The following is a 258,714-nucleotide window of genomic DNA, read 5'->3' as shown; positions in this document are numbered from 1 at the left end:
AACAAAATGATTATCTGGCTTTGATTATTATTTTAATTTGAACATAAACTTTATTTTTGGGTCTGGTCAAATTATGACCTTGACAATAAAAAAACCAACTGTGAAAGGACTATTTATTGTGAGACTGATATATAAAAATGACATTTTTGAATCATTCAAGCATTAAATTGTATTTTTTTATGAATGCGTTTGACCGATTTCGGATTTGAATTTCTTTTAATGGCAAACCAAAAATGCCAAACTTCATTCTTTCACACACAAAACCAGATATCGAATATGTTATTGGCACATTTTTTGTTCGTTTGTTCGGATTCATTGAGCATTTTGGTTTTCGCCGTTGTGAGCTGAGCCCGCAAGGAAATTGAAAACGTATCGAAAATCCAACCACGCGGCCAATGCGGCAAACGTTGCAAACAAAAGTTTTCTCTTTATGGTTGTGTGTATGTGTGTGTGGAGGCAGGAGTGTGCTTGTGAGTGCGTATGTGTGTGTGAGCGAGGGGCCATAAAACAGAAATTAGTTGCAATTGGAGTTTGCGCTTTGCTTTTGCGTTTTGGTTTTGTTGCGGTTGGATTGGTCTGACCGTCGTCATGTAGCATCCAACTGTCCCACTTCCCGTCGTCCTGCGTCCTTTCTCCTTTCTCTCTTCTCTTTTTCCCAATTCCCATTTCCCTTCCCCGCCCACCATTTTCCCCCTCATGCTGCTGCAGTTTTCGTTTCCGGTTTGGCTTGGCCAAAGGGCAAACTATCCGAAATATCACATACTAATTTACAGACTTTTTTCCCAACTGAAATTTGTTTTATTCTTCCTTTTATATTGCGGCAACATCAACAAAAGTAGAAGGGAAAACAACAAAAAATGGCCGAAATATTGAACATAGATTTTTGTGGGTTTCGAACTTACACATGCTTGAATATGAATGCGCCGGAAATGTGTGTTAATAGAACGGAAACGGATGTGCCAATCCAACGTTCGGTTATCAATTCAATTTGAGTGGCATAATTGCCATAAAACATATTGATTATTTGAATGTAATTGATATCGTTAATTGGCAGACAGTTAATTAGGAGAGTAAATGTTTAATACAATATTTGGCTATTAATCTGAATACGAAGAAGAATTGAAACAAAAGGATTACTTCAATAATTGTTTATTAATAACCAAATATTGAAAGCAATGTAGCTTGTAAATTTAAAATTAACATATATTTCGCACTCATTTTCTAAGCGGATAAATGAAACAAATGTAGTTAAATCTCATTGTTACGTTCGAAGCAGAATTATGGTAATTTTGATATTATCTGTTTTAATTGGCTTACATGTTGCATTTGACATAATTACCAACATCAACCAAAAATGTAATTAACCGTATCAATATTGAATATTTAAGGTTGAATTGATGTTAGATAAAATATTTCTACATATGTTTGGCGATCTCATCTGATTGGGCTTAGATGGCTGTTCTACTTTAATTAAATGTTCCTGCATATCTATTCATTTCGGTTGAGTGGCGAATCAATAGTACCAAAATAAAAAATATAGCAAGCGACGCAAAACAAAGCGTCTGCCCCACATGACAATCAATAAAATCGAGCCAATATTTTTTACGCCATTTAAAATGGACACAATCAACAAATCAGAAACGGTGTCCATCAATACAATGTTTACAGTATGCAAAATAAAGAAAACAAATTTGGCCCTAAATTTGTTGCTGTGCTATTTGAATAAATCGAGAACGTCTGCTATGCAGTTCACTGTGCCAAAAAATAGGCAGTACTTTTTTTGAATTGTTTGCTTATATTATTCGTCGGGGACGATTTGTATATGTGTATGGGTAGCCGAAAAACATTTTCTCACACAGCATTCAAAGCATTTTGGTTTATTTGGTAAGTGGTTATTTTATATATGTCGGTAATATGCACCTGTGCTCACTTTTCAACCATATTTTATTTATTTATTTTATATTTATTCTATATAAGTTTTTCTTTGTTTTATGACTTGACAACTGGCAGGTGGTCCAATTTGTTCGACCGTTTTTTGGGACAAAATATTTGTGCAATATTTAAATAATTTTCGAATGCCCAGAATTGATTTATGTGCGCAATTATTGCTCCAATTGAATTCTGGGTCACCTGGACACAAATACAAATAAATACCAAAAGCGGGAGCTTTTTATTTTCACAGTTAAATAAATGAAAAGATTTGTCAAAGTATTTATTCATCAATCCCAGTTTGAATTCATTTTCGCATTATAATTTAAATACTTTTTTATCTTCGGCAATCACTTTGTTAAATCCTTGTGGCCATTGAATAAACATTATTTATTGTTTGGCAACATTTTAGTTGATTTTGTTTGTACATAAGCCTGGTTTATGGCAATGATACAAAAAAAACAGGCTTTTGACGGTGGCCGCTTATCTTGTTTTGTTGTCGTTCAATTCCATGCGGAAATCAGCTTAAAATATTCGCAAAAATATGTACAAAAGTGTATATAAATATTACTGTGCTCAATGGCCAAGCTTGTTTTCAATATGCATTGCAAACAAATCGTCATAAAAAACGTTTTATATAAATAAATAAAAACACGCTTAAGAGCTTAGCGTTTTAGCTGAATCCCAACCAACACTTTTTTCCAATTTTCCTGCTTTCCCCTCTAAACGTTTTAGTTTTTCTTTTTTTCTCTATTGATTTCAAACACACAGCGGAAATAAATCAAAAGCTTCTTGAAGTTTTTTCGCAGTTAAACGGTTGTTGCCAACCTCAATAGCAGGTGGCATTTGATAAATACTTTCTAAATGGCTTTAAAATTCGACAACTGCTATTGAGAAAAGTTTTATTCCTAGTTTAGCTAATTCATACGGTAATGCTCTAATGTATTTAAAAAGTACTATCTTTTATTCCTGAATGTAATATTTAATTTAAAAATATTTCATCAGTTCCTTCTATAGAATTTTTTTTCAATAAATTGTTTCAGTTTTATTTTAATCCTTTTTTCACTGATATGCTTGCTGATAATATGATTCACGCTCATTAACTCAATAAATATACTGTTTCTTTTTTAATTTGTTTACTTTTCCAGCACTTTAGTTTCTCCACCGCCCTATGTCAATAAATGACTTGGTTCATAGCAAAGGAAACCAGAGGAAAAGCAAAAGAGCGTGAAGCGTGAATATCCTTTTATAAGTAGGTGCTTACACTTATGAACTTAATTTAACTCATTTGAAAGAGGCGGGCGTTTTTCATTGTTTGCATAGATAAAAAACGTCTTTTCACCCTCGGCTTGCACTATTTAAGTGGACCCACATTACTGAATAAGCCTCCGCAGCATTTTGTGCAACTAATTTAATTTCGCTGCGGTTTTTTTCTACTTTTCCTCCTGTTTTCCTCTTTGCGTTTTCCACTCTACAAATGACGCTCGCTTATGAAGTTGATTTAACTTATTTTCCCTGTTGACTTTCATGCGCGTAATTTTTATGTCAACAACCCGCATGATGTCGGTTTCACGGCTTTTCCACTGGTTTTTGCCAGCTAAGCGGGTTTTAATGAATGAGCCACAAATTGGCTAAAGGCTGCGGCCTGATTATTTTATGCCCCAACTATTGGCTAAGGCCAAAGGTCAAGAGTTGTGACGTCAACTCATGCTCGCGTCTGGTGTAATTTGCATAGGTGATTCGAAACTTTTAAGATCAAAGTCTTGTTTTGGTGGCTGACATATATTCATGTGTAAGCATGTGAGCAGGTGTTCTCGTTCACGTATTCTTCGCTTGCATATTAATGAGAAATTTAATTGGATTTGGAAGCAATGAATTTTTAATACTCAACTACGCAAGTACTTCAAAGTAAATAAACAAAGCACACGCAGTCCCAGTGCACTACATCTAGAAGTAACAAAATACGTTAATAATCTGAGTAAAAAATAAAGGAATAAGGTAGCCTCTAGCTAAACTTGCTCCAATTAATTAGAAAACTAATTAAAACTATGGTGTGCCCCAGGGAAGAAAAGGAAATAACAAAATAATTGCAACGATGGTCTAGTTAAACGTAGACGGAAAAAGAAAAAAATATATTAAATTAATTATACGTGTAAGATACTGATTGAATTTATTGTAGTGTAAATTAAGCAAGAAAGGAAAACTATTTATTACCGGAAATTTATATGTTTTTAATTTTCGTCGCAAGAACGATAAACTGACAAGCGTAGTACCGAGTTTATTGACATCGTTTATCTTAATCGAAGTATGTGAAAACTTCACTGACTGGTGTTTATATTGCTCATTAAAATTCCATTCCCGAATCCCCATTATTGATAGCTTCCTGTAAGGCAGGCGAGCAAAAGCTCAAACGTTTGTACCTCCATCAAACCCAACACACTTACCCGTCAATTCTTTGTAATCAAATTCATCAAAAAATAGGGAGAATTCCCACACTCATTAACTGTTGCTCTTGGTGATAATACCCCAGAGCAGAAGCTTTTTCCGTTTATCACAAAACATATTTATTATACGTTCACGTATATATGGCCAAATAATTAGAGCAGCATTCTGTGTTCGCTCGCAATTTGATATTTACAGGAAACGCCATGGAAAATTGTCAAGTGGTACAAAATCAAAGCACGCACAAAATTATAATTATTTTATGTGTGGAAAATGTGATGCATACATAAACAGAAAACCACGGTACCAAGTGTTGGAACGAGGTGTGTTCTTAGAATTTGGCTTATACAGTTATTATTTAAAAGAATATAATAAAATGTAATTTTTTTTTAGCTTGAAACTCTTTTAGCCTTATAAACCCAAATTTTAACAGTAATAATCATGAAAATATGGAATCTTAAAAATCATATTAAGTTCGTTTTATATTTTAGCAGTATTTAAAGAGTGAAGAATCCATGGAATCTTTGATTTATCTCTTGTTTTAAATGAAAGAACATATTGTGAATTTAAACAACATTTTTGATTACGTTGCTTTAACCCACCTGTCAGCCCTTGAGGATCTTTTGTGGCTTTAATTTTATGAAAATTACCGAAGTGTGTAGCATTTCTGTTCCACACAATACAGGATACGCGTGGATGGAATGGCCGGGCCTTCATACACCCACACATCTGCAGCAATTATCTATCAAAAGCAATTGTTGTATGATGCTGCTCTCGTGCATCTAGTGCATGTAGGCTTAATTGCTGCTTTTGCTTTTGATATGCAAAATTATGCACAGTTTATCAACGCTGCGATGCGTACTTTTCCCACTCGGCAGACCCTTTCCATCACTCTTTGGGCCTTCATTTCCACTTTTATGGCTCGGCCATTTTCCGCTCACGCAAATTCAAATATTGTTTTCCGTCATTTGAGAAAAACACGACAATGGAACCGAAACTGAAACTGTCATCGCAAATGCATTTTGGGCGTTGGTTTCCTAGATTTTAATTGAAAATTACGCTTACGCCACGATGGGCATGCAGAATATTTTGTGTGTTCGATGATTGTGCATTCGAAATTATTTGTCGTAAATCTGGTTATGGTGATGTTAAAAATTCCACTTCACCGTTTATAAACGTGCAGTTGAAAGTCAATTGGGTATGTTTTTTCACTGATTCAATTAAAAACGCCATTAGTAAAAAAATTGGTCCTGTTAGTGTATGCTGAATATATATGATGAACGTATCAACACTATAATTTACTTACCAAATAGTAAATTCGACAATTTGAAATTTTTTCTGAATGGTTTTTTTCTTTAATGTGGGCAAAATTGCATGTACATTACCTTGTAACGCTGATAGCCCAAACTATTATTCCCTAATAATAATAAATAAAATGAGAGCACTGTTTCTTTTTTTTCCTTTAAAACCAGCAACTAAATCATATTTCTTCACGTTAGACATTTTTTCTCTCGCCTTGCCATTCATTTTGTATTATACCACTTCCTGTTGCATTTTGAAATACAATTTCGTGTCAAGAAAAGCGCTTGAAGTGCAAGAAACAAAACTGAAAGAAAACCAATTGGTTTTTCCGGGATGTTTATTTCACTTTCTCTTTAGCTTTTAGCATGCTTCATTTTGCTTAAAGATATAGCAGATAAAGTTTTTATTTTTTTATAGAAGAAAGTGCACAACTTTCACTTGGCTAAAGCGATTGCTGATGAAAATGGATAAACCAAATTTTTAAAATAAATTTAGGTAAAATATGCAAATATGAAAAATTTAATGTAATAGCTTGAAGAAATTTCTGTGGAGCAAGCCATGAAAACAAAGAACCAATTCCACTTAGACCACAACTTTCCATTTTGAGAGGAGCACTATAATCAGGACTAAGACTGCAAGATGCAACAAGTAAGCGAGGACTATAAAATGGTTACGGGAAATTAAACAACTTATTGCGGTTTCTTTTTACCCCGACACACTTTCCTCGTAGCGACTGTTGGCAACGCTGACGCTGCGCTCTTTAATTTATGCAAATTTCATGCTACGCGTGGCGCACCAACCCCAACCCCAGAAACCACCCAAAAACCACCCCCTACTGAGCGGGTGGGCGCTGTGTGTGACACAATTTTGTGCCACTCAACATGTGGCAGGGACGTAGCCAAAAGCAAAAGTCACATTCAGCTGCAACAATGGCACCGCTGAAAGCTGCTCAAGTGCCAAATGTCTTTGGACTTCAAGTTTTAGCTCCCTTTTTCAACGCCACCGTAATTTGCTGCAATTGCGGGGTGCTCAAAAAATGTATATTAGTTGAAATTTAATTTTCTGTTTGGTAAGTTGACTTGGCTTTTTTTATACATGCGCTCATGTTTTCGTTTTTCGCCAGCTTCTCTTTGTTTGCGTGGTGAAAGTTTCGCAAGTGGAAATTATGCAAACTGCGTGGGGAGCTGCAAAATATTATTACGCATACGCCATGTGGGTGCCGCTTGCACCATGCACACCTGCCATGTGCTGGTTGAAAGTTTCCCTCTATGAACACGAGCTGACTGCATCCAGTTTGACTGCGGCTGTGGCTTTGCCAGCGCAATAACTTCAATTTAATTTCGTTGCACATTTTTCATGTAATGGATGGCCCGGGGGGTCTGAGTTCTGGGTCTAGGAACCAACTTTTGCTTATAATTCAATTTTTTGGGAGCTTGGCCCAAAGGAAGTGCGTATGTGGATCGAGTGCGTGTCTTCATTTGAATCGAACTTGGTGGTAAAAAGAGAAATATGTAAGCCGAAAATTATGGAACACTTTCAAACTTAGTACTCAATAAATTTTTTATCAGATAACGATATATACATGCTGAATGCTCTATTTCCTTTGTTCCAAATATGCGTTGTACAATTGTCAATTTTCTATTATATTTTTTCTCATAAGAAATTTGCATATGCATGTTATATAAAATTAATACATAAACAATAGGAAACGCACCCTTAACAAGTTTAAAAATTGTCCTTTAATATTGCAATAAAGAACTCAATAGAAGTCAATTAAATTAACATTTTTATATTGATTAAAGGTTTAAAGGTATATTATATTATGCCACTTTACTATTTAAAGAAGCTTTAAATCCCATTAAAATTAATATTGCTGTCTAAATTTCGTTTTATGTTCAGATTGCCTCCTTTCTAAAGTCTGCGATAAATACCTGTCCCATAAGTCAAACGCGTTTATTGGATCTTCCCTCGTTTACGGCCCTTAAGCTAACGACTTTATTAATGCAACAACATCGCGCACAGACGATTGAACAATTTTGAAAAAATTCAAGTACCGGATTACGTCGGATCTCCTCAAAGTTTGTTAATTGTTAATTTGCCAACGCCAAGCAATGCAAACAAGAGAGTTCGTCATGTTTAATATATGGGCATGGGTATAATGACTTCTTTCTTGGCGGTGGGGCTTTGTTCACATAGATGAGGATCAAGAGATTGAGAGATATCTAGTTAAGTGCCCAAATGTTGCTTATAACATTTTAATGGCCCGTTGTGCCCGGTCTCAAGTTATAAAATGTCATAAAATTTTCAACAAGTCCTTTAACTTTGCCCCGGGGCTCGGGGTGTTCCTAAGTGCATTGGGTTCAATTTGGAAACTGCTTCGTCGGCGATAAGCGCCCAAGCACTTAAAATGCTTTATTTCCACTTCAGCTACAAAGCAATTTTATTAGCTTTAGAAATTTACAACAAAGTCGCTTCCATCCAGCCAGCTGCAGCGCAAAATTATGATGACTTTTTAATTAAGCAACGCGAGCACAGGCAAACAGCAACAACAATAAAAAAAATTGTCGCCAAGTGAAAAAGCTAAAATTTCTGACGAAATGAATGAGTTGCTGGTGATAAAGGAGGATGGCTTTGGTTTTTTTTTCGGAGGATGATAATGAAAGTGTGGGGGCCGAGACAGCTGCCATTTGGCTACTTGGCTGCTGTCGGCCCCATTGTTTTGTCAGTGCCACGTGATGCGAAAACTCACAAACAACGACCAACCGAGCTGGTCAAGAGCAGAGCCAACAAAAGTGGCAGCATTAGTCGACCATTTTGGTCCAGTTTCAGCCCGGATTTTGCCCGGCAAACCATCGGGCACTGGGCATCGGGCAGCTGGAGATGCAGATGCGGATGCACAAGTACAAAAACAAAAACTCAAATGCCAAACTGCACTCGAATGTCTGGGGACAGAATCGCGCCAGATAATGCCCGCCCGTCCTTGTCATTGTCCTGTAAAATAACTCTATAATCCCCAGTCTCATTGCTCTGCTCGAACAACAATCATTGCCAGCTGAAAGTAGTTGGACAAACGCCGCCTCCTCATCCTCATCCTCATCTTCATCCTCATCCTTATCCTTATCCTCTGGTCCTCTCTATAAAGTCAAACAATGCACATTCATTTGATGTTGGCTTTTGCCGTCCCGGAGTGAAGACGACTTCTGGCCTGTTTTTTCAGCTATTCAGCCATTTTAAGGCAATTTAGTACTGTAATAATTCAAACAAGAAATATACGAATTCCAAGAATATTTTATTCTCAACAATTTCGCCTTGAGCAGTTAATGAAAAAGCATATCAAAGCGAGAAATAAGGACAAGTTTTTTTTGTCAGCTTTTGTTTGCAAAGTAAAATATTCTCAGTAGGAATTTCTTTAGAGATTTTAATTGTTAAAAATAAATATTTTTAAAATGCTATTTGCATTAAAAACATTGAAAATTGTTTTTTCTTGGAAACATTTTTGAAACGAAGCTCATAACCTATTTTAGAACAATTGTTCTCCAATACGTATGTATACATATATATATGAATTTTAAAGGATTATTATAAATATGTATTTTTGTTGCACGAATTTCTTACATTCCATTAAAAAAAGAAAATAACATTTTTGAAAACACAGACGAATTTCCATAGCTTGAACATCTTTAACTCAATGTGTGCATAAATGCAAGTAAAAGGTTTTTCTATAGCTCGAAGACTTTAAAACTCAAACTTTTCTCAGTGGCTTGAGTTATCGAAATTCGATTGCTTTGAAATATTAGTTTTGACTTTATTAGAACCATATTTATTAAATCAATTTTTTACCTTAATTTAACAATAACATTTCAAATTTAATAAAATCTCCTTGTTAAATGAATTCGCATTAATATATTAAGCTACCAAAAGTTGTCCTTTTTGTCGGCTGATTTTTCCGGATTCTCGGGTGCGAGGAAACTGCCAAGCGGAGCAAAAGTTTTCCGCAAGTTGCCTTGCCTTCAGCCCATTGCAGTGTGGCCGAAAAGCGCTGCGAAGCGGAAATGTCAATGCAACGGCACTTGCACTTCCGCTGCCTACTTGCACAACTTTGCCTCCCGACCCTGATTCGGATTGGGAATCTGAATCTGTGTCTCCATTGTTCCAGAGCGTTCGACCTGCTGACGTCGGCACAAAATGGAAACAAATGGAGGCCCGAGGGCTCAGCCCTGCCGCTTCGCCCCTGCCTTCTCCTTCTGCTTCTGATGGCCTTTGCCTTCTCCTGCCCATCTGTCTGCTTAGCAAATTTTCGATGATGATAAATGTGACTGGCGAAGTGGGAAAAAACCCAATATTGATAACTTTGAAACCCCTAGCTTTTGTCTTAGTTCGCCAGCATCCGAATCGCACCATCGCCCCGTTCGATACAGTTTAAAATTGTCAACTTGGCTTTTTCACGCATCATCAATTGGCGTTTATTTAGTAGCCTGCTGGGAAAGGGGAGGATCTGCTGCTTGCATAGTTTTCTTAGCTTTCTTCCCCCTGGCAGCTGTCTTTTGTTTGTAGGCCATAAATTCAGCTCGACCAACTGCATAAATTATGGGGAAAAGGGTGCGTGAGGCGCACTTTATTTTATCACCATCAGCAATGGCAGCAGCTTCTGTTCCCGCTCCTCATCCTGTTTTCTCCTCCAGCTGGCAAACGACGATGTCCTTAAGCTGCTTGTGCAATTGCCGCATACTTAAGGTAATCTCGGCGAGCGCTGCGCTTACTTCAAATGGCCATTCATCAGACTCGTTGAATGCAAACGGCAAATAAATGGCAACTGTCGCAACTTCCCGCCCATTCTGCCTCCTGTTACTGTTACTGCTCCTTCTCCGGCTGTTCCTTCCCAGCATTTCGCCCAACAATGGCTGACCAGCCAACAATTGTCATAGAAAACTGTCGACTCAACGTCGGACTGTGAGTCGGGGTCAAAAGGTCGACGGGACACTGTAATTGTAATTGTATGTAGTTGGCCACTTAGCGCTCTTTTGCCTTAATGCTACTTTTCTTTAGACTTACACAAATACCATTGTTGCCTTTGAAATGTGTTCGAAAACTATTTTCATCTCAAATAAAATTGTTTTCCCAAACAAAAGCTTTAGGTGAGAGGCGATGGAACTCTAATTGTTGCTCAATGGAAAGAAATTAAATGAAAAAGGAAAAGTTTTGAAGCGCTACCGAGCTGCAGCTTAATGTTTTTATATATATATTTTTATAGCACTTGTTTTTGATATAAATTCGTGCAATATAGATGTTTGTCTAGTTCACCAAAGCTTAAGCATTAAGTTTTTTATGCTACGAAGAGGATTTTTATCTATATACGTTCTTGGACTTATAAGACTTGTACGGCTTTTAAAAATTCAATTTTTCCGTATCGAGATTGAGAACGTCTTGAACGATATGGTCGTTATTTTCTTTTTATATAATGAATCTTCTTCTTAGAGCAAGACATAATTTAAATGGTTCAAGTACATTTCACTGAAGTGACTAAAATTTAAGTTCTTTATACGCATGCCAAATGTGGGTACTCTTAAACTTTCGCCCCAAGTCGGAAAATACCCCCCGCCAGCCAAAAGGTTGCGATAGCCAAATAACCTTGCCACTTTTCAGCAAGAACAGCATATGTGACTGCCAAGAAAACGACTCGGGCCAGACTTCGGGCATTAAGCCAGCAAAGCAAACAAGTTTAATCACTCTTTGATGGCCATAATTCAAATTAGCGACTGACAAATAGGCGGGGAAAATTGTATGCCTTTAAGCGGGCTTTAAGTTGACCAAAATTTGGGTCGGCTTTGCGAAGAGAGGTTGACCGAAGATGGGGAGGCTGGAAAATGGAGACAATGGAGGGACAATGGGTGCGAGTCTGGCGGAAAACGGAAGCGAGCAATGGCGAACTGCGGCCTAATGTACAGCGCACTGTGGGTGTGGGTGGGCAGCGTTCTGGGCGGGTGGCTAAATGGCCTTTCCATTGGGCCTGGTCCAAAACGGAAGCTTTCAATTTCAAGCTGCAGTGGAGAGAGCCAGTCGCAGGCAAGTGGCCCAGGATCGGGACAAGGACGATGGCAGCGGGCGAAGGACGAAGAGTCTCGGACTGCAGCTCAAAGCAGAAAAAGTAATTTATTTCGTATTGCGGTTTTTAACCACATTTTCCACTTTGTACAACAGCAACGACAGCCGAAAACTGCAGCTACCATCTTCATTCCTATCTCCATGGCTATATAAATTTTCCCCAGCTCTGCGCCCTCTCTCCGTCCCACTTCCGCACCATCTTCCATTCCGCTCCCTCGCCCCGTCTTTGTATGCCTGTTCCACTTTCTGCTCGATAAAAAGGGCTCAAATGCGGTTCCGTTTTTCTTTTGCCGTTCGTCGCCTCCTTTTCAGCACATTCCCAGGCATTTTCTTTTTTAGCTTCGCACAAAATTTCACCGTTCAAATTGCATTTGACCCAACCAAAAAAAAAAACAAAAAAGGGAAAATATAGAAAAAAAAAATAAGAGAAAACCAGACAGAAGAAAAGTGGCTAAGAGGAAAAGAAGTATTTTCTGTTTCTGCTTCTTGTTGGCCACTTTTTTGCACCTTGCCACGCAAATTGCATTACCATGAAGTTATGAGCGACAAGTGTGCGAATGTGAATCTCTGAGAGGTAGATAGAAAACAGAGTAGTTCGCTAAGCAAGATATATGTGTATTTTTTGGCCGAATATTTGGTGTGCCTTGCAAGGCCATAGACAAGTTGTTTACTGCTCAGTTCAACCATAAATGATGTCCACTTCTTTCCCTAGGCGAGCACTGTCACTTTTGGTTATTCTGTGAGCAGAAGCGTGTGAATAATGGTGAAAAGGAGTTTTGATGCGGTAGTCTAGCAATTTAAACAATTTGAAGTTTATTTTAATTCTTAATTTTTGTCATATTTAAAAAGCACTTAGAATTAAAGTTAAACCAGCAGCTTCTATCAAATGAATTTACTATTGAGTTCAGCAGAATGTTGATTATTCGTCTTGAATTTATTTTTGATTTTAAATTGTGTGTTTTGTTATCTAAACGACCATTTTATTCGACTGAGTAGACAAAATATAAGAATCCACTATAATTTCCCTATTTTCACTTTCAATGAAGACAATGGCTTATCTAATTTCACTGTGAACAAGAAAACCCCAATCAATCGCCGGTTCAATTGTGGCCAGAGCCAAAACGAAACAAAAGAAAGTGAGGCAAGGAAAAAGCCAAAATTATTTCCCACGATAATTACATTTGGCCATGTACAAGAAGACAACAAAGAAGCAAACGGAAACAAATGAAGAAAACATTGCCGCAAAGAAAATAAACAGCAAAAACGGCAGTGGAAAATCAAACAAAGCTAGGAAAAGCTGAAAAAATGGGAGGAAAAAAGGGGGTTAAAATGAAGGGGGCCAAGCCCATTGATTACAGTGTGAGTGAGCTCGAGGAGCTTTCACTTGAGTGGAGCTTTTGCCATCGAGCCGTTTAATGTGCAGTTAGCAGGAAAGTGGAGCGCAGCGACTTGCGACTTAAGCGCCATCAAAATCGCAGCCACCGCCCCCTCGGGCAGAAGGTTATACCCCGGTGAAGTGGGTAAAGCAAATTCAATTGCCACTGACACGGATGCTGCCAAAACATGGCTCTTTCTCTCTCTCTCTCGATGGGGGCTGATCGATTTCACGCTTCAAACAGACCACCAGACGTGCTTCGGGGTTTTAAGCCAGCTTTTGTTGCTGCCATAGCCACTGCCACTGCAACTACAACCTGACCTGGCTCTTGGCCTTGGAGCCAGGAGTCGAACACGGTCCACTCGACTGCATTAGATGGCGTCCTCCTCTAATGCACACTGGGCACACACTCTATTGCCACCGGCATACTTTGTCCCCGGGACCAACTTTGTTGCTTGATTAGCAACACCTTTTTGGTGTATGCCCCAGCTGCCTCCGAAACGGGGTCACACTAAATTGCCAAGTAATGGAAAATTCGCAAAGTTCAATGGGTTGGAGAGTTGGAGTTGGCAGGAATGGACTACTAAAGGGAGTGGATAGTTTTTAGGGCATCTACAGTCGTTGTCTTACTGTCCTTTCATTTAGACAAAGAATGTTGCATGAGGAAATGTAAAAGTATGATTTCGAATAATTACCAAGTGGTAATATAAAATACAGTTTCTGTTACAAAATGGATCAACAATTCTATTCGTAAAAAGAACTTAAGCAAAATTTTTAAACAAATTTAACTGAATTTAAATGTTGTTCTGAAATATACAAAAATTCTATCAAAGATTTTACAATCAGACCAATGAGGATTTATTAATATAAAATATTTAATGACCGCCGAATTTAAAATTGGTGTATATGCCAATGGTAGACCCCAATCTAATCAAGAGTTTTTCGAGCTCCCAGACAGAAAGCCTTTTTTTTCGTTTAATTCAACTTTTATGACCCGAGGCGTTATATTGGTATTAGATTCACAAAATATAACAAACCACAAGTCGTGTCCTAAACCCTCCGCAAAAACTTTATCCAGCTCCACTCGAGTTATCTAAATTAAGTGAATGCAAATTTGAATTTGGCCTATCAGCAAAGATTCGCACAACAAAAATAGTGGCGAAATGGGGGGAAATCCTTATGCAAAACCAAAAGGGGATTCTCTTTGAATGCCCATGAACACAACAAACCGAAACAGAGGAGAAGCGGACGGATGCAGGCGGGTTTTTAGCCAAGTCAAAAATGTGCTCTCACAAATATTTGCATATTAATGCAGGCATATTGCGTATACGTATTGGTGTACGCTGACTGTATGTTCGTGTGTATTATTTGTGTGTGTGAACTGCTGACCCCTTTTGAAATTTTTCTGTTGTTATTGTTGTAGTTGTTCATCCTCGTGGCACTCGTGCAGACAGTTCAAACATTTACATACAAAAGTAAAAAGCAAAATGAAAATAAAAAGCAACCGAAAGGGATCAAGCAAGGCAACGCATCTGCACTAGGGATGTGAAGAGAGTCACGACATTGGGCCGGGGAAACCGTGACAAACTCACACCTGTGATAATTCGCACGATAAGTGTGGGAAAAGCAAGAGTAAGATTTCTTAAATTTCATCGTAGGAGTTGAAATTGGGTCAGCCGGAGATGGGACATGGGAAGAGCTTCTTCAGTTTCTAATTTGCATGAGACGTGACTTTCTAACGTTTCCCTCGATCAAATCACAGCCTTACGGCCATCTCCAGTGCGAATCCTTTGGCGTTCGTATATGAGTGTGGCCGGTTCCCTTTTGGCATGTCCTTTTGTAAATTGTTACATTTTCGCACGTGTGAATGTTTTTTTTTCCCCATATCGGACCTCCGCCTAATGCGTGTGTGTCTGTGAGCGAGTGTAAATTGAGGAGCTTTTGGCTCACCTTTTTCCATTTTTCCTAGCCTCGTCCAAACATTTTTGCATCTCCAGGTGTGTTCGTGTGTTTGGCACGTTGGCCATTAGGACGCTGGCCTGAAAATGTATTTTCATGTGTTTTAATGGACTTTTCGGGTTAAGTCGGATATCATTTTTCCTTTTGCGAAAGCCGAAATGGAACTCATCTTAATTGGTTAGGCCTTTGCAATGGAATTAGAGGTGGATTAGCTGGAAATAAACGTATGTGCCTTCTGTAGGGACCAAAACTTTACGGCTTTAAAGATAACTTTAGATTAAAAGTTCGAAAACTAAACGTAAGGGCCATAGTCTATGCAATTTGGGTTTCATAACTCCTACGCATGTAAATTAGGTCATTCTCTTTTCCTTGTACCGACTTAACAAGTGTATTACTTATACCAAAAGCTGACTTTGCTTAAAAAAAAATTTTAACGAAATTGGCCTTGAGTAAAATACCGAACTTTTTCGTTTTCTCTGCTATGTAAGCAAATAGTAATTTGGTGTCATATTGAAATTGTAATATTCAGGTAATAGAGCATCTCATATGAACCTGTTAGAACATAAGCAACACCTTCTGCCTTGGATCTTCCATGAATAAAACATGGCTAACATTTTAATATTCTTCCGCCCTAGGAGATATTTTGAAAATCAGTATTTGTCTGGTCTGAACCGGGAAGACAATATTCGAATTTCCATAAAATAGATACGAGAAATCGCAGACTTCATCGAGGGTAGGGCCATTTCCGAATATGCAAACTAAGTGCAAAGTCCCCAGACGGGAAATGCTTGCCTATGCAAATGGGAGGGTCGAAGAGCCCAAAACAAATCAAGCGACCCGAACAACGCCCCGTTCCCAGGACGAACTTTAGTGGCGAACCTCGGCGGGTGAGGGCTCAGATGAAAGTCAACCCAGTCAACAATTGAATCCATAGCTCATTCTACTCCTTTTCCCACAGGTATACGGGCTGAATTAAAATCGAGAAGAAAGCAAAAAAAATGCGAGAACAATGGATAGGGCTGGAGTGGCATCATGAAAGTAAACTAATTAAAATGTAATGAATTCAAAAAGTTCTTCGGCATTTGGGGCTATAATTCACCATTAATGCAGCCAACAGAATTCACTTGCAGTTGTGGTTGTGTTCACTGCTTCTTTCTGAATTTACAACCGCAATAAAAGTCATCGAAATAATCCTAAATCGAGTGATAAAAACATGCGAGTCGTCGGTCGAATGGCATAATGTTGTGCTAAAATTTAAAACAGTCAGCGTATTTATTTATGCGTACTCATGTGCAATTTTATACATCCAAATGGGCGTGTTTCGACTTCGGAACAATAGAATGTCCACGCCCAATGGCCCCATAAATTCAAAATAAAATTTCAATATTCAATAACATTATTTTTTGGCAATTGATTGCCATACGATTTGTTGGCCCATGTATGTGACACATTACTGAATGGCTTAACAATTTAAATCGTGTATATCTAGTCATGGTTTATAATCTATCTTCTAGTGAACAACAATATGCGTTCATTAAAAATATAAATATAAATATACCAACAGGCAGTGTTTACTACCATGCAATTTTGCTACTTTAAATGTTTGCCAAATTATTCACTTAACAACCTACATGTTTGTTGTTCTAGCGCCAATGTTGTTGGACATTAAACATAAGCCACACTTGAATGGTTCCACTTGAATCTCGAACTTGGCTTGGTTAACATCGATGTTGAAGTGTCAAGTGTTCATGTTCGGCAAATATTAACACACTTATGTGCTCCTAATTAATGCATTGAAATTTATTACAGGACACAATGTGCCCAAATCACCCACTTGCAAGTTAAAAGAGGTTTTCTATAATTTAAGCCATATTATTACATCGGATAGGACAAATTTCAATTTAATTTAGCCATCTAATGATAAATGTGCGAGCACACACATGACTATAATATGCCCTTTGGTCAAAAACTTTGCTCGTTTGTGCAACTCCGCAATATTATAAATAATTAATTTGGCCATGAAGCTCTAGGCCCTCCAGCAAATCGTGATAATTATTTTGCCAGCTTGCAGGCAAAATGTAAACCAACGTCAACACACCGATAAGCTCTCCCATAATGATAAATGAGTTATCTGATTATCCGATGGTTGATTGTTTTAATTCGATCTTGGAGAGAATTTTAGTCTAAATAAATTGTGTACTTAAAATGGAGCTAAAAATTATATATAAATCTAAATGATAATTTTCGAATTGAGTGTTTCTTGACGTTAATCAGTATGTATGAACCAAATTAGGGGTTAGGACAACTTTCAACGAATTTACTGCTTGATAAATATTTAATTTAACCTACGTTATTTTAACAAAAGTCTTAGATTCTATCAGCCTTGTTTAATCTCCTGAGCAAAAATACCTCTTGCTCAACTGGAAACTTCAGTTTCGTATTTTTTGTTCGCAAGCCAGGCCATTTTTGGTCGAGGTCTTTTTGCTGCAAACACTTTTTAATCAATTTCTAGTTTGATAAATATTTTCTTGGAGAATTGCAGTGCTGTTGCTCGAGGCAACTGCAACACTTGAATTTCATTTTGACTTTTTTTCCATTTATTGCTTGGCCTTTATTTTTTCTTGCTTTTGTGCCACCACAACATCCGGCTAATCCAGACGATCCAAGTGAGCTGGCACTTTCCGAGTGCCGCTGCCTCTTTGCCATCCACTTCCACATTCCCCCGACTTCCTGCCCAACGCACATTGTCACAAAATATGACAGTTGAGATGGCAAAACGTATATCACAATCGCTGTAGGAGTTGGGAATGGGGACGGGGGTGGGGATATCGGACATATTCCCTGGCACACTTTTTGTTGGAGGAACAAAAAGCGCAAGTAGCCGAGCGGAGGAATACAAAATTCTACCCACTGCACAGAATGTGATAAACTATGACAGTGTTCTTCTCGGGTTCATTGGATCACTTTCGGGGTTGGGACTACGTTTTTGGAGGGCTGCACAGATAGGAGAGATAGAGGACAATTGCTGTGAATTTGTCACGTCTCACGTTTGGTCTGACTTTGCGAGTTTGTAGGCTTGATGCTAGCTTTAAGCTTTATTTTCGGGGACAAATAAATTAAATATACCTTAAAATATATTTATAGGAAATGTATAAAATTTAAACCGATTTTACAAGCCGATAGAACTTTTACAAGTCATAAAACATTGAACAAAAATATTACCATGCCGAGTCTATAAACAAAATGTTTTCCACCTTGAGGATGTAAAATAAGACTTAATAAATTGCAGTTTCTGTATTTCTTAATCCATATTATCTTTAAAAATATTAAAATGATTGTAAGTGACTTCATAGCCAGTTCATACCCACTCTTAATTCAAATTCAAATAATACAGTTCTCTAATTGTGGTATCTTTAAAAGTGGGAAAAGCTATTAAGCCTTAAACATGTACTCCTGATACCTAATACGTTAATTTGCTCTAAGTCCCATCTTCAACTTTTCAATTGAGTTATTTCACTTTCGCATCCCGCCCTCTCTGGAGTAAATTCCAAGGATATTTCGGATTCTTGTGGGATGCGATGGAAGCTTGGCTTCACTAAGCCCCCATTCAAAATACTCCCTCGACATCGCCATCCTCGAAGTCTGCTGCATTTCGTGATTGCATGATTAGAATTGCATGGGATAAAGCAGGAGGGGAGGAGTGGGTGAACAACAATTGACATGGCACCGGAGCTCAAAGGAGTCCCTCCCACCGGCCCACTCGGCCATGGAATATACCCAAACTAAGCGGTTTCTAATTTGCCATTGCCATTCCCATTGCCAACGCTCAGGCATTCAAGCAAATTGTAATACAATTAGCGTCATTTACATGGCATTTTGCAACGCAGTAACCAGCCACACACACAATGGATATGGATTGTAGCAGTGAGTGTGTCCGTAAGAGCAGTTTAGACCTCAGAGATTGAAGCTCACAGGATATTCCCCCGTCCACCCCCTGTTCAGCAATGCAATGTCCTGGTATCCCCTGGAATTTTCCCCGCCCTTACACGTCGTGGCGTTTTAATCAGCTGTCAGCTTATTAAATAATTATTTCCTGAGAGGTAGTTGTTAAGCTTCACTGATCACTGCTAAAATGGATTTCGATAATAGTTTGCAGAGGTGAAAACAAATTAATTCCGTAGGCATTTAATTTACTTAATTTTGTATAAATATAATTAACAAATCGATTAACTCTTTCATTTAAAATAAACTTAAGAGGACACATGACTATGTAAACTTTTATTTTACAATATCCGATCTATGAACGTAATTTATCTAACGCTTCTTCAAAAGATTATTATAACATATCCTTAAAATTCTTATAGTGAAAATGTAAATTTAATTTTACTATTAGAAAGTTTAAATAAATTAGCATAAACAGTTTTGAACACAATGCAAAGGTTTACAAATTTATGCGGCGCACTTCAAATACTCCCAAAAGAAGAGCTCTAAAAAGAGGTTTCAGCCCCGAATTCTCCAAAGTGCGATAATTTAACTACCATCACTTTGGCTTTAAGTGTTTACTGGACATAAAAAATAGATGCACTTAGGACCCTGACCACTGACCACTGACATCCTCCAGAGTTCGCTATGTGGTATACGTTTAAGAAGCAAAAGCAGCTGCAGCCTGCAGAATGCCAACTCATTGTGGTGCGGTGGCTGACGAGAGTTCCTCGTTGCTGTTAATCCTTCATTCTCACATGGAATTAGGGAGCATCTGCAGCGGGAAGCCTTAAAGGCTCCAAATTGCAGCTATCTTGCTGCTCTTGGCCAGCCTGTCACACAAAGGCATCGCAGATGCCCCGAAAAAAAATACGGAGAAAATCTCTCCGTGTACGAGAGTGTGGAGATAAACAAAAACCGAATTAGTCGTGAAAAGCAGAGTGGCAAAACATTTATTTTTCTTTTTTCTTGCCAGCTGTTATGCTCCTGCCTTGCTCTTGGCTAAAAAGCCACAAAACCTCAACGGCTTTCAGGCTCGGACAGCTGCTGTTCACTTTCCTCTCCTCGCTTACTGACCTTACTTTCAAGTCAAATTGAGTGCCTCGTAAAAAATACAAAGAAGAAATGCCTTGCCGTGGCTTACAGGAAAAAACATTTAATTTAATTAGGAAGTGAAGAGAATTATAAAATTGGGAATATGGCTTTTTTTTTTTGAACTAATAAGCAGCATTACAATTTCCTGCTCTGCGGCAATCCAATCAAAATCCCGTCAAATGCCGAGACTCCCGCAAAGTTTCCACTTGTGTTTATGCAAATCGCTGCAAACTAATTTAAGGTTGGCATGACAGCCGCAAATTAATTCAAATTGAGTGATCACCATAAAGCACACAGCACCGTAGTGTCCACCACGTACGGAAAATGCTGCATGGACCACGGACCACGGACCACAATCCACTGGTAGTCTAATATATGCCGCAATATATATTCCATAATATATTCAATTGTGCGGCATTCACAGATGGAGACCCGCTTTCCCAGGGTGGGGCCGCCGATCGGGGTCACCTGGTTCAGTGGGTCAGGTGAGGTCACACAAACAAGAGGACCACACAGCTCGGCAGTGTCATAAATAATACACATCATTCAAAAATTCAGCGAGCCATTCTATTTTACGGCTTTCAGTTGAATGCGCTCTCAAACTTTAAGTGATTTTATTGCATTTACAGGCGATGAGTTTTTAAAAATAGTGGTTTGGATTGGTCTTTTAAAGTCCTTTTATAACATAAAATAAAATAAAATAAAGTTTTTATTTCATGTAAATTATATATGGGTAGTATTGTTGCTTTCTTATTAGTAAAATAAAAATTAAATATGTTTGCATTAAACTCAATTAAATTTTTTTAAAGGGGCTTTGCAGCTTAGGAATAAACTATGCTTCACAAATTTTCATTTAAAGAATTTATGAATTAAATTGTTTTCTAGATTGATGTTAAACTTTCAGTAAAAGAAAAGAAAACGTTCCTAATATCCGTGAATGTCTTTCACATGACAAATTATTCTCCTTGCAGTCGAACCAAATCAATTCTCCGCATGACATTTCCTGCTTTTCTAAGGACTTTCCACTAGACATTATTGATTTCGGCCAAACGAACTCCGCTTCATGTGTCAAAATCGACTTAACTGTTGCTATTGGCCAGCTGTTCGCCGCCTAACCTCGTCTGTTCGTCTATGGAGTTCAATGATGGACGCCGACAGACAACTTACAGGAAGCACTTGTCAGCATACTGACTGCGCGTCAGAGGGTCTCATTCTGTTTCTGTTTCTGTGTCTGGGTCGCAATTTGTGTCACGCACATCTCGGCGGGTCACCCACATCCAACTTGGAGGTACTACATACTCGCTGGACGATAATCAGTCAAGCTATTGAGCCTCCGTGACTTTTGTCGTCTATATACGAGTTTATTTTGGCTATTTCAGTTCGCCCGTCACGTAGCCGAAAGTCGCCATTTTTGTTTGATTTATTTACCTGGTGCTGTGTTGGGCAGCTCGGCAACTGTTAACTGTCATCTCCGGGGTAGCCATTATCCAGACGCCATCGCCATCGCCATGGCCATGGAGATGATGATGATGACTATGGCGGTGATGATGATGTCGCCATGTGGGTGAGCGTTTGAGTTGGGATTTGGGCAGGCCAGAAGTAGCAGCAGATGCGTCCTTGTTGCGGACCTGTTTTTGCCATTCGCTGTCACGCGCCACGCATGCCAAAAATGTCTAAGCGTCATCATGGCTGAATGAATGTGGCCGTCAGGTAAACAGTGATGAAAAGGTACCTTAAATTGGCTAGTTGTGGTCAAGGATGAACTAGCCTTTGAAAACGATCAATAGTAAATTTAAACTGCCAAAACACACTTTAATTTGTAATTCTCAGTTAAGTTCCACATTCCGTAAATGAAGTTTTTAATAATTTCTAAAGCCAAAAATGGATATTATATTTATAAAAAATTATTTATAAAAAATACAAAAAATAATACAATTATATGAATGTTGTTGTTAGAACTTTCTTAAAATATTGTTTGTGCAGCTAATGAAATAAACTATTTATCTTCGTATTAAATTAAGCCTTTTAAAATTCTTAGTACACTATGTGAAATTAAATTTAATTTAAATTAAATATACCCTTACAAACTGTGAGTCTGTACCCAACTTGGTAACCAGGTACAAATACCAGGACGTTTCCCATCACTGCAGGTGAGCGATTGGATGAGTGGATGAGTGGATGAGTGAGTGAGTGATTTTTTGTGCTGTCCAGTGTCTTGGTTATCCACTGACATGCATGTGGGTTTTGTGGCTTTGCGTACCACACGGCGTATGCGTGTCGTCTATTTGTTATGCTCTTTTAGGGCGCAAATTCAATTTGTGTCCTAACCTCACTTGCCACAGATGTTTGTTTATTCAATGACCCGCCGCCAACAACATCTGCTTCGTGCTTCAGCTCAGTGCCAGGACTCTTCTACAGAATCGATTCAGGATTCGGCGGTTGATATGGGACTGGACATGCATTTTTAAAGAGCCCGGAGTCCAGGTTTACCGCAAATATAATATTTGGGATGACCCGAACGTTTTAAGTGAATTAAAAGGAATTGGAAACTTCCCCTTCATCGCAATTTATGAGTTTACTGCGTTGTTTGGGAATTTATTTTATTAATTGGCACGTGCCGCCTGCATAATGCGCTTGCAAATTAAGTATACGCCATGTGGTGCCTCGGGCAATTTCCGACGTCTCCGCTTTTGAAGTGTCCGAACCTTTTGGCCATTTGCATGACGGGAACATCTGGCTCCCTGGCACTGATTGCAGCAACAAATTGCAAAGTTATTAAGTTTATTAAAAACCCTCGCAAATACAAAACAGTACACAATGGCAACAAAGACATTGGCGAGCAAGTTGTGAAAGGCAATGTAAATTCCATTTTGTTGGGCGCTTAACTTTTGCTTCGGCTTTGGCTGTTCTGCAGCAATTCTGCATAATTTACTCGAAGCATTTCGCAAACAATGCAATGCGGCCCCGTCCTGCTGCAAAACTTGATTCAGTTGCAGGCGTCTGCAAGTTGCAAGTTTTTCGCTGATGCTCGTTAATGTTTGGCCAGTTCCCATCACCTCCCGCCCCCTGGACATCAGTCGCTTTCATTACCAACTAAAACAACTGCAAAGGGAGCAACAGCAGCATCCTTCGGGCGTCCTTAGCTCGTTGTCACTTGCGACTGTTTCGAGCCATTTGCGGGGTTTGTTTGGCCATTTCTGGTCATGGGCGTCGTTGGATACCAAACTTAAGGTTTAACTCTGTGTCAAAAAAATACAAAACTATTAAATTTAAGTATTTTAAAACTAAAAGTATTTAAGTAAGTAATTTGTTTAAATTTTGCTTTTATATTAAACAAGTTGGTTTGACATCAGTCAGTAGCAGTGTTCAACATTTTCAGTTTACATTGGAATTTATATTAAATAATATTCTAGCTTATATACAAAAAAATTTACCCACTAACCAATTCAGGAATTTTGATTGAAGGATTTAAGAATGTCTCAGACATTACTTACGTTTATAAAAAATGGGTGATTTTTAAATGCACTTTTAATAAACTATATTATCAAAGATTGAAATCTTTATTGCTGCGCCCCTGGTCCTATTTGCTTCGTTATGAATTTTGCCAATTTGTTGCTGCGACTGCTGCTGCCTTGCAATTTTCAACACCAACCCCCTTTGCCAAGCCATTGTCTCAGTTATTTTCGCATTTAAAATGTCTTCAAGTTTTTTGGTGTAAAACTTTTCTGTGATGCTTGTTTTGAATTATTTTTAATGACTCACCATTTTCGCCAATTTGTTGCGCTTTGTGTTGGCTTTCATAATTGCAAGTGCTATCGATGCTCAAACATTATGAGTTTTTTGACATTTGCAATTAGTTGAACTGTTTTTATGAATGCCTTTCTAAACTGTCAGGTGTAAGATAATAGACTGCAACTTAAGACTAACTTTTAAAAATGATTTTTTAACCCTAAGTAAATATGCAGGCGGCAGGACTTCTTATTCAATTTGTAAAATCCTGTTGCAAATTGCACCAACGGAGGACGAAGGATGCTTTTATAAGGCCGACTGGTTGGGGTAAAAATGCGCAAGTTGATGCCAAGGTCTCTTACAGTTTTCCAGGTAAATTTCCGCTCACATTTTCTACATTAGTCAGCATTAAAAATTTATTTGCTTTGAGTAGATTACACGCACCCACCACAAAACTACGCGGAACGGAAGGATTTGTCGGGGGATAGGACAACAAGAAGTAACGGCTTCTACAGTTTTCCCTTCATTTTTGATTTTTTTTTGTGTAATATTCCATCCGTAAGATAGAGATGTAAGGAGGAAGAAAAAAAACAGGATAAAAAGGGATAAGAAGAAGAGAAAAATACTGGCTTCCTGTGTCTTGCGGTGGGTGGTTGGCAAAACAAATGAGCTGACTGCAAATTAAGTGCAGCTGCCAGTTTCACTTGGCCGCGGCAACTACTTTAAACAAACTCAAACTGCGCTTTAAGTTTTCATACAAAACAAGCAGCGAAGATCATAAATCCCAGCGATGCCCACAACTTTTATCTAATGATGTCCGCCGGTTCATCAGCATAACGAGCACTACATTATCTTACTTACTTCACTAGAATAATGTTTTATAAGGTCTTCAATAGGTCATGGCTGTCGGATTTAATTTTATAATTATTTTTGTTGATGCGTTGGTTTGTATTACTTAGGTCCACCCGAATGTGGATACGTTTACATGTGTTTACACATATATGTAAGCCGCAAGCTTTTTTGTTTGGTGACGCTATCAGTGAGATTATAAAAAAATGTATGTATACGTAGTCGAAGGAAAAGTACCCTCTGTGAAAAATTACATTAATCTTTAGACTTATGATATTGATAATGGTGAAGGTGCCAACTACAATTAAGCATACTAAAATAATAAAAGTTCTTTAAAAGCTGTTGCGCAGTAGATAAGCCTTTATTATTAAAATCCAGCAAACGGAAAGCCCAAGTCACCCAACAATTACAGGGTAAGCTTATATTGGCATTCCAGTATAATTCTCTCAGAGTATTAAAGGCAGTGTACTGTCCAATACTGCGCGAATCGGACGTGCTGTTGCGATCGTTTGGCACTGGTGAATAATATATACATATGTATGTGCATATTCCATGACGACTATAACCGATATCAGTCACTATGACCTGTTCCGCATATTGGACTACATGAAGACAAACTGTGAAATTCAGAATGGCAATGAATCCGTGGACGCCATTAAATATGCTGACATCTTTAATTTGGCTGTCACCTGCAAGATATTTCGACGCATCGTTTGGGATTGGTCCAAATCGATGTATCGTCGCTTGGAACTAGATCTTCTGCATGTGGTGCCCCACAAAAATCTGACGGTCAAGTTTATTGAGATCCACGAAACTCTAAAAAGAGCCACAAAGCAAAAGAGAGACCGGTACATGGACATTTATATTGGGGCAATGATGGGGAATCCCCTTCTTAAAACCATTGAGCTAAGCTATAATACTCAGAAGTTTATCAGCACCCACGAGAGTATATTTGAAGAGATAGTAAGGGCTCTTCAGGGCAAAGCAGACCGCATAGTGTTGAACCCGTATAAAATTCCAAAATTCAAGGAGATTATTGTGGATATTGGAGGCAAATATATTCTTAGTCTACATAAATTGTTTCCCACTAATATATTGCTAATATTGCAGATCATCGGATCGGAAACCTAGGGCTGTTTCGCAATATTTCCAAATTGAGCTTAAATGCATATTTTGAGATGATCGACCTGGAAGATTTCTGCTCAAATAATCCTTCTTTAATTACTTTGGAAGTGAATGTAAATCGGTTTTCCGATCATGGAAAGCTAACACAAATCGTTCGACACTGTCCAAATCTAAAGCAACTGAAATTCCTGCTAAATGATAATGTAACGGATAATAGTTACTTCGGGCTCGCACTTTTGAATAAGCTCACGCAGTTAGAAATCGATTGGAAACCGACTATTGATGAAGTGCATTTTTATTTAGACGAAGCGGAAGATTGGCATAAGCCACAGGACTTGGAAATGGATGAGGATTTTACAACAAAACGACCCAGAATGGACACCGAATATGATTCCCTAGTAACAGGAGTATCAGACTTACATCGATCCATACCGGAACTCCAACTTCTCAAAGCATTCAGCGAAAAGAAAAAATCAAAACTAATACAATTATGCTTAAAATTCGACATTGATGACGAAATGGTGCAGGTTATTGCAAACATTAAAGGTCTAAGAATGTTGGAATGCGGCTTTTGCGATCCCAGAAGCATAAGACACCTAAAAGGGCATCCAACACTCAACCGATTGACAATGCGAAATAAGGGTCACTTAGTTTCGGAGGATATTGCAGACTTACTGAGTAAACAAGTGACAGTCTCTAGTTTTGACACGAAAATGTTCTTTTCTTCCCGGGGACACCTAAGTATTTTCACAAGGGATGGGCAAATTTTTCGATTTGTTAACTTTGAACCTTTTCTGCGACTGGAGAATCTTAAAAGTCTTGGACTCCCTGTCGAAATGATCGTGTCAATGGAATCGACATTGCATTTGTTTTTGGAGCTCGGTGTAAAGATCAAAAGCGAAGCGTGCGACATTGACCTGGATCCAAAAAAACGAAGTTTAAAGATCATGTACGATAAAGAATACGTTAAAAAGGAGTTGCCTCTTCCCTTAGTCAAAAATATGCGCTCTTTTAAGTTATTGTCTATCAACATGCCAACCTGTAGCCTTTTCCTAAAACTAGCGACACACAACTTGCAAACACTGCGTGAGATTTATATAAGTTCGCCCTTTACAATCTTTGAAAACTCCAAAGACACATACCTAACGCAATCGGTGGTTCAAGCTTTGGTTACCCTTAGTTCATTAAGAAAAATCTCTTGCCTATTTCAAAAATTCGTATACATTCTGCCCCTGGCTCAGCTGAAAGATCTAGAGGAAATTGAGGTGCTTTCGGAACACCATCCCAAAGATATTTACTATCCAAGATGCCTAGGACCCCTTCTACAGAACTGTCGAAAACTGAGTTCGTTTCAGATCAAAGTACCCGCCAACGGAATAACCAAAAAGTTTTTAAAAAGTCTTCAGGGCACGGTTTTAGCCAACAGAGATCCAGACATGCAGGAGGATTTACAATTTATTCTTAACCTAAAGTGGGCAACACACGAGACAGAGAAAGAGGTAAGTATTTTACCAGTAAAATAAGCCCTTTAAAACAATTGCTTGATTGCAGATGATGACTGCACCCAATATGACAGAGAATCAGGTAGGCATTTGAACATAAAGATTATTGTGAAAGCTTTAAAATTGTTTATTTCCAGATAAAACTTATTTCACGACCATTTGAGCGTATGAAGTTGACAACTAAATATATTGAAAACGATTACTTCTTTGATTAGGAATTTTCTTTGGTTTATTTTATGAGTTCGTTAGTCTAATAGAAGTTCGAAATAAATCATTTTTAAATGCCTTTGCACTACAGGCAGCAGTCATAAATTTCCTTGAGAACCAGCTTAGGCCAGACAAAACGATAATTTAATAAATTCAATTTGCACCTGCCGACAACATTACTGGATTGCAACTCATACACATGAAATTAAATAAATGAAGCACATACATTCGCAGACATTTCCCTGACATACCGGAAAAAGACAAGTATTTACTTTACAAGTAAGTTTGCATTTTGATTAAATTCAACAAGCTTGTCGCTTGCTGGAAATAATTTGTACTGCACTTTCCTTGCCACTGACATACCCATCCACATCCACATCCGCCCACCAAAATGACAGGTGTTTATTTTCGGGAAATGCAATTGAGCGGAATTTCATGACGCAGGTATTTTGTCAGCTGGGCTGCGGCTTAAGTTATAATTAAATAATGACACTTACGAAATCGAATGCCGAATGCAGAAGGGCGGGCCTTGGGACTTTTGGGCATTTCATTTACCTGAAATCGAACAAACAATGCAAGTAGGCAATGGAAAATGTCAAATATTTGTGGAACTAAGGGATTTTCTCACCACCGCCTGCCTGATTGGCAAGGTTTTGCAATTGCAATTTTTAAGCCATATACAAATTGGAATTGACGTTTAATAGACAACAGCTGGCACTTGGCATTGTGTGTGCGTGTGTTGCGGTGTTGAAAGTTCCTGGGGGCATTCTCAAATGCAATGTAAATTGCGTATACGCAGTGTGTGATGCGAGTGGCAATGTGCAAACTAAGCATCGAGCAGCCTCTGTTTTATTTACGCACTGAAAACTCGTTGAAAACACACAAGCAGGGTGCGGGAAACGCTGGAAAGAGACAATGAATGTTAAATTATTTAGGCCGAGTGCATTAGTGTCCGAGTCCTGTCGCTCGGACACAAGGACACACGGACAAGGCGAGGCACATTGGCATAATTTGTCAGATGTCGGGCAATTTTGTGAGACTGCTGCTAATTAAATATGCCGGCATATAGGCAGGGCAAGCAAATCTGCAAAGTAGTTGAGTGCCATGCAAACAGCCAGTCCAGACACAACTTAGCCAATCGGATTGAAAGCCAATCCCAATGCTGACCTGGGTCCAGGCCAATGCAAACAATGGCCCAGAAAACACAAAGAACTCTTCAATCAGCCGAACCACTTCAATCCACTCTTAATCAGACAATGTCAACGGATGCACAACCAGATTTTTGTGGCTTCTTCATTTGCGATTAATTCAGGTCTGGCATTAACCATACACGTGTTTGTTTTAATTTCATTCTCATTAGCCCCGATCCTTTGCTTTCCGATGGCTCTTCTAGAATCGCTTAAGCCTTCCATTGAGATAAATCCTTTTTTGGTTTTCTTTCTCCGTAAGTCGAACCAACTGATATTTAAATTGGTAATCGAAACCCGGTCATACATTGCTTTCTCATCTCCGTCACGGATAATCTTTATTGTTTCACAGTTCAGTGACACAAATTTGCAATTGCAATTGAATGAATTCTCACATTTCGGGTGCGGGTTTTCCGTTCACACACGACGTTAAGAGTGGCGGGCAAAAAACAGCAGGAATATATAATATATACATTGATGCAAAAAGCCCAGTAAGGATGGCCGATGTACAAAGCCCAGGCCATGGCCTATAAAACGCATTCGAATATATCGACTTTTACGGCTGGTACTGATGTACATTAATTTTAATCAAGGCTACTGAGGTCAATGCATTGTATGATATTTATTTAAGGCGCACATCGAAAGTTTATTAAAATACATTATACAAAAGAGCAGGCGCTAATTATGCATTTATTGCGAAAAAATATCATCCCCCAAAGACAAGCATAAATATTTGTGCACTTAATTACAAAATGCAATGCGAAGAATTATGAACTCGCATTTATCGGTTCGATGACTTTGGACTTCAATTCAACCGTTAAAGTCGGCAAGTGAGCTTTATTTGGTTTTAATAATTTAAATTTGCGTATGCGAAAAAAAATTACAAAAAAACTGTAGACTGATAGTGGTGAAAATTTGTCCCATACTTTTTATCCGCGCTTGCCTTAATTTGAGCTTTGTGCTGATTAAAATGCCCCAGAGGGCTTGATTATTGGGAGATATAAAATTGTGTTGCTATCAATAAAAAAAGGGCCTAGTAAAAATGTGGGTCAATATTAGCTGTTAACAAATTGGCCAGCATTTTGTATAGGTAAAATGGTAAATATATGTACTTGTGAAACTTTTACTAGTTTTTAGCCAAAAATGCCACATTTCCCATTCCCTAGGGATGGTTTATTTATTACAAGGATCCCTCCTGGGCAGATTCAATTAAACTGTTGGCTCCGGGTCCGATTGGTCCGCTACCCGTTCTGCCAATTATGTACCTTTCTGTGCAACCAATTAGCCATGTTGTGCGGGTCTTGAGGGTGGCGGAATGGGTCCATCAAATACACCTGAAACTGTGTCTGAAACGTCAAACCGCCACTTTGAGGGAGTGGAAGGGCCTTTAGCCGTGAACCAATTATTCGATGTCCCAGAAGGATGCCTCGTGTCGCCGTTGTCAATTAATTGGATTATTTATGTGTATTTTGATGGCAACAAAACGCAATCACTTTGCGTGTGTGTGACAAAATCTCAGGTCCCTGGAAATTCGCCGACGAAAGTCTGTCAAACTTATTGCGTGGCATATTAAATTCGGATTTGGGTCTCTGGCATTAACCCAGGCCGAATTAATTTCTTTCTCTCTTAAATTAGGTCAATTAATCGTTGAACAGATGTTGAATGCATCGGTGGACGAGGTCATTGAGTTAATGAGAGCCAAACATTAATTTATTTTTTCCTGTTTGCAGTCATTATTGTTCAAATAAATTTGCGCATATGCAATGACTTTTTAAGTAGCAAACCATTTTTTTTCCTTTTAGGGCTAGCTAAATAAAACAATAAAAAATTGTATTATAAACTAGAGCATCATAAAAAATGTATTTAAATAAATGGGTTTATTATAGGAAATGAAAAACCATTTAATGTGCTACTGCTTGAAATTATTTTTGTGATATTCAAGTTTGTGAACAGTTTTTTTCAAGTCAATAAACAAAGGGAGCCAACAATTTGTGAGTAGAAAACTCTCGGTACAAGTGAAATGACTTTTAACTGCATTTTACCGACCACCAACTTCCAAAGCCAAAGCCAGTCGATGAAAGTCACTCATTGATTGCAGAGCTCTGTTTCTGGTTATTGCTGTAAAATGTCCTTTGGCAAGTGCACTTCCTTGGAAGATACTAGAGGAATTGTTCTGTGATGTCTGTTACCGCTGAGCTGGGAGCTCCTCAACAATGACATTAAGAACTACCATCACGTTGAGGGGTCCCCAGGATATGCAGTCGAACAGGATGTGTTTTATACATTTATATGTATATATATATATATTTGAGTGGAGGGATGTTGAGGGGCGTTGAGCTTGACAAAAACCCTAGACAGAAAAGGATGCGAAACTGAGGGCTTTGTGTTCGATAAATGTCAACAAGTTGAGCAAGTTTTAATTGAAACACTTCACCGAGCCCTGCATCTTGCCATCGAAATTTGCACGACATTTTAAAATGTTTCGAAATATCCAATTACGAAATAGTCCGATGAAGCATTGCACCTTGTCAGGCTAGTTCAAGTGTCAACAAGGCAGGGATTTTGTCAAAAAATTTGAGACTTCCGCCCGAGGGCAATGGAAGTTAAGACTGTAAACAGTGAAAAGGTCACACGGTTTTGTTAGGGCCTTTGTCAGACAATGCAATTACTTTTTCAAGTTCTCAAAAGACAAGAGCATGGCAATCAATTTCCTACACTTGTCTAACAAGTTAATTTGTTATTCAACTCGCTTTAAAGTGTAAATGGTTTTGATTCTAAGCTTGTACTTCTTCAGTCACAAGGTCGGAGTCAATAAATGTGGGCTACAATTTTTGTGATATTAGTGAACTGTTCTCAAACAGCAGTCAAAAAGATAATGTTTATAATAAATTAAATTTTTTTAAATATGCTGCAAAAAATAACTATAATGAGTCAGGGTGCCAGGGCACAATACCCGCCAACTCATTTTGCTTTTTGCAGCCCACTTCCGATTTTCCTTGACGGCCCGATGTATTTCCGTCTCCGGCAGTTGCCATTTTGTTTTCCCCGTCCGTCTGTCACAGTCCGTCCCTGTCTATCCGCAATCAGTGTTTGTTTGTCCTGCGCCCTGCTCACTGTCATTGCAAAATGAGCGGAAAGCCTGCCACTTCGCGGATTGCCCAACAGGTGCCATCATTCCGTTTTCGCTCCCGCTTTCTTATTCTCTAAGAGCCTTTTCTAATTATAAATTGTTTTTAGCTTTAAGTGAAAAATTATCCCAAATTGTTTCTGACACATTTCATTAACAGTTTGGAGTTTCGCATAATTGGAAATGCCACTCCGGCCCCAAAAACGCTTTTTACTTTCAACTTTGTTGGGCCTCGAACCCCGCAGGGGAACTCATTCAATTAGGTGGGAGATATATAAATAAACATTTTTTATTTAAGAACCTCTGTTTTTATTTTTCCATATTTTCATAATAATTTTAATAACTCAGTGGCTGTTATTGAACGAAATAACAGAATTTTAGTGTCCAACGCCTCGGAGTGAAACTCCTTTAACGTTAGTGAGCCATGACGGGCGTGGATTAATAGCTCTAAAGTGTTTTTTGACTCCATATCTTTCAATACCTCGGCGACTCTCCCAACGAAGTCCGGATTGATGTTGTAGTCGAAGATGCGTAAAAATTGCAGATCCTTGCACTGTCGAATCACTTTGAGGTATGTTGAAGATATATCTATGGGCTGGAGGTACGTTATGCGCAAAATCTGCAGGGAGGTGAGCTGTGCCAGATATATTACCAAGTCGGCATTGGCGAAGCTGCAATCCAGGGCCCTTAGTGAGTTGATATTGGACAGGGATTCAGCCTCATTAGAAGTAATTATATTTCCCTTGATTCTAAGGACATTCAAAGTTCTTTTGTGAGCCAGGAAATCGAGAATCGTTACCAGAGAGTTCCTTTGTTCTGAATAGCAGGGTAACAGTTTTGAACTACTGAAGCGATGTATGTAGAAACTCAGTTCATGTAGATACGGCAATAGCTCTATTATGTTAATAAGATTTGAGCTGCTCACTTTCTCAGAGAGATGAAGAGTTCTCAAATTTTTTAGAGACCGGCAGTACCGTAGCATTAGTCTAGAAGGCATGTTCACGTCTATGGATATTAACTCTAGGCGATGCAATTTCCCAAAGTCCTCTAGTTCTTTAGATAAAAGATTGGTTAGAAATATCGTTGTTATTGCACATTTTAGACTTACTTGGAGAGCAAAAATGCATTTGCCTTAAATTGGGTAAATCCTGCAGTGCCCTCAGTAAAAATTTAGTGATCGGGTGTGGATTAATCTGCCATATCTTGATGCTCGCGAGGTTTATCATGCCTTGGATCATGTTGCAGAATTTAAAAATATCACTTTTGTTTTTCATTGTTGAACTAACCAGATCATCAACAATCAGTTTCAGTTCCCTTACGCTCATAGAAACAAGACTGAGTAAAGTTAATTCCCAGGGCTCAACATCACCAAGAATAGCAACATTTGCATAGTCACGTCGCGACCAGACAAAAAAAACATCTCGGAATCTGGAACAGGTTTGGGCGAAACTGATTTGCCCCTGCATGTCTAGAAATTGCAATATATTTTCGAGGCAATAATCGTTTAGTTGCAAAATTCCAATCGTGTCCATTACGGATCATTGCACTACAACAAATGAGTAACAATTGCACATGATTATTTAGCCAGCAATTTTTTTCTAATGGCAGATAAGATAAAAAAAGTGATATGAATAATAAAGATAAAGTGCAGTGAGGTTTGAATTCGTTAGAAAAATGGGGAAAAGGCTAGACCTTTTAAAGTAAAGAAATAGCTCCGATTTCAACATGTTGTAGATTTAGTGTGAATTTTTAATTGTTATGGCCTGCGATAAATAAACTGTGAAAACAAGGGACTTAAAGCGTGCTGAAAAACTTTTTCGACTGGTTTTCGAATTTAAATGTTTAATACCTACACTTAAGTGGCATTTTAAAATTCTATAAATATTAAAAAATACCAACAGGCCAGAACACACACATCCCATACAGGCTCTCACCTGGAAGCATTAACTTTTATTGGCATGGCACTACTACTGACCTACTTTATATAAAACCGAGAAGGCTCAGCGCACACCTACACACACACACCTGCTGACAGGCAACACGCATAGGAAACACAAATACGAATACATGAACGAAAAGCGGAAAAGCCGTGCTCAGCGGGCGTACTTTGATCTATGGCCTGACTGCCTGGCATTTTCCTTTTACCTCAGCTTTTCCACGAAGGTCTCCGCCAGCCGCAGTTGTAAAACTTTTTAACGCGCCGCGAGCTCGAGGAGCAGCAAGTAAAATCTTTGCCTTTCGCGATAATTAAATTAACCCAGCACGGGGTCGAAGCATCGACTAGAGCAAAACCAAACCAATCGACAAGTCAATGTCACTGCTCAGATAAATAGGCATGTCCTGGCTATTAAATGGTAAATCTAATTGTTTTTGCAGACCCTCAAACTACAATCATTTAAATTCTGTCACACTGTATGTAAATGAAATAAACTGTTGTCCAAATTTTATATATTTAAAAAAAAAATACATATTATGTATAAAATGCTTTATGTTCACAAGTTCATATAAAGTCAGAAAAACAATAAATACAATTCCCATTTTAAATTTACAAAATTTGTATTAGGGAAAGAGTGTTTGTTATTTTTAACAAACTCTAAATACTAAATATTAAATATTATAAAAATTTGTAATGCTTTCTAACGATCGGAGACAAAAGATTTAGTTGAATAAATAAAAACTACCAAATAAAAAGAAAAGGTTGTGTATATGTTCTTATTGATTCAGAAAAACAAAAACAAAATGTCTTAGTTTAAACATACCAAATTTTTAAGAAAATATGTGAATGTAATTATTGGACATAACACCATTTTAACATAACATAAATATTTTATTAAATTAATATTAAATACTGCAAGGAATTTTTTCGTCTTCTTAACGACCTAAAAGAATAGTTTTCAGTAAATTACTACAAATTATAAAGTATCAAAGAATTTTTGTGGTCTTCACTGAAATTGTGTGAAATAACTTTAATAGAAAAATGCGTAAAATATTTAAAATATGCTCAGGGGCTCAGATAAGAATCAAGGCCGAAGCAATATGCCATTAAGTTGGCTCACTTAACCCGGAGCACGATTAAAAGCTAAACGAGAACCCGAAAGCCATATTGTAAATCAAAATTTATTGACCAGGACAAATAATTCCATCGATCTGCCCCTCTGCCCCCCATTATGAATTTATATCAAGGCACGCTCTTTGGAGTGCGGCGAGAAAACAATTTTAAATAATTCAAAGGCGCAGACAAGAAACTTCCAGATGCCGAAGGACAGAAAGCACACACACATAAATGGAAGTATAGTATCCTGTGAATACATGTGTATGCGATGGCATTGGATAATAGTGTCTTGCAGTCCAAGTGCGTGTATGCAGGGAATTATCAAGTGTTGTCAACACAAGCACACACGCGCCTGGATGTCCTGCTGAAGCTTCGGCTTCGTTCGTCCCTTCGAAGGACCCCCGGCCACAGAGCTTATGTAAAGTGAAAGTGTGCGCGGGCGTGTCATAAGAATGGCAGCCACCCACTTCCACTCCCAATAAAACCCCTCCATTCCCCCCAGACATCCAAAACACTCTTGTTTGTGCGATTGTCTGTGCGACAATAAACGAACTTACACATGCGAGAAATGCGTTGGGCAAGGAAACGACCGGAAAGGCATACATAAATAAGTTTCCGGATTAAACGCACACCTCCTCCACTTTCTTGGGTGGACATCCACATTCACATCCACATCCTCGCAGCTTGGTGCAATAAAGCCGAAATGGAACCGGGCACAGGCATTGCGAATAAGCCAATCTGAACTCATATTTGGGAGATTTTCATCACGCACATGAAAGACAGATGTGCGTTTATTCGGACTAAGCGTTTTCGTACCATCTGTACTTTTCACATTTAACATATTATGTTTAAGAAGAATTTCTTTCAGAAGCTGAAAAAACGTTGTATTATTTTTTAGCTTTTGAAGTAACTATAATATTAATCGCCTTAAGTTGTCATTCCATTTTGACAACTTTAAATCGTTATACACCAGTTAGCTTAAGAATAAGTAGTTTTTTTTACATGTTTGAATCTGAATTACCACTTATATTCACCCCCTCTAGGTCATTTGATGTTCAAGGGTGTTTGATGATGTTGCGCATTGCAAACATTCCATAAAGCATCTTATTTCACCAACTTCGGACATAACATAAAGCATTTTGTGACATGGCGGTTAATGCCTTTCTTTTTCAGTTTGTTTGCTGCCTCGCTAAAAAGATATTTCATTTTTATTCGGCTGAGTCCCTGCACGTGGTCCACATTCGCATTCAATATTCAAGAGTCTCAACAAATTACTTGAACCCTTTTCATAGCCCGTTGGATGCCCCAAAAGGCTTTAAGTCATTTGTCAAAAAGCGCAAAAACAGCTTACGGGGAAACAGAAAAACAGAGGCAAACACAGGGATTCGAATACGAGCCTCTGCTCACTTTCACACTTTCTTACTTATGCAAATGTCGTCTTCTCATTTGCCAGCCGAGACAACACAAACGGATAAAAGAAGGATAAAACATAATACGATATCAGAGGTCCTGGCCTGCGGCTGGGACTACCAAAACACATCGCCTGTCATCTTTTCGCACATTAGGCCTACTTGATTTCTTTGGCGTCCGTCTGATTAAATTACACACATTTTTGGAAGGGCGACAAGCGATGACAGGCAGACCATTGGAGCGCAAACTAACATCAATCCTTGTGGGTAAGTAAAAATCAAAACCATGTCAGACACAAAAAGCTATCTGCTAACGAGCACATGAAAAAACACGGATGCAAAATGCAAGCATCCTCAATTGCTAATAAATACTGACTGTAATGAATCTACCGTCGTTTATCCTTTACTCATTTCCCTCCATTTAACCAGCCGAATTTAATGCTCCCAATTTGCGTCAAATTTCCTGAAAGTAACCAATAAAAAGGCAAGACAAGGGAAAACCTCGAAACGGCTATCAGCGATGTACCAGAAACCAATAGCCCGAACATTTCCCCTAATTGTATCATAGAGCATGCGAATTTATGGGCCCAACTATTAAATGTTCCAGCTCGAGCTCCTCCAGTGCTGGCACTTTATGACCCAAGCTCGGTAAAAAAAGTGGGGCCAGGATGTGGGCAAGGCCATGGCATCCACGCTTACTAAAGGTAAGGCGTTTTAACATCGCAGCACATTATAAAAAATTCAATTATAAGCTTTTTATAATGGTTTGGGTGTGCTAGCACCTGGACGACAGTTTTTCCGTTCTCTTCTCACCGAGTATAAGAGAAAGTAACAGTCTCCGAGGTACACGCCGCAGAATGTCATTTTGAATCGAAAATACTGCCCTAACAAATATTTTGTTATTATAAATACATATAATATGTGTTTCTTAAATTTGTATTTTTAAATATTATTAATATTATATTATTAATTACAAAATACCAAAGAAAAGATTACTGAATTCCGAAACAGTTCCAACACAAACTCGGTCAGAACCAGTCAAGAAAATTTGTTGCATTTTGCTGAAGCTCTTTCTATAAACTTTTGAATCAGCTGTTAGAGCTTTTTATTTCATAAACAATGCACATTTTGCGTTAGGTCAGCTACGAACAAAGCCGGCAAACTGGTTTGCCAGCCAATTGCTAGCTAGTACGTATCTTATCTCAGCGAAAACAACGCAGTATTACTCATAACAATAAGCAACGACGTATCTTTGGGTTGCGTTCGATTAGAATGGGGATTTTAGTTTCAGTTTTATTTCGACCGCGTTGGAAATGAGTGCCACAAGTATCGAAGATCTCTATGTGGACTGCCTATACCATATATTTGAATATTTGTCCCCCGATGACCGTCTTACTTTCGCACAAGTATGCCGGAGATTTCGTCAGGTTTTCATCAAGCAGTACAGTAGTAAATACCGGGAATTTACCCTCGATAAAGACAGTTCGAATCCAGAGCTGATACAATTTTGCATCTGTCGGGAAGCGGTAGAGTCATTAACCATCGATCTGGATCACTTTGATACCGCCAGGTGCTACAGAACCTATGGATGTGTAGCCCCGGTAAACTGTTTCGAAATTCTCTACCAGACTTTGACCGGCATGACAAGCCTAGAGAAGTTGGTTATAAATCAGCTGTATATGCTAATCACACCCATTGTCAAGCCCTTCGATCAAATTCTGACTGCCGTAAGGCATTTGCCAGAACTGAAAAGATTGGAAATTCATGCAAAAGACGGTAAGGAACAATATAATGTATTACGAGGGTTTTATACTTTCTTTAAATGTAAATCTGTAGTCTCTTTATTTTCATTGTGATTAAATAGCAAACAATTATATGATGCTACACCGAAAAAAATATATAAAAATCCTTTTATTGTGGTCGGCATTTCCCTAAAATAAGATATATATTAAAGTAATCAGTGAATTAATAGTATAATATATGTAATTCAAGTTAGCAATTAATAATATTATTTTGAAGACCATAAAAGATGTATTTGTTTTATTAAAGAACATGTAAACTATATTGTCTTTTTTATCTAATTGTTTGTTCAGCCTCCAAAATTAAAGTTTACAATATTTCGTGGTTTTGCAGACTGCATTGTGGATCGACTGGCTCAACTTCAGCACCTCGAAAGCCTGCAGCTCCTCATACCAAAAATTCCCACTCCAATTCTGGTGAAATGCTGCAAATCCAATGGCAATCTTCGCATCCTTCACTTGGGCTATGGTTGTGTGCAGAAGAATTTAAGAGACATGGTGCCCCACTGCAAGAATTTGGAGGTTCTAAAGTTCGGCATGACTGCAAAGTCTTCGGAATACATTCCACTGGCTAGGCTTCCGAAACTCAAGGAGCTCTCGTATTCCGGAGTTCGCAGGAGCGGCTCCTTTGAGCCACTTCTTTCGGCTTTGGCAGTCAAATCACAGTTGACGCACCTGTCCATCGATGGAGGCAGTCTTACTCTGCAGGAGACCAGCCAGTTGGTGCGTATCCAGAGCTTAAGGAACCTAAAGTGCTACTGCTCAACGACTGATTGCGTGGAGATGTTGGCCAGTCTAGCTAATCTAGAGGAACTCTGCCTCTCCGTGTACCGACCATTGGATATTTCAATCTCACTACTGCCAATCATTGCAAGCTGTAGAAACATGAAACTCCTTCGAATAGCAGTCGGTAATGTCGATATAAAATTTGTAAACGATGCCATTAGACTTCATAACACTGAAGCAGCTGATTCGATGGCATTGGTAGTAGATAAATAGTAAATATTAATATAAGAATTTACTAAAATGTTCTCATTGATGTAAGGCACGAAACAACTAGAGAAGTTAAAGTTGCATTTTAAACAATAAGTAATTGATAAATTTTTAATTTGGTATCTTGAGCTATACAAGGTAAAACATTTTGCTTGGGCTGAGCCTAATTTTCTTGAGATTTTGCTTTTGCTCATAACATTTGGCTCCTCCAAAGAACTTTTAAAATATGTCGCAAGTTTCGCATACTTAAGTGCCAAAGCAAGAACATGATATGAGTATTTCAAAAATAATTGTGCAAGTTGTTCGCCCTTCTGGGAGAATGATGAAAAATGCACTTTGTAATTCTCGTAGCTCGTCAGTGTGGCACATGCCGCGTCGCCCATCCGTCGCCCGGCACTTATAAATGTCACATTAGAGTCTCATTTTTGGGGAAGAGAAAGGGAGAAAGGCGGGGAAGGGAACTCCAGCTCGTTATACTTCCGCCCCCGGCGGGAATGGGCGTGGACCTGGCTGCATTTGCACTCACAGTTGCTGTAATATGAATTTATATTCTTGTCACATACACATTATTCGTGAGATTTCGTGTTCGGCAAATGGCAGCACAGTCCCTTTTTACAACTGGCAAATAAAGTGGATTATTTCAAGTCCATTTTGATCCTTTGAGTTCTCTTTCCTTATTATAATTACTTAAAAAATAAAAGATTCAAGAAATTCCTTCAAAAATTTTGTATACATAACTTACTAGATAAACAATATACCATTTTCCAGACACCATCGAAGTTTCTTAATTCTCAATAAAAAAAAAAAACAGCTCATCGTCATTTCAGTAAAAGTATACAAACCTTAATGATACATTTTTAAATTAACAAATTAATTAAAATCAATAAAAAAATACTGAAAACGGAACAGACCAATTTAGTTACCCTAAAAGCTTTTTTAATTATCATATTTAAAAAAAATCTATTTTCCTCGACCTGAAGTGCTACAGTTTAAATTTCCATTTCGAATTCGCCTGAATAATTCAACTGTTGCTTTCACCCTTTTCAGTAAAAATATCCATATCCCAGCCATCAGTTAAACCCTTTTTGTTTGTTGTCTCCTGACAGGGCATTTAACGAGAGGCGGCCCATAAATCTTTGCTGGCCAGCAGTCGCCACCTATAGACTGTGCCAAATAGATTGAAATACATTTTTGCTCTCATGTTTCTGGGTTTTCGTGTTTTTTTTTTCATTTCACTTGGACTTCATTGAGAATTAAAGTCTGCTCCAGAGGGGATTTGGCGGCATCAGAAGTCGTTGTCTGGCCGGCAATTTGTCAGTTGAACGATAAGCTGTCGGAGTGAGAGTGGAAAGCATATTCGCACACTTTGTAAGGGCTATACAGTTCTGCTTAAAGCGTCCTAATGACCGACATTGTAGGGTGTTTGCTGCCCCCGGTAGCCGGAGCTTTCACTTCCTATATCCGTTCATTGTGATTGCCTCGGCAAACGTATCCATTCGATTCTGCTTTGTGAGCGCCTCAATTCAATTGATTTTCAGTAACGAAAGCGATAAAACTGGGGGGCGAAAGCACCGCTCCCACATCCTACATAGATTTATATATTGTTTGCCTATATGTGGCTTGGCCTATATATAGTTTTCTATTCGCATTGTTGCGTGGAGATTTATCATTGATTGCACTTGTACGGACGCCTCGAGGCCATCAAATTTACACTTGAAGTGTCTCGGGCAAACGCTTCTCGTATTTTGTCACTTCGGCAACTCAGGACTCCCCTCCCTTAGTCATTCAATTGTGGCCAGTTCATTGAACCGTAAAGTGTAAATCATTCCGGGCCGCCTTTAAAATTCCTGATTGTGCCCACCGAATAATCAGATGAATGGCATTTTATTGCCGCACATTTTTGGGTTAATCCGATGGCCAGCAACAAACAAATCAATTATAGGCATTTCATTAATTTTCCGGAATTAACTGGACTATGCAAAGTCATTTAATATTTCATGAAACTTAATCAATTACATTCTATTATATATTTATAGTCAGTATACCTTCCTTGGATATTTTTAAATATTTATTCAAAGCTAAGCAAGTCATTTTCAAGTACTTCACAAGCAAATGCTCTATAAACATTTTGAAAAAGATTTAATCCTTGGCGTAAGCCAGTGTATATTTTTAAAATTATACAAGGTAATTCAAGGTTTACTTAGATTGAAAAGCTGACAGTGAGTTGAAGACACACCCTTTTCGCCAACTACACAGAGTTGGCCATCTCACTGATTCAAATGCAAATTACCTAGAGCTCTCAAGCCTTAAAGTTCTCCACTTGCTGGAGCACCACAATGAAACTGAATGATAACAATTTGGTTTGCATGGCAAAGTCGTCTGCAAGTCACCTCTTCGCAGCTCGTTTCGCCGTCTTGTGCAGCACGCTCGCTTTTGGTAATCTTTTTACCGCATTTTTGTGGCCCTCATGGCTGCAGGCTGCAACCACAAACCGACATGCCAATTGTGGCCAAGACGGCGGGACTTTTGGGGCGGGCCCGAAAGATGATAAAAAGCGCAGCTCCGCTCCGAATGCTCCTCGAACACGGTGGAAAACTGAGTGCGGCTCTGCGGCTTGTTACATATTTTAGCAGTCCGTGTTTTACGCTGTTTTTACCTGTGTTCCTTCGTCCCACTTGATTGCCCGCAATCATTTCACTTGAACATGACTCTTTATGCCTTGCCACAGGGTGAAATAAAGTTTATAGCTAAGCAAATATTTTCGTGCTTTAGAGTATTGTTAAATAGAAATGGTCATTGTTACTTCTAAAACTGCAACATTGTTTTATTTAATTAAAACACATAGAAAGGCCATTTACCTCTTTTTTTCCAACAGTAAATATTCGTTCATTTTTTTTTAGAGAACTTCACTAGTTCGTTGTACAAAATGTGGCTTTGTCATATTAATTTGCCTTTCCACGTTGTTTCCGCTAAATTCAACCTAAAATTACGAACGTGTACCGCTTTTATTTCGTTGCTCTTATTTAATTAGACTCACTATTTAAGCGAATCCATAAACATTCACTTTACTGCCGACAACAATGGCAAACCCTTTGATCTCACCTGGCGACGACAGCCAGTAAAGGATGAAATTATCGTTGCTTTTTATGGTTAGGGTTATGAAATGTTTTCAGATGGAGGTATTCATAAATATTTGCACATATTCAAATTCAGGCTCACAGCTTGTCTTGGGCACCTTTCCTGTGTGTGTGTGTGTGTGTGTGTGTGAGCTGGCTTGTAATGGTTTTATGCCTTTATGCCCTTATACCAGAAACCAATTTATCTGCCCATCCTCTTCCGGTTCCTGCTCCTCTTCCTGATCCTCTGGCGTCTTTCGGTCGGGTGGCCCAGCCTTTAAAGTCAAACCATAAACAAGAGAATAAAAGAATTTTAGGCAAAGGTAGGTTCTATTTTTCTACCATCTTGAATCCAATGATGGAAATGCACTAATTTATGATTACCAACGTAAGTTAAAAACATATATACCGATGTGGGTTATATGTGATAGACGTACAACTTACAATATAAAAAACCAGGGCATATAAAGTTCACAATTCATTTCTAGGTGAGAGTAATAGTTTTTAAGAATTCTGGGTAAGATAAAATGCTCTTTAAGTTTTATTGGATGCATTTTGGTCTAATAAGTATTTTCAGTGAGATAATCGAAAGTTCAAAACAGATTGTATTAAACTTTTGGAAGCAAAAGCTACTGTTAAAATTTATTGCACCCGTAATGTACAGAAAAAGTTTATATATTTTCAAGTTTGTGGTTAGGTAAAGAAATAGTTTTTGGAAATTTTGAATAAAAAGTCTGCCTTGTCTCATAGTGATTGTATAAAAGTCCTAAAATATTTTTAACTTGAAGTCTTTAAATAGTTTTAACGAGCAAGCCAAGATTAACCAAAATAAGGCTATAGCTTGGTAAGGTAAATAATTTTAGTGAATTTTGAGTAAAAACTTTTTCTAAAAAGTCATCCTTGTTTTATAGTTATGATCATGAAGTTCTAAATATTATTTTTAACGAGCAAACCAAGGGGAACTGATTTAAAGGAAGCTGAAGCTACTGCTCCAAATTGCTGCAACCGGGAGTGCATTTCTCCTCCTGTAATTAGAATGGAAATCAGATCCCAGGTTAACCAGCACGTAGTGGGTGACCGACGAACAAGTTTCGGAACTGGCCTATGGACGGGACAGGGCCCAGTCCCATTAATCAAACACCTCAATCAGGGCCCTACCTGGCCGCAGTTTGGCAGTACTCAAAATTCAATTTCGCAGCCACGACGGTGATGTAGTTACGGATGCGGATGCGGATGTGGATGGGACCGTGATTTTGTGGCCGGAGTGGAGGGGGACGTTGATGACCTCATTAGCTTCGAGTTGCGATGACTTGGAACGACCCTGATTTGGCCATTTTCCACTCACTTTCAGTTGCAGTCTTCACTGCAAGCCACACACTTTAGCCTACTTAACGACATTGTTAGCCATAAATTCCGCTGGCCAACAATAAGGATATTGGATGTCATCGTCGTCTTGTCTTGCTGGGCACATTCCCCACCGTAATTTCCAGCAAAATGAAACGGAATTTCCTCTCCATCTTCATCTCGTCGCCTCGCATTTCGCTTTTCACTCTGCATTCCTGCATCCTCCAATTTTCATATTTTCCTCTTATTTCATTTGAATTGTGTGCACGTATTTTATTCACTTCTGCTTGTTGTTTCGCTTTTTATGCAAAGACCAAAGCAAAGCTGGACAAAATGAACAAAATTGTTGCTCAAATTGAGGATGTAAAATCCAATTGAAACGCAAGGACTTTAGGCAAGTAATGTTTGCAGGCAAGGAAAGAAAGAAAGAAAGTTTTCTATAATAAATCCAATAAAGCAGCTTAAATCATTGCTATTTATTTATGTATGCATTAATCTAACATAAACTTGGCCGCCCCTTATCACAGGTCGATTAAAGAAACAAAGGCCCAAATAAGGGCGGTCAAAGAAACCTCAATTTCCAATGTAAATCAAAACGTTTACAGCTTCCTGTAAGGTCCTGTAGGACCTTTGTCCCCAATCCCATCTGCCTTCACGCACATGTAAATAAACCCGAAAAACATGGGAACATTTTCATTGTATGTTTATATTTTTATGCCCTTGCATGCGCAGCGAAGGATTTGCAGCAAGTTTGGGTCAGGTCGTAGCTCAATATACATGTATGTAGGGTATGTATATACATAGTTTATCGCCAGGACGGAAGGAAGCAAGACCCACAGTGGGAAATAAATTCAGACGGTAGCAGGAAATTATTTATTTTATATTTTTTATGTGTATCATTTTATTTGATACATTTCTGTTGTTTTTATTATTTTGTTTGCTTGCCAAATATTTAATATGCATTTTAATCAAAATAAAAGAAGAGGCGGCTGGAGCTGGCCGCCAACCAAGAGGTGGCGATATTAAAATAAACGCAGAGGCCGAGCGAAAACCCAAATATAAATTATAATTTCCGCTGGAGGCCACAGGACAGAACATATCCTTCTGGCAGCCACCACGGGCAGCGACATAAAAAAGAATCCCGACAACATCTGCGTGAAGTGCGTTCAATTATTCGACTTTTTTCCGTTGGTCGGTTGTATCCTTGCTGCTCCTTTTTGGCCGCCAGCTCACAATCGCCATGGAAAAGATAAACTTTCATCAAGTCAGCGAAATAAACAAGACAAACAACAACAAAGCAATTTGTTGAATTCTTTTTTTTATTCCAAATTTTAAGGGAATGTTATTGCCACTAAAGAAAAGTCGCCTGGACTTTTGACATCGTGCTGCACTTCATTCCGTATCCTTAAGCGGAATACAATTGTTTGGCAGCTAGCAAAAAAAAACATTCAATTTACAGGGAATGTGAGTAAAGCTTGAAGTTTACATTGCTTTCTTTGAGAGGGAGTTAATTTGCATAGAAATAAGTTTTTTAATTGTTTTGATTCTGGGAAATTAAGTGGTTTTTAAAATTTTTTTTGAAATATAAATTGATAATGGGAATGGGTGGTGAAATAAAAAGGGCAATTTCTTAAATACTTTTTACTTTTTTGGTTCCAGAATTATGGGATTTCGAAATTGAACAAAACAATAGAATTTTTAAAGTTGAGCTTTATACGCCTTCTTTATTTATAGAAATTATACCAAAGCCTAATTAGTACATTTCCAACATGCGCCTTGTGGATATTGTGTCTTAAAACATATGGCATTGCCTATAATTTGAGTCCCAGGCCAAAAATTACCGAACATTGTGTGCCCCATTTGATGATTACTGTCCAAAAGTCTGTAATGGATACTTGAGCAAATATTGCTTACCGCACAACCTAGCATAAAAACATAATTTCGACTTTCCCCTTTCGAAATGCCGAGTCTGAACTAAGCGAGCGGAAAACGGGAAATCGGAAAAAACGGAAAAGCGGTAGGGAGCAGGGGAGCAAAGAGGAAAGTGCGCTTCAAATCAGCAAATGGAAATGTATCGAGAGGGAAAAGTGGAAAGGGAAAATATTCATGATAATGCCAAGGACACAGCTCCACGTCGGGAAATGCTATAAAAAAAACCCAGCGGAAAATTTAAGAAAATTCTTCACGACAGCCTTTTTGTGTCGTGTATTGTGCGTTTTACGTGTCTCTGTGTGTGTGTGTGTGATTGTGTATGTGTTTGATTGTGTGTGTGCGTGGCCCAGAAGAAAAAGGATTAAATCAATGTTGTGGAACAAATTGTGTTTTGTGAGCGGCATGAAGGTAATGCTGCCGAGCCGTATTTGATATGCTCGTTTCTTCCAGCGATTTTGCGCTACCGCCAACAAGGCAAACGCATAACGAGGGTAGCATTTCCGATTCGAAAGCCCGCTCACACACCCTCCCCTGAGTGGGTGTGGCCCCGCCCCCAACATGACCACACACGATGTCCCATTTGATTTTGATGGCGTTAAGCTCACACGAGCGTTAATAATCTGAGCACACAGAAAACTGGCACAAAAGAATCAAAAGGGACGACTCCTTCAAGGAAATTAACTTGTTAGATTTATTAAATCTGAGGGCGGTTTTGTTAACGATTTATTTAAAACAGAACTTCTGAATTAAAGGCTGTCTTAAGCACGATAGTCAAAAGTTCAAAGTATTAAGCTATTAAAATTATAATATATATATATTTGGCACTTTAAAAAACAAATAAAATATAATTTTTTATTAAACGGAACATCTTAATTAAAGGCTTTTGTAAAGCATGATATTTAATATATATTATATTTATATGTTTTTTGATAGTTGGTTATCTTAAAAAAATAAATAAAATACGAAACAGAAGATCTAAATTAAAGGCTTTTGTAAGGCATTAAGTTATTAAGAGAATAACGTTTTAAAATTTCACAAAAATTTGAATAAAGACAACAAAAGGACTTTGTTCACTTAAAATAGAAATTAACTTTTTTCCCCTATTTATTTCCATTATATTTAATAATTAAATTTCTCCTTAAACATTCTATTCATTTTATTTTGAATTCACTGAGAAAACTTTTGTAAAAGCCAGTACTTCTTACAAGTAAACTCCACAAGAAATAAAATGAAAATATTTAACAGCTGGCATAACTGCTTTCGCATTTTAAGCTGAACTAAATAAAAGGGCGATAAATATTAGGAAAAGTTAATGTTGTACGAGTAATTTGTATTAAATGCCCATTGAATAAATACAACAAAACAAAAATAAATTTCTAATCAATGTGAAAGCCTGTTTCCAATTAAACACTGCAAACTTGTGACACACAATCCACTCAGTCTTTATTGCACTCAGGCAAACTATAAACTAAACACCTACCGCCCGCATCTAAGTGAGCAGCTCGTCCACCTGTAGAAGGGGGCGTGGCAGCTGTTGGACAACCCGGGCCAAATCCGCCACAGAGCAGGCATACAGATAGCCCTTCTTCAGGTTACCCTTGGCGTTGCTTTTGTGTAGCCAGCTCAGCCATGGCACCTCGTCCTCGACGGGATCGCAGATGATATAGGACTCGTGGATCTGGGCGAGTGTGGCATGTGGATTGTTGACGCCCAGCAAAGCGATTCCGCGGGTTGGGCTTCCATTGTCGACGAGGACGCGGTAGAAGAGCTGGGGAACGGTGACCAGCCCATTATTATTGCCATCGGTGGTCAGGTGGAGGCTTTTGCTGCCGGCCACCTTCATCTCGCCATACGTGCCCGTATACACGGTGGCCGAGATCCCGGAGCTGGCCACATAGCGACGCGTGGAGTCCTCCAGGACGGCCCACTGACCGCCATTGAAGCTCTGCCACTGGGGGGCCACATTCACGTAGTTGAAGCTGCTCCTCTGCTGGCTGGCATAGATCAGGTCCGCCTTGGCTGCCAGATGCCCTCGGGCCAGGAAGAGGCCACTCTTCACGTCTATCAGTCCGGGCGCCACACCCAGTTTCTCCTGGCTCTTGTGCGAGTAAATTCTGGCCATGTCAAAGCCCGTAAAGTGGCCGGCGGCGCTGAACTTCAGGCGTTTCACGTTCTTCTGGAAGTGCACACTGGCCGGTGTCAGCTGGTGGCGGGCGTAGTGGGTGCGCAGGTGTTGGGGGTCGTGGCACAGTTCCATGGTGGCCACAAATCGGCCATCTCCGGTGTCATAGCCCACGCGATACAAGGACGAAGTGGCGTCCCCGCAACGCCTGTCCAATCGCTCCACGGTGTAGGGAATGGAGCGAGTGCATACAAAATCGCGGAATTTGATTTTCGACCCCTGCCACTCGAAGGCTGTGTCCTGCACACACTTCACGCGAATCGAGCGCAGTTCCGCGTCCAAGGACGCGGCGAAGGAATGGCTGCAGTGCAGCTCGATGCTGGCGCCGCGGGGAATCTCCAGCTGTCCATCAGCATTGGGCAGCCAGTAGAGTTCCGTGCCGGGGCGGAGGTAGAGCGGCTGCACTTGGTCCGGACGGGGCAGGTCCTTTTGCATGTCCACGCGACACGGGGCTCCTGAAAGTGGATGGAAGTGCTAAGGTGTGGCTCTGAATTGCATTGGCATACTTTTTGGCGTCGCGAAAAATTCGTTTATGCTAATTAACTGCTTCCGGGACTTAATTGTCTTTGAAAGAAGTTAACTTATCAGTATTTAAAAGATAATAGTGTTGTTTAAAAAATGTGTAAATACATTATTCATTAAATAACATTACAAAAAATATATGATTTGTTAGTTTACATGCTTCAATTATAAAGACCAAAAGAAGACAGTCAAAGCAAATAAAATAAAACTTTATTGAACGTGTTGTACTTAAACGAAATCCATGACTATGTTTTTATGGAAAAAAATAATAGTTATTATTAATTATATAAATTTAACTTAAGCCTTTCAAGCTTTCAAAAGTCTTTCATAGAACTACAGATCTTTTCCTTAAAAAAATTAAAATTAATTAAAAGTTAATTCTGTAGTGTTTATTAATGTAATGTTTATTAAACTCAAATACTCGTGCAAGTCAATGTAATAGTTTCTTTTAATATTATTACCTACATTAAGTTCGAAGTTTTGGCTTATTGAAACAGATGGTATTTCATTTTTAGATTATATTTCGTGGAATTTAAATTTCTAAACAAAAATAAACAGCAGTTTTTTATGCATTTGACAATAAGTATAGCCATAATAAACTTTACCAACTAAGTGAAAGCGATATCGGCTCTCTTAAATTAAAGCTTTTTGGATACAAATATTATAATTAGCCTGCACATCCACTTACCTCGCTCAATTGTAGCTCCATCGATATGCAGTCCATCGAGATCTTTGATGATTTGACCCACATCTGGAACGGAGGTGATCGCTTCACGTGCCCCAATCTCTCTCAGAATCACGATCGCCAAGAGCAGACCTATAAACTGAAGTCGCACCGATGGGCTCATCATTTTCGGAACTCGACCGTCGAAGTTGCTTTCTAGCCGCCAACTGAATAATTTGTTTGGCGAACAGGTGTTTATATATTCTCAGTTCGCACTCTTGATGTACACTTCTCTCAATTTCTCTTGGCAGCGTCAAGCAGCGTCTCTTTCGATTTAGCATTGTATTTGTTGATTTCTGTTTTCAACTCTCAGCGAGAATAATGCGGTGATAATACTATTGACATTTTGCTGCTATTGTATATTTTATATTTCTTTTATTTGCGTAAAAGTGCTTCCGAATTCTTGGCGCTGTTACGAGTATATGAATTCAGGTCTAGGTTGCTTAAAGTTCTTTGTTTTTGTGGATCAACTTTCTTTGCGAGGTGTAAATATAAAGTAATTTAATTCGAGGCTAAGATGGTTGTTCGTTGTATTTTATACTGATCACCCCAAAAGCTATTTACATCTCACATGATCATGATCAGCAATTATAATTGACATTTTTGTTGCATTAGCTACTACAAATCAAACACATCGCTTTTATACATAAAATACCCCCCTTTGCAACACTTCATGTTACATAATGCTAATTATAGTTAAACATTCACATTAATAGTTTCAGTGCCCATTTTATTTCAATTTATCAGTACACGAATGCTTTAACCGTATGAATTGTAATCGTTGTAATTGTTATTATTGCCACTATTATTATTGTAGTTATTATTGTTGTTATTATAATTGTTGTAGTCATAGTTTGGTCGTGAAGTGGTGTACGCATTGTACGGATTATAGTTGTTATAAGTTGGATAAGCGCCATTTGCCCCGTAATATTGATTGGGATTCATCCCATTCCCTGTTCCTGCACCAAATCCCATTGGCAGGATAACTAAAGGTTCCACAATAATGCTAGTTCCACCCATACCACCACCTCTCACCGGAAAACCCGAACCAGCCTGGGGCATTATTGGCATTATGGGCATGGGTCTTCCCATCGGCATGGGCTGTCCCATATAAGGTGGATAATAGGCCCGTCCCGGAACTGGTACATTCATGGGAACAGGAGCCGGAATTGGCCTTGGTCCTGGCATTGGCATCGGTACAGGCATCGGTGGTGGCATAGGAATCTGATGAGCCGAACGATTGTGAAATTGTAAAAGTACTGTCCCAGAATCCTTCTCCAGATCTGCATTCATTTGTCCCGAAGAAGCTGGTAAATTGACAGAACAAAAATCGTAGACAATTTTTTTTGATAAAACTTTAAAGTTTATTATTCAGAAATAGTGGAATGAAAGTGTATTGCTGTGCGAAAAGGGGCTTTTATATTGTAAGATAAATAAAACTTATTAAAAGTCTTAAGAGGAGCCCCCCGAAAAGGGTAAATTAATATTTAAATGGTAAGAATTAAAGCTGGGCAAATAGGGACTGTATAGTGATTTGGGAGGGGGGTGGCCAGTAGAACGCCTATTAAAGTTCATATACGAAGGATATGTCGTCCATAATGGGAAAAAGGGTTGAGGATTAGTTTGCTTGGGTTGTCCTGGATATCGGATCGCATATCGTTGATTGGGTTGAGGTTGAATCACATATTGAGGGATAGTTTGTCGCGGCTGCTGCATTGGAAACGGGAGTGGTGGTAGTGGATACCCCGGTGGCCTTGGAGCTGGCATTCCCATAGGCTGATATGGCATTTGCGGCGATCGCCGAAAGCGGTACAGAGCTGGCGATCAAACAGACAAAAAGGTTTTGCAATAAATGTATTAGCTATTTTAATTCGTAATTTTTATACCCTTGCAGAGGGTATTATAATTTCAGTCAGAAGTTTGCAACGCAGTGAAGGAGACGTTTCCGACCCTATAAAGTATATATATTCTTGATCAGCATCACTAGTAGAGTCGATCTAGCCATGTCCGTCTGTCCGTCCGTCTGTCCGTCCGTCTGTCCGTCCGTCTGTCCGTCTGTCCGTCTGTCCGTCCGTTTATATGCAAACTAGTCTCTCAGTTTTAAAGCTATCTGCATGAAACTTTCCCAAAAGTTGTCTTTCTATTGCAGGTAGTATATAAGTCGGAACGAGCCGGATCGGACGACTATAGCATATAGCTCCCATAGGAACAATCGGAAAAATAATTGAAAAAAATTATAACTTTGCTGTTTTTTAATTTTTTGCTTTGTTCTTCGACATAAAGCAATGGTTAAATATTTCAGAATTATGGTTAAAATTTCATCAAAATCGGACGACTATAGCATATAGCTCCCATAGGAACAATCGGAAAAATAATTGAAAAAAAATTATAACTTTGCTGTTTTTTAATTTTTTGTTTAGTTCTTCGACATATAGCAATGGTTAAATATTTCAGAATTATGGTTAAAATTTCATCAAAATCGGACGACTATAGCATATAGCTCCCATAGGAACAATCGGAAAAATAATTGAAAAAAATTATAACTTTGCTGTTTTTTAATTTTTTTTTAGTTCTTCGACATATAGTAATGGTTAAATATTTCAGAATTATGGTTTAAATTTCATCAAAATCGGACGACTATAGCATATAGCTCCCATACAAATAATAAAAATATATAAAAGAACAATCAAATAATTAAGCTGCAAATCGTCATAGCTTCAATGTTTTTAAACATATACGCAAGTAAATCATAATTTTAATGTTTTCAAAAATATTTAATTCTTGCGATAGCTGCAAGGGTATATGAACTTCGGCTTGCCGAAGTTTGCTTTCTTTCTTGTTGATTGATGAAATTCATTTGTTTAAAGTTCAAAATATTCAGTAAGATTGAACAGTAAAGTAATTTCTGTCATTTAATCTAATAATATTTTTTAAACATTTTTAGCCAGCTAATGTGAGGTAAATTAAATAGTTGCTAGTAGATGAGGGATTGGCTGTTCTAGCCAGGGGATATCCATATTGGCCGTATGGACTTGAACGCCCTCTGGGAATGCAGTTGTAATAGCAAGGTGGAGTTGGGGGAACTAATTGTGGCACATTGGAGGCTCGTGCCTGTGGATAGGAAGGTAACCCCACTCCAGAAGTCGGAGCATATCCCGGATAATTACAGGAATACGGATAGAGCGGACTGACGGCACAGGGAGGACTTTGTCCACGATTCAGCCAGGGATTTGGCTGTTGTTGTTGTGGTTGCTGAGACCCATCCTGGACAACGACCAAAACATTGGCCTGCCGTTGCCCTGCATGTGTGTTAAATTTATCTGGATTGCTGAAGTCGGTCAGCAGCTCAAAGTCATTATCCCTATAGGTCCGATTGCGATTCGTGCTGGTGCTGGTGCTGGGTATGATGATGTTACTGCGCGTGTTGGCGATGGTCAGTGTGGTGTCGATGGAGAAATCGCTGGTCAGCTGATCTGGAACGGATCAGTTAAGAGAGCCAGATTTCAGTGTGAATGAACGGCGAAATCAGGTGGAATAATAGTCTGTCACGAACCTGTTTGGCACTCCGGATAAGATCCACATTGTTCTCCTTCTCGTTGATCTGGACCGCTGCAGGGAAGTCTGGATACGACGCACTTTTGGCCCGATTGACAAACTATATCCTCACAGCTCAGACCAAATTCTGTAGCGGTAGGGGATTTCTCGTAGAATTTATCCTTTTAAATGACTCACTAACTTACTTCTGTATCCCTGTGCAACGAATGCTGTGGCTAGTATTATATATATACCAAAAAATCCCCTCATTTTGTTTGAATGTTGTGAAATCAACTAAACTCTATACGAAAAAAACGTCCAAATTTATACCACTCCTGGTCATGCTTCAAAAGCTTTTATAATTGTTACTTGACAAATTAAATCACCAAAATATAAACAATAATATGCTAGCTCTTTCCAACTTTAATAAAATTTCATTAAATATTGCTAATTGTGAGTTATGGCTAATTTGTCAGAGGTATTCAAAATAAATATATTTGGGAACTAAAGTTAATGCAGTAGGCTAACAGACTAAAACTATACCATTGAACGGTCTTTGAACTTAACGAAGGTCAAGGCATAAATAAAAGTGTATTTATTGCTAGCCTTGATAGTTGATACCACTGATTAATTGAAGCAAAGTCAGATAGTAATCTAACACTTTTTAAATCCGCAACAATCGTAGTTACTTGAGCGATTACTCAACAAATATAAATCAAGACATGCGCGTTGAGTTCTATCTCTCCTCTTTTGTGCCTTTTGTTATAATCATTCACCAAGCAGGCGTATACTTCATATTGTGGAGCGATAAGATAAACAAAAACAACCACACAAGCAATACAAGGTGAGCCCACTGCGTCGATAAGTAATGTGAAAGTCACTGCCATGGCGACATCTATTCGGGCCAAGGGACTGCGATTTGGGGCACTGAAAACAGCATGCGGAAAATCCAACGGCACTGGAAAACGTGCGGCACGTGAGCAAATAGCCCAATGGCAGTGCAAATAAATAGCTGTGTGCCGACCATAAACGATAAAGCCCAGCATTTGATAACCTGACTCTTATCAATATGTCCAACATGCAATAAAATCAAAAAGGAACAAAAAATAAACGTGATTTCTTAGGTTTATGGCCCATAACAACTAAATTTAAACGTGCTTTAAAGCCTTTTTCGAGGTGCTTTCCTGGCACAAAATTAACTTGGCGTTTAGGTAATATTTCTTTTTATTGGTTTTAAACTACGAAATTCGTTTTGTTTATCTAAAAACTCTAGTCTTGAATGCCCAGCACGCCTTCAACGTGTAACTCATCGAGTGGCAGATCCTTAACCACAGAAGTAAAGTCTTCCACAGTGCAGGCATAGGAATATCCTTTCTTCAGATCCTCCTTGGTCCAACTGACCCAACTCAACTGGTGGCCAATGTCATTGCAGATGATGTACTCCTTTTTGATTTGCTCCAGATCAGCATGTGGATTGTTCACACCAATGAGAACAATACCCTTTCTGCTGATGCGATCGATAACCACGCGGAAGTACAATTTGGGCACGGGAATCAATCCATTGTTGTTCTCATCAAAGGCCAGATAAAGCTCCTTTTCGATGCCATCCACATCGGGTAGGGTGGACACACCCCAAGTGCCAGTATAGCAATCTGCTGTGATGTTTTCATCCGCCACGAACTTCCTCACACTATCCTCAACTCGTTCCCAGTTTCCACCGTTGAAGGTCTGCCACTGAGGAGCCACATTCACAAAGAAAAAGGTGGCCTGTTGAGCTGCCCCAAAGACATAGTCGGTTTTAGCAGCGAGATGACCTCGGGCCAGGTAGACATTGGCACTGATGTTAAAGTAGGGCGAGGCGTCCATGCCCAGGATCTCGGTTACAGTGATATTCTGCTGGACCTGAGTGTACAACTTATTCACATCCTTGCCGTTGTAAAAGTCACCCGGAATAAAGGTCGGCCGGGAAACAGATCTCTGATATTGCGCACTTCCCGGATACAGAACATGATGCACATAGCGGGTAACCTCGGTCAGTTCATTGTGGCACACATCATAGGTCTGCAGGAAGTCGTCGGAGGAGGAGGAGGTCGAGAGCTGGAAGCCCACTTCCAGGAGATCAGTGCCCCCGTTGCAAGGACGACTGGTCCGACGAGCCGTATAAGTTGGCCAGGAGGTGCAGACAAAGTCCTGCAGCTGGTACAAGCTGCCCAGGGTCAGGAAACTTTGCTGTTGCCAGCAGGTGGAGTTCACAAAAGTATAACCAGAGAATAGTCCAGCAAAGGACTTGATGCAGTGGAACTCCAAGGACTCGCCATGTTTCAGCTGCACCAAGCCTTCGTGATCCGGTTCCAAGTACCTCGCATGGCCCAACTCACTTCTTATCACAAACAAAGGAGCTGGATCCTTTAGGTCTCCGTTCACTTGAAACGTGCACAGCTCATTTTCCAGGTTTTGCTTACTCAAACCAAGTACTCCAGTAGTCTCTAGTAGATCTGTGGGCAGGTCCTTCACCACCTCGATAAAACTCTCTACAGAGCAGGCATAGGCGTAGCCCTCTTGCAGATTCGTTTTATCCCAGTCCAACCAATCCAACTCCGCACCCACATCCTCACAGATCACATAATCCTGCAAAGTCTCGGCCAATGTTATATGTGGATTGTTTACCACTATCAAAACAATGCCCTTGCGACTTTCCTGATCGATAACAATGCGATAGAGTAACTTGGGTACCGGAAGTTGTTTGGTTTCGGCATTTAGATAGAGAGGTGTTTGGACTCCTTGGGAATTGGGTAGAGTTGAAACGTCAAAGCTGCCAGCATGAACACTGACATTGAGTGCCTCATCGGCCACAAAATGCCGCAAGCTGGTCTCCACGGCCAGCCAGTTGCCAATATTGATGCTCCTCCACTGCGGAACTGCATTCACATAGAAGTGGGTGGCTCTCTGGGCGGAACTGTGGACAAAATCCAGGCGAGCTGCCAGTTGTCCTCGCGTCAAATAGAGATCCTTAGTGCTATCGAAATACTTGCTGGCATCCAAGCCCAGTTCACTGTTAAATGCCGCCAGCTGATGCGATTGACCATAAAGAACGTTCACATCCTCACCAGTGTAGAAGTCGCCTCGTAGGTAACCAGGTTGAGCCACTCCCCGTTGATAGGCCACATTAGCAGGGGTCAGTTCGTAACGAGCGTATCTCGAGATCTGCTCCTGCTTATCGTAGCAAAGCTCCACGTGGGTAAGATAGCCGGCGGCCACATCGAATCCAATCTGCACCTGATCCGTGCCACCAGGGCAAGTCCTTCCCGTGCGCAAGGCCACATAGGTGGGCCAACTCTGGCAGACGAAGCTTCGAATATTCACCCGCTGTCCTTCAGCCTCGTACAACTGATCGCTAACACAACGTGCCGTCAGAGCTGTGTACCTATTAAAAGGCGAGACCAGAGCTCCAGTGCAGTGCAGATCGATGGTGGATCCTTCTTCAACGGTGTAGACACCACTTTCATCGGGCAGCAGCCAACTGAGAGCTCCTTGAGGTGTAAGAAGTGGAGCAGGGTCCTTCAGGTCACCATTTATACTGAACTTGCAGGGATTCCCAATGGGTGTAGGAGTGGTGACGGTAGGACTTGAAGTTGTGGTGGACGTTGACGAAGATGAAGATGAAGAGGGTTCCGCAGTGGTGGAACTCGGTTCCAGAGTAGTTGAGCTGGGCTCTACAGTAGACGCAACAGTAGATGAGCTTGGTTCCGGAGTGGTAGAACAACCTTGTTCTGTTGTGGATGGTGGTTCCGTCGTGGGTGACGCAGTAGATGAGCTTGGTTCTTCACTAGTTGAAGAAACTGTGGTAGAACTAGGTGTAGTTGCAGGTTCAGTAGTTGTTGTATCTTCTGTTGAAGTTTCCGGTGTAGAAACAGTTGTCACATCATCTAGTCCAAGAACTCCATTTGTATGCAGATCTTTCAAAGGCAAGTCCTTGACCACTCCGATAAAGTCCTCCACAGTGCAGGCATATGAGTAACCCTCGTGCAGATCTTCTTTGTACCAAGACAGCCAGCTCAGTTGATGGCCAATATCCTTGCAAAGGATGTAGTCCTTTTGGATTTGCTCCAGAGTTAAATAAGGATTGTTAATGCCAATAATGACGATACCTTCCCGACTCTTCCGATCGATGACCACGCGGTAATATATCATGGGCACAGGGATCAATCCATTGTTGTTCTCATCAAAGTCGAGATATAGCTCCTTTTCGATTCCATTCACATCGGGAAGAGTGGTTACACCCCAGGTGCCTGTATAACAATCAGTGGTAAGATTACGATCGGCCACGAATTTTCGAACACTCGTCTCAACTTTCTCCCAGTTGCCTCCATTGAAGGTCTGCCACTGAGGCGCCACATTGATGAACAGGAAAGTGGAGTGCTGAGCTGCCCCAAATATCTGGTCCGTCTTTGCAATCATATGTCCTCGGGCCAGGATGCGATCATCACTGTAGTTGAAATAGGGCGAGGCATCCAATCCGAGTATACCACTAATGGTGATATTCTGCTGGACTTGGGTGTACTTGGTGTTCACATCCCTTCCCCCGTAAAAGTCGAGTTCGATAAAGTTGGGTCTCGCCACACCGTGCTGATAATCGTAACTCGACGGGTAGAGCACATGATGAACATACCGCGTGGCTTCTGCCTCGGCATCGTGACAAAGTTCGTAGGACTGCAGGAATCCGCCATCCTCCACCTCGAATCCCACCTGGACTAGATCGGTGCCTCCATTACAATCCTTGCCCGTGCGAAGTGCACTGAAGATGGGCCAGCTGTTGCAGGAGAAGTTGGCAAACGGATAGATGAGATCATCGACCAGGAAGTACTTGTTCTGCAGACACGTAGCCGTCACCTGCGAGCGATTGGCAAAGGGTGCTGCAAATCCCACTCCTGGGCAAAACATATCCAAAAGTTCTCCATTAACCAAACGCACTGTATCCGTGGGATCAGGAACTATAATTTCGTAAGAATTGTGTCGCGAAAACAGAGGAGCGGGGTCGTTGAGGTCACCGTTCACCTTCAATTCACAGTCTCCGCGCACTATCACACCTTCATCGCCTTCGGCAAAGGATTCCGGCAGGATTCTTGGCAATCTACCGGATACTTTTTCCGCACTGCTGGCGACCAGCAGCGCCAGGATTAAAATCGAGCAGCGATTGCTCCACATCGCGTAGTTGCAGTGCACGTAATGCCAAACTTCGGACAGGCGTAATTTCTTCTTATATAGTCAACTTATCGCTTAGATTAGGTATTTTATGGCGGCCGATTAGACATGAGGCCATAAATATCATAATGTTAAGAACCGAACAAAAACGCAATCAATGCTAAACTGACGATAAAGGCAACTACTTTTGAAATCCACTTCAAAATCCAACCTGATGGCATCTTAAAAATAGCCAAAATTTCCCATTTCTATCTTTAAGAAAAAATATATAAAATTATACTCATAACCTATTTGCAGCGGAATGTTAACTTAGGAACTATACCATAAAACTTTTTGGCTACCATCTTATCGTATTGCGTTAGTATGTTCTAAGCAATCTAAGCCCTTATCAATCGCCATTCATTAGCCTATAAATCGGACATGTTACTCAGGCATAATAAGGCATAATTATGTACCATAAAGTTAATTGCAAACAGTTTTCAATTGGATGATGTATTATTATTATAAGCTCATAAAAAATTCATTAAATAAGGATTACCCAGTAAATCCCATAATCACATTAAGAGTGATTGAACATCGAATTTTAAAGACTTCGATTATTTGGTAACTTTTTGATACTTTTTGAAGCTAGTAGAAAAAACTTACCTTCAGACATACACTGGTTTTTTAATTGATTGATAGATGGCCCATGTCACACATATTTCGAGTTAATTAACTTATTTAGCTTAAGCAACATTTGTTATCGAAAGCCAATATTTGTCGAAAGAGTCAGAGGCTGATGGATAAAATGGATATAATGCACTCAATCAACATCAACGACAGTCCAAGACTGGCAACATTCATATTGACCAAATCAAATAAATGTTGGGTCACCGGATGGCCACTGCCGAGTGGTCAGATATACAATGTATATATATGTGCATATAGACATGGCCGCTTACTAATTTGGAGCACTGTTCGTGCGTGTGAATTTCGGCAATTGAATGATGCTTCCTCTCATCGCCGTTCCTTTGGATTTAGGATGTCTGTGGCTCTGAAAACGAACAAAAAGCTGCATGTAAAACAAATCATTAGGTAATTGAATTTGGTTAGGAAAAATACAATTTATTCGCATTCGCAGCTGACAGCTGCTACGCACAGAAGGCCTGTCAATGAAATGCAATATATGTGTAGGCAAATGTCATGCGAATTGAATGGAAATGTTGCCATCAAATTATGTACAAGAGGAAAATTAAGCAAAGCAAATAAGAACTGGAATTTTGGCACAGAAAAGAAGAACATTGAGTACTCTAAATCATAACATTTCAGATAGATTTTATATTTAAAATCATTTTAGTGTTTTCCACTAATCAAGATTAAGATTTTGTGAAACTCAAGAATTTTGTAGCTTTGCAATTTTTTGTTAAATTTGTTAGTCTTAATAAATAAGTAGTTGAATTTGAAATCTATACGCCGAGTTTAAAAAGGTTTTAATATTGCCGATATGTTTATATGGGAATCTATATATAAGATATCCCTCCTTTCTTAATATTCGGTAGATATTTCATATTACTAAAAAAAACTTACTTACTTACTTAGCACAACACAAAATTATCCGTTTTATTTATCAGACTCTATTCGGCATATGCACAACGACAATATCGTGTAATTGTCATAATTTCAAATATGCAAATTTTCACACCCATTTTTTTCTGGAATGGACATGCCAACAAGAGACTCGCATTAATCAATTACAATGCTGGTGCTAGGTGCTAGTTTGGCGCATGAACGTGACAATTCGGGCATAAATCCTGATTTTCAATAATTTATGGCAACTAATGGAAAACACATGGCGTATGCGCAATGTTAGATGTGCTCACCTTGCAGCTAGCAAAATTGCAATTAAAGAGATGGCCGGGTGGTGCAATGTGGGTGGAGCGAGATATACTAGCATCTGGCAATGTTAATTATAATTTTCCATTTACACTTCTTTTCAATTTCCCCTCGCTTAGGGTGCTCAGCTCAATTAAAAGTGCATTAAGCAACGCTCAGCCAGACACAAGGTTAAGGCAACCAGCCAAGCCAACAGATTGCTCTCGAAGGGATTTTTATTCGCCTGATTGCAGTTACTTAATGAAAGTGCATAATTCGACAGGGTCGTTGCAGTCCTGGGTGATGATATTGGATGTTAATTAGAAGAAAGGTTTGCTACGAAATGAGAAAATAATTGATTCTTGAGAAGAGGCTGTATCAGGTGAAACAATATATATATTTTAACATTGGACAAATAAATACAACTGCTTTGATAAATAACCTAATGAAATGTTTTACCAATCGCCAGATAAAAAAAATTTGCAAAATGTATTTCTTTATTTTATTTAAGAATGTTATTATTTGTTATTAGATATTTTATATAATGAAAGTGTGATATGTCTTTCGACAAATCCCAAAGACTTATCAATTTGTATTCAACAAAACAGAACTTTCCAATTCAAATTTACACTTTATATTTTTGATAAATCACTTAAATATGTGTTTCTCGAATAACTTTTTTTAAGCAAATAAATAAATCCAAGAAATCTTGAATCTAGTTTTGTTCCAAAGATTGAAGCAACAATTTATCCTTCATAAGTTTAATCCAGAAATAAACGCGACTCAACTCTTTAAGAACAAGCTGTTGGTAAACTGGCAAACATGCTTCTTTTGTGCCACCTCTCTGTGCAAATTTTTTCATTTTTTGTCTTGTCGAAATGGAAAAGTTTCTTGTATGGAATTTCGCAGAGCACGCATACGCCGTGTGGCCCAAAGCCGATGCGGCATTGAATAAATGAAGACGAGTGCAGGCGACGGCAATGAAGCTGGTCAAAACGAAGCTGCCACTGGCAATGGCGGATGGTAGATAGTGGATGGCGAATAGCGGATAGTGGATATGGGATGGCACCACCCAATTGCCACGCCCACCCCCACCGTCCACAGCAGCAACAGGAACACAAACAACCATGCGGCTCTCAAGTGCAGAACGCCAAACAAGCAACGCCAACTGCAAAAGACAGCGGCCAGCAAAAAAAGCGCAACCCAGGCATTTTTTAAGCATTTTCCAGTTTTCATTTTTTTTTTTTTGCTGGGCCATATTTAAATGGATATGCCTGAGATTTTTTGTTCACTGCGGTTTTGCTCTCCGCTGAACGCAAGGAAAGTTTCGCAGTTTTCCAGCCGTCCTTTAACCGAAACATTTTAATTTAAATGTTGAAACGTGACAATGGCGCCGAGCCTGAGTCTGAGGATATGAGGTTGTCTCATGTGTCGCGCTGTCAGTCAAATTTTAACATATACCCTATGAAAGGCACGGAAGTAAAGTCTAAAGGCCTTAAGTCTCTGGGCGGCAAGATAGTTGTTGGTCTAAAAGTTATTTTATGCAAAATAAGTGAATTTTGTATGGAGTTGTGCATTCATATGCAAATTGAAGAAGCACTTGCCATAAGTTATGTTTTACCAGAAGTATGCAATGAATGCAATTCAACTTTTAGGGCTATAATATAAAACCAAATTATCTTTATTATAAAACATATATATTCTAAAGCAAATTTTATAAAATTAAAAAAAAAAACTATGTAAAGAAAATATCCTTACCATTTACCCTTTTAAAATCTTAATAGTTTTTAAAAAAATTTCACAGTTAAGGACAGAAAGTACTCAAGCCAACCAGCTCAGGCATTTTTCGAGGCCCAAACTGATTTAATTAAACTGGCTGACTGCAGGGTATTGAGATCACCAGGGCCCTTCGGACCATGTTTTCGGCCCCCGTGGTCAAAACCCGCGATGTTGTCGCTGTTGTTGTTTTTCGAGTGGATTACCAGCAATATCCAAAGGGGTCCTTGCCAGCGTTCAGTTGACAAACGCGAAAGGGGGAAAAAAAAAAAAACAGAAAGGCTGTTAAATTATGCCTGCTCAAAAAGAGTTGAGTGACGTGGGGGATACGGCCATGGATGAAAAGGGGGAATGAACCCATCCATATGAAGGGAGAAGGGCCTGTGGTTACCACAGCTCAAGTGCCAATTAATAAGTTTGCCTTTGGTAGGAACGAATGGCATCCCTTCCGGGCGGCCCTCGTCAACTCGTCTGATTGCCGCTGAAGAGTTTGGCATTCGGATTCGGGTGGTGGTCAGTCCTGTGTGCATGAATTATTCAAAGAAAGGGATATTAAAAGCACACAGATCCGCGCAACTACATGCATGTACACATGCACTCGAGCCTTATCCTTTTTATGGGCCCAAACCACTTGATGCTGGAGAGGATGAGGATGTCGACGAGTATGAGGATGCGCCTGAGTAATTGGAAGTTTTTACTGCTGCCTCGTTTGCTTCAATTTCGCGTTCTGGCTCTGACTCGGCTTTTTTTCGCCGGGCATTCCTCGCCGTTGATGAAGCAAATTTTAATGAATAATGTGCGGACACACGCGTTGTGATAAAATATTTACGGTCCCTTCATCGGCACTTTAGACCGGGGCCACTCTGAAGGGACTCAGTGGAGAGAATATCACTTGAGGAATTACACAATTTATATATCATTTTCATTTAATTAAAAATGCAGTTAATAATACCAATTACCTGTTAATCGCTGTTGGAAAATAATTTGGTTACTTAATAAGTATTAATTTTAATAGCATAAGTACAAGTAACCAAAAATGTTTAATAACTTTCATAATTTATAAAATCTAGAATATATGTATATTACAATTTTTGTAAGCACTATCAAACATTTTATTCATTCAATCGTAACAAATTTAGTTTGAAATTTCAACAATTTTCATTAAACATTTGAAGCCAATGCAAGAATAACAATGCAGCGCACATGCCAACTTCATAAATTAACCATTGTATTTTCCTCGTTAATGCATTGAATTAAGAGTCCATCCTTGATAATTCGATTTATTGAGAACCAGGGCTCGTTTTCATTCAGTTTTCTGGAGCACAGACTCTTTTGTTTCCCTACGCTCGATAAGGATGCTTGAGAATTCCCTCTTCTCGTTTTCACATTTCAATTAGCATATCGGTGGGGAAGTGCACGTAGATATATAATGCCCCAAAAATAATAATAAATAATATGCCCGGGTCTCGCTGAACGAAATGAGAACAAAGTACCAGTAATATCAGAATTTTCTCGAGCGCATTGTTGCCATTGTTTTGTTGACTGTTGTCTGTTTTTCTTTCACTTCAGCTGAGCTTGTTTCACTTTCCGGCTCCGCCTGTGGGTCTCCATCTCCTCAACTGGATTCAGAATTCTGCTTACTGGTTACTGGCTACTGGCTTCTGATAACTGGAATCTGTTTCTGGACCAGGTTCCCGCACTTCTGGCCAGGGCAACATTGTCTGTGTGTTGATTTTCAGTTGGCCATGTTCCACTGCACTTGCACTTGTTGTTCGCCGGCAAATTGTTGTTTCTGCTGCAGTCGCTATCTGCTGTTCCAGCTTCTCCCTCCGGCGTTTAATTCAATGTAAACGTGCTAAAGACCGCTCTGGCCTGGGAAACAACAAATGTTTAAATTGTTGCAAACAAGGAGCGATGGTGTTGCAGCCCTTTGTTCGCTGACCTGAAGTGGAAACAATGCAACAGTTACAGGCATCATCAGCTGCAATGTCATTATTATCGTTTGTTTTCACATGTATATTGCATACATCACGGCTCGTCAAGGATTCTGATTTTCGAATCGATTCGAATAGTGGATGTCCTTCGAAACAGTTCGTTATAATAATTGAAATATCATTATTGAATCAACGTGACGTAACTAAAATATGTTAGTTATCATATAATATATTATTTCTTATTTCTAGCGCTCATAAGGTATATTTTAATACTTTCGTGGCTTTTAATTTAATACTCACCTTATTGAGAAATTTGTTCATAACCAATACTTAAAAATTCTTGTAGCACAGGCTACATTAAATGACAATTTTTTTTTTGTTAAAGTTTTTATGTTCGTGTGTGTAAGTGTGTAAAATAAGTGTAAAATTTACTAAAATGTTTATGCCATGTTTTAACATTTTTTAACATGCATGCCTCATAAAAATATTCAATGTTCCATAATCTTTATTTGTATAGCCAGAACCAATTTGTTCTAATTTATTTTTCTAAGTTTGTATCTAAATAAAGTTAGCCACAATTTGTTTCCCCACTTATCCTGGCTTTACCTTTTCAAGTGCTTTCTGTTTGACTACTCCTCACAATTAGCTTACATACTGCCTGGATAAGCCTTGAACTTGTATCGCTTTAGTTATTCTTACCCATTAATTATTTATGAGTTTTTGTGGCTAACACATATGCCAAGGGCAACGATAAGAATTTTTCCCATAAATTGTGTTGCTGCCAAAACACGAAAGGTCACTCAATGATAGAGGCCAAACTTTTGGTTAAACATTATGGTTAGATGCCTAAAAGTTTTAGGGTTGAGCGGCTCTTAACTCGATACAGCCCAAAGGTACTTATGAATTTCTGATAAACATGGGGCTATATAACCAATAAATGCGGCTATTATGGAAGATTAAAAATCGACTTCCATCTTTGTTTGAACTGAATATTAATTTTAAAATTAAGGCGTATTTATTTTCCTACCCTTTTACTACACCAGCGAATCTCCAAGCTGGTGGTTTATTATTTACTCCATGTCTAGCCAAAAGAAAAATATGCGAAGCAAGCAAACTCAAAGAGAACATTTTGTTGCGTTGGAAAAGTTCTGGCCAAGAACAACATCATTAAATCAATATTAAATGAGCAAAGTTTTAAATTTAAATTTCATCAACCTTGAAGTTAACTTACTGATCACAGCTCATAAGGGGCGGGAAAAGCGGAGGAGGGTATTTTCATATAACTTGGCCAAAGTTCAACGGGGTCCGACTTCCCAACTAAATTAAGTTACCATGGCCCAAGTGTGTACTTGACAAAAAAGTTTTGCCCTGCACTACATGCTTGTCCTGCGTAATTCAAGACATTCATTAAGGGTCAACTTGTATGCAACAAAATAACTAAAGAACACAAAGTTTTAAAATGAGAGGGTCATTAAAAACCCTACTACTCAAATTATAGTTTTAGTAATGGCAAAGAAAAATGAAATAAAATGTAGTGTATAAATTTTAATTTTATTTTAACGGTGCTAAGCTAAAAATAAAGTAAAATACATACGTATCATGTCAATATTTGACCATTGTTTACATAAGTTTTGATCAAAAAAAAGCACTTTACAACTGAAAACTAAGATCAACCGCCTGAGATTAGTTTTAATTGCGATCTTATAAAATAATAATAATAATGGAAGATGAACCCATTTTTAAAATGCTACATTTTTTTTGTATCAGCTTTAATAAATTTATAAGTGTTACCCAAGAAAACCATGTCCATACCAAGTGAACCCAGCTGCCACGCCGGATGACATTATTTTCACAACAGACTATCAATTACTTTAAGAAAATAATTAAAGGTCCGTGACATTTTTCCGATTTTCACCCAGCCTCACACATCTTGGGCGGGTTCAATAACAAGCCGGCGGCTCAATTACAGCCCAAACCAAAAAGAAAAAAAAAACATAAAAAAAAGGGCGACCAGGCCGTTGACGTTGGCTGAAAACAAGTAAGGCAGCAGCGGCAACTGATCAATTATTCAAACAGCATCGAACTGGGTCATGTCGAACAGCTTGAAGCTGGGGCAGCCACCCCAGAAAAGTGCCGAGGGACATGTCGAGGTCTCAAGGAATGAAATTCTGCTGATTGAATTGAATTTGGCCAAGGTCGGAATGATTTCGGGATTTCGTATTCCACTGTAATTAAATTTTCTCCTCCAAATCCTTGCCTGCAAATATTCGCACGGTCGTGGCCAAACAATTAAGAAGCCGAATTCTGTCTGCGAAACTGACTGGACAGCACTGGACTGGACGGGCGAATAAATGGAGCGGACTGCCTCGATGGCAAATTAAATAACGCGCCTAAAGTTTGTACAATTGATGCGATTTCACGCAACACAGCGCTCGAGGGGTTGGACATACCCCCCTTAAAAATAAAGCGTAAAGAAGGAAAATAGAAAATTCTCTAAAAAGAAGGAAAAAAGTTTCTGCCACGACACGAAAACATTGAATGAAAATTGAAAGCAAGACTCGCAATGCCCACAAAATATATAAAGAAAAGCGAAATTGAATGCAAGAAAAAAGGCAAAAGCCGTGCACAAAAATTTTTGGTAAACGTTGAAATTAAATGAACCGAGACAGTAAAAGAAAATAATCCGAAATAGACAAGCGCGGGAAAGTCAGAATCGAAATGGAAAATACGTAAATACTCATTGATGACCAGAGGAAATTGTTTAAACTGATTTTGGACTAAGATACTGGGTTAAATTAGTGAAAGTATTTTAACTTTAATTAAATTTAATACAAACAATTACCATATACACTATAGTATATAAATAAGCCTGAAAAAATTAAATTAAATTTTTGTTAAATGATTTCTTTAATTTGCGGACAAAATCGCAAAATCGGACAAAAGCCTAGTACGGACAATAATGACAAGGAAAATAAAAAAGTCGTTGGACAAAAGGCGACGGGAGGTGGGTACGCTGATGCGTTAAATTTAAACAAATAAACAGGAACAGACCCAAATAAAAATCGTTTGCAGGCATTGCCCAAATTGACAAACACGAAAACCTGTGTGTGTGCCCATAGAAGGTATGGTATACACACAAGTGAGGATATATACCTATATATATATAGAGCAGAACATAAAACGCGAAATGTGTGCTTCTGGGTCAAAGACACGGGCGGCTAAGCAAACAAACCAACTCACAGACAGATGTAATGGAACAGCCTAGACAAGGACTTGCATAATTTAAATGTGAATGTGCGGTTTGGTTAGCGCCTGAAGATGTGCCACACCCACACTAATGCACTGAGAAAAATCTTGAGGATAATCTATATATTACAAATAACACATTCTTTGATTAGTTTCTCCTTAAAAAGAGTCCAAAAGTATGCAGAAAACAAATTAACCTCATGTTTATTTAATATATCCAAAGGACTTCCTTATTTTAAATAAATTGTTGCATTCTTTTACACACCTTTTTAATAAATTTTGTAAATTCACTTGAAATTTCTCAGCACTTTCTTTGATATTTTTTGCAACTGTGGGCATCAACACTAGTTGGCGAAAGGAAACAGCCACTCAAACTGTTGTTGCGGGCACCAGCTGCTAGATCCTTGTGCTTAGAGCTTAGCTGAATCTCTCTCTCTTTTTATCTTTCTATGTCGGCGTGTTGATAATGAGCCATTCCGCCAGTGTGTGTTTGTGTGTGCGTGTGTGTGTATAAGTGGGCGGATACTTATCACATATGTGCTCTGTGTGGGCCGTAAGAATTTATAGCCTACTTTATGGCTTACTAATGAACTTTCAACTCTACGCTTAGGACAGCAGCTTTCCCGGGGCTGCTCACCATCTATATATAGTATAAGCGTATCTGGGTAACCGACTAATGGATTTCATATACTCCCCCAACGTACGACCTTGAATACTTTAAAGTTTAGGGGTGAATCGATTGGGAAAACAATTTGTAGGCAGGCAGGAAAGTCGTTTATCTATCGCAGCAAGCAGAACACAATTCCAAGTTGTTTTTTTTTTGTCCAATTTTTTTCGTAACTTTTTCAGTTGTCCAGCCTCCATAAATCGCTCAAACATGGCAAGCAAAGTAAAACAAATTGAAAGGAGACCAGAGCAGAGGGCCAAAAAAAAACAACAATAAAAACAAAAAACGAGAGGAATGGAAATGAAAAGCTCACAAAATGGAGTCGTAAAGCAAATGGAGCGGACACACACACACCGACGCCTGCTTTCCGCTAGCCTTTGCATGCATATGCACACATATTTATGATGCACCCGCCAAGCCCACCAAAAGGGCGGAGACCCCTTTGGGAATCTGCGGATTTCATCGCACAAGTGAGTGGAGCTAACTTGAATTTTGTTTTTGCCAGCTGGAATTGTACCATTCCGTTTAGAGGCTCAAATCTTCAAGCAATTTAGTTTTGCTCAAGAAATAGTAGATCAACATAATCGTACATTTGGATTTTAATTATTGGCATATTTAGTTCAGATCTTCAAACTACAGTTATATAGTTTAGTACTGAAATAACTTATTTGCCATAAATTCTAGGACGTTATTTTGCAAGTTGAGTACCTTAAATTAAACTTTCATTGAAGATTTAAGGTATATATTGGTAATATTAAAGATATAAAAACATTGTTACTTAAATTCAAAACTTAAATTGAATTTCCTCAAGATCTATGTCAAAAAATTAAGCATACGACATATACGCCAGCTTAATATGAATAAATATCGGAATATCCGAGAGTCAGAAATGATTCCAATCATATGTAAATGAAAATTGATCAACCTCTCATCTGCAATTATATTCACATTAAGTTTGACAAGCAAAAGCTTAAAAAAATACAATGCCTAAAAGAAAATAATTACATTAAATTAACAGATATTAAAAAAGTAAACAGCCAGTCAGCAAGGCAAAAAATAAATTAATTGAAGCTTGTCAAAGCTGAAGAGACCGGCGCAGATGAAATTGTCGACTCATTAAAAGGCAATTTTTCTCCATTAGACGGGGAACATGGACGCACAGGACACACAGGACTACATGGCAGAAAGAAGGAGGACTGAGGACTAAAAACATCAAGAATCGAGAATCGAAACAAAACGAAACGAAAGGCAAATAAGCAAAAGACAAACACTCATGGGTTCTGTTTCGCTTTAGCTGGCTACTGCTTTCTGCTCTTGGACCAAACAAAAATCAATAGTCGGCAAATTTTTATTTATAGTCCCTGAAACCCCGTCTCCGTTTTGGTTTTTATTTGTTTTTTTTTTTTTTTGGTTGGCCCAAAGGCAAGTTCTGGCCAAGGGGCAAGCATTTGCCATTTCTGTTTGGGCTTGAGCTTGCCTCTGGTCGAGTTTTTCATTTGACTTGGCTTGCAGTTCAAAGGCTCGTCGACTGGTGCTTCTGATTCCGTTTCGGGGTCACCGAAACGCCACCGCCTTGTCCTGTCAAGTGCCACTTAGACTCATGTGTGTGAGTGTGTGCGCCTGTCAGAAGGCCCTTTCAATGGGGTATTTTCTCTATTTTTTTAGCACGAGTGAGGCAAGAAAAATCGAGCATTAAGTCGATAACTGGGCGATTAGTTAAGTTTTTATGTCGGTAGGCTGAAAGTTTTGATGGCAGCCGTACCACCTCCTGTCAATATTCATTTATTACTTGTCGAACTAAAGAAACACAAAACAAAACAGGGGGTGGGAAAAAAATGCGGCAAGACAAACTTGGCCAACGAACTGTTGGTCAAAAGGAAAAATGTAAATGGTTAAGGAATTCCGGAACAAAGAAAGCGGTTTCCTTTTTTTAAAAAAAAATTAAAGAATTTTACTGCCTAAACAATTTAAATAAGCCAACAAAAAAGTGTTGGGAAATCAATCACTAAAACATCACAAGGCTACGGTTCGCTCAACCAGCCTAAAATATATGTAGCAAAAACATAAAAGCTGGGCTCCCTTGGCACTGAGCCGAATTTATACGCTTTACAAATCAAACCAGCATGAGGCAATGAAAAACAAATAAATTTTACTCCCCGGGCGGTTCCAAAAGAGCTCCGCACTATTCCGCTTGGGATGGTCCATATTTGGTTGGCCAACATGTAATACACTCAATTAGGCCAATTCCGTGCACCATATTTATGACCTCAAATATTTTTATGCCACTAAGAATCGCCAAGTGGGCGAAGGGGGAAAGCTGACCGCCATAAACCACCGTTGGGGAACATTCTTGCAGCATTCGAAGAGCCATAAAAATCGAAGCCATATAAATGAGCCCGCAGAAGTGAAGTGGCAAAGAAAATAAATATATATATATATAACATAGTCTGACAAATTCTGACTCCCGCTGCACTCGAGTGTCGTCCACTTGGACAAACTGATTAATTGCGCGCTTGACGAGATGGAAGTGGACCAGGACAATGGGGAGGAGATGCCCCCGAGTCCTGAGTCCCCTAATCTCGCTATTCCCACGGTCCAGTTGTTGTCGACCTTCCCTTTTTGGTCGCAGTTTTCCCACTTTTTTTGCTCGTTTTTCCCCATGCAAATTACAATTTTGTCGGCGGTCGCTTTCTGCTGGCAGCGACAAAAGTTGAAATAAATTTAATTATTTGTTGGACCCGCAATGCGGTAGCTTTCGCCCAGCACCATAGATTGGCATTCATTGTGTTGTCCCTTTTTTTTGGTGATTCTCGGTGGCTGTTGAGACTTGGATAAGCTGAGCTTAGGCAGCAAATAATAATAAATTAAAAAAGACACATTTATATAAGAGCGTAATCCTTGTGCTTTTTTTTTTTTTTTTGAATTTTTATAGAGAGATAAGTAGGATGATATTCTTATTCTTGGCGTAACTGAAGTAATCTTAAAATTGTTAAAACAATTTGCTTAAATTAACATAATTAACATAATTCCTTAAATGTAGTTTATATTTCAAAACTGATGTTCTATTTATAAATTGAACATAAATATCCTTTTATTTTAATTCAATTTTTTTATAAACAATAAAAAAAGTTTAAAAAAATAATTTATTTAGTTGAAATTGAATTAAATAATTTTTTAGTTTTCCCAAATCCTAGACCTAATTCTAGTAATCAATTTACTTAACCCCTTTAAATACCACTGTAAATTGGATAATGGCAAATTTGATTTTCATTCAGCGCGTCCTTCGTCCTTGGACAGCATTGTCATTATGCGACGGCGGGCTTAATGTGATCTGCATAATGAGCAACTTGAACTGCATTTCGCCGCAAAACTCATCGCTTTGAATGGCCAACTCATTTATATGGCTTAGGCCAATGCGAATGCGAATGGCCGTCGTGACAAATGACATGCAATTTTCAGGCACAACAAAAATGCAATTAAAACGAGCAGTTAGCCAGGGCCAAAGGATTCCCCAAAAAAATAAAGTAAGAGCCAAGTGTGGGCGGAGCTTTGAAAGGACTTAAACAGATTGGGGGCCTGAGCAAAAAGGTGGCCACAAAGCCATGTTCGAAACATGGTCGAAAAGGGCGGGGGAACGGGAAACTGCGACAGCACCAACATGTGGCTGCAGTTTTTCTTCTATTCCCCATTTTTTTTTTTGTACGGCTTGGACAATGGCGTTGCCTGGATTTTCATGTCAGTCCAAAGCTGAGCCGCAAACAAAGCGCCGGGCTGGCAGGCGGACCAAGTGCGATAAATCCTCCAGAAACACAACACTCAAATACAGAGATAGAGTAGAGTGGAGTGGAGTGGGCGAATGGGGCCGGCAGATATATACATATACTTAAAAACACTTATGTATATAAAAAACATTGGTCTCCTCCATTTCGTGCTGTTTTTGCCTGTGGTTAAATTGTATTAAAAATCAATTTGCTGTGCCTACGATGGGAATTCGATTTTCTCTGACCGAAAATGCCTCAGGATCAATTGGATTTTCAGGGGAAAAAGTATTAAAGCGTTACCAACTTTACCACACATGGCAAAGAACTTATTAAAAATTTATTTGGAAGCGTGCCAAAAATATATGTACATATTTTACTTATTTTTATTGCATTCCAAAAATATGAAAGCAAACTTAACTTTTTAACAGATTACTTGTTACTAAAATAAAAATAAAAAACAAACATGAAAGGTTGAAAAATACTAAATGATGTAATAAATAATTTATTCTATCATCCAAATTATTTAGGCATGACCTACTTTACACATATTCTTTTTAATTAATTCATTTTTATTACAATTACAAGGTTTGACATGAGCTGTCCAGGCGACAGCTAAACCTAATTAGTCTAAATAAAAAATATGAATTCCAAGCCAGAAATTCGGATTAAAATTGAGATGGAAATAACGAAATATTAATTTTAGATAATGTGTAACACAGAAATGCTCAGAAAAAGTAGTTAAAAATTAAATAATAATAATAATGGCATGTGGAACGATATGTGAGCAGTGACTTAAATTAATTACACAACATATTATCAAATGCGTACAAATGAAATCTGTTGCATTCACATTAAGGAATCATATATATAGATATGTAAATGCACATATACTTATATATTCTCGATGATGGAAATTGATAGCTATGGGCCACCGATAAAACCGCAAACAGAACCGCAAACAAGCCAAAAGACGAAAGGCCTGCACCACCTACAGGATTCATATACAGGACCTCCTCCTCACCTATTCCCCATCCTGAGCATCCTGACCAGCATTGTGGCCATTTGTCGGCGGATCGGCCTGCGCCCATGAACAATGCAAATTGAATCCCAATGACGAGCTATCAATGATGCGTGGCTGAAATTTGCAATTCGTGTTTTGTCGCTCGGCCGGAAACAATCACAGAGCCAAATGGCAATCAAAGCAAAAAAACGAAAATTTTTGACGTACAACGACAATTACAAAAGATATTGAAGGCAGCAAAAAAAATAGTTCCTTTTGAAAAAGTTTGAGTGTTATAAGATAAGGTTTTCATCTGTGTTGATAAGAGTCTACGATTTTATTGCTTTGTTTATAATTTGCATTATTTCATGTATTTTTCATTTAACTTTTAATTGCTGAAATTGAATCCACTTCAATTAAAAAGTTTCACAAAATAAAAGTCTTTGAGTTTAGTTAACAACTTTTCTTATTCAAACTTTTTCCTAAGCAAAATATGTAAATAAACTTCAGTTTCAATGAGTTTTCCTATATCTTATATTTTTAAATTCAAGTATATTGCATATTTTCAAAAAAAATAAGTAACCCAAACTCAAGAATGCTTGAAAATCAATACATGTAGACCGTACCGAAAATTCACATTTGCATAGGTAAATATTATATATATTCTGCACGCCCAAAAAAGGTCACAAATACTGGCCCACCTGGCGTATATAAATAGAAAGCAGAACTCATTAGCAAATATTTGGCCTACTCCCAGCCTACACACCCACCTGAAAAATGCAAAAAAAAAACACTTAACACTCGGCCGCAGGTGGATGGAAATGAGAATGGGGATGTGGCCTAGAGGACAGAAGCAGCAGCCGTAAAGCCGCAAAAACCCGAAAAGGTCGAAACCAAGTTTGGCAAATCGTTTATAAATCGCTTAGTTGGCAATGCCTTTGGCAATGGCAATGGCCAGGTGGCTGTCAAGTTGGCTACCGGGGCAAGTGGGCAACCGCAAAGCGAGGAACTGAAAGGGAATAAATGAAAGCGATTCCCAATCCAGGGATAGCTCCGTTTCCGGTTGGAACTGCGGCAAAGGGTGAATAATTTCCCATATCCGCTGCATGCTGATCCCGTTTCCGGTCCTGCACCGCGCATATCCTTTGAGCGTTGGGACAATGAGACAAAGTTGCTGCCCCCATCGGATTGAAACGCAGTAAACTTTCCACTCACGCATGTGTGTTTGTTTTTGCATGGCACCGCATGGCCCGTAACCCTTTGCCCCTAAACCCCTTTACCCCTGAACCCTTAACCCCCGGAAACCTTCCACCAAAAAATTCTAACGGAACGTCGTGCCTGTAATTGCGACCCATTGTCTATTCCAAATGACTGACTTTGAGGCAGGTCCAATGCAAACACGCCCCTGGACTTTCCCTTTGTCTTCGGCGAAATTTACGAAATTTCTTTAGCGCCCATTATTCAAATTGAAACACGGAATCCTGATTGAATGGGAACAGTTTCAGGCAGGGCTTTCAATTTACCTTTTTCATACTTGTTTGAGTTGGACGCGAGAGAGTTACTACTTGTTCGAGTTGCAGGGGAGGTGTTCCTGTTAGCCAAGTTGCCTTGGGGCGGCAAACATGTTTTATAGGGCTTTAAAGCCGGTATTGTCCTAACAGGTTTGATAGTATCCCAGTTGGATTTCCTCCTTGGATCAAATTCAGCTAAGACCAAGGTTGTAATATTATTTAAACAACATTTTTGTAGTAGTATATAGCGATCTTTATTTATTTAAAATTGAAATCTTTTGGGAAAATAATAATTAAAGTCGAATTAAGCTTACTTTAAAAGTGATATATTTTTCCACTTTAAATTTAATAAATACTTCTTAAAAACAAGATTATTTCTTCAATTACCAACAATATTTTTCAGATACTTACAATTTATCTTAGCTAGTACTGTTCTAACAGTTTTCAAAACAAACATCCTGCAGAATCACTGCTAACAAAGTCTAGACTGCTCTTAATAACTAAGCAACTTTTAACTTAAATATTAGATCACGAATGCTTGCCATTTACTTTAATTTTTTAGTAATTCAAAAAGAAAATGTTACTGCCTTACAAAAAATATAACAATTTAATCTAAGACACCCAAACAATACATTAATATTCCTTGAAGAGCTTAAAGATTTCGTGGCCGAATTGTAATACCTTCGCATCGATCTGGTTTTCTTCACAAACAATTCTCCTTGATTAAATTTTAATAATAGATGCGGCCACCTCTTTAAATCAACATTACAGCCAATGACCCACATTTCGATGTTGCAATGGGGAAATACCCACCATGGCTTAAATGTAACAGATTCCGGCTAACAGCTGAAAGTTTTTAGCCGCTTTAAGAAGGGATGAATGATGGCAACACAACTTTTGTTGTCCGAGGACAATGTCTGGGGGGTTTTGGCAACAAAATAATGTAAACAGTGGGGTTGGATGGTGGGTGGTAGATGGTGAGTGGCAAACGCACAACTCCCAACAGTAGGCTTCATTCTAACACTTAACATGCTCGTTAAATGTCAAGCGGAAAGTTGGTGGAAAGTCAATGACCAGCCGAGGATTTCCCCAACACCCCCGTTTTCGCGAAAAACAAAAATGTGAAAAAATGTAATAACAATAGCAAAAGTTTGTTTTTCGGAGTTGAATGAGCGCACTTAGTTAGCGCACGAAGGGTTTTCCATGGTGTTGAATACGAATTCCATTGCACTCTTTGCCAGTGAAAAGCCCTCCTAAGGATTTTCCCTCCCCCCTCCCCCACCACCCCTCGTTTCGTGACATGTCCCAGGCCGTGGAGAAACAAAAAGAAATGTGATAAATTTTCGCGTCCGCTGGGGAAAATGTGGAACACCAAACACAATCATTTTTGTGCGGTTTGTTATTCGCGGTGGGGAAATGCAATTACAATGCCTGATTTTATATTATTTACGATTCCCTTGCGGACATTCATTATTTATTTCCTGTCAATCTGTCCATCAACACATTAACTAAACACACACACTCCCACACACACATACTCACCTTCGGAAATTCAGACAAAGGATAACAAAGTCATAGCCAAAAATACAATGGCCCACGGAATTGTGAGGGAAAAATTATATTATATATTTAACCATTGCAATGCAAATTTTGCGACTGAATAATAGAAAGGGAAAGCGGCAATCCGCAGGTAGCACATACCACCCATTTTCCTGGCGCATCGTAAAAGTGCCGAGATCCAAACCGCACTCAAAGAAATTATGCGAAAACAAAACTGCCGGGTTAGAGAAAAATCGCGCAAGTGGGGAAAAACAAAACAGTGCCTCACGAAGGGAAAAATGCGGAGGAAAAAAAGGGCAAAAGGGCCCACACACACACACACACACTGTGTGAGTGGGGAAATCATAAAAGAAAGGCGCGATGCCAGCGACGCGAATGAGCAAACAGCCTTAATAAAAATTTCATTTCCTTAATCAAATGCATTATCAAATTACAAAAACAAAAGCAACGTCCTGGGAGGAACTGGGCGTGGCGCGGCATAAAACGAAATTTCGTTGTGGATGAAAGGATGAAAGGATGAAAGTTCCACCTGCCCGATGACAGCCGACAACGCATATCCTCGATTGGCACTGCCATGTGGAACACTCAGCCCATTTAAGACGAGCAGATAGCGAGAAAGTGTGGCAGAGATATGGCCAAGGTGGCTCACCAGATTCACAGCAGATATCTTTAAGAAAAATGGAAAGGGTAAAGGAAAATTCCAGGGAATACCTGCCATCAGAGTTAACACATTTGTTATACTCTCTGAAATGTTTAAAAGTGTCAAAGACTTAAATTTATAAATTTAAAGTATAACCATAAACATGAGTCTTAACTTAAATGTTAATGTATGATTTTAAAGAATTTATTTTTTGCACTAGATTAATTCAGAAGTAACAATCTTTAGTTCAAATTTAAAGATTTAAAGATACACTTCTAAAGACAGTTGAACAACATTTTAGGAAAATTGTCATAGTTGTCATATGAATATTAAATTTGACCAAGCTAAATAGAGTTAAAGTATTTTCGTAAAATATGCTTAAAGTGCATTCTATAAACTAAAGCTGCCCATAGCACGAACTAACATAATGGTTATTATTTTTGTAGAAAATACACAATTCTCTTACCACTGGCCTGGCCATTTTTGCCACCTTAGGCTTAGTTTGTGTGTAAATCTTAGTTGCAGCTGATTCTAACCCAGTAGTCATTACCACCCAGTTAGTGGCCCAGCCAAGGCTTTGAATTTATAAGTGCACTCCCCAGAGTTCCGGCAATGTGGTCCTGTTTTCCACAGTTTTTCCAGGAGGTCGAAGGGGGGTTCGGGTCTGGTGCTCGCTCGTTCAGCCAACCAATAAACACGACGCTTATTTCGTTATAAGCTAAAAAGTCAATGATTGCATTTGTATTCTGTTAGATTTCTGCATCGAAATTATGCCAACGTCTGGTCCTGGCTCTTCTGCAATCAACTCCCTGTTTCCCTCCATTTGTGTACACTGAAACAAAATGTACTTTCTATTTTCAAATATTTAACGATTGACTTTATGAAATTCAAAGCATTGTAAGTTATTTTTGCTGAAACTTATACACTTTTTCTTTTATAGTTCCAAAATGAATAATTTTTATAACAGTGTTTCAGTATTTATATATGCTTTTTAAACTTGTTCCGTTTAACACCAGCATATATATATGTTTAGTATGGTATTTTTAAGCTAAAACTTAATAAAGAAAAGTTCACAAACAAGTGTATTTTAATATATTTATTTTATTTATTTTTATTATTTTTTCTTGTTTTTTAAGTTTAATTTTAAATTTTGTTGTATTGTCTTACATGTTTTTTAGTATATAATTAAATTTTCATGTTTTAAACTTAATTAAATTTTATAAAGTTAAAATTTTAAATTAAAATATTTGTTTTTTTCATTGAAAAAGCTTTAATGATAAAACCTCTTAATAATCTCTTACCATTTTTAATCCAAGTGTTTCGGCCGTCTGTTTAGCCTGTTGTTGCCGGAAGGACGATGGGCACTGAGCGGTGGGTGGTGGGCGTTGGGCGTTGGGTGGTGGGTGGTGGGCGTTGGTCCTGGGAGTAACTGAGGGAGGTGGGCGGTTGCAGTTCAGCCCTGCAGCTTGGCAACCTCGGCAAGTGCAAAGGCCTTTTGCGTGGCAAGGAAATTAGAAATGGAAATTATTATCGTAATTCGTAATGCTCCTGCTGCCGTGGTTGTTGTTGCCATTGTTGTTTGTTGCTGTTGCCGTTGCTGTTGCAGTTGTTGTCTGTTGCTGTTGCTGTCATGTAATTACACAGCACCCAAGCAACTCGAAGGCGAGAGCGTTGATTGTTGTTATTAGAAGCAGTTTGCTGCTGCTCTTCTGCTTGGCTCCACTCTTGTTTTTGTTGCCCCGGCGAACCGTGGAGACGACGGCGTCCTTCTGCCTCCGGATCCAAGTCGCCCCTCCCCTGGCCTCCATTCGTGGGGAATTTATGTGGCTGAAGCCCCCCAAATGCTGAATGGGGTGCAAAATTCGACTTTAGTTGGAACTTTCAAGGGGACTAAGTTATTATTAAAAGTCGGCAAACAGTTGTCTTTAAGGGCAAGTACTAAAGGGTAAACTTAAATCGCAATCACTGTAGTTTATCTAAAATTTACTCTAAGAATAGTTAAAATACTAATTAAACTTTAAGCAAATAATTTGTTAGTGATTTTAATTTACTTTACAATCTTTGCAGGAACAAGAGTTGATAATTTAATAAAAATATTTTGTTTTGCTTATTTATTTAAAAATTTGTAGGCCATTTACATTTAATAGAATTTAATCTTTGATTTTTTAATTTAATTTAAGATTTAATTATATAATATATATGTGTTTTAAAAAGAAAAAGGTAGTTTAAATAAAACCATAGATAATGTCCAAATTTAAAATTGTTTTTAATAAAAATAAAAGTCAAATAAATGTAAGTTTTCTTTTTAAAAAGTGTAAAAAATAAATACAAAATTAAATTTATTTATTTTTGAAGATTAGTTTTTACCAATACTTTTTCTTTAATTGTTAAAAGTAACTTGTACTCATAACTTTTGCCATTGCGACCCTTATCCTTGGTTCATTGGCCTTGCACATGGGCCATACACCATATTATTGAGGAAAACTCCCCTTTAAGTTATTGCTGCACAAAAGGTTAATAGTCGCCCAGGGACAATGACATTGCGTAGGAGGTGGACCGGGATGTGACGGGGCCAAAAAGCCACCAGGACGAGGCCTAAATACGTAGGCAAAGTGCGAACTGCAGGCAATCGATAAAAGTAGCTTCATATGCAATTGGGGCGTGCCCAAAAACAGGGCCAAGCACTTCCGCTATCTACGCAAAGAGGAAAAGGGAGATTGCTGTTGCAGCCGAGCTTTTCCTGCAACACAAATGTTGTGTACGTTTTCCACCATTTCCTTAAGCCTCTAAAAAAAGAAACGGAAGGGAGAAATAAAATAAATTTAATTGCCTACTCTGTTGTTGAACCTGGTTCCGGGTTGTCCTCTCGACTTAACCTGTTTTCCCTGCCACTTTTCCGCCGGCAAAATGGAAAATACCGCCCAGCGGGCAACTGCCGAAAAGAACGAGGGGAAAGCATAAATAAATTTGCATTTGGCCGAAGCCAATCGCTCCCGATTTCCCAAGCTTTATCTCTGGCTTTCATTTCCATGCGGATTCCGTCTAATTGATTCAATTTGTATTCATTTTGGGCTCTCGGCAAATGCAGAATGTTCCCCGGGCGTTGCGTTTGTAATTAAAGAAAAACCAAATTTCGATATTAAATCATTTACATTTATATAGCTTAATTTCTCCAAAGCCTGTTGGTGAGCAAAAAAAAAAAATTCGTTGATAAAAAGAAGACAACGAAATATCTGAAATCGAATTAGCAATCCTTATAATGGTATTATGAATGAAGTTGAGTCAACACCTTAACGGTTTTACAACTTCTAGGCTGACATTTGATAAGATAACACAGTTTTTTACTCTTTTAGAGGGTATTTCCGATAAGGAATGTTGATTATCGGCATAAAAACGCAGCGTGTGATCGAGTAAGGGTGTTTAAAATTATTTGTCTCAAAGGTGGCTGCATTCCTTGTTAGTTAATCAATAAATATACTTAAATATTATATACTTATTTGTCTTTAAATTTTCTGACATTATGAATACAAGAAGTAAGAGCACTATAAATAAGTTGCAAAAGTCGGTAATGGAATTGACAATTGCTTAGAAAAATATCGCAATGTTAGACGATGAAATTAAAGACAACAGTGACTTGATAGAAGCTTAAAAGATGTTGAACAATCTCTACAACGCGGAATACAAGGAAAATATTAATACTCAAAAGTAAGAACATTTTTTAAAATAAGCGCATTTAGAATTTGGATTCCACAAAGAGCGCGTTTTTATTGGAGTTAAGCGAGTGAAGAACAACACTTATAAAAACAGGCAGATAACAACTTCGCCAAAATAAATATTTTTTTGCTTGCTGATAGTCAGTCCAAACACTCGCTTCAAAAGGTCGTGACAGTCAGAAAAATGAAAGAATATTTCGGTTTCAACGGAAAAGTAACAATCTATAACTTAAACTATTATTGTTTCAATGAAATTTTTCGTCAAATCGAAAGAAACTGCGTTTCCAGTGATAGCAAGGATGATTTATTAAAGTACATTGATCTCATCCACTTTGCAATCAGCTGCGAGAGATTCACCAAAGCCTTTAAGGAATGGAGCCCAGATCTTTATAAGAAACTATGCATTGAAAACATATTTTTAAATAGATCTCGATGGGTAGAAATCGACTTCTCAAATCTACATGACCATATGGAAGGTCTTTCAATGAAAGAAAAGAAAATATTCTGGACGGATTATCTAAGCAACATCAGGGAGAACGAACAACTGGAATCCTTGAATTTAATTTATGAACCAACACGTTACTACCCCGAACATTTTGACAGATTCGAAGAGTTTATAAGGTGTCTCAAAAATAAGAACAAATTGCGTGAGCTTAATGTAAAACTAAAAGGTATGTTAATATAGAAAAAGTCTCCACATTATTGTGCTTTTAATGTGGGGTATGTTATCAGGATATAGTTTCGAAACTCTGCCGGAGATCAGCCATCTGGAAAGCCTCCAGCTAGATGCCCATATAAAAGCCCATACTTTGCGCAAGTTCTGCGAATTAAATCCAAATTTACGGCGACTCAAGCTGGGCAACAACGAGGTTTATGGCAGATTGACGGACATAGTGGAGCATTGCAGCCAACTCGAGTACCTGAGTTTTGTGATGAAGCAGGGAGTTGATGCCGTGGAGTATGAGCGCCTTACCAAACTTTCAAATCTGCACGAATTAACACTCCTTGGCGAGCATCAGGAGGGAACGTTGGTGAAGCTCTTTCAAGGATTGGCAGAGAAGCAGACCCACCGCATGATCACCCACGGAAAGATACTTCGTAACGAGCATCGCGATGAGGGAATGCCGGAGAAGCAGGTTCGAAGAATTTGCATCCCGGAAACGTATGTAAGTAGCGAAGAGGCCTTTGCTTTGGCATCCATGCCCATATTGATTTCACTCAAGTGCTGTATGCGGGATACGTCTGTATATTCCGATCTACCTCTAACCGGAAACCTGACTGATATTTGCCTAATGCCTCATCCCAAGCAATATGATAGTGTGAGTGATCGCATTAGAGTTACTTTTCGGGCAAATCGGCTCGTGAACAAAATGCACGATGCATTCTATCAGTCGATGAAGTCCCAGGATCCAAAGCTATGGCATCAAGCTTCTGATCAAGAATATGGAGAAATTAACCGTTTCCGTGTTGAGGGTGGGTACGATACCACAACTTTGCCTAATTTAATATCATCATCAGCCATGGCGGTCTGCATCGAAAAAATAGTTTTGCTTAAGAACGATCCAATTTCCGAGCAAGAAGTGACTACGATGGCTGCCATACCGACGCTGACCACCATCCGCTGTTCCATCACTCAAGTGGAGCAGATGATTGCAGTGAAACTCCTGCAGATGAAAGGAATTACGGAGGCAGAAAAACGAGTGGATCGCATCAGAATTGAATGTTTTGAGATTCGTTTGACCCATGGTCTCGAATCTGTGACTCTTAGTCTAAATTTTTTCGAGAAAGACGATAGGATTTCTCCCAAAATCTTTGCACCGCTAGCAAATTTGAGAAACTTAAAAGGAATTGTGATCAAGGGAAACAATATAGGCGGCTCGTTATTAGAGCTCTTCGAAAGATTAGCCTCATTGAAAACACACACTCTGCAAGAATTAGATGCTGTTTTTCTTGACCCCGAAGAGCTTGCAGAGCTGGTGAAGATTCGCAGCCTAAAGACCCTAAAAAGCGGTTTCTTCTGCTCCAAAAATATGGATCTACTGGCTGGGATGAATCAACTCGAGACGCTAATCCTGACCGTTCATCCACAAGGATCTCTGAGAAAATTGTTGAAGAATCTCGCACTCCAAAAGGTTCAAGCACTCAAGAGCCTAACAATTCAAAGGACAAAACTTGTTTCCGAAGAAATTGCCGAGTTTACTGGGTTAAGGTCCATGGAGAGCTTGCAGCTGGGCTTGCCGGAAGTACAAAATTGGTCACAGCCCTCGACCGATAAAACAAAATATGCAGGCGTTAAATACTGTAAAGAGTGTCGATTGCCACCGAGTACATACACTTACGAACAGAACCAAATCCCTGTTCATACTTTAACTTCTCTGCCAGAGGAAAAAACCTTAGCTGAGCAGTTTGATTTTCTAACCGAATTGTATGACAGTTTAACGCCGGTTAACTTGGAACTTTTGGGAAATCTGCCGAACCTAGTGGAACTTAGGATTTATTTTGATTATAAAGTCGAAGCCGTGGCAAATTTGCTGAGGTCTATTGCCTTGCAGTCGCCTCAAAGGCTGCAAAAACTTTCATTTTCATCGCATGACGTCAGGTTGATAACGATTTTCGACAACTTGCGATCCCTTGAATGCGTTTTCTACCACTTGCACGACATTGAACATATAGCACATCTCAGAAATCTTACGGTGTTACAGATAAATAACCCCATGAATATTTTAATGTGGGAGCTCCTCAAAGAACTTAATGCCTTACCGAACCTGCAGAGCTTGATTTTTGATAATACCGACCTGGAATTTCTAGATCTTGTGGAGATAACGAAGCTGAATGGACTTAAGCATTTACGAATCGGCCTCGCCGCAAAAAAGTTTGTCTTCTTTCTGATCCAACTGAAAAACCTGGAAGTTTTGGAAATCACTTCGACTCACTACGCGGCGATACTTGAGCCCAACTTTATTTTTTCATTTCTGGTGTCATGCCCAAATATAAGATCAATAACTCTTTATCGATACTATGGCTTCCTAAGACAGAATTATATTAACGCAATCATAAACCATTGTAAGTTGTTTAGGAATCCTAACGATCAGCCGCCATTTAAATTGCGTGGAGTGTGGAGTGATTTTACAAGGCTAAGCCAGGTAAGGACTTTTTTAGGGAACTCCCGGGTTTTTAATACCTTATCTATATCACATTTCAGTTAACCAAATATAACGACGAATTCATAGAATTGGAGCGGGTTGATAACAGTTATCAAGATTATGAAGAGTCCGATTAGTGTCATAATGAAAATAATGCCATATAAAATACTGACTAAATTAAAACATAAATAAATTTAAAAAATGTACTTTACCATAATTTAAATAATATTCATAGATTGAAATTTGTGAGCTGAACAACAGGTACGCACAATAAAATAGTTAGTGGCGCCATCTTAAGAGGTTTTTTTATTTTCCTACTTCATACAATGCAAGGACTCCAACAAATGTCAGCAAGTGAATTTGCCATAATTTTATTATTATTGGGTAATGATAATGATAAAATTATGGCAAATTCACATTTTTCTATAATCTTGCAAAATAAGGAAGGATATATTATGAAACGTACAGCTCTGACAACTTCTTGAAAATATCCTTTTTATCAATAGTAAGTGGCGCCATCATGGGAGTTTTTTTCTTACTTTTTAATATATACAATGGGGATTACAAAAAATGTCCGCAAAAGCATTTGCTATAATTATACGGTTTTATATACAAGGCTGGGAAATTTGTATACAAATAAAATACTTATGAGTCTACTACAAAATTTTGCCTCAGCACTTTTTCCATAGCTTTGCTCAACGAGGAAGGACATTTTTAGAAAAAAAAAAATACTTCTATTTTTAAAGAATCTTTGGAGATTGTAAATTATTTGAAAATAAAGCCAAATCTTGTATTTTCAATGTGACTGGAAAAGATTGAACACATAAATAAATGCCCATTCCAAGAGGAAATTTCTTAAGGGTACAATTAGCTATTAACGCATATCGTACAGTCTAGCTTTTGTCAGTAAGGGGCGCCATCCTGCGAGAATTTTAAAAGCAACAGCTCTGCCAACTCCTTGAAAAAATATCCTTTTTATCGATAGTTGTACAGCATGGACATAAACCGATATAAATATCGAATACTATCTGATAAATATCAGTTGTCTCACCTTCGCAAACGAATTCTTTTTTAAATTTAAATGTTTCTAACATTTAATTCTTGCAACAGCTTTAAGGGCTTATAAAGTTCGTCTTGCTGAAGTTTGCTTCCTTTCTTGTTTTTAAATGTGATTTTTCCTCAATGAAACAAATGAAGTTCTTAAAGTATATATTTAAATATTTCTATATTACCATTTATTTAATGTTTGCATCAAATTTGTTCCTAACGATACACATATTTCTTTACCATTCATCTTACAAATTTAGCCAAAGAAATAAATATAAAAGCAACAAATTAAGTTAAGGCCAGCTTTTGCACTTGATGGCTTACAATGCTTACAACACTTATTCTTCTCATTTTTCTAGTTTATACAAAGATAATTTAACAGAAATAAATAATATATAAATACATATATTTATTAATTTTACCGCTGTTATTCTCTGGTTTTGAGTATAATACGCTCTTGAAGTTAACATTTAGTTGCTTGCATCTGCAGTTATCCATTTCTCACTCTTACAAAAATAACCAGGTCTTTTTACCAATAACCATTTCACATTTAATACATATTTTCTCTAAGTCAACAGGTTTGCAATTTGAAATCCATAGCACTTGTTTGGAGTATATTTGGGGATTAATATGTAGGTACTAGACTTCAGACCCTAGAACAGTTGTAGTCAAACCGAAAGCACAAATACCCTAGACACTTTATAGTAATAGATATATAGTATATGGTACATACAGGATTAGTATTGCCCTATAGTAAGAAGTTTGCGCTTGCTATTAACTGGAATCCTTGTTCACTTTGTATTTAAATTGAGCTTGAAGTATATATATATTTGAAAATTTACTCATTTTCCTTTGTTTATAGCCATTACACAAGCTCTAAAAAATTGATTAAAAAAGGTATTTGAATGATCAAATTTGTTTGCTTTGCCATTGCTTCTTTTATAAAAAGTTGTGAAAATTTGAGGTATCTTAAAAATTATTTTAAAGAATATTGCTATTGCTATTCTAAAAACTAACTCAATAGCAGGAATAAATCATAGATGGTTTTTCCGTTTCCTTGATAATGATTTGCCATTGCATAAACAAATGTAATCATACCTAAAATTCTACGAGCAATCTATACAATCTTGTCATACAAAGGCTTGAAAGAAACTTATAAGGAATACTTTTTTTAATGTAGATATGGCTGAGTGGAATGTTGAGTTGGCGCTTTTTCCATATACTTTGAATGGTTAAAATCTTTCTTAGATATTATCGAGCAGTGCATCGGGCGTCTGAGGATCCGTGGTCATCTCGTCGCTGATATCGCCCACCGAACTGGTCACTGTGGACAGAATCGAGGACATGGTGGCATTGATGACCTCGGCACTGCCCGTGGCCACAGTGCTGTAGAGGGCCAGAGCCGTTGTGGTGATCACGGTGGCCAGGGCCGGACTGGCGGTGCTAGTGGTGGAACTGGACGAGGGCAATCCGAGGCTGGCCAGCGTGGTGTTGAGCAGGAGCGGTGCCAGTGTGGTGGCGCCCGTGGTTGGTGGACTCATCGTGCTGGTACTGGTCAGCGGCAGCGGATGCGGCAGGTGGCCGTGTCCATGGCCATGCCCATGGAACTGGTCCAGCATCGAGGCGGGCACATAAGGATAGGTGGGACAGGGATTCACCAGCTGTGGCCCCAGCATGCTCTCAAATACGTATCCGATCAGGGAGCCCACCGTCAGACCCACGTTGTACGACAAGGTCATTATGTTGCCAGTGACCTCCTTGAGAGTTCCCGGCACCTTGGCGGGGGCCAGCATCATGGGCAAGCTGCCGGCTAGTCCATTGGTGATCCCCAGGGCGATGGTGAAGACAAAGGGTGCCGTTTCGCCGGAGATCACGGGTCGCTGGCGAGGCGCACAGCAGAGCAGCAGGAGCGGCACCAGGACGATCCTCAAGCCGGACAGCAGGATCAGCTGGCGACGCGACCAGGGATACGGACTGGCGGCCAGGATCTTGCCCACCACATCTGACGTGTTAAAGCAGAACATCAGCAGCACTGGCATCCAGGAGCGGAGGGCGCAGGACTGCACCTCGACCTCGATGCCCGGATACAGGGAGAGGGTCACGCAGTAGGCCAAAGCAATGCACACCATGTGCGGATAGATCACCTGGGCCACCCGCCACCGGGTCACGAATCCCTCGCGGATGTCGCTTAGCTTGCTCGGCCGGCAGCGCCGAGGGGTGATCACGTGTTCCACCTTGAAGAAGGATTAAGAATTTGGAAGGAACTATTATTTTGACCGCAGCTGTACATTTTTATTTTTCATTGTGAAATATTAACAACAAAATAACCAAAGCCTAAGACGACACTTTACCACTTTTTCACTACCAAAAAGAAAGCTCGTAAAAATAAGCAAAAATGTAATAATACAAATATTAAGTATTAAAATAAACTATGTTATTAAAAATGTACATTTTATGCTCTTCAAATCTTATGCTCTCATTAGTAAATATTTTATTTCTTAAATGATTTTCTTATTTTAGGTAAGTTATCTCCTAACTTAGAACTTCAGCCAAAACTGTTTTTAAAAGCAAGAAATTAAACAAATTTTGTGAAATATACCTTGAAGGCCACCGTCGTGGGCGTTGTGGGCTCCTGGGCGGGGGGCGTGGCCGGTAGCTCAGGCAGTTGGCCCAATGACTCGATACTACTTTCGCCGGCCGTTGGATTGGACAGCTCGTAAACGGGATTGCTGAAACTCAGGGTATTTCCGCTGCCTGGAGGACCCACCGCTGTGGTCGTGGTATGGGTTCCGTCCATCGAGAGCACACCGTACCGAGTACCACTTGTAACTCCGTCAATCTCCTGCTGTATAAGATTCAAAATTGGAATAATGAACAATTTGACGAGCTTCAAATCGATCAATTTATGTTAAGACTATGTCGATTTTTCGAAAACATATGAATCATTAAGAAGCCTTCTCGAAACTGATAAAAACAAGTTTTACCATATATAGTAATTGATAAAAGACTAACTCATAACGATTTAAGAAGGCTTCTTAAGCCATTGTTTTTGACTTGCATTTTTGAATACATTTTCTGGACTGGATGGAGACTCACCTCATCCGGTCGCAGGACAATCTTGGAGCAGGCTTCCACATGGAACCGCACAAACGGCGAGTTGATCGTGGCCACGTGCAGCAGGTAGCTGAAGAGTATGTAGAGCGTGGAGGTCAGGAAGAAGATCACCGTGGAGACGCGATCGTTGTTGATCAGCAGCTTGGTAACGACACGATTGGAAGACACCAGGAATCCGGCGATGCTTTCGCCGGCCATCACCGCCTGGGTGTACTGCTTGGGCAGCATGGAGGCGAATCCGTAGAAGCTGGACTGCTGTACAGTGCATCCGATGGCGGTCAGGGCCACCGCCGACATGTTCACCAGGTAGGCGGTGTTGGAGGCAAACATGTGCCAGGCCACCTCGCAAACAGCGACGAAGATCAGCGTGGTGAAGGATATCATGTAGCCGAAGAGCACCCGAGACTGGAACGGCGCCACCGATAGCACTATGTTGTTCATCAGCACGGTGCCGAAGGCCACGAAAATATAGGTCATCGACATGTCCAGGGCCACCGGACGACCCGGAAAACGCGCCTGCCAGTAGTCCGCCGCAATAATAAAACTGAAAAATAATTATAATAATTAAAACCTTAATTTATTTAAAAGCAAGGTTTCGATTTAAAAAAAGGCGATGGAAACTATATACTCCCAAAATTATTATTATAATTTTTGGTTCTAAGTGTAAGCTGGCATTAAACTTAACAACAAGTGATCGATGTCTTATTGTAGCATTTATATATATTACAAATTAAGCAAAATATATAAACCAAACTCTTGATAATTAAAAACAAGGTATTTAAACTACTTTTCTTTGGTATCGCAATGTTTAACATTTCATTTGCTTTTCTAAAGATTAAGATGGTCTTTTAAAAATAAATTTCTGCCAAAATTATGAAACCCTAGAATTTATAACTAAAATTAAGGTTTAGCTACCAATAAATATTCAAAATATACTCAAAATAATATTCAAAATATCATTTTTTTGAGCAAAAACGCATAAAAATTAATAAATATATTTAAAACATTTTATTTTTGCAGTAATACTCACCTATTGTAGGGCAAAACAAAACCAATGCCCGCTGCCAGGAGAGCCAGGTAGACGGAGTGCCTCTGATCCTTGGGGGCGCGTGTATCGAACTCGGGACTGTCCATGCTTCCAGGATGCCTCAGTCCGGATCCAGCTGTGGAATTAGTGCTCCTCGAACGACCAGAGCCTCGTCCATCCAGCGGCTCATAGGTGGTATCCTGTCCACCCCCATCCATGGTATGCTAATGTTGTTTTCGATGCGATTTTCGGATGGCAAATCCCCTTGTTAATTACGCCGATGGTTTTTGGACCTTGGCATTATTTTGCAAATTGTCCACCAAGTGGGCGTAAGGGCGCTGTTGTTTTGCCAGCGGTTCTAGCATACAGGGTGCAGATTTAACACAAATCGATAAAAAAAAACACACAAGTTGCTGTCTTGGCAATCAGCCACTTGGGACCATTTTTATAGCCACAAAACTCCGCTGATTTGACTATGCTTTAAAGTGTATTTCAGCGTTAGTACATTCACTATAAACTGGATTTATTTGAACAGCTATTCGAGAGACATCTGCTTTCCATCCTACGCTTGTCTGAGTCCTGGCATTTTTCTCACCACGCCCGCCACTGCGCATGTGGCGTATGATTGATTTTATACAACTGACCGAAATCAGCCTGTTGTTGTTTTGTCGGCTCTGAATGAAAGTCTTCTTCTTTACTTGGAGCGTGACCAAGTGTGAGCAATTTGGCCATTTTTGGTTGATTTCGAGTTCCTCTGTATTTTAATTGTTTTAAAAATAAATATAATGACCATATTTTATAAAATTTGTTAGATAATATCTAATATTTTTAACTGAGCGCAATCCCTTCCACCTTTGATTACCTTTTCCATGAACTGGCTGTTCCGAGAAAGACTCTCAGGACACGATTTCAACCTATTTGGTCATTGATATAATAAAACCTTCCTTAGTTGATTATTTCAATAACGAAATTTTAAAACACGAGCCAGAAACCTAATTTCCCCCGGTTTACTAAAGTAAATAGCTAGGAGCCTTAAGAAACTGAATCCGACAGCACAAAAACGCATGATTTTGAAGATTGATTACTTTTATATAATACATGGACATATATTTAATAACGGTTAAAATAGGTTTGTATATCTCATTTAACAATCATTTGAGTTGTGTAATATAATTTTATAAAGACAATTTATCAAGCCGTCAAACAAGATAGAAAGCAAAATCTAATTTTGTGACCAGAATTTAAAGCATATAAAAAAGTAGCTTAACAAAGAATTCGATCAACATTAATACCGAATTTTCAAGCACTTAAGAAAACAAGAACAGAAAACTTTCATCTATAACATATTTTGTGTTTAAATAACCTCAACGGAATGAGCTGTAATTACTTTTGTTAAATTTTGGACAAGGGAATTTATCATGCAGTCCTTGTTAGTGGTTTTTTTTCGATGCATCATCATAGCTGGGTGGCAAGTTCTAGGGATAATAGAATATACTGGGTAAGACCGTTTTCAAGATGCATTTTCCTTCTACTTACATTATAAGAAGGTGGTAAGTCACTGTTTCCTGATCCACTGGGTCCGCCTTGATTATAGGGTGTGTTATAAGCACTTGCTGCAGCTTCTGCTTCTTTGGAATCTGTTGAAAAAAATAACAAAAAATATATAATTCTATTCAGAGATATTTCTTAATTAGATTATGTTTATATTATAAAAAGTTGACACCATTACATTTCATCTCTTACAGTTTGTGTTTATGGTATTAGAGCAGGAACCAGTACAACACACATAGGTCTTTGGATTGGATAGAAATAATGATGAGTGCTGCCAAATCTTGCTACTAAAGGTTCGCATTTTTGTGGGTGGTAAAGAAAAAGTTAAAGAAGAAACCATTAAACATGACACTAAACCAAACGGGGTAGACTAATTTAAAATAATACTCGGCTTTTGTTAGTATTTGCTTTGGGCATAGGTAACATCGAAACAATAAATCTTACTTGTCGGGATGGCTATTTGAAGGACAGTAGTTTGCTTTTTATTACACTGTAAAATAGGTCAAAAGAAACATGTTTTCTTTTAGGACTTGAACAATTGAATTAATTTTGTTTTAGTATTATATTAAATCGGGTATGGGGTATTAGGTGAAATAACTGATTGAAGGATCTAAAATAGGAAAATAAAAAAAACGTAAAACGTCTACATCAAATAGATTAACTGATTTTAAAATTAAAGTTTTAATAGTTTGTCTCACATTTCATTTTTGAAACTTTAAACGCACTAAATATAATTTTAAAATTTTAAACAAAGAATATACATATACAGAGTAAGCCGAAGGTGTCTTGATTATTTTTGAAACTCGATGATTTGAAATAAAATCATATTAGTAATTAATCGATTCTTCTTGATTAGTTGTTAATATTTGATGCTTCTTGCTTGAATCCCTTTTTTAACTTTCAGATTTTCATTGCAAAAATCGTAAAACATTTTAAAGCTAATTAATTTCATGCTGCTATTTTTTGGATTTTCATGTCCTTATGCTTTTGTTATTTTATCTTCTGCAAAAGTTTAATCAATTTAGTAAGGTGCATTAAAGGAGGGAAATGTTAAATTAATTATGGTCGATGCAACATCATGGTAAATAAATTAAACTCACTTCCTGGCGGCAAGCTGAAACCCATGAAGCTGGCTCCGGCTGCAGCGGTTCCTCCGGCTGCTCCTGCCGCTTGCTGTCCCGGAGGCGGTGGTCCACCTGGGTAGCCATTTGGATAGCCATTCGGTTGCTGCAGTCCCGGAGTGTTAAATCCACCGGGAACATTGCCGTATCCGCCATAAGGCTGCGGTCCATTGTACGTCTGTGCCGGAGTGGCGTACGGAGGTCCTGGCGGACAATTGGGAGCACAGGAGGCATACGGTGGCGGTTGAACATAGCCGCCGGCCCAACCCTGAGGACCGTAACCCGGCTGCTGCTGTTGCTGCTGCGGCGGCGGTGCTGAAAAACCATACCAATTGGGTTCAGTCGGCGGCGGGCCTTGCGGTGGACCTTGCGGCTGTTGTGGTGCTGGCTGGTGCGCCGGTGGTGCTGAGACGAGAAAAATGAGAGCAGTGCCCCAGTGGGTTAAACGAAGCGTGTGCGGAACGTGAATTTCGTGGGTAAGCCAGTTTGCCAATTCGCGATGCAGTGCCAGAACAAAAGCCGAGTGTTGAATGGTGGAAATGCCCGCCTGGTTAACTTACCAATCCCCGGATATGGCGGCGGATTGTCGCTCATAAAGACCGTATTGGGAGCCGGGCCACTGAAGGCATCGTGCTGCGGCAGCCAGCCATAGTAGCCGGGTGGCGGTTGATACGCCGGTGGAGGCGCCTCGTTCCAGGCTCCAGCTGGTTGGTAGGGTGGCGGATCATCGCCAGCCATTCCACCGCGATGGTAGTTGTTCATCGCCGTCTTGGCGGAGCGCAGAAGAGCCTGGCCATATCTACAAGAAATATATACAAATTTGGTAATGAAATAAAATGCATAAAGAAGAGGTAAATCTTGTTAATTTTGTCAAATACTCCATGTATCGTTAGCACCAGGATAACCAGATTAAGATTAGGAATTATACAATTTAAGCCCATAAATGTTAAATAGAAATGGGTCTGATAAAACGATCTAGAAGGCAATGAAAAGGAACATGTTCTTACTCGATGGCGCCGCCTGCCTTAAAATGTAGCTTGAACTTGACTTCTCCCACGTAGTTTCCATTTGGCTGGGCGCGAACCTTTCCCTTTATGTAGTTGGCCCCAAAAACAGGCTGCTCGATCTCCACATCCGATAGAGCTACGAATGGAGCACTGAAGGACTGCATCGAATCGGCGGCCTTCTTGCTATTAAAGATCATCCGGTGGGAGGTAAGGTAGATCCTGCCCGCCTTGGAGCCTTTAAAGATGGGATTGTCCTGACCGGAAAACTCCATGGACACGCTGTCGCTGTGGAGCAGTATGCTGTGGAGAGAGGAGGAATAGGACGTTAGCCCATGGTTTTATCTTATCGCTGGTCATTGGGCAATAGATTCCCAATAAAACAGCAGCCACACGTCAGTGTTTACATTTGTGACGTCAGGCTAGTGGTAATTTAAGGACCTCCAAGATACTTACTACTCTCCAGCATGGATTAGCACACCATTGTTGGCGTGGGCCGTATTTACCGACATGTCAAGTTCGTTTTCCAACAATATCCACAGAAATTTTCACGAATTTCACCCAACTACGTTTTGTTTTTCTCAAAATCTGACGACAGCTGATGATTCATAGAGAAAAGTGTGGCAACGCTGACAAGTGAACCACCTGCAATCGATATTTATCGAAGGGTGATTAGTTTGGGCCAGTGCTGGCAGCTTAGCAAATATCAGGATAGATAGCATATTTAAAAATAACTTTAAAAAGTTTTAAAAAGCCCATAGCTAATAATACAGCATAAATTTACCTTCATACAATCATCCGCAAAAATATTTATGTCGTTTACATTAATAAAATTTCAAGCAACGATAAATAACAATGAATTGGATAATTTGACATAAATATGCATATTCTAAAGAGAGTAAAAACTGTACTGAATTTTTTACCTCTAAATACATTAAATAAGTGTAGTTCTTTATTAAATTGCTGAAACCAATAATGGGTTCATATAAATAATTATAATATAGTTATAGTTTTTATGATTTCTTCCATTTGGATATAGCTTGTTTTTATTTTAGCCACTTGTTTGGGCTATTTATATCCAGAATCTAGCGTATGCGGGAGCTCAACAACTGGCAACACTGGTTTGGGCAGTCACTCATCTCTAAACAAAATTATTTTTTTTACCTACCTGTCGTACAATTAGTGGGGCGTTAAAATGCGTAAGTGAAAAAATAGTGAGTTAATAACGCTCTCAAAATGTGTAACCAAACAAGCAGAACCAAGGAAAAGTCCAGGGGAAGTCAGGAATTCCAGTATTTTTGCTTAATTTGACTTTTTTCAGCGGGGGGCTTACGCCATTTTGGAGCCCTGCCACCCCAGAAAAAAGGAGGGGGCTATTAAAAATTGGGGGCTCTCAGCTGATTGGCTATTTTGTTTTGCTACCGGCTTGGGGTGTTTTTCTGCTTGATTTAAGCCATAATAAATATAGAGTTATATTTTTCAGTACCCCTCTTTGGGACCATGCCGAATGGCGCCAGTTTGCCAAATCACCCGAATTTCCTCAACCAATTGGCGGCTGCAATTTCCACGGCGACGACATCGGTCGTAGGAAATCCGTCATCCCCACCCAAACAAAACCTGAGTAAGATGGCCAAAGCACAGCAGCCACCGCAGGGAAGTGCACCCATGGATCTGGAAAACGAGAACGAACACTCCACGGATGTGAGCTCCACGACGGCCCACAAGGAACCCAAATTGCAGGCTACATCCACATCGATTTCTCTGCCGGATTCGGCGCAACTTTACCTGAACGGTTTGATGCACACGCCACCGGGTTATCTGTATTTTCCGGCGGCCCAGGCGGGCGGTGCTCCAGCCTCGGGAAATACGCCTTCGACAGGAGGGACATCCGTACCAGCAGCATCAGGAGCCAGCTCCGCTAATGCCCAGATGCTGATGGATCCTACGGCCATGATGGCAGCGGCAATGCAGCAGATGCAACAGATGCACTACGCCGCTGCTGCAGCAGCGGGAATGACCACGGAACCTGGAGCAGGACTAGAAGCAGCCCTCAGTGTGGGTAAGGAATCGATAACCAGATAACCCGCTTGGATATCCACTTTATTAATACTTGTCACCTACCCAGATGGCGTTGCACCAGCTGGCCTTAAGGAGGTTATTAAGACCAAGAACTGCATCCTGTTCCCGCCTAATCCGAATGCTCCACCACCCACCATACGGGAGAGACCGCCTGGCTGCCGTACTGTATTCGTGGGCGGACTGCCAGAGAACATAACTGAGGAGGTGATCCGGGAGATCTTCGAGTCGTGCGGCGAAATCACCACCTTGCGCATGTCCAAGAAAAACTTCTGTCACATACGCTACCGCCAAGAGGGAGCCATAGACAGAGCCATCTACCTATCCGGTTATAGGTTGCGTATATCGGCGCTAAATGAACCTCCCAACTTTGGTCGGCTGCATGTGGACTATGCGCAGGCACGAGATGATCAGTATGATTACGAATGCAGGCAGAGGCAGCATCAGAGGGAGCAGCGGCATCGGGAGCGCATGTCGATGGACAGGATGCGATCGCAGTCGCCTCCACCGATACCACACTATACGGATCACGAGGCGACGGCAGTGGCGGAGCACTTGCGGACCAACGAGACCTTCGTGAAGGCCATCCAAACGATTACAGCCTGGCTGGAACGGGGAGATTGCACCAAAAGGAATGCCAATGTCTTTTACTCTATGATCCAAAGTACTCATGCCCATGTGCGGAGACTACATGCCGACAAACTGCAATTGGAGGAGGATCTCAAGAAGGCCAGGGACAGCTACCGCAACCAAATGGGCACCATGTCCACACAATGTAAGTGTTCCGGCCTTTAAAGCGGAGAATCAGCTTTCTTAGCTCTAGACTAGACGGGAATTTAGGTGCCGCTCCCACTTTAAAATCCTATTTTTCTGTTTTCGTTGCGCCCGGGTTAGCCTTTTAGCGTCTGTATATCTAAACGATCTACCAGCGTACTATACACCCACACACACCTACACTCAAACACACCATACACCCACCCAACACACTTATTAGCATATCTAGTCATCGAATTATTAAATGCCGAAACTCCACATAAGAACTTACCGTCTAAAATTTGCTCGCCAAAAGTCAAAGGAGCAAGCTCAAAGAATCCAAGCAGGATCAGGTAAAGCCCAGCCGAAAAGGACAATGTCAAAGCCCGCCGCACAGCGAATATCATTGGATGAGGCGATATTATTAGGAGGCCATAAAAGATATTTATATTTAATTTGCCACAATTTACTTTTTAATTATAACGAAGTTTGAGTTATCATCTGGGATTTAAACTTTAACAAATGCAGTCGCATTTAAATATTTATACCTAAGAAGCAATAAGGAAAATGGTCCTATTATCCTGATGTCACTTATAGCAAAGCTTTAAAGACCAATTTAAAGAGAAACCAATATAGTTTGATTCCCTGATTATAATTAAAAATGTATTTGTTAGCTTAATTTCCTTATCGTAAATTTCAATGAACAACAATATCTGTAGCTAAGTTAATTACCGATTTTGTATGCACCACGTTGATCGCCCCATTCACTGATTTGTTCCACTGTGCGGCTGATTCTCACTCACTTTCACTGTGTCTCGACAACACCAAAAAAGTCTTAAGTCTTATTTGGCCCAAAGGTTTGTAAGCTGCAAGGCAGAGAGCAAATTCAAGCAAAATTATTGGTACAGTAAAGGAATCAAGTTCCTTTGTAGATCCAAAACCCTCAGACTCGGACAAACATAAAGATAGGTAATCACGCTGTTGTATTTTCTCTAGATTGTACCTAATATATCAACCTTAAATAACCGTAACTATTTTACATAAATAATTGCTATGCGAGGGTCTCTCCTGTAGTTTAATTCAATTTATCATTTCTCACTCATTTTATTCGCAAAAGAGCAAGTCTAGTTTGACAAAGGTGAAGAGCAAAACTGAAATCCAATCCAGAAAAAAACAAAAAAAAAATACCCTCTGTCCTCCCTTAATATTATTATATATTATTGCATTATTGTTCAGTCACTCAGATTGAAAAAGTGTTCAATGCCGCTAGTCACAAGAAGGTTTGGGACCATTTCACCAAAGCCCAAAGAAAAAACATCGATCAATGGAAGAAGTTAGCCACGGTACGTACTAAAATGTTCAAATAATCAAATACGAACAACTTCAAAGATGTTGCAAAATGTGTATAAAAAACCAATTGTCATTTAATTTCCTAAAAACTCGATTCACTATTGTATTCCCTTTTTCATGTTGTTTTATTCGTTCTTGTTGTTGTAGCTGTTGCCATTATTGTTGTGGTGTTGCTGTGGTTGTTTAACAATTTTACTAACGCGATTTTGTGTTACCAGTATCAGTCTGCATGTCGCCCATTTACCGGACCTATATAATCATAACGTATGATTTCATTGCTGACGCTTAAAGCTGCTAATTTCTCTTTATTAATTGTTAATTTCCCATATTTGTCTCGTGCATTAATACTTAATTTAGTTGTTTGTATGAATGATTATCGAAATTCCCATATCAGTTGTGATGTCACTTAACAAAAAAATAATAACCTAGATGTAATTTGCAAGTCTACATCAAAATGTATTATTTAATTGCCTATCATTATACTATTTTAGAATTAGAAACAAACTGCTAGAAGTTAACAAATTTTAAGTTCAACTATCAAAAAGTAGTATTATGAAGGATTTAATCTTCTGTTAAAACCGTTTCCTCTTCATAATCCCTCATAAGTCTATTTCTATCAGGTTTTTTCACATTTATAGCTTTTGCTCTTGATCTGTAATGCTTTGGTCTATCTTATCTTGGCTTTGGTATACTTTTCGTTCATAAACTTTCTCAATGTTTAAATAAGCATTTGCATAACATTTCCGATAAGCTTTAAATACTTTGAACTAAACGTAAACTTTAGCCGAGTGTCCACAAATTTCCAAGCTTTTATTGGAAATTTAAGTTTATTAACAAATTTTGGAGGTTTGAGGGGCACTCTGTCAAATCGATTGGTTGTGGTAAATAGCGCAAAAAAACTAATAAACATTGCAGCTGAGAATCATAATTTGTGCAACAAATACAAATTAATTATTAATAGCAAAGAATAATTAATCAAAACAAATTCTAAAACTTTTTGAAAATGTGGCGAGGTAAGTAAGCGGACCATAACAGTGTCGTAAGACAGGAAACAAATTTGATGCATACTTTAAATACACAAATTTTATAGCTAGGTTATAGATAAAAGTCTTGTAAGCAATGGAACCGAAACCAAAAGAACCCCATCCAAGAGGTAGAAACGAAAAATTAATTAAAGTACTTTTCGCATGCCATGCAGGAACTACGAACTGTTCAGATCCCCGACGATGATGAAATGGAAATCTCCGACGATGAGCGGGACTACGAAAGGCGCGGACCCGGTGCCAAGCGAATTCGCTACGAAAGTGAGGGCTTAAAGGTAAAAATACTAAATTAAAATACTTAGCCATGGACTAACCAACTAATTTTTGCATTTTTTCAGGACGAAAACGATTCACTACGCTGCCAACTGGAGGCCATTCGACATGAGATGACTCTGGAGCGCAGTGATTATGTTCAGCGTGAGAAGCAAATAAAGGTGCTCCAAGAAACCATACGCAATATGCAAACGCAGCTGCTGCAGACAAAGTTGCGCGAACAGAAGGACACCAAGATAATTGAGCAGCTGGAGCGGAACCTTAAAGATGCCGGGGTTAAGCAACTGATACTGAAGACCAAGATCAAGGAAACTGTGGACAAGTTGAAGGACAAAGAGGCGACCAGTGGCGGAGCCTCGAATGCTTCCTCGATTTTAGACTACAGCAGTGGAGATTCATGCAGTCAGGAGGCCACGGAGATTATACGGCACCAGCCACAACCGGAGCCGGAAATAATTGACATCGATAAGGTGGACGATGATGTGCGCATCATAGAGCACCAAAGCGGTGTGGTGGAAATTCACGAGATCGAGGACGATGAAAAGCAGGAGCCTGCAAAGGATGCTGCGGAAAGCAATGCAAAGGAGTCAATTATAGAAGATAGTTCAAAGTCAAATAATGATGAGACTATAAATAAATCTTGCACAGAGCAGACTACAATATCGCCTGGGGAAGAGGTCAGTATAAAGTAAAAAACAATATGATCTGCAATGGAATATGAATATAATATATATGGACACCTTTTTGACCTTAAATTTAATCCTTATCGTCTTACATTTTTCTTTAAGGTCGCCTTCAAAAGATTGGCTCTTTCGGAAGCGAAAATAATTGCGCTGGCCTCCGCCTATTTGGTGCTTTATCCCCACGGCGTGGAAATCGACAGCATAGCCAGATACTTAAATGGAATGCTGTGTAACAATATCACTTCCAGTAACCATGATGATCTTGCCAATATACTCGGAAAGTACACAAACCTCTTTAAGCCAGATCAGGCCAAATGGAGGTTCTGTGGCTTTAGTGAACCTACGGAATCTCAGCCGGAGTCGCAGTGAGGTGGACAAAGCGGCGTGTAGACTCGAATAAGATGACAATTGAATGCTTTAATTATGTTACAACTATATCATAAAGTGTAGCGAATAAGCGGGGAGAAAAGTGACACGTTAACCAAAAGAGAGACGCAAGTTTTTCGAAGCAATCACAACTTAATGAGACCAGTTCCAGTTTTAAGGGCAAGTACTCGTAGTTAACTCTATCTGAAGAAAGACACCACAAACTAACTACCGTTTCAATTATTTAAACAACTCAACTTTAACAATATTTATACATCTAAGCTAAATGAATTCAATATATACAAAATATATATACATCAATATTTTAAATAAGCTAAGAGGCCGAGAGTCGAGCGATTAAACGAAAGTGTTGCTTATGTTGAACAAGAGCGAAAGAAAGGAACCAAATAAATTTTATGCTAAAATATATTCGACTATCTTTGATTTGGAAGAGGGAAATTTGAAAGCAAAATTTTATAATTAGAAACTAATTTTTAATAATAATTTATTTCTGATTTATGGAAATATAAGGGCGTTCAAATGACCTTCAAAATAAATTTTGTATTTGTTTATTAATTACTTCATTTTCTTATTCAAAATAACAATTTAATATATACATACATAAATTATAAGTTCAAAGATTTTTTAAACGTAATAGTCAATGTTCTAAGGTTCAGTGACTTTATTTTATTTATTCTAGGTAAATCAGAAACATTTCTTATGGATTTCTTGAAATCTTTTATTATCCTGCTCCTTTTTAAGCTAACACCAAAATGCTACGTAAAAAGCTTACAGCTTACGTGGCTTGCGTAAGCCGCTGTAAAGTGTGCGAAATGAAGCTGCGCGTCCTTTACCAAGGACAATGCCCAACAGCATCCTTTCTCCCCCATCTACCCCTTCATACTCCACACCTTTGGACAAGTGTGACGTGGTGAAATTCCACACTCTGTTTTTGAAAAAACAAATTTTCCCCAATTTTTGTGACGTCAACGCAGCGTGTATCGTATTTAAAGCGCGTTTGGAAATTAAGCATAAAGCGTAACCGCAAATATAAGCACAGAGAGATGAAATAGCAGCTACAACAACTAAAACTGCAGAGTGGAAGGTGAAAGAGAGAAAAGAACATGAGCGTAAATTTCCCAAACGCAAAAGCAATGTACTACACTATACATAAAACAAAATGCTTGATTTTTGACCAAATACGAATTTAATATGTATATTTATTTATTATTACATCGTTAAATAAATTTATGCTCAAAGCCCCATGACTTATCCACTTGTTATTTCTTCCTATCTTAACACATAAATAAATTTTAAATATATATATTAATTTATCAAATTACAAATTTTTAAAAATGTTTCCTAATTTAACATGGAAATGCCGAACTCTGGTCAAAAGTTTACAAAAAGATTAACAATATTATTGAGGAATTTTTCCGTCTGTGTAGCAATGTGTTCGACTGCTGCGACGTCGACGAGGGAGGCCCGTCTATATCAACGCTATCAGTCGTTTTTGCGAATTCGAGGCGCGCGGTTCTGTTCCAAAAAGCCGCAGGAGGATTCCATCAGAATAAACCACTGATTTTTCGTACATGTCCAAGTAACGGTGCTTATCCATCGTGTGTTTTTGTGCGTGCATGTAAACTGTAATTTTGTCCGCCGCTGTATATTTTAATATAATTACGTGCACTTTCTTTGTGCAAAATAAGAAACAGGAAAAAAGAGAGCCCTTTCCATTCCCGCTCTCTCAAAGGACAATTCAAGTTCACGAATTCGAGTGGGAAGCTGCGAAGGCAACAACAAAGCACGTGTATTTGTTTTTCGGCGGGTAAGTTTGAGTTTCACCCGGTTTCTTAAACGCAGTTTGAAAGTCACTGATTTTTTAAACAGCAAAACGAAATGGAAAACATATACGAAAAAAACGGGCAAAGTGATAAATTACCGTGTAGAAGGAAAAATGGAAAAATATTTGAAAATAAATAGAGTACATTTTTTTTTGCACGACTATATATTTATGTAGAAACCGTGTGAGAATTGGCATTCCATTCAAAATTTTCCACTAACTTGAAAATAAGTTAATAAATTCAATACAATTATGCTTCGCTTTTGTTTAATAATAATTTTTCTTTATGAAAATGTTAGAAAAAGTTTTTAGTTATTAGACCAGGTACCATTTTTTCTCTTAACATTTCTTCAATAAACTTAAGTTAAATTCTTTGAAATTTAATTTAACAAAAAGTTTTTTAAACATATTTAAATCTCAAATAAATATATTTATTTTTTTTTTTGTGCAAAATATTTATTGACATAAAAGGACAACAATTTTGTTTCTGATAGTCTTTTGGCGCCATACAATTCTTTTTTCCTAATCCGAACATAGAGGTATTTACTTGTCACGAGATATTGAAAACCATACAATAAATCACATAGATTAGCCAAAATAAAGAAAATGATTCAGGAAACTTGTTTAACATTTGGGAATATATATGTTTTGACGTCAAAGTTTAAACCAAAAATGTTCTAATCAACGTCAACATATATAAACATATATTTTTTTGCACATAAATAAGTTTGTTTATATGAAGTAATACTTTTCGAATACATAAATTCTTAAGGGCAAAAAAAGAAAAGTCAAACGTGTCTAAGCCGCTTTTCATGTCTGTTCTATGTCAATGGGTTAAAATAAAATGGGTGCACTCAGTCAATCAGTGCAATCCCCTCTTATAGAAAAAGGGGAGCATATAGAAGTCAGGGGTTGGAGTCCCTTAGTCTTAACACTAACCACTTGAATGTTTTGACAGCCAACAATGATTAATTAGGGACTGCACCACGCGTTTCCGAACTGAACTATTTATATAGAACCTACCGGAGAACATGTTATTGCGTTTTTGATGGGGGGAAAAGCTTTGTGCTAAGTTGAGCGTAAACTTGATGAGACACTGGAACGTGCCAAATGTCAACATGGGCTATAAACAAATTCGATTCATAAAATACACGATCTACACACTTATTTATGGCATGATCCCCACTTTGTTCAAGCTGAATTCCCGAACATAAGTTTCCCAACCGCAAAGTACTTCCAGGTATCTACCCAGCAATCTGAAAAAACCCCCGCCAAACCTTTCTGCTTTAGTTAAAACTTAAATTTGACTTTATATTCAAACGGGAAGCGGCATTTTGAAATTGAAAAACAGTCACGTACACATCTTTTTCGGTCCGAAAACTAAAACGTTCTCCTTTTATTTAAGTTGAATTTTTCTAGAATCTATTTCAATTGATAAGCCGATCGAACGATATAAGCTATTGATTGCTTCAGCAAGAACTTCATTGCTGATAAGTAGATGGGAATGATTGCATGAGCCTTACGTGCACTTCAACTTGTAGACCCTGATCCAAAAAGTAAACCGGTTAACCGGTATTAAACAAAAATATATTGTAAGATACTTTTTTTTAAATCCTTTATTTCTATGTGTAAAATCTTTATCTTTATTAATACTTTGTTTAAAAGTTTTAACATTAATTCATTAATGCTTTTTTAATTATTTTATTATTATTTTAATGTGAATAACTTAGAGTTTATAATTGGAAAGTGAAATTAGGAAACTTAGTTTTGTCAGTTAAGTTATTAAACCCTTCGAATGACAAGGAAAATAACAATATGGGTGGAAAACATTATTCAGACTTTGTTTACGCTACCCACTCTTTCCCCCGCTTTTCATTTATTCGGAACCAAACTCGGGTAGTTCATTGAAGTCAATTTATTTGCATTTTTTTACGAGCTCATCCACTAAAAAACACACTTTTTGCAGTTGCTCTAAGCTAAACAAAATCCAATTAGCTCGGCCTGTTTCAAGGGCATTTTAACTATTTACTACTAAACTAAATGGGGATTTATTTTCGGTGAAATGGAGATGCTATCCCAAACTGACAGGGCCAATTTGCATACTGAGATATAGCAGTGGATTTGAGATTTTCCCAGTCACAATCAACACAAACCTGTAACGGGAAAAATTAACATCACGTGTCGCGACAGGTAATTGACAAGGGGGAGGAATGGGCGGCGGGTGGGCGGTTGTAATTCAATCGAAGCATTGTGACGTCGGGCAATTGGGGCGTTTCACCTGCGAAATGTAAACAAACTGCAGTGACCCACACATAGATACGATTACGAGATACAGATACATTCCGGTGGCCTTGGCCATGTCGACTCATTTGTGTGATTGGCTTTTAATCAATGAAAGGTGTCGACAAATATTTGCATAACGAGAGTGAAATACGAATTTTCTCTGTCAAGTTCAAACCTGCTATTATCGCATTTCCCACATATACTCTTATCTCTTTACTTATATATATCTTCGTATTTAAATCAACGCACTGACTAAAAGAAATTGGCTAAAAATATAGCCTACGAATTTTTTTCGTGACGTCAAGTTGGGAAATCAAAGGCGCATAAAAAGTTGGCGACACCCACACGTTGGCTGGGAAAATTGGAAATATTTTTCTGCACCCAAACAAGAAGTCAAGTTCTCAGCAGAGAGGAAATGTTGGAGAATTTATTGCTAGAAATATTTATAGACTACTGGCTGGTATATGTATCAATATTGGTGCATTATTTTCAATTTATAAAATTTGTATCTTTTACATACTAAAAACCAAGCCCCTTCATTGATAGATTGAAATTGTGAATTTTTACTGTTTACAAAGTTGAAAAGAGTTCAACACTTTTATATGAATTTATAATTTTACAACTTTGACACGTTTTTATCCGGGTTCGCGCAATGATCTCTGTTGTGATGTGCATTACCGAAGTTTCGCTCACGTTTCAAAAATTAAAATCATCATTTAATATGAACAAAAAGCCTTATGCATTTATTGGATACACTTGTGTGAGTATTTTTAACTTTATTGTATTTACATGTTAACTACAATGAACTCTCACCATTTAAGGAATATCAGGTTTGTTTATGTTTTTAACAAGCTGACAATAGTAGCATGGAAGATAATTTTTTTTGTCTAAAACACTCTTTATGTACTTTCTGACTTTTAGTAAATATAGTTCCTATTTTTTCTGTTGTTCCATCTACGGAAGTTTGGGATTTTCCGCAAATTCGGAGGGAATACTAATCAGATCTGAGCCAGACTCGGCTCGTCAACAAGTAATTTTTACTCCCCGCCACCTGGAACTTCTCCCCATATAAAAACAATCAGTCAATCAGCTGCACTGACGTTGACGACTGCTTTTCAATGCACTATTTTGTATGGGTCTGCCGAGTTACGCACTAACATTTATCAGATTACCTATCGTATTTGGCTCACAATTAAGCAAACGGAAATGGATCATTAAATGTGTGATTACCGAGTGCAAAAATAAGTGCAAATGTGAAATGGTATTTTCCTGTTATAAATGTCACTTAAACTTTGAGTTCAATAATTATATATTCACCTAACCTATTAAGCAGTAGATCCTAATTGATATTTGATTGATTGATAATTATAAGAATCAAGAAATGTTAATTACAGCTAGTTAGCAATAAAAAAATTAATCTTTTTGACAAATATTATTTAATGCCTCCTAAAAAAAATAGAGTAGATAGAAGAGAAATACAGAGCCCTATTCTAGTTCGATGCCTCGTGAACACTCCAAATTTGTAATGAATTGCTCTGTTCTCATTTACAAATAAAAAAAACCATTGGGTGTTTTTTGTTTAACAAACTTACATAAATTCAATTCTCCTTTCACCATATTTAACGGTTGTGGAAACGACATAACATTCGTTTCGGATTTATTTTTAAATGTACATCTGTTTTCTTGAAGACTTCGTAACGGGGTTGGCTCATTATCGTTGCAGCTTAACTTGTTTTTTGCGTCGGTTAATATCAAAAGATTCTTTGTTCTTTTCATTTCGTCTTCTAATTAATTGAAGACAGGAAATGCGGAAATCGCTGATAATCGCTGATATTTATATATAAAGGCAGGATCGAATAAATTTGGCTTTGAAATTTGCTCGGAGGTGAATATACTTCAAAACAATACTATTTGTTCAAACCTTGGCCTCCGGTTCGCTGTGATTAGAGATTTTAAAAGGCGGAGGCGTGAAGTATTCTATAGGTTTTAATAATTGTTATGTGGAATAATTTGGCGATCTTTCTGTGTGGTCTTAAATTCTTATCAATGTTTCCAAGTGACATTTCTATCAAAATGTTGTTTGTCGTTCGACTTAAAAGTCTGTTATTTGTTTAGTTGCTTATTTCTGTTATCAGCAAGAAAAACACATGACAAACTGTCAAAGTAAATTCTATCCACACGCGCCAAAGCAAAAGATAGTAAATCACAGAACACGTCTATAATTTTCATGACATTTTCAGTAATTTTTCACTTTAGCATAATTCAAAATGAGAAAAATGAAATTACAGTGCCAGGAATGTAATAACATGGGATTAAGTGGATGAATGTAGGGCTGTCGAGCGGAGCAAATATTTTCCAGGCATAATCGAAAACATTTACTATGAATGCTATCTTGTTTATCCATCGTTACAGTTGATAGTAGCTTGTTGGATTGTGCAATTAGCCAATTAATCAAGTAAACAAAAGATATGACAACGGTACTTGCAATATCCTTCACCGATAGCTTGAACATCAATAAAATACGAGTGATAAGAGTTCGTTGAATTGGCTTTGAATTTTGAAATTCAATACGATAATGACACAAATTAGGACACTCTATTCGAGAGCGTTGTAAGTGGCATAGCTCAAGTGCAAATAGGGATGATAAGGGTGTGCTAATAATACATGGAAATCTTATAAAATACTTGGGCGACACATTAAATCTAATGAGGATCTCAAGGCGACTTATCATCTATTTGAGTTGAGTGTTAATCAAGTGCAGCTACCGTAGAACCCCTTATCAACAGTGGCACTTGGGTTTACTGGGACCTTGGTCTGGGAATCGCAATCGGTAGAGCTTTTAACATTTTCCAGCCACTAGGATCCCAGAACAAAAAGCCGGCGAACGAGGGGAAAATGTGTTCACCCATCAGAAATAATGTGTACAATTATAAATTAATAATGTGTATTTATTGAAATCGCCTGGGACCAGACACATCGTTCCACTTGGGCTGATAAACCCACTGAACTGTCGGCGAATGCACTCGCAGTCGCCTCAAAATCGCGCCCCTTGCGTCGACAAATGATTGACCTTCCCGGCCGCTTTTGGGGCTCGTCTCCAGGTTCCAGCCTGCGTCAATGCGAGCCCACAATTGCTGCCAATAAATAACAATCAAATCAGCAACTGGACACCCAGATTATGTCAACGCCAGCTAAATAATACGAACTCTGAGGAGATTATCGCACTTTTCCGTCCCTCATTACGCAAATCAATCGAAAAGACTTTGAACTTGTCCCGGCCAAGAACATAGCTCATTGACCAGCTGCGCAACTTCACGGTTGATCAATGCCCATCGCCATAGTTTAATAACACACAATTCCATGAGCAATCCAATTCTTAGGCCACAAAGTAGCCTCACAGTTTTTGCCTTTAAGTCGTACTCTATAGATAGACAATCGCTGTTCACAATTTGCCGAACGAAGGGAGGACGAAGTATTGTTGTTTTCAATAAGGTTCAAAGATTGATCGCCGGGAATTTTGAAGTGGTAATCACAAAAACAGATAACGACGATCTTGAAGAATTTAATATAGTGAAAGTTGATAAGATGTTACTTTTATTTTAAAAATAAAGGTACTTGTATTCTTATGTGCTGATGTGTACTTGTGAGCCTCAGTAGAAAATGTACTTTTAACATAAATATTTTAAAACTCAAGATTAACATATTATCTTATTTGATGATGAGATATATTTCCTATTACTCACCCCCGGAGTTGCGATTTCCATTTAACCGTCAAATCTTATCGTGCTAAGCTATATCTTTTGGTATGAGTTTTCTCGCAATGTTTTTATTTCTTTATCTGAGAGCGCAAGTAGATCATAAAGATTTCTTTTAATCAAAGTAAAGTGCGCTCAATTGGTACTAATAAATTCCCAGCTAGGTATACCGGCGATGTTCAGATATTTAAAATATTTTCGCTTTTTACTGAATTTAATAAGGAAATCTCTTGTTAAGGTTGCGCTGCGTGTGGTTATTGCGACTATGATTGTAATGTGGGGGTGTGTTCGGCGCCAGTTCTTTATTCGAATTGGACTATTTTATGGGTACTGCGGTTTTTTGTCATATTTATAGCTTCACAAGCTGTCAATCAAATACTTTGGGGCTGGGTACTCGTAGTACTTATAGACTCAAAACGCGCCATTGAACGATCAATAGTGCACTTGGTCTGCGATTTGTGGCTGCACACTTCAATACCTAACGTCAACTATATCAGGAATGGTGTGATATGGAAATCTATTAGTTCGATGGGGGCCGTAAAACGGTTTGCCAGTCAAAATACATCTAGGGTGACATAACTCCGATAAGGTCGAGCGATAAGCCAAATTGCCGATACCGAAATACCATCTGTGGGAAGTGGGTTCAATGTCGCCACGCTGCAGCTTCATGTCTGCACGAATTTTCATGGTGATAAGGATACGAGATAAAAGCACCCCCCGCATGTCCACCTTCAGTTTCCTTTCTGGTGTCTGCCTGATTGTCTGACTCACAAAAACAATTTGATCGATGGTTATAGCCATCCCATAATTTTGTTGGCAGTAAATTGGGAATGAATTTTTGGGGGCCTGATAAGACTTTGTACATCATAAAGACAAATTGCGCCCTGACAATTATATATGTGTTAAGGTATTTCAAAGCTAATCAGAAAATGTGATAAAACAATTTAAAGACACGTATTGTTTTATAAGACAAATTAAATTAATAAAAAATATGTTCAAAAAAAACACACACACATAACAAAAAATGCGCAAGTGTTCCAAGAATTCTCTCCAATAATTATAAATATTTGTTTTTTTATTTACTAAACGTTTTCTTCTATTGTCTTGCGTTTATTTTTCTACAGTATTTTTGACACATTTCAAATCCACAGTTTTAGAGTTATTGTTACAACTCGAAATGTAGGAATAAAGCTTTCGTTAAGGAAAGCTTTTGTTTGATACAAGCTTTTTGCCGCTAGCAAATGTATTTGAACCTTTACTTTATTAAAAATTAATGTTTCAAATTAATATATTTGATGCAATTTTAATTATAAACCTATATATTTTTTTGACCTATATATTTTGTGATTATAATATATAAACTAAGATAAACGTATACTTTAAATATTCTACTTTATAACTCAATCTTACTTGGGAATTACCTTTCTTTTATTACAGAAATCGCACATTTTATTCGCAATCTGTGATCATTAACTGTGAGTAAACAAAGAAAATTAATGTACAAATAAAGTATACAAGACTCAAAGGCATTTAAAATTGTAACATGTAAGCAAGACATTGACCTAAAATATAAAATTCAAGTTTACTGCGGACTTAATTTAATTTTTAAAAAAAGTCGGCATTTTAAAACATTTCACCGGTTAGCTAGAAAATTGCATGCCTTTGTACACATTTAATTGACCAAGGACAAAGCACCCACATTTGTGGCCCAAAATGTATCTATAGATACATTCACCTTGAGGTCGTCGTCGAGGACGAATTATTGATTTAGGGCCGTGCTTACGGGTGGTAAGCTAGAACTTATCAAATTTTGAGCTATTTACATCATGTTGGCCCTGTCGCAAGTTCAAATGTAGGTCGTGGATTAAAAAAAAACAATGCAATGGATTTGACTTTCTAGTGATTATGGTGGGTCAGCAGAAATATTTGGTGGCTGCACTTGAACCAACAGTCAACATCGCGTGATTTTCGTGGGCCAACAGCAAGCAAAGCAACTGCAGAGAAAAATAAAATATTTACATTTATGCGCAGACAAACAGACGCGAATGCCATATACATACCTATTTATTTATTTAGTTTTTCTTTACATGCGAGAGGCTCGTTCTGTGTTAATGCTGATTGGTTGAGATTTGTGGGGCTTGGCTTCTGTGACGTCACACGGCGCACGCCCCTCTAAAAAGCAATGTATCTATCAGATACACGACTGCGTGACGTAGGAGCTGCTGACGTAGTAGAACGTAGAACTCATATGCCCAACCCAAATTCCAGAGCCTATGTCAACTTGGCCCAGTGCTAATGAGCTTTCTGTTGCATAATGCTGGTATTTTATCATTTTCTCGGCTTGTTTTACCCTTTTGGCATTTTCCCATGTAATTAGTATGTACACTTTATACACCGAGCATTGCGTGCTCTAGGTGTAGATACAGATACAGTCTCTAGTTGCAGATACTTTTGTGTATCTATATCTATGCAAACGCTTTCGCAGCAGGTGAGCCTGCTTTTAGGCGCTCTGCGAGCCTGTTCCAAGCGTGGAGCGTGCCAAATGTTTGGTTGTATTTCAAGTCCCGCCAGTGCTGCGTTAACGAACCCCGCTGGGCAGTGGGGGGTTAATGGGAGCGGAGACAAGGTTAAGGGTGTTTGAAAAGAGTGTACACACAACGATAACAGGATTGTCTTAAAACAAGCTCATCATGACAAGCTTTTGAAGTACGTACAGTGTAAGAAAAAAATATTTAAATCCCTGAGTAATATTTCTTCAAATTATCCACGGATATGAATAAATTATAAAATATGGGAAACTGTTCACGTATACTTTTTAGGGCCTGAGAGGTATCAATATAAATACCTTTCACTTGAAAGTAATTTCACGTGCTTATTTATAAAGCATTTGTATGCACCTAATTTCCATAAGAAATTCTTTCAGGCTCTTGCACATGTCGATATAAAATGAGTATATACTCATTATCTGACCCATTTATAGCTCGGAAGCACTGTCATGTTTGTTTATTGAAAAGTCCCAAAGCATGGAAATGCTCATTTCAATAAGCTATGGGCCACCGTAAGTGGCAATCCATTATGCTCAGTGGCCGACGTATTTTCTAGCCGCACAACAAACGTGATCCATTGAACGTACACGCAGCTAGGCAAATAGTAGTCGTATTCCTCGCCTGGGCAAATGGAATGGGAAATGATAATGGAAGTTCTACAATTCGAACAGGCACAAAGATATGTACGGAATATCTGTAGGCGGCACATGTATCAGCGATTCTGAAGGTGGAGAGTGTTCGTTTGTTCGGCTGCCTTTATTTCTGTATAATCTTTCTGTGCATACGGAAGTGCAGTAAAAAGAATGAGACACGTGGCGTACTGTATTATATAGATGCATTTTAATTTCCTTTCTTTGCAGTTCTGCGATGTAATAAACAAACAAATAATGTTGTTAATCTGTTACACATTTGCTTTTAATAGGATGCATTATTTAGATACTTATTTCGATTTATTTACTAAAGATGATATGTGCCATTAACGACCTATCTACTACTATCTACAAAGTGCATTTAAATTGTAAAGGAATAAATAGTTAATAGTAGTTTTTTATTTAATTGAAAAATATCTCAAAAAGTTTAAAAGGTTGATTATTAAAAAAAAAAATAATTTAATTAATACAGTTTACAATTATAATTGTAAATAACAAAAATGTGTAAATTCCATAAATATATAAAAAATGAAAATGATAGAGAATTAAAATATGTTTATGTACAAAAAATAAACTAAAATAATATTTAACATGTTTTTATTAAGAAATTAAATAGTTATGTTAGGCCATTTATGCTTCCCATGGTAAATAATCTTTACCAAAGTTCTCAATCAAAAAAAATCTTCAACATTTCCTTTTGGAATGCTAAAATCTTCCACTGCGAAGGGCATTCAGTAAATTTGCAGATCAATTGCAGATGCATAAATTTGCGTTGCCTTGAATTAATGAAAAGGCAGAAGCAACAAGTCGAAATCCAGAAGACGGCCTCCATCGAAAGTTGCATCCCCAACTACTTGCACATCCACTCCGGGTTGAATGCAATTTCAAGCAGAACGCGAGAAGCCCGACGATCCGAAATAAAAATCTGAGCAACGAAGGCGCCTGCAATTCCAGTTTGGATTTTGCCGCCAAGAGTCAATAGCCTCGTATGGATATAGTCTTCACCCCGGGACCCATTCAATTTCAATGCCCATAGTCGCTGGAGATGGAGAGCGGGACCAGTTTCCCGAGAGAGCGAGAATTTGAGAGAATTCGGGGAACTGGGAGAGCGGCGAGTCCACATCCACATAGAGCCCGGCGGCGGAGGCCTTTTTTATTGTTTGGCGCGCCATTTGCTAGCCAACATTCGTTGCGTGCGGTTAAAGATACAAAGATACTCCCCGCCAAGAAAGATACACGCGAGTGCTACCGCAAGTTGTGTGGAATCGAGGAAGTCAACCGACACCGATACATTTCCAAAAAAAAAATATATATCTTTGGAAAAATTCATACCATATCACCTAGTTAGTTGGCTAATTAGGAGAGCAAGGAAAAACCAAAAAGAAATTTTTGGCCAGCAACATGTTTGACTGTTGATGCGCATGCGCCTTAAAGTTTTCTATGCTACGTGGGTGGCCGACGTGTTAAAGGACAAAACCGCCAGTTAAAGGACATTTCCCAGGCATTGGCGTATTATTATTCAACAATTTTTTATCGCCAGCTAAAGTGTAGTGCAAAGTGAAAAAAGCGAGTAAAAGTTCAACAGGAAATCATCGAAGAATATAGAAAACATATCCCCATCGTAACGCTATAACCCTACCGAAGTTTACATAATCCCCACGATATGTCCACCGCATCGTCGAGCAACTCCAGTGGCGAGGAGGCCACCAAAAAGCCCGGCTCCAACAATGAGGAGAGCTCCCACCTGCTGGAATCCGCCGAAAATGGTGCCAAATACGGCTCCAGACAAGCGGTCAAAATCGTCAAAGCCAGCGATAATGGTCGCTCCAGCTCCACCCCACATGTATGCATAAATACACAAATTTTCATAGATATAAACACTGAAAAAAAAACAGGAAAAATCTGTGACAAGTTTTTAAAATTGATTAACATTTTACTCAGCTCTGAGTTCCAAATGTTATATAGAACATATCTTTCTAATATCTTTAGTCCAATTTTGATATGATTAATTTTAGTACAGTTTAAAAATCAATTTTGTTTACTATTTTTCTCTGTGCTATCTTAAGTTAATTTACGTTGGCCAGCTGGCTGGCCAAGTTAATGCAGCTTTTGATAATGACCTTAATAAAAGCCGTGGCGAAAGTCCAATTAACGCAGTGCGAAACACGAAAAAACGGAAAAAACAGGAAATCAAATTTGAAGAAACCCAAAATACAGATACTCTATCTGAAAAACATACCAAATTATATAGCTTCTTCACAATTTAGAGCATTCAAAAACAGGCTATATTTCCCAATGATTGCCCAAAACAAGTAAACAATCTCAACTGTTGGTTAAGTAAATGTGTAGCTAAAAAGCGGAAAGATGTTGCCGCTAAAAGATATGAGATATAAATAGTTTACCAGGCAATTATCAGACTGAAATGTGTATTTTTCACTCCAAAAGCTATCTCTATCAACCGAACACAAACAGCAAAATAAGAGTATAATTTTACATTTATTTTCTATCTACTAAATACCTTACATGCATCATTTCCGCTTAACATACTTTTTACGATAAGCTATTATAGCACAATTATGCTTTGTCCACTTAAAAGCCTTTATCTTAAATACAGTAGTCAAAAAGAAACATTTTCCTACATTTATGAAGCTTAGTCCCCATTGATGGATCGCAGAGCTTATCGACAAAATGGGTTCCAAACCGATGTGGAAACTTTCTATTTTTGTTTAGTTTTTATGTTGGACAAGGTCACAAAAGCCGAAACAAGACTATGAAATACAAGTTATTATCTATGTCAAACTGATTTTTGCTAAACAATGAAAAAAATATGATAAGTGAGCACTTGAAAAATAGGGGCGTACCTTATATTCCCAGAAGAGTAAAATGATTATAATAATAAGCATGATTACGAATTTGTTTTTGAACAAGCCACGCATATATGATAATTTCACCAGACAAAGTCAATTGAAACTCATTCCAACGACTGCCCAAAATGAGTCAACAATTTGTGGTGTTTATTTTAGTAAAAATAGCAAATGCACCCCATCGAAACCATTAACAATGCTGTACCTTATACGGACACTGAAATACGCACAACAACAAGATTTTATGACCAACATTTGAATACATTTTAAAATGCGACCTACAAAATTATGAAAAGTCGACCAGTTCGGTAACATAGTAGGGCACATTTTTCGAATATCAATGAGATACCCCAAATGGTTCGTAATAAAGCCATCAAGCCGTTTTCACTTTCATTATCATGTAAGATCACCAAATTAAGCCATTTCAAAAGTGGTTCGAACTGATTAGGTTTTGTTTAAAAAATCCCTAAAAATATGCATAGCTTTAAGTATATTAGGAAAAATTTTAATTATTCTTTTGAGCTTCAAGTTATTGAGAGTAGTAAAATTAGTTAATATAATACATTTTAACAATAAGTGCACTAATATTAATTTAGAAGCCGATAATAATAATAAAATATTGCTCATCGTTTAATGATAATTTAAACAAGTTATATTTTTTAAATGCCCCTTATGTAAAATAGTTATTGAACATTTTATAAATAACTAGAAAAAACGTAGAATAATGTTTCCATGTGACAATCATTTTTCGAATTCCCCTTATGCAAATGTTATTGTTAATAGCCCGGGAATATTGTGCATAAATTAGCCAAGACAACTCAATAATTATGAAGAATTTGAGCGGAATGGCTTATGCTTAGTTTATAGTGAACCAGTTTAGTGGAATTCCACGGGGCGCATGGAATTACCATGCTTATGGCGCGCACTGTTGCGCCTGCCACTGACATTGAAACGAACTTGGAACTCGCTCACGCATTTGTCGCCTGTGGTGTGGCGGGGTTTTAGCACCCTAAAGTGGGGTACTCGGATTCCTAGAGCTGCCTTTAACTGGCAGTAATGCTAAATTTAGACATCGAATGACAGGCAGCCAATGGATTGACCACATTACCCGCAGACGGAACTCAAACGAACCGAGGCACAGAATCAAGGCAGATATCGATTTCAGCCGTTTCAGACGCGATTTGAACGCTTCGTTTACTCTCTACTGGCAATCTGGAGGTGTGTCCCATCGGCCCCAGTAAAATGACAGTTAATATGTGGGCGTACGCCCTATTCCACATGGCCTTCTCCGCCTTCTCCGCCTCCTCCTCCTTTTTCCAGCTGCAACTCTCGGCTTGCATTTTCACGGAAGTGATTTGTTCTCTGCTCCTTTGGTTTGGCGTGGGCCGAGATTGGCAATGGCACTTTGAGTGGGCTTAGTGTGTGGGCGGGGGCGACACATGGATAAATCAAGAAATAAGCAAAGAGAAAATGGCCATAAATTATCCATATGCTCCATGCGAAATGGCTTTTACGGCATACTCTGGAGATATACAAGAAATAATTAAAAATCCAATTAAAATGCACATACTTGTATCTTAAAAAATCTTAAAAATGCATACCTTTAATTTATAAGTGATTTTCCATCATAAAAAAATACGAACAGGCTTTTTTTTCGGCATAAAAAACTCATTTACAAATAAAGTAATATTGATTTTATTTATGAGTTTCTTTTCATTTAGAAAAACAATAAGCACAGGCCCCTTTTTTTATTTGACCAAATAAGCATATATCACGTACAGCAGGTGCGATAAGTAAAAATTATATAGAAGCAGCAATTTTAATTAAACCTGAGGTATTCATTGCTTTTATTGGGTATCATCAAAGCATAAATAAACAAAAAATATATATTTCTTATTTTTTGATTGGGGATATTTAAATAATTTGTAAAATGCCCAGGATTCCTTGTCAAAGGTCAAGTTTAATCAATATGCAAGCCCGCCACTCATTTGAATAAACGACACACCCCTTTTATGAGCAGACAATAAAGCACCAATCGCATATCCATAGGCTTTGAATCAGTTTTGTTTATAAACATGGAAAAATGTTTGAAAAAGCTCTCGATAAAAAAAAGCTCCAATATAGCCGACTGATTCTTCCGATCACTTTATTCTTCTACACCTTTGTAGCTGGAATTTCGGCAATTCACTGATTAGGCACGCGATAACTGTAGCTATATAAACATATATAGCGATTATATAGTAATTTATGGCCCAACGAACGGAAGTCAATGAGTATGGCTAACAAGGTGGTCAAATACAGTTAATTGGTGCTGCTTGAGTGATCCTTAACACCTTGAAAGACGAAAATAGAAGGGGAATGCTACTAAAAATATCTTTTAGTAGAATGGAAACAAGTAAATTGCAAAATATTCATAGCTGTTTTTAGTATATATATTTGAAAGATTATGTTTTATATTTTTGATAAGATTATCTTCTAGTGGTCTTATATAATCCTTAAATACAAATATGTATTCATTCGCTTTATTAAGTAATTTCCATAATCTTAATCTCTTTCTTATCTTTGGCTCTCTATCAGATTATGTTTATAAGTAGAAGTTTCATTGATCAAGTGTCGGCCTTAAAACATTCAAGTGGAAACACATAATAATAGGATTTTACGGCTTAATTTTATAGACTTAAGCTTATAAGACCCCTCACTGACTTAGGCATCAGCAACTTCAAAACTTTCCCACCGATTCCGCAGTGGTCTTAAGGGATTCACCTGTCCGAAGCATAATGAACCGAACCACACGGCGTATGAATGATATCGGGTAGCGAGGGTGCGTGAACATGTTCGATTTTAGGAGACGACTTCTGTTTATGTGACCGGCATAATGAAATAATGAAGCACTTGAGCCCAATCGGAAAGAGCAGAGCATAGCCCCGAGTTTTTGGGGTCCGGGAGAGTGCAATAAATATGGGTGCACGGCCATTCAACGGGCTGCCCACTATCGGGCCGCCAATAAATGTCCTTATCAATGCGCAGGGGGGTTCGGGGACCTTATCACGACCCGTGGAACGATAGTACTTGTAGGTAGCTAATAGCTGGCCCTCAGTCTAAGTCAGTTGGCCAGAGCAGAACGATCTAATTAAAAGCGATCTCTTTAGAGTTGGGAAAGGTAAAACTCTCAAGGAGCGATCTAATTATTGGCTTTATTTATAGAGTGGCAAAAGAAAAAAAATTCTCAAAAAATAGTTAAATAGAAATATATATATTTGCCAGTTTCACTTTCAACTTAAACAGAGTCCTAGTTCCTAGATGATAGTTTTCATTTTCAAACCTGTTAAAAAAAACAAATATTTTAAACCATTCTTAGTTACTGGATTTTTCGGAAACGACCTGAAAACAAAAAGGTTTATTAACAATTATTTAATTAATCAATCTAATAAAAAATATGAAGTGTTTTAAAAACTAAACTGCAGTGATAAAAAAGTTACTTAATGAATTTGTTATTCATTTGCAGGATCACGAGAATCTACTCGGCAACATGGTGCACACGTCGACGTCGAACAATTCGCGCAAGTTGCCGCAATATGTGGCCGCATTGGCAGCAGCTGGAGGCGCCTTCGCTTGCGGTACCCTGTTGGGTTGGACATCTCCGGCCGGAACAGAGATCGTCGATAATGATGATGGGGGATACGATTTCCCCGTCGACAAAACCCAGTTCTCGTGGGTGGGATCGGCGATGACGCTGGGTGCCGCCTGTGTGTGCATTCCCATTGGTTTCCTCATCAATCTAATTGGCCGCAAGTGGACCATGTTGTTCCTGGTTCTGCCCTTCATCCTTGGTTGGGCCATGCTCATCTGGGCGACCAACGTGGGTATGCTGTATGCCTCTCGTTTTATCCTGGGTATCGCCGGCGGAGCTTTCTGCGTGACCGCGCCCATGTACACGGGTGAGATTGCCCAGAAGGAAATTCGCGGAACGCTGGGCAGCTTCTTCCAGCTGATGATAACCATTGGTATCCTTTTCGTTTACGCCATCGGAGCCGGTCTGGATATCTTCTGGGTGAGCTGCGTCTGCGGCATTCTGCCCCTCGTCTTTGGCGTCATATTTTTCTTCATGCCGGAATCGCCTACCTATTTGGTAAGTTTACAAATTATTTAACTAAAAGTTGCAATTCTATCTGTTTTTAATTGTATACAAAGTTTTTAAAGGAAAAATATTTTGTTTCATGTTTTGACCAGTTAAAGTAAAGTCGAACATGAATATTTATTTGTTAAGTAAATTATAATTATTTTAAGACATTACCGTGCTTTAAACAAAAACAAAACAAAAAAACTTTTTCTCACGTCAATAATGACGCCTCAAAAAAGTAACATTATAATATATTGAGTAGATATAATCTGCCAGTCAATCACGAATTTATCTAGGGCAACCCCAAGTCGGATATCTAAAAGATATGAAAAACACAACGAGTTTCCCATCAGAAATTCCTTCTCAAGTGTCTAATATTTAAATCCCTATCGACAGGTTGCCAAAGATCGGTCGGAGAACGCCATCAAGTCCATTCAATGGCTGCGTGGCAAGGAGTACGATTACGAGCCAGAACTTGCGGAACTGCGTGAAACCGATCGGGAAACCAAGGCAAACAAGGTCAATGTGTGGGCCGCTCTGAACCGTCCCGTCACCCGGAAGGCTTTGGCCATCAGCATGGGTCTTATGTTCTTCCAACAGGTGTGCGGCATCAACGCTGTTATTTTCTACTCGTCGAGGATCTTTGAGGTGAGTTTGGATTGGGTCTATACTGAAAATGCATGGGAGAGAAGTCAGTTCCGAGATTTAGATAGTAAAAGATCTTCTATAAGCAATATCGAGACACTTCAAAATGATATTCAAACAAATCCGAAAAAAAATTGTCCTTTGAAAGAAACATATTTTCATTTCCTTTTTAGTTTTGATCAACTAATAATGTTAAATCATTTTAGCTTGCCAAGTGCAAAAAAGTATATGACATTGTTTAGTTCAAAGGATTTTCAATTATTACTATTGTAGACTTTCTGTAAATAATTAAGGATAAATGACTAAATCATCGATTTTTTTTTTATTTCAGGAAGCCAAAACTGGCATTGGAGCCCAGTGGGCAACCATTATAATCGGCATCATGCAGGTGGTGGCCACCTTGGTCTCCACCATGGTGGTGGATAAACTGGGCCGTCGCATCCTGCTGCTGGCCTCTGGAATTTCCATGGCCGTGGCCACTACCGCCATCGGAGTATACTTCTATCTTCAGACCCAGGACCCGAATAGTGTGGACAGTCTGGGCTGGCTCCCAGTGGCCAGTTTGTGCATCTTTATTGTCATGTTCTCGATGGGCTACGGACCGGTTCCATGGCTGATGATGGGCGAGCTGTTCGCCACCGACATTAAGGGATTCGCGGGATCGCTGGCCGGAACATCCAACTGGCTGCTGGCCTTTGTGGTGACCAAGACATTCGAGGACTTGAACGCCAGCATGGGAATCGGTGGCACCTTCTGGCTCTTTGCCGGCCTCACAGTTTTGGGAGTTTTCTTCATTTTCTTCGCCGTCCCCGAAACCAAGGGCAAGAGTCTCAACGAGATCCAGCTGGAACTGGCTGGCAATCGGTCGAATCCTTCAGCTGTTGTCGAGAAGTAATCGGGCCAACTCTGCCTGAGGAGCCCAACTCGCAAATTGCAAACCGGAAGCCAAAAGGTGGACCGGAAATCACTGTTAACTTGCTGTTAATTTATGTTTGATTTAGGTTCGCGTCCTGTTGCGTTTGCGATGGATGAATTTGTTTATAGAATTTAATATTTGCATAGATTTTCGGTTAGGCATAGCGAGAGATTCAGATTGTGAAGATAAGAAAGAGGAAAATTGCAGCAAACTATAACTAAGAGCGAAGACTGAAGGTCAACTGCAGAAAAGCCGCAAGAAATGTTAAGCCACTGTTAACGCACTGTTAACCGGCCTGCTTTTGCAGCCATAGAAAAGACAACAGCAATGTAAGAAAAAACATATATACCTATATATACATATATATATATCCATATAATGTATGTATGCTTATCTAGTGTTATTCATTCAACCAACGAATTCTGTTTTACAAAATTTTAAGGCATAATTGCATTTGTTCGGGTTTTTAAAGTGTTTGCAAGCATTTGTTCGATAATTCTTAATCTATTTGTACTATATGTATGTCTATGTATATGAACTATATATATATCTGTAGCTGTTTGGGTCTAAACTTCAAGGAGCATTCAGTCGATTCACTTAGCATAGTCCGATTAAGTTGTAAGCCACGCATTTTTGCCAATTTATTTATTTACGCCAAGTTAGCGAGAGGTGTTTATATTTTATTTAATAAAACCGAATTATACACACTATTTTAAATCATTTTACATCCGATATTTGAATTTTATTTTATAATCGCTGAAAGCTGTAAAGAAATCCCCGTCTATCATTGTTAAACTTGCATATAGTATTAACGGAAAATAATATTACCGATAAAAGGAAAAAATATATCAATATATTTAATATGTTGTAATTAACTGTGTTTCTTTTTTTCGGATTTTCGCTGGTTGTTCGAGGTGGCTAAAAGTTAATAATTATTTAGTCTTTTAATGACATTCAACTTTTACCATTCAAAAGAAAATGGATTATTTATATTACAAGTAGTAATATTTATTTGCAAAGCAAGAATATTTCGTTATAAACTACGATAACTCCATATAAAATATTATATATAATATATATATTTTTACAACAAATATATATAAATTATAACCGTCCTATGACGAGTCCTAAAAGTAATCAACTTATGTGGTAAAACAATAATTTATAATCTCAGATGTTGCTTGTTCAGAAGATTTTTAGATGCCAGAGAGAGATCACCGAGATGTCCTTTAGAAGAATTTATCTCGATCGAAATTAAGGATCCGCAGCAGTCCATGTTCAGCGCCCATGGCCACCCAAGTGTGGGCGGGCGAGTTCCAATTGCATCGAACGCAATTGAATCTGGTTAGGGCCAAAGTGTGTACGTTTTGTGGTCGACGCTTGGCGTCCAGGTAAGAGGATTTTTTTCTATGGGGCGCGGGGACCAGCGGATTGATTTGCACTCCATAGTCGCGAAGAAACTGATCCGCGTTAATAGGAACTTTAGCCTTCGGAGCATTGGCGCCCAGATGATGCAACTCAGTTGTGGATACGACCCGTCTGTTGGTCACCGACTTTAGCAGAGCGGGCCCACAGTTGAGATCTCGCACATCCAGGAATACCAGATCACCGTTGTCCGTCACGAACACCATGTGATTTTGCTGGCAATTCGTGTGCATTTCACGTGTGGTCGTAAGGGTTCCATCGAGGGTCCGATGATCGAATTGTATACCCGATGGACTAACCGCTATTGTGCGATTAAAATCTGCAAAGCAATATCTTATCAATATGTGTTCCCCTTAGTTAAAGAAGGAGAGCTTACGTGAACTGCTAACGACTAGTGTTTCACAAATAGGGGACCAAGTCATATTAGCCATATATAGAGTGCAGATGGTGTCCTGAGTCAGTATGACGGGTTGGGACCAATTCGCAATATCGTAGATAATAAATTGACGTATGGAAGTGCCAACCGCAAGCCAACGTGGTCCATTTTTATCATAATGTATATCCATAACTAAGGAGAAGGAACAAATAAATAAGAAATGCTTATTAGGATAAACCTTACTAGTGAAACTTACATTGCACATTTCGTTCGCCTATGTAAAAGTAAGTCAGAGGCATAAAATAGGTTTGATTGTTCCGATTGAAGCAGTTAATGTTATCCGTATCACCAATGTCCCAAAAGGCAATGTTGCCATTGCCATAGCCAGTCGCTAAAAAATTGTGGCCTGATGCCTGTAAAAATAACGATCATTTATTTGTTATAAGGGAAAATGAACTATTGCAAAAACCAACCTGTGACCAGCAAACTTTAGTGCACTGATCCCGAACAGGATTGTTGACATCCAAGCTGAGCGTAATCAAGGATTCCAATTGAATGATAACATTGTCGTCTGCACTCTTTTCCTCCGTCAGATCCAAAGGCAGAGCATAGATGTGGACATCACTCAAAGAACTGCCGATAGCCAAAAGGCCTAAACGATTGGATGACTTATCATAGCCACCGCTGGGCAAAAAACAGAAACTATGAACTGGCCCGTTGGGCACACGAATTCCGTAATGAAGCTCCGGACGAAGACCCCACGATTTGTCATCGGAATTGTCGGATAACACCGTACATTTCAGCAACATCAAGAGGGCTTCTTCATCCCTCAGTTGTGTATGTCTTGCAAAGGTTTTCATCTTCGGACGCAGGTTGCATAATAAATACTGATCCGTAATTTTCGGGGGCAGAGGGACCCAGGCGAGTTGCTTAATAGGCCTGCCAAGATAGCCCACATATTCACCTGCCAAAGAAAGTTGCACTGTGTTAACCTTAATTTAATTGTTTTCAGTTTTATGTACCTTTTTTGTTGAAACCCTCTAAGGGTGCAAGCTGTTTCCAGTCGTCTTCTTTGCTAACCTTACCATAAGCATAACGTATGGATGTTGTCTCCTTGGAGGGCAACAAAAAACTAGCTTCCTCTGGAGAAACCTTCGAATAGCTGGGCAGGAACTGGCTAAACAAGGGGCCTGCTTTATAATTTCGTTGTATGCTTAAGAATAAAGTTTAAATATTAATATTGTGGTAGATTGTGTATCCTCGGTTCACTTACAATTCCTTCCATTTGTGGGTTGCCCTTGCCTCCAAGTGGTGATATCGTGAAAGTACTGTGGTATACAAAATAATATTTATTTCGAATTCTACTCACAATAAGAGTTTTACTCACAAGGTTTCTGCTGACACTCCCCCGTATTTACCGCCCGTTTTATTTTCCTTTTCCTGTTAACATGTCCCTTTTCGTTTCGTTTATTACCAGCAAGGCTGTCCTCATCTTCGGTGCTTGGGGCATCCTCGTTGGAATCGGCTCCTTCCGAATCATATTCCTCGGACGACTCATTGTCTTTGGCCATGTCGTAGTCGGATGAATCGCCATCGAAGTCGTGTTTGGCGGAAGTCTCGTCTGACGCCTTTTTTGAAGTCAGTTCCTCTCCTATTTTCTTCAATTTCGTTTCAGCCCTGAAAAAGAATGGTTTTCTCAAATTAGATTAAAATGTTTACATTATGGAAAGTTCTAAAGATAAATATGAATAAATATTTTTGAACAAAATGTTTTAAATTTACGAGGGACTTACTTGATTGTGGACTTCCGTTTGGCACGGCCCGCATTGCTGTACACCGTTTCAGCGACAACTCCATCCGCAGGCTCCTGATCATCCTCGTTCTGATGTACCTGACGCTTTGGACAGGTTCTTATGTGTCCCGGGAGCGAGAGTTTAGTGTAGGAGCGGTTGCAGAAGTCGCACGCAATTCGCTGTTTATTGCCACAGCCCTCCAGGTGAAGCAACATGCCCAGAGGAGTGCCCAATTGGTGATTGCAGAGGCGACATGTTAGCTTCTCGGCGCTGTTTTGGAGATGGTTTTTCATCATTGTCATCACCGAGGCGCGCGTGATTTTCTGTAAATAATTATTAAGTTAAGAGACTTATTTTATACCAAATGATATGTAAGCCCACCTTGGGTGTGTCTCCAACCGTCCAACCCACTCCATAGTGCTCTCCCAGATGGCTTTGCCAATTTTTCTTATCGCAACGCATCATACACAAGCCACATTGCAGCGGACCTTCACCCTTTCCATTTTCAGTAACATCCTCTTCGGTGTCCAATTGTTCCCGCTTTCGAATGAGCAGCAGCCTTAGATTGAAGTCAACTATACTAACCGTTTCCGAACTCTCCTCAATCTTTAGTTTTTTGGCCGAATCGGCTTCCGTTTCGACAGGAGCCGCTCGCTTTCTTCCCCTTTTTGCTGGGACTTTAGGCTCTTCAGGTTTCGATGAAATCGTCTCACTGAAATTTGTGGACCGACTCTTACGCGTCTTTGGAGTAGATACTTCCGCTGCATTACTTCTTCTGCTTGTTATGGGTGCAGGTTCTTTATCTTTGGGGGTGCTATCCGGTGGAACTGAACCTAAACGAGATGGAGTCTTCCGTTTGACCCGTGCCACCACAGAATCTACTTCTACAGGCTGAGGTTCTTCTGAGGTTATCGATGGCATTTCAAACGCAGTATCTTGAGAAGCTGTTGAATTCGATTTGGAAGTACATAGAGCTTGTCGTTTTCCTCTTGATCTTTTAGGTTTTATCGGTTCCTTCGGTTGATTTTCTTCTTTAACAGATTCAGGGTTCATCTCTGGTTCTTCTGAATTTATCTCTGGGTTTGGAGTCTGTTCAATTAGATTAACTGTTGGAACTATTACTTTATTAGCTGTATTATTTCGAGATTGTCGTGTTTTCATAGTTTTTACAGTACTAGTTGTTTGATTCGGCTCCTCGGATAAATTAACCTCTTCTCCTTTCTCTTGTGAAACTAATATTATTGGCGTTTTACTCCGAGATATGCGTTTCCCTTTGGAATTGGTAGCTTCGGTTGCATTCTCTGAAGAATTCTCTTCCCTTGAATCCTCAGTAAGAGTGGTTATCACAGGATTGGCTACTTTTTCAGGTTCAGAAGCCGCGGGAGTTATTGAAACGGTTTTAATCCTACTATATCGGGACTGCCTTTTTTCTTTTGGTTTTACAGAGGCTTCAGCATCATAAGATTCTCCAGGAACATTAATTTCTTCATTTCCTGTATTTACAAAAGGTTCCTTTGCAGCTGTGATAGCTGTTGATGTTTCTTCCTGATTTGTGGCCACCTCATCTTGAACAACAGGTGGGACTTTAATTTTTGGTGAGGTACAACGCGACTTTCGGTTTCTTTTTGATTTAATAGATGTCACTGGCTCCTCAACGGATATTTGCTTTTCCATCTTTTCCACTGAATTTGTATTTTCTGCTGTCATTAAGGGTAAAGCTTCCTCCGGTTCTTTAGAACCTATACTCTCCGTTTTTAATTCGGAATTTTTAACCACGTCTAGTTGTGTTGCAGGAGTGACTTTAGTTAAACTCCGAGGTTTTCGTTTTCCCCTTGACTTCGCAGATAAACCTGGATCCTCAGCACTTTTTTCTTCTTCCTGATTTTCCTCTGAAATCGTGTTTTCTGCTGTCTTTAATGGTAAATTGGCATACTCAGCATCTTTAACCTCTTCCTGAGCTTCCTCAGTCGCTTTCTCACGAGCAGTACCCTTTTCTATGATTCCCTTTAGTTCTGAAACATCCAAAGATCCAGGTGTTTTTGAACGATCTCTTGTCTGCCGTTTGGGTCTTATATTCGTTAAACTATCCTTACTTGTAGAAGGTTCATTTGAAGTATCTTTGACAGAAAGTGCACTTGCTTTGTTTGACTTTCTCCTGCTTTTTCTTGATTTACTGTCAGATATTGTTGAATAATGTTCATTTATCACAGATTTTAGCTGTTTTTCCTCTATAAAATTGTTAGATTTTTGATCTTTGTGCTCATCAGCAGCATCCAATTGTGTTTCTACTTGAATTTCAGGTGGATCCTTAATAGTCAAACAAACTACTGAAGATTTATCCGCTTCATCTGATGTTTCTGTAAGACAATCCTGTTTCTCTTCCGTGGCTACTTTCTCTTTACTAACAACATATTCAGTTTCATTTACAAGATTTTCCCAATTAGTTGCTTCCCTTTGCGGGTAAACTTCAGACGCTCTGTCTTCATCAATCGATACGTTGTCCCCAAAGTCCATTGGACTGGTGGGGCCTCCATTACTGCTATCTGAATCGTCCAAAAAAGCTCCCACAACCTTTTTTTTACTGATAGAGTTCTTCTCTGATGTCTGCTTTTTTGTAGGCTGCTGCTCCTCCTCGGTCTCGTCGTAATCCGGAGTTGCGTCATCGCTTATGTCCGTTTCGTTGATCTTCATTTGTCTCACTCGGTTGCTTCTTACTGGAGTTTTAGAACGATTCTCCGCCTTGTTATCGAAGCCCAAAAATATGGAGCCATCATCATCACTAGTGCTGGATGTGGGAATGCGACCTCCAACATTTGCACTGACTGGATGGAGGAATTCAAAATGGTTTGGCTTTTCTTGTGAAGCCTTCTGACCGGATTTCGCGGATCTCTTGCTGAGAACCGGTCTCGTTTTTACAAGTTTCTTGCGGGTCATAGGTTTCGATGGTTCCTCTGCTTTCGGCGTTGGCGACAGCTTTTTGATTTGTGGTGTCACTTTTTCGGCAGTCAAGTGCCCAATTAAATCCTGAATTCCTGTGACATCCGACGTGCTTGGTACACATGGATCAAGCTCTATAGACTTCTTGCGAAATGGTAACTGAGCTTCTCCCTGAGGCGGTGGAGCATCCTGGGAAAGGATTTCTATGAGGGAGACATTACTACTCGTTGTTGTGGGTTGTGAATCGTCCAAGATCTCCTGAGCACTGTTTTTCTGACTGGGCTTATTTTTGGGCATTTTCGGTGGATGGTACAGTTGGGTTAGATCGCGTTCTGTTGAAGATTTGGTTGCAACTTGATGTTCTTCCGGGGGATTTGTTTTAGTTTTATCGAATGTCTCTTGTTCGACTGACATTTTTGCTGGGTCATCTTGAAGTGGACTAGTTTCTTTACTGGTGTCTTCTTCTCTGGACTCTCTGGCATCTTCTTCATTCTGCTTCTCATCTGCTGGCACCTTTGGATTGTTTTTAACACTAAATAAATTAGGATTTACTTTGTCTGAGCTTAGGCTAACAGAATTGTCAATTACCTCGACTCCTGCAACTCCGTATCGGTCCTCCAGCAAGCTGTGATCGATAGCCATCGCCTCCTCTTCTCCCTCCTCAAAATCTAGCTTGGTTTTCTTTGCCTCAATTGCCTTGGGGATGCTTGGCCTTTTAGTGCGTTGCACTAAATTGATTTTAGCCTTCTTCGATCTGATAGTTGTCTTTTTTACGGGAGGATTTACCTCCTGTACAGGCTCTGTATCAGACACTGGCTTGATCTCTTCCAAAGGCACTTCTGATTTGTTTAGCTTAGGATTATGATCGTTTTCCAAATTAGTTGTGTTTATTTCTGTACTGCAAGCATCTTCTTGTGGTTCTTTCTTTGGAGTTTCTAAAGTTTCAAACACCAAAGATTTCACCACACTTGGCTTAGTAGCGACCTCAGCAGGTGGCTCCGGCAAGTTGACTTGTTTTTTCTTCTCCTCCACAACTGAATCTGACACTCCTTCAGTATCAACCAATGACGTTTCCACAATAGACTCACTGCTTTGCAGCCTCAAAGCATTGGGGCTTATCCGAAGTACGTTTGTACTATCGCTGTGTACATCCAAAGTGGCGTGCAGTATATTCATGTTGTCCATTTGGACAATCTTTCCAATGGGCAACTCCTCCTCGGGCTGCGCAGGTTCATTGACTGGCGACGTACCCATATATTCACCGCCTCCAAAAAGGGCGTTTAGTCTTTGTTCTTCCGGCGAGAGATCCATGAAGGCGCTTTCGTCTAGCGGATTTTCAGCCGCTAGTTGGGCTATGAAATCTACTGCAGTTTGAACCTTCTTTACTGGTGATTTGATCCCTGTAGATGCCAAGCAGCTTGATTCCGTGCTAGACTTTTCCGAAAATTCATTCAGTTTTAAAATTAACTCAGGCTGTGTTGGACTTGCAGCTTCTTTAATAGGAAACTCCGTGGTTTCGCAAGTTGAAGGAATACAGTTAGGCAAGTCAATGAATCTTGATTCTTTAGTCACTTCCTCATGGTAAACTTCTGGTTTAGACAAGTCAGCAGCTTTGGATGCTGTTGTTACACCTTCAGGCAAACTTATTTTTTCCGGAGATAGTGGAGTATATGCAGGTCTGCTTAATCCTGCATTCATTTCTTCAGTTGCTGGAATAGGTACATGCAGATCAGAAGATGATTCTGTAGTCATAGTTCCAGGCAACTGTGTAAGCTGCTCAGTTGAGGGAATATAGACAGGAAAATCAAGAGGGTTTGGTTCTTGCAGCCCTCCTTCCCTTTCTGAAGTTGAAGAAATATATCCCGAGTGTTTGGGAGGGCTTGATTTCGTGGTGACCTTTTTACAACATTCCTTTGGTTCCGTAGTAGCAGGAAGAGTACTTGATGCCTTGGATACTGTTTGAGGCAATAGTTTTACCTCAAGAGTTGATGGAATATACAACGGAAGTTCAAGAGGGCTTGGTTCTGCCTCCACCTCGCCAGTATACTCCTTTGTCTTTCCAGATTCCAAATTGTTTGCTTTAAGCAATGGATTGCTTATTGGCAAATTGTTTGCTTTAAGCATTGAATTGCTTAAAGGATCGTTATTTTCTTCAAGCGTTGCTGGAGTAAAAAGGGGCGTCTTATTTCGTTGAAGAATTGACGTGATAGTGAATGGCCTTTCAGTGGTTGAATTAATGCCCTTTGAGGAAGCTGGTTCCGGTGTTGCAGGGAGTTTCACCTGATTCGCCTGTTGCCGAATCTCTTTGGCCATCTCGGCCAGCTTTTCCCGCGAGACCTTGAACTTGTTGACGTTCATAATAACCTTGCCTTTAATAATCTTGGATTGAAGACTGGTTTGAACGTTGGTCTCTGAAGGTTTTGCCTGTGACAGAGTTGTGGGCACCGGAGCATTTGGCAGACGCAGTCCACTTAAATCGATCTTCTCGTTGGGTGCCAACACCTTGTTCTCCAGAACAATAAGTGGCGGCGAGGGGCTCTTGTGGAGTCTTGGGGACACCACTGAAACTGATTGATCAACAGGAACTTCTGGAGCTGGCTGAAACGGATGTTGTGGCTGGAGTTGTGTGGAAATCTGTATGGGTTGCTGTGCTGCTATTCTCTGTGGATTTGGTGAAATTTGCTGCCCAGGAGTATGCTGCTGCTTCATCAACGACTTGTTACTCGGTCCGCACATGGCTCGATGTTTGGGCAGTTGATTCACAAGATTGAGCAGCAGTGGTTGCTGCTTTGGGCGGATGGTCAAGTCCGCCTTGGCAATGGGCATGGAGAAGGCTGCAGGAGGAGCTGCAGCCCGAGAAGCTGAACCCTGGGCAGAGGATAGCGACGCCGCCTGGGATGTTGTTGCCATCTGCTGAGGCTGCGAGTTGGTGGTCATGTTCTTGTTAAGTATCCTGTTTTTTAACAACGTCTTGACGTGCATTGAACGATTGGCATTTGTCGTGTTGTACACTGTTGGGTTTGGTGACGTCTGTATGGGCACCGTCTTTTCTATAAACTCCGAAATCATAAATCGCTTCACCAAGGGCTGCGGTGCTGTGAAGTGATAAAATAAAATCGTTAATGTAGGGAAGAGTAGGGCTGAAAATATCAAATGTATGTATGTATCAATTTTACATAGCAAATGTAGTAGTCTAAGTATATTTTATTTATACTAATTTCACCCTTTGATTTTTTTAACTAATTGCATTGTGCTTACATTGACTAGAGACCAGCATGAAAAGCATATGTTAATTTTTTTATAACTAAATAACTAAATGTTTTACTATTTACTATTTTAAACATTTAGTTATTTGTACAAATGGTATTTAAATTAAATAAAATATATTTATTGGCTTACAGTTCTTAAATTTGATGTCTTTTGAGGTCGACATGTTACTTATGTTAAGTAATAACAATGTTTACAAAATGGAATTATAAAACCATTTCCGCCGAAGATAGAAATCATAGTTAAAGCAATAGCAACAGTAAATAAAACCAGATAGAACATCACATTATAACAAAAACAATCGCATACACAAACAGCAGTTTGGCCATGCTGGGATTTGAACCCGGGCCAAAAAGCGAAAACCGCTGCTTCGCAACGACATTTCGTCCCTAACCTCATTTGCACCGCGCACTTACAAGTTGGACCATCGAAAGAATATAAATGGGAGTGGCGAAAGTGACACTTAAAGTTAGTTCACAGCGTGAAAATTCAAAAAAAAATAGTCCACCCATGCAGGCGCACTATAATTTATAAATTTTCATGTTTTTGTTTGTTTGGTTTTTTATGTTGGTATAAATAAGATTATTTGTAATCAAAAGATTTCTTAGTAATTATATTTAATTTGTTTAAAAAGGAAAGCTAATACCTTTGAAAAATAACTTAAACCAACAAAAACTAAAATAAAATATTTTAAACTTTAAAAAGTAGTAGTACGGAACAAGTCATGGTTATTTGTGCCAAATAAAAATAAAATGCCAATTTTGAATTTTGAAACCTAAATCCTCGTGCATAGTTTTATATAACATCTAAAGTTTTAAATAGGTCTTAAAATAAAAAATCAAATAAAAATCAAATCTTAAGGGTCAAACCTAAGCATTTTACTCGGTAATTGTATTTTAATTGTATTAATTAATTTATTTAAATGTATTAAATTATATAAAAAATTAAGTTTTTATTTTAATTAAAAATTAGTATATACGAACTGTTATGTCATTGACAGCTTTTTGGCAATAGCTAATATGCTAAGCAAAATATGAGACAATATTAATAAGCTTATATATTTAAAAATAATTAAAAACCCTAACTCCAAGCCAAAGAAACCTAGCCATTTTCCCGCCATTTTAATGTTGTTAGTGTAAATATTTTGTACTATAAAATAAAAACAAAATATTTGAATATGTAAAAAAAATTAAAAAGCATTCGCCATGAGACGAACTCGGGATGAATCGGACCCGAACGAACTTTTTCGACAATCCGTCGTCGTCTTAAGCAGCTGCGCCATCGCATCAGTTTTCAACCCCACGTCCCAAACTCGTACACGTATTTAAACAAAATTGGGAATACCTAGCAAAACCCCCCGAATGGCTAACGGTTTTTGGGTAAAGCACAGAAATTCAAAATCAAAAAAAAATTACTTGAATTACCAGGCTGACGAAATTGTTGTTGTGACTGATGCAATTTGCACTCTGCTGCATTCGACGTCGACTGCGCAGCGGCAGAGGGCGAAGGAATGCTGGATGAAGGGGTCTCCACCTTCCGGGCTCCAAGTTTTTGATTTCTCAGGACCTCGGCCAGTTGCCTGTCCAGTCCCGCTTCCTTAAGCTTGTTGAAATCCAGCTGAACCTTTTTAATTATCCGCTTGGGCGGAGGTGCGCCTTTGGTCACTTGTGGGGGAGGGGCACTGCTGGGATTGCCAGGACCGGGTTGATTGGAAGCGGTGGCCACTGCCGCCGGTGGACCCATAATGACCTGCCTCCCGGGATCATCCATTACCACTATTCAAAGAAGCTTCCCTCAAAATCGCAACAGTTTTTCAATATAAATGACGACAGAAATCCGAAATTCTTTCGCACTCGTTTTTGTTGCACGCCTATCGTTGGTTTGATTTTTTAGTCATCCGACAACAGCCAGGTCTAGAAAATCGGCTAAAGCTCGCTTTTCCTGGCTTTATACGCTTCACAAACACTGTTTTACTTTATTTTCGACCATTGTCTAGCCTTTTTTCACTTTTAAATTATCAAAAAGACCAAGCATGTGCAACTCGAACACTAGTGTGACCGCGTTTCTTAAGTGAAAAATACCATATGACTCCTAAAAATGTACTAAAATATGCCATGTTTTTTTAAGATATATCGTAAAAGCAATCTTTAAAACCACATTGAGGGTACTCCCTGAACGCTTGAATCTCTGAAATTTCAAACGAAATTTTCTGCAATTATGGGAACGGCCAAAATTTGTCCGTATTGAATTTTTGGTACTCTTACAATGAAATAATAAATGCAGAGACTAAGTCAAGTTTGGTATTTATTTGAAAATATGTTGTTTGGTATAACAAATTTGAGCCTATTTTTTACCTTACCTAGGTAAAGACTTTTTATCTGCAATATTTTTATAATATGAAATAATTTTATTAAATTTTATTTTCAAATTCGTTGATACCACTAAATTGAAATTCGTATTCTTTTCCCCAATTAGTAAATAAAAAATAAATAATTTCACTGCAAATTAAAGAAAAGTTAATTCCACCGGGCAAGCAAGATAATAGATGTTTCTTATAACATATCTCTGCTACACAAAGATTAAATTTAAAAAATGGCAATAAAATATGTTTTTTATTAACTTTTTGTACCTTTTACCTTAGCTAGATACATAACAAATTGTCTACTTCTTACCGTAAATAAGTACTTATTTTCACAAATAGCTTGTACCTTGCCCAGATCCAAAAAACTAGTACTATTCCCAACACTGGTTATAATACATTATTTTTTTCAATTCCTGATATTTACAAAAATTCTTTGCACAAAATGTTGTACCCCAATTTCAAAATAGTCAAATGATGATTTTGTGTTTGTTTTGTGTAGTGGCCATGAACTATCGTATAACTCTAGTGAACGCCCACCACTAACTGCGCAAGGGCTGACAACCCTGTTTTCTACACCACCAAAAACAATTTCCAGAAAATTTTTACCAACGCGAAAACGTTTTTTGCCCCAAACGTCTTGAAAATCAATAAAAAGTAAAAGCTATGGACTTCCAGAACCGCGCCGGCGGCAAGACCGGCAGCGGAGGCGTGGCCTCCTGGTCGGAGACGAACCGCGACCGCAAGGAGCGCCTCCGGCAACTGGCCCTCGAGACCATCGATCTGAACAAGGACCCGTACTTCATGAAGAACCACTTGGGTTCCTACGAGTGCAAATTGTGTCTGACGCTGCACAACAACGAGGGTAGCTACTTGGCCCACACGCAGGGCAAGAAGCACCAGGAGAATCTAGCCCGGAGAGCCGCCAAGGAGGCCAAAGAGGCGCCCTCATCGCTGCTGGCGCCGGAGAAGCCCCGCGTGGAACCGAAGAAGTTCGTGAAGATCGGACGACCCGGCTACCGGGTGACCAAGCAGCGGGAGCTTAGCAACGGCCAGCAGTCGCTGCTCTTCCAAATCGACTATCCGGAGATCACGGAGAACATCGTACCTCGTCACCGCTTTATGTCCGCCTACGAGCAGAAGATCGAGCCCCCGGATCGCAAATGGCAGTACCTTCTGTTCGCCTCCGAGCCATATGAGACCATTGGATTCAAGGTTCCCTCGCGGGAGGTGGAGAAGAGTGAGGGCAAATTCTGGACGCACTGGAACCGCGACACAAAGCAGTTCTTCCTGCAGTTCGCCTTCAAATTCGAACCTAAGATAATGCCGCCACCGCCACCGAACCTTCATCGCGCGCTGGGACCGCCCGGCGGATTCCCCATGCCGGGTCCACCACGTCCCGCCATGCATCCCATGTTCAATGGCGTCCCTCCACCGCCACCCATGTAATCAAGAAATCTAACTAACCATTGGCTTCACTGGAATCTTTGCAGTTCTGACAAGGTAATCACCATTAATTAAGAGACTGCAGCAAAGTCCGGTTACCCTTCAAATAATAAACCATTTTACACATAATACAACTCGAGTGCTTTGTATTTTTGTTTCCGACTTAATAAACTGAAAAAATATTGCTGGTTTCTTTGTAATTGTACGTCTTACAAATCGAACGCGTTTAAGGTAATTAGTTTTAATCTTATATGTTTGCTTAAATTAGGCAATGTACAGTTCAGTTGGCTGAGCTTCCTTCTGTCAAAGGATTTTAGATCTTTTCGCGCTTCTTAAAGTTGCGCTTGGATGCACATCGGTTAATAATGTCCGAGACGTGTGGCTTGTGCTCGAAGATCTTCATTAACTGATTCTGCGCCTCGTTGATGCCATCGGTGATGATCTTGCTGCGCTGTATGTTGCCCTGCAAAATAGTAAAGTTGTTAGTTTGCAATTAAGATATATTAACTGAATTCACCCACCTTCAGCAGTTCGGTGACACGTTCCATTTCGCTGTGCTTTTCCTTGTCCTTTTCCAGTTCTTGCAGCATTGTCTCGAGTTTTCCCAGACTGAAAACCTCTGATTCATTCTGCGTCAGAGCAAATTGTTGATAAGCGGCTATGTCGCCATTTAATTACCAAATTTCTTACCAAGTCCTCCATTTGGGAGCGCAAATGATAAATTTTCCACCCATTAATCTTTCCCTGGACATTTGGTTGATTGGCTAGATCAATTACTGTGGCACGTCGCTCCTCCCTTGGCTTCACATCCGTATAGCGATGGAAATGGTTGTTGGCCAACTTGTGGGTGGGTTTATATGTCTGCAAATCAAAGGGAACATGAGTAAATGAGCTAAGCACGGAGTCCTGGCTAAGCTTACATTAAGCAACGCACAATTGCGCGGACGGCGTATCACAAAGTCCACCGGATTGGCATTCTCCTTGTTGCCCGTCACAGCGGGTGCACTGCTTCGATGATTGGCATCGCCCGGCGCACTATTGGGAGCGACTCCCGGGGTCGCCGCTGTTACCAGCAGACCTCCATTGTTGTGTTTCTGCATGTAGGATGCGCCAGCCGGCGGCGTTGCTTCTGCACTGGGTGGAGGTAGCGACAAAGATGCCTGGCTCTGCGTGGAGTGCTGGCTGTCATTGCTGGAAAATACAATTGCGGATTATTCAATTGCCATTGATTAGTTAAAATCGTTTAACCCACGTTGATCGACGCGGCTTCTTCCTGGAGGAGCAATCGTAGCTGGAGCTGGAGCTATTGCCAGTGCCATTCATACGCGTACCCGCCTGCTGCATCAATTGCGCAGATCCCACCAGATGAGGCGCCTGCTGCTGAGGTTGCTGTTGCTGGGGCGTTGGCGCTTGCACGTCCACAAAGGCACTGCTTCCACTGCGTCCTCCAAGTGAGGAGAGGCCAAGGTTCTGCTGCATCGATTGATGCGAAGAGTACAACTTTAAGTTAACGGAAATTTAGTAAGATATAGTTTAGGTTGCTAGTTTGGGTACCCACCTCAGTGATGGGATTAAAATGTGTGGAATTATCGCGCCCACTTGCACCTCCAGTTACTGGTGGATCTCCAATCCTGTCCTGCAACTGCTGGTCGACACCAGGCGAGGAATTGGCCGACACTGTGGTTGAGCCATCTGACGAATCTGGCGACTCTGCCCGGGTCGCTCGCGTTGAGGAGACGGTGCCCACTGTGGCTGCCACACTGGTCGCACTGCTTGCCACTCCATGCGCCACGCGCTCGCGTTCTTTCTTGGCCAACGCTTCCACAGTGAGTCCGGAGCCGACGGACGGAGGCACCGCCACCGACACTGGCTGGATATTGAAAGTTGTGCCCGGAGCAGGGGTCATATTTGGACCACTGGTGTTACTTGCCATCGACAGTAAGGTGGGTCCCAGATTCTTGGCCGCGCGAATGGGCGAACCGTCTGCATCCCGCTTGCGCATGAAACTGGACACCAGCGCTGCACTTCCTGCTGCCTGTTGCGGATTGCCCGCCCCCGTTGTCACCTTCACGGATGTATGCAGCGGGATAACCATGTGTTGCGGCGGCGCACTGTTTGGTCCTGCCGGTATAATGAGTTGCTGGTGACCAATCGTCCGGGTGGCCGCTCCTCCGGCACCTGACGGCAATACAGTAAAAGTGGCCTGAGATCCGGTACCCGCTGATCCCGCTCCAGTGGGCGCATGACTGCCGAAGGGCAGCGAAGACACCGACAAACTGCTGCCGCCGGCGCTGCTAACCAGTTGTGCCTGAGCCTGGGTGCTCTGCGTCACTGTGGTCGTGGTCAATGATAGAACCCCCGTGGAGGCGGAGGCCGGCATGGATTCGTAGTAAATCGTGGCAGCACTTCCCTTCTCATCTATCTGTTAATACAAAACCCAATGTGTAAGAAATATATTAAAATAAATACTCGAATAGTTCGCTTAGCAGTTTATATAGTTAAAATTATTATTAATTAGTTAACATTTTATAAAAAGGGGTAAACTTTATTTTCACCAAAATTAAAAAAAAGGTTTAAGCCCTTTATTTGTTTTTAAAATGAACTATAGGTGAAATCTTGAAACCCGGAAAGCTAAGCGAATTACATAGCACATTGGTAGCTAAAAACCAACCTTCATCAACTGGCTCTGTGAAGCCACCACCGGATTCCATGTGCGTTGGAAACCCGTGACTGTGGCTCCGCTAGTGCCAGATGAATCTCCACCAGGCGCCGCTGTGGCCGGTGTCATCATCATCTTGCCCAGAGTAATGCCGTGCGCATTCTTGATGGGCGTCAGAGTGCCCGTGAGGATGTTACCACCTGGACCCACTGCTCCTCCTCTTCCGCTGACGGTCAACGGCAGGACAGTGGCTCCTCCAGCTGCCGAAGTGGCCCCAGCCACTGAACTGGGATTAACCACACTGGCGGAGACATTCGGCACTGGTACCGCCTGGATACTGGCCACGCCCTGCGGTGCCATTGTGGGCGCACCAGCTCCTCCGGCGGTCGACACCTTTCCTATCGGATTTAGCTGCGTAATGGTCAATGATGGTTGGACTTTTGCGGTCATGGTAACAGGTGGTCGTATGCCTGCAGGAGGGGAAAATAAAATAAAATATTATGTTGATACAAGAATAAGGTTTTCTATCATCTATAAAAAAATGTACACACATAATACCATTTTTTTCAACAAAACATGGATTACTTTTGATAAGGAAAATTTATTTTAAATAAATAATAAAATCAATTTTAACTAAACGCCTACAGCCACAGCTCGCCGCCGGAAATCTCCAGGGCCATCTTTCTTCGAAAATAGTCAATGTTGTCTTGTGAGAAGGTGATTGGAGCATCCCGCGTCAGGTATTCAGCAAACATACAGGCGAAAACGCCGCAGTCCCTGCTGTTTTTCTGTTGCGGCACGTTTAGGGCATTTCCAATTCGAAAGCCGCTGGTGTCAAACGATAGCTTGCGCTTATCCAGCGACTCCTCCCGCAGGTAAGCCTCCAGTGCGTCCAGGACTTTTTGGTTGCCTCCGCCTATTGAATCGTAGTATAGAATAGTTTTATCCCGCATATGGATGATGGCCATGCACCAGTGAACGCCGTTGGAATGCACAGGCACCGGAATAATGTCCTTGCTAAAAAGATCAACCTTCCGTGTCCAACGCTTTACGCCCGCATGACCACTCTGCAGTAGGCGTGGCACAAAGAAGGTGTTCATGGCATACACGCTGGGCAGCTGGCCAATACGCTTCTCCGAGCGCTCGGTCAATAAGTTCATATAGAAGTTGATTATCACATCGTTAAGCCATCGGAAATTCAATAGGATTTGGATTTCGCTGCGCTGGATGTTAAGATTAAACTTGGTCACAAGCACCTGAAGACAGTCACCCTCAGCTAGTTCTATTAAACGCTTCAGATGCTCCTTGCTCAGTGGAATAAATTCGATCTTTTTTTTTCCAGTCTTCTTTTTTTGTTTAATGATGGATTTCCTCTGCAAACCACACGAAACACGTGCTTTTTTGGCGCTTTCTGCTTTGTTAAATGCTGGTTCCAAAAGATTTTCTTTACCCAAGCACTTTTTCGCTGACCTCTGCCTGAAATCTTGTACGCAGTCATCCCCCAAGATGATGGTAGACCGACGTTGCAGGGGCCTTTTAAGGGCCAATGGTGCCGGTGGAAGTTTCGGTTGCTCCTTTACCTCCAAGGAGATCTTCGGAGAACAATTCAATTTGACTACGCGGTGGTCATTGCAGAGGTGTTGATCAATGGTCTCAATCATATCCTCTTCTTGAGTTGATGATCCAGAAGGCAAATCGGGATTCCCAATCTCACAAGTCGGTGTGTCGGTGCTCTTGCTCAAATGTGATTTAAGTGGACTTGTCTTTTTGTGGCACTGACTGCGGATGAGGTTGAGGTATCGCTCCAAGTTCTGTCTCTCGAGGGCCAGCACGTTGTACTTATCCTGGGTTGGCGATTGACTCGTACAGGTCTTTGTATCGCTACACACCGGCGACCCAAGTATAGATGACTCCATGGGGCTCCTTTGCAGATTTTCGCATTCTCGCTCTGTCATGGTCCTAATGGGACTGCAGTCCTTAGCGGCCCAGTTCGAAATTAAGCAATCAGTTGTATATATAATAGGTTTTTCGCTGTCCGGGAAAGTAAAGTAAGCTACCAACCAGTAAAATCAAGAAAAATGAGATTCAACAGACCCAAGCTTTTGCTAATCGCCGACAATGCCCAGGAAAATGTCCTTAGTAACTCGTAGGATTTATGCATAAACTGACGGATTGTTCGCAGTTGTTGGGCAAGTGATTTTCAATGTCATTTTCTTCTATCTAAGAAATTTTTTTAGAAAACCAAATGATATGAAAACCTAGCTACCTGCTACCTTGTTTTTAATTTCCAAATTGATTACTACATCTATCGATAGTTGTGGAAAAGTCAAGTCAAGTCAACTTTATAAACAGTGTTGTAAAACCCTTTTTAAATATTTCTGAACTATAGCAATGTAATTAATACTACCTTTAAACTGGGAACGTTACTTACCGATCTTAGCGGCCGCGGTGGTGCTCATCAAGAAGGGTTGCAGCATTACATTCCCGCCCAGTCGGGTAGCGGATCCGATGATCTGCTGAGTGGTCCCAGTCGCTGGCGGCTGCAGTTGGATGATCCGCGTGGTTGGCAAACTGGTGGTCGTCAGAGCAGTTCCCCCAGCACCAGGACCCCGCCCGGGCGCCACTGTTGCTCCGCCGGAAACACTGACCGGTGTTGGCGATGCCGTAACGCTGGTATTTAGCTGAGGGATGCTTGGAGCCCGGATGCTTATGCTCGTGGTGTTCAGCTTGCCGCCCGGAAAACTTTTGCCCAACGGAATGGGACGCACGTGTCGAGGTGTCACAGTAGTTCCTCCGGGAGTCGTGGTCGTTACTCCACCCGCGGGCGTGGCCACTGCAAAGCGAGGATTAAATTGCTGCCCGGGATTCTGGCTCACATTGGGCGCGGACACATTGGAGGAGTAAACTAGAGTGGCCTGGTGCTGCCGTTGGGGCAATACAGTGGCCATATAAGCCTGAGGACCTCCGCCAGGCCCCGTGGCTTGTTGTGGCGTCAAGGGCTGGCCAGCAGAGACGGATAGTGCTGGAAGGGATTTCGATTAGAGTGTTTCTATTACAGAGCAGATTCCACACAATCACTCACCTGTTGGCGCCTGCACTGGAGTGGTGGTCACCACACTGGCATTGGACATGCTCGCAGATGTCGTTATAATCCTCTGGCGTGGCTGCGGAATGGCACGGATCAGTTGCACCTGTCCCGTGGGACCTTGCATCCAAGCAGCACTATTGCTGGACGAGATCACCGCCGATGGTGGTTGCGTTGAGAGCGCCACGCCACCTCTGCTCACCGAGGCGGTCGCCCCGCGAACAAATCCTCCGGTGGAGCTGAGAACTGTCGGTGCCGTTTGCGTCACGGTGGCCGATGATGTGGCTCTCAGGGGCGTCACAAGCCGCTGGCCAACTCCCACACCAACGCCTCCCATCTGGGTGGCCGTCACACTGGCTCGCGGCAGATATGTGGCCTGGGTCACCGGCCTGGTCACGGTGATCGATGCATTTGCCCCACTCCTCGCCGGCGCAGCTGGTATGGCCGTAATCTGGGTCCTTCCCGTGGCCGTGACATTCTCCAGCTGCTTGATCATGGGCATCACCACCCGGACTTGCGTGGACTGGCCACCTGCCCCAATGGCTCGTATGGAGGCCGCCGTAGTGGCTTGTCCTGCATTCAACGCAATCGGTGTGCCCAGAGATGTTTGCTGCACGGGATTGGCTGCTGCCACTTTGATGGTGCCACCGCTGAGGATCGGTGTTCCCGAAATGGATATCCCACCGCTGCCGTCCGATTTCACGTGCGTAATCTTGGCGGCCACCGAGGAGTGCGCTGCAGAGGATGGCAAATGGGATGGCAATGAGTACTTGTTTATGACGCCGCGCAGTTGCAGGGGCGGATGTGAGTGCGATACCAGGGATGCGGATGCGGATGCGGATGCAGATGCGGAGGCGTTTGCGGAGGCGGACATTGTTCCAGTGGCTGCCAATAATGATGATGATGATGGATATAAAGATGGCAGCAATGTCAACGATGGCAGTGCATGGGGATGCAGTTGTTGGGGGCGTATCTTAATGGTTTTCAAGGGGGCTGTGCGGGTGGGAGTGGCAGTATGTGTTCTTCCGTGAGTTTTCGGTTAAAAGTTCCACATGGAACACAAACAAAGGACGGACAGGTGTTGTTATCGAGCCATATTGGCATTAACGATACACTTTTTTAAACAAATTTGTAATATTTATTAATTTGTTTTAAAGCCATAATTTTAAACCTTATATTTAAAAAAAAATTACAGTTTTAATTGATTTAAATTTTTCCTACTGAAATTTTGTTAGTTTCATTTTACTTTTAACTTTTAACATGTTTGAAAAGTTATCTTGTAATTGGACAATTTATAAACTATAAAAAAATGTAAAAAAAATTGTATAACAAAGTAAAGTTAACAAAGAACGTACAATTTCGTATTTCCTAACGCTCTTATTCAAAACCCAACGATTTAGACAATATGTTAGTCGAGAAGAACAATTACTTTCTAGGGCTGTTGGCAACCCTGCCACGAATGCACAGTAACAACAAAACAATCACAATACAGAAAGAGCAACAGAGAGAGGTGCACAAATATTATGTATACACACGCATACACGCGCACAATGCTAGGGCTTGCACATACATCATACGTATATAAATATAAATAATCCACTTGGATATCGGTGAACTTACCTGATGGCGCTGTAGCTGTACTTCCACCCACTGGTACTCCCCCTGTACCACCTTCACTAGACGCACTCATCCTTGCAGTATTAAATTGCGATTTCCTGGAAAACACAACAATTTCGAATCAGATTTCCACGTTTTACATCTCTACCCTCTTTCTCTTCTTATCACTGTTCACTATGTATCCACATATTCTCTGCAATCAATAGCATTCAAAAACAAGCCAAAAGCTGCGATGTTTCAATATTTTATTGTAGCAACTTGCCTCTTTTGCTGATTAGAAATACTTCCACGGCCAAGCGAACTTTTTTTTACGATTTTCACCGAGCTTTCTATTAGTTAAGCGAATTTTACTTATGTTTTGCTGCTGCTCTAGAGGTGGAATAACATCGATGCTCGCATCGAACCAGCGTTGGTATCGAGGTTTGGCAAGAATCATCGATATTTTGCCATCTCTATCTGAGGAGGTCTCCGATAACGGCGGAGTATGTATTCGCTAGCTGAGGTGAAATTATTCCCAAATTGTGGTTTGTGTCCCCGCTACCTGCGGTGTTGGCATCCGCTATTGTCATTGATTATTGATTAATGCCGAAATAATTAATACAACATTAACTTGCAAATATTCATAAGCTATAAAAACTTTTTAAGGCTAAGCCAATAAGCCAGACATGTTTTGAAAACATAAGATAGAATTACCCAATAACATGATCTTAACTTTATATATTAAATTTGTTAAGAAAAATGAAATGTTTCTAAAAACTATGATTAAAAAATATTTGTATAATATTTAAATACTTCAGATAAACCACGATTTTATTTGTTTATTTGTCCTGCTACTCCTAGGAACTTACTCATTTGAATTGATTTTTACAAAAATCACAGAATATTACATTCATGCATGTTTTATTAATTTTGCTCTCTTACATTTTTTTTATTTATATATTTTTATTTAAAATTAAAATTCGTATGTATTATATATGCATTTCTATCTATATAAAAATTGGCTGATGGTGGTTGTATATTCCTATTTTGTCTTTCGTTACCCCTAAACAAATTCCACTTTTATTATCAAACTCTTATTATCTATAAAAGTTAAGATATATCACCTAAGTTTTTTATATAGTATATTAATTATCTCAGTTGATGGGTAGTCTTTAATAAGACTGTTTAAATATTTTGTTTTGTGTCCTACTTCATCAAAACAAAGACCATGAAATTTTTCAAAAGTACGACAAACATTAGTGCCTGCTCCATATAATATTTTGGATAAATCTTTCGGCTTAAAAACTTTATCTTTAGCCAAGAAGTGATTTAAATATCGTTCATTATTAAAACAAGATTCATGAAAACTTCTTAAAATAGAAGAAGCATTATTACCAGTCATCGATAAAATACCAGCTAGATCACTAGAACTAAAATTAGAATTATAAAAATCATCTAAAAATATGGTTTTGTTACCGTTATTATCATAACAAATATTATGAAAATCTTTTAGAGCCGAACAAGCGTTATCCTCTGCTCCATGCAATATGTTACACAAATTACTCAGCGTAAAGCCTTCTATATCATCCAAGAAATGATTAAGATACATCTTTGACTCTTCTACAAAGCAAAATTCGTGCAATCTTTCTAAGCCACCTGCTGTGCCACTTAATAAACTGCATAAATCTACTGGCTTAAAACCTATATTATAGAAATCCTGTAGAATTGTTGATTTCTCTCCTTCTTCATTAAAACAAACACTATAGAAGCTTTTTAAAATTGAAGAAGCACGAATTCCACCTCTACATAATATGGAGGACAGGTTACTTGGCCTAAATCCTATACTATAAAAATCATCCAATATTTTTGTTCTCTTTCCTTCGCTATTGAAACAGGCATTATGAAATTCTTCAAAAGCATCTACGGCCTTAGCTCCCGATCCGCTCAGAATACCGGATAGGTTATGCATGGAGAAATTCTCCTCACCCTTTCCTTTCATAAAATGTTTTAAATGTCGTGTTTTCTTTCCTTTGTCATTGAAAAAAGCATTGTATAAATCCTTAAATGACTTTGGAGCATGAACTCCTGCCCCACTTAAAATGCTGGACATATTAGTAAGATTTACCCCTTCTTTTTCGAGGGTTTTTAGGTATTGTGTCTTCTTTCCATCTTCGTCAAACCAAAGATCACATAACTCTTTAAAGGCTTTGGGAGCATTCAAGCCCCCACCATGTAAAATACTTGAAACATTAGCAATGTTTACTCCTTCCTTTTCTAGAGCTTTTAGTTGAAGAGTTTTCTTTCCCCTTTCATCAAACCATATTCCATACAAGTTTTTAAAAGCTTTAGGTGCATTAGATCCAGATTTACTTAAAATACTGGACATATTGGAAAGGTTTATTCCTTCTTCTCCCAAACTTTTAAAATATTTAGCTTTCTTTCCATCTTCGTCAAACCACAGGTTGTACAAGTCTTTAAAGGCTTTTGCAGCATTGGAGCCTGATCCACTCAAAATACTTGATATAGTGGCCAAGTTAATTTCTTCTTTTTCTAATGTTTTCAAAAACTGTGTTCTATTTGATTGATTATCGAACAACAGGTCATACAACTCTTTAAAAGCTTTGGCAGCATTAAACCCAGCTCCATGTAGAATATCGGAAATGTTTGCAAGACTTATTCCTTCTTTTTCCAAGGTTTTCAAACATTTGGTTTTACTTCCTTGTTCATCGAACCACAGGTCGTATAGATCCTTGAAAGCCTTTGCCGCATTGGATCCTGCCCTATGTAAGATACTGGACACATTGGGTAAATTAATTCCTTTTTCTTCTAGAGTTCTTAATTGTTGAGTTTTCTTTCCGCGTTCATCAAACCACAGTTCATATAAGGCTTTAAAAGCCTTCGCTGCATTTGATCCTGCTCCGCCTAAAATACTGGATACATTTCTTAGATTTATCCCATGTTTTTCCAGAGTTTTTAAATATTTCGTTTTATTTCCTTGCTCATCGAACCAGATGTTATACAAGTCTTTAAATGATTTTGCAGCATTTGTCTTTGCTCTGCTCAAAATACCGGACACATTAGATAGATTTATGCCTTCCTTTTCTAAAGTTTTCAAGTATCGCGTTTTGTTTCCTTGATGGTCAAACCATAGGTCATACAATTCTTTAAAAGCTTTGACAGCATTTAATCCAGCACCATTCAAAATACTGGACATATTAGGCAGGTTTATTCCTTCTTTTTCCAAAGTTTTCAAATATTGCGTTTTATTTCCTTGCTCATCGAACCATAGGTCATACAAGTCCTTGAAAGCTTTTGCAGCATTTGGTCCTGCTTTGCTTAGGATACTAGACATGTTCGGTAAGTTGATACCTTCTTCCTCTAATGTTTTTAGATATTGTGTTTTATTTCCTTGCTCGTCAAACCACAGCTTAAACAATTCTTTGAAAGATTTGGCAGAATTTGATCCTGACCCACTTAAAATGCTGGACATATTCGATAAATTTATCCCTTCCTCTTCCAAAGTGGTTAAATATCGTGTTTTATTTCCATGTTCATCAAGCCACAGGTTATATAGATCGTTGAAGGATTTGTAGGCATTATTATATGACTTGTCTAAAATACTAGACATACTTGCTGTCTTTATTCCTTTTTCTTTAAGAACTTTAAGACTTTTTTTCTCAATTAAAAAATCGAGAAACTCATTAAATGCGGGTGTTCCTTGCTTACCAATTAAATTTTTAGCAAATTGAATTTCCTCTGTATGTGTAATATTTTCTTCGATGCGGTGTCTTTTAGAGGTTTTAGTTTCTGTATCCTTAGCGGAATGTCTCTTTTCTGCTGTTTTGGGACCATTTTCAGGACTTTTCTTGGCTGCGTTCCTTGAACTTGTTCTTTCAGAAGGATCTTCATTCTTCATACTTACATCGACGGAAGGCTTTTTTGATGTTTTGGTTGCTTTGCTGATAGATGCTTTTTTAGGGTTTTTAGAGTTTCGGCTTTTGCCTAAAATAAATAGTTTTTAGAAGTTAAGCAATTTTCTTTAACATGTTGCATTACATACCCGAATTCTGGACTATTTTTGACGCACCCATTATCAACAAATATAAATCAACTGTTTGCACGTGTAGCAGCAAATGATCTTCTCGGTAGGCAACTTGGGAATCGCGGTATTTTGACGCTTTATCTGACTTACTAGCCTTTCTAACTGCTAATTAAAAGCAGTTCCTCGTGTGAGCGAATGAGCGTGGGCTAATTTAGCCTCACTTCCTTTAAAATAAACAGTATTTTATTTTTGTTTTGATTTGCTGCTCTTGGCTTATCAATTGTTAGTGTTACCATATGTTGCTAGTTAAATATTCTCGGCCTTCGCAAAAAATACCAAATGATAGTAGGTTCGGACAAATCTTATTCTTAGCATATTAAAATATATCAAACATTTCTTGTTTTCCGGAATATTTATTTTATAAGTAAAAACATTTTATCAGATAAAATTAAAATAACTTAGATAAAAATGTATTAAATTTATATATTACCATTATACAACAAATAGATTACTTAAGTTAAATTAAAGACCAGTTTTAAGTTTTAGTTATTATTAATAAAATATCTAACCAAAACAAACATTTTATTTTGAGTTATTTACGTTTAGTATATTTTCCCAGCTGTGGGGGTGTATTGCTCCTCGACGCCTTCGGTCACACTGGCCAACCCCACCACCACTGACTTGCTCAGTTGTGTTTTCGTCTTACCTTTTTCCAGTCTCTCTCGCGAAGTAGTTGGACAATTGAGTTTTGCAAAGTTTTCGCTGGGACCAAAAAGACAAATTTTCCAAAAACCAAAAGAAAATCTTACAGTGCGTGTTTGCGAGTGTGTGTGCCATCAATCCAGTCGTGTGTGTGCGTGTGTGAATGCTAGTGTGGGACTGCAAATTAAAAGCAATACCACACTGAAAAAACCGACACAATCACACACGGAAAAGAACAGTTTAATTCAATTACAAGTGAAATTAAAGTGAGTGCCCGATAATTGTCAACTGGCCAGGTGGACAGTAAATTCAACGGAGGTGTTACGTGAAAAAGCCAGAGATCGTCGGGGGCCAAAAAATCCCTTTTAGTGGCTGCCTGAAAGAAAAGAAATTGATTTTCCACAATTGCAATTGGAAGCAGAGAAGGGAAGAACAAGTGTGTGTGTGTGAGAGCGAGGGGGTGTCCAAGAGAAAGAGAGAGCGGGCGACGGAGAGAGCAGCACTTCCAGGCGTCGCATCCTCCTCCTTTTTGGATATTCGCATGCAATGAATATTGTCGGGGAATATGAATATAGCTCCAAGGATATGCTGGGCCACGGCGCCTTTGCCGTCGTCTACAAAGGACGTCATCGCAAGGTAAGAGGAAGAAGGCTGCAAAACGGAAATCTCTTCCAACCACAATTCCAAACTTGGGATTCGCTTGGGAGAGATATCAAAACCCTAAACAACAACAATTCCGTCATATGTTATTAACCTGTTTTTCCATCATTCGTTGTTATTGTTTTCATTTTAATGCGGGGCTTGGTCGCATTTGTAAATAATACAATAACAAGCCCCAAAGTTATTAACAATGCGCCATTGTCAAAGGTAAACACGCAGCAAACGCCAAGAGCCAAATGCCCCTCGCCAAATGTCGCATATATAACGAAAATCAGCTGATCACAGTGCAGCTAAACATAATAAATTGTGTATACCAGAAACCATTAAATTAAATAAATAAAGTCTTCTTTACAATTTTTAAATATTAAATAAAGTAAATCCACATTTCTGTTATGCATTGGTTCAAAAAATACTACCTGCGTATGTGTAGATAAGTTCAAAAAGATCACAAAGCAATTATATGCTAGCAATATGTTACCTGAATTTTTACAACGAGCAAGTAATAAACTTGTAAAATTGTAAACATTCTCAGGAAATAATGAACAAAAAATATTTGTGTATTCAGAAAAACTAAATTACAAAATGTCCCAACCAAAACAATATTAATATTATTTTAATATATTCTGACCCACTGTACCGGACCCAAGTAAATTGCTTAGCGAAATCAACGCCCTTTTGTTAGGGCTCCTTTTTTTGTTTTCTTTAAAATTTGCGTTTTTGTTTTTTTTTTCTATTGCTCTCTGTTGAAACTCTCTCCATATTTCTAAGCAAAATTTTGGTGCCACACGCACGTGCGATTTCTTCTGGCAATACAAATAAAACACACAAACACCACTGCGTATGATAAATATACAATTTGTTCGCGCTAGAAGTGTGTTGAACTATTTCAGGGTCATCTTAGAAATAATGAAGTATAAACAATTGTAAGGCGTGTTTTGAACAGCAAAAGGGCGGAGAAATTCCAATTGGAATAGAGGAAGATCAAAGTAATCAAATTGAAAAGTAACTAAATAACATTAAAAACGTTTTTAAATCGTCACTGCCTTCAAATTGTTTAATAGTTGTTTAAGCACGCTTTAATTGCACCTTGGAAACCTTTAGCTTTTTATTTGCAAATTAGCAGTACAAACTTTTGTGAATATTAAATATTATAAACTTAAGTTTCCCATAATAGGCCTATTTAATTGCCACCAGATTAACCAGTTAGCCAAGTGCTGCAGGTCAAGCAACTTTTATCATATCTCTGCCAATAAAAAACAAAACTTGTATATATTGAAATAGTTAAAACGAAAAAAAACATCTTAAATGGTGGGTCATTAATATGGAATGGCGGTTATTTGTTTATTTTTCATTCAGTTTTTAAAAAGCAAAACAAATCAAAACAACAGAAAACACGCAAACTGAAAAGCTCGAAGCGAAAAGTTTTTCGAATCAGCAACAGCTGCCAGTTATTGCATCAGCTGTTTTCTGTATCCATTAAAAACACGCACCTACACACAAAATGTGTGTTTATCTCCTTTAATACTTGAATTCCCATATGATTATGCCGACCGATTTTATCTCATACATATCGTTTAGCGTGGTTTGTTATTATTTTTCTTGTTCCTCCGATCTTGTTTTATTTGTTTTAGTGCAACAAAGCAAAGAAAAAACGTTGTTATCAACGCAGTTGTGTTTTTTTTTCTGTTTTGTTTTTCTAAATTGCTCAAGTTCGTCTCGTCAGTAAATGAAATCACATTATTAATTACAACTGCAGTGTGACAACAACTACAATGGCAGTAGCAATAACAATGGCACAATCGATTCACACGTAGACCAGGCATTCGTCTCTTTTTAATGATGTAAGACCCTCTCTTTCTGTCAATTTGAACTTGTCGTCGTTAATGGCTTGCCTTTCTCCCTTTTACAAACGATCTGTGGATTTCATTTCGATTTGTTTTCTTTCATTTCGTGTTACTGATCGTTAATCATTCAATAAAATCCCAAAGTGATCTGGAAATAATTGGGTTTTACAGTTTTTACTTCAGCTAAAAGTATGTGTCATTGTCATCATCTGCTATATGAAAAATGTTCCCAATAAAAGAATTTTGTTTTAAATTGTTAGTACCTATACCTATTAAAAAAAATTAGCTTACATGTTCCAAACGCTGATTTGGAACTAATAAACTTGTAAAAATTTTCGGTATAGTTATAAATTGTAAAATTTATTATCATGATATATTGAGTTTAGTTTTTAAACCAATTGGTGCCTGTAAAGGCTAATAAAAAATTAATTTTATGCATTGAATGTCATTCAATGGCGTTATGTATTTTTGTTATGTTTCTACTAATTTTTATAACGTTTTCATCCATTTGAGCGCACTTTGACGACAGTAGGAATTCAAGTTGAGCTCAGTTCACTTCCCGCGTCTTTCCTTTTATGGCCATTTCGAGTAACTGGTTTTGTGGTCCGCCAGTTTTCGATTTCTTTCCATGACTTAACGCCGCCGTAATCACTTAGGTTACTTAAGCAGCTCGAAGGACAAGGCATCGCGGAGTGCCTGGCATTTTTGTCTCCACAAATGTGCCTTTTGCCTGCACGTGCTCTTCGAAAACTGGCTAAAAATAGTCGAGCATGTGCAGCGACAAAAGATACACACCCGTAAGATACTCGCACTTGCGGACAGAAAAGGAAATCCGCCACAGAGGATCTGAATACGATTCCAAAAATAAATGACAAGCGGCTAGGGTACTAAGTACCGTCTGGTAGTTTTCCCTTTGCCATGAATGAATTCATCAATCTTTATCTGGCCGATACGCTGGCATGTGGAAATCCAGACGACACGTGTTCCATAATTCAGCGAACGAACGAACGCTCCGTTTTATCGCCCGTCAATTGCACAAGCCGGCGGCGGAATCATGCAAAAATTACGTTCTAAGCGTGTAATGTTTATTGTAGTTTTAGAACCCTCCCCTTCTAACATTGCGCAATGTGCATATTCGTATGTTTTGTTTGTCCATAGCTAAAATGCAATTGCAATTTTGCATTTGACTTTGTAGCCCCATTTTTACTTTATTTAATACATGTGGCTTGGGAAAATGCGTCTTGACAAAGTCTATAACTATAAACTGAGATAGAGAATCATCTAATCTTTTAGATTTTAAAATACTGTAGGGATTGGGGCTTTAAATTATTTTATAATGAAGCTTCTGGACAGGCCCCTATCAACATGATTAGCAAAACTATTACGAATATCTGTATTAAAATATGTAAATTAAATTTTTTCAGTTAAATTAAATAAATGTATTCTACATGTCAGAAATTAAACTGAAAAAGTATCTTTTAGTATTTATTATGTTGGAAATAGTTTCACCAAGTTTAATTGTTTAAATATCGCTTAGACCTAGTGATTCAGATAAACGGAAGTCTAATGATGGGCAATGAAATCGAAAAGAAACCCACTCTATTAAATCGAAACAACCTTTTCATTTCGTGACGGTGGGAACAACAGGCTAGACACGTGCAGACCAAAACAAATCGAAATTAACGCTCAAATTATTCAGCAAATGCCGCCAGACATCTTCCAGCATATCATATGAATTAGCCAAGGTATTTCTCACGCAAACTAGTTTGTCTTGTTCAGCTCCAGATCGGTGGTATTCTATATAAATTAAGCGCCTGACTTGTGATCCGATCGGGCGTGAATTATGCGGTATTGAAATAAAAGTTTTGCGTCGCAAAAAAATTCGAGAATTTCCGCGATTTGTAGACGAAGTTTACGGCAGCGAGCAGATACATTTTCAGTCGCCAAACCAGTTGAAGTTGTTTGTATCCAACAGATACTTTGGCCTACGATGATGTGCTGCACTTTTTTCGCTCGCTTTTGTCCTCTGGCTTCACTCTTTCTCGCATTTTCTGCGCAATTATTATCTTTATTTTTCGCCAGCTATTTTTGGCCAAAAGAAATGTTTTCCTTTCTTGTTGTTAGTTGAGGGGCCATTGCACCTAAAACACCGCAAAACAACAAATTTGCTTCGCCTTATCGAGCCTCCGAAGTTCGTTGAACCTCATTTTGGGCGCGGGTTTGATTAAATATCCAACCAAATGCTGCACCCCGTGGCCTGGAGACTTTGAAGAGTTGCTGCGATCCATTGGGATCGTAGGTCTCGTCTCTAATTTTCCATTTTCCCCACACCAGGTGCGGCGGTGGGGCAACTTTCCCATTCGCTTTTGACACAGTTTTCGCTTGCGCTTGGATGATTGAGGTGATTGGGTCAAGAACTGCTCGGTTTCCGCTGAACGATGTCCGCAATTGTTTTTATGGGTAATCTAATCTCAGGCGTTTTTATTATCTTAGACTAGAAGGTAAACAGAATATAATTCAGTGACGAAAAGAACCAAATCTAATTGTTATTTTAACAAATTTCATTCAAATGTATTTCATTAAGGATTGATTTTAAGAAGACTGTCTTTTTTGTTTAAAAATAAATACACTAAAAGCTAAGTTAAATATATAGCAGCGTCGTAAATAGGGGGTTAAGTGAATTTCATTCATGATTGTTTTACAATGGCTTTCCATTTTCAAAAGGTAGTTTTTTTAAAATTACAAAATATATAGATACAAGTGCCATACAAAAAGTTTAATAACTCAACGTTTTTAATTAGCTTTTTATTACACTTTCACTAATTAAATAATGAACCCGAATAAAAAGGGAATAAGATTTACCTAACTTGCTTTTTTGTTTTGATTTTTTTAGGGATAGTTTAATATGCATTCGTACTATATTTTTATTAATAAATCCCTAAAATATCGAACCATCTTACCGACCAGTAACTTTGTCTATTCTTACTGACCTGGTCCAAATGCCTTTTGTAATCTCGGCAAAGTCACAGGTCATACCCCATTAAACAATGCCAGATGCTTGGCAACAGATGCAGTTGAACTCGCATTAAGATTGTCTCAAACAAACAAAAGTGCAGGAGTCTGTTATCGGTCAGTAGCTGCAAGAATTGCTTGATTCATTGCAGTTTACTCAACAGGAATAAATAAACATGCAAATTGTATAAATACATCTGCGAATGCACAGCAAAAGATAATGAGCTTGGGAGCATATCGATTATCATTTCCATTCAAACAACGCGTGAACACCGGCTAAGGTGATTCGATATTCTAAAGAGAAACCTATAGAATGTCTGGTTATATCTGCACCTAGTAGTTGTAAGTTTGAAAGGTATGCTGCTGGGTAAAAAATGCTTAAGTAAGTGCTTAAAAAAATCTTTATTCTTTATAAAAAAAAAAATGCTTTTAAATTCCTTCTTTAGGTTTAGAATTTTTTCTCACAAAGAAACTTGTTAGAAATTCCAATTTTAATAATTAACTTTCATGCATAACTTATAGCATCTTAGGTTTGTGTTTGACATCATAAGTAGCAAAACGCGCTGTGTACAATGATTTAAGCTCTGGATAGGATAAATTTCAGTCGACACTTCCCCACCAGAAGAGACACTATCCGAGTTGAGCTTCCTTGTAGTAGACAAACTTGTTTAAATTTGCACTTTCGTCTTTTCTTGTGGGCTTTAGTCAGGGGTAGAGGGCGAAAAGAGCAAACACAGACAAAGAGTCATTGTCACCTGCTAAGTTAAAAGCAAATAAGCTGACCACATTCATGGGAAGTCAAATGAGGGATTTCGAGGAGGTGCAGTTAACGACATCGGTCTTATCAGTGGTGCGATTTAACCGGTTAACTCAACTCAACTCAGTTCAGCCCGTTAGCTGGTGGGCCTGCAAGTCCGGGCCATGTTCGTCACTCGCGCGCTCGAGTAAACAATCTTATTCACCGCAATTACGGGCCTGCCCCTCCCCCTTTTGTCTGGCCGCCGGTTGAATGCGTTTTTGCGTATCTAATAATAACATTTAACCGAGCGGGACCCTCCAACGTGTTGAGGGGCCCTCGTTTTTGAGATCGGGGTATTTGCATTTCCCGCATTTTCCTGTTTCAGTGCGTGCTAATTGAAGCAAGCCAAAGACATTTGCTCAAGGAGAATGTAAACATTTGGAAGGCAAATTTATGGCAGCAGCTGGATGCGAAGATTATGGGTTTTAGATTAAAGGAGAGGAACTCCGTGAGAAGGCGAGGTCAACAACATAAAGAACAGAAAAATCAAAATAGTAATTATAGGGATTTGTTTAAAGAGAGCCTTTCTATTCGCATTTCACAAAAGTTAGGTAGTGGTTTGTGCCAAAAAAAAATATATTTGTATTTAATGTATATTAAAATTAGAATTGTTAAGAAAAATAGCATTACAAACGTGATGTCTTTCTGATATATTTTAAAACTTTAAAACCTTATAAATAAATTTAAACACATATCAAAAGAACCAAAAAAAATAAGTTAAGATTTAAATTGGTTTTAAAGTTAATGACCGAAACAACATGTTATTATTTTGTTAATAAACACTTTATATATGCCATTCACAACAACATTCCTTTGTGGTCGAAATTCAAAACAAATTTAAATGGGAAAACGTTTATCCATTCAGTGTTTTGATTTGCCAGTATTGTGCAAATGAAATTCCCCTGCAAATAAATTGAGTCATTTCGCTGACTTTGGCTTGTAATTGGGTTAGCCGTTCAATGACTGTGAAGTGAGTAACCCTAAATTGAATATTAATGAAACGTTTCGCTTCCTCTGTTACAGAAACACATGCCGGTGGCGATTAAGTGCATCACGAAGAAGGGACAACTGAAGACGCAGAATCTGCTGGGGAAGGAGATCAAGATCCTGAAGGAGCTCACCGAACTTCACCATGAAAACGTGGTGGCTCTACTGGACTGCAAGGAGTCCCAGGATTGCGTTAGCCTGGTCATGGAGGTGAGTTTCGCCATTTAACAACATTAAAATAACCGCATAGCGAAGCGAGAAGTTCATAAATATGTAATGCTTTTATGGCTAAAACGTGTGTGAGTCAGTCCATTTGATATCGGATGGGAATTGCAAAGCAATGTGCACGTCGGCCAGTTCCACGTCATTCTCCCTCCCCAAAGTTCCCACCTCCACCTTCTACAGACCTCCTTCTCTTGACCAAATTGCTACGCCATTGATTGCGGAAGTTGCGAAACGAATTCGTATACAAAAATAAAGTGCGAATAGAATGGTAAAAGCGTTTTGCGCCGAATGGCTGCTTCTCACCTATGCACTCAATTGAAATGCTTAAATATTAACTGACAGCTCCTGGGCTAACAAACTTTAAATTGTAATAGGATTATTATAGCCAGGTAATGTGGGTAGTAAACAAATTAACAGGGGAAATATAGTTTTTAAATGTATAGCCAGACTAGTAATTTTAAGTTCAATAATTTGGAAGGCTTACTTATTTTGTTTGGTTTTCTTTATACTTTTTTGTGGCCTTTCGTTTTCCGTTTGTGTTAATACGCATTTTCTTAATTTACACCAATTCAAGAGCTCATTGGATACCTATCTGTTTAATCTCAAGTTTGTTCAACTCAATTTGGCCTACAGGTGTTTGCATGCTTTTAGCGTTCAGTGTTTATATACCATCTATTATCTTGAAATTAGGTCAAATGCTCGTGGCACGAGAATCAGCTTGCTTTGGCGAGCATTTTTACTGATAAGATTTTGGATAGTGTTGTTTTCTTATGAATACCCTTGAAATAGGGTTAGTTGAGTTGTTAAATAACATATGTATTTAATGCATAGAAATTGCAATTTAAAAGATATTCAAAAGATCAATTTTTATCAGATAAGATCAGAATAATATTTGTTAATTTTCAAATTAGCCCAGTCTTGAATTAAATTACAATTTGAATAGAGGGCTATTTTTTTGATGAGTACACATTCTATGCAACGTATATTAAGTTTTTTTTAAAACATTTAATGTTCTCTAAAAGATATTTACTAAATTGCGTACATCACATATGTTTGTAATGTCTTTCCTAGCCTAAATACTCAACGAAAAGATAGTATTTCAAGGTAGTGTTTTTAAAAAAGTTCGAACGTAGATCGAAAGCCCAATCTTTCGTGTTTGTTTAGTTTTCAGTTTGCCTACCAACGCCACATTGTTGTGGCCACACGATTGCATGTCATCGGCATAGGTGGAGCAAAATCAAGCTGATGGGGGTAAAAAGCGATAGGAAGGGAGTGTTTCGTTTCATCTGCTGTTTATTGTAGTAGTTGGTACATAGTCGCTCGCCTGACTTTGGCCCCATTTGCCTTGTTTGCTCTGTATTCTAATTTGTTTGCCACCGGGGAGACGGAGAGCAGTCCGCCATTCCCCGGAATATAATCAGTTCGTTTTTGTGTTGTTGATGAATATTTATTGGTTCTGCGGCCACGTGTTATGCCACCCCGCTTTTCCCACCATTACTGGCTACTTTGGCTCTTCTGATTTGTTTATTTATCTTGCCAATATTTTACGATGTGTTTATTCGGGGCATATTTTTGTTGTCCGAGGATAAGTCTGTGATAGGAAGAGGTTGGGATAACAATCGAAGCTACCAGGTGTTGTGTTTTAGGGAATTGCAAACGCGTTTACCAATTTATACGTTTTAACAAACTTACCCACAATAATATCTTAACTTATTCCAATATTTTACATAAAAACACATTCCTGCTTTTCGTCTATTTACAATAATTACTTTTATTGTATTTTGGCAAAAGTCTAAGGCTAAGAACTAAAGTATCTATTAATTTAATTGTGGCGAGGGAAATTTCGTTTGAAACTAAACCTAGTTAAGTGCCAGGGGCTTGTGTGGGATCCCATTAGCCGAGTTCTCATTAAAGAAAAGAACGATAGGCGACTAGGCTGCTTAACCTACTCCGACTAAAAACTATAATCTAACATCGGATTGCGGGAACTCATTTCCTGGTAGCTTTTGTGCGGGCAAACAATGTAATAGAAACTACAATTAGGTGTCACGATAGTTGAAAACCGAGTCAAAGTAGTAAACTAATTAGCCATATACATATTCACGACGATATACCTATTTATAATCTATCAAAAATGCCGACAATATGGAATTTGTTCGCAAAACTGGAGGAATATGATTCTCTTTTCTTCTTTCTTTGTTTTGGTGTTTGTTTTTGGGAAGTTTTCTTAGGCTAGCTTATTCAATGGTATCTCCTCAGTGGGATGGACCTGATCCTTTGGCTCTGGTTTGCTAGTGCGGCAGCATTTGGTTTTGATGCCGCCAATGTCCTTGCGGCAAATGAGGCCGATGACGATGCCAATGACGGCCAAAGTCATGATGCCTGAATAGAAAGATTTAACAAATTAGTAAGATATACAAAAATTAAAGTCAAATTTGCATAACTCAACCGATCACTTCATTTATCACTGTTTTATGTTAAAGGTTAAGCCTTTAATTCGATTAATAATAAAATTGAATGAAAGGTAACTTTAAGATTACGATTACAAAATATTATAGATACAGTTGTTTTACACATAGCTTTCTTTAATTTGAGTTCATTAATGCATTTTACAAATTATTAATAGGAGTTTGAGTTATTCAAATTTAAGTTTTAAGCAAAAGATGTACTTACAGATGAGCAGCGTGTTGATAGTCTCCGGGGAGATCTCCACCTGGTTGGTCTTCGACTCCCCAGGTGATTCCACACTAACGCCACTGCTGTTGGTCGCGGAACTCAGGATTGCCGCCTTAGCCAACTCTGTGCTGTTGTCCATTTTTCCGCGATTGCGAGTGGCTGTGTGGGATTAAGATGGAAAACGCCACGTTAGCAAGATCAGACATAATATAATGGGTTATTGCTTAAAGATCTCACCAGTTCTGGGCGGTGCAGGCGTGGTTGTAGCTGGCTTTGGAGTAGTAGTGGCCACGATGGGAAGACCGGAAATCTTCTTTATCGGCGTCTCCGTGGGAAAAATCAGACTCTCGTTGAAGGAGGTGCCCAGCACAAATTCATAGCAACTGATGTCGAAGTGGAGGAAACTTATGGTGTCAATTGAGGGCAACAGATTACACAGCTCCTCGATATTCTTCTGCTCCAGCTCTGGCAGCTTTAGTTTAATTATTTTTGTTAGCGGCGTAAAAGCTTTCGTATTGATTTGCTGTTGAATAGAAAAAGCGTGAGCGGGACAACTACATATGTGGCATCGCAAACACAGCTGTTTTGGAGCTGCGCCAACTATCGATAAAACGATAGTGCTCCGATAACGATAGTGTTATCGCACTTTTGGCGCTCGATTCTCACCTGTTTGAAATCGTTCTTGCTCAAGCGGAGTATTTGCAGGGCACTCATGTTCTCGAACGTCTGCTCCGGCAATTCCGTCCAACTGCAATTGCTGCAACTGAACTCCACCAAATCGGGCAGGTTCAAAAAGGATCCATCGAGGCGTTGGGTTATGGAATTATTGCTCAAATCGAGTAGGGTTAGTTCTTTGGCGGCCGAAAATGTGTTGGGATCGATTTTGGTTAGTCGGTTGTTGGTCAACCGCAGGCGTTGCAAACGTTCCGAGCCTTGGAAGACCTAAAATTGGGAAATCAATTATTAATATAGGGTTATTGAAAACTTTCATGGTTGGGTTTTCTTTAAAACTCACCTCCTTATCTATGTGACTGATTAAGTTGTGATTCAGATTAATTTCCACCGCTCGGGAAAGATTGGCGAAATCCTCTGGCCTCAGTTCGGCAATTACATTGTGGCTCAGATCGATGATGGCCGCCGTTTTGGGCAAGTCCAGGGGCACATGGGTTAGATGGGCATTCGCACACTGAACGTATTTAAAGTCCTCCATGCAAAGACAGTTGCGCGGGCAGCTGGGCTCCAGGACATGGTTGCTGCGTCGTGGTATACCTGTAAAATAATTCACTCTTACTCTTCTGGTCTTATTTTCACATAATTTAACTCACTAAATATTGGTCGAAATGTGGTGGTGGTCGATGTGGAGGATGATTGTGGCATCAGTCTATTTTCTGCTGTCTCCGGCGCTTCATCGCCTTTCGTTATCTCGCTGTAATCATCGTCACTATAATCATAGTCCTCGCCGGAACTGGGCGATCGTTTTGCCTCCTCACTGCCCGCTGGAGCGGCATTTGTGTGGCTAATGCTGGAAAATTGCATTTTAAATTTATACTTATTAGGGACCAGTGTAAACAAGCAATATCTTATTACTCTCAGTTCTAAAGTACTTTTAAATCATTAAATTTCAAAACAATTCTCATCATTTATTGCTTAGCGGCAATTATATTCCAACTGAATTCGCAATTCAATTTAAGCAATTACTTGACGAATTTGTAATGTGGTTTTACCAAAAACCCAAAATTGTCAATATTTGGCTTTAGATTGCCGGTTCTAAGTAGAGTGTGCTTACATCATTCACGTCTTGACGGCGAACACACCTCGCTAATTTGTCCTGAAAACGCTCTTGACCTATTTTGCCATAGCCACGCCATAGTCATACACAGAAACGTTCGTTTTCCCCACTATCATTATGCGCTTTTGTTTATGTTTGCTCCACGAAAGAGCATGAATGAATATACCGACATATGTGAGAAAACATTTTTCTATACAGCAGTGGTCAAAATAATAACTTATACATTTATGCAAATTAATTTTGAGAAGCTAACTGTCTAATATGTAATAGTTTTACTTTTATTTTTGGTGTTGTTTGATGCTGAAACAAATACAGATTTTTTTTTTATAATTTGTATACAAATAAAAAAAAGAAATATAAATGAATAACTTTATTCTTTTAAACGGTCTAACATTTCTGAAACGTACTGTAGATACTTTAGTAAAAAAGAAACAGCCGAAACCCGTTTACTTCATGGCAAAAGAGACAACTTGACCGGTTTTTTTTCGCGATTTCGTTTACTCTCACTTTTATATGTTTTGTTTTTTTTGCTGTGATTTGTAACCCCTCTTTCCTTATTCGACTTGGCTCGCCTGATTCTAAATCGTTCGTTATCCTGCTTTATACGACTTCGGTTCTGGCAAATGTATGAAAAGAGGTGGGATTCGGGTGGTAGAGTAGTTCAAGTGTGTCTTAAAACTGCCATTTGGAATTCTCTTCAATTGCGTGACTTTTGAGTAAAGTTTCAATGATACTCGTCAGGTCATAAAAGTGCTATTTTTGACAGGGTAAACGACTTTATAGAACCGAAGATATAGTTGTTCACGAGTTTGGTTCCGCAAAGTGCTGATAAGAAATGCATTTATTGATAGATTCCTACTGGCTAATAAAGATATAAAAATCGAACGTAACCGAAATGACTTCAAGCTTAAGCTCATTAAAGCTAATGTCTATTACGAAAGATTTCTAAACTGTAACTAAGCGTGACGACCTAGTCAACGCAATTCCCTTGACTACTTGAAGTCAAATGACTAAAATTGGAAGCGGCGCACTCAAAAGCACTCTACTTTGACATTTAACTTGAAGTGGCTGAAAGAGCCTAAAAGGTCTAAAAATCAATAGGAAAAAGTTGTTAAATACACAAGATAAATATTCGTGATTTACTCAAACAATTCTGAAATCAAATATATTATTTTGTATCACATTTAATTATGCTCTATGTTAATTGGCAAATATAACGGATTATTGAGCTCAATTTAAATTAAATTTTTATATCTTAATATAACGGTAAAAAAGTTATATTTTTCTTCGGTGTAAAAGACCAAAATGGGAAATGGCTAAAACAAATCTGAGTCATAAATGGGTTTAACTATAAAACAGAAAAACCAAGACAGTTGTAAATTTCAGCTCTTTGAATGGTTCGATATTGGTAGAGAAATTCGAACCGGTGACCAAACAAATTTGATAAGGAAAAACAGTATAAATTTTCGGGCAACCGGGGATTGTTATTATTTTTATCTGATTGTGTGGTACGATAACGTAGAGTGTAAATTTATGCAACCTATATATAATAAGCGGCAATTAAGAGCTGTTGCCGTGGACTATCAGTAAAAAAAAGTTGCTATTTTTTTTATAACCCCATGCGTGAGTATTTCATTCGGCATTGATATCTCAGTGGTGAGCGGGTCAAAGTCCCGTTATTCAGGTTCACCTGTCGTTATTTCGATTTGAGTGAATTAATCATTACGAATGTTGCTCAACGGAAACTTTGCCCCTTGTCTTTATTCTTTCGTTTTTATATAAATAAATGTATTACTTTTCCGAGCCCAATAAGAATTTCAAATTGTTTGTTTAAAACACATCGTAACCGGTAAATATTTATTGGATTTTGATTTTTACCTTACGCTTAGCAAAAATATTAAGAGTAATCCAAACTTGTAATACACGTGCATTATTATTTATTGTTTGTTTATTGTTATTTGTTTAGTTTTTGTTTTCACTGCGTGTTCAGGGTTGTTAATATTTGTGTTTATCTATGGGATTTAATTTCATTTTCTTCGTATTTGCCAAATTTGATGTGAATATTTTGAAGCTGAAAATAGATTCGATTAATTTTTCCGAGGTTTTTGTTTGCTTTGCTTTGCCACTTTACACTTTTAATGTTCTTCTGTTTTGCTTTTGAAATTATATTTTCACGAGCTGTTTCTATTGGCATTAGCCGGTTTACTTTTGACAAAAATGTAATAATAATAATAATTTATTGTGAAACCTTCACTCCGCTCGCACAAACTTTTCCACTCGCTGTCGTCTCTCAACTGAGCAAAAAATAATTTACCAACAAATGCGATGAAAAGAACAAACAGGTGTGTGTGTGGGTCTAAGAGAGTGGAATGCCAAAACATTATCTCTCTCTCCCCTCTATCTCTCTTTTTTAATCTCTTCCATGTTTTGTTTAATGTTTAGCCGTTATTGCTAATCTTATCAGTTCTCGTTTTTAATTTCTATCTGCCTCCCTCTCTCTCGATTGTGGTTTTCGTTTTGATTTTAACACTACATTGATTGACATAATTTATTGTATTATTAATGTAAATAAATTGTGAAATTAAATGTACGTTAATGTTCAAAAATTAACAATGTAGTTAAATAGAATTTAGAGTAATAATAATTAAGAATAGAAATCAATTTCACAGTCTTAATCAAAAGTTAGATAGTTGGTAAATAACAAACAAAATATTTATAAAAAACCAAATCAGTATTTCACTTGTAATAAATATATAGGTATTTACTAAATACAAAAAAAAATTTAAAAATAATATTACATCACATCGTATTGATTATTAAAGAGAGGCTATGCTTAATTAGTAAACATTCCATCATACATTGGACAATGCTTGTTTAATCAAATTTTTTAAACAAAGTAATTCAAAGGATTAAGAGAAAAATAAGTCCATTAATTATATATCGTATTGAATTATATATTTGCTAACTCATCTTTTAATTATAAAATTAATGCCACACTTGTCAGATTCGAATTAATGGCGATCACTGTGAACTTTACTTTTGATATAACAGATTGTGTCTATTCGCAATTTATTAACATACATAGTTTACTGGAAAAGTGAAACACCAAATGTCCGAGCTGAATCATTCCGATTAAATTAGACGTGATTTGAGTGATAAGTTTGTTTGAATATTTGAATGAAAACCCCTTTATTCACCGAGTGCTAAGTTAAACTCTTGTTTTAATTCCGTTTCATGCTTCTTTGTGTTGGGATTACTGTGTGAACAACTTATAGAAGCTTTGTTTTTATCGCCTAGAAATATGTTGACCTTTAGTCCATTGCGTTTACTTCAAATGACTCGCGATGTTTTATATTTTTATTTGTGGTAAATTGGGTAATACACTTTGGAGTTTTATTTTAATTGGTAATTTCGCTTTGCAATTTCACTACCAAATTTTGATAACTTTGTTTCTGGAAAGTCTGTTATTTCAATAGAGCTGCGTGCAGCGCGATGCCGTGCGATACGTGCGAGTGTCGTTTTGAAAATGAGCTTCGAAGGAAACCGCAGAAGCGGCGAGCTCAAAAATGCGAGAGATACAATCGAGGCCTTAAGAGCGTATTCTCTTGTCTTTTAAAAGCTCTCTTAATTATTATTTCTTGAAAAAAAGAAACACTGAACTCATTATTTCCTAATTACGCAAGTGCATTTTCCAATAAATCGCTGACTCATGCGCACTTGTTGCCGGGAAAAAAATATAATTTCAAAATTCGTCTGGTGTTGCTTTTATTTAAAATTAAAAAAAAAAAACCGTCCGCATAGGGAGTGTTTCCCCATTTTGTTTAAACTTTTACTTTTATATTAATATATTGCAATTGCCTGATGTCACTCTACATGTCAATGACTTTTTTAATGTTCTTTTCTCTTCGCCTCTCTTCTGGGTTTTTGTGTTTTCACAAAAAGCGAGTGAAGTGAAATCTTTTGTCATTTCAATTTGGCTGTTTAATTGCCTAATGTTTGTGTTGTTGCTGCCATTGCTGGCTTTGTTTGCTCATTAAATTGTAAGTGGTCCATATATTTTCTCATGGAAAACAAAAAATCCATAAAAATGCTCGGCACACATATTGCTGTGTGGATTTTGGCTGTGTGTACGTGTGCAATACTATAGACATGTCTTTGATTGGCGGCCTCAAGGTCAAAAAATCGCAAATCCTTTTTGGCAACACGCTCAGTCCAATATGACGGAATTTTGGAGAGACAGGGGTTCTCTTCATTTACATTTTGCCGAGGGTTGCTTATACAATTTATTGTTTAAAGCTGTGTTGCACTGGCATAAATCAATTTTAAGGTCTTAAAGCTTTCTTAAAAAATGAGAAAAAATTCTATATTAATTTGGATAAATAGTAAAAAAGTGCCCAAGGGTATTACCCCCTTAAATTGCTGAATCTCTTTCAGCAAATTTTTTCCTATTTCTTTATTATCACTGCCGACGAAATAAACCGGAACAGAACTTTTGTTAGATAAACGACAAAAGAAAAAGCAGCTGGCTGCTGATCCATAAACATATTTCCCTAATTCCAGTTTTTGATTTAGAAAATTGCCATAAATCATATTCGCTTTGACCTTGCCGTTTTCTATGATTGTCTGCGGTTTTGACAAAAGCAGGGCAGCTGGAAGGCGAAATACCGACGATGGAAATGCCGACTGAATCTCGGGACTCTTGCATTTTCGCACTGATTGGACTTAATTCATTTGCATGGGTCGCATTTTACTATGAGGTCTTATTGGGGTCTTTGGGGTCCGAGAAGATTTATTTGCGCACTGAACTCTTGACTGGGGTTTGGGGAGGAAGCTCTCTTAATTGAATTTTCCACTTAGCTCTTCTCACTCTTTTTTCTTGTGTGACTTTCTCTTTACAGTACTGTAATGGTGGCGACTTGGCGGACTATCTAAGTGTTAAGGGGACGCTGAGCGAGGATACCGTTAGACTTTTCCTCGTGCAACTAGGTAAGATCGGAATATCTAGATATTTAACCCCAACTAACTAACCATAACTAACCGGAAAACAATCTTTACTCCAATTTCCAATCATTTAATTTATAATCATTAAAAATGCATATACATTTTAAGATCCTCAGAACTTAACTTAATTCTGTTTTCCTTTAATTGCAGCTGGTGCTATGAAGGCACTTTATACCAAAGGAATTGTGCATCGTGATCTCAAGCCACAAAACATTTTGCTATCGCACAATTATGGCAAGACATTGCCAGCTCCATCGAAAATAACCCTCAAAATTGGTAAGTTAAAGTTTGGTTTTAGGTATAATGAAGTCTATAAAGCTAAAACCTATACAAACTTACTAAGTTTTCTTTAATAAAGTGGTTATTGCTTAGTTATAGACCATAAAGTACTTTCTTTACCTAATGTGTCTTAACCTGTTTTTTATATTTTAGCCGATTTCGGGTTTGCTCGTTTTCTGAACGAGGGCGCCATGGCAGCCACTCTGTGCGGATCTCCCATGTATATGGTAAGTAAACCATACATAAAACCAGAAGAAATCTAAGTTGAATATACATTTTATGTTCTTATAGGCTCCCGAAGTGATCATGTCGCTGCAGTACGACTCCAAGGCGGATCTCTGGTCGCTGGGAACGATTGTCTACCAGTGTTTGACGGGCAAGGCGCCATTCTATGCACAAACGCCCAACGAACTGAAGTTCTACTACGAGCAAAATGCCAATCTGGCGCCAAAGTAAGATATCTTTGAATATATTCACAACCGGAAGAGAATATTAACCCGATTTCTTTGAAGAATTCCAAGTGGCGTGTCGCCGGATCTGAGGGATCTGCTGCTGTGCCTGTTGCGCCGCAACGCCAAGGACCGCATCTCGTACGAGAGCTTCTTTGTGCACCGCTTCCTTCAGGGCAAGAAGGCGGCCGCGTCGCCAGGTGAGCCAAGCCAAGCAGCCAACCTGCGGCGGCGAGTCTCTAAGAGTGCTGTTCTTGCAGTTGACATGCCACCGCTGGGCGGAACGCCGCCTGCCAAGGCCAAGAGCCCCTTGCAGCAGCAGCTGGAGCAGGAACTGCAGCTGGTCAAGCTGGCCGAGCAGCAGCAGAAGGAGCGCGAGGAGCAGGAGGCCCAGGAGGAAGAGAATTCGGGTAGGTGTCCTTGCAGGTCTTCCAAATCGGGGGTTGCACATTGTGATTACTTGTATTTATCTTTACCAAGTATGTAAATAAGCCTTTAAAAGAGGGTTTCTTTAAGTATTAACACCTCTTAACAAAACTTCACCTAAATGGAGGTGATAATTGTTGAACCAAATACAGAAGTTAGCACTCTGCTTTACTTAACAACTTTTTAATGGCTTTAAAACAAGCTTAAACGGTTTAATTAAAAGTAAAACTATGACAAATAAAGCATTTCATGATAAAAATGGGAAATATTAATATTTATTAATGATTATTTGTACTTTTCCTTTTAATATTCTTATCACTTAAATTTCTTTTAACTTTTTTCAACATTTTAGACATATAAATTCAAAAATATTATTATTTATTAATGAATATTTTGGCACTTAATGAATAATAACACTTTTAATAAAGTTAAAAAGTTCCTTTTAGATTTATTAAATTATTTTAAATTATTTTCTCACTTTTCTTTAGTTTCCGTGGTGGCCAATCCGGCCATTTGTGCCACCATCACCAACGTGGGTGTGCTGTGCGACAGCGAGAACAACAGCGGGTCGTGCAGCTCCCACGAGGACTCCGATGACTTTGTCCTGGTCCCCAAGAACCTTCCCGAGGATCAGCGCCAGGGCTTGGCCCAGGCCCAGGCGCAACCAGCTTCCGTTGGCCAGCAGCGTCAGCAGCCGCAACAGAATCAATCCAGTCCGCCACGGCCCAGCAGTCTGCCCATTTCGGAGCCGAAGCCAGTACCGGCTCCAGCCCGTCGCCAGGTGGCCAGCAATGCGGCCGGCTCTCCGGCCAGGCAGGGCTCCGGTCCGCTGACGGTGGCCACTCTGGGCGGCCAGCAGATACCCCGGTCGCAGCCCATTAGCGTGAAGCAGCCGCGGCCGGATCAGCGCAAGAGCAGTGTGAGCAGTGACATCAACTCGATCTCGCCGCCGGCGGTGCAGTTTGCCATTGGAACGCCGCCCACGCGGATGCGTTCCGCCTCGGGCGGATCGCTGTCGGAGACACCGCCGCCGCATGCTCCGAGCACCTGGCAGGGGTCGCCGGGCCACTCGCAATCGCCGTTGCGCCGCAGTGGCAACAGCTCCCCGGTGCTGCCGTCCGCAGCGCTCACCAAGCTGCCCACCCTGGGCAGTCCCACGATGCTGGTGGCTCCGGGCTCCCTGGGATCGATTGGCTCGGCGGGCAGCGGATCGGAGAACAACAACCAGCACCACATGCTCGGTCCGCGAGCTTTCACGCTGCCCGAACTGGGGGCCACCGGTGGGCTGCACAGTCTGCTGGACACCGGAGCCGGCGGTGGTGGCGAACATCATGCATTCCAGGCCCCAGAGCTCTCGGAGGAGACGCTGATGGACCGCGAGCACAACGAGACGCTCTCCAAGCTGAACTTTGTGCTGGCCCTCACCGACTGCATCCAGGAGGTGGCCGACTCGCGGTGCGCCCCGCTCTCCACGCTGATGGTGGCCGGCAGTCAGTCGGCGGCAGCAGCAGCAGCTGCGGCGGCGGATGCCCAGCAAATACCGCCGCACGCCCCGGAGCACTGCAAGCGGGCGGAGCGCCTGGTGCTGCTCGTCCGCGGACTGCAGCTCCTCTCGTCCGGCATGAATCTGGCCTCCCAGCAGCTGCGCAATGGCCAACTGAAGCCGTCGTCCAACGTGAAGAATGGTAAGTTGAAGTCTTTTTCATCCATAGCTTGATCTTCTATAATGTTTGTTGGTTTCGCTTAGCTTTGCTCACCATGAACGCCAAATACCGGAGCATGCTGTTCGAATCGAAGCGACTCAATGGCAGCGGTCTGTTGCAGAAGGCGAATGCATTTAATATTACGGCGGACAAGATTCTGTACGACTATGCGCTGGATATGGTAAGGAAAACGTTGCTAAAGCTATGTAACAGACTGTACTTGAGTAATGGAATTATTCAGTTTATATAAAATAATATAATATAAAACCCTTAATTAATGCCTGATTTTCTATAAAATTGTAGTGTCAAGCGGCTGCTTTGGATGAGCTATTAAAGAACACCAAGAATTGCTTTGAGCGTTACAACACCGCTCATATTCTGCTGCACTCGTTGGTGCAAAAGTGCAATCATCCGCAGGACAAAATGCTGCTGAACAAATGTAAGTCGCTGCAACTGAACATAATTTAATAGATAACTAAATAATAAATATTTAAAACAGATCGCGATGCCGTGGAGAAGCGTTTGAGCATATTGCAGCAGCATGGCTACATATACGTGACCGATGAGAATGCCTAGGTATTCGGGGCAGAAAGAGCTTTATTCCAACCATGAAACACCGGCAATATTTCAACATCAACAACATTTCCTTAAGTTATTCACCGTTTTCGTTGGGAGTGCAAACATGTGATTGAAACAAAAACTACACTATCCATACATAGACATACCGACAAATAATTTAAACACCATCCACAAATCATTTCTGGCGTTCTCAGACCCTCGAAAAGCTGTCCAATGTAAATAGTTTGAGCTATGCAGATGTATGTAGTTTTTGTTTTTCTATATAATTTTCAGTCCGCGCGCGGCAACCATAATTGTTAAAGCTTATATCGAGTGCAGATGCAACATGAATAAGGGCAGATAAGAGTCCATATAGTCGTAAGATAACCATAATATAACACATATATGTTTACATATATACAACACGAAAGCTAACCAAGCAAACCACATTACATAACGTAAAGGGCAATATGCAAGCCAAACTCAGTTTAATTCTATTTTTAAAGAAAGGAGCGGCAGAACCCAAATTCATATATCATGTGCTAGAATTTTACCCGTAGTTGTAATGCCTATTTTCTTATTTAACAATCTTATATTCCCCTATTATTATATTACAAACATACCATACAATATTTATGGCTGCACTACACAAACATGTTTACAATGTGCTATGTTCATAGTTTTTAGTTAGGTCTTTTCTAAAACAACTTTAAAGAGGTATTTAATTTTATGACAAGAAGTTTATATATTTTAAAGAAACTTTTTAAGTTTTTCTACAACCGAAGCCCACAAAACTTTCGAAAAAAATCTATATATGTATATGGTATACAAAAAAGAGAGAAACACATAAAAGAGTGTATAAAAAGGAAAATAAAATATCGATTTGAACTAATAAAAAAGTACTAAAGAAAATCGTAGTAAATTGTCTTTTAGTTTTTGTGGTTTAAAATAGTTATGTTTTCACTCCTTGCTTTTATCCTTAAAGGTAAACTTTAGATCTTTATTTAGGCTTGTGTTAAAATGTAAAAAAATGTTCAACGTTTAATTTAGACATGATGTAAACTATCCGTGGCGCATGCAGCTGATGTTCAAGGGACTTTGGTTATAATGCTGATTGGTCCGATTTATATTCACCCCGACCGCCTTCCCATGACCACTGTAGGGGGAGTTAAACTGGGGCTGAGCAGTTGGACTATATCCCGGCATAGTTGAAACCGCCGGCATGGAGCAGTTGTATATGCCAGGCGGAGGAGGCAATCTACAACTTCCTGGATTATTCAACAGATTGTTAAAATCCACAGCCGTTCCTGCAGGATATCGCCTACTGCTACTTCCATTCAGTTTGTCCGGCTTTTCCTTCTGCTTCGGTTTCGGAGGAACTTTCTCCAGCTGAGAAGGGGAGCTGCCGCTGCAACAGCGACCGCACGGACTGCAGCAGTGATTGCAGCAATTATGACACCCATTGCAGCAGTTCGCGCAGTAGTAATAGTATCCGTTGCAGGGACTATAGTGCCAGGTATAAGGACATGAGTTCCAGCAGGCGGTGTTTCCGGAATTCGCGGGACAAGGGGGCGCTGCCGTGGATCTGTTTACTCTATGGAAGAAATTCAATGGATAAATAGGTAAGTGTATATTGTATTCGTTGAAAAGTTTGTAAAAGGTAAATGGAAGATAGCCCAGTCAATCTAGATATTTCCCTATGAACGTCGATATTCCTGAAACTATAAAAGCCAGAGAATGACAATTTAGCATGCAGAATGTGTTAAGTTATCAACAGTTATTCTGCCAACAATTATCGACTCATAAAATATTTTCCGAATCGAACCAATATTTTAGAAAATATTTGCATAAGTGTACATTTTGGACATTTAAAAATTGGAGTTGCAATTTGGCAGATGGCTCAACCTTGAACCCATTTTTTTGAAATTGATAAACTAAGTTTTCCTTCTTGTTTTAATTTCAAAGATTCCTTATTTTCTAAGACTACTTACTCAGGTAAGTTGGCAGAGCAGCTGCAGCTGCGCATTTCCGGTTTTGGCGAAGGTGCAGGACATTGACCTTTGCAACCGCACGGACAGCCAGAATCTGCAGCTTGGGGCGTTTCGATATCCACGGAAGTTGTCGTTGGAGGTGTTTCACTATCGACTACCTCGTTGGAGTTCTGCGCCTTAGAACTCGGCAGGCTCATCTTGGACTTGCCTCCCAAATTAATTGATCCATGCGTTTTCCTGTTATTTTTAGCAGCCGGCTTTCCCTGCTTTTTGGACTTTCCCTTAGGCATCAGGAGATGGCACCACTTCTGCAGATCACACGGAGGACAGGAGTCGGTGACACTGCAATAGATACGGAAAACATTACCGCATATTTAATTATATAGTGTTGGAGGAAAGAAAGAATGATGTGTGTGGAGTGGTGAAATGCTTATGAGTTTGATTCTGCCTCAATAGAGCTGACATTAAACTCACCGGTTAAGGAGCTTCGAGCATTCCCTAGAGTCTTTCATCTTCTCCGGAGGCGGACATTCCCCTTCTTCAGCTACATAATAGGGATAATATTGATTGTTAGGATCGAACCGCGTGCAGTAGCATTTCACTGGTTGATCAGCAGGCGATCCTGCCGTTGATTTTTTACTTGATATCCCTTCAGATTTTTTACTCGTTTCAGGCCTTTTCTTCGATACGTTTCGTGCTCCAACAGAATGCGATCTTTCATTATTTTGGCGTGTCTGACCGTAAGAGGAATCCAGAACAAAGGTCGCATTCAAGGGACAATCGGCGATATTATAAGGAAAGTACTGATTGGATGGATCAAAACCCATGCCCACACTCTGTTGAATATAGGGTACATGCGATTCGGGTTGTTTAGAGTGGTTTGAGGGTGCCCCCATTGAAGGATTTGGTTTTCTTGAGTCTGGAGACCTTCTATCACTTCGACCCACAGATGGCTTAGATTTGGGAAGTGTTCTAGGATCAGGATTTCTCTCGCCAACGTTATTTGAAAATTGCCGATTGTTATGTTCAATTCCCAGCTCATTGAAAACTGTAGTTCTTCTGAACTCGGATGGCTTATCCAAACGACCTCCTCTCGACTCATTCCGCTGTCTTGGGGACTTTGACCTGGTAACATCTTGATGCACTTCAACTGAAGGTGACATAGTTTGAGGAACTTGCCTTGATTCTGGAGAAAGAACTCCCACATTATAGGAATAATTCTGATTGTAAGGTGCAAAGCTGGTTGGTTGTCTTTGCGCTGGAGGTCCCATTGACTTGCTCCTGTTACCAACTTGAGGAACTTGACTCGCATGTGGATTACTTTGGAATTCATGCATTGGAGCTACTGGTTGCTGTGCAACATTGCATGGATAATACTGACTGTTTGGCCCAAAACCCATGCCCAAACCCTGGCAGAGTTGGTTATAAGACGGGCATTGTTGCCCTCCGGAATTTGGCTGATTTTCGCACTGCATAATTTCACCAGTACAGGGATTGAATCCAGATACATGTTTAGTGGGCAAACCGGCCGCCGGAGGTCCCCTTGGATTTCGAAAATCACCCTGACCTGCTACAGATGGCTGAGCCACGGGTAAAACCACCGGTCCAGGGATTCCGAAGTTACCATATTGAGTGGGTGGGGGCATTCCAAATATCATGGGGTTTCCACTCGGTCCGTAGGTGCCATAGCATGGGATAATAGTAGGTTGTCCCGGCTGAAAACCAAAACCTGCTCCTGAAGCTTCGTTAAAACCGGGTCCTAAAGCTCCAAACCCTGTGTTACCATCCTGCCGGAACCCTTCATCACATTGCTGCTCATCGACATCCTTTTCCTTTTCAACCATTCGACATGGATTATCACACTTTTGAGTACATTTATCCGCACACGGATCTTTACATATATCGTCACATGCTGTGCAACTCTTTGAGCGCTTTTTCTTCTTAATTGGCTTTGGCTGCTTTTGAAGAAAACTAGGTGGAATCATATCCGAGAACTTTTGGAACTCCCCAGGAAACACAACGCGGCAATTACGCGAATCAATGGAACAAGATCGCGGACGGCAATTCTGTCTAGGAAAGCAATAACATCTGTTGATGGAAGTAAAGTAGGTAAATTATAGATAATAACCCTTTTAATAAGCTTACCCGCCATGGCAGCTGTTGCACCTCCTTAAAACTCGACATGGATCACACATTTTGAACGTAAAAGTGTGGCCTAAAACTCCTCCTGTTTAACGTTCCACCTTCAATCATGGCCAATTACGAGGAATTCACAAAAAAAACATTAATAATCAAAACTTGTAAAAAAGTAGTCTAAATTATTTGTTGATGTCTTAAACTAAGACTATTTTGATTAAGTTGCAAAGTAAAAATTTAATTTCCACTATTAAAAGATCACTAATCCGAAGGGTAAATAACCCACTATTAAATATATATAAATTAGGAATAGGCCAAAAGCCATGAAGAAACTTTAAAAAGGAGTTAAAGTTGAGAAATATATTTTCTTGTATACATTAAGTATAATACTTATACATGCCTTGTTTTAAACATTGACAAAATTGACAATTCAAAATTTAATGTCATGCCGGAAGGCAAGTTTAAACGGAAGCATTGTATAATTGATTGAACACTCGAACTGCTTTAAAACTGCAAAAATGCTCAATGGCGGGGTCCGAACACAAAGGGCCAGTCCCTATAGGCGAAATGTAAGTCCAGCGAGGAGGACAACCAACCTGGGGACTGATTTGTCACCTGAGCCGACCAATAACCGCATCGAACAGCAACTGTTGCGAGCCCTGGTCCAAAGTCTACCCACTGGTGCGGAAACCAAGAGATCCCTATCCTCCTGCCCACCCACATATCGTCGTGGCAGGCAAACCAGCAGCTGCCGATCCATGGGTACTCCGGAACTATTGACAACGAAGATCAAGACCAGGCCACCGGTTAGATTGCAGGCGGGAATGCCGGTTACACAAGTTTTGGCAAGTGTTCCACCAAGTTCAAAGACCATTGGCTTGAGTAAAAATGCACAGCAGTCTATGGAGGCATCGGTGAAGCGTAGAGCTGAATCTCCAACAGCAAGGGCCAAGGCCAGAAATGAAGAGTTCGAGAAGACACCAGAGATGTTAGGTGGAGTGGCTACTGCCAAAGCCCGAGAAGAAGAGTTTGAAAAGATACCATCCAAGACATCAAAGATATCTGGGGCATCACAAGACGAAAGCAGGGTGAATTCAAAACCGGAAACCCAGGAGAACTCAAGACCGGAAACCCAGGAGAATTCACAGCCGGAAACCCAGGAGAACTCACAGCCGGAAACCCAGGAGAACTCAATACCGGAAACCCAGGAGAATTCCAAACCGGAAACCGAAAAGAATTCTAAGGAGAATAGTCAGGATACTTTAAACAAAAGTTTTCCTGAGAGTGTAGAGGCAAGTAAACCTGAAGAGCCAAAGAAAGCAAAGCCCGTCGAGCAAGTTGAGGTCACCAAACAGCCAGCCAAGGAACAAAAAATACAGAAACCAACGGAGGTTGCCAGCTCTAAGAAATATCCCTGCTTTCGAGGGGAGTATCCCACACGACATCGACCTGTTTCGTGTCAGTGGTTCCAGGCCGCAGTTCCCAATTGCGGCAATATCGTGACCATCTGCGATGAGGAGCAGCAGGTTATGGGCGAGGCGGAATTTGTCACCGCCTGCGAGGTGACCGAGGCTCACTTCCTCAGCATCGATTGTCCAAATGATAATATGAACAATGCGGTCTCAAAGTGTAACCAATCTTATGGTTATTCGCAGCAGCGGCAAAATGGAAATTGTTTTGGATCGCCATTTAGGCAGCAACAATCGCACCATCAACTTTGCTTTCAGCAGCAACCATGCTCGCAGCAGCAACCTTGCTTTCAGCAGCAACAATCCCTGCAACAGCAACCATACTCACAACAGCAACAATGCTTTCAGCAGCAACAACCTTGCTTCCAGCAGCAACAACCTTGCTTCCAGCAGCAACAACCTTGCTTCCAGCAGCAACAACCTTGCTTCCAGCAGCAGCAACCTTGCTTCCAGCAGCAGCAACCTTGCTTCCAGCAACAACAACCTTGCTTCCAGCAACAACCTTGCTTGCAACAAAAACCATCTTGCTTTCAGCAGCAACAGAGAAATTTTGTGCGAAATACACCCAGTTCCAATGGGCAAGGAAGCCCAAGAAGAAATTTCAAGCATGAGGAAATGAATCAGCCTAGCAACTTGCCTGTTTACAATCAACAACAGTCAATGGAACAACCAATTCTTCAGCCACAGCAACAACCAGAACAACAGCAGATGCAACAACCAGAACAACAGCAGATGCAACCACAACAACAGCAACAGCCAGGGGAACAGCAACCGATTGAGGAGAATTTCCTGACCGAAATGCTGGCCGAGGAGCTCAAGAAGCAGATGCTGGAGGCACAGGCCCAGATTGCCCAGGTGCAACTCCAGCTGAACAGTGCCTGTGGGGCCACCAGAGTGCGGCAGATGCAAGTGCTGACCCAGAATGGCGCAGAGATTCCTGGTTGGACCACTGAGAATCAGTTCGTAGGTCCCTTAGATGATGCACTGAACGAGGGATATGCTTTACCCGAGGAAGTTAAGGAAAACGGTGAAGAGGATTACCCGCGGTTTTCCACGCAGTCAGAGCCTAAATATCCAACAGGGATTCCCCATCCCTTGCCATTGGACCCTCAGACCAGATCCCAGGCGGAACCAATGCCGTTTGGCCTATATCCAGTGCCCCTAACGATGCCAAATCAAAATACTTATATTCAGCCAGAGTTTCAGCAATTTCCTGCCCAACTGCAACAGCCACCGACTTTTCTGCCTCAAGAAATGAGTCCTTGTCAGCAAAGTCAACAAATGGGTCCCGGTCAGCAGAACCAACTAATATCTCCTTGTCAGCAGCACTATCAAGTACCTCCTTGTCAGCAGATTCCACAAATGCCTCCTTGTCAGCAGCAGTGTAGGAAACCTCCTTTTCCGCCACAAAAGCCGCCTCCTTGTCAGCAGAAGCCACAAAGATTATTCCACCAGCAACAGCAACAACAGCAGCAGCAACCTGCGCGATCTAGTCAATCAACCCAACTGAATAAGTGTCCTTTTGCCCCACAATTTTGTCCCAGTTGTTGTTGCCAGCGATATGCCCAAATGCGATTCATGATGCCGCGATGTTGGCCACGCTAACAATTTGAGCCCTCTAAAATTTGTAGTGTAACTTACCTTGAGCAGACCAAATTATTGTCTTTTCAAGGTCAGATATCCTACAAACAGAGGTCTCATCAAAAATTTAATTGTGCAATTCTTCCGTTTAAAATTGAGGAAAAAAGAAGTCAATGACGAATAAAGTTCCGATTTTAAAGCTTACAACTTGAGTTTTTTGTCACTTATTCGATCTTATATATTTTAAATTCCAAATTTTTTCAACTTTCAGGGTTTAGAACGAGAAGCTAAGCTGCATGCCCCATTTCATTCAAATTACAGATTTTTGTATTAAAGATATAGTCGGAAGAGAAGCCATCTCTTCGGCAGTTATTTTTACTTAAAAATTTGTAATTTAAATCAAGTGTCCGGCGATTTGCAGAAAAACCACTTCTCATGTTGTCGGCAGAAAATGCATAAATCGAAGGAAATGGTTGGAACAGATAGGCGGCAGAAATTAAAAGAAACTGATGAAAAAGTATGCGGATTATACTGCCCACTGAACTGGTTACTAAAGTGTCCACTACACAAAGGGACTTCCAGGATTGACAGTAAAAGTAAATTAAAAGGGAATTCCTTACCTGGAAAAGTTTTACCCCGAACTTCCTTAACAGGTAAATCATCATCTGATCAAATTAGGATTTAAAACCAAACCAATATAAAATTATCTGGATTTAATAGGTAACAAAGTTTCGGAAGCGAGCCAAATCCAAACCAGACAAAACAAAAAGTGTTATATTAGAACCCCTTTGACAAGTCGAGGAGACCTAAGAAATAAGGTTCGTAAACGAGAAGTTCTCTAATTTATAATAATTATTAAGTATTTCTTTGTAACCTCCAGGGATTTTCTACATCTGAGGGAGAAGGCCTGTTGTCTGCCACAAGCTCGAATTGCTGCGCCAGATCAACAATGATATTATATCCTAGAAAGGTAGCAAAAAAGAATTTAACACCTTTAGAAGTAAATAAAAGAAAGCAAACACCAAAGCCAGAAATAGAACAGAATCAAAAAGCACTTATAAAGTCCAAGCCAAAACGCAAAAATATTAAAGCTAAGAAGATGTCAGGAAGGTCAACAGCAGGAGATGACGACGATGATTGTATATGGTAAGTTATATTAATCTGTCTTTCCTTTAAAACCATTTATTAAATCCAACAGGTACGAGTGCAATTTACCCTTTCGTGTAAATATTCCATTTCCCATCAGTATGAAACATAATTTCCAGCCATTTGCTGGCAATATCAGTCCACAGTTATATAAATCCCTTGTTCCGGCAGGAAAGTTACACCAGAATAGATCAATTCAAATGCCTAGGCCGTCTGAATTCTTAATGCAACGTGCTCTGCCAGCTCCAAATCCAGAAGATAGTTCGTCTATCTCTAAGGCGATAGCCTTTACAAAGAAAAAAGGACTTAAACGAGGTAGAAAACTATGTACCTTCGAGACATCTACTCAAACGATTGAAGAAGAATCGGATCCTGTCTTATGCTGTTTGGAACAAATCAGGATTCAACTGGCTGCCAAATTTTCTAATGGAGAAGAGAAGAAGACGTGTCGTTACTTTGCCGAGAAGTCCACAAATGTGAGAAGTATTCAAAGGCTGGAAAATGAAGCGGATGAGGAAATGATAAAGACTTGCCGCTCAAAAGAATCTCTTAAACTTCAAACCGAGATAGATGATAAAAGCGAAAAATCAGATATAAAATTGGAGCCTAAGTTAGATGATAAAACGGAAAAATTAGATTTGAAATTAGAGCCTAAGATTCCGATCGTTTCTTCACCAAAAAGTTCCCAGAAAAGTGTATCAATAAACACATTGCCGCCGCCTCCTCCTGAGCTCATAAAACTGAAAAGGAAGAAAAAGAAATCATCTAAAATCCTTTCAGAATCTAACCCTGAGTCCTCTAAATTTAGTTTGGTTGGAAAAATCTCAAATTCAGACAAATCAATGCTATCTGAGGACTTAAGGAAAGCCAAAGATGCCGACAAAAAAGATAATTTATTTAGTGATCCCAAACCAGTTTCAGTTTTGCCCGGGTCCATATATCGATCTCATTTTAGGTACGGATGTCATATGCCAAGATGGCAATATTATGGGCCACCCCAATGTTGCCAATATTGTAGCCAATATATCCAGATGCAAAACCAGATGTTCAATAAAACTAAACCTAAAGAGGCTGCCGATGGTATTAAATCAAGATCTACAGATTCTGTCCAAGGAAAAAAATTGAAACCAGAAATTATCAGCCAAAAAAAAACCGAGTCTTCTCATCAAAGACAAGAAAATATTGGCAGTGACGAAACCTTGTCAGCATCTAGCAAAATATTTCGTAAGAGTTCTGAAAATATAAGCTCAAGTATTAGGCATAGCTCAAAATCATTTAAATCATCTGAAGGAAGCGAGATTATTAATTCTAAAACAAAGAAATCATATAAAGGTCAAATTAGGAAGAAACTAAACCAAAAACAAAGTCATCGTATAACGTCTGGGGGCTCAACTAATTTTACAAAAAAATTTAATAATGATCAAAGAGATTATATTCCCTGTCGCCAGAATACTGAGGAGGCAGTAGACATGAGCCAACATTCAAATAGGCTCCATAATGAGCAGGGCAGTTCGTCCGAATCATTTAGGACAGACCAGGCGATCACTGATATTGGTGAATGTTCAAGTAAGACTTCAGAAGAAACAAAATCCTTTGAAAACTATATGAGCAATTCGTGTGGCCAGAAAAGTGAGAATTGTGAGGATCAATTAAACCACATGCCTCCGAGTTCTGATGCAGATCAAGTTAAATATTATAATAATCAGCGCTCGCATTCAGCACCTAATGGCTGGATGCGTCGATGCACTCAAAACAAAAACATACCCAGATCTGGAAATGCACACCCGTGTCAGCCTCAAAAAGAACCGGCTCATTTTTCCGGGAAGCAAAATACTGAAAGTCAAAAATGTCCTGAACAAGTACTTGTTCTACAGGACGAAACTTGCGAAAGCGAATCGGAGGATTATGAACGACTTGGGTACAATAATTACACAACTCACAATCGAATGGAAAAAGAAGACCAAGACTGTCGCAAATTTGCAACTCCGAATTATAGTATAAATGTCGATTTTTTAAAGCAATGCAGGTTGCAAGAGGGATTCTTAAATTTTAATCAAAGACAGAAAATCCAGCAGGATCAAACAGGGTAATTTATTGTTTTTTTTTTTTAATAAACTAGTTATGATAACTATTGTAAATTGTTTCACCCTAGACAAAATCGACCATCACTTGTAATGCCTTTAAGCCAGAATAAAAAGGATAAATGGTAAGAGAAAAATACGGCTTTAGGATTAAACTATTTTTTGGATAATTCAAATTTTCAGGAGAGAGCTAAAGGCAAAGTTAACTATGTTAGTGCCCCATCAATTACAAATGGTGCCCAAAACCTGTGAGGTTTCTTTACAAAATGCGTTGCCATGCAGAGATGTCCATGGCCAACTCGAAATACCTCATCCAATAAAACTGGAGCATGATGCACTTCCTCTATCCTGTTCCCAATTGTTAATTACTAACCGTCGAGATTCAAATTCATCTCAGCAAAAGGTACGTTTTTTGTATTATTTTGCTACTACTTGTATTTCAAGCAGTTTTTTATTACAATTTTAATTAGATCTCAAAGCTTTATAAGACTGCAATAATACGCAAGGTAATTTTGAAGAATCCAAAACCCAATATGTTTAAAAGCCAAGGTAATGGTTGTATCGCAGTTTTCCGAAGATCTTCCAGATCGATCACGCCAACGAGACTGAGTGATCTAAAACAGAGTTTATTACCATGCAAAGGGACCAAAAAAATAAATTCGAAGACCTCCTTTGATTCTGGCCAGCAGTCATCTGTCTCAAAATTGTGTGTTGGGGAAAGAAAAGAGAGTCCTCGGTTTTTAAAGCAATGCAATGATTTAGGATCTAATACATCGATAGAAAGTAGGGATAGTTTTAAGTTCAAAGGAAGTCCATCTTACACTGTGCTTCAAGTAATTCAAAAGGATTCAAAGGCTTTTGGAGTCCAACTTCAAGAAAAACAAGATAAATACAATGGAAATAGGAGAACAAATTCCGAGAATGATGAGACTCATACTTTGTATGGCCAATCCGGTTTTAGATCTGATCGAAGCAACCAAGATAGTTATCAAGACTTGAGAAGGACACGAAATTTAGCTATTGGTAAGGCAGAAGGTTATACTCCGAACCAACCAAATGATGCCAGCTTAACCTGGACTGAGCCAGCTGGATATTCTAAATTAGAAGTTCCCCTGGGTGATTCTAGTCAAACCAAATCCATGGCGCGCTCAAATGCTACCTTAAGATCTACTGACGTGGAAACACTGGAAACGGTTACCCTCATGCAACCTCGAAAACTCAGCAGTACTGAAAGTGCGAGGATCGAAATCCCCGATACGGGCATCGAGAAGACCTTTCTTATGGCGACCAGAACTCCTTGTGACAGGGAAAATCTGCTTCAAACCTGCGGAAGACCTCCCTGTACCCATTGTCCCCAGCGATATACCGGACTTCCCCCTAACCTACCTCAAGGATTTATGATATCACAGCCCCCTGACCAACCACAAACATCTAGAAGCGCCCCACAAAATAGAACACCGTTTAGTGAAAATTACTTAATAGATCCGCGTGATCAGTGGAGGACTACAAAATCACCTGCTTCTGCACCAGTTATGCAAGCTCAATTTCAGCAGCCTCCTATGCCAACATTTAGTCAAAATCTCCAGTTTCAGGATCCTGTATATCCCCCGAGTCCTTTCTACTACCCTCAAGCTTTACAAGAGAATATACAAACGCTTCCGGAGGGATTCTATGATCAGACCGTTAACAAGTACAACATAACTCGCATGGATTCCAACTTTCAGCCGCCATCTCTTAGATCCGAATTTCTTTACGCATTGCAATCGCCACAGCAATATTTTTTAAGACCACACAGCAATCAATTCCCAAAGCAGCTGGTAATGGGATCCGTTCCAGACCAAAATCATCCTTTTATTCCGCCTCAGAATCAATTGTTCCAACCTCAACTGCAAAGTCAGAATATGATGTTCCGCCCTCAGCAAAATGTCAAATTGGATGAATACCTTCAATCAGAATACCATATTTAATTTTTGAATTGAAATAAATAAATACTTTTCAAAATTTAAAGAATTTGTTTTATTTTTAATAACAAGCTTTTAAAATATTTGGCGCCCAAAATAGAGATGTGAAAATGCTGAAAATATCGATATCTTAAAAGCCCATTCATGGCGATACTATCGTAACTTAATTGCCCAGCTCTATAAATGTTTATCGATAAACGAAAACAAAATTTGTTTATATGACTAATTTTAACTTATACTTAAACATATGTGAATATACACGCACACGAAGTTCCGAATGGATATGATGTGCTCAATACGAAAACAATGGGCAACATTGTTGATAAGATAAGATAACTCCCGTTCTCAATGTCTTCGCTGCTCTAATGCACAAATATCGCGGTGCGAATGATTCGAATTTGTTCAGTAAACCACGCAAACAATTGTCAGTAAACAATGGCAACTCTCGCCGAGAAGGAATTCTACCATTTGGTACGTAAACCTGAGGACCTGAAATTTAACCGCCCTGAAAATCTGTGTACACTTTGAAATGCGGGTGTTGTCACATCATGTGCATAGTGTAAATAGGCAAATCTTCACATTTGCAAATGTTTATACACATACACATACAGACATCCGCGCCATCAAATTTGCATTAAAATTAAACTAAAAGCCAGAAGTCAGCCTTGAACCAGATTATGTAGAGGAGTCCCATATATCACTCAGTTTCGCACTATTGGCAACATCAAAGAAACTGCACATGCTAATTCCAAGTTTCTCCTTTGCTCGCAGTGACCCAGAAAACTAGAAAATGCAGTGAATGCTATGTGAACTAGTTTAACTTTTGTTAATAATTGAATCTGCAGACAAAGACCACTCAAATTTAGTGATTACCGATTTGAGTTTGGTATAATTATTCCCTAACACGCGATATCATTAGCTTTTTATTAATATCAGCAAGATAAGATGTGGAATCGGAACGTTTTGTTAATCTGTAGAATGAATATCTTAAGATTACAGATTGTTGTTGTCATATTCCCCATGGATCAGTAAGTTTATGAATATTTTAAATTTCGGAATTCCCAAAAAAAGGGACCAAAAAGTCGAACTGAAGTAGTGAATCACTTTTTTTTTGCCGAAATTCCAATAAAAATAGTTATGTTATCTGCCCGCCAAACCGTCCATATTTTCTGAGTCAGTCATTTCCTCATATTTCATTAAATGAAGAAGAGAAGTCTTACACGACTTAATGAGCTTTCTTATCACCAATTTAAGTTGTTCTCTTTCAAGACAATTTAATGTTTAATAACTATATCTTAACTTTTCGTTTTAGAACGTCAGCGTATCTAAAGCTTTAAATGGCCTGGAAGCGCCGCTCAAAACCAAACATGCCCGCTCCATTATTATTATGATCCACAAGGCGAAGGAGGCCAAAACCTTCTGGATGATCATCTCCCGCCAGCCTTTGATGCAGAACAGATTCACCGCCTGGAAGTTTTCACATCTCCTGCACAAAGTTCTGCGAGAGGCCCATGAAAGTTCTATAAGGCACTCGCAGAGTCACAAGAAAATGATTCTGGAGGTGGGCAAAATGTGGGGACTCCTGCAGGACGACATCGGATGCTGTATACAGGCGTACAGTAAACTACTGACCACCAAATTAAACTTCCACGACAAAAACAGAATGTTCCCCGGCTCCCTAAACATTTCGTTCACCGAACTCTTCATTGCTGTTGACAGGGATCTAAACTACTGGTAAGCATGACTTTTGAAATATACACATTTCATGAGAGTAAGAACATAGAACTATAATTCCAGCTTCCAGCTGTGCGTGGAAATCTTTGACTACTTGGAGGATATAATTGCCCTGCAATTGACAATCTTTTCTTCAATGGAAAAATATAGAATGTCATCGATGACGCCACAAGGTCAATGTAGGCTAGCGCCAATAGTTTGCCTAATTCAGGACTCAAATGCTCTGTACGATTTAAGCGTTCGACTTATGTTCAAACTACACGATGGCGTGCCGTACGATGTTGTTTCCGGTCACAGAGATCGGTTTCATGGTTTGTTTCTTAAGTTGAAGAGTTTTTATAACAATGTGCGACCGCTTCAGTATTTCAAGGATTTAATCACAGTCCCGGAATTGCCGGACTCAAGTCCTAACTTTAAGTCGCAGAACGACTTCACGAGCTATGTCCCACCAGTAGTCCATGTGCCGCAGGAGCCCGATCCGGTAGTTGAGGACCTTGTGGACACTAACAATCACGAATCAGAAGCCTTCAGTCAGGCCCAACAGCAGTTGAGCATGCTAGAGGGTATAATTAGTGAAAAGGAAGCGGGCATTGAGCAACTATCATACAAGCTGGTTGCCTTACAAAAAAATTTCGATGAACTGCAACAAAGCTATAGACACGATGTTCAGGAACTTCAACAAAACAATACTCTCTTGTCAAACGATCTGGTATTGGCGAGGGAAATGTGCGCCACCTTCCGAATGCAAAACGACGATCTTGAGATGCAACTCAACCAAAACCCGGTCCTTTTGCGTAAGTTATATGCCACATAATATAAATACCCAAATTAAAACACACTCTTTTTCAGAAAAAGCCATGGAGGAAGAAGAAAAGCATAAGTTATCCTCGGAAAAATTCAATAAACTTAAAACACTTTACACAAAAATTCGGGATGAGCACATTCAATTGTTGAGAGAGGTAAGAAATAAGGTTTATCTATTCAATTTTCAGTCTTTAATAGCCTTTATTTACAGCAAAGTGATTGCAACAAGTCCTTAAATAAAGAGAAACAAGTTAACTCACAGCTATTGCTGGAAACAAAAGAACTTACCAACGAGATTTCCAAAATCAAATGCAACGTTGAGGAAAAAGAGAAAGTGAACTTATCTCTGCAAAAACAAGTAGAAGAACACAAGGAGAAATTAATTCAGCTCGAAGCGATCAAAAAAGAAATAAAAGAGAAATTTGATGACGTTGTTAAACAAAAGGAGATCCAAGAACTAGATATTAATTCCACCTCGGAAAGCTTGAGGTTAAATGCCTTAAAAATCGATGACCTTAATGTAACTCTCGATGAAACTAAGGAAAAACTGTCCAAAGCCGAGAGCAAAATAAACGAAAAAAGCATAGAAATCGAATCTATGCTAAAAGCATTTGAAGAGGAAAAAGCTTTGCTTTTAACTAAGATTGAGCAACAAACTATAGAAAATAAAAGCAATACTGATGCTCATAATGCCCAACTGCAGCAAACAATCACTAACTTGGAGCAGAAAGACAAGGACTTTATTGACACTAAGAACAAGCTGTCCTCCGCTGAAAGTCAAATTAGTTTAAAGACCGTAGAAATTGAAAACAATTTGAAAGCTTTCGAAGCGGAAAAGGCATTGCTTTTGACTAAAATCGAGCAGTTGAATGTGGAACACAAAAACAATAGCGATGCCCAAAATGCTCAATTGCAGCAAACCATTAATAATTTGGAGCAAAAAGAGTCTGCCTTACAGGTAAATACACAAAATAATATACATTCATTAAAAATTAAACGAATATCTTTTCTTTCAGCAATCGCAGGAAATTGTAAATCAACTAAGACAGGAAAATATTTCAGTATGTCAACGTAACGAGGATTTGCAAAGCAAACTCACGATTACTGAGGACAAATTAGCCCAAGCAACCCATCAAATTGATTCAGTTTCGAGTTCCTACCAAACTTGTAGTACCGATTTAAGCGAACTTAGAAAATTAGTTGTCAGAACTGTTAAAGAAATCTGCAACTCAAAATTAAGCGGCTCAGAACAACAGTCTTTGGACGCGGTTCCAAACATAATAAGTGAAATGGAGGCCCTTCTAATTAAATTTAACAACTCATCAGCTATAAACTTTGTTGCTTCGACGGAAGGAATGCAAAATGTTATGTATTTGGGTTATGTATTTATAAAGTTATACGATCAATGCGATGTTATTTACAAAACAACCACAGCAATCGAGACGGGTCAAGGTAAGTTCATAAAAACAATAATAATATTACTTCTAATAAAATAACATTTTTATATAACTTCTAGAGATATTCACAAAAACATCTTCAGTATGCACAGATGTCTGCCAATTGTTTCAATATCTATTAAATAGTGAAACGAAAGACCAGAACAGGCAAACAATTATTTCCAATATACAATCGAAGCTGACAGATATAAGGAAACTAATTGAGAAAATTAAGGCCACCTTTGAGCAAAAAATAGACTTGGACAAGCTCCTTGAAATAGAGCTGCGCGAGATGGATGCCGCCATTGATGACGCAGCGTCCAAAATCACAGATTTACTTGCAAAGGCTCGGGAAAAGGACAACCAAACCAATCTGGAGGTGAACGGAAAAATTGTGGACGCTTGTACCACTTTAATGGAATGTGTCAAAGCTTTAATACAAAAATCACGTCTTCTACAACACGAAATTGTGGCGTCCCAAAAAGGTAGCTTAACATTAAGAAAACAAAAAAGGTCACTAATTAATTTTGTAATTATTTTTTCAGGAAATGCAACTGCCAACGACTTTTATAGGAGAAATAGTCAGTGGTCGGATGGCTTGATATCCGCCTCGAAAAGTGTGGCAAAGGCAGCTAATTATCTGGTGGAAGCAGCAAACAAAGCCATTGAAAGTGAATCTGGCAAGAACTTTGAGCTCATAGTGGCAGCCCAGGAAATCGCTGCCTGCACAACCCAAATGGTTATAGCGAGCAAAGTCAAGGCTGAACGGAACAGTCAAAAGCTATCGGACTTAACCAAGGCCTCGCGAAGCGTAACTCAGGCAACTGGAACTCTGGTTGCCACCGTCAAGGATTGCAACTCCCAACTGGAGCAGCAGAGTGAAATAGAACTTTCGAAACTAACGCCATCGCAAATCAAGACGATGGAAATGGAAATCCACGTAAAAGTACTCGAAACCGAACAAGCTCTTCAAATGCAACGACTAAAACTCTCATCGTTTCGGAAAGAGCATTATAAAAATGCCGATTATTAAATACCTTAATTTATAAACGTTACTAACTTTACACACATTCTTTTTTTATTAATGCACGTCATGACAGATAATATATGTACACAGTATTTACACTACGGTCATTTCATCTGAAAATGCTTCCGTAAGATTATTGATTGATTGATGATTCCATTTTGATCGCTTTTGGATCTTTGGTTTTTATTGAACCAGTTTTTTTTCGTAATGCCCATTTACCTAGCATTCATAAATTTATGGGTTTATATATCCTTTAATGGTTAATTTGCTTACTACTTTGAAAATAATATAACACTTATTGCCAAAGAAAATAAAATGTAAAATTTGTTGTCAAAAGGTGTATGTTTATTATCACGAACCGACTTATTGCATTTTATAAAACGGCATGTTCACGTTCATCAAAGACACTTTTAGCGTAGTTTATCTGAAAGAAACAAATATGGAATATATGTGATAATCATTTCAAAATTTGTAAAAGTAAATAAAGTTATATGCAAAATTAAATTATCTGTTGCTGGCGTTTTCTCCTAATAATTCACTTACGCATCTCGATGCAGCCTCAGCACATTCCTCAGATCGACAGCGTATCCTTGGCCTGGTAATTTTCGGAAGGTTTGTTGAAATCTCAATGTAGTGACTTGCTGCCGCCCTACTACTCGTAGATGGCGTTGTGCCCACGTTCGTTACCAGCGGATGGCACGAAAGTATCTCACTGACATGACACTCAAACATAATGGTTGGATTGCCGTCGCTCAATGAGAATATTCGTACATATTCGGTAGAAACCAACAGGCGCAATCTCGCCTGCTTGTCGCTCCACAAATCCGGTTCGTATGAAATGATCTTTTCCGAAAAGTTTTTATGATTGATCAGGTATAGATATTGTTGTCCCTTGCTTTGGCGATTGGAATACAGAGGTAGAAGCCCGCCAGGAGCACCGGTCACACATCTGGGCAGTCTTTTCCTGTCGGGCGCATTCCTTTGCGTATCCCGGCTGGTTTCCCGCACCGCACTGGCCGTTTCGGAGGCCAAGTCCAGCACTCCAATGATGGGTTTGGTGACAGTGCCCACCAAACCCTTTCCCAGGCCACTCAGGAAGCCAGGAACGCCATCCGCTTGGGCGCCATCGTAAGTGTGTCTAACAATGCTCGTTACTCCGCCCAGCAGTCCAAATCCGAGACCTTTCAGACCCGCTGCCAGGTGACCACCGGATGTATTGGACTGCAGTTCCAGAATCCTTTGCCTCGTCTCATTATCATGATCGTCCAGCACAACTTTTCCCAGGCTGTCGGATAGCGTTTCAGTCAGCTTGGCCGTCGAATTCGATATGCCATGCGTTACATTTTTCACCAAACTCTTGACAGAGCCCTCGAAAATCAGTCCAGATACTCCCTCGGATAGATCGTTGGCGAATCCCAGGGGATTTCCCAGAAAGTCGACGCTGCCCAAAATGGCAGCCGCATGCCACTTGACTTGGTTGATGTAGTGCTTTTTCATTTCCTTCAGATACACGTCCATTGTCTCAAAGTGCAATTTATCCGAATACCTGTCGAGCTCAATCAAGGCATCCTCGAACTTGATTAAAGTGAGCCCAAGTGCCTTTTTCGTTTCGTGCAACTCCACTGGCAATTTGGAAGAAGTGAAAGCTGAGAGTCGAACCTTCAACAAAAAGTAGCTTGATTATACGATCATGAAGTTTCTATTTTGGAAACTTACCTGTGTTGCGCCAATACTTAAAATCTCAAAATAATATCGCTTCATGTCCTGCAGAATGGGTTTCTCTTCAAAGTTTTCGAATTGGTATTGTACACTTAAATTCTGGCGGTTGATCTTGCCATAGCCCAGGAATGAAGCCACTTTCAGTATTAGTTTCTCCTCCAAATTCGCCGTTGAGGGTTTCAAGTCCAGCGTTAAGTACTTAAAAATGATTGCGTTCTTGTTGGGACAAGGTAACATTTTCAATTTGAGAACCACCGCATTTTTATGTTGGTCGTGGTCACTCGAAGTTTGCGTATGCAATGCAATTGGGCTCGCCGCATCCAACAATTGATTATCGATTTGAATATACGAAATGTTTAGGTCCAGCGAATTCTCCAACGCACTTTGCACTATATCACAATGTATGTGGTCGAGGCTTATAAACATGATTTCCTCGCAAGGCTTTCGGGTTATTATTGAAATACCGATTCCCTTGACCAGCTCAATATTAATCTGGTAAATGAGAAGAAGAATTATTTGTTGGAGTAGCTTTAAGTATTTGGAGAAGTTGGTCAACTCACCAGATACTCGTGCACGAATGCTACCTTTCCCTTATCCGTAATTTGCCTATTGTTAAGCGAAGCATGCATCCATAGCAAATCGGGCGTGAGGAATACTGAATTTTGTTTAATTTTAATATCACATATTTCGATTGTGGAAATGGGCCCATCCATTCGCGTTGAGAGCTCCAATTGACCCGATCCAGGCCTTAGTTTTTGCGCCACAATATGCTGTCCAATGGGTATGACTTGCTTGTTCGACTTATTTTCAGTTCTGCCCACAACTGCTTCATAGTTGGGCTTCAGACCGCTTTCTCCAAATCGGGACTAAAATTGGGAGTCTTATTTATCAAACCTTTAAGGTTGTTAAGTTGTTAATCACTCACCTGAACACACATATTCGCATGACACATTAAGCGGCCATTCTCGAATCGCCATGTCTGAGTGGTGACCCTTTGCTTATTGGGCGTTCGAACCACCAGACTTGTAAACTCCATGGGATTTGGAGCCTTCTCAAGGTCCAGAACAAGTCGCACTGCATTCGCATCATTGGTCTGAATCGGTGGAGTGGATCCCTCGTGCTCCAATTGACCATTCGAGTTCATGAGCCACAGCTGGGATCGATCACCCGAGTTCTTTTCCATTATCACAACTCTTCTGCCACGTACGCCCAAAACCAAGTGCCTGTGCGGATTTTCATCCTCACTCGAGCGCTCAAAGGTGCCATGAAACGCGATGTAAATAAAGTTGGTGTACGTCAGTGTTTTCTTAATGTTGTTCACATTGTTGATGGGAAACTCTATCATATTTCCACCCGGTGCCTCCATAAGCAAGGCCTGCAGTCCCAAGGGATCGTCCATGACATAGGACAGCGAGGATTGCGGTCGAACTGGCGTTATCCAAACGGGCTTTGATCGCAGCTGCGAGAAATTGATGACAACTTCCGAACAATTATCAATTCGAATCGGTGGTGGTAGCGTTCGAGCGTCCGTAAACAAGAGTATAAAAGTGGCATCTTTGGAGATGATCTCCAAGCGAAGAAAGAACATTTCGCCCCACTCATTTCGCACATTGATATACAAACTCTGCACATCGTTGATGGGAATTCCCTTCGACCAACAGCAGCACTCTATCTCCGGAATTCGTACGCAAATGAACTGCTCTTGATCCCAGTTGGGCCAATGGAAGGCGAAATTGCAATCAATTGGGGCCGAAATGATCTTGTGCGGATCGGGACGGTCCTGAATTAATAACACAAAATGTATTGTAACTTAATATCTTAGACTTAAATGCTTATATTGACAACTCACATTATTGACAATATCGCAGAGTTGCATGAACTCCAGTTTGTAGCCACTGCGATTGTGCAGATGGAATCTGGGTGATAAGGTCACAAAGGTGGTGCAAGCGTATAAACCTCTTCCACGTCGAACGCTTATGCCAATGGCATAGCTGCCCTTTGTGTTCTCAGCTCGCAGTTCCCTGTGTGTTAAGTCCTTATGCGTGCTAAAGCTTTTGCACCACTGAAAGTACATAGTAAAATATTAAAATTGAAAAATTTATACTGATAGTAAAGCCTTACCAAATTGTTGTAGCCAAAGGCATTGCCCAAGCGCAATTCCAGGGCGGGGGATCCCTCCTGATCGGAGAACGAGAACATCAGAGGTGCCACTTGTCGCGCAGTCTCGTGCTCCTCAAATTGTCCTGCCGCTGTGTTACTGGTGCCCTCTTGCTTGTAGATCAGGGGAAGACCTGTTTTGTTGATTATCCAAACGGGAGCACTGATATAAATTTCCATGCCCTTGCCTTTGAGCGATTGGATGGATACGCGCAGGTGCAGTTCCCTCTTTTTGATGTCAAACAACTTTAACTTTGGCTCAACAACACCCATGTGACTGACGGGAATCTTAAGTTGCCCAGAAAGCTGAAAGTTGTCCAGGGTGATGCTCAGGTTTAGGGGCTGATATATGTTAACATTGTAGATATTCGCACTCTCCGATGAGTTTATTCGGCCGCTAGCGTGCTCATGGATCTTGAACATCAGGTCACAGCAGAGCATGTTGTTAATCTTGAGTGGTGGCAACAAAGTGATCTTGTGACCCGGTAAATTCTGCTCCTTAAGGTGATAAATTTCCCTGCTTACGTTTGCCAAGGTGTACAATATGCTCTTATTGTTGTCGTAGCCAAGGAGAAGTTGTCGGGTGTCGTCTTTGCCGCAAGTTTTCCACAATATTTCCTCGTTACTAAAACCCGTGTCCTCGTAAGCCTCCTTTTCACTGGTATTGTGTGCCACATACAATGAGGCATCAATAAATTTCAGCGGCAACGAAAGTTCATCGTTGGGTTTTATAACACTGATTGCCGTCAGTCCATCACTGTGAGTGCTTTTCAAGGACATTTTCAGGAATACGTTGCGATCCAGTTTGTTTATCACCCCCAAAGAGGACTTCACTTTAATCAACTTCTGAGCGGATCCAATCAGAGAGATGTCAAAGACTATCCTGCTTTTCGTGGACAACTGCGAGTCTAGTTTTGTGGTGCGGAAAAACATTCCCACCTTGTCCACCGATATGGGTCCAATCAATGTCCAGCCATGGATTTGTACAAAAATCTGGTGTAAATTCAATTGGTGCGAGTGCACGTGTCGCAGTTTACTCTTCTGGGTGAAATCGAATGTTTTGGTTTCGTTGGGCTGCACAGTATACCAGTTCTTGATCAACTCAAACTGCTGTAGATCCGAACAGGTTAAATCTCCCAGGGGAGCATAAATGGGCTTGAAAAGTAGGGGTGTTCCGCTGAGATTCTGCAGAGCGAATGGGATAAACGGAGAACGTTGCCGGAAGTTCTTGGCCCCGTTGTCGTTGAAATCGTTTGTCCAGTTCTTCAGAACCATATTGAAGAGTTCTATAAAGGTGGAGGTCACGTTTAACTTGAGCATCTGCTTGCTGTATATGCCAATCTCGAATCGCATTTTGTTATCCAAGTGGCCCTTGGTGTACTTCCATTTCAAATGAGACTCCCATGTCTCCGCCACCGGTTCCCATCCACTGAGACGTCGATTATAATAGTTTACCGCCGCTTCCGTGTCAATATTACCCAAGCTGAAGTGTCGAATGTTCGTCTCCTTGGGATTGGGATCCTGCGTCTTGAAGGTATAGTTGAGCAGGAACTTGGAGAGGGAAACCTCCAGCAGTGGCACATCGGCATCCATGCAATCATCGATTATGAACACCGATATGAGACTGGCGTCCACCACAGCGGTTTTCATTTCCAGGGCGGGATTTCGATAGGTATTCTGCTTTTGCTGCGACAACCAAATTGCAGCATCGTTGATTCGCCAGTTATTCACTTGCATGGCATACAGACAGTCGGACAGCTCAAAACCCATTGCCACGAGGGGAGCCACCTTCTCCAGATCGGAGTCAGCCTTCGATATAACATTCTTCGATCGTGACGTTTGTGCGGGCAGCAGACGAGCCATTCTCGAAAATAACTTAACATCCACATAGGAAAGTCGAATATTCAAGTGTTTCTGGATGAGAATGTTCAGGCAATTACTGCGTAACTCTATTATCAGGGTAAAAGGATCAATTATTGACAAAGCGCTCTCCTCTTCGGCGTCCAAAGTGCAGGAAAATATTTCCAAGTGGTTAATGTCCAAGGATATAGGCACAATACTACTGTTTGGCTTATAGCAAATAACAGTGGTACTTTTCAAAATTATTGCATTTGAATCGAGGCGACTGCACTCCTCAGCGAATATTATTTCCGAATCCGTAATATTCACAACGTATTCTGTGGATATACTATTATCGACTTGGGGTTTTTGAGGAATCTGATTATTTACAACGGGTGCCGATGAGTCTTCTTGTAAATACGATTTTAATTGGTCCAGAAAACTGAGAAGCGCGAACACCCTCATATTATTCAACATTATTGTGTACTTGCTAAAGTTGGCTTTCTTTCTGCAATGGATTTCCACTTGTACGGAGTTTTCAATTCTCACCTCCTTTTTCGATGGTTCCAATATATTTTTGAACATGTTTTCATTGCTCTTGTCGGTTTCATTTCTCTCATCTACAATCAGTATATTGCTCGATATCAAATCTATATCTTGTGAGCCATCACTGAACAAGTCGATTTCCAGAGTGGACTTCAAAAAGTGAATACAAGCCAAGGGCTCTATTACTGCACTGTGCGAAGTATTTAAAGCTAGAAGTAGTGAAACATCTTCTAGTAAAATTCTTATTGAAATCAGAATGGAAACAGTTTTGGAAACTTCAGTTTTCGGCAGCAGATTAATTGTCGATAGTCTTTCAATGGACGTGCAACTGTTAGTATGGTAATTCATGTAAATGTCATCCGTTTGCTCGCCAATATTGTTGTTTAGAAAACTACGAATTAGCTTGTATTGCTGAATATTGATCATGCCATTCAATTTCGAAAATGTTCCTTGAACACTGATGTCTGGACAGACACGATTAATGTCCGCCGAAAGATTTCGCTCCAATTGCAGGTGAAGGAAACACGATTCGTTGAAGAATGGCTGTCCCAGTCTTTGGAAGTTAATATCAGCGATTATAATTCGATCCTTATCCTGATCGGCTTTCGCTTTCATTGATGTCCTTTCGCCGGAGAATAAATTTATATTGACCAGGTCGATTCGCATTACGTCCAGAATTTCACTTTCACTTGGCGTTGCACTCATTTTACTTATTATATTATCGTCGCTGGCAAAATGAAAGCTATTTTTCAATGAAAACTGCCCAAGGTAGGCGATTATTACTTCGTTTCTGTTAAAGCAGGCAGGAAGTACAATAACTGGGGAATCCGCTTGAATCACGAGCTTCATTTTTGATGGACGCATATTCTGTTCATTTCCATGACTTTGTTTCTTTAGTTTTCTTATGACAGGCTGCACAGATATGAAAAAGTATTAAGACAAAATATAAATACAGAATAAATAATCTTACCGTTTGCAATTGCAGCAGATCTTTAACAAAAACATGTAATTCAGTAGAAAAACGTTTGGTGTGTATATAATGAACTGCAGACATATTAATTCGCAGCGTTGAGTCGGTGTCCAAAGTTTTTAAAGCCTCCAAGTCGACAAGTTTTCTGCGAATTCATAAAAACATTTTTTAAAATATATATATTTTGTCAAAAAATATAGATTTAACGGAAAATAATTTAGTTTTCGATTAAAACTCACTTCTTGTACACAAAGTTTAAAGCTTCTGTGCCACTTGTAAGAAACTTTTGCTTATAAATGTTTCCATATTTTGTCAGATCAAAAACAGACACGGATCCCAAGCAGCCTTCAACAATTTTAGAAAATTGGTCCTGAAAAATCATGAATACAGCATTTGACACATTCACTCTGGATAAAAGAGACTCATTCCGAATCAACGTGAAGTTAAAACTTCTGATTGACACTTTCAGTTTACTGCAAAATTCGTCAATACCTAAAATAAATATTGTTAAAATTAATCAATATAATTTACAAAGCTAACATACTTTTTTCTACAAGTTTCTTCTCTTCTGTGTACTTTTCATCGTAGTTATCAGCCGAAACCAGGCCAAAAAAGTCGAAAATTGTGTACCAGCGTTCCACGCAAATAGCCAAATTCAGGCAATTAAATTGAATAGAACTCGATTGTTCAAGTTTACTGTTCTCAGCAGATCGTCCTGTATGAGATTTGTAAATAACTAGCGTTTGGCTTTCTTTCTTTCTGCCCAACTCGTTTTTATTGCAACTCGTAAACTTTTTGTCTCCGCTAAATTTCTTTACCTGCATGTAGGGCATGGATCTAGATCTGTTTTTCAGCGCATTAAAATAACTTGGTAAATCGGGACACGAAGATGATGTCAATTCGTTTTTCTTTATATTTTTTTCAAGATCTACCGAAGTTACCATATTTCTAAACGGTGATGTTAAGTCTGACTTTAAATCCTCCATTAACACCGATTTCAACACCACTTCCACATCCTTGTCAAATCCTTTAGCAATGTGTTTAACATTAAAGTCTTTAAATGTTAAGTTTATCAAATCATTGTGGTACTCGTTCTGCAGGTTGATTTGAAATACAGGCACCGAGAAATGAATAATCGTGCTGATAATGGGCTCATCATCAACACTTAAAGTTGGTTCACTATCCCCGTTTTGATCAACATCATCCGAGTCATTTAAAACTCCATTTGAGAAATTAGTGGCATACCGGATGCTCTCTAAAAGTAACTCGTACTGTTTTCGGTTTAGGGACACTTTTAGGGCTTCAACCATACTTCCTTTTATCTGTAAATTAAAGATTAACATTTTTTTAGTTTAAAACTTAATAGGTAATAACATTACTACTTACTGAGAAACTGTTTAGTTTTTTTTCTTGACCATTATCTTCGCTATATCCAGCATAAATATGTAAGGTTATTGCTGTGTCATGCAAAATAGGAATTGCATCCTTATTTTTAGCGGGATGAACGTTAAAGCTGTACTCGCGTTCATCGATGTTCAAGGAATATACATATGTGTTTTTAATTTCGATTGTATAGGATTCATTGAAAGCATCTGAATCGCATTTAACGGCGTTTGAACAACTAATTTTTCCCAAATTGGCAATCAAAACATTCGTACTCGTGTTGGAAATTGGCAGAATGATAATTGGACTACTTATAATAATATCAAGCCTAAAACAATTAAAATAGCAGTCTTAAGATTGTATTTATTAAATTTAAAATAAGTGTTCAGTTTACCAATTGTCCTGGTGATTTCGCTGTGGGTAAACTGGTCCAATTTGCTCAGCTGCTCTAATTTGCTGCACGAATTCCTTAGCCATATCTGTAGCTTTGTTACCAATGGAGGTAGCAAACTCTCTGAAAAGAAAATAGGGCTCTTACAAAATATATTAATAACTCCCTTTATAAACTTACCTTAAGCTTCGTTTAAAATACGTAATGCAAGCATTGACATCCCGCAAAAATCTTGGACAATGAGTATATGAAGCCGAAGCCATTCGCATTTGAAAAGTGCAAGTAGTTTTGTCACTCCAATGACTTTGAAAACTTATTGCATCGCTTTCATCGCTTTTCTCTTCGTTGTAATTGTTTGAGTATATTTCGTTTGAAAGCTGACTAAGAACGGTTTGTTTATTCGAGTCGGAAGCCCTCAAAATTTGATCTCGTCCAACAGAAAGAATCCTTGGATGGCAAAAAGCCTCTGGAGTAATGTCAATAACCTGTATTCCGCCAAGAGATCCAAAAATGGATAGATCCGATTGAAAAGACGCATTTATTTTCGCTTCCGTCAACGTAACAGTTCCAACTTTTCGACCAACACTGAATTTGTCTCTCTTGATGGTGTATAACAATAGAATGTTTAGTCGGAAAAAATCAAAAAATATTTCATTATGATTTTTATGATTAGCTTGATCTTCCAATTCTATTGATACTTCAGTCGATTCTTTTGTTGTTTGCGGGCTTTCACTTTGAAATATATTTTGTGCCAAAAGAGTCCTCTTTGCGAAGTTTAGAATTTCAAGTATAGTATCTTGATTAGCTAAATAATGTGTTGAGAAAATTTATTTTTCTGATGTTGATAAGCTATAAAATATAATTACCAATTATATCCAAACTGTTGAAAGTGATGTTTGTAGTGTGAAGTTGCATTGAATTGCTTTCATTGGGTGGAACAATTTTAATGTCAACTGTAATAAGCGCTGTTGAGTCCTCATCGTCAAAGTACTCTGTTGATTTATCGCCTAAAAAACACATTATCAAATAAGTTTATAATCACTAGTTTGTTGTTGACTTAACATTATTGTTAGGCAAATTAATTGTGAGCAAAAAGGATTGGTTAATTTGCAGATAGATCGCATTTTAAATAATAACATGAAACCTCTTTTTGAATTGTACATACCCATCTTTATATTTTGAACTGCTTTTGTAATCATGTGAGGACTAGTAGCCCTATCAAAAAAATTTGGCGATCCAGGCGAAGTTGGCGAAACAATTGCACTATGTTTAAGGCTGCCAGATAAACTATCCATTCTACAAAATGCAGAAATATTTTTGAAAATAGTTTACATTATATTTTGAATTTTGTGCACATAAAATCATGCATACTAACAAAGTTATTAATAAATTAAATAAAGAAATTAATTAAATGTGGTCTTATTAGGCAAAGCAGCGAAAGGAAAAGCAATCTAATAAGCTATAGCTTATGTTTTTTTTTAAGATTTACATACCCGACATGTCGATGACTAGCCACCAATAACTCAAAATCAGGACCGAAGGACTGAATGGCATCTACTAAGAGCAATCCGTGAACCGACATGGAAATATTCGTCTCATTAGATTCCTTCGTTAATCCAGCCCGTGCCCCGATGATTTGGAGCTCAGCAATACTCCTGTCTGTCGACTGCATTTCTATCACTAGTTGGTCCATTACAAACTCAATGACGACGCGACTCCTGTCGTCCTCTGCCAAGTTCTTGATTCTTTCACTGGCGTACAGCGTATTGCCTCCTCTATAAATGTTTTCCATTTCCTTGGAAGCTTTTATAATGGGTTTCATAATGTTGCAACAATTGTTAATGAGCTCCTCGTTTCCATGGATTAATATTGTTGGACAGGTGCCAAAGAGCATAAATGAGGGATAGTCCGGATCAACAGTGAATATATTCCTCTGCTCAAGAGTAAGATTTATGTTAAACTTATCAATAAGGTGGAAATTAGACGATGTTTTCAGGCAAGCCTGCCATCTTTCTTCGTATTTGCAAACTAGAACTTGAAGGTTTGTGAAATTGATAAGGTATTTGTCGTAGATCTTGTTATGCAGAACGTACTCCAAGTGAACATTTTTGTTCAGAAAGCTTTCCGTTTTTGGATTTTCAAGCAGTGTCGGAGAGTCAGATCCACTTTTCTCTGATGCAGGTGGTGTCGAACACGGAGTCAAATAGGTTTCATCGTCATCGCTTGTATTTTCCGTTACAGCCGATTCTATCACAGGCATAACTCTCTTCACCTCCATTTTTCTCATTTCCAGTTTTCCAAAGTCCAGCAAGACCATGAGCGAATTGCTGACTTTGTAGTTTTCCAAGAAAATTATACGTGGCGCAAAGATTTCGATTTCGAACATCCAAATCTTTCGATTAACCTGAAAGTACAATTTATATTAGCAAATTAAGCGGAACTTGGTTACAATTTAATCACCTCATTGCCACTGAACATTTGATTCCAGTTTTTCATAAAGTCAGTCTTCTTTTCGACTCTATTGCGCGGTGAGTATTTTTTCGGATTTAAATCAGCTAAGAAATCTATAAGCCACTGAATTGCATCCTCATTATAAATAAGATCTAAACTTTTTGATTTAATATTGAGCTGAAATCGTAAGTTATTACAATTTTCATATTGTAGCTGGAACAGGGTGTCCTCCTGAAGTCCATTTTTGGCTACTTGATTTGGTATAGCTGTATTCCCTGTTTGTGGCTTAATTAAGTAATTGTGCATCGTTTCACTACTGGTTTTATCTATTAAATAAACTTCTTGCAACGATATGCCCACAGTGTAAGAAGTTAACTGTGGGCTTAACTGGAGGTAGGCCGCAAAGTTATTTAACTGCATTTCCATCGACTTACTCCTGCCATCACTTAGTTTATCATCGCTCTGAAGAATTACCAATCCTTTGAGTAGCTCGATTGAAAAATGCCCGAACACAGCATCGCTTTTCAATTCCGAAGAGTTCTGAATTGAGTTCTCCAACGCAACGAGTATGTCGTCTTCCAAATGTTTTATGGACTCATCCTGTTCACTATTTGGGGTACTTGGACTGTTTGCATACCAACCCATCCAATTGGGAAACCAATGGAAGAGCATAGTCTTTCCCTGCTCGTTCTGCGATTCAAAGGAGAAACCTTTCGTAAACACTTTTTCAAAGCATATTCTTCTCATTATTGTTAAATCCGAAATCTTTCTATCGCTCTCGATGTAAGCCTTAAACTCTTTATCCGCACTGGAGAGATTTTCATTTGGATTCAAAATGATCGCTTTATAGAGTAGCATGTAACGAAGGTTTTCCTTGAGAATCGACCACTTTTCCTCATTTTGCTTAAAGTCAAAACCATGACAAATGTTTGCATATTTCCACCATAATTTAGGATTGCTTTCTACGCTGCAATTGGGTCGCTTTAGCCTGTATTGCCGAACTTCTTTGACTTGACGGATTTCTGAGAGCTTATCTAACATCTGAAGCCGCTGGACCTGGAAAATATTTAACTATTAGGACCAATTTCTTAATGTCGTGTTAAAGTTCTAGTTTGTAATATGTCATAGAAAGTTAAAATATAGTTTTATTGTATGAAAACACAAATTTGTGTTATCATACGAATGAATAATATGATGGTAAATATACATATGTTATGGAAAATTTATCATGAATTTACAAATTAACAATTTACCTATCCTTAATTTGTATACCCCAATTAGATAAGCAATAAATTGGGTATAAAAATGAAGGATAGGCTAGGTAAAAAGTAAATTATATTTAATGGTAAAATTTATGCATTGTCATACTGTAGTAAAATTTGTATTTACGTCCGTAAAGTACCTAAAGTACATAGTTAGGCATGAACTTTGGACTGAACTAAAACTACTTTTCGTTATCGAAATTACATGACTTTGGCTGATGGATTTTGGGTAAGGAGGCCACAACTCACCTTGGATATGTCTATGACCACCTCGGGAACCAGGAGTTCGCAGGAAACCCTGGGCTTGTCTTTGGTACGTATCACCTGCTGGCACTTGTCGCGTTTCCACCTGGCTGTCGCGCAAATGGGCTTGATGATGAAGTTGTGGGGCCTCAACTCGCAGGTCGAGTGGAGTTTTTCGAGAACCTCCTGGTTGGTGTACGACTGACATTTGATGTCCTCGTGCAACAGATCCCAGTACACGGAGAGCTCTTTGAGCTCCACCAGCTTGTAGTTCATTTCGTTGTTGGTCATTTTGTACGACCCGCTGGTCCAATCACAGTCGCAGCTTTGGGCGGTTAGGGATCCGATCTTGATGCCCGTGCATATCCGGCTCTTACCGGTGTCCACAATGTCTTCGAACCGAAAGTGCACATCGGATATCTTCAGTTCGATGTTGTCGATGATGTTGGTGGCCATGTTGGTGCCGTACTTAAGCCAATTGTTGTACGAAGAGAAGTAGTAGGACTCCATTTGCTTTCCCTTCTCGGACCGCCAGCCCGCTTCGGCGGTGTCCAGAACGGCTAGCTTGTACTCCAGATCCTGCAGCTTCTCCTTCTCGTTGTCCCAGTTCTCCAGGTTCTTCGGGCAGATGATGCAGAACAGTCCCTCGATGGAGATGCACCATGGTGAGGTGCGAAACTGGCGGACTGGAATCTGGAGCTTGATCTTCCGGATGCTGCCGGCGGTGACTTCGACCGGCAAATTGAACGACCGGAGGGCATCTTTGCGAATGGGTATGTTCTCGAGCTCAACTTCGCCTGTAAAGGAGAGTTATATTGATATCGGATGCGGTAAAAAGATAAACAATTATATCACATTACCCGATAGCAGAGCCACTGACAATTGGGCGGAATTCAAGTTCTCCAGATATTTGCCAAGATACGTATTCAACACCCACGTTATGAGGTCTCGTAACATGCTTGTTTATTTACCGCATACGCTAATCCTAGTTAATATTTGTTTGTAATGTCTTTCCTCAGAACCACAACTAAAAACATATGATTGGGGACTGCCTACACCGCATAAATATGGCAGAGTCATAAGTGGAACGCGGAACTGGAACGGGGTGGGGAAAATGAAAAGGGGCTGGGAAAACAGGTGGTTCAAAACCTGAAGAGTAATTTTATATGTTATTTATTAAAAATAAAACGGTCTTTCAAATCTCCTGTCGGGTGTCAAACTTATTAAAGTAAACAAAAAAAATTAATGACTTTTCGGCTTATCGGTCTTGTGCGATATACATTTAGTTCCATCACTAATTCTCGTCAAAAACAAAAAATTAGTTTGTGTTGCAGGTCGTCTGTTTATTTTTAAAAAATGAGCGATCCAAACGTACCAAGAGGAGCGCTAAGCTTGCAGGTTAGTAATATGTTTACGTTTTTATATGCAAATCGTTTTTAACTTTAATTTATTATAGAATGTGCTCAAATATACGGTGCAACATCATGATGAAAATGCCGAGCCAAAATTGAATGAAGCACCAGATGTTGAGGTTTGTAAACATTCCGAGTTTAAAGTATTCAAAGATCATTTAGAATTTATCACAAGCTGATTATTACTCAAGGTTGCTTCCAAAACTTCCAGAATTATTATAAGTGTTTTAAAAGTCTTTTATCTTGTCTCAACCAATGAATCAATCGAATCATCTAGAACTTTTGTGGCCATGTGCTTCTCCAAGGTGGGATTTTTTAATCAGGGGGTATAAAAATATATATTTAAGGTGAATCAACATGAATCATGTTTGGTCAAATTTATTAAAGTAGAATAAAATAATCTTAGATCCTAAATGAAATGAAATGAAATGAATCTCAAAGTATTTTACCTGCATTAGTTCTAAGACACATCTTTCAACTCCTCAAGATAATATTTCTTAATAATCATCATCTCATCTCTTTTTTAGAGAAAGGAATTCTTGGCAAATGCACTGAATGCCATGACAACAGATGCTACAGCGGCTCTGAAAGCAGCTTTGCTCATACTGAATAGTGACGAAGCCAGCACAGAAGACCAAATCGAAAGTCTAGATGCCATAAGGAGCTACATTGACGATATAGATAATGCCATCACCCTGGTAAAATTGGGGGGAACCGCAACTTTACTTCGCTATATAAAGGATTCAGATAGTGAAGTACGAGTCTCGGCACTCAATACAGTTGCTGAAGTGGCACAAAATAATGTATTTTGTCAAAATGCCCTCATAAACGATAAGTTTCTGCCTGTTCTCACAAAAAATTTGAGCAATGCCAATCAAGAAATCGTACGGAGTTCCATTTATGCGATATCATCGTTGGTACGAAACTTTCAGCCGGGATATAATGAGTTCAAGCGAATAAAGGGTATCAGTGCCTTGATACCCTGTCTGAAGTCCACGAACTCAAATGTCTACATAAAGGCTGCATTCCTTATTGCATCTTTAACGTCGGGCGACAAGTCGGTGAGAGGTATGTACAAGTATTTCCGATAATCCTTTATACATTAACCTTACCTTTAACTTCTTTCAGATGACTTTGTGAAAGCAGAGGTATTTCCTGTGCTGGTGGAAAACCTAAAACCCATCGAAGAATTCGATGTCAAGCAAGAAACTACCCTGTTTGCACTATCGTCCCTTTCGTTGGAATCTGATTTAAAACTTTCCACAGAGAAACGCAATGAAATCTTGTCCACTCTCCAGCTTATTATTTCCAAAAACAAACAGACGGAAAATTGCGAAGTAAGACTTTAATACATCTGTTGTTTTTTATCAAATTTCATACCTACTTTATTTACAGGAAATGGTTAACTATGCAAGAAATATAGTGGACAACTTAAATGCACGTTGAGCGTTAAAAGAAATAAATTTTACACGTTAATAGGAAGCTGAATAAAAACTTTTGACAAATCAGAGTGTTTTGAGTGTGGTTTTGAAAAGTATCACTAATTTACAAAACTTGCAGGGAAACACATTCTCGTGTTTTTTTGTAATTTTGTAACAATTTATTAATTTCCATTTGTCAGTTATGTTGGCGATGTGTCAAAGTCATCTCCAACCGAAACAATGGGAACGTGTTCCAAGTTTACTTCAGTCGGGTTGTCGCAAAGCCTATTTCGTTTTGCGAATATATTCCAGTCCATGACCTGAACGGCATGCAGGCTTTCCGCCTCGTTATGATGCCGCAGCACCATGGATTCCTGGGAAACAGTAAAAAGTTAGTAATGTCATCGAGCATGAATTGGAAAAGTAAACTTACCTTGATTTTCTCCCACTTGTCATCGACATCTTGCAACCAGCTGAGTAGCAATCGTCCATTAAATCGGCAGCGAGCACTCTTTTCCTTTTCGTCCTGCTCTGGGGTGATCAAGTTGTAGACCTCATCGTCCTTTAGGTATGTGCAAACGGAATAGGGCGCCGGTTGGCCAGATATACTCCTGGCAGCCTTCGAGTGCACTCGTATTATCTCCTGCTCAACGTTCATGCACAGTTTTTCCCGCTCAACGGTGTGGGCTTGGATTAGATCTTGCCTGGCCTTCTCCTGATCCTGATAGAATCCCTCCATTGCCTGCGGCACAGTGCGGGGAATGTCCGGAGCTAAAGTTTTCGCATTGCGCCTTAATAAGTACGATTTCTTGGTTAGCAGATACTCGTTGTATCCCTGGGGAGGTCTTGGCTTCACCGGATACAGGCTCTTCCACTTTTTCTCGATCTGACGACGGATGCTCAAGAACATCTGGAAGCCATTGGTGAAGGGATGATCATGCGGGTGAGATTCTTCGGAATTCACACCGGAATCGGCGGCATTTGAGTTCTTCGAACTATCATCGGTATTCTTGGGCCGTATCTTTCGCTTCCGCGGATGAAGCTCCACGTTCGAGGAGGGATTTATCTCCTTGGACGAGGATGTTGACGACGTTGAGGGGCTCGGAACATTGGTGATTGTCTCCTGGTCAAACTGGTGGCCCTGTGGGATTGGACTTGAAGTCATGTTGCCGTAGGATAGCTTCACATCCGCAGGATCGTTGGCATGATTGGATGACGCCGGCGACGGAGAGCTGCTCTGCATTTGCGGGGAGGAGTTGTTGGAACTGCGCTCCACACTAGTGACCCCAGTGCGATGAGAGCTGCGCAGGACCCTCAGGTTCTTTTCGTCATTGAAGAGCTTTATGTTCTTGTCGTCCAGGACTGTGGAGCAAATGCTGTTGCTTTTCTGGGGACTCTCGTGCGGGCTAATTGATTGGTTGGTTATGACGGTGTCGATGGAATCGCTGTTGGAGCTGACCACATAGGGCAGGGCGGCATTGCGCGAGGCAGTCACCTTGCCGGTTCTCAACACATTGCCCTCAGTGTCGATGGAGCAGTTCTGTTGCGGGATCACAATCTTCAGTGGCGGCACCTTGAGTCCTCCGTTGTACAAACTGTCGTTGCTCTTGTAATCATCGCTGCACTCCGTTTCGTTTTCAATGTCCACATTCTTGCTGATCTCCACCTGCTCCTTGTCGGCATTCGAGGCGCTGCTTTTGTTACCCGACGGAGATCCCTTCGTCGCCGCTAGCTTGGAACCCTTTTCCACCCTGGAGGAGAGCTTTAGGGAGGCCCCCTTCAAGTCCTTGCCATGCTCTGAGTCCTTGCGCTTCTTTTTCTTCACGTCCTCGCCAGATTCCTCGTAATCGTCCTCTATGTCCGAGTAACAACGCTTGGCAGCCGAAGTTCCCTGATGAGTCGAATCGCTGTTTTTACCATCGTTGCTGCTTTCCTCCGCCGAAGATTTGTCTTTAGTGTCCAGGACCTCTTGCTTCTCGTTCAGGCTGCTCTCGTCGTTTTCTGTGTCTCCTTTCTTGCATTCATTCTTCTTAAGATTGGTGCGGGATGAATCTGGAAGATCGAGAATCTTATACAATACATTTGACGGCTGAGTGATTGAGCTTCGAATAATATATATAAAAGGTTAAGTATGATAAATTAAAAATTATTTTCTAAAAATATGTTTACCGCAAAAAATTGTTTTGAAATAGTAATTAATAAGTCCATAGTAATATATTTTTAAGACTTCTGTATCTCATTTCAGTTACCAAACTACATTTAAATATGCATATTATTTAAAAACTACAATAAAGTTCACACATTATTTGACGTTACAAAACTGAAACCTTTTTTCAGATATTTTTACTTTACTTTGTTGTTACTTTACTTGCGTAGAGAATCAGATACATTTATGTATGTATGTAGAAAGGTATGTGGTACTACGTATGTATGTATGTAAATATGTAAGAAGCGAGGTACCCACTTATAAATTGCAACCTAAACTCTTTTATTAACTAATCTAAGCATTTATATAGCAAGTAATGCTAACTATACGTTTAACTGGCCTTAAATCACAACGAAAACAATGTCTTTTAACATTTTTGTATATTTACCTGTCGAGGAGGTAGCTGTCATCTGGATAAGTAAAGCCATTTGTTGCCTCTCCGACATCGGCGTATTTGAGTTCGATCTGGGTTGGGTAGCTCCTGTATTAAATCCTATCCCCTTCGGTCTTGGGGGTGGCATACTCTTTTGTTCAGTTTTATACGGTAAAAATTAAAATATAGAACAAAAACGGAGACTTGAAAAAGTCTTACAAAATTTAATACAAAAAGAATGGTGCGACCGTATCTCGAATGCAAAAATATGCCGGCTTGCGAATATATTATTATCATTAAACAAAAATCGATGTTTTTAACAAGTTCGTTAAATTTAAATACTTTTCTGATAAATTTGTTATATATGTTATTTAAAAAAAGTTTTGTTCTGTCAATCAAAAAAATCAATACCTACTCTTTTCGATCATTTTGTTGCAATCATCATTTTCTTGCAACCAATTATTTGGGAACTTGTGTTTTGTGCGTTGGTATACATACATATTGCTCTTTATTTTAATTTATCATTTATAATTATATTGTGTTTTATTCACGTCCGTTAAGGTTTTTTGTTTATTCAATGGTAGTTATTTATTTAGTTTGTGTTTCGATTCCACTCCGTACTACCCTTAGCAGTATGACCTCTTCGCAAACACATTAAAATAATGAACCGAGTCCAAGATATCCAAACGCCCCTGCTACGGTCACACTCGGATTTATTTTAGAAGTATTGCAGTGTAAGTTATTTTTGTTCAAAAGTTTGTTAAATTTTGATTATTTAAGATCTTAGTAAAGTAATTACTTCTGGTAGCAAGCCAGAATAGTGAAGGGCAATTCAAACAAACTCACACAGGTAGTCGTAACTTGAGATTTAAAGTTATATTCTATTAACGCACACATAAACACATGTACTTGTACATATGTGTGTATGTTGCAAGTAAATATAATACCACTTGAAGAAAAGTTAGTGCTGGAAAATATGATCCATTTTACATATGTAAATAATTAAGCCCCTTGGAAAAGTGAAATACTTGCATCTCGTGTGGCGAAAACAATCTCAGATTGTAAGCGCATTTAACACTGACTTCATTATTGTGCCAAATTATTATGACGAATATGGAAGCGAATGTCTAATGCACTGAAACGTTATGTTTATGTGTTAATGGATTCAATGTACATAAAGTGACTCACTTTCTTAATACACTTGGATAAAGCGTTGTAAACTTATTTGTATTTTTGTTACGCACTGTTTGTTGGAGCTTTTCCGGCAGAGTGAAGCAGAAACTTTCTTGATCTTGATAAGGAATCAAATCAAGTAATTCCGTCATGATCGCCTCACAATCTCTTTTTACGCAATCTAGATTTCCAATTCAAAAGGCGTATGACGAGAGATAATGGAAAGACTATAAAATAATATCAATATCTAGTGGCAAACTATTTTTGTGATCATATGTCTTTTAAGTATATGAGGGTATTAATAGTTTCGGTCTGTAAAGATCATAATTCCCTACTGTTGATGTAAGCAAATATTTTTTGCTTTTCGTTTTTATTTATTGCATGACGCCAAGTGTAATTAACTTTCGCCCATAAACATTGGTATTGTAAACGATTTAATTAGCCATTAATACTTTTTAAAGAGGTGACATGTTTATATAAATTGTACCGGCTATGTTGATAAATAAAAGAAAGAAAAGTCTTAGAAGGACATATTCGATATAAATCGAATACATTTCCGCCCTTAATTCCACTTGAAAATCCTACACACCGAATTCCAATTGGTCAAATAATAAGTACTTATTGGATTATGTTTTTGTGTTAAAAGGTGTTTAGAAGATCAATTCCTTAAAATTTTTATAAATTCCTGAGCGTGTCATTGTTGTTATCGTTAAACGAATATAATAAAAAAGGGATATTCGATTTTCAACCCTCTTTTTTAACAAGCATGCGCATTACAAATTTTTTTTTTCATCGTATTGATTAACGCAGCTTGAATCATTTTATATACGGTTAAAATGATTGTCTCCAAAGCTATAAAATCATACAGGCTGTAAAACACATTTAAAACATAGATTTATCGCTTTTAATTTAATAATCATTCACATAAGTACACTTTAAGATTGGAAAAGATTAGAGACAGCCTTTATTAATCCGGTTTTCGTATATGTTTTGCAGACAGAAAATCGAGAAAATCGGCAAAATGACGCAAATGTCGCAGGACGAAATAATAACCAACACAAAAACAGTGCTCCAAGGCCTCGAAGCCTTGCGAGTGGAGCATGTTTCGATTATGAACGGAATCGCAGAGGTCCAGAAGGACAACGAAAAGTCGGACATGCTGCGGAAGAACATCGAGAACATCGAACTGGGTCTGAGCGAGGCCCAGGTGATGATGGCCCTGACATCCCATCTGCAGAACATCGAGGCCGAGAAGCAGAAGCTCAAGACACAGGTGCGCCGCCTCCACCAGGAGAACGCCTGGCTCCGCGACGAGCTGGCCAACACGCAGCAAAAGTTCCAGGCCTCCGAGCAGCTCGTCGCCCAGTTGGAGGAGGAGAAGAAGCACCTGGAGTTCATGGCCTCCGTGAAGAAGTACGACGAGAATCAGGAGCAGGACGACACATGCGAGAAGTCGCGCACCGACCCGGTGGTGGAGCTCTTCCCCGATGAGGAAAACGATGACAGAAACAACATGTCGCCCACTCCGCCCAGCCAGTTCGCCAACCAGACTTCCGGCTACGAGATTCCAGCTCGTCTGCGCACTCTGCACAACCTGGTCATTCAGTATGCATCGCAGGGCAGGTACGAAAACGTTTTTTCAAGTTGAATCAATAAATATAAATACTATTAAATCCTCCCATAAGCTCTAACCTTTTTAAAACGATTTTTAAGGCTTTAAAAAAGACTACTGAATTTATTATTCTCTATTACTACTACTTCTACTATTGCTATTAATATCTATATTTCTTCAAATATCTACAACTCTCTCAATTTAATATTTTTCCAGGTACGAAGTAGCTGTTCCCCTGTGCAAACAAGCTTTGGAAGATCTCGAAAAGACCAGTGGTCACGACCATCCGGATGTAGCAACAATGCTGAACATTCTGGCTCTCGTGTATCGTGATCAGGTACGTATTTGCTTTAATTAACTCAATTTATGCGTTTATTAATTAGAAACACTTAATGCCATTCAGAACAAGTATAAAGAGGCCGCCAATTTACTGAACGACGCTCTGTCGATTCGAGGAAAGACACTGGGCGAGAACCATCCAGCCGTGGCGGCCACGTTGAACAATTTGGCCGTCCTCTATGGCAAACGGGGCAAGTACAAAGATGCCGAGCCCCTCTGCAAGCGTGCCTTGGAGATCCGCGAGAAGGTCCTGGGAAAGGATCACCCCGACGTTGCCAAGCAACTCAACAATCTCGCCTTGCTCTGCCAGAATCAGGGTAAGTATGACGAGGTTGAGAAGTACTACCAGCGAGCCCTCGACATCTACGAATCCAAGCTGGGACCCGATGATCCCAATGTGGCCAAGACTAAGAACAATCTGGCTGGCTGCTATCTGAAGCAGGGAAGATATACCGAGGCTGAGCTCCTCTATAAGCAGGTCTTGACGCGAGCCCACGAACGTGAGTTCGGAGCCATCGACAGTAAAAACAAGACCATTTGGCAGGTAATATCTGTGTATACTAAGTTACCGAGTGAACTCTACAAAGTAACGTTGATTTTCAGGTGGCTGAGGAGCGTGAGGAGCACAAATTTGATAACAGGGAGAACACCCCGTATGGCGAATACGGCGGATGGCACAAGGCGGCTAAAGTGGATTCCCCCACGGTCACAACCACTCTAAAAAATCTGGGAGCACTTTACCGGCGGCAAGGCATGTTCGAAGCTGCCGAAACCCTCGAAGACTGTGCAATGCGGAGTAAAAAAGAAGCCTACGATCTAGCTAAACAAACAAAGGTCTCACAACTGCTAACATCAAACGAAAAGCGACGATCGAAGGCAATTAAAGAGGATATGGATTTCTCCGAGGAGGTAAGATTACAAACCATGAAAGCTAACTGCCAGCTATAATGTAACTATCTATTGTTGCAGAAAAATGCGAAACCATGAAATATTATTTGTTCATCGCCCACAACGGAATCTTTATGTTTATGATTGAAAGTTAACAACAAACACACACTTTATTTATTCATTCCTTAATATACATAAGCTCTCAAGCATACATTAGCAAATAAACAACGTTTTATACCTTGTTATTTCGTCAAAAAATATGTACCGCTTTTAATAATAAACCAAATATATTTAACGGAATTGTGTTTACTCTATTAAGTGGTAGTACAATCACCCGGAAACAGAGCCCGTTTACAATTGGAAAAAGGTATTGATACCATGGAATCAACTTAACATTTATTAATAGTAACAAACAGTATAATAAGTTTGCTAATCGCTATCATTGTCATTTAAAATCGAGGAAACAATTCCAGCAAACTGCTCTGCTCTATCCAGAAATTGCTCTCGAGTTAGGCTCGTATCGTTACGTAAACTTTGCGCAGTAATCAGTAAGTTTTCAAAGTCTTTCAACTGACTATCCAATTCGTCCGAGCTTAGTTCATCTTTGTGTTCTGAATATAGAATTTATCATATTAATTATTTTGTTAATTAGTGAAAATAGTTTTACGTACCGGAACCAAATTTAACATTAGACCAAACAACATTTTTTAAACCCTCCACAACTTCTTCGTAGTCCTTCTCCGGTTCATCTGAATTACTTTCCACATTGCTCTTTAACGTTATAATGTCGAAAAAGAAATTTGTTCGCTCTTTTATCTCGCCGAAGGATAGACCACTTTCTTCTCCTGAAGTCGGAGACGTTATAAGAAATCCCAACTGGATCTGTTCATTTTTGGATAATGTCTTGGGAATAGTGTCGATAAAGGAAGTCTGCAAGTAAACACATTTATTAGAATACCTAATGTTATAAGTTTACATAATAAATACTTGCATCGTTTGAGTCAAAGTAAATTATTAAAGCCTCAGTAGAACTCAGAATTTTCTCCGGAACATTTTCCAATTTTCCAGAGAAAGGAACTAAATTGATTGATGTGTTATAGTACTTGGTTTTAATAATGCATTTATAGCAATTCAGTGAACATTCTGTTGAAGTTGATTCTTTTGGTTGATCCAATTCGGAGAAAATGTCTGGAACAAAACAATGTTTATTTAATGGTAATGTTAAAATATAAGCAAGGTTTACTTTTTTAGAAAAGTAATTTTCCTATTTCGGAGACCCTAATTGTCTCAAAAGTCAGTTTTTAAAGTTGCTCCCATTCATTAAATGTGAAAAACATTCAAAATAGGTACATTTAATTACCACGTTTCGGAAAACTTTTCATAAGCCGTATTACTCACAAATTGTAATTAATTTAAATTTTAATTAATGTTTTAAAAGCAAATAAACAAAACCACAACAACGTGAGAATTTTATACCACCAAAACAAGGGAATACTAATTAACGTTCGTGTCTTATTTAGTAAACTATTCATACTTTCAACAATTTCCATTGGAGTTGTTGCTCCATAAGATAAAACTAAAACGACTGGATCCATTTTATTATAGTTTCTTTATTTATTTCAGTCGACGAAAACAAAAGCTAAACACCAGTGTGACCAAATCCTAACAACAGAAAGTTCCCTTTTGGCCACAATGAAAAAAGCATAGATTTCCTTAAGCAATTTTTTTTTAAATTCTGTTATTTTTTTCGTTACACTTTAATTTGTTTCCAGTTAGAGCTTCTTTTAATACTTCAAAATTCATATAATTGTTTTTTAATAAACTAGGCACCATCCCAGAAAACAACCCCAATTAATTAAACTCTTTGTTTATGGCAACATATTGTTTATTATGTTTTTATTTTCTAGCTTATTATTACTGAATATTTTTTTCATATTTGTTTAGCAACTGCTGATAGGTTATATCACATTTCAAACTTTCGCCAGCGTCATTTTCATAGATCTTCTTGGCCCTGTCGAAGGCCTCTATTATGCAAGATCTAAAAAAAAATTAAATAGTTTTACTAATAAATATCACAACAGAGCCAAAAGTATACCAACCTAAAGAGTTTCTGGTGGAGAACATAGGCGCTTACATGACCAGCATCCAAATATCGTATCTCTGCTCCCGGCCAGATGTCCTCGAGACTGGAACATCCCTCCCGCGGAACGTAGGCATCGTCCTTCGCACACACCGCAATTATCAGGGAGGTGTCGAAGGGAACCGAAAAGTTCTTCAGATGGGTGCACTCATCCATCATGCCACGCATGAATTGCAAGGCCTCCCGTTCCCACCAATTCGTCTTGGTAATATCTATTTTATCCGATTTGTTTTGCGAGGAAAGGGGCAGAATGAATTTCATAAGGTTCGTCAACGCTGAGCTCGAATCCTTGGAGGGTTCTGCTGTTGCGATCGCAACCTTTTCACTCAGCGTGTCCTTAATATCTATTGTTACATTTTCAGAGTCCATTTTCGTGCTCTTTAAAGACTTGGATAAAAATATCGAACTATCTTCTTGGGAGCAACTTCCCTGACTCTCATATTTGTCGCCACATGTATTGCTGTTTCCACGCTCCTGAATTTTTCTCGTATCACTAATGTCTTCTTTCAGTTCGTGCAGGGATTGGTTGAAGTTTTGAATAAAACTTTGGCCTGCTGAAAAGGCGTCGTCTATTACTGTTACCATTTTGGATAGGCGTTCTCTATACTGTCCATCAGAGAAATATTGCGTTTCCAACATATCCCAATTAATGGATTGACTCATTACACCCTGGAAACAATCATGGAATAAAATTAAAATTAAATGACTTTTTTTTCTATATTATAACAACACTTACGGTGGTAAAGACAGCAGAGGCGGTGGACCAAGATAGGCATGGCACAAGAACCAAGGGCTTTGGCCAATTTGTAGCTGCTAATGAAGCCATCTGAAAAACAAAAAATTGGTAAAAAGATAACTCTATAGAGTTCGTAAATTTTAACTTACATGTCCACCCATTGACAATCCAGTAACGCCAAGAGGACCGAAGCCATTCCTTTCGCACCAGTGCAACAGGACAAGGCATTCAAGAATCAGGCACCCACCCATCACGAAGATATCAGACACATTATGCAGATTTGATCGCCTAATTAAAAATATACATATATTATTATTTTACAAAATGCTAGCTAAAGCAAACGGACTTACGTTTGGTTATTTGGTTTTCTTAAACCATAAAATGGATTTTCAAGTATTATGGATCCTATATTGGCGTCCTTCAAAAGGGGTTTTGCTATAAAATTTCTTCGACGCCAAAAGAACTGCAATATTATAAAAGTTTAGTTAGTAGAATTAAAAATTAAATTTTGTTTAAATGATTGTTGAAAATGATCCCAAACAAAATTATTTCTATGGATTTCCTGAGGAATTCAGCAGGGGTAAACCAAAAGATCATGAATCGAAATAATGGGCAAAACAGTAGAAGAAATTAAAGGTATAAATGAGCACGCAAAGGGAAACTACATAAATAACTTAGTCTTTAAATAAAATTCCCATAGAAATCACTTCAGAGATATTATGACAAAACTGAAAAGGTTTTCTTTGAGGAACCCACTTTTGGCAAAATGTTGGGTAGGCCGATCGTTTGGCGTCCGGCCTCTATCGAAAGTAAACAGACATTATTTCCAGATTTAAACCACGGATGTATCGGTTTTACTCACATGATCACCAGTTCCAGCCAAATGAATGCACACCGGCTTGTGCCTTTCATTTTTCCACTTGTTCGGGATCAACAATTGAAAATGTGCCTGCTGGGATTCTTTTGGAACCACTCCGGGTAAGTGTAACTCAAGGGGGGTTTTAAATTTGCCTTGTATCAGTGTGCTTTCTGCAGAAATTTCTTTTGTCGTGATCTCCACTGGATAATCACGGGGTACGAGCTTGAAACACAAATCCCTATTGGATATTATTTTGCGGAACTGAAACAATCTAAAAAATTGTCATAAAGCAAAGACAATTAATAAAAGTAAAGTTAATAGATGAACTCTAATGGTGTAAATAATGAAATGATCTTGCATACACAATCTAGAATTATAAGCAATTTTTGGGAAAAAAATTGATTGAACTTCAGAAATCTTCCAATTTGAATGACAGCTTTTAGTTATGATCGCATGTAAGTTAATGAAAGCAACCTAAAAACCTTTATAAAATCAATCATTAGCAATCGGCAATTTGTTGGTTTATCCTCACTTTTGAAGAGATATTTTTCCCACTAACCTGTGTGTGAGAACAAAAAATTGCTGTCATATCCACTGGAAATTATCCAGTGTCCACTGGCAGAAGGGAACTGGAAAGTAAATTAACAATTGCATAGTAAAACCACTAAATAAACAATATTCTTCCCGTTCGTATATCACTAAAATGACTTTAACATAAATACCACCTCTTTGTTGATGATAAAATATAAAACAAAATACTTTTCTGAATGTAATAACAGAATATAGGTTAACACCTGAAGTTCAATTAATTACCGAATTATATTCCAGATAGTAATTTGTTATGATTAGTAATAGTCAATGCTCATGCCATTAAATATTCCACTTTTTATTGACCTTAATTAAAGATTATTTATGTATGTATATGATGGTTTCCTTCGGCTATTTATACTTTTGAAAGTTATCAATGGTGAATGAGATTAGATTTAAATTGGTAGTTTTTAAGCTAGTTAACACCTTAGTATGAGCCGTGGAGCTTCGATAGATCTTGAATATATTATTTTGCTTAGCTTATTTATGAAATCGAGGGACACCGGTTGCAGAAAGTTATCAGTGTTTACTTGAAATAAAACTACCCATAATATCATATCTTTTAAACTAAGCCAACAAGGCATACATTTTTAAACAGGCACATGCGGGAGTACAGATTCTTTTTATATAATTAAATTAGCCCCAGAGAAAAACCAGAACCAGATCAAAATTTTAATAGTATTACGTAAATTAATTGAATGGGGGCGCAACCAATTTTCATGATTATCTTATGATAATTAAACACTTACCTGCGCAAGTTTTCAGGCGTCCCCCATCCCTTCTCGAAGAACCTCGTTATCAGCATACGGCGATACAGACTATCTAGTTTACTGGGCATATTTCGCAGATTCTTGTTTTGCCTAAATGAAAATAAACAATTCGCCCGATAGAGATGGTAAAGCCGTCTAAAGCACTATCGATAATTTTTTGGAGAAGAAACATCCATGGTGATAAGACTTGGCAATTTAAAATTTTTTAATATTTTTTACAACCAGAAATTTGATTACTAAAATAAAATAATTACAAACATTGGTTTTGATTTTTATGTCAGGCTAGTGTCACAATTTTTCGTTGACTTGGAATGCTGAAAAGTGGAACAACGGGAATTTAAGTTTGTTCTTTATTTATTTGAATTAAAAAAAATGTTTATTAAATTGCCTTCCCCGGAAAATCAGCTATTATGTGCAATTTTCTATTTTATTGAATATTATGAAAAATAGAAAAATATAAAAACGCATTAAAATTATATAGAGAAATACTTAAAATAAAAAAATTAAATACTACCCAGCCCGACCATAAAATCCGACTACGATTAAGAGTTCAATTCAGTCAAGCTCATAAAAAAGTACAATTCTTATTCTCAGTTTTTATTACATTGTATCTTATAAAATATGTTACTTATTTTCCTTTGGTAGTTTTATCAATACGATACGTATACACTACATTTATATTTGTATGTATATTATGTTTCGGGCAAACCTAATTCGTTAAAAAAATTACATTTGCCCTTGTAAATACTTTATTAAAAGATTTTATAAATATACAAATAATTTATCATAGCACATTATGCATTGATGTTCCAACACGTGCATTATGTACTCGTATATACATAACTAACTTAATCCAATGTTGACTCGGCTATGTGATGTAAATCTGAATAATTAATTATTGCGCGATGTAGGAACTCGTATTGTGCCTAAAGAGGAAAAGAAAAGGATTAATTATTTAAAGAGAAAATACGAATATAAAGTCAACATACGTATGAGTTGATAAGTCCCGTTCGCTGAGATCGTAATTTCCTTGTTGTGGCACAGATGTCGACACACTTTTCCAATCTAAGATGCTGGACCAAGATGCACATTGCGACGAAAATAGAACTTCGATCAGTGCCCAGGCTGCAAAATAGTTTTTATTAGTGTTTAGTCCATAAGTTATAAAATAAAACCTATATTTAAATACCTGCAATGAACTGTGAGTGGAGATCGACAACCAGAATTCTTGTTGTTCTTGTAATGGTTGTAGGCTTGATCTACAAGTTCAATAATGCCCCGACAGACTTCAGGAACTTCTCCGTCCACGGTTGGCCAACCATTGTATTGAAACTGTGTGACTTTCAGCGTGTCATCTATTTTGCAATTCGTTACATAAAATTCGCGGCGAGTGTAATATGGACAACTTTCGCTGTGCACATATTTCACAAGTATGTGGTCGTACTGAACTTCATCATCTGCCCAATATCTCGGGCATTTTCTGGCACCATCTCCGATCTGCAAATAAATTGGAAAATTCAGTTGCCACCAGAGAATCAGTGATGGAATTCAAGCAATACTTACTTCAGATATCATTACCAAGGTGGTAACACTTTGTTCCGAGATCATCCTCCAGAAATCACCAATGGTGTTCTCAAGTGGATCTTGGGCAATAATAAAGGTCTCGCTATTATCATAGCCCTCTATGAATGATGCGTTAATATAGGTCGAGTTATCCCGCATTGGAAGTGGCGTCAGTATTACCTAGAATTTCATATTAATATGGAAACGCATTAAAAACTATGTACATAAAAGTAAACCACAATAACTCACTCTGTTACGATCGTAGGGAATAATCTCTTGACTCCTGTTTTTCATATTGTTTTCCTCGTTTTCGCCCACACAACACGATTTACTAATCTCATCCGCTGTGGCCAGTAGTTTCTGGATCGAATAATAATAAATACAATGTGAGGAAGTGGAGATTTCATTTCATACAAACCTCGAATTCCATTTCCAATTTGCATTTACCCTCATTGGGCTTGCGCTTGAGTGACTCAATAGCAGATGTCATAGTATCAATGCAAATGTCCGTGTTACCAAAAGTTCCAGTATCTAATAAAGCCCGATAAAGGAAGATGTATTGTTTCTAGAAGATAAAAATGAAGGTTAGCTTTAGCTCAGACGCACTGATCGATCGTTCTTCACTCACCAAAGATTGGACTAAAAAATTTCGTTGGTGCCGTAAATCACAAACTGTGTTGTAAATAGACACCGAGTCTTCTTCCTCCAGTTGTTGGATGAGGGAGTCTAAAGCCACCAGGGTTCCGGTTCTACCGACACCAGCACTACAGTGAACTAAAATTGGGCCCCTTTGCAGGGAGTAGACGGAATTGATTTGACGTATGAATTTGATGATGCCGTGTGGATGCTCCGGTGCCATAAAGTCCTTCCACGTTAAATAGTGGTATTGTGTGATTTGTCTACGATCCTCCTCCTCGCCCACATTGGCTTTGTTCTTCGAAACGTTTAGGGTTCGTTCAATATAATCTCCAGTCTTTCGTTCTTGTGCAAATTTCACTATAATATCTCCAAACTGCTTTGTATCAAATACTTTTTCTGGCCAATATTTAGCGCACTTGGCCTTGTTATATTCCTCCAAATTGGTAAGCATCACAATTATTTCCAAATGTTGTTCCCAAATCATTCGCCAAAAATCGTCGATGGTACTTTCCATTGGACCCTGCGCACAAATAAACTTTTTCCTCTCCTTGTATCCAATTACGAAGTTAGCATTAATATAATCCGCAGTCTGTAGTCCATTTAAGACAGCTAACTTTACGCGCGTTTGATCGTAAGCTTTAATATCGGGATACCTGTTTTTGCAGGCGTTCTCTTTTAAGTCACTATTTTTAGTTGTTCGATCGCTAAAACGATTGGGCAGCATCTCATATTCCCGTAAAAATCCGTAATCTGTGTCCTTATGGCGGTTTTTATAGGCGTTCTCTAAATCTAGTCTGTGAATCGGACCGGCATCAAAACCTTTGTGATTTCCAGACGTAATAAAGTGACTGTGGTTGTTACTTCGGCGACCGAACAAAGCCCTGCTTAATAAAAATTTGAATATTAATCGAAACATTTAAAAATTGATTAACATTAAATAGTTACCTTAGAGAATCTCTCAATGTTAAAGTATCTTCTCCCTGTAATTCGTTTTTGGTTTTTTTGTGGTGGAAAACCCACAGCACAATAAGAACGAGTATAACACCAAAAAGTACGGCTCCCGCTTTGACGCCAATATTAAGGTAGTAGTCCATATTATTTAAGGATTGAATAGGTTCCGCTTCAGTAGCCGGAGTAATTATATCAAAATATTTGCTATATGCCATTAGCACATTATTTCTATCCCGAACTGTGAGAAATTTAAATTAATGGTTTATTTATTTAGAGCAGTTCAGTCACAACTTACCTATTATCTCTAGGAAACCAGTGTAATTGGAGTTAATATCTATCTGACCATCGTAAACATCTCGACTAGAATCATGGGGTGGCACATTTGGGTTGACGGAGCTTAGAATTGGATGCTCATCGCTAGTCGCCGCACTTCTTTTATCTCTCAACTTACTTTCTAAGATTTTAAGAGCAAGCTCTGTTAAATTTGCCCCTTTAATTAAGTTATCTTTTATCTCAGGCAAATGCGGTACCTCAGAGTCTGAATCTGCAAGAGAAAACCAGGTTAGTTACAAGGTCTACAAACATATAAAGTTAAGGTTTATTACTTGATAATGAACTTAATGGAGGTTTCTGGACGATCTCGGGTTTTCTGAGGAATGGAGTACCCTCCAAGCATTTGCGACAAATCTCGTCATTGTCCCTGATTATATCATTGTTTTCGCTGAATCTCTGTTCGTCGCCCAAAAATATTTCGGGCTTAAAGTACTTGCTACTAATCATTTCTGCAATATATGCACTACTTCTCGTGGCATTATCGCTGTGGACTTCCTGATATGTGGCGATATTCAGCTTATCCGGCTCCGGCAATTCCTTGTTGTCATTGTTGATCCTTACTAGATTTAATCTATAGCAGCATATGGGACCGTTCCGTTCGCTGATCTTGGGCAGATACAATTTCAGGACGTACTTAGAGCCAAGGTTAACTTTTGTCCACATGGTGCGACCAATGGTATCTGGTGTGGAGACGGGCATCAGACAACTTCCGGCGGCCGGTTCGCCGTTCTTCTTGTGACGCGTAATAGCCGATACCGTCACTGTGTAGTTTGTGTTCGGGCTAACACTTTCGTAGAGGGTCTTGTGATGGGGCTCGTCGATTCTTCGAATCTTGGGTCCCCACATCTCGCGGTCCACTGTGCTCATGGGGTTGCCCAGCAGGTGAATTAAATACGACACAACTTTGCCATTTGGAGTTTTGGGAACATCCCAGTTAATGGAGATCGAGTTACCCCTCGTTACGTTGTCATGATGGCAGTTGATGGTCAAGTTGGTGGGTTTCGTTGCTACGCCGTCCATGGTGGTGCCATTCACGTTCTCCGACCATGGACCGCAGGTCTTGGTTAAATCACTGCATGCCCTTACCCTAAATTCGTAGTCTGTGGCGGTTTTGAGTTTATCAAACATGTATGGCAAGTTTCGCGAATTCTGTTGGTAAATGGCCTCCTCAATCACTTTGGGCACCTCGCCCGATTCAGAGACAATCAGTTCGTAGTATTGGATGTAATCAATTAGATCCGGCGGAGGGGGATTCCAGCCGATTGTTATAGTGGATGCAGTGCTGCCGGTGGTCTCGACTTTCGGTATAAATATGGGATCAAAACTGAGCGTGGTGATGCCCTGGGCAAACTGCGTTGACTGGCTATTGCCAATCGAGTTCTTTCCCATAATTCTTAAAAAATATGTTGTGTTCGGTTTAAAATGGTCCAAAATATATGACGTATGGCTGCCGTTAATAATGTCCTTATAGTAGGAAAAAATAGGTGTGCCAGCCTCCTGTAGGGTGATGTAGAACTTCTCAATCGGATCGTTGCCGTCGTTGGCGGTCCAGTTTAGGTATATTTTGTTGGCACCCACAGCCTTGGCAAAATCAATGCTAACCTGTGGCACTTCCATCACGAAAAGAGTTATCTCTTTCGAGGTAATCTCAAGTGCGTTGTCGTCGAAGACTGTGCACTTGAAGGTTCCATTCTCCTTCTTGTACACCTCTGTAAATTCCAAGGTAAAATTCAAGTGCGTGTCGTTCAGCTTTGCAATGGAAGAAAAAGTGTCCAGGAACTCAAAATGACTGCCGTCTTTCAGCCACTTGAGATTTTTATTCGAAGTCTCATTTTGCGGAAACATCTCAATTAAACAATGCAGCACAACATCCTGTCCGATTTTTCTCTTTATCTTGTCGGGAGTACTTTGCAAGACTTTGGCTGGAAGGTATGGTTTAACCTGGAATTCAGTCGAATGGTTTTGGCCCGTTTGGGATGTGCAGGTGTAGTTTCCCGAGTCCTTTATATTAACGTGAAGAAGCGTTAGCACATTTTTATACTTGATGAAATCTTGGCTTTCGTTGGTTTCACTAACGTCATCGTTGGATTTCAAGGGATCAGTTCTGATTTTAAATCTACAATATAAAAAAAGGGGTTTAATAATAAAATATTCTTGCCAAATAAGTTTATGGATTTTTATTAATTATTTAAGTTTATGTAATTTACCTTGTATTGTTTGTGTCAATAGTTTGATTTCCCAATTTCCATACTACTGCTTCGTTTTCAGAGATGCACTCTAGAGACACATTTTTTCCTATTACTGCCCATTCTGTAAATAATTGTAATAAATTTTATTAAAATATATATCATGTAATAAAAAAAATAATTAAAAGGTCAATAAGAACAGATCGGGAAATAAATGCATCATTTCAATGGAAATTAATAAGGTGGTTTTGGGTGGTCAATGGTGGGCGGAAAGAGCCAGACATAAAAATAAAACTCCACCCAATTCTTCGCCCATTAAAATGCCGATAGCAAACCAATGTAATTCCGGAATCAACACGTATTTCATGGCACAAATATTACAAATAGATATATTTCAGATAAACTGGAATGCAAGTACATCGTCGAGATGAATGTTCGCACAGACATAACTATGTCTGTATGTATGTGCATCGGGAAGTGTGTACATATGCTCGACTACTTTGTTTAGCCCCCAATTGAAGTCTCACCCCATCGCCGTAATCTTTGGGCGTTACCGACATAGTTATTGAGCTACTGTATCAGATACCCCTTCACACTATAAGTTTTACAGCTGTGAATTGATAAAACCAGTACCGAAATATTCTTAAACGTTCATTCAAGATTGCAAAAACAAAAAAAATAACACTGCAATTTGTTGACACCCACAAAACAATATTGATGTACGTATGTATGTGTGTTGCATTTATGCTGTCCGCCTTAACTCGGTTTTAAAAATCCAGAAACTTATATTCGGGACTTTACCTTGTTTCACAGATCCCTGCACACATATCGCACAAAGGAGGATATATGCAAGGATTATATTTAATAGCATCGACCTGCGTCGGTAGAGTAACGCCATGGCTTGCTAATTTCTCACTCCGAGCCGGATAAATACATATGTCAAAAATTATATTCGATGTCTGGATTCCGTAAAAAAGGTCTTCTATCTTCAACTAATGACGCGGCGACTAAGAAACACCTTAAATTGTGTTTTTAAAAAAACCATTTAATAGATGGCAACCGCGAAGAAGTATTCATTAATCGTTATTTTCCTAATACTGGATTGTTTTTTTTTTTTTGCGATATGCGGCGTTATCGATAAGCCAGTAGAATATGTACCCTTACTCTATTAGTTTATTAATTTGAGACAGTGGAATTGACTATATATATATATACAAAAAAGGATATTAAGAATTTAACTTTAAATAAAAATGGCAAAAAGGAATAAAATGTAGATTCTTAAATTTAATAAAAATAATTTGTAAAAAGCTTTTTTTTTGATATTGTGGAGTAGATGTTATTGATATTTAAAAACATTTGACATGATAAACTATTTTTTGGTAATTCTTTATGTTACATAAAATTTTATTTTAAAAATTATTACACATAATTGATATATTTTTAATGTATTTATATATCCAAACTTTCTGTTTCAATTCCATTGTATATTCGATATATTTATCTGCATTAAATAAGGTTGCTATCTTAGCACACGATACTTCACCACAACCACCAAAATCCAAGTAAACTGCCGGCATTGTTTGTGCGCGTTTTTTTTTGCAGAAAAACACTTAAAAACAAATTAAAACATGAAATTAGTAAGGTAGGCTATATTTCAATTACTTATTGCTTTGATGTTTCTTTTGGAATCCTTGTGTTTATGTGTTTTACTCAGTTTTTTATTGTGCAAAATGTACACATGTACGCATGCAGAAGCGCTGCTACCAGTTGTTGTATTTGTACACAATGTTTACTGTAAGATTTAATTTCATATGAAAATAATTGGAATCTAAGAATAAAATATGCAATTAATATGTTGCATAGCTAGTTGTACTCTTCCAATATACTTTAAATTACATTAAGGTATTAATGGTATCATTGCGTAAGTTTCTTAACAACTTCAGAGAGGACCAGACATAAAAGATTCTTAAAGAAACCTTATTAATTTGTTTATAATTAAAAAAAAAATATTAATATGAGTTTTGAAAGCTACCTTAGGAGTAACCCTTTCCAAAGAAAATTATCTCGTACTGCCGCCCAATAAGATTCAGATTCTACACACAATGCATTGTTTTAATTGAAGTTCCTCACAAAGTCATCTGCCTTGCCTATATTAATATCTTGTTTTATATATTTTTTAGATTCCTGATGAAGTTAAGTCATGAGACTGTAACTATCGAACTGAAGAACGGCACCCAGATCCATGGCACTATTACCGGTGTGGATGTAGCCATGAACACCCATCTGAAGAGCGTTCGGATGACGATCAAGAACCGGGACCCCGTCCACCTGGAGACCCTGAGCATTCGCGGCAACAACATCAGATACTTCATACTGCCGGACAGCTTGCCGCTGGAGACGCTGCTTATAGACGACACCCCGAAGTCGAAGACAAAAAAGAAGGACAGCGGCCGAGTGGGAAATCGCGGCAGGGGCAGAGGCGCCCGTGGACGAGGCGGACCAAGGGGTCGCGGAAGGGGCCGAGCTTCAGGCCGACGTTAATTTTTGTAACAGCTACACCTAATAAACAATATTCGATAAATATAGAATATACACATTCTTTGGATAAATCTCCACTATGTTCTTTATGTACGACAACTTGAAAATATTGTTTACCTTTTAGTAAAGATACTCTTTTCGAATATACTGTGAAAATTCAATTTGTATAGTAGGTCATGAGGAGTGTGTCGAACAGATGTGGTTTTCTTTAGAAGTCTATGACTTATAATCGTTAAATAAAAGATTTAATGATGTGTACCTTGAATGGAAATAATTTTCATTTACAACTTATATCTTAATTGGCACATATTACAAGGCTAAGATTTTTAAGACTTATTTGAGATTTATCCAATTATGTTTTTAGTTGGTTGCGAAGTTGACCTTATAAAAATCCAACACAAACAGCAAAACTTTAACAATTAAAATAATTTTAATGAACTAAATGGAACCGATTTTATATCGAAAATCGATAACACGGAACTAGTTCCACTTTTTATCGCAGTAGGGGTGTGTGTATCTGCTAAATTTTGGCGCTTTCCGTTCATCGATTTTGAATCTCAAACCCTACAGCATTTAAGCTTAATTAAGAATTTCTGTTTGGCGGGACTTGTTACTACATAGTACTAATTTCGACAGCGACGTTATTTCATTATGCATTTCCAAGAGCCTTATTTTTAATAATTTACTTCAAATAGTTTTGTAATTATCGGCTTGTGGTAGAATGAAGTATCAAAATGCCTCAGATCGAATTTATTTTATACCTCAAAAGATTTCGAAATGTTAGCACTTGTTCAAGCCAAAAAAGCAATTCGTTTCTCTCTTTGATTCAGAAGTCGAGAGTCTCTGTTGAAATTCTTCTTATTTAAAAAAATTCGGCCATAAACTATAACATTTTATTTAAATTTTTAACATTTTTATACTGAGTAAACTGTTTTTTTTATGTTTTTTAGTGCATTTGTTGTCTGTAATCTTGAAAAATTACCTTTTTTTATCTTTTATTGAAAATTTTTAATCGGGTAATTTATGACTGGATTAAAGCATTTTCCATGATTAATTGTAATACACTCATACATTTTTAACCATTTCGTTTAAACTCCTTAAATATATTATTTGAATTTCTCTATTAAATACCTATTTACTGCTACATTCAAATCTCAGATTTGTATAATGTTAAGGTTAGATATGAAATTAAGTAAATCCATTTAAATTCATTTACTGAAATGCATTCATCCATTAAAAGGCGTGAAACATTTTATTGTACGTTAACACTCTCCACCAATAAGGGGTATTTAAATAAAGGGAAATTTCAGTCAACGTTTTTTTCTGGTTAAGATAGCTTAACATTGTTGAAGTTTAAAGTAAATAAACATGTAAATAAAAATAATTTTTTACACTTGTAATAATAACAAAATATATAAATATATCACCCTTTTTTGCATTTCCTTTGAACTGCCATTTGGACAGTTCATATTTTAATCTCTACTTTATTTCGAATTGCTCTTGCTATACGAAAAATGATTTCCTTGTAAAATAGGGTAGGTAAATGAAATATGTTGAATAAATAAATTCAGTTATTAAACTTGTTTTTTGAAGAACTTCTGGGTTGAATGTCAAGAGATTGCAATTTGAGTCTTAATTCTTAAAGATGTAAAACCCAATAAATCTAAAAGAAAATAATTCAGTCAACGACTGGATTTTAAAACTTACTTTAATAAAATACAAATAAAATTCAACAATTTAAACTATTTCCACAAACTGGCTTTAACTATGCATTTCTGATTTTTAAGTGAAGCACGAAAACTTGGAGCCATCTTTTGCGACTCAAAACTTTAGAATCATTCGATAAAGTTACAGAAAGCTATTAATTGTTGTACCTAATTAAAAAAAATAAAAATCAGATCTTCAAATTAGTACGCTATAAATGTTATCGTAAAATAAATTAATGGATATTTCCAAATACTTGGGAGTTGCATTTAGCTATGTAGTATGTTAAACCACATTGTGGCAGTTAAATAATGATGCTTCGGCATGAAACAAAGCCGAATCGTAATTTAGTGTCTGTATTTCCCCATGTGAAAGTTTGTATCGCCTCCTTGTCTTTTTTACTGCGTAAACCCGAGGTCCTTAGACTAAATGAGGCAGGCCAAACAGGTTCAGTGCAAATTCATTGATGAGCAAAACATGTTTCTCCAGAAGGAACCATCAATATCAATCGAAAATGCATGCCGCGGCCTGATCAAAATAAATTATAAAACAAAAAGGGCCGCGCTCCGTATAGGGTTTGCCATAAAATGAATCGCAAAATTAACAAGATAAGCATCTTCTTAAGATAGGAGAAATAAAATCCACTGGGTACAACCAAATTAATTTTGACATAATGTCAGACAAACAAATGTTTGCACTTAAGGAGACAGTGCCTTTGTTAAGTATCTTCCTCCTGCAAGTCCAACCTTAAGTGGAATGCGTTATAATATTTGTCTAGAATACAAACATGGAGTTCCGATTTGAGTGTCCAATACGCAAGCTGAAAAAATACATAACTGTGATAAAAAATTGTATTTACTTAGAATATTTCAAAATATTCGGACAGAGCATCTTCATCTTGACTATATTTATATTAAAGTGTTCTCGTTTTATTGTTGACTTGAATTATTGTACTTGTGTTTTCGTTTAAACTGCAAACTCTTTAAGATTATTTAAAAAATTCAATTACTTGGAAAATGTTCTCTTGCTTTTTACATTCTTGTATATATGAATTATTTGATTTCTTTTACTGGGTAGATTTTTCTAAGATTTCATTCATATCTTTTTTTACCGCATCCAATTTCCCACCCAACTGAACATTTTTTGTAGGGATTTCAAGCGGCCATTTTCAGCTACAAAAATGTACTGAAAAAATAATTTCACTTTAATCCAGAGTTATATGATGTTTTATATTCAGCAGAATAAAAATATAAACCGTAAATAACCAACACTTTTTAGTCACTTTTTTAAGAGACTTAATCTTATAATCTAAAACTTGGAAAAAAAATAAACCATTTTCAATAAAAGTTAAATCTAGGATTTTTAAGTATAACTAAATGTAACGAATTTTGCACAGGGTTTTGTTAATCCTAGAACCATGAATTTCCCACTGTCTGATGCTCCCCTCATTTCATATATATTACCCTGTGCTGACGGTGTTATTTTAAGCTGGTGTCATAACTCAATCGCAGGATAATTCGCAGCAGGGTATATCCATAGCGCATAGAATCGGAACGCACCCACCGATTCGCTATAAGTCGATGCTCTGGCACACGAACTGAGAAGTGAGTTGAGTGAGAAGTTGAATCGAAACCGGCTTTATTAAGGTAAACAAGGACCAACGCTCGCTGTTTATGTTTGTCTTTGCCTCACTGTCAGTGCAGTGAGTACTGACTTTGACACGTTTTCTGACTTAATTTTAGTTTATTGCTTTTTATGTGAGCGTTGTGGGATTGCTGGATGGTTGGTTCTGTGGACTGCGGACTGTGTGCACTGCGTATCTAGCAGGACGTCAACCGAGCCAAACCAAGTGACACGTGTTGCGGATGAGGACCATCCGCCGAAATGCACAGCGTCTAAATGCTGTGTAACTTTTCTGAGTCCTCGGTTGACTTTTCCGGGTGGCCATTTCTCGGTCGGCCTAGATCTTTGAACGTAACATTGAGTCAGCCTCCGTTCGATTTTCGAAAGGGGGTGCAAACTCCCCAGTGAACTCCACGGTTTGTTTACCATTCTCACGCATGTGACTTCCAAATGACGGATTGAAGTAGGCAAATATTTGTGAAAGAGCCGTGGTTCCCGGTGCCCTTATTAGATAACGATGATTACAGCCAGTTCGCGCACGCGTTCGACTATTGCCATTGCCATTGCCTATTGCTCGGCGATAATGTTAATTATTTCTGTAATATATTCATGGATTTGTTTTTAACTCGAACAGAGACATTTCGACGCAGCACGTGGCGCGTTTTAACATTGCGATAAGGTGGAATACAAATAAAAACGATACTAAGTTGATAACTTCACCAAAGTTGCTTTCTTGTTTAAACTACCCTTCGTGGGGGTGATAGCTCAATAAGGAAGCTTTAATTAAATCATGAAGTGGACAAATTCCTAATTAATTAAATATTGTTTTTTAAAGTGTCTTTATACTGCAGGTTAATGTTTATTTTATTTTAAAATTAGTAGATGAATAATATTTATGTAATAACTTATTATGTGTTAAACACTTAGAGAGAGAACCAAAAAAATGACCTATAATGTAAATCCATTGAGCTTCAACTTTAGAATAGCTTTTTTTTTGTATAGACGGACTTTTTTTTCTGTGAACAATTTAAAGTTTTTTTCCTATATTATAATAAAGAACTTTTCTTCATTTAATAATGGTTTTAAATGTATTGTAACACTTGACCATAAAAACTCTACAATTAGATTTATTCACTTTATAATTTTTGTATTAAACGGGATTTGTTATGTTAACACTTCTGTTTTTCATAAGTATGAGCAAACAAGTTTCTTAATTAATTTCGACTTATTTTGGTTATTATTCCATATTTTACACATCAAACGTACAAGCAGAATATGTAAATACGAGGGCAAATACAGAGCTGACGAGGACTCTCCAGAGCTTGTGGCAACAGACAGGTTTCATTAAATTAATTAGCGTTCCTTTCGCAAATACTGCCAGCTGCAGGGAAACTCACTCGGCCGTCCGACCATCGTCCATCCCGAGTTTTGAATACGGAACGCTGCGACACGGTATACGGTAGCCACTTGATTTCACGGCGCTCTCAGACGGAAAATTATGTTTTCAGTTAAAACTCAAGACTTATGTAAACACTCGTCCAAGCTCGGGTTGAACGCTATTTCAGTTTAATGAATATTTGTGCCCGTGACTGCTGGCAAATAAACATATACGGCTAGTTTATCAGATGCTGTATATTTCTTTTTGATCCTACACATGTCATTTAGGGGATTTTAAATTTTAATTATTTATATTTTGATTTGGCTTAAGAAATTAAAAAATAATATATGGTTAATAGAAAAGTCTTATGCAAACAGACTTTTTTACTGATAATAAATTACTCAACTTCTGATTCTGCATCTTTCAGATACCAAAGTAACTTTTTAACGACACGAACAGAGGATGTTTAATGTGTGTTTACAAAAGGCAACCCGTAAAGGGAAGCATCTATTGTGTGGAACAGCCATTGGGCAGATACTTATCTGGCAATATATTAAGACAGAGTTCGTCCTCAGCCATCCATTTGGTGCGCATCCGGTTGGTGACACTTACCCTTCGTTACCGTAATTAATTTCACTTTCAAGCCCCCGGTTCGCTTGTAAATATCTCGCCCAGACGAATTGCGACACGTGTATCAAGAAGCCGGATTTAAACACGCTCCGATCCAGGATCCCACACCATATAGAGATGGTGTGTCCCACCCCTTAGGAAATCTTTCGGGCGGTTCCATACTGTGAGTTAATTCGTTCGATGTGGTTATGAATTAGGCACAACTCATCATTTGCAGCATCGACGGACGTTCAAAGGGGGTGGTCGTCGGGTGGCCTAAGGAAGAACAGCAACCAGACACACGATGATTGTGTTAACACCCCACTGCCACTGCCACCCACACCCACTGTCACAACCTTGGATAGTTGCCTCGGGCCGCAACGGTAACAATATGGCACCCGGCACGTGTTTTAGGGCTCTCCAGCAGGGCTATTCATAACTTTCCCGAGTTGAAACTGGCACCTCGAACCCTTTTAACGCATCCGAGATCTGGCCACCACTCTGGGGGATGGGAACAATAATATTTGATTTTATGTTCGTATACCTTTCTAAGCAGCCCAGCCGGAATACTAAGTAGTAACCTTTTCCATTTTGCAATAAATAATAATAATACATTTGCTTTAAGATGGAAATAAGTTAATCAACATTTTAAGTGCAAAAAGATAAAGCTAAAACTATTAAGGTAAGTCTTTAATACAATTTGGAAAATCCCTCAAGGTATGCATTGAAATACAGCAAGAAAATATTAAAGTCACCCCTTATTCAAATTTGTAGAAATTGAAATTTAACAATTATTTTGATTGACAAACGGATAGCAAAACTGTATCTTCAGAATTAAATTTATCATTTAAGATTTAGTTAAAAGACTAAGACTAAAGTATATTTACTTGAGGAATTTGGTAAGAAATAAGTGTAATACGCAGTCCGGTTATTTGGTTATTTTTAGCAATAAGATATTTTAAACAATAAATAATCTATATAAATTTAATAAAATTAAGTATTTTGAATCGGTCAAAAAGGCAGTTATGTTAAATATTTCTGGGAGACTTTTGAAAATTAAATAAATATTTCTTGTTCTGTCTTTTACTAAAAAAATAATGTGTTATCTTTACGTAAACGCATTAAGCAATTTTTATCTGTTTTATTTAATCGAATTGATTATTTTGTGAGACAAGAAATCGAACGATTGTTGTGGTACCAAGTGCTTAACTGAGACTCCAAAACTTGTCAGTTTCCTTTCATATTTCGGCTCTGCGTGAAAAATGTTTTAATAAGGCAAACAAAAGACCGCAACATAAACATAATAATTATTTATTGTTTCTGCAATTGTAATAGGCTGAGCTGGGTCGTCCGATTGAAATCCAAATCCGCCAGCGATTCAGTATCGTGCAGAGCAGGGAAGCCGAAGTTGCAGTTCCAATGGCACAGCGGGCGCTAGTTGACTCTTGGTTGTGGATTCTGGTCACTGGATTCTGGATTCTGGATTCTGGACTCATCCTCATCCTCAACCCCATCCTCATGCTCATCCTCATCGGAGATCTGGTCCGCGAACATAACACAATGCTCTTTGCTCTCGGCTTGCTTATTTGTGAACTTGTTTATTTGCGGCGATCGGGCGGGCTAATCTACAGCGAATGCTGCCAGTTTGTCGTTGTCTTATTTCCCTGTCATTGCGGCTATCGACTTGGCTTGCTTTGGTTTGGTTTGGTTTAGTATGGTTTGCTTTTGCTTCGGGATTGTTTCGCAAGAACAAGTCCAAACATCCAAACAATGGCTCTGACAAGAGGGTTGCTCGCATCTCGCTTTTCGATTTTTTCGTTTTTAGCTTCTCGCCTGGGGCATTAGTTCGCATCCAGCGGCCAGCGGACTCCGACCCCCTGGGCAGTGGAAGCCCAGTCACATCCTCCTCTTTTTTGACTTGCTCAGATACATGCTTCCTAAGGATACATTCGACCGCTTTTTTTGACGAAGTACGAAATTGCAGCGACTTATTCCCGATCATACACTAGCACAAACGTTAACTAAGGGGTGTAATAATTTATATTTTTTAAATAAAAACATATTTTTGGTTTCAATTTTTAAGAATTAAGAAATATCTCAAGCCTTATGATTTATTTAGAATTCAGTTAGCTTACTTTTATTGTAATTGATTTCAAATTTTTTTAATTTATCAATTCATGTAATGAGTAAGATATTGCTAGGATATCTATAAAAAAAAACATCCCCCACATAAAAAATAATCCTCTTCGCAAATAACTTTGAAATACTTTTCTTTTCTTCAAGTGCACACTGCCTGCTGATACTGATGAGCAATGCATTCACGCGTTCGTTTACAAAGTGCGAAATACTTCCTTTTCTGCCCAGAAAAGTGAAAAGGAATTGTGGAATAAATAAATAAATTGCAATATGGGTATCAACAATCGGCCAGAAGTCCATTATCCGCGTGACAGTTTACACTAGCTTACAGGCGAGGCACTGATGTGAATGTGAATGGAAAGTGATTTCTAAAGAGCACTTATGGTGCATGCGTGCAAGCATGAAATGCAATAACGCTTGTAAGAGTCAATATTTTGGGTTCACGACCACCAGGATAGATACAGATCCTTCAGGGACAACTGCCACACATGTTTCCTGAATGACCCGAAGAATTATTGCCAACTCATTTTCGACGGCTCGTTTTTTTTTATCATTACTGTTTTTGGCAAACAAACAGCCTTTGAAATAATGTGAAAGATGTAACAAATACTTTGGTCCCATTTTACTTTCTCTGGATGTCCGTTTGAAATCACTTCAAGTGTCACGTATATATGTAAGTAGGTAGTCTAGGACATTATAAGAAAATTGTTCTCTTTTTGAAATCTAAGAAAGTGTCATCAATTGTGTTGTGGATTTTTCATTTCCAGTCTTCTTGACTTTGAGAAAGTTTTGTATCGTATTATTAAGTTTTTGTTTTGTATTAATAAAGCCCTCATAAATTGGTTTTTATGTAATTGAAAACCACAACATTTTTATTCATTTACTTTTCAAAAATAAAAAAGAAAATCTTCTATAATATATACCATAATATTTTTGAAAGAGTATAAATTTTGTGAAATGCTTTTAAATTAATATACATACAAACATATTTGTTTTGCAGGTAACATCTGCAACAAAATAAGCTTTACTATCTTAAGTTTTATAACTGAACAGTGTACTGTTTTAAACTGAATTGAAGTGAATAGCTATAGAATAAGCTCTCCATACGCAAGTCTCGAAATATCGACTTACCTTCTGGTACTTCGTCGCGGCCTTCAAGCCAGCGCCTAAACCAACAAACAAATAAGAAATATGCAAATTCTGGTGTATTCCACAATGGACTAACCGTTTAAGTAATTGGATCTCCATTTGGCTCTGTTTACATTTTCGGCACCAGCATCGCCACTTTGCCGGGAACACAAAGGAGTCGGATCGAAATCCCGCTCTCCGCTCACTTCGGCATGTCCTGCGACACCGCAATTGAACATTTGGCTGCCACATTAAGTGTCCGCACAGTTTCCACCCTCGAGGAAACTCGCAAACTGGGAAACTGGGAAACTGCAGGAAAAGGAAAAGACTGTGGCAATGGAAACTGCGGATGTGTGGGCGTTGCTTTGCAATCCAATTTTCGGATTTGATTTCATTTATATGTACTGAAGGATTAGAGGAGGCGAAGAGGACTTCGAAAAGGCCAACTAGACAATTTCATTTGTCGTCGTGTGCTTTAAAGGGGATTTTCTGCTAGCCCGAAATTGATGATGCTTTCTCATTACATTTACATTATATTACGCATTTTGGTAAAACTCCCCCTCCCCCCTCCCCCATCCACCGGCACTCTAAGCATACACAAATGTTCGCTTATGCTCCGCCAGTCTTCCGTTGAAAATGCGAACATGTGGTTCTGACAAATACACGTCTTTCCTCACTTAGATCTGGCTTACTTTACAAGTGTTTCTACTTTATTCCATACTTCATACTTTTGCTAACTATGCCGAACCGAAGGGATACAGTCGGGAAGTTTGGATAGTCCTCGGGGACTTGGGAGTGACGCGTGTCACCTGCGGAATCAGTATACTAATGTTAGCATGTCCGTCAAATGTTAATTGCTACATAAAGGTTTGTCAGACTTGATTGTACGATGCGGCAATGTGGTGTAGAACAACTTCTGCAGCTGCTATAAATCTTTACTTGAAAGAGAAGAATTACTCGATTACTTGGTTTAGGTAAAAAAATAATGAAAATTCAAAATTAAATTAAGGTAACGTCTATAAACACAAATAGCTCAGTCATAAAATGATAAAAATATGCCTTACATATTAGAAAACTATATAAATTGCTTAAACGAAAAGAATGCCAAAATTCGTTAATTTAATATGTTGGTTAATAAAATAGTAATATAATTAAGAGATTAAATAGAATTTAATTAATTAACAAGAACATGGCCATGTGTAATTGAATTTTTTTATATAATAGCTTCCAAATTTAGTAACCCATGAGTATTTCAAATGGAACCATCATAAAGTGGCAAAAATATGTTTTTTGCGATTCCCAATAAATCGATGAAGTTGAGACCTTTACAAAACCATTGTCCATTTTATGGCGGATTATAAGTAACAATAAGAAAAACACTTCGTCGAAGAAAGGGAACACTCACTTATTGTGGCCATAGGTTTTGCTTGAGAGCTCAGGATTTACACATGAGGCGTTACACACACGTCCATATGGGTAAGGATATATGAGTCTGAGTGGTTGTTGGAATTTTACACAACAATGATCCTTTTACTTCTCATTGAATTCCGTGAAGCATGGAAAATTTTAAACAGGATTGACTTTTTATTCGGCAGTGTGTGTGTGCGAGTGTGCGGATTTTTGATGTGCTTATTAGTCCACGGTGGTGATATCCTTACGGCTTGCAGGAGATTAGGTCAATCACACCTTTTTCAGGCGTCTTGTAGACGGTCAAAGAGGCTTTGGAGTGACATATTGGGCAGAATAAATAACCGGAACTTGAGCCTGCTTTATGGCCATTGGCCACCACAACGACACAACCAACGAACATTTTATAATGTACGGCATTCCACATTGCTTTTAATGTAATGCTGTAATCAAAAGAAAGCCCTTCGACACTTTAATTCAGCCATTTGATACGCCTAAATATGTACTACATAGTACAAACAGAGTGAATTGCCATCGCCACTCCCGGATTTATCTGGCAATTGTTGGTGAAACCAATGGATTTCCGGCGCAGGGAGAAAGTATTAAAAATGCAAATCATGGCGGGCGAAACAAGCGACCTTAGAACCGCCAACTGAGCCCATCTCCATCTCCATTATCCTTACTTTCCCGGATCCGGATGGAAAAGGGGGAGGTGTATATAGGCGGATGGCCATTTCCCAATTAAATGTCCCTGGGACTCGCGATTTCTTCGCCGACTGTCTATCCCATTCGGTCCTCTCGTTTGGCGGCGGCCATTCGGAGTTTCTCGAGTTAATGCGATAAATTTGCATATTTTGATTGTGTTGCGGTCAACAATGGGTTGCTCTGTGAATTAATGGGATTTTACAAGCTTATGCAAAATCCGACAAATATTTTACAATTTTAATTAAATTATGCCGGCTTCTTCGCGGCGTTTAATCCAGCCGACAGTCGGTGAGTCTGCAAAGTGTCAACAGTGCCTAGGAGGGCATTAAAACATTGTTTCGGCCGCCCACGTCCCACGTGTACTGCGCTCCTGGCCACGCCCCCCACATCATTGGAAAAACCACATCAAGGCCGGCGAAAATTCAATTTCCATATGGAAATTGCAACCGAATCGCGATACCCGCCCGCCACCGAACGCTTTAATGAGCCTTCAGCCGTCCGGCGAAATTGTGAGTATTATGAACCAAAATGCCCCGCGGCTATGTGTGCATGTGCATCCAGTGATGCCAAATTGGCATCTATCCAGATAGTTGCATTCACTTTTTGGCATCCGGTCTGGCGGAAAAACAGTCTATGCAAGTGCTTAAGACCTTTCAAAAATGTACTGCGTTTGATTTTTTTTTTAATATTTTATGATCTAAACCACAGCCAAATCCTTGACAAAGTGAAACGTTTGGTTAAAAAATGTTTACTGTAGTTGACTACATTTTTTAGATTTTGGAATGTGTCAGTCTGAGAAAAATTGTACAAAATATATTATGATTTTTATCGTGTATTTTATTCGTTCATTTATATAATATAACATTTTTAAATATTTTAAAAATACTTTTGTAAGTTTGATTTATAAGATGAATTGATTCATTAATTTTAATAAATTGGGAGGCATAGGCAGATAGAAAAGTTGTGGGTCTTAGAAAACATTCTAAACATTATTCATAGTGTTTTTTAGGTTGAGCATAATTCTCTATGAGTAGCCAATTTATGGGTAGTGTGTCTAAAAATGCTGAATTAAAAATATTCATTATCCTGACAATGCGTTTAAAAATCTTAAAATGGCATGCTGTTTCTTGTCCTGTAGCTGGTTCTTTTACCATTTTCTGTTATTATTTCTAAGTCCCAAGCATCACTGATGTGCATCCGCAGGCTCCACCCACCGCTCCAAACCGCCCCGCACCACATTTTGTGCACACCTGTCGGTGGTGCAGCATCCTGGCAATGGGCTGGGTGTATTTGCGGCAACGTCAACACATGTTTTGTATTATCCCCGGGGCTGTGGACTCCGCCAGTTGCAAAGTTGCCCACACCCATCGTTTTTTTGAATGCCCAGAGGCAACCGAGGATGTAACATCATTGGGCTGTGGGCATAACAATGCGAATGCGAATGGGAATGTGTCACACAGGGCGCCGAATTTGGTTACCGTCTGGTGGAGATTCTGCTGGATCAGATGAAACTTCCGGCCAACTACAGAAGTTAGTTGGCCGGCAAAAAGGGATTATCTGACGTCACGTGTCCCCGGCCTAATCGAACCGCACAAATGTACTAATTAGCTAGGAAAACGTATTTTCCAGCATAAACATACAATTTGCAAAAACAGCAACCGGCTGAAGGGCATGGCATGCATAATAAGCTACACATTTCGGTCACAATAGCACGTGCCGACACAATTTGAACACGTTTTCGGCGCAAGTACCCAAATTATTTTTGAACAATATTTGGCCTACTATTTGGATTTAAGTATTTTTATTTGCTTACATAACGTTAATTTGCCGCCTTGTTTGCCTTTTAATGTTGTAAATAAATTACTTTCGAAAGCTGAACAGCTCCTAAATGTAGAAATTAAAGTTATATAAGGACATGCTTGAGGACCAAAAAAAAATGTCAAGAAATTTGTTTATTTTGGAAAAGCTCAAAAAGATGTACATATTTAATTTAATATGTGTTTTTATTTATTTGTCCTAATGAAAATAATGTGCATCATTCTTTTAGTAGTTTATTTTCCAATAACAACCCTAATCGTTTTATAAATAGGTCGTTACTTTTGCATTTTTTACGTGTTAACGCAAATTTAAACGAGAAAAGCGAATATATGATGGATGGGGCAAAAACTAAAATCAACCCCTTAAATGTCAGATGCGCAGAACACCCAAAAAAGTGTTATGTCACTTATTTGCAGGGTAGAAAGGTGTAGGACAATGTTAATACGCAGAATCAGTATAGGTCATACTTTATATACTTTGTTATTTATGTGGCCAATATAAAAAGTCCTTATTAATGTGTAGCTACAAAGTAAAGTATATTAGTTATTATTCAAAATATGATCATCAATCAACTATCAATAAAAATCTATTTAGATGGGTAAAATTTTGTAGTTTACATTTTTTATTTTACCAGGTATCCCTTAGTCGAGTAATTTCAATTTTTGTATGTTTTTGTGGGCATACACGTAAATATATTGTGTGTTAGAATGAAGCCGTTTGTACGTCAGCTTATGGCAGAGAGTTGCCAATTCATGCGTGTGCATTGAGAGGCATGCTTGGGTAATCAGTCAAATTATAATTTTGATTATCCCCGGCAGCGTCAAAAGGTCACGAAGTCCCTGTCCAACCGAGCATAATCAGTCCTGTTCCGACAACTACAGGACCCACTGAACAATGGCTTTGAAAAACCACAATGACAAGAAGTGGGAGCTCTAACTTTGAGTGTCTCGACTATAAAATTCCTTGTACCCGCTTTGATTTCCCTTTTTTCTGACCACTCTCTGTACCATAAAAAAGTATCATTAACTTTAAGTTAATGCCTACAAATCAAATAACACCTAAACATAAAACGAAAAGTAAAAGCTTGGCTATTACCGAATCCACCCTTAATTTATGTAACCAAACTGTTAGGAATCTAATAAAGAAAAATATTTCACACCAGAATATTTCTTTGCGCAATAAAGACGACTGAATATTATCGCTAGGTTTTCCAAGGAATTGCATTACTTATAAGCCAACGTCTTGACAATTAATTAAGTCTTGGGATTAGCGAACGCATGTCATAAATAATGATGAATCCAGGCATTCGTTAATATAAATGTAATGAAGCTGTTCCTCCAAGGGTTACTTAGTTCATTTCGGCCTGCGGAAAAGCGAAGGTTTCGGAAGAAGAAAAATGCTGACAGTAAATATTTTGACTCCAAATGCGTTTTCCCTGCCCGGCAAGGCAAACAAAATAAGACAAACAGACTCGTTTTCATTCGGACTTCTTCATTCGATTCGAGTTTCATCCCTCGAAGGGTCCTAATGATACCACTTCGAATAACATCATGGCCAGATTAGGGGTTTCCGTTCCCAAAGCGAACGCGAGTGGATGTAGACAATGCTCGAAATTAAATGACAGCGAAAAGGTCATCCCATTCAATCGAATCTGGCCGTACCGCACCGCACCGCACCGGACCGGACAGCTTGGTATTTATTTATTATGATAGTGCGAATAGAGGAGCGAACTGATGGCCCATCTGATGGAGATGTGGCACTGAAGCGGGAAATGGGTTCAATACGATGCCAATCTTGGAGTTGGACAATATGCCAAAGTGATAAATGGCCGGCTATTGTGTGTGTGTGTGTGTGTGTGGGTAATGGGGACACAGGACACCCAGTTTGCGAGGACAAGGACAAGGACACCGCAGGTCGAGCCACCAGCATCCTGCTGGCTGCCTTCTGCTCGGCCCATTGTCGCAGAGGATATTGTGGCCATTTGGGCAGGAAGACCAGGATTTAGTGCTGGACCACAGTGCTGGTCGCCAATCAGGGCAGGATGTGCTCCTCAGCTTCTCAGCTACTCAGCTGATGGCCACGGGTGGTCCATCACGGCCAGTTCCTGGCGACAAATGACAAATGTATTTATTTTCCTCTCCTCGGGTTATAAGAACATGAATTAAAAACTCCATAGCGTGTCACGGACTGTCTGGCAACATTTCATTATGTTTGTTTTGGGCATTTATGAACTAGGGTTTGTTTAGTAAAACAAATGGCTGGCCACAGGATTGTGCGTGAAATTTTATTAGCCGCTAATAAAGGACAACACTTTGGGGGTCAAGCTTAATAGCTAAATATATTGGTTAAAATGGTAATGATTTTATTAACACAGCTTTAATGGTTAAGGAGAATTGGTGTAATTGATGGGTGCTGAAAAATAATTTAAAAGAGCTTTTAATAGCTGAAATACTAAATTTGTTTTATTTAAAACCGTTCTTAAAAATAAATGTTTCATTCTGCTTGTGACAAATTATAAGGTATACAAATAAATTAAATGTCTTATAAAATACTTAACAATATGAATAAGTATTTGTGGCACATTAAGAGGGATTATACACCAAAGTAAAGGGAAAGCCACAGTACGGACCATGAAATTCAATTAGCCACTAATAAGGGTCCCACATTAGTGGTCAAGCTGTGATGACCAACCATAAGAGATGAATATATTTCTCTACTATGCTTCACAAATTTCAAAACGGGTAACGACTTTATTAACGCCCCATTAATGTCCATGAAAAGTGAAATTTTTGGAAGGTGATTGAAGGGTTTTTGGAAAATATGGCCTTAACCCTTTTCTTTGGGGATGGTTGTTATTCAGACATATTAACAGTGTACTTTTAAAATGTATTCGGCGCCTGTTGCCAGAGAATGGATGCCATAAATTTAGAGCAGCCGGCGACATTTTAAAACGAATTTCAAAGTTTTATTGCACAAAACGCGACGAGTGCTTGTGACGTGGGTGGGCCATTTAACCCTTAAAATATATTTCTCTGACACATTATTAAAACATAAAGAGCGTCAATAATCATTACAGTTTTAAGCCATTTATTTCTGGGCCTCCAGTTGCGGGCCTTTCGCTTGTCGACATTGTTCGCTTGCTGTTTCAGTCGCCGTTTTCTGTTTTTGTCGACGACACGACAATGTTTGGATGTTTGCCTGTTTGGTTGTTTGGCTGTTTGGAGCGCTTTTGAGGGGCGTGTTCCGTAGATTTCCCTGACGCAAGCAGCGGATGGCGGTTGTCTGAACATTTTACACAATGTAGCAGATTGTTTCGCTTCGACATTTCCCCGAAAGCGTGGCTACAACGATTCAAACAATCCTTTACACATCTGCACAAGTGTATGCGTTTAGTATGCTTTACACTGGAAGAAAGCCTAAGGAAACATATATTATAATAATATATTGTAATTGTAATTTCTTCTCTTACAAATTCAGCTTTCTGGGCACTCTCAAAACATTTATTCTCTTTTTCTTGGAGATTCTGGTTTTATGAGTAAGTTTTTTAAATGTAAAAGAAATTTAAAATTAAATTTTTTCTTTTTATACATGTTAAAATTAAGGATCAAACTACAATACATTTTTGTAATAAATTGTTTTATAATTTTTTTGAATAATTTTAAATAGCTGTATTTAAATAGTTTAAATAGTTGTAATTAAAAAATTTTTTTTAAAACAAAGCTAGTATTATTTTCGTTTGAAAGTTTAAAAGTTGTATAGAATATTCATTTTAAAATTCTAGATAGTACAAAATATCTATCATAATTACTAAAGCAAATCAAATCAAATAGGTAATTGTAAGCTTTATAATATATTTTTTCTCCGTGCATGCCTATGTGTGTTTTGCCGGTCCGTTTTCAAATCATAGAGGCAGCATAACTCTGGGGTTAAGAAGCTGCCACCACCCATCCACTGTTTTCGTAATCAATGTAGAACAGTGTTAAAACTTTACAGCACGCCGGAGAAAGGGGAATAAAATTGATTGTGACAGCAGCACGTGCTACAAATGGCTAGGGCCCAGCATAATCAAAGTAATCATAAGTGCCTCTCGCACTTTCTCAAGAACTCCACTCATACATATACATAGTGTGGTGATGGTGATGGCGTTGGTGATGGGGTTGTGTGAAACCCATTCACACAATGCGCATTATTGATCATCATCCCGTGTATTGTACTTTCGAATTCTGGGCATGTTCTCCCGCGTTTACCGCACTTTAACACCTCCTAACCTCATCACAAATTCAATTCCTGCAGGAAGCAATAATATTACCGCTGTAAGACGTCCATATTTTATTCCACCTGATAGCATTATTATTCGCCCAAATTGAGGTATTCCGAAACAGTATAAAAAGTATAAATAATTTGAGAGGGGAGAGTCCGCGTGTAGCGTTTTGCAAAAATGCTTGGGAAAAATGTGTTCCGAGAAAATGTACCGGAATTCGGTGTAAGCCAGCAGCAGAAAGCAGAAGGCCAAATCCGCTGGTCAGCAATCTCGGATTTCGGCGACAGCGAACGGGACCAGGGCCAGACTGGAAACCAGAGACGTCCTAGCCCATCCAGCGGTAAGCGGTACAGGTGAGCGGTATGGCGGTAAGCGGTAAGCAACGACAACAGCGGTGTTGACATTACCCTATCAATTTGAGTGCTCAGCGAAAACGTTTGCCGCATGTCATTTTTTTTCTTTTTTGAACAGGCTGTGATTTGTGTTTCTTTGCCGGGTAAAAGTATTTTCTGATCGTGCTTAGGTGGTGTTTTCAAAACATAAATATTCTATTTAACATGTATCATTTTTTAATTAAACAGGATATCTTTCTTACCTCTTACAATATTATATTTTTCAATCCAAAAGAAATGCTTTTAAATCAACTTTGTTTAAATAAATGTTTGCAAAAAAGAAACAGAATTAAGCAAGCAGATGCCATTAGAATTAAATAGGATCATTTTTCTTTATTAAAGAGACAAACTGAGATTTTCCAGGCAAGATAAAGATACTTAATGGTCTGTATTTTTTTTGCCCCCCAACAAGCATTAACAAGCCATTCTGTCAGATGCTCATATTTATACCAATTCATTTAGAAGAACTCGTTTATAATTTAAAACAATGGAATTCATATACATTTGTACAAGTTGTACTTTGGTGGAAGACAATAAATATTCTCATACGTTCGAATTTGGATGTTTCTACTCGTGTTTTATTGTTCATATTTTGTTTGTTTGTTTTTTCCTGTGTGTGTTGACTTTCTGTCCCGCCAGCGACATCGTTATTATGAGCATGAGGAGGCTTAAGAGGACCAGACCGAAAGTAACATAAATTAATAAATCTTAAGTGAATGGGAATAAGAATGGGAATGGGATGTGGAGTATCGGGAAATGTGGAGCGCGGACCGTCAAAAATTACTCCCGGACAGGCAGTGATGGGCAATCGGAGGACAAAAGTCGGGATGTTTGGATGTTCGCATCTTTGGACAGCAGGACGCGGTAATCTAGTTCTTTGACAAGAGACATGGGACATGGGCACAGGTCCAAACATCGCGATTCCCGACTCGATCTTCAAACTCAGACCAAGGATTCCACGCTCGAAAGCGATCAATTAGTGCGCCTGACTTGACATCATTTCAAATGTAAAGCACGTACCGCTTGTGTGTTCCCGACAGTCCGACGTTCATATTTTCTGGGACTCCTCGTTCTCGTCCTCGTCGCAGGGAATATGAATTCATCATAATTCGAAATCGTAAAGACAACTGGTTTTTCTGGCGATCAACATTTTTGGCCTTCATAAATATAAAGTCATCAAATATATGACAGTTTTATGTTCATTTCGATGCGGTAAATGTTTTGGCGACAAAAGACATGATTCCGAAATTATTAATGGTTATATATGTATGTACTTGCTGATGGACCAACGAACGAAAAAACCTCCGTTTGCCGATTAACGAGATATTTATAAAAGCCAAAACGACTTTGTGTGTGTGTGTGTGCGCATAATAATAATTAAAAAGCTTGAGTTTCAGGCAATTGAGATGTGGTACTCCCGCCTTGAAATGATGGGCGGATTGAGTTACAAAATATTTGATTATCTCTTTGTGGAAGCAGTTAGCAGCTAGCTAGCGTTGCAGCCTGCAATATAAACATTTTAATTATACGCCTAATTTATGTGGAATAAATTAGTGGTCTGTGGACTGGGGCTCTGCTCTCCTGTTCACAACATTGAAGTTCCAAGTTCCTACTTCCAACTGTGCCAAGACAAGACACAGGTCTTTAACACAGGGACGCTCTGTTTTTACGGGCGAGTCATCTAATGGGCGCCCCTTGTGTTCGAGTGCGCTCAATAATTTTCCCCAATTCCAGCTGTCAGTCGAGGTGTCAAATCGCAGCTACTCATGCTGTGCTGTGCTCTGCTGTGCTGCTCACAGATCGCAGATCGCAGAACGCTCGTCCCGCCCCTCGGGTAATTTAAATTAAGCATCTGACGCACACCTCGACGGATCCCTTGGATTCCCCCGACTGCCCACCGATTGCCCCTCGAATGCCCACAAAATAAAACCGCGATCCGAGAACGACAATGCGATGATATGGGTATGCATCCACTTAGCGAGGCCAGAGGATGCCTTCTGTGATACTGATTAAGATCATCCACATCAACAGAACCATCGTGTTCATGTGGCGCGATCACGCTGACAACAGCTCAAATCCCCATGAGGAACTTGTAGCCGCATGTACCACTTATTTGAGCGTAAAACAATTTGCTATCCCAACTATCGCGTCCATGTGCTCCAAAGTGTTCATCCGAACATGGCCTAATCAAATGTGCTGGCCACAAAAGGTGTCTTTCAATTAACTTTAAATATAAACGAATCAGCAAGAGATTGTTATTTGGCACTGCAAGCGCAAGAAAATGTATATTTAAGGCTTACAGCAAAGTAAATTAGCTTAACAAGATAGTATTATTACTATTAGTGCAGGCTTTTAAAAAAAAAGTTTAAATAGAAGCACTGTGACTATCCTGAACATTAAGATATTGCTCACTGTGTGCTTGATTTCATATCAATCTATTCAACGTTGAAATAAGTCTTTAAAATTAGAGATTTTGTGATTTTGACAAAACCATATTTTAAAAATATTTTTATTTTATTAAAAGTGTAAAAATATTATAAAAGCGTGTTAAAATTGTTATAAAAGAGTGTAAAAATACCATAAAGGAAAAGCCTTAAAGCTTTTCTTAATTCACAAAAAATAAATAGTAGCTATTACAAAGAAATCTTGAATAAAACTTAAATCTAAGTGTGAAGTCAACCAGGAAAATGTGGGCTTCAAAGGGTCACGATGGACTGTCACCGCATAGGACTTAAATTTAATTGGAATAAACCGATTCCGATGGTGGTGCACGATAATTTACAACTTTTCAATTTGAACATTCGGTCGAGCATTATACACAACAATGATTGGTTGCCGCTTAATTTTTCGCATTGGCCGGAGAAGCAACATGAGGCACAACTGGAGACAAGCTGACGCAATCACGACATGCAATAAGGAACATCCGAATTGTCGTATCTGCGACAGCGATCTCGGTTGCCATTGAAATGTGGCAGTCGTTGAATGAACCTGGACTCCTTGCTAGCTGGAACCACTGGAACGAGTACGAGTACGACTACGAGTACCATCAGCACCACAATCACCATCAAAACCCAAACCAAACCAAACCAAACCAAGCCAAACCACCAGGCACTGGCACTCCACCCACATGCGAGTAAACAAGAGCTCATGTTGTTCAGACGATCAGGCGATCTCCTCCCCCGGTTACACTTCTCCCGCGGAGGCTGTACTGTGGGAGCTGTTTGTCAATTTTCTGACAAAATGTTGTCCTGCTTATTCCATGCAGTCGAAGAAATAATTGTTTCAAAGGTTGAATTGAGTAATAAATCTGAAAATAAATATTTTCAGCCTAATATTTTTAAACCCAAATACTCTATTTTGCGAAATTAAAATTTTGAAATTTTTGTATTTTTTTAAAAGTTTTGAAGCACCTTAAATAATGAATTTTGGTGTTGGTGTTTTTTACTTATTCCCCCCTTCATTTGAATGATTTTCCAGCCTTCTATATTTCTGTATTTGTGTATATAGAACACACTTTAGCTACAGATGTGTGAATGTATCTGAGGTAAATAAGAGTCAGCTTGCATATGTCAGGAAACGCTTTGATCTCTTAATTTTCTGCAAAAATACAGTTTAAATCAAAGGGAAGGCCGCTGAAGTGTTGGGATATGGCCACGTGTCACAATATTTGTGACAGCATTAACGAAATAATTGTTGAAAGAGTGCATTATAATTACCATGCCGCAAAGGTGACATACTCGTTCCCCCGTTGTGTAAAACAAATGGGATTTCCTGATAAAAACTACTTTGTAGTTATGCGCCTCCGAAAGGAATAAATCATCTCAACAGTTGGGGCTAATTGTTTTTGCCGACCTAAAATTAGTTATTCGTACAATTTGGTTGGCTAATTTATTTATCACTCTCCTTTTCGGTGCAAAACATACACATCCACGTTTGATTGAGAGATGTTGGCAAATTTAATTTCGAAAAACAATGAACTGTCTTTGGTTGAGAGACCTGGACATGTTTTGGGATCGCAGTTCCACATGGTTAAATACGGAAATGTGGGTTTTACTTCTTCTCGAAAGCTGCACATCACCTATCGACTGGAAAAAGTCCGAACAACCGTCTGCTGCACTCTGTTTTAGTCCCATCATTGTTTTAGTTTCCAGTGTGATCGTTGTCTGCATAATAACATGTTATTATCATTTTATTTGTTTGCCAGCTCAGCTCTTTCTGGGATCAAGCCGAGAATCTTCGGTCAGATATCATGGTAGTGCGCAAAGGTAAAAAGGCAATGTGCTAAATGCTCGAAACACATGTTCTTATGTTAAGTGTGTCTGCTGAAATTAGCATAATTGTGGATTTCGCTCAGGTTTGGAAAATATCATCGTTTCAGGTGAGACTTCAGGCAGACACCTATAATTTTATTCAAGTTCTGCAAATAATATTTATAAACTGCATTTTCATTATCCAAACATAGTTATTAAACCTTGTCCGGAATACTTACTTATTTCTATATGATCAGCATTCCGTTCCCCAGAGTAAGTGTAAGTTTAAACAAATTTAGGTAAACAATAGAAAACACGCTTAAGCTGGCCAAGCATAAAGGCCGTGACTTTTCGAATGTCGACAGTTTCTCAATAAAAACGTGGGTATATATACTCTGCCCATTGATCTGGGCTTTGAGAATGCTGTAAACCGATTAAAGATGCGGGGTCCAAATGGAGACACAACCAATAACATTGGAATTTCCCTAAGCTGGCTGAGAATAAACAATTTGTTGAGAAGAAAGTTTGTTTTTTTGTGATGGAAATTATGCTCACCGCTCTACAATAATTAAATCATTCCGCCTCTGAAACTATAAGAAGATACACGATTGATTTAAGCTGACAACCGAAATCCGTTCCAATTTCCAATGACTATTGAGTCTTAACGGCGCTGACAATATGGATTTGATACTTTTGAGTAAGGCTTTTGTCCGACGCCACAATGCAGCCAACAAAGCGCTGTACGCGTGAATTAATAATCTACTCCATAAAAACAGATGTCAGCTTAAAATTCGGGTAGCGCTTTTGTGTGCTACTGGTTTTTTTCCCATTCAATAGCCCAGATTACGCTACTCGTATTGAGTCGGATCTATAAAAACGGCCTTCACGTGAGCCAAAAGGCAATTCTACTGCAGGCCAATCAGGAATGCAGTGTTCATAAATGGTCTCTCGATTCATATTTGTTTAACAACTAAATTAATGTGTTTGAATATGTTCGGAACACGAGGTTATCAAAGTTTTGTGGCTTTTGAGTTGAAGAAGTAAGTAATATGGGTATACAAATTGTTTTCAATTAAATTGAATGCATGCAATATTTTATTATATACTACTCATGTTTCAATTTTAATTTTAGGGATTTATCTTAATATATAAAAGAAGTTTAAAGGTTTTTATTTATTGAAGATCATAAAATTATAGTGAAATTATTATTAAATATTGCATAAATTTAACTCGTTGCAAAACACAGTTTATTTACCTTATTGTTATTTCCTTTTTGATAATAAAAGGATACCTCATCTCTAAAGCTAAATCTCACTTAACCATGGATGAGCCAGAGCAATTCGAGCTTCGATAGTCGATAATGGAAGACCATAAATAACTTGTAAGGTTTATTAACCTCTGGCTCACTCCATTAACTCCACTGGCATATACCGCCTTTTGTTACCTCCATTCATAAGTTTTCTGCTCACTTTGCTCTTGTTCTGTTTATGTCGGCGAATGCGTTTCCGGTCAGCGACACAGGAAAACACGTTTATAGCAAAATATTGCTTTTTTGTTTTTCTGTTTATCGTACACCATCGCAAGCCCTTAAATCACCACATGGGACTGCCTATGATTAACCAATAAAAATAAGACAGTATACTATACTTACTCGAAAGGAAATGAAACGAACCGTCGGTTCTCATTTGTGTTCCAATTTATTAACACCTCTTTGTTTTTGTGTTTTATATTCTTCGATTAATTGTTATAGCTGTTGTTTGCACTTTTTAATTCTATTTTTTTGTTTTCGGCTATAGCGTATTTTCTTTCACTTACGAACATAGTGGTGATTGGTAGCAAACAAAAACCTCATCAAAAGTATTTTTTAATGGAAACTTCAAATTTTTGTTTAGCTTGGTCTATTTTTGTCTCGGATTTATTTGATATGGAAAAAAGAAAGTAAAAAGTATTGGTAAGCTGTTCCATTAAAATCAGTCTAGACATCTTTATAACTGACGAAAAGTAGGATTGTGTTTTTTTACTTAAAAAAGGTCTAAGAAAATCAGACAACAATGACAAATTTTAAAATTGCATTGACTTGTTTTTAACCTGTTAAGAAATAGTTTTCCCAATAAATAAACAAACACCCTTCGTTTTTATTTATACCAATAATTGTGGCTTTTGTTTAATGTGTCTCATTATCGTTCTTTTATTATAAGTATATACAGTTTTACTAATTTACACTACGCTTAGGGCGCTACAATTACGCGAGCTTACATACTTACAACTTGTGCATAAAGTACAGCAATACATGGATCTCTAGTTTAGGAAATAATTACACACGTAGAAAATTATGGTACATACGAAGTAAAATAAATTAAATTTATAAACGACAGGAACAAATTGGTAACTTAAGACGATAAAAACAATAACAGCTAAATCAATGATTGCTCGTGTACATTTGGCTTGGGTTTGGGCTCTCATTCGGTTTGGGGAAGGAGGGGGAATTTAATTGGGGGGTTTTCCAGCAGACTTGGGTTGATATGTTTCGGGTCCTCCTAGCTACGAACTCAAATCGAAGGCTAAAGAAAAATAACTACAGATGGGATACGGGATACAGAAGTGGACCTAGCTGCCAGGAATTGTGCTTCTATAATTTAGTGGGTGTTTCGTTTCGGATCTGCCATCATCGCGGTTATGTTAGTGTTTGTGGTCGTCGGGTATGTATGTATTCATTGATGTCGCCCTGCTATATATCTTCCAATTTACATCCTATAAGCTCTGATTGCATAAGTTGTATGTAATTAAATTAACGTATCTTCAAATGGTTTTTGGATTATCTTCTCCACAAAATTGCACAACGTCTGGGGCAGCGGTTGGGTATTTTTTTCTCTTTTCGCTTTTCGCTTTACTCTTTTCAATTTTTAATTTTATCCTTGTTGTTTCTCGAATTTAATTGGTTTTCTTGTGTTATTTTGTTGTTGGGGGCCCAATGCCAAAAGGAACCGCTGCATTTGTTTTTGCTTGCTATTTGGTATAAGCGGCGTTAATCAAAATACCGAATAATCACATTGTAAATTATTGTCCGAAAGTGTAATTATACCTTTCAAGCCCGCGCCTCGAAGGCGTCATCGAAACTGGAGGTGACTACGGCCGCAGGAGGGTCAGCTTCTGCTGCTCCCGGAAGGCGATCAGCGAGCGGAAGGCGGAGATGGGCGAGGCCACGGTGGCCGCCGGAATCGGGTCCGGGTCCGGAGAACAGGCCGATGGATGTCATGGCTTTGCACTCAGCGAGGTCACATTCACGCCCGGCGATATCTTGCCGGAGTGCGAGCTGGAGGACGAGGCGGTGGAGTTGCTGGAGATTGGTCCCATCATGTGCTGTGCCGCCGACTGTCCGCTGCTGGTGGGTATGTGCACCACGTCACAGCCCATGGACGACGACGAACTGGAGGCGGAGGGCGAGGCCACGGGCGGCGGCGGTACCTGCTGCTGGCCGCCCGATCCGCCCGAGGTCGTCAGGCTGAGCGGCGCAAAGTGGGGTCCATTGGCCGCGCCCGAAACAGCCGCCTTCCAGAGCAGCGGATTCATGCCGAGTGGGCCATTGTGGGCCGCCAAGCTGGCTCCGAAGGTGCGCTGATGCTCGAGGAACTCCTGCGTGGGGGCGCTCAAGTGCGCCGCAGCTGGTCCGTAGAAGCCTCTATACAAATCCGGTCGGACGTAGGGCGAATAGTTGGGGATCCTCGCGGCCAGCGGGGATAGGATCTTGCCCGGCGAGGGCTGCTGGCCGGGATGGCCGTAGAAGCCGGGATGCGCAGGCGGTAGCTCGACGAGACTGTCCTTGGGTCCCGAGCTCGAGTCCTTGCTGTCCTTGGAGGCCATGTCGGCCAGCGACCAGATCCTCGGCTTCGCCGTGCCCCCCACCGCCGTCTGCAGCGAGTTCTGCTGCGCCTGCTGGTGCTGCTGCAGCAGCTGCTGCTGGTGGTGGTGGTAGGCGGCGATGTCCGGCGGCGAGCCCGCCGGCGGCCGGAAGTGGTGGTGCAGGGCGGCGGGGTGGAAGAGGGGGTGCGCGCCCGGCGGCATGCTGCCGGGCCGGTCGTACAGGTCTGGCGATCCGTTCGGCGAGCCCGGCCGCGACTCGGACCACTCGCTGTTGTTGCTCTCGCCCGGACGGTCGGCCATCATGTCGCCCAGGCGACCCGATCGGTCCTTGTCGTCCGTGGAACCCACGCCGGAGTCCTTGGCATCTGCAAGGAGTAGGAAAAGAGGTGACCAAATTAGAACAAAATTAAGGGTAAACACAAATATTTTAATTGTTTACACAACTTTAAAATAAAACATAAACATAACATAATGCGGTTTCGGAATGCTTGGTCTATAAGATCTCGCTATCTAAATTCCTTTCTAGGCATATTGTTGCCTACTTACAAGGGCTTTTTGAGAAAAATATCGAAAACATTTAAACAAAAATGTACCCTTTATTTATATTTTTTGAATATTTTGTTTGATTTTGTCAGCGCATTTTTTTTTTATCAAACTCTGTGTAACACATTTACTCTTACAGTTATCTACTTTTAGTTTTATCAGAGAAAAGATTTCTAATAATTACATAGAAAAATTATTGTCAGTATCAATTTGATATTCACGGATCAACAAACACGTATTATTTTTAACATTGAATAATGTGAAACTTGATATTAAATAAGGTTATTTTTTGCTTTGTCTCTCAATTCTATTCAAATTGATATGGCAAGTATCAAAAAATATAGTTCTATTCAAATTTTGTGTTCTGTGTAAAATTGATAAACTAGCTTTCTATAAATTTAAAATAACAAAAACCATCTCTTACCTAGCAGATCATTGTCCTCCGTGTTCTTGTCGTCGTCATCGTCGATATTGGCATCGTCGTCGTCGACGCGATTCCTGGGCTCCCAGGTCATCTTGTTTTCCTTTTTCAGTCTTCTTCTCGCGTTGGCGAACCACGTGGACACCTGCGTCAGCGTCATCTTGGTGATAATGGCCAGCATTATTTTCTCGCCCTTGGTGGGGTACGGGTTCTTCTTGTGCTCGTTCAGCCAGGCCTTCAGTGTGGAGGTGGTCTCGCGGGTGGCGTTCTTCCTCCTGGCACCGTTCAAATCCATGCCGTAGCTGGAATAGCAAGAAACGAGAGGAGAAAAGGCCAAATTAGAGGGGGTTCTGGTGCGGATGTGGACATCATTTGCGCGATAAGGAATAAGGAACAAGAAAACCCAACGACCATTCCCCGAATTGCCAGCAGGTGATTAAGGCCGGAATGGAATGCAGACCGACCCAGCTGTTGCCAGGTCGTTTGGAGTTCTTTAAATATGCGCCGACCGGGCACCGAAACAATTGTTGCAATTTGTTAAACTGGCCAACTTGTGTTGGCCCAGCCGACGGTGGGCGGGCGGCTTTGTTCTGCATTAAATTTGTTCATCATAAACGCATTTGCATGGGCCCAGAACATTTATGCCCGTGCAGTTTGCGGTCTGACACATTGCTCCCCATCCCACTGTGCCATCGATGGTCAATGGTCGATGGTCGAATGTGGCCGCATGCCTCCGCGGACGACAACTGTCCTTTATCGCTTTTTGTGGGCAGTTAACATGAACGTTTTTAGTATATTGGTATATATACATCGCGACCGGGGGTACATATATGCCAGAATGCTTTAATACACTGAGGGATTAAGTTCTGTTCAATCAATTGTTTAATTTGTATGTTTCGTAACTGTTTAAGTCACCAGTTAAATAGTCATTTCAAAGTATGATGTTTATTGAAATTAAGTTCTAAACCAATATTTAGTTTTAGAACCACGAGTTTTTCTTTTAGGTCTCTATAATTCCCAACTTGTTTTGTTCAAGTATTTCAGACATTTTCAATGGTTTATAATATCTTAAATATTTTTTCCGAAAGTGTACTCTAATATTGGGGTACAGAATTATTTAAATCAAATCAAGTACGATTTAAACGAGCATTTAGGAGGATTACCAATAGTTGTAAAACGCTGTGACTTTTTTTTCGCAGTGTCTGAAATGCAAAACAGCGACGGGGGAGAGACAGAGCCATCGCATCGCATCGCATACATGTGTAGCTGTCTCATTTGTAGTTTTCAGACAGCTGCCCGATCCGATGCGATCCCATACCATCCCATCCCGTGCGAAATGGATGGAGAGAAGAGGATGACAACGATGTCAACTGGATGCTATAGAAGAACGACTCTGCTGCGTCCGCTGCATTAATTAATTTAAGTTTGAATGCAAAGTGTCGCCGAGTGCGAAACACCTGCGCAGACAGGCACTCTGCCTTTGATCACCTGACAGCTGAATACATTTTTTTAATTTTCCTATCAGCGCTGTAAATGATTGGTGACGACAACAACGACAACGCCGCCCCCAAGTTGGTAATGCTGCTGTGGGCGAAAATTAAAGGTGGGGCCCCTGGTATTCCTCCTGAATTTTGAATCGAATTCGCCAACAGCTCGCAGCCAGCACGTCACGGCGAAATAACTCAAAATTGATTTATGGTGAATATGGCTGGTCGATAGACAACGCAACAAGGCAACGCATCGATATCAACAGTAGCCGCATGAGTCAACTATCAAATTTTGTTATGAGTGTCAATTACAGGGGAAACAATGGGCCCAACGTTGTACCTGTCCGAAACGTGAGGTGACGTGACGGGATGTTGTCGATTGTTTAACCGGCAATTGTGTTTGTGTTTGGAAATTTATGTCACTTTGGCCACTGCAGTGTTTGTGGTTTTTTTGGTTGGGCCTTTGGGGCTTTGGCTTTGGTTTTGGAGGTGCGCTTCGCTGCGATCGGCGGAAGCAGCCCGCCGACGTGCAAACGATCAATTACAAGCGAATAAATTGCCGACGGGTGCGGGGAAATACGAATTCGAATTCAAAATTCGAATGCCACTGCGCCTGCGTGCCAATATGCCGGACTTTTACTATTCGAACGCACTTTTCCAATCTGGCATTTAAATGCAGGTGCTGCACGCACCTGCAGCACCTCAATCCCAATTCCGATACCAATCCCAATACCCATCCCAATCCCACTCACGTTCCGATCGACGCCTTTCAGCGGACCACCATCGGGGTTTATCGATTGGGAACGGGAATGGGAATGGAAATGGGTATGGTAATGGTCATGGGGAAGTATCTGTCGGATTCAGATACTCGCACTTTCTGCCAAACTATTGTACTATTATGACTAATCCTCACCTGTTGAACGGATAGCCGGCGAAGGCCGCGTCGTATGGGTGATACATCGATGGATATGGCCAGGGCGATGCTCCGGCCACCAGGTTCTCCTTCAGATCGATGCCAGCCTGAAATAAACACACAGATAACACAAACATTTTCGTTAGTTGTTTTGTCATTTTAATTTTAGACTAATTTCCAGACGTATGTCCGAATTTAGCTTGAACCCGAGAGCAACGGGCCAGACCTTGAACCAAAATTATTAAAAGTCATGTAAAACAAATCATTAAGACATCTTTGAATTATTTTTGAGTCAATGTATGGCTTGTTATCAGAGAAAACAGAGCACAGTGTGTGTATGTGCTGACAAAAAAATGATTGTGTATTTAATTCGGCAATTTCATTTGAAGCTATAAAAACTTAAGGGAAAAATGTGCCTTGGAATGATTAAAAAATAAACAAACAAAGCTTGACAAATTTATGGCGCTATTAAAGATTTTTTACAAGAATAAATATATTTTTTTTTGGAAATAAAGTTTATGTTAAAAAGAATTTTTATTTAATACAAACAATAAGTAAATATTCTGACAATAAAACAATTAAAGAAACTTTTGTCGATGGAAATGTAAAAGCCTGAATTATGGTCGATTTAACAACTGAAAACTTTCTCGTTATTCTATAAACTAAGTAATTTATTAAACCACATTTAGGCCTCACTGTGCCGCAGTTTTAGTGATAAGCTAGCAACAATCTGACCAGCATCAGCATCAGGCGAGCATGTGGGCATGTCGTGACGCTGGCAGTGACTTTAGGAGCAAAAAGCTCGCGTCTGCACTGCGCTGGAAGTTGTCGGAGATTGGCTCCTTAATCGCAGTGCTAGTACATGCACATTTCGCCATTAGGCGGTTGATAGGAATCACAGAGAACATTTAGGAACACAGACTTTGGCACTGATAGGCGTGGGACTGGCGTGTAATATAGAGCGCTGATTAAGTTTAACACGACAATTATCTGCGCCTCTTGTCGCAACTCGCTGCGACATTTGCCAGCTGTTAAGGCGATAATGACGGAGCGACAGAGGCAGCTGCCGATTCTGATTCTGATTCCACTAAGATCACTTTATGGCACTACTATATACAGTATATACCCGAAATTGGAGGCATGTTCGTCACTGCGAACTCCAGCCGCAGTTATGACAAGCAAGTTGCAAATAGTCGCCAGCCGAATAACAGCGGGGGTACGAAAACAAGATGCGAAATCAATGAGAACGAGCCCGATACCGATCTACATGGCACCGCAGGACGACTACGAGTACGACTACGAGTGCAGGACACTCGGATGCAGGTCCCAAAATCTATTGTCTCGGTGTCGCGACGAGCGTCTGTCTGGCCAGATTGCTGGCAAAGCGGAAATATTTTTATGTCGCCAACACGAAAATGTTGCCGTTGCTGTTGCTGTTGCTGTTGCTGTTGCAACATCGCTATCGCCGACCATCGACCATCGACTCGGAGTAGGAGTAAGAGTAAGAGTTTGGGTATGGGTATGGGTCTCGGTCTGGCCAAAAGGTTCCTCCTGCCCCTGGAGAAGACTCGTTTGCGCAGCATGTGGTGAGTGCGAGTACAGCGGCGATAGACTGATAAACAGCAAAAGCAACAGCCAAAGATCTCGAGGGCCAGGTTAACTCCAGGGCCAAGGCCCTTTGACAGGTACGACACTCGGAAAAATAATAATAATCATATTTTGAATATTAAGTACTGAATTCCCTTTCACATTTCCGTGGGTTACGATTACAAATGTTTCACCAACGAACCCCTTCCCTTTTTCTCTATAACTTTAAAGTATTTTCTTCCCCTTTGCATATTGATTAATAATTAGGGAAAAATTTATTTTTAATGTCAGTAAGTCAGGTTAAAGTTTATGTTATATGCCCGTTGGCTCTTGTTTAATTTAATTTTTTTCAATAAATTTAATGAGATGTTTAATTTAATTAGAAATTAGAAATTAATTGATTGAAGGCAAAATATTGCTTTGGATTTTGTAGAACCAGTTTATATAAAAGGCAATTTTTTTGAACTCAAATGTTGTAAAGTTTTTTTGTATTTAAATTGCAGAGTACAGGATTATTGTTTTCTGAGTGGAGTGAAAGACTGTGACTCCTTGCCATCGCAGAAGTCAGTTAGCCGAACATGGACAGTGTTTTGGGACAGACTATATTAAATTACAACAGGCTGCTCCTATTTCTCAATGGAAGCTCCGAACCGAGAGCTCGACCGAAACCGGTTTACGTTTTACAACCTTTACAATAATCACGCCCGGCTATCACGGGAATTGGCCAAAAGTTGGGATTGGGAATGGGAGTGGGAATGGGGATTGGGGATAGGATCCCGACTTCGAACCCAAATCCGAATCTGTGTCGTGCGTGTTTGGCAGCGAGTGCGTGTAGGCCATGATGTCGATGCGGGCAAAGCGCATATAATAAATTGTTGCCGGCTACCAGGAAAGCATCTCCACGGAGCAACAGTAGCTGGTTGCTAGTACAGACCGATTCTCTGGTGGAAAACGCACCCGTGCCGGGATTTGCGCTGGCGGTGGTTAATATTAACAACATTCGACATGTTTGCGTCTGCGTTTATTATTACCAATACTGCGATGCGGCAGCAGGAGCAGCAGCAACAGCAGCAACATCTACAGCCACCGCACAGATGCAACCCGTTTTCGAGTTAAATATTGCATTACCACTGGCGACGACAACTGCAATTGTAAAAGCGCTGTAGCGCAGATCGCATATTGCCGATAGCTTGTTCTTCCGCAACAATGTTTATGCATTTGCAAAATGTTTGTAGTTTTGGCACTAGAGCTTGTTCCTACGGTTTGTAAATTGTGTACTTGGGCATTAAATGCCCCCAATGTGACCACCATCAGCGAACTGGGAAAGATTTTTGCAATTGCCTAGCAATTTCTTAAAATATTTTTGCCGAAATGGGCAAATAGTTGCAATGGTTGGTTGAGAGTTCAGCCTATTAAATTATAATATTTAGAATATTATAAATATATTCTAAATTAAAGTATAGTTTGTAATTGGCTAATAATAATAATTAACTTCGCCTGCAATAAAATACACCACAAAACCTCGTAATAAGCTCTTATAATAAGCCTGTTAACATTTTATCATTAATCATCTCCCCTCAGACAAAGCAAATATTTGGTAAGGAAATTGTAAGCAAAAGTCCGAATATGAGTAGAAAATGTACGAGAAACTTTTCCTCCGTCCACCGGACGAAAATGAATGAGTGACCACTGTTGGCCGCAAGACCTCAAGTGGTTAGATGTCTGATCCGCTGGATCTTAACAACCGGAGTGCGTCGTTTCACGCATCGGGAAGTGCGGTTTGCCGGATCCCGGTTCTCAGTTCCCAGTTCTCAGATCCCCAATCCCCAACCCATCTCCTGTCTGCGGGCAAATTAAATAATTCAAATTAAAATGGGACTTTGTCTTCATTACCAAGGAAATTCTGCGACTGTGTTCCCTTCACGCCAAACGTCAATGGGCAATGCCTGGGGATTATATGGTTGGTTTCTGGGCAAAAGGGGGGATCCGAGGGGCCTCCGGCTCCTGTGGTCTGTCGCCCTGATGCGCCACGATTTGAGCGATGCGCGTAATGACGGGTCGAGTTAATTAATTGCTGCTTCGATTTAAAAATAAACGCACGTTTGCCCGCCGCATTCCCGCCTGTACAGCGAAGAATGAATGGAATCGGAATTGGAATCGGATTCGTATTCCGAATTGGAGTCGGAATCGAAATTGAAATTGAAATTGACGACAGCACGGAGTTTGAGTCGCGCCAAAGAATGCGTTCTGTCCTAGGAGAGCTAATCTACACTGATAACAAGCAGTTTCTTTAAATTTAAAAATTAAATTAATAAAACTGTTTATTTTCCGTTTAAGAGTTAATAAAAAAATGTTTAGCAAATATTGTCAATAGGTATTTTTAATATTTTCTATGTTAATATTAGATTTGTTGTATTTTTTTTATTACAGTTTGTGCTAGGCGGAATCGTAATTTATGAAATTGTGAATTTCCTACACAATGTTATTTCTTATGAAATTTTAAATATGTTTTCTTAGATTCATCAGAAATAAATTATAATTTTGAAACCAAAAAGTAAATATATTTTTGTATACCTTTTCTTGAGGCTAAACATAAATTTAAATGTGTAAAAAAAGTGTTTTTTTGAAATAACATTTTTTTCCTGTGGAGCCTTGCTTTCTTCCCCTTTCAAAACTGGAGCTCCCAACTCCCGATGACACTTTTTTTTCACAACTCGCTTATAAAGTTGTTCCACTGAGGTCGCTGTTGTTGGTGTTGATGTTGCTGTTGTTGCTGGTCGTGTTGCCTGTTTGTTTGTACGTTGTTCGTATGCGTTGCCATGACTGCTAATTTGTTTGTTGTAGGCAGGGCGGCCATTCAGGCCGTCACACACACACACACAGCCCAACACACAAACACCAAGGCGGAGGGAGGGCTTCCTTTTCCTTTGCCACCCATATAAAAGTGCAAAATTTACTGTTAACGAACATTTTCAACTTTGCCAAAAAGCCAAACAACAACGGCAGCAACACAAAAACTTTCCACAACACTTACGGCAACAACAATGAGATTGGTGCGAGCCGTAAATGTATTTAGTACTTTGGCACACAACCTACACAATCTACACAACCCCCAAACCCCCGACCCCTAAGTATCACCCACTCACCCACTCACCCGTCACCTTGCCATTAGAAAAGCAACCCCCAAAACAACACGACAACACTTCGACATTTTCAAAAGTTGACAAATCAGTGCATGTAGCTGTAGCCAAGGTTCCAAGGAGCAAAACAGAGCAGAGCAGAGCAGGATGTTCCAGGATCGGGAGTTCGTGGTCGGGAGGCTGTACGAGTGGCCATATCTCGGGGTTGTTTTCTCTACTATACTTCTGTATAATGCCAGAGTGTGATATCTGGAGTGGGGCCCTTTTTCGGTTCCAGTGCGAAGGAGAGTGGTCCGATTTGTAGTTGCTTTCTGCTACATTTTGTAGAAAACTTGCCGGGGGCAAAAGTTTTTGTGACTCCCACAGGATATGAGCTTATACCGCACATTTGAGCCAGCCATCCAGTCAGGCAGCCATCTAGTCAGCCAGCCTTTTGTTGGGTGGAAAACCCAGTGCGACTATGTTGTCGAGTGTGAAATTTCATGCTTGCATTGTTGTCGTTGATGATGTTGCGGCACTTAAACTGGGGAAAAGTCAATATACCATTTTGGCTACTTGCCCAGCGTCAAGTGTCTAAAAACACCCATCCGCCCTGTTTTCCAGGGCGGCGTGTGTGTTCGCATTCGGGTTGAAGGCTTCAGACTCCAGGCTACTTTTTATTGCGTAGGAAAAGTTTAAGTGTAACTCGGAGGACCCTCATTAGACTTTGAAAGTTACTTCACTTAAAATATACCAACAAAAATGTTGGCTTAAGCCAAGTTTTAATTTGTTCATTATTTTAGTTGAATATAGGTAAGATTTCCTGTGACTTTTAAATTTACTTTAGATTAGGTGAAATAATAATCCTGAATATGTTTATTGATTTAAAATCACTAAATATGGTATATCACAAGCTGCTCAAAATATGAGGAATATAGAAGTCATTATTTTGCTTTAAATTAATCAGGGAAAAGTTTGTGAATGGCTTCAACACTAAGTCCATTCTCTAAATTTTTCTTTGTTGACTTGTAATTTTTATAGCTTTATAATATAAGTTCACTTCCAGTTTGTTGTACCTAATTTGCTTTCAATATAATTGAACTATTTTTGAAGCACATTAAGCATACTCTGTTTCCTATTAAATAGATTGATAAATTTTGAATTTCTTTTGTCGCATTGAAAATTCCACAAAAAATTTCCCCGCTAAATGAACCCAACAAAAGACCCATTTTAAATTAATGCCGACATTCGGCAATTAACAAAATTAATTTCTCCGAGTGTCAGTGAGCAGCGAGTGCAGGATGCAACATATGCGACGAGGTCGAAGTCAATTTCGGACTTAAGGATAAACAGATAAACGGATGAATGGATCGCAATGGGATGAACTGAGGGCGGACAGGCTGACAGGCTGTCACTTGCGTGTTGACAAATTTATTAATAAGGTACGAGGCGGCAGCGGCCGTCGACGCCCCCCGAAAACACGAGATGGAAAACGGGGAATGCCGGGCATAAGGAAAAAGGAAAAGCGGAAAAGAGAGCGAGGCAGGGAAAAACACCGGGCGCGGCCTGGGCTCGGCCTATTTGTTAGCGGGCGGCGCTCTTCAAATGTATCTTGTGCCATTTGAAATGACAGCGATGCCGCCGCGGTGCACCATCTCATCCACAGGAGTCGTCATCGTCATCCAGTCATCAAGTCATCCACCTTCCAAGCGGAGTCACATTTTCGTAGTTGGAGACGGAGTTTTTGGGAGCGGGATATATATTCCCGCGCTGCGGCAAACTGACAGCCGCTTGACAGCTCGTGTCAAAGTAATGAATCCACCGCATTGAGCAGACACTTTTACAACTAGGCTGTATCTACATGTATATCTATACGGCTGTGAAGGCACATAGATACAGATACAAAGAGAAATCGCTCCAGTTTAGCGCCGGCGGCTGAAGTGACTAATTACGACCCTGGATGATTTATTTAGCAGATGCCACGACCCGACCTGTTTTGTCTTTTAAACGCTGCCATCAATACTGAGCCGTAAATCCTCCGTGATCTCAAGTGCCCCGTGCCCATATGACACTTCAATCACATCGTACTAAATTGCTGTGTCAGCGGGCGGATAAAACATACATATATACTCTATATAGAGTGCTCCGATCGATCTCTGATCGATGCTTTTCGTTGCGACTTTCATAATTTGTTTGGGCACATTGGCTAAATTTATACAGCTACCGGTTCTCTAATTTTATCACATTATTCCCTCGAAGTAAACCAGTTCAAATGCTAATTTCGTTTTAAATATACAATATATATTTTATTGGGCTTGTGTTTGATTACGCGAAACACCAATGGTGGACAGCGAGATTGCACTTAAATCACTTGGCGGCGATAACACTTAATCACACATTAGCGTTCGTTCGTTCACAGAGATCAGCAAATATTGTTTTCACCCACCGAGTGTGTGAGTGTGCGTGTGTTTAGTCACAGCAACTATGCAGACCAAGCCATTTCCCGATTCGTATTCCACCTCATATATCTACATACATCTCCAGCTCCAGTAGTGGCATTCTAAATACTCAACGGGCCATTCATTAAACTCTCAGTTTCAATTTCACAGTCGTCAGCTCTTTTCGAGTTCTGCTTCTGTTTCTTTTGCCCCGAGTGCCGTCAGCTTTTAAGACTTTTTTCTTTTTGGCTTGTAAGCAAATAAATTTATGTGTTCACTTTTGAATGCGACATTTTATCGGATCATATTTAATGGGCGCTGTTAGGGAATCAGCGGTCGGTAGAAGGAGACCTTCATAAAGGAGAACCGAAATTGTCCAACGATTCGGAGACAAATTTGAACATTTAATTTGAAGTAAATACCTATGTCAGTTTAAATGACATTTTTTGTTTGATTTTAGGAATTAAATTAAAGAGAACTGGGGATTTAAACATATGTTCTCAGTTTGTCAATATGTATAAAATAGTAATCTTTGTTTTCTAAGCCACAAATATTTTAAAGACCAATTCCTCTACAATTCCTCAGTAGTTTAAGAAAAACACATTAATCAGTGACCTTTTTTTGTAATTGTTTTCACCCCATTCAATTACACTCCTCTTAGCAATTTTACAGACAATTAAAAATAAGATACACATTAAATTACATTTTTCCCATTCCGGGTAAATTTTCTCAAAAACATTTTATAAGACAACGCAGACAAGGAAACGGGTCAAAACATTGTTTTTAGTTCGATTGACTGGTGAATGCAATTTCCCCGGTTCCACCTAAATTTTCGCCCGAACCGAACACATGCCCAAACTCAATCCAAAGCAAACCAAACCACTGGGTGTCCAATCCTTGGGCTCCGCATGTGGTCCCCGAGAACATTGTGTCCAAATAGAATTGTTGGCAAACAAAGGCAAATTACATGATGCTATTAGAAGCAATGCGAAGCGAACAAAGGGCCGACGGCGAAGCGCCGGACATGTGGTGACCAAACCAAGACGTGCCACAGTCCATTGTCCATAAATTCGGACAGTGCGGCAGTGCAGCAGTGCAGCAGTTCGTAGGGATTCCGATCCCCCGAAAAGACTTGCAGATCGAGTTAAGCCAACAATATTTCGCAACTCTGCGGTCTCGCCTGCACAATAATGTGACTTGAAATATCACTGGGGCGAACGAAAGGTCAGGCGTAGTACTGCAAACCTGGGGACCTGTGGCCCCCACGCCTGACAAATCGCTCCAAGCGAGGCTCTGCTGTAGGCCAGCACAAGCACAAGTTCGGAAGCATAGACGGCACAGGGACACGGTACGGTACACGATCAAATGACGACGCGACTTCAACTTCAGCTTCAACTTCGATGGTGGTCTCCCGCTCCTCGACTCGACAAATTCACAAATTTATTGCGCCATTGTTCGGGGCATATGACTTATGAACAGGCTTTTATGCACAGAAATCAAAATAGTTCTAAAACCAAAATTTCAGTAAATTTTAAAAAGTCTGAAATTTCTTAGTTATGAGATAGCTATAATTGAACAACTCGCTTGAAGTTAACATTTTTTCTTCAGAGATATGTTATTTTTTCTGGCATGAGAATCCTCATTCGAAGCTAATAAATTTTGAATCACTTTAGATACCCACTACTACTTATTTTTGTAATATTTTGTAATAGTTTTGCAACACAATTTATGTTATTAAATATCAAAATAACTAAAAAGTTTCATTATGATTTATAATATCAGATCTATTCTAAAAAGGATTAAGCTTTACAATATTTTAACTAACGTTTAGATCATTTCACCTTTTTGCTTTTATAACTGAACAATTTGAATGATATTGAATAATGATATTATGGTTCATGGTTTTTCCTAAGTGTAGGTCCTATGTCTCCCCAATTTCAGATATTTTTCATGACTGAGTTCACTTACCGGATTGGCGTAGAACGGCGGCTGGTCCGCTGCGATGCCGGAGAGGTAGGCGGACATGCCCTCCGGATAGACGCCGAGCGGGACTCCTCCGGCGGCGGCTAGTCGCTGGTAGTTGAGCATGTCGTACTGGCAGGAGCAGATCGTCTGGCCGCTCACGGGATCCGTGTAGATGGTGCGGCCCGTATCACAGCAGCGGTTGGGCGGGTTGCCCGCCCCGGGCGCCGGTGCCCCTCCGGGGCCGGAGGAGTGCGGCCCGGGGGGCGGGGCGCCCACCAGCGAGAGAGCGGGCATGCCGGCGGACGGACCGCACGGCGAGGTGGAACGGGCGCCCGGCGGCACCGTCGAGGTTACCATGCCACTGTGGCCTGGCCCGGCGATTCCGGGTGCACTCAGCGGCTGGGCGGCGGGACAGGCGAGCGTGGGCAGCGTCGAGGGCGGACTCTGCGGAGCGTTGGTTGGAGGCGTGTTGGGCGACGAGGTGGCAAGGTGAGTTGAAACGGCATTCTGTAAATTGCATTAAGTGACAAAATAGTTAATTAATTGTGGGATTAAAATATATATAGAGATTTTTACTAAGTTCCTGTCTTCCTTTCACTTTATATCTACTTTTTTGTTATTTTTTGAAGCAGGATGATGGTAGCCTTTGCAAAAAGATAGAGGTTTGAATAAGATATTGTTAGCATAAGAAACTATAAATTCAACTCATAAATGCAAGTGTGAAATTGTCTTAATCATGATTCAACTAGTCGAATTCAAAATCAACTAATAGAATTTTAAGTTTGAAAATTAAAAAAAGAATTAAAAAAAAAAAGTTAAGCTTGAGGTATAAATGTAGAATATTAAATGTAAAAAACAAGGGATGAATTGATTGAGAAAATGTCACCAATGAAATACAAAGAAAATAAACATAAATTCGTTAAAATACAATAAATATGGACTTAATAACAAGAGCTCTGCCCAAATAAAAAATTTTTAAGCACTAATCCCAAAACGAAACTACTTTGAAACGATGCTTTACCAAAATTTTCCCATTCCTGATAGGTATTTCATAAATTTGGTTGTACGACTTTGATCTTCTCCAATCCATTTCTCAAGTTTATGGCGGCCCATTAAAGAGCTGCTTCTTGCGATGGATAAAAAGCTACATAGACGGTCTACTGTACCGTGCTACCAGCTGGCACTAAAACTTAATTAAAAACGTTGCCCCTTATCAGCGCGATAAGCGCGTCTCTTCAGTGGGTTGCGGGCTGTCCACGGGCCCTTCAGAACCTCGGAAACTCGGAGCCCCAGAACAGGGATCCCGAACCGCTGTCTCAGTCAATAAAACGAAACGAAACGAAACACTTTCCCCCAACTCCGCTTTCCCGATCCCATACCCAATACTATCCATACTACCCATACCCATACCCAATCCCAAACCCCTTTCCCCTGGTTGATCTTCAAAGTGGGGCCGCCATTACCAACAAATCATGTTTTCGATTGACAACATTGATTTAAATTACACAGCCGATTGCTGCCAACGACGACAGCGGCAAAAGCAACAGCAACAGCAACAACTGCATCGACAACTAGCAACATCGTCAACCAGCAACGTTAACGGCAACGTCCTAAGAGCAATTTGATTGTAAGTTGTCCAATGACTGCCTGGATCGGGGCTCTATATAGTATACTCTGTGTATTTGTGTGTGCACATAAGCCTATCGCGCACTTTTGTCAACACTTTTAGTCAACTGCAACAGCAACAGCAGTGCAACAGCAGTGCAACAGCAACAACACTGGACAAGAGCAACGTACACATTTGCACATGCGACAACGGGGGGGACAAACAAGTTTTAGGTTTGTTTATCGCTGCCTCTTTGGTTAACTTCTCCACTTCTTGGGGCCGCTCTTCCCGTTTAACATTTTACAAATGATCCGAGGCGTAAGATACGATTTTTATCGCAGGCCGGCGGTCACAGTGCTGCATGTTGTATCGGTCGTGATTGATACCGCCGCAATGTGTTGCTGTTGGGATTCGGTGTTGCTGTTGCTGTTGCTGTTGCTGTTGCTGTTGCGTCTCGTGCTTTCATCAAGTGACAACTCAAGTGGCCCTATGCGATTAAAAATTAATTCCCGGTGTTTGCTGGATGGACGGATGGATGGATCCACTATACGCTTTCTTATCAGCTGGCTCTTTGAATCAGCCGCCGATGATTATCGACTATCTAGCTGCAGGCAATGTATCTGCACTACCATAATAATCAAAGCGGGGACTAAAATTATATTCGGGTAGCCATTGTGGAATATAATGTATAGAATGACAGCCATTCATGTCACTCAGGGCATGTTTGTTTAAACAGCATTTAATATTTTCTGATATTCTGTTTCAGCTTTAGTGTTGCGCCACAAGTTGCCTCTTGCACTCAGCGATCGAGTGTGTATACACGCTCAAGTGTCGAGTGTAAGTGATTATATTTTTGGGAGGCAATATTAACTGGGCATATTTGCCAGTGGATCGGATTACCAGAGGGCCAAAAAACAGAGGGTATTATTATGGCCAGAAGGGAGGAAACAAGTCTAGAATCTTATTGGCTTTGCACTCTATTTCTGAGAAAAGTACGATGTGACCTTGCCGGCTTGGTTAACAACCAAAGACATAGATAAAAGAGATTTTCCGAATTGGCAGCCAGTTTTTCGTGTGTTCAGCTAATGTAGCACACTTGTGGTCCTGACATTTTCAACGCATTTGGCAGACATCGATCCGAACATTTTGATCTGTTTTATTTTTAAAACCCATGTCTTCCGTTTGCCAAATCAAAATGTTAGGGCATTACGAACACAGCAAAATCCCGCTGTTTGTGCTCTTGTACATGTGTTTGCTTGATTTACTTGTGATGATCGTAGAGTGGGTTTCGCGATCGGCAAACGGGTTGGCCAAATTGCCACTATCAAAATGCTAAACTTGGCCATTAACAAGCCATCTTACGTCTTACAAATAGTGAAATTGAAAACAATTTGAAATACGCACCATTACTAAACAGATACCGGTTTCATTACTGTGCACTGTCATTTAATATTAATTTTTGCTTTTAACTAAAACTATAAAGCAAATCTTAAAGTTACGATGCACCGATGGTCTCGCGCGCACTTAACCGAAATATGTGTAATCCGAAAGTGATCTGTGATTGATCGGAGCTAGTTTGTTTTTCAATGGTGATTTTGAGTTAAATCCGGCTTGGGAGTATAGTTTTTTATAGTTGTTTTTTTTTTTGTTTTTAATTTTTTTCACTATTTTGCACTTGCCGACGGCGAAAAGGAGCTGGCCATTTGTCGTTGTCAGCCGGCCAACAGCAGGCGCTACTAAAGGGGCACCGTTAATCCGTGTAAATCCGACGGGGGTTACGGATTGAATTGGATCGGATCGGCTCGGATCGGAGATTGGAGATTGCAGATTGGAGGAGCTATCCGGAGGATGCGAGGTCGAACAGGCGAAGCACGAATGAATATGGATCTGAGGCGGGCCGGTCTGTATCTGAATCTGGATCCGATTCCGAGTTCGAGCTGTGAGTTGTGAATTGAGAATCCAGCTCGCAGAACGATTGCGGCGAGCGGCGGGCAGAGAGCACAGCGGTATTATTATTTTCACACAGCCACTGCGGCGGACACGAACGATACGAACAATCTGCGTAACAGTCAAAAGTAGACTAACATGAGTTTCTTGAGCAACTACAAAGTGTACGACAAATGGGAATTACACGACAACCGACAATCGAAAAACAGCGCAGGCAACACACACAGCAACAACAACAACAAGCAGTCGTCCAAACGACGCACCACCACATAGCTACATTCCCCGATTTCGCTGTATGGGTGAGCGAGAGAGAGCCAAAACTGGTTTCTCCCCTTATTTGTACTTCGTTTTCGTTCGTATTAGTGCGTTCTCTTTGCTCTTTTTGAGAGCTTGAGAGTAGTGAAGTATCTGTGTGTGCTGGCCGTTGGCGATGTGTGCGTGCGAAAAGTATCTGTGAGGTGGAAAAAGTAGCAAACGAGGCGGCACGACGACAAACACGAACGGCAACAACGGCAATAATGATTATCATTATAAGTGGGCTGGCCGCTCTGACTGTGTGTGGCATTGGGGGATTGGAATCGGAGTCGGAATCGGTGGCTATAGCTTCCCCCCTCACCTATGCCCCCTTTTGCTCACCAGAAACCAGTGCAGGAGGAAGAGAGACAGAGCGAACCGGTTGGTTAGACCAAGGGGGCAAAAAAGTATCTACCGCCTG

General features: G+C 39.2%; 31 protein-coding genes and 1 long non-coding RNA gene across 60 annotated transcripts; 14 read left to right on the top strand and 18 right to left on the bottom strand.

The window, feature by feature from the left end:
• Positions 1-15,579: 15,579 nt before the first annotated feature.
• LOC121467116 lies at positions 15,580-16,299 on the top strand. The gene is made up of 3 exons (XR_005977242.1): positions 15,580-15,638; positions 15,745-15,996; positions 16,068-16,299. It is a non-coding gene; the product is annotated as an uncharacterized LOC121467116 (long non-coding RNA).
• An 8,951-nt stretch (positions 16,300-25,250) lies between these two features.
• LOC108146587 lies at positions 25,251-27,856 on the top strand. The gene is made up of 4 exons (XM_041708403.1): positions 25,251-25,814; positions 25,874-27,387; positions 27,440-27,472; positions 27,528-27,856. Exons 1-4 carry the CDS (start codon positions 25,316-25,318, stop codon positions 27,603-27,605), a joined length of 2,124 nt encoding a protein of 707 aa, XP_041564337.1. The 5' UTR covers positions 25,251-25,315; the 3' UTR covers positions 27,606-27,856.
• Positions 27,857-32,236: 4,380 nt separating this feature from the next.
• LOC108146586 lies at positions 32,237-33,377 on the bottom strand. Its single transcript, XM_017272607.2, has 2 exons — positions 33,020-33,377; positions 32,237-32,964 (listed from the first exon to the last, which is right to left on the bottom strand). Exons 1-2 carry the CDS (start codon positions 33,375-33,377, stop codon positions 32,237-32,239), a joined length of 1,086 nt encoding a protein of 361 aa, XP_017128096.2.
• A 4,304-nt stretch (positions 33,378-37,681) lies between these two features.
• Positions 37,682-39,260, top strand: LOC108146635. Its single transcript, XM_017272679.2, has 2 exons — positions 37,682-38,148; positions 38,506-39,260. Exons 1-2 carry the CDS (start codon positions 37,686-37,688, stop codon positions 39,168-39,170), a joined length of 1,128 nt encoding a protein of 375 aa, XP_017128168.1. The 5' UTR covers positions 37,682-37,685; the 3' UTR covers positions 39,171-39,260.
• A 7,121-nt stretch (positions 39,261-46,381) lies between these two features.
• Positions 46,382-49,140, bottom strand: LOC108146987. The gene is made up of 2 exons (XM_017273251.2): positions 48,949-49,140; positions 46,382-48,193 (listed from the first exon to the last, which is right to left on the bottom strand). The coding sequence occupies exons 1-2, from the start codon at positions 49,109-49,111 to the stop codon at positions 47,046-47,048; spliced, it is 1,311 nt and encodes a 436-aa protein (XP_017128740.1). The 5' UTR covers positions 49,112-49,140; the 3' UTR covers positions 46,382-47,045.
• Positions 49,141-50,395: 1,255 nt separating this feature from the next.
• LOC108146651 lies at positions 50,396-52,874 on the bottom strand. 2 transcript variants are annotated; one of them, XM_017272696.2, is made up of 3 exons: positions 52,725-52,874; positions 52,538-52,666; positions 50,396-50,801 (listed from the first exon to the last, which is right to left on the bottom strand). In XM_017272696.2, exons 1-3 carry the CDS (start codon positions 52,786-52,788, stop codon positions 50,437-50,439), a joined length of 558 nt encoding a protein of 185 aa, XP_017128185.1. In that variant the 5' UTR covers positions 52,789-52,874; the 3' UTR covers positions 50,396-50,436. The 2 variants fall into 2 exon arrangements, with proteins under 2 accessions (XP_017128185.1, XP_017128184.1); XM_017272695.2 differs by lacking the exon at positions 50,396-50,801 and adding an exon at positions 51,902-52,457.
• Positions 52,875-53,724: 850 nt separating this feature from the next.
• LOC108146914 lies at positions 53,725-57,735 on the bottom strand. The gene has a single exon (XM_017273156.1). The coding sequence runs from the start codon at positions 57,721-57,723 to the stop codon at positions 53,788-53,790; it is 3,936 nt and encodes a 1,311-aa protein (XP_017128645.1). The 5' UTR covers positions 57,724-57,735; the 3' UTR covers positions 53,725-53,787.
• Positions 57,736-79,563: 21,828 nt separating this feature from the next.
• Positions 79,564-82,682, top strand: LOC108146584. The gene is made up of 3 exons (XM_017272606.2): positions 79,564-80,050; positions 80,112-82,522; positions 82,582-82,682. The coding sequence occupies exons 1-3, from the start codon at positions 79,564-79,566 to the stop codon at positions 82,657-82,659; spliced, it is 2,976 nt and encodes a 991-aa protein (XP_017128095.1). The 3' UTR covers positions 82,660-82,682.
• Positions 82,683-83,765: 1,083 nt separating this feature from the next.
• LOC108146850 (equilibrative nucleoside transporter 4) lies at positions 83,766-88,514 on the bottom strand. Of its 2 annotated transcripts, none has more exons than XM_017273059.2 (4): positions 87,714-88,514; positions 86,666-87,227; positions 86,169-86,411; positions 83,766-85,803 (listed from the first exon to the last, which is right to left on the bottom strand). In XM_017273059.2, exons 1-4 carry the CDS (start codon positions 87,926-87,928, stop codon positions 84,814-84,816), a joined length of 2,010 nt encoding a protein of 669 aa, XP_017128548.1. In that variant the 5' UTR covers positions 87,929-88,514; the 3' UTR covers positions 83,766-84,813. The 2 variants fall into 2 exon arrangements, with proteins under 2 accessions (XP_017128548.1, XP_017128547.1); XM_017273058.2 differs by having other exon boundaries at positions 83,767-85,803; positions 86,169-86,414; positions 87,714-88,506.
• Positions 88,515-88,778: 264 nt separating this feature from the next.
• Positions 88,779-91,999, bottom strand: LOC108146851 (WW domain-binding protein 2). 5 transcript variants are annotated; one of them, XR_005977198.1, is made up of 8 exons: positions 91,843-91,998; positions 91,390-91,689; positions 90,943-91,181; positions 90,362-90,787; positions 89,706-89,751; positions 89,454-89,548; positions 89,247-89,347; positions 89,157-89,185 (listed from the first exon to the last, which is right to left on the bottom strand). XR_005977198.1 is itself a non-coding variant. In XM_017273060.2 (6 exons), the coding sequence occupies exons 1-6, from the start codon at positions 91,896-91,898 to the stop codon at positions 89,141-89,143; spliced, it is 1,167 nt and encodes a 388-aa protein (XP_017128549.1). In that variant the 5' UTR covers positions 91,899-91,998; the 3' UTR covers positions 88,779-89,140. The 5 variants fall into 5 exon arrangements, 3 of the variants coding, with proteins under 3 accessions (XP_017128549.1, XP_017128552.1, XP_017128551.1); XM_017273060.2 differs by lacking the exons at positions 89,454-89,548; positions 89,706-89,751 and having other exon boundaries at positions 88,779-89,185; XR_005977199.1 differs by lacking the exons at positions 89,706-89,751; positions 90,362-90,787 and having other exon boundaries at positions 91,843-91,999.
• Positions 92,000-92,498: 499 nt separating this feature from the next.
• LOC108146916 (ecto-NOX disulfide-thiol exchanger 2) lies at positions 92,499-98,359 on the top strand. Of its 2 annotated transcripts, XM_017273157.2 has the most exons (7): positions 92,499-92,585; positions 92,870-93,445; positions 93,512-94,237; positions 95,452-95,558; positions 96,764-96,883; positions 96,947-97,558; positions 97,670-98,359. In XM_017273157.2, the coding sequence occupies exons 1-7, from the start codon at positions 92,582-92,584 to the stop codon at positions 97,931-97,933; spliced, it is 2,409 nt and encodes an 802-aa protein (XP_017128646.1). In that variant the 5' UTR covers positions 92,499-92,581; the 3' UTR covers positions 97,934-98,359. The 2 variants fall into 2 exon arrangements, with proteins under 2 accessions (XP_017128646.1, XP_017128647.1); XM_017273158.2 differs by lacking the exons at positions 95,452-95,558; positions 96,947-97,558; positions 97,670-98,359.
• A 1,087-nt stretch (positions 98,360-99,446) lies between these two features.
• Positions 99,447-118,423, top strand: LOC108146775 (facilitated trehalose transporter Tret1-2 homolog). Of its 4 annotated transcripts, XM_017272917.2 has the most exons (5): positions 99,447-99,758; positions 107,249-107,286; positions 115,377-116,000; positions 116,388-116,639; positions 116,968-118,423. In XM_017272917.2, exons 3-5 carry the CDS (start codon positions 115,401-115,403, stop codon positions 117,529-117,531), a joined length of 1,416 nt encoding a protein of 471 aa, XP_017128406.1. In that variant the 5' UTR covers positions 99,447-99,758; positions 107,249-107,286; positions 115,377-115,400; the 3' UTR covers positions 117,532-118,423. The 4 variants fall into 4 exon arrangements, with proteins under 4 accessions (XP_017128406.1, XP_041564462.1, XP_017128404.1 ...); XM_041708528.1 differs by lacking the exon at positions 107,249-107,286; XM_017272915.2 differs by lacking the exons at positions 99,447-99,758; positions 107,249-107,286 and adding an exon at positions 110,184-110,850.
• Positions 118,424-118,509: 86 nt separating this feature from the next.
• Positions 118,510-129,406, bottom strand: LOC108146774 (microtubule-associated protein futsch). 2 transcript variants are annotated; one of them, XM_017272913.2, is made up of 11 exons: positions 128,766-129,406; positions 124,672-127,178; positions 121,528-124,596; positions 121,147-121,469; positions 120,741-121,030; positions 120,627-120,681; positions 120,376-120,566; positions 119,827-120,317; positions 119,610-119,766; positions 119,354-119,545; positions 118,510-119,296 (listed from the first exon to the last, which is right to left on the bottom strand). In XM_017272913.2, exons 1-11 carry the CDS (start codon positions 129,118-129,120, stop codon positions 118,782-118,784), a joined length of 8,145 nt encoding a protein of 2,714 aa, XP_017128402.1. In that variant the 5' UTR covers positions 129,121-129,406; the 3' UTR covers positions 118,510-118,781. The 2 variants fall into 2 exon arrangements, with proteins under 2 accessions (XP_017128402.1, XP_017128403.1); XM_017272914.2 differs by having other exon boundaries at positions 128,775-129,406.
• Positions 129,407-130,254: 848 nt separating this feature from the next.
• Positions 130,255-131,339, top strand: LOC108146806 (splicing factor 3A subunit 2). Its single transcript, XM_017272991.2, has one exon. It carries the CDS (start codon positions 130,376-130,378, stop codon positions 131,156-131,158), a length of 783 nt encoding a protein of 260 aa, XP_017128480.1. The 5' UTR covers positions 130,255-130,375; the 3' UTR covers positions 131,159-131,339.
• LOC108146803 (pneumococcal serine-rich repeat protein) lies at positions 131,285-138,903 on the bottom strand. Of its 7 annotated transcripts, none has more exons than XM_017272984.2 (11): positions 138,779-138,903; positions 138,520-138,614; positions 136,897-137,892; positions 136,246-136,836; positions 133,827-134,284; positions 132,714-133,577; positions 132,408-132,628; positions 132,076-132,346; positions 131,846-132,016; positions 131,677-131,784; positions 131,285-131,618 (listed from the first exon to the last, which is right to left on the bottom strand). In XM_017272984.2, exons 2-11 carry the CDS (start codon positions 138,587-138,589, stop codon positions 131,469-131,471), a joined length of 3,900 nt encoding a protein of 1,299 aa, XP_017128473.1. In that variant the 5' UTR covers positions 138,590-138,614; positions 138,779-138,903; the 3' UTR covers positions 131,285-131,468. The 7 variants fall into 7 exon arrangements, with proteins under 7 accessions (XP_017128473.1, XP_017128474.1, XP_017128471.1 ...); XM_017272985.2 differs by having other exon boundaries at positions 132,408-132,625; XM_017272982.2 differs by having other exon boundaries at positions 132,408-132,655; positions 138,779-138,902.
• Positions 134,396-136,226, bottom strand: LOC108146805 (sentrin-specific protease 1). Its single transcript, XM_017272990.2, has 2 exons — positions 135,909-136,226; positions 134,396-135,845 (listed from the first exon to the last, which is right to left on the bottom strand). Exon 2 carries the CDS (start codon positions 135,767-135,769, stop codon positions 134,456-134,458), a length of 1,314 nt encoding a protein of 437 aa, XP_017128479.1. The 5' UTR covers positions 135,770-135,845; positions 135,909-136,226; the 3' UTR covers positions 134,396-134,455.
• A 540-nt stretch (positions 138,904-139,443) lies between the features above and the next one.
• On the bottom strand, positions 139,444-142,805 carry LOC108147005. Its single transcript, XM_017273269.2, has 2 exons — positions 142,556-142,805; positions 139,444-142,497 (listed from the first exon to the last, which is right to left on the bottom strand). Exons 1-2 carry the CDS (start codon positions 142,584-142,586, stop codon positions 139,616-139,618), a joined length of 2,913 nt encoding a protein of 970 aa, XP_017128758.1. The 5' UTR covers positions 142,587-142,805; the 3' UTR covers positions 139,444-139,615.
• Positions 142,806-143,215: 410 nt separating this feature from the next.
• On the top strand, positions 143,216-164,045 carry LOC108146811 (serine/threonine-protein kinase unc-51). Of its 2 annotated transcripts, XM_017272998.2 has the most exons (12): positions 143,217-143,875; positions 150,578-150,751; positions 160,130-160,217; positions 160,383-160,508; positions 160,665-160,738; positions 160,803-160,963; positions 161,024-161,160; positions 161,221-161,370; positions 161,875-163,071; positions 163,134-163,270; positions 163,393-163,528; positions 163,589-164,045. In XM_017272998.2, exons 1-12 carry the CDS (start codon positions 143,786-143,788, stop codon positions 163,663-163,665), a joined length of 2,547 nt encoding a protein of 848 aa, XP_017128487.2. In that variant the 5' UTR covers positions 143,217-143,785; the 3' UTR covers positions 163,666-164,045. The 2 variants fall into 2 exon arrangements, with proteins under 2 accessions (XP_017128486.2, XP_017128487.2); XM_017272997.2 differs by having other exon boundaries at positions 143,216-143,875; positions 161,024-161,370.
• Positions 152,512-158,760, bottom strand: LOC108146812 (keratocan). 5 transcript variants are annotated; one of them, XM_017272999.2, is made up of 8 exons: positions 158,429-158,760; positions 157,110-157,302; positions 154,768-154,964; positions 154,458-154,711; positions 154,109-154,384; positions 153,680-153,965; positions 153,440-153,601; positions 152,512-153,148 (listed from the first exon to the last, which is right to left on the bottom strand). In XM_017272999.2, the coding sequence occupies exons 2-8, from the start codon at positions 157,160-157,162 to the stop codon at positions 152,994-152,996; spliced, it is 1,383 nt and encodes a 460-aa protein (XP_017128488.1). In that variant the 5' UTR covers positions 157,163-157,302; positions 158,429-158,760; the 3' UTR covers positions 152,512-152,993. The 5 variants fall into 5 exon arrangements, with proteins under 5 accessions (XP_017128488.1, XP_017128489.1, XP_017128491.1 ...); XM_017273000.2 differs by having other exon boundaries at positions 158,541-158,760; XM_017273002.2 differs by having other exon boundaries at positions 158,663-158,680.
• Positions 164,046-164,626: 581 nt separating the features above from the next.
• On the bottom strand, positions 164,627-167,970 carry LOC108146614. Its single transcript, XM_017272660.2, has 4 exons — positions 167,784-167,970; positions 166,113-167,726; positions 165,639-165,980; positions 164,627-165,241 (listed from the first exon to the last, which is right to left on the bottom strand). Exons 1-4 carry the CDS (start codon positions 167,831-167,833, stop codon positions 164,710-164,712), a joined length of 2,538 nt encoding a protein of 845 aa, XP_017128149.1. The 5' UTR covers positions 167,834-167,970; the 3' UTR covers positions 164,627-164,709.
• A 259-nt stretch (positions 167,971-168,229) lies between these two features.
• Positions 168,230-171,008, top strand: LOC108146583 (putative mediator of RNA polymerase II transcription subunit 12). The gene is made up of 2 exons (XM_041708348.1): positions 168,230-169,455; positions 169,633-171,008. The coding sequence occupies exons 1-2, from the start codon at positions 168,293-168,295 to the stop codon at positions 170,846-170,848; spliced, it is 2,379 nt and encodes a 792-aa protein (XP_041564282.1). The 5' UTR covers positions 168,230-168,292; the 3' UTR covers positions 170,849-171,008.
• Positions 171,009-171,771: 763 nt separating this feature from the next.
• On the top strand, positions 171,772-176,018 carry LOC108146582. The gene is made up of 6 exons (XM_041708502.1): positions 171,772-171,794; positions 171,856-171,970; positions 172,023-174,056; positions 174,123-174,176; positions 174,235-174,454; positions 174,522-176,018. Exons 2-6 carry the CDS (start codon positions 171,924-171,926, stop codon positions 176,016-176,018), a joined length of 3,852 nt encoding a protein of 1,283 aa, XP_041564436.1. The 5' UTR covers positions 171,772-171,794; positions 171,856-171,923.
• Positions 176,019-176,213: 195 nt separating this feature from the next.
• LOC108146810 (huntingtin-interacting protein 1) lies at positions 176,214-181,517 on the top strand. The gene is made up of 8 exons (XM_017272995.2): positions 176,214-176,483; positions 177,325-177,746; positions 177,810-178,540; positions 178,596-178,705; positions 178,762-179,508; positions 179,567-180,002; positions 180,067-180,471; positions 180,532-181,517. Exons 1-8 carry the CDS (start codon positions 176,448-176,450, stop codon positions 181,017-181,019), a joined length of 3,375 nt encoding a protein of 1,124 aa, XP_017128484.1. The 5' UTR covers positions 176,214-176,447; the 3' UTR covers positions 181,020-181,517.
• LOC108146809 (vacuolar protein sorting-associated protein 13D) lies at positions 181,337-195,021 on the bottom strand. The gene is made up of 19 exons (XM_017272994.2): positions 194,835-195,021; positions 193,981-194,771; positions 192,479-193,525; positions 191,512-192,422; positions 191,184-191,314; positions 190,885-191,025; positions 190,199-190,823; positions 190,022-190,141; positions 189,631-189,955; positions 188,789-189,566; positions 188,484-188,736; positions 188,245-188,389; positions 184,854-188,186; positions 184,582-184,794; positions 183,658-184,512; positions 183,293-183,598; positions 182,730-183,224; positions 181,557-182,672; positions 181,337-181,437 (listed from the first exon to the last, which is right to left on the bottom strand). The coding sequence occupies exons 1-19, from the start codon at positions 194,929-194,931 to the stop codon at positions 181,387-181,389; spliced, it is 11,733 nt and encodes a 3,910-aa protein (XP_017128483.1). The 5' UTR covers positions 194,932-195,021; the 3' UTR covers positions 181,337-181,386.
• A 227-nt stretch (positions 195,022-195,248) lies between these two features.
• LOC108146828 (hsp70 nucleotide exchange factor FES1) lies at positions 195,249-196,891 on the top strand. The gene is made up of 5 exons (XM_017273024.2): positions 195,249-195,372; positions 195,431-195,505; positions 195,914-196,454; positions 196,515-196,723; positions 196,782-196,891. The coding sequence occupies exons 1-5, from the start codon at positions 195,331-195,333 to the stop codon at positions 196,830-196,832; spliced, it is 918 nt and encodes a 305-aa protein (XP_017128513.1). The 5' UTR covers positions 195,249-195,330; the 3' UTR covers positions 196,833-196,891.
• LOC108146826 (ankyrin repeat domain-containing protein 12) lies at positions 196,717-199,658 on the bottom strand. The gene is made up of 3 exons (XM_017273018.2): positions 199,402-199,658; positions 197,241-198,859; positions 196,717-197,181 (listed from the first exon to the last, which is right to left on the bottom strand). Exons 1-3 carry the CDS (start codon positions 199,532-199,534, stop codon positions 197,008-197,010), a joined length of 1,926 nt encoding a protein of 641 aa, XP_017128507.1. The 5' UTR covers positions 199,535-199,658; the 3' UTR covers positions 196,717-197,007.
• Positions 199,659-200,059: 401 nt separating this feature from the next.
• Positions 200,060-203,693, top strand: LOC108146827 (kinesin light chain). 4 transcript variants are annotated; one of them, XM_017273020.2, is made up of 6 exons: positions 200,060-200,120; positions 201,556-202,182; positions 202,388-202,508; positions 202,575-203,054; positions 203,114-203,419; positions 203,480-203,693. In XM_017273020.2, exons 2-6 carry the CDS (start codon positions 201,581-201,583, stop codon positions 203,495-203,497), a joined length of 1,527 nt encoding a protein of 508 aa, XP_017128509.1. In that variant the 5' UTR covers positions 200,060-200,120; positions 201,556-201,580; the 3' UTR covers positions 203,498-203,693. The 4 variants fall into 4 exon arrangements, with proteins under 4 accessions (XP_017128509.1, XP_017128510.1, XP_017128511.1 ...); XM_017273021.1 differs by lacking the exon at positions 200,060-200,120 and adding an exon at positions 200,127-200,236; XM_017273022.1 differs by lacking the exon at positions 200,060-200,120 and adding an exon at positions 200,127-200,239.
• A 79-nt stretch (positions 203,694-203,772) lies between these two features.
• LOC108146830 lies at positions 203,773-205,053 on the bottom strand. Its single transcript, XM_017273025.1, has 4 exons — positions 204,933-205,053; positions 204,390-204,586; positions 204,070-204,328; positions 203,773-204,009 (listed from the first exon to the last, which is right to left on the bottom strand). Exons 1-4 carry the CDS (start codon positions 204,991-204,993, stop codon positions 203,828-203,830), a joined length of 699 nt encoding a protein of 232 aa, XP_017128514.1. The 5' UTR covers positions 204,994-205,053; the 3' UTR covers positions 203,773-203,827.
• A 222-nt stretch (positions 205,054-205,275) lies between these two features.
• On the bottom strand, positions 205,276-208,713 carry LOC108146996 (protein ABHD18). 2 transcript variants are annotated; one of them, XM_017273261.2, is made up of 7 exons: positions 208,471-208,713; positions 207,137-207,404; positions 206,625-206,737; positions 206,424-206,562; positions 206,275-206,364; positions 205,498-206,207; positions 205,276-205,436 (listed from the first exon to the last, which is right to left on the bottom strand). In XM_017273261.2, the coding sequence occupies exons 1-7, from the start codon at positions 208,557-208,559 to the stop codon at positions 205,313-205,315; spliced, it is 1,533 nt and encodes a 510-aa protein (XP_017128750.1). In that variant the 5' UTR covers positions 208,560-208,713; the 3' UTR covers positions 205,276-205,312. The 2 variants fall into 2 exon arrangements, with proteins under 2 accessions (XP_017128750.1, XP_017128751.1); XM_017273262.2 differs by lacking the exon at positions 207,137-207,404 and having other exon boundaries at positions 208,471-208,712.
• Positions 208,714-209,045: 332 nt separating this feature from the next.
• LOC108146947 (tyrosine-protein phosphatase 69D) lies at positions 209,046-215,278 on the bottom strand. 2 transcript variants are annotated; one of them, XM_017273201.2, is made up of 12 exons: positions 214,965-215,278; positions 214,185-214,287; positions 212,250-214,093; positions 211,940-212,188; positions 211,639-211,882; positions 210,683-211,577; positions 210,473-210,619; positions 210,304-210,414; positions 210,055-210,234; positions 209,681-209,988; positions 209,481-209,616; positions 209,046-209,417 (listed from the first exon to the last, which is right to left on the bottom strand). In XM_017273201.2, exons 1-12 carry the CDS (start codon positions 215,059-215,061, stop codon positions 209,340-209,342), a joined length of 4,392 nt encoding a protein of 1,463 aa, XP_017128690.1. In that variant the 5' UTR covers positions 215,062-215,278; the 3' UTR covers positions 209,046-209,339. The 2 variants fall into 2 exon arrangements, with proteins under 2 accessions (XP_017128690.1, XP_017128691.1); XM_017273202.2 differs by having other exon boundaries at positions 210,683-211,574.
• A 402-nt stretch (positions 215,279-215,680) lies between these two features.
• On the top strand, positions 215,681-216,772 carry LOC108146616 (probable small nuclear ribonucleoprotein Sm D1). Its single transcript, XM_017272662.2, has 2 exons — positions 215,681-215,805; positions 216,344-216,772. Exons 1-2 carry the CDS (start codon positions 215,792-215,794, stop codon positions 216,702-216,704), a joined length of 375 nt encoding a protein of 124 aa, XP_017128151.1. The 5' UTR covers positions 215,681-215,791; the 3' UTR covers positions 216,705-216,772.
• Positions 216,773-240,258: 23,486 nt separating this feature from the next.
• On the bottom strand, positions 240,259-257,824 carry LOC108146848 (homeobox protein caupolican). 2 transcript variants are annotated; one of them, XM_017273054.2, is made up of 5 exons: positions 257,457-257,824; positions 254,450-254,953; positions 245,338-245,444; positions 242,941-243,239; positions 240,259-242,338 (listed from the first exon to the last, which is right to left on the bottom strand). In XM_017273054.2, exons 1-5 carry the CDS (start codon positions 257,496-257,498, stop codon positions 241,365-241,367), a joined length of 1,926 nt encoding a protein of 641 aa, XP_017128543.1. In that variant the 5' UTR covers positions 257,499-257,824; the 3' UTR covers positions 240,259-241,364. The 2 variants fall into 2 exon arrangements, with proteins under 2 accessions (XP_017128543.1, XP_017128542.1); XM_017273053.2 differs by lacking the exon at positions 257,457-257,824 and adding an exon at positions 255,468-255,853.
• Positions 257,825-258,714: the final 890 nt, after the last annotated feature.

This window comes from Drosophila elegans, unplaced genomic scaffold (assembly GCF_018152505.1).
Source record: "Drosophila elegans isolate 14027-0461.03 unplaced genomic scaffold, ASM1815250v1 contig_208, whole genome shotgun sequence".
Classification (NCBI taxonomy): Eukaryota; Metazoa; Arthropoda; class Insecta; order Diptera; family Drosophilidae; genus Drosophila; species Drosophila elegans.
The sequence above is the reverse complement of the archived record's forward strand: the minus strand, read 5'-3'. Positions and strand labels throughout refer to the sequence as shown.

Excerpts from the sequence above, each read along its gene's own strand:
- LOC108146587 (XM_041708403.1), top strand. The coding sequence starts at position 25,316 with ATGACGACTATAACCGATATCAGTCACTATGACCTGTTCCGCATATTG. Across the intron at positions 25,815-25,873 it reads GATTATTGTGGATATTGGAG|ATCATCGGATCGGAAACCTA; the intron begins GCAAATATATTC and ends CTAATATTGCAG. Across the intron at positions 27,473-27,527 it reads CCAATATGACAGAGAATCAG|ATAAAACTTATTTCACGACC; the intron begins GTAGGCATTTGA and ends GTTTATTTCCAG.
- LOC108146586 (XM_017272607.2), bottom strand. The coding sequence starts at position 33,377 with ATGCAGGGGCAAATCAGTTTCGCCCAAACCTGTTCCAGATTCCGAGAT. Across the intron at positions 32,965-33,019 it reads AATGCATTTTTGCTCTCCAA|AACTAGAGGACTTTGGGAAA; the intron begins GTAAGTCTAAAA and ends TTTTATCTAAAG.
- LOC108146635 (XM_017272679.2), top strand. The coding sequence starts at position 37,686 with ATGAGTGCCACAAGTATCGAAGATCTCTATGTGGACTGCCTATACCAT. Across the intron at positions 38,149-38,505 it reads GGAAATTCATGCAAAAGACG|ACTGCATTGTGGATCGACTG; the intron begins GTAAGGAACAAT and ends GTGGTTTTGCAG.
- LOC108146987 (XM_017273251.2), bottom strand. The coding sequence starts at position 49,111 with ATGATGAGCCCATCGGTGCGACTTCAGTTTATAGGTCTGCTCTTGGCG. Across the intron at positions 48,194-48,948 it reads TGGAGCTACAATTGAGCGAG|GAGCCCCGTGTCGCGTGGAC; the intron begins GTAAGTGGATGT and ends ATCCACTTTCAG.
- LOC108146651 (XM_017272695.2), bottom strand. The coding sequence starts at position 52,788 with ATGAGGGGATTTTTTGGTATATATATAATACTAGCCACAGCATTCGTT. Across the intron at positions 52,667-52,724 it reads CGTTGCACAGGGATACAGAA|AATTTGGTCTGAGCTGTGAG; the intron begins GTAAGTTAGTGA and ends CTACCGCTACAG. Across the intron at positions 52,458-52,537 it reads TTATCCGGAGTGCCAAACAG|ATCAGCTGACCAGCGATTTC; the intron begins GTTCGTGACAGA and ends GATCCGTTCCAG.
- LOC108146914 (XM_017273156.1), bottom strand. The coding sequence starts at position 57,723 with ATGTGGAGCAATCGCTGCTCGATTTTAATCCTGGCGCTGCTGGTCGCC.
- LOC108146584 (XM_017272606.2), top strand. The coding sequence starts at position 79,564 with ATGAAAGAATATTTCGGTTTCAACGGAAAAGTAACAATCTATAACTTA. Across the intron at positions 80,051-80,111 it reads GCTTAATGTAAAACTAAAAG|GATATAGTTTCGAAACTCTG; the intron begins GTATGTTAATAT and ends GTATGTTATCAG. Across the intron at positions 82,523-82,581 it reads ATTTTACAAGGCTAAGCCAG|TTAACCAAATATAACGACGA; the intron begins GTAAGGACTTTT and ends ATCACATTTCAG.
- LOC108146850 (XM_017273058.2), bottom strand. The coding sequence starts at position 87,928 with ATGGATGGGGGTGGACAGGATACCACCTATGAGCCGCTGGATGGACGA. Across the intron at positions 87,228-87,713 it reads TTTGTTTTGCCCTACAATAG|TTTTATTATTGCGGCGGACT; the intron begins GTGAGTATTACT and ends ATTATTTTTCAG. Across the intron at positions 86,415-86,665 it reads TTGTCCTGCGACCGGATGAG|CAGGAGATTGACGGAGTTAC; the intron begins GTGAGTCTCCAT and ends AATCTTATACAG.
- LOC108146851 (XM_017273060.2), bottom strand. The coding sequence starts at position 91,898 with ATGTCGGTAAATACGGCCCACGCCAACAATGGTGTGCTAATCCATGCT. Across the intron at positions 91,182-91,389 it reads AAGGCAGGCGGCGCCATCGA|ATATGGCCAGGCTCTTCTGC; the intron begins GTAAGAACATGT and ends TATTTCTTGTAG. Across the intron at positions 89,186-89,246 it reads ACTTACCACCTTCTTATAAT|AACTTGCCACCCAGCTATGA; the intron begins GTAAGTAGAAGG and ends TATTATCCCTAG.
- LOC108146916 (XM_017273157.2), top strand. Across the intron at positions 95,559-96,763 it reads AATGGAAGAAGTTAGCCACG|GAACTACGAACTGTTCAGAT; the intron begins GTACGTACTAAA and ends CATGCCATGCAG. Across the intron at positions 96,884-96,946 it reads ACGAAAGTGAGGGCTTAAAG|GACGAAAACGATTCACTACG; the intron begins GTAAAAATACTA and ends GCATTTTTTCAG.
- LOC108146775 (XM_017272915.2), top strand. The coding sequence starts at position 110,671 with ATGTCCACCGCATCGTCGAGCAACTCCAGTGGCGAGGAGGCCACCAAA. Across the intron at positions 110,851-115,376 it reads GCTCCAGCTCCACCCCACAT|GATCACGAGAATCTACTCGG; the intron begins GTATGCATAAAT and ends ATTCATTTGCAG. Across the intron at positions 116,001-116,387 it reads CGGAATCGCCTACCTATTTG|GTTGCCAAAGATCGGTCGGA; the intron begins GTAAGTTTACAA and ends CCCTATCGACAG.
- LOC108146774 (XM_017272913.2), bottom strand. The coding sequence starts at position 129,120 with ATGGATGATCCCGGGAGGCAGGTCATTATGGGTCCACCGGCGGCAGTG. Across the intron at positions 120,682-120,740 it reads GGAGTGTCAGCAGAAACCTT|TACTTTCACGATATCACCAC; the intron begins GTGAGTAAAACT and ends TGTATACCACAG. Across the intron at positions 119,767-119,826 it reads CTAAAGTTTGCTGGTCACAG|GCATCAGGCCACAATTTTTT; the intron begins GTTGGTTTTTGC and ends TTATTTTTACAG.
- LOC108146806 (XM_017272991.2), top strand. The coding sequence starts at position 130,376 with ATGGACTTCCAGAACCGCGCCGGCGGCAAGACCGGCAGCGGAGGCGTG.
- LOC108146805 (XM_017272990.2), bottom strand. The coding sequence starts at position 135,769 with ATGACAGAGCGAGAATGCGAAAATCTGCAAAGGAGCCCCATGGAGTCA.
- LOC108146803 (XM_017272982.2), bottom strand. The coding sequence starts at position 138,589 with ATGAGTGCGTCTAGTGAAGGTGGTACAGGGGGAGTACCAGTGGGTGGA. Across the intron at positions 131,785-131,845 it reads GCTCCCAAATGGAGGACTTG|AATGAATCAGAGGTTTTCAG; the intron begins GTAAGAAATTTG and ends GCTCTGACGCAG. Across the intron at positions 131,619-131,676 it reads GTGTCACCGAACTGCTGAAG|GGCAACATACAGCGCAGCAA; the intron begins GTGGGTGAATTC and ends ACTATTTTGCAG.
- LOC108147005 (XM_017273269.2), bottom strand. The coding sequence starts at position 142,586 with ATGGGTGCGTCAAAAATAGTCCAGAATTCGG. Across the intron at positions 142,498-142,555 it reads AAAAATAGTCCAGAATTCGG|GCAAAAGCCGAAACTCTAAA; the intron begins GTATGTAATGCA and ends TATTTATTTTAG.
- LOC108146811 (XM_017272997.2), top strand. The coding sequence starts at position 143,786 with ATGAATATTGTCGGGGAATATGAATATAGCTCCAAGGATATGCTGGGC. Across the intron at positions 160,964-161,023 it reads AATGCCAATCTGGCGCCAAA|AATTCCAAGTGGCGTGTCGC; the intron begins GTAAGATATCTT and ends ATTTCTTTGAAG. Across the intron at positions 161,371-161,874 it reads CCAGGAGGAAGAGAATTCGG|TTTCCGTGGTGGCCAATCCG; the intron begins GTAGGTGTCCTT and ends ACTTTTCTTTAG.
- LOC108146812 (XM_017272999.2), bottom strand. The coding sequence starts at position 157,162 with ATGCACGTGTATTACAAGTTTGGATTACTCTTAATATTTTTGCTAAGC. Across the intron at positions 154,385-154,457 it reads TCAGTCACATAGATAAGGAG|GTCTTCCAAGGCTCGGAACG; the intron begins GTGAGTTTTAAA and ends TCCCAATTTTAG. Across the intron at positions 153,149-153,439 it reads TATCAACACGCTGCTCATCT|GCATCATGACTTTGGCCGTC; the intron begins GTAAGTACATCT and ends CTTTCTATTCAG.
- LOC108146614 (XM_017272660.2), bottom strand. The coding sequence starts at position 167,833 with ATGTGTGATCCATGTCGAGTTTTAAGGAGGTGCAACAGCTGCCATGGC. Across the intron at positions 167,727-167,783 it reads TGCAACAGCTGCCATGGCGG|ATGTTATTGCTTTCCTAGAC; the intron begins GTAAGCTTATTA and ends TTCCATCAACAG. Across the intron at positions 165,981-166,112 it reads TGCTCGAAGCTCCTTAACCG|TGTCACCGACTCCTGTCCTC; the intron begins GTGAGTTTAATG and ends TATCTATTGCAG.
- LOC108146583 (XM_041708348.1), top strand. The coding sequence starts at position 168,293 with ATGCTCAATGGCGGGGTCCGAACACAAAGGGCCAGTCCCTATAGGCGA. Across the intron at positions 169,456-169,632 it reads CAAAATGGAAATTGTTTTGG|GCAGCAACAACCTTGCTTCC; the intron begins ATCGCCATTTAG and ends ACCTTGCTTCCA.
- LOC108146582 (XM_041708502.1), top strand. The coding sequence starts at position 171,924 with ATGTCAGGAAGGTCAACAGCAGGAGATGACGACGATGATTGTATATG. Across the intron at positions 171,971-172,022 it reads GACGACGATGATTGTATATG|GTACGAGTGCAATTTACCCT; the intron begins GTAAGTTATATT and ends TAAATCCAACAG. Across the intron at positions 174,455-174,521 it reads CAAATTCATCTCAGCAAAAG|ATCTCAAAGCTTTATAAGAC; the intron begins GTACGTTTTTTG and ends AATTTTAATTAG.
- LOC108146810 (XM_017272995.2), top strand. The coding sequence starts at position 176,448 with ATGGCAACTCTCGCCGAGAAGGAATTCTACCATTTG. Across the intron at positions 176,484-177,324 it reads AGAAGGAATTCTACCATTTG|AACGTCAGCGTATCTAAAGC; the intron begins GTACGTAAACCT and ends TTTTCGTTTTAG. Across the intron at positions 177,747-177,809 it reads GACAGGGATCTAAACTACTG|CTTCCAGCTGTGCGTGGAAA; the intron begins GTAAGCATGACT and ends CTATAATTCCAG.
- LOC108146809 (XM_017272994.2), bottom strand. The coding sequence starts at position 194,931 with ATGTTACGAGACCTCATAACGTGGGTGTTGAATACGTATCTTGGCAAA. Across the intron at positions 193,526-193,980 it reads TGGTCATAGACATATCCAAG|GTCCAGCGGCTTCAGATGTT; the intron begins GTGAGTTGTGGC and ends AATATTTTCCAG. Across the intron at positions 182,673-182,729 it reads TAAGTATTGGCGCAACACAG|GTTCGACTCTCAGCTTTCAC; the intron begins GTAAGTTTCCAA and ends TTTTTGTTGAAG.
- LOC108146828 (XM_017273024.2), top strand. The coding sequence starts at position 195,331 with ATGAGCGATCCAAACGTACCAAGAGGAGCGCTAAGCTTGCAG. Across the intron at positions 195,373-195,430 it reads GAGGAGCGCTAAGCTTGCAG|AATGTGCTCAAATATACGGT; the intron begins GTTAGTAATATG and ends AATTTATTATAG. Across the intron at positions 196,724-196,781 it reads AACAGACGGAAAATTGCGAA|GAAATGGTTAACTATGCAAG; the intron begins GTAAGACTTTAA and ends CTTTATTTACAG.
- LOC108146826 (XM_017273018.2), bottom strand. The coding sequence starts at position 199,534 with ATGCCACCCCCAAGACCGAAGGGGATAGGATTTAATACAGGAGCTACC. Across the intron at positions 198,860-199,401 it reads GACAGCTACCTCCTCGACAG|ATTCATCCCGCACCAATCTT; the intron begins GTAAATATACAA and ends TCGATCTTCCAG. Across the intron at positions 197,182-197,240 it reads ACAAGTGGGAGAAAATCAAG|GAATCCATGGTGCTGCGGCA; the intron begins GTAAGTTTACTT and ends ACTGTTTCCCAG.
- LOC108146827 (XM_017273019.2), top strand. The coding sequence starts at position 201,396 with ATGATTGTCTCCAAAGCTATAAAATCATACAGGCT. Across the intron at positions 202,509-202,574 it reads CTCTCGTGTATCGTGATCAG|AACAAGTATAAAGAGGCCGC; the intron begins GTACGTATTTGC and ends AATGCCATTCAG. Across the intron at positions 203,055-203,113 it reads AAAACAAGACCATTTGGCAG|GTGGCTGAGGAGCGTGAGGA; the intron begins GTAATATCTGTG and ends GTTGATTTTCAG.
- LOC108146830 (XM_017273025.1), bottom strand. The coding sequence starts at position 204,993 with ATGGATCCAGTCGTTTTAGTTTTATCTTATGGAGCAACAACTCCAATG. Across the intron at positions 204,329-204,389 it reads TTTACTTTGACTCAAACGAT|ACTTCCTTTATCGACACTAT; the intron begins GCAAGTATTTAT and ends GTTTACTTGCAG. Across the intron at positions 204,010-204,069 it reads TAATGTTAAATTTGGTTCCG|AACACAAAGATGAACTAAGC; the intron begins GTACGTAAAACT and ends TTCTATATTCAG.
- LOC108146996 (XM_017273261.2), bottom strand. The coding sequence starts at position 208,559 with ATGCCCAGTAAACTAGATAGTCTGTATCGCCGTATGCTGATAACGAGG. Across the intron at positions 206,738-207,136 it reads TGGCTGGAACTGGTGATCAT|TTCTTTTGGCGTCGAAGAAA; the intron begins GTGAGTAAAACC and ends ATAATATTGCAG. Across the intron at positions 206,365-206,423 it reads GATTGTCAATGGGTGGACAT|ATGGCTTCATTAGCAGCTAC; the intron begins GTAAGTTAAAAT and ends TTTGTTTTTCAG.
- LOC108146947 (XM_017273201.2), bottom strand. The coding sequence starts at position 215,061 with ATGGCGTTACTCTACCGACGCAGGTCGATGCTATTAAATATAATCCTT. Across the intron at positions 212,189-212,249 it reads TCCATTAAGTTCATTATCAA|ATTCAGACTCTGAGGTACCG; the intron begins GTAATAAACCTT and ends TTTCTCTTGCAG. Across the intron at positions 209,617-209,680 it reads CCACTCACAGTTCATTGCAG|CCTGGGCACTGATCGAAGTT; the intron begins GTATTTAAATAT and ends ACTATTTTGCAG.
- LOC108146848 (XM_017273053.2), bottom strand. The coding sequence starts at position 255,536 with ATGGATTGGAGAAGATCAAAGTCGTACAACCAAATTTATGAAATACCT. Across the intron at positions 245,445-254,449 it reads CGCCGTTCTACGCCAATCCG|GCTGGCATCGATCTGAAGGA; the intron begins GTAAGTGAACTC and ends TGTTTATTTCAG. Across the intron at positions 242,339-242,940 it reads GGAGGACAATGATCTGCTAG|ATGCCAAGGACTCCGGCGTG; the intron begins GTAAGAGATGGT and ends TACTCCTTGCAG.